The 288,358-nt window shown below is 44.1% G+C and overlaps 1 protein-coding gene across 1 annotated transcript; it reads left to right on the plus strand.

Annotated features, from left to right (window-relative positions):
* Positions 1-33,547: 33,547 nt before the first annotated feature.
* LOC311128668 (splicing factor, suppressor of white-apricot homolog) lies at positions 33,548-198,130 on the plus strand. Its single transcript, XM_084160864.1, has 18 exons — positions 33,548-33,943; positions 34,979-35,142; positions 48,311-48,442; positions 56,214-56,290; positions 58,976-59,195; positions 81,834-81,928; positions 82,820-82,988; positions 104,779-105,130; positions 105,287-105,436; positions 105,565-105,658; positions 134,432-134,540; positions 136,453-136,692; positions 156,303-156,496; positions 173,798-174,135; positions 179,915-180,070; positions 180,286-180,432; positions 188,638-188,710; positions 197,302-198,130. The coding sequence occupies exons 1-18, from the start codon at positions 33,744-33,746 to the stop codon at positions 197,365-197,367; spliced, it is 2,976 nt and encodes a 991-aa protein (XP_084016990.1). The 5' UTR covers positions 33,548-33,743; the 3' UTR covers positions 197,368-198,130.
* Positions 198,131-288,358: the final 90,228 nt, after the last annotated feature.

Genomic DNA, 288,358 nt, shown 5'->3' on the forward strand with positions numbered 1-288,358 from the left:
TGCTAGCTACCCGCGGACGTCCCGAGGGGGGTCCGTCCATTTCACCCTCCAGCGCCTCCGAGCCGTGCCCCATGGAGCTCGGGGGCGCTGGCGCTAGAGAGAGGAGGGGTTGGATGACGAGGGGGTCCACCTCCTGCACCAACTGTGGTCGAGGAGGACACACCGCGGCTAGGTGCTGGGGATGGCCTCCTAGGGGAGAAGACGACAGGCCCCGCACTGGGGAGTCCTTCCAGGTGAGTAGGCGCCCCACTCACCCAGAGCTCTCTGTTGCACACTTCTATATGCCTGTGCGTTTTCCACAGGTAGCACCTCATTCCCAGCATAAGGCGCTGGTAGATTCAGGCGCGGCTGGGAATTTTGTTGATAAGACATTTTGTTTAGCCTTAGGGATTCCCCTTCTCCCTGTTGACGTTCCCTTCCCCGTTCATGCCCTAGATAGCCGTCCGTTGGGTGCGGGCTTGATCAGGGAGGTCACGGCGCCACTTAGGATGTGTGCGCAGGGGGGTCATCAGGAGATTATCCAGCTATTTCTGATCGACTCGCCTGCGTATCCGGTGGTGCTGGGCATGCCCTGGTTGAGTACCCATAACCCATCTATTTCGTGGCAGGAGAGGGCTCTGATGGAGTGGTCTGCCCAGTGTGTGGGACGATGTTTAGGCGTTTCCGTAGGGGCTACCTCGGTGGAGAGTCCAAACCAGGTGCCCGCATTGCACGTTCCCCCTGAGTATGGGGATTTGGCTATTGTGTTCAGTAAGTCGAGGGCGACGCAGTTGCCTCCCCATAGGCAGGGAGATTGTGCGATAGACCTCCAGGCAGGAGTTGCGCTCCCACGGAGCCATGTGTATCCTCTGTCTCAGGAGGAGAAGAGAGCTATGGAGACTTACATAGACGAATCTCTGAGACAAGGATACATACGGCCCTCCACTTCCCCTGCGTCCTCGAGTTTCTTTTTTGTGAAGAAAAAGGATGGGGGGTTACGCCCGTGCATTGACTACCGTGGTCTCAATCAGATCACGGTAAAGTACAGTTATCCACTCCCGCTGATTGCGACCATGACGGAGTCATTGCACGGGGCGCGTTTCTTCACTAAATTAGATCTCAGGAGCGCGTACAACTTGGTGCGCATTAGGGGGGGCGATGAATGGAAGACAGCCTTTAGTACCACCTCGGGCCATTACGAGTATCTTGTCATGCCATACGGGTTGATGAACGCTCCTTCAGTTTTCCAATCATTCGTGGATGAGATCTTCAGGGACATGCAGGGGCAGGGGGTGGTCGTGTACATAGATGACATTCTCGTGTACTCGCCTACCCGAGTCGAGCATGTGGCCCTGGTGCGCCGAGTGTTGCGGAGGCTGTTGGAGCACGACCTGTATGTCAAGGCAGAGAAGTGTCTGTTCTTCCAGGAGTCGGTCTCCTTTTTGGGTTATCAGTTGTCTGCGTCAGGGGTGAAGATGGAGGTAGACCGGGTGTCAGCCGTGCGTAATTGGCAAACGCCAACCACTGTGAAGGAGGTGCAGCAGTTTTTGGGGTTTGCGAATTACTACCGGAGGTTTATCCGGGGTTTTGGACAGGTGGCAGCTCCCATAACATCTCTTTTGAAGGGGGGTCCGGTGTGTCTGCAGTGGTCAGCCGAGGCGGACAGGGCGTTTGGGAGGCTGAAGGACCTGTTTACCTCGGCCCCGGTGCTGGCGCATCCGGATCCCTCTTTGCCATTTCAGGTAGAGGTGGACGCGTCAGAGGCCGGTGTAGGAGCTGTGCTTTCACAACGGTCCGGCACGCCACCTAAACTCCGCCCCTGTGCTTTTTATTCCAAGAAGCTCAGTCAGGCGGAGCGAAACTATGACGTAGGGGACAGGGAGCTGTTAGCCGTGGTACAGGCCCTAAAGGTGTGGAGGCACTGGCTTGAGGGGGCTCAACACCCTTTCCTCATTTTGACGGACCACCGTAACCTGGAGTACATCCGGGCAGCGAGGAGGCTGAACCCTCGCCAGGCGAGGTGGAATATGTTTTTGACCCGGTTCACATTTAAGATCACGTACATCCCTGGGTCACAGAACGGTAAGGCAGACGCACTGTCTCGGCGGTATGACACGGAGGAGAGGTCCGTGGAGCCCACTCCCATACTGCCGGAGTCTTGTCTGGTGGCACCGGTAGTGTGGGAGGTCGATGCTGAACTCGAGCGGGCGTTACGCACCGACCCTAGTCCACCTCAATGCCCGGAGGGTCGGAGGTACGTTCCGCTCGAGGTTCGGGATCGATTGATCTATTGGGCTCACACGTCACCCTCCTCTGGACACCCTGGTATCGGCCGGACAGTGCACTGTCTTAGTGCCAAGTACTGGTGGCCCACGTTGGCGAGGGATGTGAGGGTTTATGTTTCCTCCTGCTCGGTGTGCGCCCAGTGTAAGGCGCCTAGACATCTGCCTAGGGGTAAGTTACTACCCCTGCCCGTTCCACAACGACCATGGTCTCACCTCTCGGTGGATTTCCTCACTGACCTTCCTCCTTCACAGGGGAATAACACTATACTGGTCGTTGTGGACCGGTTTTCTAAGGCCTGTCGTTTGCTCCCTATGCCGGGCCTTCCTACTGCCCTGCAAACCGCCGAAGCACTATTCACCCATGTGTTCCGGCACTACGGGGTACCCGAGGATATTGTGTCTGATCGAGGTCCCCAATTTACCTCCAGAGTCTGGAGAGCTTTTATGGAGCGGTTGGGGGTCTCGGTGAGCCTCACCTCGGGTTACCACCCGGAGAGTAATGGGCAGGTGGAACGTGTGAACCAGGATGTGGGTAGGTTTCTTAGAACATACTGCCAGGACCGGCCGGAGGAGTGGGCCAGGTACGTTCCCTGGGCCAAAATGGCCCAGAATTCCCTACGCCATTCCTCCACTAACCTAACCCCTTTCCAATGTGTGTTGGGTTACCAGCCGGTTCTGGCACCTTGGCAGCAGAGCCAGATCGAGGCTCCTGCGGTGGATGAGTGGGTGCGGCGCTCGGAGGAGACATGGAACGCTGCACACATCCACCTGCAGCGGGCCCTCCGTCGTCATAAGGCGAGCGCCGATCTCCACCGCAGTGAGGGACCGGTGTACGCACCTGGTGATCGAGTCTGGCTCTCTACCAGAAACCTGCCCCTCCGCCTGCCCTGTCGGAAACTGGGTCGGCGGTTTGTAGGGCCATTTAAAGTCCTGCGAAGGTTGAACAAGGTGTGTTACAAATTACAACTACCTGTTGAGTATAAAAGTATTAACCCCTCGTTCCATGTGTCTCTTCTCAGGCCGGTGGTAGCTGGCCCACTCCAAGAAAGTGAGATCAGGGAGACTCCTCCGCCCCCATTGGACATCGAGGGGGCACCGGCGTACTCCGTGCGGTCCATCTTGGATTCGAGACGTCGGATGGGGGGTCTCCAATATCTAGTGGAGTGGGAGGGGTACGGCCCGGAGGAACGGTGCTGGGTGCCGAGGAGAGACATTTTGGACCCGTCTCTCCTGACGGAATTCCATCGTGGGCACCCGACGCACCCTGCTCCGCGTCCTCCTGGTCGTCCCCAAGGCCGGAGTCGGCGCACGTCTGGAGCCGCGCGTCAAGGGGGGGTACTGTCACGGTTTCGGCCGAGGCTGCCTCTCTTCCTTGCTCGGGCAGGCTTCGGCGTTCGTCATCTCCGGAATAATAGCTGCCACCGTTGCATGTTTCTATGTTCGTTTGCTTTTGTCTGATTGTTGTTACACCTGTTATCGTTTAGTGTAATTAGTGTCCTATAAGTTCTCGTTGTGTTTGTCTAGTGTTGTGTGTTATTGTTTTACTGTCGTGCCGGTAGGCTGTTATTCTACTGTTTGCTCGGTTGAGCTATTTCTCCATATTGTTTGGAGTGTTTTGTCGCACCTGTTAGTGCGCCCGTTATTTTCGCCTACGTGCGGAGTTTTCGCCTCAGGGCATTTATTCGTGATTGTTTTTGTGTGCATCTACTAAAGTCTGTTGGACTAACGTTCTGCGTCCTGCGCCTGATTCCACCACCACACCCACCTACATCTACCTTGACACTCTCTCTCTCTCTCTCTCTCTCTCTCTCGCTCTCTCTCTCTGATACTAATTAACATCATAGAGAAGAGTGCTGGGAGCTAATTAACTGTACTCATATGGTATCTGAGTCTAACCTGTTAAATCAATCCAGTGCCTCCGCTGCTGTGATTAATCTGTGGCTCGCTACTGGCTCTGGGTAAACATTGAGCAATGTCATTAAGACAAGAGCATCCTCTGCCTGCCTTCCCCTGGGAACATGATGTCAAACGGGTCACAGGCACACAGCGATCACAGCAGAGAACAATGAATAGGAGTTGTACAAGCCCGGCAGAATCAGAATCAGAATCATCATCGCATTGCATAAAAGGGCTTTGACGTCTGACACCACCATCCATTAAGTATTTTCCTTTCCACGGCACAGTTTTGACATGCAGGTAACATTTCAAATGGCTATTAGAAAGGTTTACCTGGCCAGACTGCCAAATGAAAGTAAAATGCAGTTTGAGAGTCTGTATGTTTTCTCCCCCAGCTCTCGGGTGTTCCTCACCACTCTGACTGAGCTTAGAAATGTCATTACTCAATGTTTACCCAGAGCCAGTAGTGAGCCACAGATTAATCATGGCAGCGGAGGCGATGGACTGAGCGGTTACCATATGTCTTACCGTTAATTAGCTCCCAGCACTTGTTCTCTATGATGTTAATTTTGTAGTATGAGAGAGAGCGAGAGAGAGAGAGAGAGGGGGGGGGGGGAGAGAGAGAGGGGGGAGAGAGCGAGAGAGAGAGGGGGGGGGAGAGAGAGAGAGGGGGGAGCGAGAGAGAGAGAGAGAGACTCTTGTTTCTTTTATGTAATTCAACAAGCGCACTTCCTGAACTTCGAAAGGTTGAAAAGCTGCACAGTTTAGTTTCCCATCTGACTTGATCATGGACAGTTAAAAATATATATATTATCAAGGCCTCATGCTTCAAGCACTCCTTTAATAAACACTTGAAAATAAAGAAAATAGAATGAGTAAATGGAAGGGATGAAAGAGTGGCTCAGTCCAGAAGTGAGTACTTGGAGATGTGGAGAAGAGGAGTATCTGTCTGATTCCATGTGAGATTTTAGAAGCCGGCACTTGAGTCTCAAATTCTGCCTTACATTCTGCCTTACATTCCCTGAATGTGCACAACTTCCCATCCTACTGGGCACAAACTGGTTAAATCAAAAATGTTCTACGTAATTTCTCAATGTATTGTGACATTGAATCTATGTTTGAAATGCATTTGGATTTGCAAAATGTCATCAACCAGTACTGTTTTCATATAATTCAAATAAAATCAAATAAAATTTTATTGGTCACATGCGCCGAATACAACAGGTGCAGACATTACAGTGAAATGCTTACTTACAGCCCTTAACCAACAGTGCATTTATTTTTAACAAAAAAAGTAAAAATAAAACAACAACAAAAAAAGTGTTGAGAAAAAAAGTAAAATAAAATAACAGTAGGGAGGCTATATATACAGGGGGGTACCGTTGCAGAGTCAATGTGCGGGGGCACCGGCTAGTTGAGGTAGTTGGGGTAATATGTACATGTGGGTAGAGTTAAAGTGACTATGCATAAATAATTAACAGAGTAGCAGCAGCGTAAAAAGGATGGGGTGGGGGGGCAGTGCAAATAGTCCGGGTAGCCATGATTAGCTGTTCAGGAGTCTTATGGCTTGGGGGTAGAAGCTGTTGAGAAGTCTTTTGGACCTAGACTTGGCACTCCGGTACCGCTTGCCGTGCGGTAGCAGAGAGAACAGTCTATGACTAGGGTGGCTGGAGTCTTTGACAATTTTGAGGGCCTTCCTCTGACACCGCCTGGTATAGAGGTCCTGGATGGCAGGAAGCTTGGCCCCAGTGATGTACTGGGCCGTACGCACTACCCTCTGTAGTGCCTTGCGGTCGGAGGCCGAGCAGTTGCCATACCAGGCGGTGATGCAACCAGTCAGGATGCTCTCGATGGTGCAGCTGTAGAATTTTTTGAGGATCTGAGGACCCATGCCAAATCTTTTCAGTCTCCTGAGGTGGAATAGGCTTTGTCGTGCCGTCTTCACGACTGTCTTGGTGTGTTTGGACCATGATAGTTCGTTGGTGATGTGGACACCAAGGAACTTGAAGCTCTCAACCTGTTCCACTACAGCTCCGTCGATGAGAATGGGGGCGTGCTCAGTCCTCTTTTTTTTCCTGTAGTCCACAATCATCTCCTTTGTCTTGGTCACGTTGAGGGAGAGGTTGTTGTCCTGGCACCACACGGCCAGGTCTCTGACCTCCTCCCTATAGGCTGTCTCATCGTTGTCGGTGATCAGGCCTACCACTGTTGTGTCGTCGGCAAACTTAATGATGGTGTTGGAGTCGTGCCTGGCCATGCAGTCATGGGTGAACAGAGAGTACAGGAGGGGACTGAGCACGCACCCCTGAGGGGCCCCCGTGTTGAGGATCAGTGTGGCAGATGTGTTGTTACCTACCCTTAGCACCTGGGGGCGGCCCGTCAGGAAGTCCAGGATCCAGTTGCAGAGGGAGGTGTTTAGTCCCAGGATCCTTATCTTAGTGATGAGCTTAGAGGGCACTATGGTGTTGAATGCTGAGCTGTAGTCAATGAATAGCATTCTCACGTAGGTGTTCCTCTTGTCCAGGTGGGAAAGGGCAGTGTGGAGTGCAATAGAGATTGCATCATCTGTGGATCTGTTGGGGCGGTATGCAAATTGGAGTGGGTCTAGTGTTTCTGGGATAATGCTGTTGATGTGAGCCATGACCAGCCTTTCAAAGCACTTCATGGCTACAGACGTCAGTGCTACGGGTCGGTAGTCATTTAGGCAGGTTATTTTAGAGTCTTTGGGCACGGGGACTATGGTGGTCTGCTTGAAACATGTTGGTATTACAGACTCAGTCAGGGACATGTTGAAAATGTCAGTGAAGACACTTGCCAGTTGGTCAGCACATGCTCGGAGTACACGTCCTGGTAATCCGTCTGGCCCTGCGGCCTTGTGAATGTTGACCTGCTTAAAAGTCTTACTCACATCGGCTACGGAGAGCGTGATCACATAGTCATCCGGAACAGCTGGTGCTCTCATGCATGCTTCAGTGTTGCTTGCCTCGAAGCGAGCATAGAAGTGGTTTAGCTCGTCTGGTAGGCTTGTGTCACTGGGCAGCTCGCGGCTGTGCTTCCCTTTGTAGTCTGTAATGGTTTTCAAGCCCTGCCACATCCGACGAGCGTCAGAGCCAGTGTAGTACGATTCAATCTTAGTCCTGTATTGACTCTTTGCCTGTTTGATGGTTCGTCGGAGGGCATTTCTTATAAGCGTCCGGGTTAGAGTCCCGTTCCTTGAAAGCGGCAGCTCTACCCTTTAGCTCAGTGCGGATGTTTCCTGTAATCCATGGCTTCTGGTTGGGGTATGTACGTACGGTCACTGTGGGGACGACATCATCGATGCACTTATTGATGAAGCCAGTGACTGATGTGGTGTACTCCTCAATGCTGTCTGAAGAATCCCGGAACATGTTCCAGTCTGTGCTAGCAAAACAGTCCTGTAGCTTAGCATCTGCGTCATCTAATTTCAACCAGCGTTGCAAACATTGAAATTAGGGTAAAACTTCTATTTAAATAAAATGACAACCTGACTGACAGGTTGTTACATCAAACTAATTTCAGCGTAATCTTCAAAACTATGTATACGTTGAAATTGAGTTGAAAATTCCACGTAGAATGGTAAAAAATATATCTTAGAATCTACTTGAAAATTGCAACACACTAATAAAATATTAAATATAAGTGCCACATGTAAAGTGTTGGTCCCATGTTTCATGAGCTGAAATAAAAGATCCCAGAAGTTTTCCATGAGCACAAAAAGCTTATTTCTCTCAAATTTTGTGCACAAATTTGTTTACATCCCTGTTAATGTTTCTCCTTTGCCAAGATAATCTATCCACCTGACAGGTGTAGCATATCAACAAGCTGAATAAACAGCATGATCATTACACTGGTGCACATTGTGCTGGGGACGATAAAAGGTAACTCTAAAATGTGCAGTTCTGTCACACAACACAATGCCACAGATTTATCAGGTTTTGAGGGAGCGTGCAATTGGCATGCTGACTACAGGAATTTCCACCGAAACTATTGCCAGAGAATTTTATGTTCATTTCTCTACCATAAGCCACCTCCAACGTCGTTTTTGAGAATTTGGCAGTATGTTCAACTGGCATCACAACTGCAGACCACGTGTAACCACGGTAGCCCAGGACCTCCACATCCGGCTTCTTCATCTGCGGGATCATCTAAGACCAGCCACCCGGACAGCTGATGAAACTGTGGGTTTGCACAACCGAAGAATTTCTGCACAAACTGTCTGAATCCGTCTCAGGGAAGCTCATCTGCATGCTCGTTGTCCTCACCAGGGTCTTGACCTAACTGCAGTTCGGCATCATAACCGACTTCAGTGGGCAAATGCTAACCTTCGATGGCCACTGGTATGCTGGATAAGTGTGCTCTTCACGGATTAATCCTGGTTTCAACTGTACCGGGCAGATGGCAGACAGCATGTTTGGTGTCATGTGGGTGAGCGGTTTGCTGATGTCAACGTTGTGAACAGAGTGCTCCATGGTGGCAGTGGGGTTATGGTATGGGCAGGCATAAGCTACGGACAACGAATACAATTGCATTTTATCAATGGCAATTTGAATGCACAGAGATAACGTGGCGAGATCCTGAGGCCCATTGTCATGCCATTCACCCGCCGCCATTACCTCATGTTTCAGCATGAAAATGCACGGCCCCATGTCGCAAGGATCTGTACACAATTCGTGGAATCTGAAAATGTCCCAGTTCTTCCATGGCCTGCATACTCACCAGACATGTCACCCATTGAGCATGTTTGGGATGCTCTGGATCGACGTGTACGACCCCGTGTTCCAGTTCCCACCAATATCCAGCAACTTCGCACAGCCATTGAAGAAGAGTGGGACAACATTCCACAAGCCACAATCAACAGCCTGATCAACTCTATGTGAAGGAGATGTGTTGCGCTGCATGAAGCAAATGGTGGCCACACCAGATACTGACTGGTTTTCTGATCCATACCCCTACCTTTTTTTAAAGGTAACTGTGACCAAACATATGCATATCTGTATTCCCAGTCATGTGAAATCCATAGATTAGGGCCTAATGAATATATTTCAATTTACTAATTTCCTTATGAACTGTAACTCAGTAAAATCTTTGAAATTGTTTCATGTTGCGTTTATATTTTTGTTCAGTGTATATTTAAGTTAAGTCGAAAAGGTAATTTAAGTTAGCTTCACTCAATAGTATTAAGTTACATTTACGTTGTTTATTGAAGTACAACTAACAAGAACACTTGACGTGCTTTCTCAAACATTGACAGTACAGTATACTCAAATGATTAATTTTTCTAACTCAAATGGTTCAATGCATTCGGTTTCCTCAAGCCATTTGAGTAAATGTATCAGGTTTTAGCGTAATGCCTACAAGTTATGTACTGTAAGTATGTTAGTCTGCAATTCTGATTACTTTTAAAGTATTTTTCCACTTCAGTAAAACTTAAAACACATGACGTGTGTAGAAAAAGGCTGGATGTTATTTTACACTTGCATGTTTATTTTCAGGCAAAGGTCTACCTCCCACCAAAATATGCCCCAAGCACCAGAAAACGTATGCCACTGCTACCAAGAAGCAAAAGGCTCAAACGCAGCACACGTCACCAAGTAATGACGGTGAGGACGACCCTTCACAATGTAAGCCAACTCCTTATTCTTGATCATTGTATTTGAGAAAGGCATTCTAATTATAATAAAATTGGCATGATGTTCAATCTTTTATTGCAGAGAATCATGTTGGTCTCTCACATGGCTTAACCCTGGAGCATGAGGGGTCTACTTCCTACTTCTTCCTTAATTGAGGGATCCTCCTCACCAAATCGCTGCAAAGGATCAGACCCTTTTTCATTTAGAATTTTGGTTTAAAGTATGGTAGAAATTATATTGTGTTTAGGTTGCCTTACAAATGTGTGTAGAAAAATCCTGGACGTTATTTTACACTTGCATGTGTTCTTTTTTTAAAGTCTACCCAAGCCCCCACTAAAATCTGTTCCGAAGTGCCAGAACCTGTGCCAGTGTCACTAAGAAGCAAAAGGCTGAAATGCCCTGCAAGCCACCAAGTATTGGTGGTGAGGGGAAATGGCAAACTAAAACACCACGCAAGCCACTAAGTCTGGGGATGGGGAAACAGCAAACTGAAACGCTGCGCAAGCCACCAAGCGATTATCGTCAGGGTTGTGGGTTCGATTTCCACGGGGGGCCAGTATAAAAAAAAATATATGTATTCACTATCTGTAAGTCGCTCTGGATAAGAGCGTCTGCTAAATGACTAAAATGTCAAATGTAATTATAGTGAGGAGGACCCTTCACAACGTAAGCCAACCCCATATTCTTATACTTGATCAATTTATTAGAGTACAAATCATGACATTTTACATGACATTTGAATAGCTTCTCTAGCTAATATTAGTTTCCCCCCTTTACAGCAGGTGTGAGTCTTGGCAAATCAAAGGCTACAGAGGCAGAAATACTACAGACGATGTCAACCTTCCTGAAATATGCACCTTACAGCAAGGAGGCAGTGGGAGGGCCAATGAGTAAGGGGATGAAAGAGTTCTTAAGAAGTTAAAAGCATCAAAGCCTGTTCCGACAGTGCATTTTTTTTGGTTTATTGTACATATAATTTGTTTCCAGAAGCCTGTGCCAGAAATGCTGATTGATTTTAAAAATGTGTCTTGGACATCTATTTTGTGGTGCAATACATTTGCATTTCAACCGTTCTTGACTTTGACAAAAAAAAAACAGTTTTTACATGGACAAAGTTTACACAATTTTGTTCCAAGTTACTGCTCTAATTGTGTTACACAGATTGGTGTCAACAGTAGTATAGACCCTTAAATCTGGAAGATACATTTTGTGCCATGAGTAGAATTGTATTATACATCTCAGGGTGCTTTTCATGAGTGTGCAACATCAGAAAGGTCCTGATTGATAGTTTGCTTTCCTGTTCTTAGCTCAGGCTCTTATCCCTATTTAATGTAAAGAAGTTTAAATCACAAAATGGCAACTACTTCTGAACATCTAATCAACACACTTCATTGATTGCTGATAATCCCTTTTGAATTCATGGTGTTTAGGTCAAATCAGATCACAATGTGTTCTCAAACTCACTCCAATATTTAAATGTAGTTGATTATTAGTCGAGTATAGTTTTCAAACACGATAGTACCTAAATTAAATAACTGTTGGCTGTCTTTTTGAGTGGGTGAATAAAGGTTGAGACATCATTGATCAATGTCTCAACCAAATATTATCCACATTGAAATGACATGGTGTGCCCAGTGGGATCATTCTTCATTCTTCACCTTTCAACTCTGTGATGGAAGAGAAAGGCTGAGTCACACATATAGAACACTGATTTATAAAGAGCATGAGTGGATGATCGAGTTTGTGTGTGTACTTGTGGGGAGAGGTGGAGGTTATTTTCTGGCATGTGTATATATATGCTGTAAAAGTGTTTTATGAGCTGTTGCGACAAAGACACTGTAATAACAACAGAAATCATATTTGTCAACTTTACAACAGAAATGTAAATTAATGCCCAAATGCTGAGCAGTGATGAGAGTAAGAGGCCTGGTGACATAATCAGTTTCACTGTACAGCCACATGAGAAGGAGAGAGAAAGAAAGACATAGAGGGTCTGTGTGCATGAAGATTTGTAAACTACAGTGGCTTGCGAAAGTATTCACCCACCTTGGCATTTTTCCTATTTTGTTGCCTTACTACCTGGAATTAAAATTGATTTTTGGGGGGTTTGTATCATTTGATTTACACAACATGCCTACCACTTCGAATATGCAAAATATTTATTTTTGTGAAACAAACAAGAAATAAGACAAAAAAACAGAACTTGAGCGTGCATAACTATTCACCCCCCCAAAGTCAATACTTTGTAGAGCCACCTTTTGCAGCAATTACAGCTGCAAGTATCTTGGGGTATGTCTCTATAAGCTTGGCACATCTAGCTCCTTCAAGTTGGATGGGTTCCGCTGGTGTACAGCAATCTTTAAGTCATACCACAGATTCTCAATTGGATTGAGGTCTGGGCTTTGACTAAGCCATTCCAAGACATTTAAATGTTTCCCCTTAAACCACTCGAGTGTTGCTTTAGCAGTATGCTTAGGGTCATTGTCCTGCTGGAAGGTGAACCTCCGTCCCAGTCTCAAATCTCTGGAAGGCTGAAACAGGTTTCCCTCAAGAATTTCCCTGTATTTAGCGCCATCCATCATTCCTTAAATTCTGACCAGTTTCCCAGTCCCTGCCGATGGAAAAACATCCCCACAGCATGATGCTGCCACCACCATTCTTCACTGTGGGGATGGTGTTCTCGGGGTGATGAAAGGTGTTGGGTTTGCGCCAGACATAGTGTTTTCCTTGATGGCCAAAAAGCTCAATTTTAGTCTCATCTGACCAGAGTATCTTCTTCCATAAGTTTGGGGAGTCTCCCACATGCCTTTTGGCGAACACAAAACATGTTTGCTTATTTTTTTCTTTAAGCAATGGCTTTTTTTCTGGCCACTCTTCCATAAAGCCAAGCCCTGTGGAGTGTACGGCTTAAAGTGGTCCTATGGACAGATACTCCAATCTCCGCTGTGGCGTTTTGCAGCTCCTTCAGGGTTATCTTTGGTCTATTTGTTGCCTCTGATTAACGCCCTCCTTGCCTGGTCCATGAGTTTTGGTGGGTGGCCCTCTCTTGACAGGTTTGTTGTGGTGCCATATTCTTTCCATTTTTTAATAATGGATTTAATGGTGCTCCGTGGGATGTTCAAAGTTTCTGATATTTTTTTATAACCCAACCCCGATCTATACTTCTCCATAACTACCTCTCTGTCTACCGGACGGGAGTAGCCAGCTAACTAGCTACCTGCTATTAGCCACCGTTAGTGGTTTTTCACCATTGTCCGTGGCCTGCACTACCTACCAGCCAGCTCTAGCCTGGACTATTATGGGCCAGTCTGCACTGTCTGCACAGCGTGTTATCGACCCAGAACATATCGTTTTTTCTGCCGGAATCACTGAATCACTGGACCTTTAACTCCGGATCATCGCAACTAGCTAGCTGCAACCAAATGGATGTTGTTGTTGGCTAATCAGCCTTGAGTTAGCCTCGAGTCAGGCCCATCTCCCGGCTATCTACCTCTCTGTCAACCGGACAGGACCTCCTAGAGTCGAAACGGAGCCCCGCCGATCCATCTCGACTGGTCTGCCGCCGTAATCGTCTGTGGTTTCAACAGGCTTCCCGTTGCGACAACCACGAAGATCCATCTGCTAGCCCCGGCCCGCTAGCACACGCAAACAACAGTCGTGCTTCCTGCTAGCCAGTGCTGTAGCACCAATTCGAACTGCTCTCGGACTCACATATTGCTGTTCACTGGACCTTATGATCACTCAGGTGCACAGCTGATGCCTGCTGGACTGTTCCTTAACACGGTACCCTGTCCTGTTTATCTGTTTAGCCTCAGGCCAAACTTTCATCGCCATTACCAGTTGTTGTCTTAGCTCTCTCAAATAACACCTGTGATTGCTTTATGCCTCTCTCCCATGTCAATATGCCTTGCCTATTGCTGTTCCAGTTAGTTCTTATTATACAATTTCACTGTAAAGCCCCAAGTCCCTCTCAAACTGCCTCAAATAGCTCCTTTGTTCCACCCCCCATACACGCGGAGACCGGCTCAATCGGTGCCTCCAGTGATGCTATCTCTTTCATTGTTACCCAACGCATATCCTTGTCTATACATAATGTCCTGAATCTATTCTACAACGCCCAGAAATCTGCCCCTCTTATTCTCTGTACCCAACGCACTAGAAGACCAGTTCTTAAAGCCTTTAGCCGTATACTTATTATTTTCCTCCTCTGTTCCTCTGGTGATGTAGAGGTTAACCCAGGCCCTGTAGCCCCCAGTATCACTCCTACTCCCCAGGCGCTATCATTTGTTGACTTCTGTAACTGTAAAAGCATTGGTTTTTTGCATGTTAATATCAGAAGCCTCCTCCCTAAGTTTGAGTTATTCACTGCGTTAGCACACTCTGCTAACCCTGATGTTCTAGCAGTGTCTGAATCCTGGCTTCAGAAATGTCCATCCCCAACTACAACATTTTCCATCTAGATAGAACTGCCAATGGGGGTGGAGTTGCACTCTACTGTAGAGATAGCCTGCAGAGCTCTATCATACTATCCAGGTCTGTGCCCAAACAGTTTGAGCTCCTACTTCTAAAAATCCACCTTTCCAAAAGTAAGTATCTCACTGTTGCCACTTGCTACAGACTCCCCTCAGCCCCCAGCTGTGCCCTGGACACCATATGTGAATTGATTGCCCCCCCATCTATCCTCAGAGTGTGTACTGCTTGGTGACCTAAACTGGGATATGCTTAACACCCCGGCCATCCTACAATCCAAACTAGATGCCCTCAATCTCACACAAATTATCAAGGAACCTACCAGGTACAACCCTAAATCCGTAAACATGGGCACCCTTATAGATATCATCCTGACTAACTTACCCTCTAAATACTCCTCCTCTGTCTTCAACCAGGATCTCAGCGATCACTGCCTTATTGCCTGTGTCCGTAACGGGTCCGCGGTCAAACGACCACCCCTCATCACTGTCAAACGCTCTCTAAAACACTTTAGCGAGCAGGCCTTCCTAATTGACCTGGCCCAGGTATCCTGGATGGATATTGATCTCATTCTGTCAGTAGAGGATGCCTGGATGTTCTTTAAAAGTGCTTTCCTCTCAATCTTAAATATGCATGCCCCATTCAAAAAACTCAGAACTAAAAACAGATATAGCCCCTGGTTCTCCTCAGACTTGACTGCCCTTGACCAGCACAAAAACATCCTGTGGCGTACTGCATTAGCATCGAATAGCCCCCGCGATATGCACCTTCTCAGGGAAGTAAAGAATCAATATACACAAGCAGTTAGGAAAGCAAAGGATAGCTTTTTCAAACAGAAATTTGCATCCTGTCGCACTAACTCCAAAAAGTTTTGGGACACTGTAAAGTCCATGGAGAATAAGAGCACCCACTGCACTGAGGCTAGGAAACACTATCACCACCGATAAATCTACAATAATCGAGAATTTCAACAAGCATTTGGCTACGGCTGGCCATGCTTTCCACCTGGCTACCACTACCCCGGCCACCAGCTCTGCACCCTCCGCTGCAACTTGCCCATGCCCCCCCCCCCCGCTTCTCCTTCACACAAATTCAGACTGCTGATGTTCTGAAAGAGCTGCAAAATCTGGACCTCTGGATACATATCTTCTGGGCTAGACAATCTGGACCCTTTCTTTCTAAAATTAGCAGCCGAAATTGTCGCAACCCCTATTACTAGCCTATTCAATCTCTCTTTCCTAATGTCTGAGATCCCCAGAGATTGGAAAGCTGCCGCGTTCATCCCCCTCTTCAAAGGGGGTGACTCTAGATCCAAACTGTTACAGACCGATATCCATCCTGCCCTGCCTTTCGAAAGCCAAGTTAACAAACAGATCACTGACCATTTAGAATCACACCGTACCTTCTCCGCTATGCAATCCGGTTTCCGAGCTGGTCATGGGTGCACCTCAGCCACGCTCAAGGTCCTAAACGATATTATAACCACGATCGATAATAGAGAGTACTGTGCAGCCGTCTTCATCGACCTGGTTAAGGCTTTCAACTCTGACAACCACCGCATTCTTATTGGCAGACTAAATAGCCTTTGTTTTCTCAAATGACTGCCTCGCCTGGTTCACCAACTACTACTCAGATAGAGTTTAATGTGAGGGCCTGTTGTTTGGACCTATGGCAGTCTCTATGGGGGTGCCACAGGGTTCAATTATTGGGCCGACTCTTTTCTCTGTGTATATCAATGATGTCGCCCTTGCTGATGGTGATTCTCAGATCCACCTCTACGCAGACGACACCATTTTGTATACATCTGGCCCTTCATTGGACACTGTGTTAACAAACCTCCAAACGAGCTTCAATGCCATACAACACTCCTTCCATAGCCTCCAACTGCTCTTCAACACAAGTAAAACTAAATGCATGCTCTTCAATCGAACGCTGCTGGCACCCACCCACCCGACTAGAATCACTACTCTCGACGGGTCTGATCTAGAGAATGTGGACAACTACAAATACCTAGGTGTCTGGTTAGACTGTAAACTCTCCTTCCAGACTCACATTAAGCATCTCCAACCCAAAGTTAAATCCAGAATCGGCTTCCTATTTCGCAACAAAGCCTCCTTCACTCATGCTGCCAAACATGCCCTCGTAAAACTGACTATCCTACCGATCCTTGACTTCGGCGATGTCATTTACAAAATAGCCTCCAACACTCTACTCAGCAAATTGGATGTAGTCTATCACAGTGCCATCCGTTTTTTCACCAAAGCCCCATATACTACCCACCACTGTGACCTGTACGCTCTTGTTGGCTGGTCCTCACTACACATTCGTCGCCAAACCCACTGGCTCCAGGCCATCTATAAATCACTGCTAGGCAAATCCCCGCCTTATCTTAGCTCATTGGTCACCATAGCAACACCCACCCGGAGTATGCGCTCCAGCAGGTATATCTCACTGGTCATCCCCAAAGCCAACACCTCCTTTGGCCGCCATTCCTTCCAGTTCTCTGCTGCCAATGATTGTAACGAACTGCAAAAATCTCTGAAGCTGGAGACTCTTATCTCCCTCACTAACTTTAAGCATGTCACGGATTCAGCCGAGGCTGCTCCCATTATGTTACATTGTATTCCCTTTATAACCCCCTGTCTCTCATTGGTTATTGTGTGTGATTGTTTTTCGTGAGGTCGGCAGTAGCTGTGTTGTGCGAGTATTTGTTTCCTCCCTGTTAGGAGGTTTTGGGGTTTTTGTACTTTGATTACTGTGTACAGTAAAGTATGTCTGCCAGTGGCTCGGTGTCCTGCGTTTGACTTTGTTTACCGCATACACGTCACCTTGACAGAATCACACACCTTACATGGAGTCAGCAGGATCAATGGAAGAACGCGTCGAACAACAAGTGGCCATGATCCAGGCTCTCGGCACCGCCATGGAACGGGTGGTGAGCACAATGGAGCGATGGGAAAGAGGGGGTCTGCCTACACCTCCTCCGACGATACCACCACCATCGGCGATGCCCATTGCTTCACCTCCGGGGTCCAGTGGGATTCGGCTCTCGCTCCCGAGGGCTTATGATGGCACAGTTGCCGGGTGTCAGGGTTTCCTGCTCCAGGTTGAACTCTACCTGGCAACCATCCACCTGGTGCCCTCGGGATACGAGAGCGTGTCCGCCCTCATCTCCTGTCTGTCCGGCAAGGCGCTGGAGTGGGCCAACGCCGAGTGGGGGGGAATAGACGCCGCTACTGTCAACTATGCGGAGTTCACCCGTCGCTTCAGGGCAGTATTCGATCATCCACCAGAGGGTAAAGCGGCGGGTGAGCGTCTATTCCACCTCAGACAGGGGAGGAGGAGCGCACAGGAGTTCGCACTGGACTTCCGGACGCTGGCTGCCAACGCGGGATGGAATGAGAGGGCCCTCATCGACCACTACAGATGTAGCCTGAGGGAGGACGTGCGTCGGGAATTGGCCTGCAGGGACACCAACCTCAGCTTCGACCAACTGGTGGACATGTCAATTCGCCTAGATACCCTGTTGTCTACCCGCGGACGACCGGATTCAGGGCCGTCCATTCCATCCAACAGCACTTCCGAGCCGACCCCTATGGAGCTCGGAGGTACTGGTACTAGGGAGACCCGGAGAGAGACCAGGAGAGAGGCCGTCCCCTGCACCAACTGTGGCCGCAGAGGACACACTGCTGGTCGGTGCTGGGGAGGGTCTCCTAGGAATCGAGGCAGTAGGCAGCGCACTGATGAGTCATTTCAGGTGAGTAGGCACCCAACTCACCCAGAGCTCCCTGTTGCGCATATGTGTATTAAAGTTGTGTTCCCCGAGGTTTCTCCTCATTCCCAGCATAAGGCGCTAGTAGATTCAGGCGCAGCTGGGAATTTTATCGATCGCCAGTTCACCTATAAGTTAGGGATTCCCATTGTACCAGTTGTGTGCCCTACCCTATCCATGCCCTAGATAGCCGCCCTTTGGGGTCAGGATTGATTCGGGAGGTCACAGCGCCTCTCAGGGTGAAAACGCAGGAGGGCCATGAGGAGATAATTCGCTTGTATTTGATTGATTCTCCTGCGTTACCCGTGGTGTTGGGGCTTCCCTGGTTAACATCTCATGACCCCAACATTTCATGGCAACAGAGGGCTCTTAAGGGATGGTCTGATCAGTGTTTCGGGCGGTGTGTAGATGTTTCCGTAGGGGCAACGATGGTGGAAATCCGAACCAAGTTCCCACCATGCACATTCCACCTGAATAGGCCGATTTGGCACTCGCCTTCTGTAAAAAGAAGGCGACTCAATTACCATCCCATCGACAGGGGGATTGTGCGATAGACCTCCAAGTGGGCGCTGCGCTTCCTCGTAGCCATGTGTATCCTCTGTCTCAGGAGGAGACGGCAGCTATGGAGACATATGTCACCGAATCTCTAAGACAGGGATACATACGGCCGTCCACTTCCCCCGCGTCATCGAGTTTCTTTTTTGTGAAGAAGAAGGATGGGGGTTTACGCCCGTGTATTGACTACCGTGGTCTAAATCAGATCACAATCAAATACAGCTATCCTCTCCCTCTGATTGCTAGTATGACTGAGTCATTACATGGGGCGCGATTCTTCACAAAATTGGATCTCAGGAGCGCGTACAACCTGGTGCGCATTAGGGAGGGAGATGAGTGGAAGACAGCATTCAGTACCACTTCGGGTCACTATGAGTACTTCATCATGCCATACGGTTTAATGAATGCTCCTTCAGTCTTCCAATCGTTTGTGGATGAGATTTTCCGGGACTTGCATGGACAGTGTGTAGTGGTGTATATTGATTACATTCTAATATACTCCGCTACACGAGCCGAGCATGTGTCCCTGGTTCGTCAGGTGCTTGGTAGACTGTTGGAGCATGACCTGTATGTGAAGGCAGAGAAATGTCTGTTCTTCCAGGAGTCCATCTCCTTCCTGGGACACCGGTTGTCCGCGTCAGGGGTGGAGATGGAGATTGACCACGTTTCAGCCGTGCGCAATTGGCAGACTCCCACCACGGTGAAGGAAGTGCAGCGGTTCTTGGGTTTTGCCAATTACTACCAGAGGTTTATCCGGGGCTTTGGACAGGTAGCAGCTCCCATTACCTCCCTGCTAAAGGGGGGTCCGGTGCGTCTGCAGTGGTCGGCTGAGGCGGACAGGGCTTTTAGACATCTGAAGGACCTGTTTACCTCGGCTCCAGTGCTGGCACATCCGGTTCCCTCTTTGGCGTTCCAAGTTGAAGTGGATGCGTCCGAGGCTGGGATCGGTGCTGTCCTGTCTCAGCGCTCGGGTACGCTACCAAAACTCCGGCCCCGTGCTTTCTTTTCTAAGAAGCTCAGTCCGGCGGAGCGTAATTATGACGTGGGGGACAGGGAGCTGTTATATGTGGTTCAAGCCCTGAAGGTGTGGAGGCATTGGTTTGAGGGGGCGAAACACCCTTTTCTCATTTTGACTGACCATCGTAACCTGGAGCACATCCGGGCAGCGAGGAGGCTGAACCCTCACCAGGCAAGGTGGGCTATGTTTTTTACCCGATTTGTATTTAAGCTCACCTATAGACCAGGGTCACAGAACGCTAAGGCAGACGCTCTGTCCCGACTATATGACACAGAGGAGAGGTCCATTGAGCCCACTCCCATACTTCCGGAGTCTTGTCTGGTGGCACCGGTGGTGTGGGAGGTTGATGCGGACATCGAGCGGGCGTTACGTACCGATCCTACTCCCCCACAGTGTCCAGAGGGTCGGAAGTAAGTGCCGCTCGAGGTTCGTGATCGATTGATATATTTGGCTCACATGTCACCCTCCTCTGGGCATCCTGGTATTGGTCGGACAGTGCACTGCCTTAGTGGGAAGTACTGATGGCCCACTTTGGCTAAAGACGTGAGGGTTTATGTTTCCTCCTGCTCGGTGTGCACCCAGTGTAAGGCGCCTAGACACCTGCCCAGAGGGAAGTTACAAGCCCTACCCGTTCCACAACGGCTGTGATCTCACCTATCAGTGGATTTTGTCACGGACCGGGGCTCTTGGTCGTTGTGGATCGGTTTTCGAAGGCCTGCCATCTCATTCCTATGCCAGGTCTCCCTACAGCCCTACAAACTGCTGACGCCCTGTTTACACACGTCTTCCGGCACTACGGGGTACCTGAGGATATAGTGTCTGATCGGGGTCCCCAGTTCACCTCTAGAGTCTGGAGGGCGTTTATGGAACGTCTGGGGGTCTCGATTAGCCTTACCTCAGGTTTTCACCCCGAGAGTAATGGGCAGGTGGAGAGAGTGAACCAGGATGTGGGTAGGTTTCTGAGGTCCTATTGCCAGGACCGGCAGGGGGAGTGGTTGGGATATATCCCCTGGGCAGAGATAGCCCAAAACTCACTCCGCCACTCCTCCACTAACCTTACGCCTTTTCAGTGTGTGCTAGGTTATCAGCCAGTCCTAGCACCTTGGCATCAGAGCCAGATCGAAGCCCTTGCGGTGGACGAGTGGTTTCGGCGCTCGGAAGAAACCTGGAACGCTGCGCATGTCCATCTGCAGCGGGCTATCAGGCGGCAAAAGGTGAGCACCGATCGCCACCGCAGTGAGGCTCCGGTGTATGCACCGGGAGATCGAGTCTGGCTCTCGACCCGAAACCTGCCCCTTCGCCTGCCCTGCCGGAAGCTGGGTCGGCGGTTTGTGGGGCCATTTAAAGTCCTGAGAAAATTGAACGAGGTATGTTATAGGTTACAACTGCCCATTAATTACCGCATTAACCCCTCGTTCCATGGGTCTCTCCTCAGGCCGGTAGTAGCTGGTCCACTCCAGGAGAGTGAGGTACGAGAGGCTCCTCCGCCCCCACTGGACATCGAGGAGCTCCGGCGTACTCAGTCCGGTCCATCTTGGATTCGAGGCGTCGGATGGGGGGCCTGCAGTATCTCGTGGAGTCCGGAGGAACGGTGCTGGGTCCCTAGGAGGGACATCCTAGATCCCTCCATGTTGAGGGATTTCCACCGGAGTCATCCGACTCGCCCTGCTCCGCGTCCTCCTGGCCGTCCCCGAGGCCGGGGTCGGCACACGGCTGGAGCCGCACATCAAGGGGGGGGGGTACTGTCACGGATTCAGCCGAGGCTGCTCCTCCTCCTTGCTCGGGCAGGCTTCGGCGTTCGTCGTCCCCGGAGTACTAGCTGCTACCGATCTATGTTTCGGTGTTTGTCTTGTTTGGTCTTTATTGTTTACACCTGTTTCCCATTATGTTACATTGTATTCCATTTATAACCACCTGTCTCTCATTGGTTATTGTGTGTGGTTGTTTTTCGTGAGGTCGGCAGTAGCTGTGTTGTGCGAGTATTTGTTTCCTCCCTGTTAGGAGGTTTTGGGGTTTTTGTACTTTGATTTCATAACTTACTACATTTGCACACACTGTATATATATTTTCTATTTTCTGTTGTATTTTTGACTTTATGTTTTGTTTTACCCCATATGTAACTCTGTGTTGTTGTTTTAATCGCACTGCTTTTCTTTATCTTGGCCAGGTCGCAGTTGTAAATGAGAACTTGTTCTCAACTGGCTTACCTGGTTAAATAAAGGTGAAATAAATAAATAAATAAATAACTTTGTCCCTGACCTGTTTGGAGAGCTCCTGGGTCTTCATGGTGCCGCTTGCTTGCTTTTTTTCATTTCACTTCACCCACTTGGACTATTTTGTGTATATCCATTACATGAAATCAAAATCAAAATCCATTTAAATTACAGGTTGTAATGCAACAAAATAGGAAAAACTCCAAGGGGGATGAATACTTTTGCAAGGCACTGTATGTGTTTGACTATGCCGTTGTGTACAGTTGAAGTCGGAAGTTTACATACACTTAGGTTGGAGTCATTAAAACTAGTTTTTCAACCACTCCACACATTTCTTGTTAACAAACTATAGTTTTGGCAAGTTGGATAGGACTTTGTGCATGACACAAGTAATTTTTCCAACAATTGTTTACAGACAGATTTTTTCACGTATAATTCACTGTATCACAATTCCAGTGGGTCAGAAGTTGACACTAAGTTGACTGTGCCTTTAAACAGCTTGAAAATTTCCAGAAAATGATGTCATGGCTTTAGAAGCTTCTGATAGGCTAATTGACATAATTTGAGTCAATTGGAGGCGTACCTGTGGATGTATTTCAAGGCCTACCTTCAAACAGTGCCTCTTTGCTTGACATCATGGGAAAATCAAAAGAAATCAGCCAAGACCTCAGGTAGAAAAATGGTAGACCCCCACAAGTCTGGTTCATCCTTGGGAACAATTTCCAAACGCCTGAAAGTATGTTCATCTGTACAAACAATAGTACGCAAGTATAAACACCATGGGACCACACAGCCGTGATACTGCTCAGGAAGGAGACGCATTCTTTCTCCTAGAGATGAACGTACTTTGGTGCGAAAAGTGCAAATCAATCCCAGAACAACAGCAAAGGACCTTGTGAAGATACTGGACGAAACAGGTACAAAGGTATCTATATCCCCAGCAAAACGAGTCCTATATCGACATAACCTGAAAGGCCGCTCAGCAAGGAAGAAGCCACTGCTCCAAAACCACCATAAAAAAGCCAGACTACGGTTTGCAACTGCACATGGGGACAAAGATCGTACTTTTTGGAGAAATGTCCTCTGGTCTGATGAAACAAAAATAGAACTGTTTGGCCATAATGACCATCGTTATGTTTGGAGGAAAAAGGGGGACCTTGCAAGCCGAAGAACACCATCCCAACCGTGATGCGGCGGCATCATGCTGTGGGGGTGCTTTGCTGCAGGAGGGACGGGTGCACTTCACAAAATAGATGGCATCATGAGGAAGGAAAGTTATGTGGATATATTGAAGCAACATCTCAAGACATCAGTCAGGAAGTTAAAGCTTGGTCGCTAATGGGTCTTCCAAATGGACAATGACACCAAGCATACTTCCAAAGTTCTGGCAAAATGGCTTAAGGACAACAAAGTCAAGGTATTGGAGTGGCCATCACAAAGCCCTGACCTCAATCCTATAGAAGATTTGTGGGCATAACTGAAAAATGCATGTGCGAGCAAGTAGGCCAACAAACCTGACTCAGTTACACCAGCTCTGTCAGGAGGAATGGGCCAAAATTCACCCAACTTATTGTTGGAAGCTTGTGGAAGGCTTCCCGAAACGTTTGACCCAAGTGAAACAATTTAAAGGCAATGCTACCAAATACTAATTGAGTGTATGTAAACTTCTGACCCACTGGGAATGTGATGAAAGAAATAAAAGCTGAAATAAATCATTCTCTCTACTATTATTCTGACATTTCATATTCTTAAAATAAAGTGGTGATCCTAACTGACCTAAGACAGGGAATTTTAACTAGGATTAAATGTCAGGAATTGTGAAAAACTGAGTTTAAATGTATTTGGCTAAGGTGTATGTAAACTTCCGACTTCAACTGTATGTATACATTTTAGCTGAGGGAACAAGGGCCCTGCCTGCTTCTAGAACACACCAGGCATGGCTTCCATGGTTCCAGGGGCTGAAGTGGGAGGTTATTTATCATCCCAGCACCCAGGCCTTATGGTCAGTCTCTCGAAATGAGATGCTATCTTGGACGGCTTAATTGTTTTCCAGTCGCAGCGTTTAACGCCCTCGGGAGGAGAGAGCATGTCGCCTGTCAGGACTCATTGTTCCAGCCCAACAGCCGAGAGGAGGAGAGGCCAGACTCACAGAGGTGGTGAGGGTAGGAGAGGGAGAGAGAGAGAGAGGGAGTGAGAGAATGTGTGTGTGCATGCGTGTGTGCTTGTATGCATGCATACACGTTGGTGTGTGTTTTATGCATGTTTGTGTGTGTGTGTGTGAGAACGTGAGAGGATGGAAACAATAACAGAGACTTTAAGGGGGAATGATAAAGATGAAATGATTGGGCAGAGATCAATAGTGTTAAAGTAATGGAGTGTGTGTGTGTGGGGGGGGGGTGATATTAGAGGTTGAAAAATGATGAGCCAAATGAGAGAAAAGAGTACCATGGATGGAGCTGGATCGGACAGGCCCCTAAAGGGCTGTGATCTGACACTTTTTCAAAAGCACACAGCAGCCACCTGCTACAGCCTACTCCCATCACTAACCTCTGTTTGATTAGCATTTCTACCATTAACCTGCATGTCCACTTGCCACCGTTGTTGTAAATTGGAGAAATGCCCTACAAGCTAGTAATGTTTCACTGGCTTTTGTTGGGTGAGGTTTTTCATCTGTCCCCATTCCTATGTTCCCTCAAGTGGATCATTATTGAGTTTTCCTTGATAAACACCATTAGGTAAATTGGCCTGCCGGAGAGAAAGAGCGATCCCTCTCTTTTATTTAATTTTTTTATTTCACTTTTATTTAATCAGGTAAGCCAGTTGAGAACAAGTTCTCATTTACAACTGCGACCTTGCCAAGATAAAGCAAAGCAGTGCGATAAAAACAACAACAACACAGAGTTACACATGGGATAAAACAAAACATACAGTCAATAACACAATAGAAACTCTATATACAGTGTGTGCAAATGTAGTAAGTTATGGAGGTAAGGCAATAAATAGGCCATAGTGCAAAATAATTACAATTTAGTATTAACACTGGAGTGATAGATGTGCAGAAGAAGATGTGCAAATAGAGATACTGGGGTGCAAATGAGCAAAATAAATAACAATATGGGGTTGAGGTAGTTGGGTGGGCTAATCACAGATGGGCTGTGTACAGGTGCAGTGATTGGTAAGCTGCTCTGACAACTGATGCTTAAAGTTAGTGAGGGAGATAAGAGTGTCCAGCTTCAGAGATTTTGCAGTTCGTTCCAGTCATTAACAGCAGAGAACTGGAAGGAATGGCGGCCAAAGGAGGTGTTGGCTTTGGGGATGACCAGTGAGATATACCTGCTGGAGCGCATAATACGGGTGGGTGTTGCTATGGTGACCAATGAGCTAAGATAAGGCAGGGATTTGCCTAGCAGTGATTTATAGATGACCTGGAGCCAGTGGGTTTGGCGACGAATATGTAGTGAGGGCCAGCCAACGAGAGCGTACAGGTCACAATGGTGGGTAGTATAAGGGGCTTTGGTGACAAAACGGATGGCACTGTGATATACTACATCCAATTTGCTGAGTAGAGTGTTGGAGGCTATTTTGTAAATGACATCGCCGAAGTCAAGGATCGGTAGGATAGTCAGTTTTACGAGGGAATGTTTGGCAGCATGAGTGAAGGAGGCTTTGTTGCGGAATAGGAAGCCGATTCTAGATTTAACTTTGGATTGGAGATGCTTAATGTGAGTCTGGAAGGAGAGTTTACGGTCTAACCACACACCTAGGTATTTGTAGTTGTCCACATATTCTAAGTCAGACCCGCCGAGAGTAATGATTCTAGTCGGGCAGGCGGGTGCAAGCAGTGTTCGATTGAAGAGCATGCATTTAGTTTTACTAGTGTTTAGGAGCAGTTGGAGGCTATGGAAGGAGTGTTGTATGGCATTGAAGCTCGTTTGGAGGTTTGTTAGCACAGTGTCCAATGAAGGGCCAGATGTATACAAAATGGTGTCGTCTGCGTAGAGGTGGATCTGAGAGTCACCAGCAGCAAGAGCGACATCATTGATATACACAGAGAATAGAGTCGGCCCGAAAATTGAACCATGTGGCACCCCCATAGAGACTGCCAGAGGTCCAGACAACAGGCCCTCCGATTTAGCACATTGAACTCTATCTGAGAAGTAGTTGGTGAACCAGGCGAGGCAGTCATTTGAGACATTTGAGACTCTCTCCCTACTGTTGCATATTTTGTTCCAAATTCCAAATTGAGCCTTCTTACCTTTAAGGACTTGGCAATGTTGGGCTAATTTGTAGAACATGCTGTAATCATTAATAAAAATAAGGGATAACTGTCATAAATGGTAACTGTCATGTTAATCTCCTGTGGACAGACTACCACCCAGTAAATGGGAAATGTTTTAAATAAAATATCCTTGGATTGTTCTCCTAACATTCACACAAATGTTGTTCATAACATCTGTAACAACCACCACAGAACATTCTCATTAGGTTTCCAAGTAATGAACAGACAAATTGTCTTCTGGGAACGTTCTTGCAACATCAGACAAATGTTTTATACAAACATTGTATAATCATAAGCACAACTGGACAGTTTTTGTGTTATGAGAACATTTTTCACAACCAAACAAATGTTCTGGGAACTTTCACTGAACCAATTTTGGTTTGCTTGGCAATATCTTTGGTATTACTGTCATGTAGATCTGGAATTCTTACAGGTTACATGAGAGATGATGTGTCCAAGATCATCGAGAGATGTGTTCATCCAATCTGAAACCATAGTTTTTCCTGGTCGTGTCATGTGGTCAGAAAAAATTCCTGGACCTAATAATGTATCCAAATATCCTATCCACCCATTCCAAGAGAAAAGAAGTGAATGAGTTCAAGGATAGAGTTATTGGTTTACCTTTGCAGGAAGCAACACATTAGTCTAATTATCTTTACTAAATGATAGAACCCTGAAAGATAAAGTAGGCTACCTGCAGCTTTGACCTCCATGCAGGGTAGCTCAGACTGAATGCAGCAAATTGCTTTTTCCCTCTTGCTGAAATATAAATATACAAACATTAATTAACTGAACCTCAAGAGGAAAATCATTTAGCCTTGAAATTAATAACATCGTTTATGGGAGGTACTGTATATTTCAGCTTTCAGCAACGTACAGTAGAGGTGCAGTTTGTGTGTGTGTGTGTGTGTGTGTGCGTGTGTGTGTATGTGTATGTACGTGTGTATGTGTATGTGTATGTGTGCGCGAGCACGTGCGCGTGCGTGCTTGGTCGTCACTTCATGTGAGGTTACTCTCCTTTATAACAATATATTTTCCACCGGTGTTTTAGAATGGCCAGACCTACTGCATGTTGCTGAGTGAAGAGGAGAAAAACAACATGGAGTAGGACACAGATGACAAAATGATGAGCTTGTGTAATGAAACAAATTTGCCCAATGCTGAAGCAAGGAGGAGGGTGTAAATGTAATTTCCTTTCTTAGCAAGAAACAAGATGTACTTGACATTTCCTATGGCGTCCTCAGCAATCTGTCATTTTGACCATTCTGTTCGATTGTCACGCATGATTCTAATCCAACGAGTGGGACAACAGCTAAATAACTATGCAGAAATGCCAAGCGTGTATATTAATAATGTTACATGCTGGCAGATTCCTATGAAAATGTACTGTAGCAGAACCAAGCTAAGGGTGTACAGAATATAAACAGTTTCATGGGGTAACAGCTCAAACTGACTGGCCAATAAATGTAGGTAGCCTATGCATTATGCACATCCCTTCCAGAAATCATTCACATTTTATTTAGTCAAATGTAGTAGGAAAGGACAGTGAGAGTTAAATGCATAGAAACATGAAGTACATCAGTGGTTCCTAACCAGGGGTACTAGGACCCGTGGGGGTACTTGGCCTATCCGCAGGGGGTACTTGAGAAGACTCATGAGACAATAGGCTTACTGTTAAAATGCACATGAGGGGAACTTCAGGGGTACTCCAGGCAGAAAAAAATTAAGTTGGTGGTACAGTAACCAAAAAAGGTAGGGAACCACTGAAGTACATAATTCAATGGCCAACCTGTGTTTAAAAAATCATGACAAAAATGTGTAAGATTCCTCTTTAATTATTCACAAGTTCAAAAGTTCACATAGAAAATAAAAAGATTCTAATGACATACGGAAGTGGAGTGGTGTCAAAAGGCTGATGTGGATGCGGTGTTGGAGTCAGGCGCAGGACACAGAAGCTTAGTCGATCCGACTTTAATAGTCACAGGAGCAAAATACAAATCCAACGGGCCTCATAAACAGGAGGCGAGCGAATACGCAAAACAGTGCATAAAGTGCGAACAGCACTAACAATAAGAAAACAAATAACCTACACCAACAGACAGGCGTACAACGACACACAACTACAAACAAAAACCAAAGGAAACTTATAGGTGACATAATCAATACGTGATATGGAACAGGTGCACTAATCAGACAAAACCAAACGAACATAGATAACATCAAACGGTGGCAGCTAGTACTCCGGGGACGACGAACGCCGAAGCCTGCCCGAACAAGGAGGAGGAGCAGCCTCGGCGGAATTCGTGACAAGTGGCCAAAATTAGGACAAGTTAACTGATGTTTGATTAGGCTTAGTAGATTTAATGATTAGTGATACTTCTTGTATTTGTATAGATTAAACATGGGAAATTAAAGAGGTTATAGCGAGCCCAGCAGTTCTAATGATGTCCAGACAAGATCCAGCTATCAAGAACTCCCCCTCGTCTCATGAAGTTGCAGCTGCTCATATATTTTTTGTGCCAATCTTTGTTTCCCCCATAACTTTCAAGGATGTAATTTTTTTAAGTTACAAACTATTTTTCAATGCAATGAGCAATTTCAGCTCAGTCAGACATTCCCCTCGACAGTTGCTGATATTTTAGACCTAATTTCACCTGTATTAATATGTATTAATTGTGACAACCAATGTGTCTGAATATCCAGTGATTTTGTTAGAATGCAATTATAGTATGCCTTTCAGAGACTTGAACTCTAGTATTTCACTGTTGCAGGGGGTGGGCAGAGGAGTTGAACAAAGCTATCAAAATCTATTATAATAATGGAGGAATATTATTCTGGGTGCCAGTCTGTTTCTGCTTTAGCCAATTATAGCATGATGACTGTTTTCTGCATAACAACTAGGCCTACAAAGGAATTTTGGTAACACTTTATTGGATAGTCCATCTGTAGATGCTCTACAGACTATCTGTAACATTTCAACTAACTATCTACTAACCCTAGCTTTAACCCTAACCTTAACCCTTACCCTAAACCTTTTTCTAAACCTAACCCTAATCGTAACCCTAACTGTAACCTTAGCAAGCAGTTGCTGAACAACAGATAGTTTGTTGATAGTAGGACCATCTGTAGAGCATCTACAGAAGGAAAATGTCAGACTATCCAAATAAAGTGTGGGAGGAGGAGGTCAGAGACCTGGCAGCGTGGTGCCAGGACAATAACCTCTCCCTCAACGTGGGCAAGACAAAGGAGCTTATTGTGGACTACAGGAAAGCTTCAAGTTTTTCAGTGTCCACATCAGTAAGGACCTATCATGGTCCAAACACACCAACAGAGTCTGGAAGAGGGCACGACAACGCCTCTTCCCCCTCAGCAGGCTGAAAAGATTTGGCATGTGGCCTCAGATCCTCAGAAAGTTCTACAGCTGCACCATTGAGATCATCTTGACTGGCTGCATCACCGCTTGATATGGAAACTGCTCGGAATCCAACCGCAAGATGCTATAGAGGATAGTGCGTATGGCCCAGTACATCACTGGGGCCATACTCCCTGCCATAAAGGACCTCTATGCCAGCCAGTGTCAGAGGAAGGCCCTACAAATTGTCAAAGACTCCAGCCACCCAAGTCATAGACGGTTCTCTCTGCTACCGCACGGCAAGCGGTACCAGAGCTCAAAGTCTGGGACGAAAAAGCTCCTTAACAACTTCCACCCCCAAGCCATAAGACTGCTGAACAGTTAATCAAATGGCTACCCGGACTATTTACATTGACCTCTTGCACTGGCTGTGTGCATACTCACTAGACTCTACCCACACACTCACACATACTACACTGATAATCCCACACACACACACACACTCACGCATAGACACACTTTCACACTCTCTACATATGCTGCTGCTGCTACTCTGTTTATTATATACAGTGGGGGAAAAAAGTCTTTAGTCAGCCACCAATTGTGCAAGTTCTCCCACTTAAAAAGATGGGAGAGGTCTGTAATTTTCATCATAGGTACACGTCAACTATGACAGACAAAATGAGGAAAACAAATCCAGAAAATCACATTGTAGGATTTTTAATGAAATTATTTGCAAATTATGGTGGAAAATAAGTATTTGGTCAATAACAAAAGTTTCTCAATAAGCCACTCCTTCGTTGCCTGGGCGGTGTGTTTGGGATCATTGTCATGCTGAAAGACCCAGCCACGTTTCATCTTCAATGCCCTTGCTGATGGAAGGAGGTTTTCACTCAAAATCTCACGATACATGGCCCCATTCATTCTTTCCTTTACACGGATCAGTCGTCCTGGTCCCTTTGCAGAAAAACAGCCCCAAAGCATGATGTTTCCACCCCCATGCTTCACAGTAGGTATGGTGTTCTTTGGATGCAACTCAGCATTCTTTGTCCTCCAAACACGACGAGTTGAGTTTTTACCAAAAAGTTCTATTTTGGTTTCATCTGACCATATGACATTCTCCCAATCCTGTTCTGGATCATCCAAATGCACTCTAGCAAACTTCAGACGGGCCTGGACATGTACTGGCTTAAGCAGGGGGACACGTCTGGCACTGCAGGATTTGAGTCCCTGGCGGCGTAGTGTGTTACTGATGGTAGGCTTTGTTACTTTGGTCCCAGCTCTCTGCAGGTCATTCACTAGGTCCCCCCGTGTGGTTCTGGGATTTTTGCTCACCGTTCTTGTGATCATTTTGACCCCACGGGGTGAGATCTTGCGTGGAGCCCCAGATCGAGGGAGATTATCAGTGGTCTTGTATGTCCTCCATTTCCTAAGAATTGCTCCCACAGTTGATTTCTTCAAACCAAGCTGCTTACCTATTGCAGATTCAGTCTTCCCAGCCTGGTGCAGGTCTACAATTTTGTTCCTGGTGTCCTTTGACAGCTCTTTGGTCTTGGCCATAGTGGAGTTTGGAGTGTGACTGTTTGAGGTTGTGGACAGGTGTCTTTTATACTGATAACAAGTTCAAACAGGTGCCATTAATACAGGTAACGAGTGGAGGACAGAGGAGCCTCTTAAAGAAGAAGTTACAGGTCTGTGAGAGCCAGAAATCTTGCTTGTTTGTAGGTGACTAAATACTTATTTTCCACCATAATTTGCAAATAAATTCATTAAAAATCCTACAATGTGATTTTCTGGATTTTTTTTCCTCAATTTGTCTGTCATAGTTGACGTGTACCTATGATGAAAATTACAGGCCTCTCTCATCTTTTTAAGTGGGAGAACTTGCACAATTGGTGGCTGACTAAATACTTTTTTCCCCCACTGTAGCCTTGTTATTGTTATTTTATTGTGTTACTATTTCCTTTTTTATTTAGCAAATATTTTTTGTACTTTTTAAACTCATTGTTGAGAATGGGCTCATAAGTAAGCATATCACGGTAAAGTCTACACCTGTTGTATTCGGCACATGTGACCAATAAAGTTTGATTTGATTCGATATGTGAAAACTGCACATTGCTATATTTTGTAGAAAAACATATAACATCTAAAAGTTCTACCCGATGACATCATAAAAAGTTACAACATTTTAAAAACAGTGATTTTCAAACACTATGAGCTTTGCGGTGATGGGGTGAGCAAGAAAATACAAACCCTCTCGCTAGATACTCATTGCAGGTTTTGAAAATCACTGTTTTATTTACTTTTAATCCTGTTTTCACATACAGTGCATTCGGTAAATGTTCAGACCCCTTGACTTTTTCCACATTTTGTTACTTTACAGCCTTATTCTAAAATTGATTATATTGTTTTTCCCCCTCATCAATCTACACACAATACCCTATAATGACAAAGCAAAAACAGGTTTTTAGACATTTTTGCTAATTTATAAAAAATATAAAACGGAAATATTACATTTACAAACGTATTCAGGCCCTTTACTCAGTACTTTGTCGGAGCACCTTTGGCAGTGATTACAGCCTAGAGTCTTCTATGGTATGACGCTACAAGCTTGGCAAACCTGTATTTGGAGAGTTTCTCCCATTCTTCTTTGCAGATCCTCTCAAGCTCTGTCAGGCTGGATGGGGAGCATCGCTGCACAGCTATTTTCAGGTCTTTCCAGAGATGTTAGATCGGGTTCAAGTCCGGGCTCTGGCTGGGCCACTCAAGGACATTCAGAAACTTGTCCCGAAGCCACTACTGCATTGTCTTGGCTGGGTGCTTAGGGTCGTTGTCCTGTTGGAAGGTGAACCTTTGCCACAGTTTGATGTCCTGAGCTCCATTCATCTTTCCCTCGATCCTGACTAGTCTCCCAGTCCCTGCCGCTGAAAAACATCCCCACAGCATGATGCTGCCCCAACATGCTTCATCGTAGGGATGGTTCCAGGTTTCCTCCAGATGTGACGCTTGGCATTAAAAATTAAGAAAAACCCTTGAATGAGTATGTTTGTCCAAACTTTTGACTGGTACTGTATATGCTTGTCTTAAAGTTGTTCTCTGAGAAAATATATATACAGTGCCTTGCAAAAGTATTCATCCCCCTGAGTTTTTCCTATTTTGTTGCATTACAACCTGTAATTTAAATAGATTTTAATTTGGATTTCATGTAATGGACATACACAAAACAGTCAAAATTGGTGAAGTGAAATACAAAATTGGTGAAGTGAAATACACCTTAAGGCTGTGTAAGGGCTATTTGACCAAGAAGGAGAGTGATGGAGTGTTGCATCAGATGACTGGCCTTCAGAATCCCCCGAACTCAACCAAATTGAGATGGTTTGGGATGAGTCGGACCGCAGAGTGAAGTAAAAGCAGCCAGCAAGTGCTAAGCATATGTGGGAACTCCTTCAAGACTGTTGGAAAAGCATTCCAGGTGAAGCTGGTTGAGAGAATGCAAAGAGTGTGCAAAGCTGTCATCAAGGCAAAGGGTGGCTATTTGAATAATCTCAAATATAAAATATATTTTGATTCTTTTAACACTTTTTGGGTTACTACATGATTCCATATGTGTTATTTCATAGTTTTGATGTTTTCACTATTGTTCTACAATGTAGAAAATAGTACAAATAAAGAAAAACCCTTGAATGAGTAGGTGTTCTAAAACGTTTGACCGGTAGTGTATATATATGTCGAAATGTTAAACATCCTAATGTCGTTAACGTGTATGAAAGTTGAAGGAATTATATCCCAGAAACTGGTAGGTTTTACTGAGTGGAGCAAATGCACGCTAGACGAGTTTTAGACGTCACCATTTCTCTCTCGAAAGTTATCTCAAAATCACACTGTAGCACATTCATCATGCATAAAGAGAGGGCAGTAACTCATAAAATCACAGACTATGTATTATATATTATAAATGTGAAGACATAATGAATACTGTTACTTCTCATCAGAATATAGGGAAATTAAACGTTTTATTTACGTATAGTGTTTTTCTATCTTGAAGAGGAATTGGCGAATCTACATATATGAACCAACAGTGTAATTTACTAACTTTTCCAAAATGGCTGCACATGTCAGAAGTAGGTTTTTGTGAGAATGTTTATTGTGACATTTTATGTCTCATTTTAACCGAAAGAAAAATACTTTGTAGTACTAAAATAATTGAACGATAGTAATATAACTAATCTATCGCGCTAGATTTCTTTCACGTGTTTTCACGTGCAAATTTGGAATGTATCGGCGCGGCGGGGGCAAGAGGGACCACAACAACAAGCCGGTGAAGAAGAATGAGAGTGACAGCAGTAAATATGCCGAGCTTCTCGTGTTCGGCTATGCCTGCAAGCTGTTCCGGGATGACGAGAGGGCTCACTTCCACGAGCAGGGCAAACAGCTCATCCCATGGATGGGGGACAAGAACATCCTGATTGATAGGTCGGTTGAACAAACCTAAAGGAATTGTTATCCTAACCAACTTTCCTAATCCCTGATCTGTCTTTCGAAAGGACCGATCGGATTCTTGAAAATATAACTGTGACATAAAAATAAAAGTATTGGCAAACCATTTATCTAGCTTGATAATGTCGTCCTTTTGGCCTCATGAAACCGAAGATGCTCTAACTATTAACAGGGTAGCAGAGCATCATGTCAAGATGCTGTGTCCTCCACTAAGTTTGCCATATATTTCAACAGTGAACAAACTCTACATGAGACTGACAGTTGTCTATGATGACCTGTAAAATAGTTGTTTATTTGGAAATAAACCCACTTGAACCATGAAGGGAGTGACATTATATGTTGGCACTCATGGTCTCGTTGAGCGACCTTAATCTGCACGGGCCTGCCTCTTGTTTCCAATGAATGTGTGTGTCTCTCTATCACATAACCAGCCCTTATTTCCCCAGCAAGTAGCCTAAGGCTAAGGGGTCCTGCCTGGCCCCCCAATGCCAACCCCAGCGCCCACTCTGGAGAGGTGGAAGAGAGGAGCGAACGCAGGAAAATATCGTCCGTTTGGGTTCTTACGGATAGGTATTTATGTGCTCGGGTTTGTGTGGATGTACCTTTTTTACAGATATAGAAGGAATGATGCGTATTATATGGGGAAAGTTAAACCCTGTAAGGTAAGAGGCGAGTTGTTTTCTTTTGTTTTTGTGTTCATGCAGGGCTGTTGCTCCGTAGGGATTGTTGAGAGAGGAATGAGAGAGGCTACTCTTGAGTAAGCTTGCCAGAAAACTGCACTAGATAGGCCTATGTTGGGAGTTGTTCAGGTTAGGCTGTCTGTATTGTGACGAGATTGCTCAGTTCCAGTATCATATACTCCCTCATGAAAGACTTGTGACTGAGGTAGCACGTTTTGTTGTTAAAAACTCTTGGTTTTAGGTTCCCATCTGTGTTGGTAAGTAGGTCCATGTGTTGTCTTTCCTCTCAGTTGCTTCTTCTATTCCTCTAACCCCTCTCTTCACCCTACAGGTATGATGGGCGTGGTCACTTGCATGACCTCTCAGAGTACGACACGGGCTCGTGGAACAGAGATTACCAGCTGTCCGAGGAGGAGGCCAGGATCGAGGCCCTATGTGATGAGGAGAGGTACCTGGCCATGCACACAGACCTGCTGGAGGAAGAAGCCAGACAAGGTAGGCCAATGAGTCACAGCTGGGGGCTCATACTCTGTCTGTGGTGTCTGAACTACTGAGCAATGCCTCCGCTCATCAGCTGTGGAAGACAATACAAGTTTCAAGATGATTGGATGTAAAATGCATGTTTTTTTATTTATGTTACATTGCCGGTCACCACCTATTTTTACAAGACTCTAGAACACGCAAACAAAACTCAAGACACTTCCAATTGTTCGGTATTCCTTCACTAACATCTCATCTTGGTAACTAACACTGGGGGACAGCTGTGAGTGGAGAAATAAGTTATGTGATCTCTTTCTAAAAGCCAAGAAATATGATTGACTGAAAAGCCTGTTTTGAGGCTGCCTCCTACTCTGAAATGACCAAAATTCATGCAATTTTCAACTTTCCAAGTAGAGCCTGAACTCCTACATATAGACCTTAACCCTTTACACTCATGGCAATTGGCGTATATATGGATAGGGCTAAATTAAAATGTTTCATACTGAGGAAATATGAAAAGCATAACCGTGGTAGCAATTGAAAGAGAACAGTTTGGAGATAATGGGAAAATTAGTAGCCCAAACAGTTCACCTGACACAAGACTGAATACAAACATTACACTGTTGATTTCATGTGAATTTACATTTACTGTACTTTTCGCCGCATTTGTTGATAACGAAATCTGAAAAGACTCTGGATACATTCAGTAACATGATAAGACTATTCCTAGAAAATGTGGGCTAGGTGCAACAACATAAAACAAAAAAATTACAAGGGTTTGAGTAAGAAGACTAACTGGTGTCTACAAGTGGCCAAACCTCTCCAAAGTGTACACAGTTCCTAAGCTATTTCAATGCACTTTTATGACAATAAGGTACTATTTTTAGCTCTACTAGTTGTGCCGTTGTGGAACTAGAGCAAGCACACTTGTAATTGTTTAATTTGGGACACAACCCTGCATCCCATCATCACACAATTACTGTTGTTTACGCAATCCAAAAATGGTCCATTATAAATCACAATCTGGGTCAGGTGGGCATGATTTGAAAGCTTGTTAGATTGTCAATATGACTAGCTACGTTGTAAAATACAAACTTAGTGTTAGGCTTTCACAAGGCAATTCAGAGAAACAGATCATTTTAGTGCGCATAGAAAGGAGTAATGAGTGCATTCGGGTGCGTGTGCTCCGGCGAATTTGCTTCATAATAAGCAAACATAGGCTCATTCTGTTCAGAACAACCCAGGGTATAACGCCATGTTATCTTGTAAAACATCATCATAAACGTTCACACTGTATATACAGTTGAAGTCTGAAGTTTACATACACCTTAGCCAAATACAATTAAACTCAGTTTTTCACAATTCCTGACAGTTAATCCTAGTTAAGATTCCCTGTCTTAGGTCAGTTAGGATCACCACTTTATTTTAAGAATGTGAAATGTCAGAATAATAGTAGAGAGAATGATTTATTTAAGCTTTTATTTCTTTCATCACATTCCCAGTGGGTCAGAAGTTTACATACACTCAATTAGTATTTGGTAGCATTGCCTTTAAATTGTTTAACTTGGGTCAAACGTTTTGGGTAGCCTTCCACAAGCTTCCCACAATAAGTTGGGTGAATTTTGGCCCATTCCTCCTGAAAGAGCTGGTGTAACTGAGTCAGGTTTGTAGGCCTCCTTGCTCGCACACGCTTTTTCAGTTCCGCCCACAAATGTTCTATAGGATTGAGGTCAGGGCTATGTGATGGCCACCCCAATACCTTGACTTTGTTGTTCTTAAGCCATTTTGCCACAACTTGGAAGTATGCTTGGGGTCATTGTCCATCTGGAAGACCCATTTGCGACCAAGCTTTAACTTCCTGACTGATGTCTTGAGATGTTGCTTGAATATATCCACATAATTTTCCTTCCTCATGATGCCATCTATTTTGTGAAGTGCACCAGTCCCTCCTGCAGCAAAGCACCCCCACAGCATGATGCTGCCACCCCCGTGCTTCACGGTTGGAATGGTGTTCTTCGGCTTGCAAGGTCCCCCTTTTTCCTCCAAACATAACGATGGTCATTATGGCCAAACAGTTCTATTTTTGTTTCATCAGACCAGAGGACATTTCTCCAAAAAGTACGATCTTTGTCCCCATGTGCAGTTGCAAACCGTAGTCTGGCTTTTTTATGGCGGTTTTGGAGCAGTGGCTTCTTCCTTGCTGAGCGGCCTTTCAGGTTATGTCGATATAGGACTCGTTTTACTGTGGATAAAGATACTTTTGTACCTGTTTCCTCCAGCATCTTCACAAGGTCCTTTGCTGTTGTTCTGGGATTGATTTGCACTTTTCACACCAAAGTACGTTCATCTCTTGGAGACAGAACGCGTCTCCTTCCTGAGCGGTATGATGGCTGCGTGGTCCCATGGTATTTATACTTGCATACTATTGTTTGTACAGATGAACGTGGTACCTTCAGGCATTTGGAAATTGCTCCCAAGGATGAACCAGACTTGTGGAGGTTTACCATTTTTTTTCTGAGGTCTTGGCTAATTTCTTTTGATTTTCCCATGATGTCAAGCAAAGAGGTACTGAGTTTGAAGGTAGGCCTTGAAATACATCCACAGGTACACCTCCAATTGACTCAAATGATGTCAATTAGCCTATCAGAAGCTTCTAAAGCCATGACATCATTTTCTGGAATTTTCCAAGCTGTTTAAAAGCACAGTCAACTTAGTGTACGTAAACTTCTGACCCGCTGGAATTGTGATGCAGTGAATTATAAGTGAAATAATCTGTCTGTTAGCAATTGTTGTTACTTGTGTCATGCACAAAGTAGATGTCCTAACCGACTTGCCAAATCTATAGTTTGTTAACAAGACATTTGTGGAGTGGTTGAAAAACAAGTTTTAATGACTCCAACCTAAGTGTATGTAAACTTCCGACTTCAACTGTAACATGTGTTTTATGAGTTGGAAATGTGGAATGCACATTTGGATTCACGGGTTGTTTGGTTTGCTTGTGTAACATCAAAGCAGTATTTATTATAATCCTCAACGTCTCATCTTTCAATATACATAGTCAACTTAATTTACAGCATTTCCCTCACTTAGACAAGAAACATTTGCAAAAGGTTCCCAATTAGCTGGAGGGATGGGTCAACTTCTTGTTGCCCGCGGTGCTCAAGTTCAGAACGGCTGTCAGTCAAAACCCATACAAGGCTGTTAAGCACAGAGCTAGAGCTCTGACGTCATGTGTAGCATGTTACTGTACAGCCACTACGTTCCAATTTAGGCGCTTATTAGTCCCCAAATATGCTATTTTCAACCCGTATATGGGTATGAGTGTAAAGGGTTAAGGATAATTATGCACGTGGATTCATTTGGAAATTACTATATTTGGGCATAATCAGGTTGACTTTAACACGGAATTGCCCTAGTAAAGCAATGTCAAAGTCAGTGAGAGGGTAGATTCTCAGTAGGCTAACTGTAGTACGGGGGTCATTTCGGTGCATGCAGACCCTCTTGTATATGTAGTCTTGCAAGGTCCATGATAAAATATTAAGTATTTTCTCAGACAATCACTGTCTGGTTGAATGACTGATCATAGACTATTGTTGAGACTTAAGTTTACTGTTTAATGTTTCATTTTCTGTAGTTATCAGCATAATTTGTGCTGCCTTGGACAATGTTACAAACATCCTGTAGTGTAGGGCTGTCCCCGACAAAAAAAAGAATAATTGTTGAACATTTTTAAATGTGTATTTTTCCATATATTGACACATCCTATGGGTTTAAATCAAATCATCTATATTCACTGAGCTTGTCTGATGCTTTAAGTACACTGTTTGATGAAATAATGAAGACACACAAATGACTAGAGGGAGTCCGACCAGCAATTTATTTGATTGTGCTGGGCCAGGCACAGACTTGCTGCGCTGTGTAAAGAAAAAAAAAAAAAAGACAGCTAGTGACTGTGTGACTAGCACCTGTTGTCTCGCTCACCTCCCTGCTGCAGCGACCACCTCAGAACATCAAAGTGTTTATCGCGCTGTCTGTGTTGCTGAAGCTGCAACATAATTACAGCCATTTTTGACTGGAAAGTTTGGTTACCGAAATCCCTCATTTGTTAAGGAAAAACATTCCCTATTCCCTCAACCCTTGCTCTCTTTACGTGACAGATGTATGCATCGCATGCACGTGACCTATTCGCACGGGACTAGTATTACTAGAGAACGTTGGTTATGTAATTATTACTCCAGAATGTCCGTTATTCCAGAGGACGATTAGGACGGGATTCTTTTTTTCCCCAAACTGCCCCCTGAAATTCTTATTTTTGTTCAATAAATTGACAGGCATGACGGAAGCCTGGAGGTTTTTATTCTAGGCGTGAAGATGCAGTATTTCAACATGTCCAGGTTATAGTGCCACACTGATAACTCGAGCTTGGTTCCCAAGTTTCTAAACCATACCAAACCATAGTGTTGGCATAATATTTGAATTGAGGAAGTGTGATTATAGTCATTAGGATAGTTTAGCAATCTGCAGTATGTCTTAAATACACCCTGCCTTCAGATGTGAGCTAAACAGTGCAATTGCACTTGAGATGCATTTTAAGGCTATGGATGAGAAAGTGAACTTTCATTTCCAAACGTTTAGGTCAGTGTTATGCTGTTTTGCGATCTTTTAACAGCAAGGGTTGCATTAAATAGGCTCAATATATTTTACTCATGCTTATGGCAATATTCAATTCATAAGCACAAAACATATAAACAAAAGCATTCACTGTGAAAGTTGGTAGGATACATGTAGGCCATCCATATATACAGTTGAAGTCGGAAGTTTACATACACTTAGGTTGGAGTCATTAAAACCCGTTTTTCAACCACTCCACAAATGTCTTGTTAACAAACTATAGTTTTGGCAAGTCGGTTAAGACATCTACTTTGTGCATGACAGAAGTAATTTTTCCAACAATTGTTTACAGACAGATTATTTCACTTATAATTCACTGTATCACAATTCCAGTGTGTCAGAAGTTTACATAAACTAAGTTGACTGTGCCTTTAAACAGCTTGGAAAATTCCAGAAAATAATGTCATGGCTTTAGAAGCTTCTGATAGGCTAATTGACATCATTTGAGTCAATTGGAGGTTTACCTGTGGATGTATTTCAAGGCCTACCTTCAAAATCAGTGCCTCTTTGCTTGACATCATGGGGAAATCAAAAGAAATCAGCCAAGACCTCAGAAAAGTAGAAAAAAAGTAGACCTCCACAGGTCTGGTTCATCCTTGGGAGCAATTTCCAAACGCCTGAAGGTACCACGTTCATCTGTACAAACAATAGTACGCAAGTATAAACACCATGGGACCACGCAGCTGTCATACCGCTCAGGAAGGTCTCCTAGAGATGAACGTACTTTGGTGCGAAAAGTGCAAATCAATCCCAGAACAACAGCAAAGGACCTTGTGAAGATGCTGGAGGAAACGGGTACAAAAGTATCTATATCAACAGTAAAACAAGTCCTATATCGACATAACCTGAAAGTCCGCTCAGCAAGGAAGAAGCCACTGCTCCAAAACCGCCATAAAAATGCCAGTCTATGGTTTGCAACTGCACATGGGGACAAAGATGGTACTTTTTGGAGAAATGTCCTCTGGTCTAATGAAACAAAAATAGAACTGTTTGACCATAATGACCATTGTTATGGTTGGAGGAAAAAGGGGGACCTTGCAAGCCGAAGAACACCATCCCAACCGTGAAGCACGGGGGTGGCAGCATCATGCTGTGGGGGTGCTTTGCTCCAGGAGGGACTGGTGCACTTCACAAAATAGATGGCATCATGAGGAAGGAAAATTATGTGGATATATTCAAGCAACATCTCAAGACATCAGTCAGGAAGTTAAAGCTTGGTCGCAAATGGGTCTTCTAAATGGACAATGACACCAAGCATACTTCCAAAGTTGTGGCAAAATGGCTTAAGGACAACAAAGTCAAGGTATTGGAGTGGCCATCACAAAGCCCTGACCACAATCCGATAGAACATTTGTGGGCGGAACTGAAAAAGCGTGTGCGAGCAAGGAGGCCTACAAACCTGACTCAGTTACACCAGCTCTGTCAGGAGGAATGGGCCAAAATTCACCCAACGTATTGTGGGAAGCTTGTGGAAGGCTACCCAAAACATTTGATCCAAGTTAAACAATTTAAAGGCAATGCTACCATATACTAATTGAGTGTATGTATACTTCTGATCCACTGGGAATGTGATGAAAGAAACAAAAGCTTAAATAAATCATTCTCTCTACTAATATTCTGACATTTCACATTCTTAAAATAAAGTGGTGATCCTAACTGACCTAAGACAGGGAATTTGTACTAGGATTAAATATGAAGAATTGTGAAAAACTGAGTTTAAATGTATTTGGCTAAGGTGTATGTAAACTTCCAACTTCAACTGTAGCTTATATGCAGCACTTAGTACAATTTATCGAATCAGTTATTTTTTTCTTGCGCAAACCGCTAACATCTCCTGTCAAACTCAGACATTTCTCTCAAAACACAGGGATTTTGATTCGCATGGGACTAGTATTATCAGAGGACCTTGGAGTTTGCTAAAAAGTAAGAGGTTATTCTGTCTGGAATTGTTACTCCCCTGCCATGTAAACATTACTGAAATGGCAGATTCGGACAGGACTAAAATTACAGATTTTGTGCTCATGCACATAATTGGTAAAGGAAAAGTCAAATGTGAGGAATAAATATGACTAGTTGTGGAAAACACTGGAGATCAAGAAAAAGAAGGTTACGAGCAAGCACAGCGTTCATATTATGTGTGCCAAACAGGTGCTGTATAGATTACCATATAATTTTACTGACCGTTTGGAACAATGTAAACAACACTAAATAAATTATAAGCGTACCAGAGAGTCTGTTGTAACCTTTTTTTTTTTTAAAGCCTTTATTACAGCAAAGACTAAAAACAGTTGCATAAATTAGTGAATGTAATTTCCGAAATGGAACGGTTGATTTATTGTTTAAGCTAATTATTTATGGCTCGCTTTATTTTATTTAAAAACTAAAATACTTGTTTGCATGTCAAATCATGACTCGTATGCTGTGTGACGACATGAACGAATGAATGATTGATACAGTAGCCTATATAAGTATTGAAATATAGGCTTAAGTAAGTTACGGTATTAAGACTAAACAGGATGCGCTCTTATGCCTACAGCTCAATGGTGGTTATACAGCCTATATTTCAATACTTAAATAGGCTACTGTATCAATCATTCATTCGTTCATGTCGTCACACAGCATACGAGTCATGATTTGACATGCAAACAAGTATTTTAGTTTTTAAATAAAATAAAGCGAGCCTTAAATAATTAGCTTAAACAATAAATCAACCGTTCCATTTCGGAAATTGCATTCACTAATTTATGCAACTGTTTTTAGTCTTTGCTGTAATGATAATGCCTACTAATGATAATGACATTACTTGTGATCATAATAATAATACTAATAGTAACAATAAGAAGGTGATCAAGAAAAAGGAGCATTATTATTATACATTTAATTTTTCGGACAATTTGGAATCGTGTAAACAACACTAAATAAATTATAAATAATACCAGAGAGGCTGTTCTAATGAAAAAACTGTAAAGCCTTTATTACAGCAAAGCAAAGATTAAAAACAGCCGAATTCATTAAATTGTTTACTTGACATGTCTTTGCGTGAGGCTTGGTGCTCACGGAATCAGTAGGCTATTAAACAAACACTCAAACAGGCAACATAAGCAGGATCTGTCGTATTTCTGTAGATATATTGATGATTTATAAAGCCAGGTACATTTTAAGAGTTAGGCTATTGATTATAGACCTTAATTTGGGGTTTCCTCGCCTCACTTTTCATAGAAAATAAGGCAAGGGCTGTTTTCTCATCTCCTCATTCTGCTGCTGCTTCTGTTCTCAACACCAATATGCTGGTTAACTTTGCTATTATGCACATAGCAACATGGTCTTGGAAAAGGTGCCAATTCAACAGCACACTGATGTGTTTCTGAACCGCGGCCAGCGACCACTGTCTAACGCGGGAGAAAGCGTATTTATTATTATTAGTGTTGCACCATTGTTCTTATGTAATATAACCATATACAATTTCAGTAGCACATGTCTTTGACTGATGGATTGTGCCATCCTGACAGCCTCCATAATGGATCAGTCCACTCAGACATGCGCGAATCAGACAGGTTTCTTGTACACCATGATATACAGTACCAGTCAAAAGTTTGGACACACCTACTCATTCCAGGGTTTTTCTTTATTTGTACTATTTTTTACATTGTAGAATAATAGTGAAGACATCAAAACTATGAAATAACACATATCGAATCATGTAGTAACCAAAAAAGTGTTAAACAAATCAAAATATATTTGCGATGTGAGATTCTTCAAAGTAGCCACCCATTGCCTTGATGACAGCTTTACACACTCTTGGCATTCTCTCAACCAGCCTCACCTGGAATGCTTTTCCAACAGTCTTGAAAGAGTTCCCACAAATGCTGAGCACTTGTTGGCTGCTTTTCTTTCACTCTGCAGTCCAACTCATCCCAAACCATCTCAATTGGGTTGAGGTTGAGTGATTGTGGAGGCCAGGTCATCTGATGGTGCCCTCCATCACTCTCCTTGGTCAAAAAACCCTTACACAGCCTGGAGGTTTGTTTTGGGTCATTGTCCTGTTGAAAAACTAATGATAGTCCCACTAAGCGCAAACAAGATGGGATAGCGTATCGCTGCAGAATGCTGTGGTAGCCATGCTGGTTAAGTGTGCCTTGAATTCTAAATAAATCACTGACAGTGTCACCAGCAAAGCACCCCCACACTATCACACCACCTCCTCCATGCTTCACGGTGGGATCCACACATGCGGAGATCATCTGTTCACCCACACTGCGTCTCACAAAGACACGGTGGTTGCAACCAAAAATCTCAAATTTGGATGCATCAGACCAAAGGACAGATTTCCACCGGTCTAATGTCCATTGCCCGTGTTTCTTGGCCCAAGCAAGTCTCTTCTTCTTATTGGTGTCCTGTAGTAGTGGTTTCTTTGCAGCAATTCGACCTCTGAACAGTTGATGTCGAGATGTGTCTGTTACTTGAACTCTGTGAAGAATTTATTTGGGCTGTAATCTGAGGTGCAGTTAACTCTAATTAACTTATCCTCTGCAGCAGCGGTAACTCTAGGTCTTCCTTTCCTTTGCTGGTCCTCATGAGAGCCAGTTTCATCATAGCGCTTGATGGTTTTTGTGACTGCACTTGAGGAAACTTTCAAAGTTCTTGACATTTTCCGGATTGACTGACCTTAATGTCTTAAAGTAATGATGGACTGTCATTTCTGTTTGCTTATTTGAGCTGTTCTTGCCATAATATGGACTTGGTATTTTACCAAATATGGCTATCTTCTGTATATCACCCCTACCTTGTCACAACACGACTGATAGACTCAAACGCATTAAGAAGGAAAGAAATTCCACAAATTAACTTTTAACAAGGCACACCTTGTAATTGAAATGCATTCCAGGTAACTACCTCGTGAAGATGGTTGAGAGAATGACAAGAGTGTGCAAAGCTGTCATCAAGGCAAAGGGTGGCTACTTTGAAGAGTCTCAAATATAAAATATATTTTTATTTGTTTAACACTTTTTTGGTTTTTACATAATAATAATAATATGCCATTAAGCAGACGCTTTTATCCAAAGCGACTTACAGTCATGCGTGCATACATTTTTAGGTATGGGTGGTCCCGGGGATCGAACCCACTACCCTGGCGTTACAAGCACCATACTCTACCAATGACCACATCATTCCATATGTGTTATTTCATAGTTTTGATGTCTTCGCTATTATTCTACAATGTAGAAAATAGTAAAAATAAAGAAAAACCCTTGAAGGAGTAGGTGTTCTAAAACTTTTGACCGGTAGTGTATATATATATATTTTTTTCTACTGCTCGACTAAAGAATCTCGGTCAACTAAATGGGGTCAGCCCTACCGTAGTGTATCTTTTTTCATGAACTTTTAACTACCTTTGTCTCCTGTCCAAAGATTTCTATTTTATTGGCTTAAAGCAGGGGTGTCAAACGTCTGTCCCGCGGACCGGATCAGGCCCGCAAACGCGTTTAATCCGGCCTGCGAGATGATTTTGTAAAGTATAAAAATGCGCTGCAATTTTTCAATAAAATAAACTGCTGTTCCAATTGCGTCCACTGGATGGCGCAATAGCAATTGTGTTAAGCAAGCAAACTGTTTAAACCGGGGCAGAGCAAGTAGGTCAAGTCTGTGTTTACTCACAGCCGAGACATCAGTGACGCTGCAGTGAAAGCTAGCTACCTCATTGCTAATGAAATCGCAGTGGCTTCAAAACCATTTAGTGAGGGTGAATTTGTAAAAACATGCATGATGAAGGCAGCAGAGATTGTGTGCCCTGAAAAGCGTCAGGCTTTTGTAAATATCAGCCTGACAAGAAACACAGTTGCAGACAGGATTTCCGATCTTTCAGTGGATTTAGACAGCCAGTTGAAGCAAAAAGTAAAGTCATTTATTGCGTTTTCGGTTGCAATTGATGAAAGCACGGACATTACAGATGTTGCACAACTGGCCATTTTCATCCGCGGAGTTGATGACACATTGACCGTCACCGAGGAGTTCGTGGAGTTGGTGCCGATGACCGATACGACAGCAGCTGATATTTTTACCGCACTCGTCGGCGCGCTGGACAGGGTCGGAGTGGACTGGTCCCGCGCTGTCAGCCTGGCTACAGATGGTGCGCCCTCAATGATCGGGAAAAAAGCAGGCGTTATGACAAAGTTCAGAGAGAAAGTGCAATCTGCAAATGGAGGATGTGATTTTTTGACTTTTCACTGTATTTTGCACCAGGAGGCTTTGTGTTGCAAGTCATTAAAGATGGATAACGTCATGAAGGTGGTCATCCAAACTGTTAATTTCATCCGATCCAGAAGCCTGAATCACCGTCAGTTTGACAGCCTTCTCAGAGAGAAAGACCACATCTATGGCCTGCCATACCACACTGAGGTAAGATGGTTAAGCCGAGGTGCTGTGCTGAGGCGTTTCTTTGATTTACGAGAAGAAATTGAACAGTTCATGGAAGAAAAGGGCAAACCAGTGTTAGAATTCCATTCCGCAGAATGGATGCAGGATCTTGCATTTATGGTGGATGTTACAGAGCACCTGAATAACTTGAACAAACAGCTGCAAGGGCGCAACAAAGTTGTCACGCAGTATTATGACAGCATACGTTCTTTCAAGTTGAAGCTGTCATTGTGGGAGACGCAACTTGCCGGTGGTGATGCAGCTCACTTCCCCTGTCTGAAAAATGTGTGCGCGACCCAACATGTGGCAGACATGAAGCGGTTCAAAGATAAAATAACGGGACTGTTATGGGAGTTTGAGCAACGCTTTCAGATTTTTGGTGAACTGGAGAAAGACTTCAACGTTTTTTGCTCGCCATTCACCGTGAATCCCTCTGATCTGCCCGTCAGCATCCAACTTGAAATAATAGACTTGCAGTGTGACTCGGATTTGAAGGGCAAATTTGCCGCAGCTGGCTTGGACACATTTAATCAGAATCTCTTGCCAGGTTACCCCAACTTGACAGCCCTCGCTGCAAAACTGTTGTGCATGTTTGGAACCACATATCTTTGTGAGCAAGTTTTCTCTGTAATGAGCATAAATAAAACAAAGCTGCGCTCAAGGCTCACGACAAGCACTTGAATCACATCCTGAAGTTGGCTGCCACTCAGGATGTGACGCCTGATATTGATGCGCTGGTGAAAGCTAAAAGATGCCAGGTATCAGGAGTCAAATAAACTATGCAACCCCACTTAAAGTGCTACATGAGACACCCTGATATAGTTCTGTGATCTGTGATATACTTCTGTGAATCACTGAGGCATTGTGTGTTTGTGTGTTCTTTGTCCTCAGAACTTTCAAATAACTTGAGGTGTTTTATGATTTAATAGTGATGTTGTGCTTTTGGACACACTGTCCTCAGGCTCCAGCTTTATGTTTATATGTTTTTATGTTGATGTGCTATTGTTTTTAATTGATTTTATTTTATTTGTATATTTAACCTATTCTTGACTCTGTGGTTCTTGCACTTGTTTGGGGAACAGGATTTCATTCTTTTTATCTACATTTCTGCCTGAGAAATGACCCCCTGATATAGTTCTGTGATCTGTGAAACAGTTCTGTTAATCACTGAGGCATTGTGTGTTTGTGTTCTTTTTCTTTAGAATTTTCAAATAAACTTGACGTGTTTTATGATTAATAGTGATGTTGTGCTTGTACTATTTTGGACACTGTCCTCAGGCTCCAGCTTTATGTTGTATGTCGATCGTATTAAAACAAAGAAAACAATCTGAAGTTGTTGTTTTTAAGTTATATATACCATGATTTTTCCGGTCCGGCCCACTTGGGAATAGATTTTCCTCCATGTGGCCCCTGAGCTAAAATGAGTTTGACACCCCTGGCTTAAAGTCTTGAGTGTTGAAATGCACATCATTTTAAACACAGACTAGCCTAAGGTTATTTTAGCAATGCACACTTCATAGCATATATTCTGTCACTTATAATGAAATAGCTCTGACGATTACATAAAGAATCACCTTTACTAGATTAAATCTAGCCTAAGTGACTCTTAAAATGAAATAGTTTCAAAAGGTTTAAGTGAAATATGGTGTTTAATTCCCAAACTGACAGGATTGCATGAGTCCTCATGTAATTTGTGTTACTTTCGTCCCCTCACGCTCGTGTGCCCTTGAGTAGTGGGGCTTTAGCAATTATCCATCTGGGGACCCGAGACACATAAAAAATATTGATCATGTTAGATAGGATTTTATCTTTGATTGCTCATAGTCCTTTACTATGAGATGAATTGCAATAGAAAAGTGGGGTGTTATAAGGTAAGCCTGGCTTCGATCTGCTTTAGTTTTTGTCAGCTCTCAGCTCACGGCACTCTTCACATCCTTGAAACTATGCAGGATGGATGGAATGATGATTTTGAATGAATCCAATGTTTTTGTGTCTTACTAGAGACAATCCCTACAATAGCCTACTATGGCTGTATTTTTCAATAAATCTACCATTCCATTTCCCTCAATCTTTTATTATGTATGTTTGTCTCACACAGAGGAAGAGTACAAGCGTCTGAGTGAAGCTCTGGCAGATGAAGGCACTTATAACGCAGTGGGCTTCCGCTACAGCGCAGACTACTACGACCCTTCTCAACCCACTGAGGAAGAGGAGGCCAACAGGGAGACGGGTAAGCACACACACATAAACACACACAAATTAAATTTAAAAAATGTAATCCACAAATTACACACACATTACAAAAAATGATTTTAAATGTGAGTAAACTCTCACCTACATATTTACAATACCTCTTGATACCACTTGAAACCACTGAGCATCTTTCTCTGACCTGCCGTTAGGGGGAGAGAGAGGAGAAAGAGAAAGACACACATCTCACACTAGACGCATGAATTCACTGGTGGAGACCCTGTGATTAAGCCCTGTGATTAATTCTTTAGCATGGCAGGCTCCCCGGAGTCACATAAACCACTATTTGAAGCCCTGAAGCCGTACAAAATAAAACTTTTTCAAGTTTCAGCACTGAATGTGAAGTAGTCTTACTGGCTAGCTACTGTACTGACTGTTAATCATCTGTGAGGTCCAGTGCTGGGCTCCAGCCTCTTCACTAGGCCCAGTGAACAGCCGATCTGCCTACTTCTGTCTGTAGAGTCCGAACAGTTTGGGCTGCACACTAATATGACCCCTCTGGAAAGGTGAGACTCTCACGAACATGTACATGGTGGTTGTTTTGCACAAGACTCGTCTGAAGGTCCCCCGGTACCAGTTTAAAAATGAATGGAAGTATATATGGAGACTGTTTAGTGCCAAAAATAAGGGGTTAAATACAACAACAAATGTTTCCTGATCTTTCTTACAGTGAGGGAAAAAAGTATTTGGTCCCCTGCTGATTTTGTACGTTTGCCCACTGACAATGACATGATCAGTCTATAATTTTAATGGTAGGTTTATTTGAACAGTGAGAGACAGAATAACAACAAAACAATCCAGAAAAACGCATGTCAAAAATGTTATAAATTGATTTTCATTTTAATGAGGGAAATAAGTATTTGACCCCTCTGCAAAACATGACTTAGTACTTGGTTGCAAAACCCTTGTTGGCAATCACAGAGGTCAGACGTTTCTTGTAGTTGGCCACCAGGTTTGCACACATCTCAGGAGGGATTTTGTCCCACTCCTCTTTGCAGATCTTCTCCAAGTCATTAAGGTTTCGAGGCTGACGTTTGGCAACTCGAACCTTCAGCTCCCTCCACAGATTTTCTATGGGATTAAGGTCTGGAGACTGGCTAGGCCACTCCAGGACCTTAATGTGCTTCTTCTTGAGCCACTCCTTTGTTGCCTTGGCCGTGTGTTTTGGGTCATTGTCATGCTTGAATACCCATCCACGACCCATTTTCAATGCCCTGGCTGAGGGAAGGAGGTTCTCACCCAAGATTTGACGGTACATGGCCCCGTCCATCGTCCCTTTGATGCGGTGAAGTTGTCCTGTCCCCTTAGCAGAAAAACACCCCCAAAGCATGTTTCCACCTCCATGTTTGACGGTGGGGATGGTGTTCTTGGGGTCATAGGCAGCATTCATCCTCCTCCAAACACGGCGAGTTGAGTTGATGCCAAAGAGCTCGATTTTGGTCTCATCTGACCACAACACTTTCACCCAGTTCTCCTCTGAATCATTCAGATGTTCATTGGCAAACTTCAGACGGGCCTATATATGTGCTGTCTTGAGCAGGGGGACCTTGCAGGCACTGCAGGATTTCAGTCCTTCACGGCGTAGTGTGTTACCAATTGTTTTCTTGGTGACTATGGTCCCAGCTGCCTTGAGATCATTGACAAGATCCTCCCGTGTAGTTCTGGGCTGATTCCTCACCATTCTCATGATCATTGCAAGTCCACGAGGTGAGATCTTGCATGGAGCCCCAGGCCGAGGGAGATTGACAGTTCTTTTGTGTTTCTTCCATTTGCGAATAATCGCACCAACTGTTGTCACCTTCTCACCAAGCTGCTTGGCGATGGTCCTGTAGCGCATTCCAGCCTTGTGTAGGTCTACAATCTTGTCCCTGACATCCTTGGAGAGCTCTTTGGTCTTGGCCATGGTGGAGAGTTTGGAATCTGATTGATTGATTGCTTCTGTGGACAGGTGTCTTTTATACAGGTAACAAACTGAGATTAGGAGCACTCCCTTTAAGAGTGTGCTCCTAATCTCAGCTCGTTATCTGTATAAAAGACACCTGGGAGCCAGAAATCTTTCTGATTGAGAGTGGGTCAAATACTTATTTCCCTCATTAAATGCAAATCAATTTATAAAATTTTTGACATGCGTTTTTCTGCATTTTTTTGTTATTCTGTCTCTCACTGTTCAAATAAACCTACCATTAAAATTATAGACTGATCATTTCTTTGTCAGTGGGCAAACGTACAAAATCAGCAGGGGATCAAATACTTTTTTCCCTCACTGTATATCTCAGATATAGGACAAACACTTAAGAACAATCTTCCTTTAGATTTTTTTGGGCTAATAGAATAAAAAATAAAATACAAATATTTTTTGATACTTCAAGGAGTCTTAAAATTCTAAATGAAATACCTAAATAATCCTTGAAATGACCTTCTTAAAACAATTCCATATAGTTTAGTAATATAAACGCAACATGTAAAGTGTTGGTCCCATGTTTCAAGAGCTGAAATAAAAGATACCATACATTTTCCATACGCACATAAAGCATATTTCTCTCAAATTTGGTTTACATCCCTGTTAGTGAGCATTTCTCCTTTGCCAAGATAATCCATCCACTTGACAGGTGTGGCATATCAAGAAGCTGATTAAACAGCATGATCATTACACAGGTGCACATTGTGCTGGGGACAATAAAAGGCCACTCTAAAATGTGCGGTTTTGTCACACAACACAATGCCACAGATGTCTCAAGTTGTGAGGGAATGTGGAATTGGCATGTTGACTGCAGGAATGTCCACCATAAGCCGTTTTAGAGAATTTGGCAGTACATCCAACCAGCCTCACAACCGCAGACCACGTGTAACTATGCCAGCTCTGGACCTCCATATCAGTCTTAAAAAAAAAAAAATCTGACTGCAGTTTGGCGTTGTAACCAACTTCAGTGGGCAAATGCTCACCTTTGATGGCCACTGGCACGCTGGAGAAGTGTGCTTTTCACGGATGAATCCCGGTTTCAGCTGTACCAGGCAGATGGCAGACAACGTGTATGGCGTCGTGTGGGTGAGAGGTTTGCTGACGTCAACGTTGTGAACAGAGTGCCCTGTGGTGGTGGGTTTATGGTATGGGCAGGCAGGCAGGCATAAGCTACGGACACAAACACAATTGCATTTTATCTATGGTATTTTGAATGCACAGACATACCATGATGAGATCCTGAGGCCCATTGTCGTGCCATTCATCCGCCGCCATCACCTCATGTTTTAGCATGATAATGCACGGCCCCATGTTGCAAGGATCTGTATGCAATTCCTGGAAGCTAAGAATCTCCCTGTTCTTCCATGATCTGCATACTCACCAGACATGTCACCCATTGAGCATGTTTGGGATGCTCTGGATCGACGTGTATGACAGTGTGTTCTATGCTTGGTCGGTATAACGTATACCGGGGTATTTTGAAATATCCGTGGGATAGTTTTCCAATACCGTTAACTATTTCCAACGTTTGTTTTGTTGCCATTTTAATTTTTTTAGCAACTTTTTAAATACCTGCAGTCAACTTGTGCAATACGTTAGGAGATAAAGAAAATCCCGTTCTTAATTTCACCTGTCACATAATTTTTCAGTGAAGCTTACCGGTAGTCCCCAGTCACATTATGTTTACAAGCACACAACAATGAGAGACCGGAGCCTTGTGAGTCACTCACTGTGGTGCAGCATGCGGCAGGTGATCTAGTTACAGTATGACATTCATAACTACATTTTTGCAAGCAAGATAACTTATTAGTTATAAGACAACTGTTTAAAATGTGCTAAATGCTCAGCAGTTGTGCATTTGGTTTGCTAGTTAGCTATCTAGTGGGTAGCTTCTTCCAAAATCAAGTTTCGCTTTGTAAAAGCAGAGAATCCCCTCCTGGATCAAGAGCCTTGCTGTCTAATATTTAATAGTTAACAAAGAAATAGGTAGTCCTATATGCTTAATTAAGAGTTATTAATGTAACTTTAGTTCTACAAACGTTGGGTTATAGGTTTTGATTTTTAATACATTGTAAGGCTGCATGATGAGACTAATGAGGATTTGAAAAAAGTTGCTTGATAGGAATGAGCTCTGCTTTGTTTTTTGCGCAGGCTATACACACTTAAATAGTCTCTCATTCACAATTTGACAAGCGCTTGATAATACCTCTAATTTCATGGCGGCATCCCCTTTGTGGCCGTAATGCACCCTAAAAAAATCCATACCTTTTGTGGCCCCGAGTGCTGCATTGTGCCCTAATCCCTGAGTGTGCTGCGCAATCCGAAGCACCTCTCACTCACATGGCTCTCCATCACGTGATCGGGTCTTTCTCACAGCCTACAAGTGAAGACAGGCACATCCGGGATGAACCTGCGTGAGTCCTTATCCAATTCCAAGCTGCATATTGAAGATATTGGAAGAACTGTCCACATTTACTTTTCGTCAGCCAACAAGATGAGTAGGCCTAACGAACAGCAAAAGCACTGGACTATGTCAATCTACTATCCCCCATAGTACAAAAGTCGACCTATTCTGTGCAATAAATAAATATTCCCAAACATTGTCTGGGACAGTTGTGGGGTGCAATAGATGGCAGTAGGCTATAAGCGCGAATGTTCCATTAGCGGGAAAACACCATTATCAAAAATGACCGTAAATGTGATTATGCATGTAATGCTTTTATTATAAAGTTGAATTTTTATGGTGAAAATCATCTTCCCCAAACTTGAAACTCACGCGCTGCTTATGTATGCCAGTTAGGCTCTAAACCCCTTGTAAAGCAGATTAATGTGTTTAATTTTAAGAAGTTATTTGGCCACTTTAGTTGTGATACAAACCTTATCAAAACATATAGGCCAATGGGCTAGGCTACATGAGGTGTGTGACTATAATTAGAAAAAGTCGCAAAAAAAGGCAATTTCTTATGCTGGGCACATTCACAAGTAATAATATATCATTCACAAGTGATAGGCTAATATTGTCACCGATCAGACTATTCTTGATTTGATCTTGTCTTTACATATACTAAATAATGTGTGAAATTTGTTTTGATTTAGAATGGACCGTTATCATGCACCTGTCTCGAAAAAATGTCATCTGTGCACTTAAATAGCGAATGGAGGACGCTTTTCCAGTGGTTCATTTTCATGCCAGCCAGGTAGTCTATACTCCTGTTGTAAAGATAAACAATGTGCTTAATATTAGGAATGTTGAGAAATAAATGTAGTAGGCCTAGTCTATAAAAAGCTGATGGGATCCTCCTCTTTTTAGTAGAGGCCATCACTCTGTTTTCTTCGCAATTGCATAGCCTATAGAACTGTTGCGCAACATGAGCTCATGGGCTCTCATGAAGTGCTACCCATGCTAGATTACAGAGATGTAATTTATCACCAGGTAAGGGTGCTCTCGAGCGGCGAGATGTTATTTACCATTTGGCCATTAGATTTGCGACCAATGCTCCTTATAGGACACATCACTATACTCTATACTCCTCTTTTGGTAATCTCTGTATACCCGTCGCAAGACCCACTGGTTGATTCTTATTTATAAAACCTTCTTAGGCCTCACTCCCCCCTATCTGAGATACCTATTGCAGCCCTCATCCTCCACATACAACACCCGTTCTGCCAGTCACATTATGTTAAAGGTCCCCAAAGCGGACACATCCCTGGGTCGTCCTCTTTTCAGTTCGCTGCAGCTAGCGACTGTAACGAGCTGCAAAAAACACTCAAACTGGACAGTTTTATCTCATCTCCTCATTCGAAGACTCAATCATGGACACTCTTACTGACAGTTGTGGCTGCTTCGCGTGATGTATTGTTGTCTCTACCTTCTTGCCCTTTGTACTGTTGTCTGTGCGCAATAATGTTTGTACCATGTTTTGTGCTACTGTCATGTTGTTTTGCTTCCATGTTGTTGTCATGTTGTGTTGCTACCATGCTGTGGTTTCATGTGTTGCTGGCATGCTATGTTGTTGTCTTAGGTATCTCTTTATGTAGTGTTGTGGTGTCTCTCTTGTTGTGATGTGTGTTTTGTCCTATATATGTTTTTTTTTTTTTTTTATCCCAGCCCCCGTCCCCGCAGGAGGCCTTTTGGTAGGCCGTCATTGTAAATAAGAATTTGTTCTTAACTGACTTGCCTAGTTAAATAAAGGTTAAATAAAATCAATAAAAAGTGTTTGATTAGATTTTCGATAACATTTTCAGTGATGTCAGAGTGAGTCTCCTGAGTGGCGCAGTGGTCTAAGGCATTGCAGTGCTAGCTGTGCCACTAGAGATTCTGGTTCGAATCCAGGCTCTGTCGCAGCCGGCTGCGACCGGGAGACTCATGGGCAGCGCACAATTGGCCTAGCGTTGTCAAGGGTAGGGGAGGGAATGGCCGGCAGGAATGTAGCTCAGTTGATAGAGCATGGCGTTTTGCAACGCCAGGGTTGTGGGTTCGATTCCCACGGGGGACCAGAAAATTAAAAAAAATAATATATATATATATATATATATATATATATATATATATATATATATATATATATATATATATATATATATATATATATTCACTAACTGTAAGTCGCTCTGGATAAGAGCGTCTGCTAAATGACTAAAATTTAAATGTAATTAGAGGGACAATAGAGTGCTGAGTACCAGGCAGTTAGCAAGTTTGGTAGGCCACTAATGGCCATCAGCATCTTTTAGAGTTTGGAGAAGCCTAAATACCATGACTAAATGGTCACATGGAATTTGATTGCCTTTATGACTCATGACCGCTGTTGTGGCGGTAATACGGTCACCGCAACAGGTGGTCCTCTGTAGCTCAGCTGGTAGAGCACGGCGCTTGTAATGCCAAGGTAGTGGGTTCGATCCCCGGGACCACCCATACACAAACATTTATGCACGCATGACTGTAAGTCATGACATCAATAGAGCACACAGATCGTATAATCAACATTTAGATAAATGAATAGCATATTACTTACTGGTACACATTATGATTCTGTATTATTATTTTGTTATTATTAAGGCACTTAATTCTATCACAAAAGCACGTGAATGCATCCAACTTGTATTTACTACCTCAAAACTGAAATGACAACCTTCCCAATTGGTTATGAACACAGCATTATACTACCCCTCCCTCCTGCCCCCCTCTAGCCAACGCCCAGGTGCCCCTCCCACAGCAGATGGTACAGTACTACTGCTGTGTGTCTGAGTGCTATCATCAGTACTGTCACCTGGCACAGCGCTGCCTGGGTTTACTCAGCAATACAAAACTCCTCTACCGTGTGTGTGTGTGCGCGTGTCTCTGTTGTGGTGTCGGTGGCCAGGGCACACCTCGGGCGAGCGGCGGTGCGCCTGATTAAATCAGCACAGGACAAATCTATGCTGGGCTCCTTGGCTGCCATGTTTGGCATTAATGTGCTTAACCTCTACATCCATCTGCAGCCTCCCCACAGTGAACTATCGCATACCATTTTAATCTAATTTCCAGATGACCTGTCCGTGTGCTATTTCACACTGGGGGGGAGGGGGTTTGATGTTGTAAATAATTGTGACAGGGACCTCCACCTCCCAGAAAGTTGAGTAAGTAAAGCTGAAACTGAATGCCTCGGGCAACGCGGCCAAATGAGAGTGGGTAGATGAAGGAGAGGAGGAAACGTTAAGTGCTTGTTGTGTGTCAGTGACTGTAGGTTGAATCCTAATCTCTCTCTTCTTCTTCTTCTCTCTCTCCCTGACCTTGTCGGTTGTTCCCCATCAGAAGAAGCAGAGCCGCAGGAGAGCGAGGAACCCTTCGTGGCGCCCCCGGGCCTGGCGATCCCCCCCGATGTAGAGCTGGTGAGTAACCTGCACAACATCCCACTGCTTCATGCTTAAATATACACGGTGGACCACAGGGGTGCAGAACGGGTTTTAACCCATAAGTCTAAGCAGGGGGGGAGGGGGTTCTAGTAAGCTATATGGATTTCATTTTTTAAAGGTCATACCAAGGATCATTTAGCTATTTGATTTTGATGACTATTTTAATTTGACCGTACTGCTATTAGCCCATGCATACGCATTGAATAACAGATTCACTACATGGAACAACAGATAGTCCCCCCAAAAAAATCTAAAGGGAGTTTGTTCTGAAGTGTCTGTCCTATATCTGAGATATATAAGAAAGTCCAGGAAACATATAAGTTACAGGTTTTTAGGGAGCTTTCAATTGGCATGATTACATTTACATTTTAGTCATTTAGCAGATGCTTTTATCCAGAGCGACTTACAGTTAGTGAGTGCATACATTTTCCCCCAATTTTTTTCTTCCCATACTGGTCCCCCGTGGGAAACAAATCCACAACCCTGGCATTGCAAACACCATGCTCTACCAACTGAGCTACACGGGACTACAGGAATGTCCACCAGAGCTGTTGTTCATTTCTCTACCATAAGCCACCTCCAATGTCGTTTTAGAGAATTTGGCAGTATGTCCAACTGGACTCACAACCACAAACCACGTGTATGGCGTCGTGTGGGCGAGTGGTTTGTTGATGTCAATATGGTGGCAGTGGGGTTATGGTATGGGCAGGTATAAGCTACAGACAATGAACACAATTGCATTTTACCGTGACAAGATCCTGAGGCTAAAATTTTTTTAGGTATATGTGACCAACATATTCATATCTGTATTCCCAGTCATGTGAATTCCATAGATTAGGGCCTAATGAATTTATTTCAATTGACTGATTTCCTTATATGAACTGTAACTCAGTAAATTCTTTGAAATTGTTGCATGTTGCGTTTATATTTTAGTTCAGTATACATTTGAACAATGGTGGGTCCAGGGGTCCAACGGTTTACATAACACTCCCTATTATGAGAGGGAACAGGAAGGGAACGGAGCAGAGAACAGCAGAACTTGCTTGTGAGTGTTGTGTGCGTGATAGACAGTGACTTGTGCGGTATTGATGTTGCGAGGCTGATCAGACTGCAGACAGACCGATAGACAGACACAGACAAGTCAAACGATATGGCGTTTGATCTGAAGGAGGGTAATGAGGTCATCACTCACATCCTGCAGCCTGGGAGGAGACTAAGAAGAGTCTGCTGTGCTGCTTTAGTTTGCGTCAGTTAGTATCAGGGGCCTGCCGTCTGTCTGTCTCCCCATCTCAGTCCACTAGGACAGACTTTCCACTCCACTGCTGCTGCTTCCCCCATTGACCGCCGGTTGCCTTTCATCTGCAGGCTCCTTCAAACTCAAGAAGGGGAGGCTTTCATCTCAGCATGGCCTCAATTCTCTCTCTCACACACACCCTACAGACTTCAGACTGACACAAACACACACACACCCTACAGACTTCAGACTGACACAACCACACACACACTTACATACACTCAGGGACGCACACACACACACACACACACACACACACACACACACACACACACACACACACACACACACAGTAATTCAATAAAGACGCATCTGACAGAGAGATCTTCCTCACTCTGGCTGTCTAAGTGTCCTCTGTGATGTCCAGAAACGCATGCGCGTCCCTTCCACGTGTCCTTGTAATGAGATTTTGATTGGGTACCCTGCGAAGCCCTTCCAATTGCTCCATCTTGAAACGGCCAATTAGACAAAGCCGGCGCTATTCTCAGAATATCTGATCTGAATTATTAATTTGGGGATGCGGCTGTGTTTCCGCCGTTATCACGAGTCTTAGTCAGGCAGCACAGGCAGACGCCGGTCTGACAGCCTGGGGGGTGGGGAGAAGGAATCGTCTCTCTCTCTGCTCCTCCTCTCTGTGTGTCATGATTCCATAAGAAGTTCCTCGTTTATCTTCATCATTGCAAGGTTATTTGCTGCTGTTGAGTTTATGCACTCGCAATAAGAGTAGTAGTAGTTGAATGTTCAGGCCCAAGCGTCTTCTCTCCAAAGGTTTTCATTTATTATTCAGGTTCTTCATCTTGATGAGAAATGCATGTTTTTGCTCTCTTTTTCTGAGGGTAACTAACGAGAATGATTCATAATTGAAAGTACACAGTCGCATTGATATTGAATAATCGAGTCCCAATGATTTCCATCTTGCAAGTATTTTGTAAATTATTGTTAGTGAAGAAGCCATTAAACCTCAGCTGCAGTCTTTAGGAAAAATAATTTGGTTGAACCCCACCAAAGAATTAACTACCACACTTAAAAACCTGTTTCATGTCACGTTGTAGCGTATTTAGCTTTTTCATCTTTGCTTCTGAAGTGATTACTCTTGTGCCTCAGTTATAAAATACAGTTACATTAACTTGCCTAAAAGGAGAGTCTGGGGCCGTATGTATCAAGCGTCTCAGACTAGGAGTGCTGATTTTAGAATCACCTTTGCCTATTAGATCACAAATAATAATGTTACATGGACAGGGGGGGACCTGATCCTAGATCAGCACTCCTACTCTTGCTTGATACATACAGCCCCAGGTTGTCACCTATCCTTAACCCCACACTTCATTTGACTTACAGTGTGTGTGCTCTTCCTCTCTCCTTTCCAGCCAGCGACCACCAAAACCCATGCCATCATCGAGAGGACCGCCAACTTTGTGTGCCAGCAGGGGGCCCAGTTTGAGATTGTTTTAAAAACCAAGCAGTCGGGCAACTCCCAGTTTGACTTCCTGAACTTCGAACACTACCTGAACCCCTACTACAAACACATCCTGAAGGCCATGAAGGAGGGCCGCTATACCTCCGCCTCCGACAAGCAGGACTCACAGGGTGAGTCACAGAGATTAACAAAAAGGGTTTATGTAGAATGAGTTGTACATCATGTATGGGAGACGTAGTAACATATACTATCTAATACATACACTACCAGTCAAAAGTTTGGACACACCTACTCATTCAAGGATTTTTCTTTATTTTTAATATTTTTTACATTGTAGAATAATAGTGAAGATATCAAAACTATGAAATAACACGTATGGAAACATGTAGTAACCAAAAAAGTGTTAAACAAATCAAAATATATTTTATATTTGAGATTCTTCAAATAGCCAGCCTTTGCCTTGATGACAGCTTTGCACACGCTTGGCATTTTCTCAACCAGCTTCATGAGGTAGTCACCTGGAATGCATTTCAATTAACAGGTGTGCCTTCTTCAAAGTTAATTAATGTGTTTGAGCCAATCAGTTTTATTGTGGCATGGTGCGGGGGGGGGGGGGGGTATACAGAAGATAGCCCTATTTTGGTATGAGACCAAGTCCATATTATGGAAAGAACAGCTCAAATGAGCAAAGAGAAATGATAGTCCATCCTTACTTTAAGGTCAGTCAATACGGAACATTTCAAGAACTTTGAAAGTTTCTTCAAGTGCAGTCGCAAAAACCATCAAGCGCTATGATGAAACTGGCTCTCATGAGGACCGCCACAGGAATGGAAGACCCAGAGTTACCTCTGCTGCAGAGGATAACTTCATTAGAGTTACCAGCCTCAGAAATTGCAGCCCAAATAAGTGCTTCTTAGAGTTCAAGTAACAGACACATCTCAACATCAACTGTTCAGAGGGGACTGTGAGAATCAGGCCTTCATGGTCGAATTTCTGCAAAGAAACCACTACTAAAGGACACCAATAATAAGAAGAGACTTGCTTGGGCCAAGAAACACGAGCAATGGACAATAGACCGGTGGAAATTTGACCTTTTGGTCTGGAGTCAAAATTTGAGATTTTTGGTTCCAACCGCCATGTCTTTGTGAGATGCGGTGTGGGTGAATGGATGATCTCCGCATGTGTATTTCCCACCGTAAAGCATGGAGGAGGAGGTGTTATGGTGTGGGGGTGCTTTATTTAGAATTCAAGGCACAGTTAACCATCATGGCTACCCCAGAATTCTGCAGTGATACGCCATCCCATCTGGTTTGGGCTTAGTGGGACTATCATTTGTTTTTCAACAGGACAATGACACCTCCAGGCTGTGTAAGGGCTAATTTACCAAGGAGGAGAGTGCTGCATCAGATGACCTGGCCTCCAGAATCCCCCGACCTCAACCCAACTGAGATGGTTTGGGATGAGTCGAACTGCAGAGTGAAGGAAAGGTAGCCAACAAATGCTCAGCATATGTGGGAACTCCTTCAAGACTCTTGGAAAAGCATTCCAGGTTAAGCTGGTTGAGAGAATGCCAAGAGTGTGCAAAGCTGTCATCAAGGCAAAGGGTTGCCAATCAATATATTTTGATTTGTTTAACACTGTTTTGGTTACTACATGATTCCAGATGTGTTATTTCAATGTTTTCATGTCTTCACTATTATTCTACAATGTAGAAAATAGGAAAAACCCTTGAATGAGTAGGTTTTGACTGGTACTGTAATACATGTGGAAATCTTAGAGAACGGGCACAGAATACATGTTAAAGTGATACTTCAGGATTTTGGCAATTAAGCCCTTTATCTACTGCACGCAGAGACATAAAAATGGTATTCACGAGTTTATCTGACTGGGGAAATAGATAAAGGGCTTCATTACCAAAATCCTGAAGGATCCCTTTAACAGCAGAATACATTAACATAATTCAGAATACATGGAGTACTTATTACTATAGTATGCGACTGTAGTATGCATTGTTTGAAGCTCAATGTTACCATCATAGCTAAGCCAATATGACACCAACATTTGCAAATCAACAAATCAACCGTTACTGTGAACCACATACCGGATTTTTAACATAGCCGTTAGCAATCTAGTTAGAGTATTTTCTTCGACTATCTAGCTCAAATATTAGACGTCAATCAATCAATCAATCAATTTTATTTTATATAGCCCTTCTTACATCAGCTAATATCTCGAAGTGCTGTACAGAAACCCAGCCTAAAACCCCAAACAGCTAGTAATGCAGGTGTAGAAGCACGGTGGCTAGGAAAAACTCCCTAGAAAGGCAAAACCTAGGAAGAAACCTAGAGAGGAACCAGGCTATGAGGGGTGGCCAGTCCTCTTCTGGCTGTGCCGGGTGGAGATTATAACAGAACCATGCCAAGATGTTCAAAAATGTTCATAAGTGACAAGCATGGTCAAATAATAATCAGGAATAAATCTCAGTTGGCTTTTCATAGCCGATCATTAGAGTTTAAAACAGCAGGTCTGGGACAGGTAGGGGTTCCATAACCGCAGGCAGAACAGTTTAAACTGGAATAGCAGCAAGGCCAGGCGGACTGGGGATAGCAAGGAGTCACCACGGCCGGTAGTCCCGACGTATGGTCCTAGGGCTCAGGTCTCTCAGTTGGCTTTTCATAGCCGATCATTTAGAGTTGAAAACAGCAGGTCTGGGACAGGTAGGGGTTTCGTAGCCGCAGGCAGAACAGTTGAAACTGGAATAGCAGCAAGGCCAGGCGGACTGGGGGCAGCAGGGTGTCATCATGCCCGGTAGTCCTGACGTATGGTCCTAGGGCTCAGGTTCTCAGAGAGAAAGAGAGAACGAGAGAATTAGAGAGAGCATACTTAAATTCACACAGGACACTGGATAAGACAGGAGAAGTACTCCAGGTATAACCAACTAACCCCAGCCCCCCGACACATAAACTACTGCAGCATAAATACTGGAGGCTGAGACAGGAGCGGTCCGGAGACACTGTGGCCCCATCCGAAGAAACCCCCGGACAGGGCCAAACAGGAAGGATATAACCCCACCCACTCCGCCAAAGCACAGCCCCCGCACCACTAGAGGGATATCCCCAACCACCAACTTACAATCCTGAGACAAGGCCGAGTATAGCCCACAGAGGTCTCCACCACAGCACAAACCAAGGGGGGGGGGGGGCGCCAACCCAGACAGGAAGATCACGTCAGTAACTCAACCCACTCAAGTGACGCACCCCTCCCAGGGACGGCATGAAAGAGCACCAGCAGGCCAGTGACTCAGCCCCTGCAACAGGGTTAGAGGCAGAGAACCCCAGTGGAGAGGGGAACCGGCCTGGCAGAGACAGCAAGGGCTGTTCGTTGCTCCAGCCTTTCCGTTCACCTTCACACTCCTGGGCCAGACTACACTCAATCATATGACCTACTGAAGAGATAAGTCTTCAGTAAAGACTTAAAGGTTGAGACCGAGTCTGCGTCTCTCACATGGGTAGGCAGACTGTTCCATAAAAATGGAGATCTATAGGAGAAAGCCCTGCCTCCCGCTGTTTGCTTAGAAATTCTAGGGACAATTAGGAGGCCTGCGTCTTGTGACCGTAGCGTACGTATTGGTATGTACGGCAGGACCAACTCGGAAAGATAGGTAGGAGCAAGCCCATGTAACGCTTTATAGGTTAACAGTAAAACCTTGAAATCAGCCCTTGCCTTAACAGGAAGCCAGTGTAGGGAAGCTAGCACTGGAGTAATATGATCAAATTTCTTGGTTCTAGTCAGGATTCTAGCAGCCGTATTTAGCACTAACTGAAGTTTATTTAGTGCTTTATCCGGGTAGCCGGAAAATAGAGCATTGCAGTAGTCTAATCTAGAAGTAACAAATGCATGGATTAATTTTTCTGCATCATTTTTGGACAGAAAATTTCTGATTTTTGCAATGTTACGTAGATGGAAAAAAGCTGTCCTTGAAACAGTCTTGATATGTTCGTCAAAAGAGAGATCAGGGTCAAGAGTAACGCCTAGGTCCTTCACAGTTTTATTTGAGACGACTTTACAACCATCAAGATGAATTGTCAGATTTAACAGAAGATCTCTTTGTTTCTTGGGACCTAGAACAAGCATCTCTGTTTTGTCCGAGTTTAAAAGTAAAAAGTTTTCAGCCATCCACTTCCTTATGTCTGAAACACAGGCTTCTAGCGAGGGCAATTTTGGGGCTTCACCATGCTTCATTGAAATGTACAGCTGTGTGTCATCCGCATAGCAGTGAAAGTTAACATTATGTTTTCGAATAACATCCCCAAGAGGTAAAATATATAGTGAAAACAATAGTGGTCCTAAAACGGAACCTTGAGGAACACCGAAATGTACAGTTGATTTGTCGGAGGACAGACCATTCACAGAGACAAACTGATATCTTTCCGACAGGTAGGATCTAAACCAGGCCAGAACTTGTCCGTGTAGACCAATTTGGGTTTCCAGTCTCTCCAAAAGAATGTGGTGATCGATGGTGTCAAAGGCAGCACTAAGGTCTAGTAGCACGAGGACAGATGCAGAGCCTCGGTCTGACGCCATTAAAAGGTCATTTACCACCTTCACAAGTGCAGTCTCAGTGCTATGATGGGGTCTAAAACCAGACTGAAGCATTTCGTATACATTGTTTGTCTTCAGAAAAGCAGTGAGTTGCTGCGCAACAGCTTTTTCTAAAATTTTTGAGAGGAATGGAAGATTCGATATTGGCCGATAGTTTTTTATATTTTCCGGGTCAAGGTTTGGCTTTTTCAAGAGAGGCTTTATCACTGCCACTTTTAGTGAGTTTGGTACACATCCGGTGGATAGAGAGCTGTTTATTATGTTCAACATAGGAGGGCCAAGCACAGGAAGCAGCTCCTTCAGCAGTTTAGTAGGAATAGGATCCAGTATGCAGCTTGAAGGTTTAGAGGCCATGATTATTTTCATCATTGTGTCAAGAGATATAGTACTAAAACACTTAAGTGTCTCTCCCGATCCCAGGCCCTCGCAGAGCTGTGCAGATCCAGGACAGCTAAGCCCTGGAGGAATACGCAGATTCAAAGAGGAGTCCGTAATTTGCTTTCTAATGGTCATGATCTTTTCCTCAAAGAAGTTCATGAATTTATCACTGCTGAAGTGAAAACCATCCTCTCTTAGGGAATGCTGCTTTTTAGTTAGCTTTGCAACAGTATCAAAAAGAAATTTTGGATTGTTCTTATTTTCCTCGATTAATTTGGAAAAGTAGGATGATCGAGCAGCAGTGAGGGCTCTTCGGTACTGCACGGTACTGTCTTTCCAAGCTAGTCGGAAGACTTCCAGTTTGGTGTGGCGCCATTTCCGTTCCAATTTCCTGGAAGCTTGCTTCAAAGCTCGGGTATTTTCTGTATACCAGGGAGCTAGTTTCTTATGACAAATGTTTTTCGTTTTTAGGGGTGCAACTGCATCTAGGGTATTGTGCAAGGTTAAATTTAGTTCCTCAGTTAAGTGGTTAACTGATTTTTGTCCTCTGACGTCCTTGGGTAGGCAGAAGGGGTCTGGAAGGGCATCAATGAATTTTTGTGTTGTCTGAGAATTTATAGCACGACTTTTGATGCTCCTTGGTTGGGGTCTGAGCAGATTATTTGTTGCGATTGCAAACGTAATAAAATGGTGGTCCGATAGTCCAGGATTTTGTGGAAAAACATTAAGATCTACAACATTTATTCCATGGGACAAAACTAGGTCCAGAGTATGACTGTGGCAGTGAGTAGGTCCAGAGACATGTTGGACAAAACCCACTGAGTCGATAATGGCTCCGAAGGACTTTTGGAGTGGGTCTGTGGACTTCTCCATGTGAATATTAAAATCACCAAAAATTAGAATATGATCTGCTATGACTACAAGGTCTGATAGGAATTCAGGAAACTCAGAGAGGAACGCTGTATATGGCCCAGGAGGCCTGTAAACAGTAGCTATAAAAAGTGATTGAGTAGGCTGCATAGATTTCATGACTAGAAGCTCGAAAGATGAAAACGTCATTTTTTTTTTTGTAAATTGAAATTTGCTATCGTAAATGTTAGCAACACCTCCGCCTTTGCGGGATGCACGGGGAATATGGTCACTAGTGTAACCAGGAGGTGAGGCCTCATTTAACACAGCAAATTCATCAGGCTTAAGCCATGTTTCAGTCAGGCCAATCACATCAAGATTATGATCAGTGATTAGTTCATTGACTATGACTGCCTTTGAAGTGAGGGATCTAACATTAAGTAACCCTATTTTGAGATGTGAGGTATCACGATCTCTTTCAATAATGGCAGGAATGGAGGAGGTCTTTATCCTAATAAGATTGCTAGGGTGGACACCACCATGTTTAGTTTTGCCCAACCTAGGTCGAGGCACAGACACAGTCTCAATGGGTATGGCTGAGCTGACTACACTGACTATGCTATTGGCAGACTCCACTAAGCTGGCAGGTTGGCTAACAGCCTGCTGCCTGGCCTGCACCCTATTTCACTGTGGGGCTAAAGGAGTTAGAGCCCTATCTATGTTGGTAGATAAGAGGAGAGCACCCCTCCAGCTAGGATGGAGTCCGTCACTCCTCAGCAGGTCAGGCTTGATCCTGTTTGTGGGTGAGTCCCAGAAAGAGGGCCAATTATCCACAAATGTTATCTTTTGGGAGGGGCAGAAAACAGTTTTCAACCAGCGATTAAGTGCTGAGACTCTGCTGTAGAGCTCGTCACTTCCCCTAACTGGGAGGGGGCCAGAGACAATTACTCGATGCCGACACATCTTTCTAGCTGATTTACACGCTGAAGCTATGTTGCACTTGGTGACCTCTGACTGTTTCATCCTAACATCGTTGGTGCCGACGTGGATAACAATATCTCTATACTCTCTACACTCGCCAGTTTTAGCTTTAGCCAGCACCATCTTTAGATTAGCCTTAACGTCGGTAGCCCTGCCCCCTGGTAAACAGTGTATGATCGCTGGGTGATTCGTTTTAAGTCTAATACTGCGGGTAATGGAGTCGCCAATGACTAGGGTTTTCAATTTGTCAGAGCTAATGGTGGGAGCCTTCGGCGTCTCAGACCCCGTAACGGGAGGAGTAGAGACTAGAGAAGACTCAGACTCAGACTCCGACTCGCTACATAATGGGGAAAACCGGTTGAAGGTTTCTGTCGGCTGAATGAGCGACACCGGTTGAGCATTCCAACAGTATTTCCCTCCAGAAGCCATGAGAAAGTTGTCCGGCTGCAGGGACTGTGCGGGGGGAGTTATACTAACGTTACTGTCTGTACTTACTGGTGGCACAGACGCTGTTTCTTCCTTTCCTACACTGATAATACTCTTGCCTAACGATTGCGTCTGAAGCTGGGCTTGTAGCACAGCTATTCTCGCCGTAAGGCGAGAATTCTCCTGTATATTATGAGTACAGCGACTGCAATTAAAAGACATCATGTTAATGTTACTACTTAGCTTCGGCTGTTGAAGATGTTGATGAGCCATGTCCAGATAAAGCGTCCGGAGTGAAAAAGTTGAATAAGGGAAAAAAAGTTGGATTAAAACGAGACTATAATGTCCATAAAGTGACCATTGGATTTAAAAAGTTTCGGATTGACTAAGTTTGTAGGTGCAACAGTTTTTATTAAATGTATAATTTCTCTCTTTCACGTGCACATTTCCGTCGATTTAAGAACCAACGATGTGATACCTTTTTGTAGCATTTCTGACATTAACATGTTTTCAGCCGAATCTCAGATGGCTCAGAGTTCTATCTAACCGGATCAAGCAACAACACAGCTGCTGCTGCAACATGATGCCAGTCATAAGAAGTAGAACCTAGGCTACTGTAGATAGCTAGGTATATGGTGGTATTCAAGTTGTGGTTAATCAATAAATGCAAACCAATATTTTGATTAGTTAGGTAGCTAGCTAACTTTACCTATCTAACGTTAGCTTGTTTGTCCAAAGTCCAGCAGCTAGCCTCTGCAAAGAAAGGTAGCTAGCTATATTTGTTTATGGAAGGTTTGTTACACAAATAACTTCAGCCATTAGCTAGCTAGCTAGAGCCAGACAACAACAGCTGACCTGCCACAGAAGCAAGCTAACGATAGCTAGCTCACGTCCAAATGCCAGTCCTACATTTTTCCACAAACCATAGCTACCTAGCTACATCAGTTCAAAACCAACACCAAACTTTGGGCTAATTGTCACGCTGCTACCTTACAATGCATGCAATGCAAGGGGCTTTTGCAACAATAGCTAACTAGCTACTACCTAGTCCAAGCTACAGTAAGAGCTAGCCATATTTCACTGTCAGACAGGACACAACTCAAACTGTGGCTGAGAAAACAAATGCTCATGTAAACAGCACGGTTGTGCAGTGCAGTGTGCAAATGCATGCTTGTTAGCATATATTTTATTGACCTGTTTCGAGCATCCAGAATAGAGTCCAGTATGCTCCTTCTCCTGTCTTCTTGACATTTTAATCCAAATCTGTGCTGATCAAAAGTGCCAAACTAACAACTCTGCTATTTGACTGCATTGATTGTATTTACAGCTCCAATCAGGATGCTGGGCTACCCCATGTGTTGGATATTTGTCAACAACTCTGCTGTGCACAACCATTCCAGTGGCACAGCGCTCAGAGTGGGGGGAGGGGGCTAATGCCCTCCTAAACCCATTTCACATTTACATTTTAGTCATTTAGCAGACGCTCTTATCCAGAGCGACTTACAGTACAGCTTCAAACCCGGATTATATAAATGTGTAGGATACAACACTTTAGGCTAGAAACAAGCTGGAAAAGGCACAACAAAGACGCGGCTCTAGTGTACATAGGGATATCTTTGTTTAGTTTCTATGGCTGAGTTATACGACCTTCAAAGTCCAATGACTTAAAACCATTTTCCTGTACTTTGCTTTCAATGGGAATTGTAATATTTTACAATGTAGACAATTAGTAGGTTAAAATCACTCGATGCACACTGATTATGTCATTGGAAACACTTATCTTCCACCATCTTATTTACTACAAAATATATAAACGCAATTTTTGCATATATTGAGGTTGGGGTTGTGCTGAAGATGATGAATATGAAGTTGAACAATTGTGCTATTTCTCTTTAAAGGTTACAATAGCACTGCCAATGGCAGACTTGGTTGCTCCAATTTTTTTTGTATAATGCACCTTTAACAGAGAATTACCTTCCAGTGTAAAAACCATGGACATTAAACACAAAATTTAAGTGAGAAGTAGGTATTGGTCTGAAGCTGAAAAATCAAATAAATTCACATGAGCACCACAATGCCATCTCCACCCATGCTCTACCAAGGTTTTCCAGCACACAGCTTTGACCTACTTCAGTAGCTATGTTGGTCTATTGTATTTAAATAATGTGTATGTAGGTTGCTTAGGATTCAAACCTTCTCAAACAGCCTAATTCATACTCTTCAGAGGAATAATGGACTTTACAGTGTCCTGATATTAAAATAATGTATAAATACAGTATATACAGTGCATTTGGAAAGTATTTAGACCCCTTGATGTTTTCCACATTTTGTTACGTTACAACCTTATCCTAAAATTGATTTTTTAAAAATATCTTCAATAAATCTGCACACAATACCCCATAATGACAAAGTGAAAACAGGTTTTTAGAAATGTGTGCATATTTATGAAAAAATTAAAAACAGAAATACCTTATTTACATAAGTATTCAGACCCTTTGCTATTAGACTCGAAATTAAGCTCAGGGCATCCTGTTTCCATTGATAATCCTTGAGATGTTCCTTCCAGAAGGTCAACCATCTCTGCAGCACTCCACCAATCAGGCCTTTATGGTAGAGTGGCCAGACGGAAACCAGTACTCAGTAAAAGGCACATGACAGCCCCCTTGGAGTTTGCCAAAAGGCACCTAAAGGACTCCCATGAGAAACAAGATTATCTGGTCGGATGAAACCAAGATTGAACTCTGGCCTGAATGCCAAGCGTCACATCTGGAGGAAACCTGGCACCATCCCTAATGTGTATGAAGCATGGTGGTGGCAGCATCATGCTGTGAGGATGTTTTTCAGCGGCAGGGACTGGGAGACTAGTCAGGATTGAGGGAAAGATGAACAGCGCAAAGTACAGAGAGATCCTGATGTTCCAGGACCTCAGACTGGGGTGAAGGTTCACCTTCCAACAGGACAACGACCCTAAGCACACAGCCAAGACAACGCAGTAGTGGCTTCGGGACAAGTCTCTGAATGTCCTTGAGTGGCCCAGCCAGAGGCAGGACTTGAACCCGGTTTTAAATATCTCTGGAGAAACCTGAAAATAGCTGTGCAGCGACGCTCCCCATCCAACCTGACAGAGCTTGAGAGGATCTGCAGAGAAGAATGGGAGAAACTCCCCAAATACGGGTTTGCCAAGCTTGTAGCATCATACACCAAGACGACTCGAGGCTGTAATCGCTGCCAAAAGTGCTTCAACAAAGTACTGAGTAAAGGGTCTGAATACTTATGTAAATGTCATATTTCTAAAAACCTGTTTTTGCTTTGTCATTATGGGGTATTGTGTGTAGATTGTTGAGGAAAAAAACAATTTAATCAATTTTAGAATAAGGCTGTAACTTAACAAAATGTGGAAAAAGTCAAGGGGTCTGAATACTTTCCGAATGCACTGCATGCCTCCGAGAAATAATGCATCACTGGAAACATATTGCAGATTTGAAAAAAGATTTCTCAAAGATACTGACTGAGTAAAACATGTGAATACAAGGTGTTGAATAACTTGCCCAAAGAACAGAGAAAAGCTTTGAATGATTTGAAAAAACATTTGACTGTCATTGTGAAGCCTGCCGATAAAGGTGGTGTCATAGTGGTACAGAACCTGGTGGACTATGAGACAGATTAATCTACAATTGTCTGACAGTGTTTTCTATATGAAACTCCCTGTGAACTCTACTTCCTTGTTCCAGACCTCTATTCAGGACAAGCTCAAGTAGGGCTGGGTGATATGGCCTAAAAATCATATCTCCATTTCTTTTCTAACTTATGGGCAATTCACGATATACAGCTCTGGAAAAAATTATGAGATCACTGCACAAATATAAGTTTCTCTGGTTTTACTATTTATAGGTAGGTGTTTGGGTGAAATTAACATGTTTGTTTTATTCTATGATCTACTGACAACATTTCTCCCAAATTCCAAATAAAAATATTGTCATTTAGAGCATTTATTTGCAGAAAATGACAACTGGTCAAAATAACAAAAAAGATGTAGTGTTGTCAGACCTCGAATAATGCAAAGAAAATAAGTTAATGTTCATTTTTAAACAACACAATACTAATGTTTTAGTATTTTTTTTTTTTTTTTTTTTTTTTTTTTTTTTTTAAATAAGCTGTTGCACAATTAAAGTTCACTACACTGCATTTCAAACATAATTCAGGGCTTGTAAAAGTATACCTAGGCTAAATATAAGCTTTCCACAACCATAAGACCCACTAATAATGTAATTATTTTATCAAAAAGTATTTAACCTGCTTTTTGCAATAATCACTGATCTGGCTTTCAAGTCTGTCTATGAAAATTTCACTTTTGTTAAAAATGTAAGCAGAATCATGCACAATGCACTTCCACTAATAATGACCAACTTCTTGAAGCAGGCGTTATAGAACAATCTCTCAAGCACAAGCCCATGTGTTTGTGCCAGCTAATCTTTATATTTAAAGTCTAGCCAACTTGGATCTATTTGCTTGCTAACAAGGTAGAACAGTTAAACTGTTATGAATAGACCCTCCTGTCCATCTCCAACTGTTTGAAGAACAGCCTGTTCACTTTGTTTAGATATTGAAATCAAGTGGCCTACCTGGATAAGAAGATGCTTATTTCTCAGAATGAGAACGAGTTGTCAATGCCTTATGTAAATGTGCCTTTTTATGCTCATTGCACATTTTATAAAACACAGACTAGACAGCTAGCACATAACAGTCTGTGGCTAAAATGCTGCTAGCGGTACGTGATACCGCAATGCAGCTCGCGACAGAAACGGAGTATTAATTTTCCACAACATGTTCATTGATACTCTCATTTTAGTATGGTCTGCTCTGTTCTACATTTTTGGAGTAGAGACATAAAAAGGGTATCGTTAAAAAGGTTTTTGTCTCTTACAGTAAAATAACATCTCTAATCTTTTCAGTGTCCATATGACCGAATCTGTTTGACCAAACCTCAAATGCAAATAGCGAGTTTAAACTGCTTGTTGTCAGAGAGGAAGATGTCTTTGTGGTGAGTGGCAGGGGAAGGGGCTCGGTGTCTGTGTGCGAGTGGGAAGGTGCGGAGTGCACACTGGACTGAAGCAGCAAAGCAGACGAGACCAAAAAGACAGAACGCTCAAAAAAATGAACAAAAAATGTAAACCTCTTGTGAACCAGGCATTTGGAACATCGCGCTAAAACATCAATTCAAAATAATTTGACATTGCCCAGCCCTAAGCTCAAGCTATATCTTGACAGAGGGGAAATCAGTATGAATGAGTACAACTTTATGAAAGTAGATAACCCTGTGACACCTGTAATAGATGCACTCCCTAAAGTCAATAAACACCCTACTAACCCCACCGGATGCTCTAATATTAACCGAAATTGGGAGCCTGACTGAACAAATATCCAATATTGTTGTCTCATTTTTCAAGCCATGTCTCCTCTTTACCCTCTTTCACGAGGGACTCTATTGACATGATTCATGTACTCAAGACTTTTCGCCAGGTCAATGAAAACATACTACTCACCTGTTTTTGATTTTGAAAGCCTACAGTATAGACGTCTATACCCCATCAAGGTGGCCTAGACGCCCTAACCTTCTTTTTGGAACGATGCCCTACAGACTCTCGGCCTAGCTCCTCATGTATCAGAGACCTAGCAGAGCTGGTTCTCACAAACAACTGTTTTATGTTTAGAAGTGACTTTTTCCTACAAACAAAAGGAACCACTATGGGGAGGACAATGGCACTCAATTATGCCAATCTTTATATTAGACTCTTAGAACATGATCGCATTCTCAACCCTGAGCAAAATCCCTTTCTATCCAAGGTCAAACTATATCGACGTTATATAGACGATATATTGGTATTATTTGATGGGACCTGGCTATCTGGCCAGGCTGCTGACCGGACCTTTCTGGTCGGCCGGAGCTATGGTCCTGCCGGCCAGATACAGTGCTTTCGGAAAGTATTCAGTCCCCTTTACTTTTTCCAAATGTTGTTACATTACAGCCTTATTCTAAAATGGATTCAATAAAACATTTTCCTCAGCAATCTACACACAATGCCACATAATGACAAAGCGCAAATACGTTTTTTGAATTTTTTGCAAATATATAAAAAATAACAAACTGAAATACCTTATTTATGTAAGCATTCAGACCCTTTCCTATGAGACTCTAAATTTAGCTCAGGTGCATCCTGTTTCCATTGATCATCCTTGAAATATTTATACAACTTGATTGGCGTAAACCTGTGTTAAATTAAATTGATTGGATATGATGTGGGAAAGGCACACACGTGTTTATATAAGGTCCCACAGTTGACAGTGCATGTCAGAGCAAACACCAAGCCATGAGGTCAAAGGAATTGTCTGTAGAGCTCTGAGACAGGATTGTGTGGAGGCACACATCTGGGGAAGGGTACCAAAAAATGTGTGCAGCATTAAAGATCTACAAGAACACAGTGGCCTCCATCATTCTTAAATGGAAGAAGTTTGGAACCACCAAGACTCTTCCTAGAGCTGGCCACCCGGCCAAACTGAGCAATCGGGGGAGAAGGGCCTTGGTCAGTGAGGTGACCAAGAACCCAATGGTCACTGACAGAGCTCCAGAGTTCCTCTGTGGAGATGGGAGAACCTTCCAGAAGGACAACCATCTCTGCAGCACTCCACCAATCAGGCCTTTATGGTAGAGTGGCCAGACGGATCCACTCTCTGTAAAAGGCACATGACAGCCCCCTTGGAGTTTGCCAAAAGGCACCTAAAGGACTCTCAGACCATGAGAAACATGATTATCTGGTCTGATGAAACCAAGATTGAACTCTTTGGCCTGAATGCCAAGCGTCATGTCTGGAGGAAACCTGGCACCATCCCTATGGTGAAGCATGGTGGTGGCAGCATCATGCTGTGGGGATGTTTTTCAGCGGCAGGGACTGGAAGACTAGTCAGGATCGAGGGAAAGATGAACGGAGCAAAGTACAGAGAGAAAACCTGCTCCAGAGTGCTCAGGACCTCAGACTACCTTCCAACAGGACAACGACTCTAAGCACACAGCCAAGATAACGTAGGAGTGGCTTCGGGACAAGTCCCTGAATGTCCTTGAGTGGCCCAGTCAGAGCTCGGACTTGAACCTGATCGAACATCTCTTGAGAGACCTGAAAATAGCTGTGCAGCGACGCTCCCCATCCAACCTGACAGAGCTTGAGAGGATCTACAGAGAAGAATGAGAGAAACTCCCCAAATACGGGTTTGCCAAGCATTGGAAGTTAGAGAACTGACTTGTTGGAAAGGTGGCATCCTATGACTGTGCCATATTGAAAGTCACTAAGCTCTTCAGTAAGGCCATTCTACTGCCAATGTTTGTCTATGGAGATTGCGTGGCTGTGTGCTCAATTTTATACACCTGTCAGCAACGGATGTGGCTGAAATAGCCGAATCCACTCATTTGAAGGGGTGTCCACATACTTTTGTAAATATATAGTGTATATCATGAATCGCCCATAAGTTTGAGAAAATCGAGATTTGATTTTTAGGCCATATCACCCAGCCCTACTTGAGCTTGTCATGAATAGAGGTCTTGAACAAGGAAGTAGACAATTGTAGAAGGAATAATGATATCAACGTCCCCTTGCTGTGCACTTTTCCCAGGCAAAGCACAACTTGTCCTCCGCTACCTGGGAATTGAACATGTGAAAATGCCACGTAGAGGAGGCGATATTGTCAATTTACTCCTGAGAAAAGTGTCCTTTTGGATACATTTCCTCAATACTCTCTCCAAGAGGTCTAATTGAGGAACTAGACATAAAACCTTTTCTATAAAATGTGTTCTGCTCACAGGGCTGCTTTTTTTCACTTTCCCTATACACTGGGTATACAAAACATTAGGACTGACCAGGTGAATCCATTGCAAATCAATATTAGGAAGGTGTTCCTAATGTTTGGTATACTCACTCTATAATATTGTATACAAAGTGATTGACGCATTTGTCTCACCTGTTTTTAATCTATTGCCCACCTATATTACTTGACATGGTTAAAATAGTTAACTAGATGTATTCATGTTTTTCATATATGTCTACTGTGTAATATTTATTGTGATAATGTATTACACTGTATGTATTCTATTGACCGGATGTACATGCCTCTAGAGCAGTGGTCACCAACCTTTTATGAGTCAAGATCACTTTCGCAGTCTAAAAGCAAGCCGAGATCTTCCGTTCAAATTCTTTTTTTAACATGACTTTAAAAAATGTAACATTAACATACTAAAATCAGTTCTGTAGGAATTAGGGGTGTGTAGTAGGCCTAATACATTATCACAGCATATTGGCTATATGCTTGGCCTGCCAATATTGAGGTCAGTGATCTTCAGGTCGTAAAGTCGGAGCTCTAAAAAGATGCACGAGTTTCCGACTTGGAATTCGGAGTTGGATGACCATTCAAAACTATTTTTGCCAGTCGGATCTCGTTTTGTCCAGTTGTCTTGAACGCACTGAAGTCGGAAGTTGGCAGTGCTTAATTTGTAAATCGGGAGGTGCCAGAACAAAAAGTGAGCGCGAGAGGGGGAGCTCTGAGGTACCGAAACGCCCCAAATCTTTTTAAATACTAAAGCATTGCATGCATATACAGTTGAAGTTGGAAGTTTACATACACTTAGGTTGGAGTCATTAAAACTCATTTTTCAACCACTCCACAAATTTCTTGTTAACAAACTATAGTTTTGGCAAGTCGGTTAGGACATCTACTTTGTGCATGACACAAGTAATTTTTCCAACAATTGTTTACAGACAGATTATTTCACTTATAATTAACTGTATCACAATTCCAATGGGTCAGAAGTTGAATGTGCCTTTAAACAGCTTGGAAAATTCCAGAAAATTATGTCATGGCTTTAGAAGCTTCTGATAGGCTAATTGACATAATTTGAGTCAATTGGAGGTGTACCTGTGGATGTATTTCAAGGCCTACCTTCAAACTCAGTGCCTCATTGCTTAACATCATGGGAAAATCAAAAGAAATCAGCCAAGACCTCAGAAAATAAATGGTAGACCTCCGCAAGTCTGGTTCATCCTTGGGAGCAATTTCCAAACGCCTGAAGGTACCACGTTCATCTGTACAAACAATAGTATGCAAGTATAAACACCATGGGACCACGCAGCCGTCATGCCGCTCAGGAAGGAGACGCGTTCTGTCTCCTAGAGATGAACATACTTTGGTGCGAAAAAGTGCAAATCAATCCCAGAACAACAGCAAAGGACCTTTTGAAGATGCTGGAAGAAACGGGTACAAAAGTATCTATATCTTGGTTTCTCAAATGACTGCCTCGCCTGGTTCACCAACTACTTCTCAGATAGAGTTCAATGTGTCAAATCGGAGGGCCTGTTGTCTGGACCTATGGCAGTCTCTATGGGGGTGCCACAGGGTTCAATTCTTGGGCCAACTCTTTTCTCTGTGTATATCAATGACGTCGCTCTTGCTGCTGGTGACTCTCAGATCCACCTCTACGCAGACGACACCATTTTGTATACATCTGGCCCTTCATTGGACACTGTGTTAACAAACCTCCAAACGAGCTTCAATTCCATACAACACTCCTTCAGTAGCCTCCAACTGCTCTTAAACACTAGTAAAACTAAATGCATGCTCTTCAACCGAACGCTGCTTGCACCCGCCCACCCGACTAGAATCACTACTCTAGACGGGTCTGACCTAGAGTATGTGGACAACTACAAATATCTAGGTGTCTGGTTAGACTGTAAACTCTCCTTCCAGACTCACATTAAGAATCTCCAATCCAAAGTTAAATCTAGAATCGGTTTCCTATTTCGCAACAAAGCCTCCTTCACTCATGCTGCCAAACATGCCCTCGTAAAACTGACTATCCTACCGATCCTTGACTTCGGCGATGTCATTTACAAAATAGCCTCCAACACTCTACTCAGCAAATTGGATGTTGTCTATCACAGTGCCATCCGTTTTGTCTCCAAAGCCCCATATAATACCCACCACTGTGACCTGTACGCTCTTGTTGGCTGGTCCTCACTACATATTCGTCGCCAAACCCACTGGCTCCAGGCCATCTATAAATCACTGCTAGGCAAATCCCCGCCTTATCTTAGCTCATTGGTCACCATAGCAACACCCACCCGTAGTCTGCGCTCCAGCGGGTATATCTCACTGGTCATCCCCAAAGCCAACACCTCCTTTGGCCGCAATTCCTTCCAGTTCTCTGCTGCCAATGACTGGAACAAATTGCAAAAATCTCTGAAGCTGGAGACACTTATCTCCCTCACTAACTTTAAGCATCAGTTGTCAGAGCACCTTACCGATCACTGCACCTGTACACAGCCCATCTGAAATTAGCCCGCCCAACTACCTCATCCCTATATTGTTATTTATTTTGCTCATTTGTACCCCAGTATCTCTATTTGCACATCATCTCTTGCACATCATTCCAGTGTTAATACTAAATTGTAATTATTTTGCACTATAGCCTATTTTATTGCCTTACCTCCATAACTTGCTAAATTTGCACACACTGTATATATATGTATTTCTGTTTCTGTATTTTTGACTTTGTTTTGTTTTACCCCATATGTAACTCTGTGTTGTTGTTTTTTATCGCACTGCTTTGCTTTATCTTGGCCAGGTCGCAGTTGTAAATGAGAACTTGTTCTCAACTGGTTTACCTGGTTAAATAAAGGTTAAATGAATAAAAAATAAATAAATAAATCTACAGTAAAACGAGTCCTATATCGACATAACCTGAAAGGCCGCTCAGCAAGGAAGAAACCACTGCTCCAAAACCTCCATAAAAATGCCAGTCTATGGTTTGCAATTGCACATGGGGACAAATATCGTACTTTTTGGAGAAATGTCCTCTGGTCTGGTGGAAAAAAATATATAGAACTGTTTGGCCATAATGACCATCGTTATGTTTGGAGGAAAAAGGGGGATACTTGCAAGCTGAAGAACACCATCCCAACCGTGAAGCATGGGGGTGGCAGCACCATGCTGTGGGGGTGCTTTGCTGCAGGAGGGACTCGTGCACTTCACAAAATAGATAGAAAATAGAAAATTATGTTGATATATTGAAGCAACATCTCAAGACATCAGTCAGGAAGTTAAAGCTTGGTCGCAAATGGGTCTTCCAAATGGACAATGACCCCAAGCATACTTCCAAAGTTGTGACAAAATGGCTTAAGGACAACAAAGTCAAGGTATTGGAGTGGCCATCACAAAGCCCTGACCTCAATCCTATAGAAAATGTCAAAGGCCTACAAACCTGACTCAGTTACACCAGCTCTGTCAGGAGGAATGGGCCAAAATTCACCCAACTTATTGTGGGAAGCTTGTGGAAGGCTACCCGAAATGTTTGACCCAAGTTTAAACAATTTAAAGGCAATGCTACCAAATACTAATTGAGTGTATGTAAACTTCTGACCCACTGGGAATGTGAAGAAAGAAATAAAAGCTGAAATAAATAATTCTCTCTACTATTATTCTGACATTTATAATAATAATATGCCATTTAGCAGACGCTTTTATCCAAAGTGACTTACAGTCATGCGTGCATACATTTTTGTGTATGGGTGGTCCCGTGGATGAACCCACTACCCTGGCGTTACAAGTGCCGTGCTCTACCAGCTGAGCTACAGAGGACCACATTTCACATTCTTAAAATAAAGTGGTGATCCTAACTGACCTAAGACAGGGAGTTTTTACTATAATTAAATGTCAGGAAATGTGAAAAACTTGAGTTTAAATGTATTTGGCTAAGGTGTATGTAAACGTCCGACTTCAACTGTATATCATCGCATTTGCGTAGTGACATAGAGCAGTAGAGTAGAGGCACTTACAGAAGTTGCACACATGGGGAAAACATGTTGTAGCCTAGGATTCTGGAATAAATTATAGAATTCTTTATACATGACTGGCAGGATATTTTTTAATACCGCACAAATTATCGAAATGACAGGCTACTTTGACACTGACAAACTGAGAATCTGATATCAATAAAAACAACCTTGTCTTAAATTCATCAATAGCCTAGTCCTATGAGTGTGGAGACATAGTGTAGGCTGCAATATGAGGAGGAAGTTATAGTCCAAAAAATGCTTTCCAGGTTCACTGACTCACCCCATGATCCACAGCTCACTCACCATTGATGTCCGATGCGTTTGTGCCAAAAGCCTATCTCTCTCTTGTTTTACTTTGTAAAACAATATTTTGAAGTTTATTACAGCACACGGATTATAGTCTTCTCTTTTCAGCAGGAGCCATTTGCTTTCCAACCTGTGTTTTCCCTCGATTATATTTGAAATATTGCGAAAGGCCTGTTTTGTCTGCATGCTGTTCACTGACAGATTTGCTGCACCTTCCCGACTGTAGGCTATGCCTTATTGGGCTACACACAATCCACAGCTAGGCTATTTTTTTAAAGAAGCTATTGATCTTCTAAATTATGGGCCTTCTCATGGTGTAGTAGGCTATTCTGATTTATTTCATTTCTTTCTGAACAGACAGCAGTAATTCTATAACTTTGGCAAATGTATTTCAATTTATCAGGGGTGCTGCAGCTCCTCCAGAACACTTCGCACGGCTATGATTCTATAAGGAAATAAATGATGAAGTGCAACGCTGGAGAGATGAGAGTTGCAGGCTCATGTCTATCAGAGCAGAGAAAGTGAGAGAGATCATATAAAGTTAATCTCATTCTAGTTCTGTGAGAGATACAGGTGCACTTCTCACACAGCCACGGCCAAGCATTGGTCTCAAACAGGTTAGTTACTGTCTTGCGCAAACCATAAGCCCTGGCCGGCCCAACCCAAATCAACTCAGAATATCAGGCCTGGGCTGAAAATCTAGTTTTTCACATTACGTTTTTTTTGTGGGGGGCAGGAGAATTAATGAAGAGGGAACTCGAATAAACTTTGATTGCTTTTATAATAATTTATACATTGCAAAAAGTGGAAATTATTTTCATGCCATGAGAGGTACCGGATCTGGCCAAATAGGTTCTGTAACGAAACAATCCAAAACGGAGAGGTGCCGTATCCTGTTCCGGCAAGATCCGGCTCAAATTAAGCATTGGAAGTCTGAGATTTCCGAGGTCCAAGTTGTTTTGAATGCTGCATTAGTCTCAGCGGAGGGAGGGAGAGAACAGCAGAGGGTCAGCCTCTCATGGTCCCTGCTCTCTCCTTCCTTGCCTCAGGTGAGACTGACCAGAGAGGGCAACCTGGTCTCAGAGCATTTCATATTCTTCTGTATGTAAATTCGAGACTCCGTTTAGTATGAAATGTTTTGTATGGTATTTATTAATTTGTGGATGTCCATCACCCATTTCGTACGATTTGTTACGAATTACAATTCGTATTATACGTTACGAATTAGCAAAACATACAAAATGTTACGAATTTGCATAAATGTATGATATGTTATGAATTCTAGCTAGGTGGCTAACGTTAGCTAGCTGGCTAATGTTAGCTAGGCTAGGGGTTAGGATTAAGGTTAGGGTTAAGTTTAGGAGTTACGTTGAAGGGTTAAGGTTAGGGTAAGGGGAAGGGTTAGCTAAGTAGTTGCAAAGTAGCTAAAAACTAGTAATTAGTTCAAAAGTTGCTGATTAGCTAAAATGCTAAAGTTGACCGTGATGAGATTCGAACTCGCAAACATCTGTATTGGTATTTTATTAGGATCACCCATTATCTGCTGTGAAAGCAGCAACTACTCTTCCTGGGGTCCACACAAAACATGAAACATGACATAATACAGAACATTAATAGACAAAATTAGCTCAAGAACAGAACTAAATCATTTTTTTTTTTTAAGGCACACGTAGACTACATATCAATTCAAAATCTAACCATACCAAACGTAACATATCATACTAATATGAGTGTCCTGGAATTAAATGTACTCTGTTACGTCTAGTCTATGAGACCAGGTTGGAGAGAAGGGACACAGTTTTCCACCCCATCTACCTAATGCACAAATTCATGTTGTTCATATGACCAGAGAAAGTGAAATATTCCTTGATATTAAAATACATGACGAGCTGCTAATAATAATAAAAATGCAGAGCTATCACTACACTTGGCTACTCATTCATTGCAGCGCCAGTGGATGTAGGGAGAAGTGCATTTTCTGTTTTGTGTTGAATAAAAACAGTGTTAGTGCTGAGACACTCACCCATAAAAACAGCAGCTATTTGCTGTATTCTTTGACAGTCTCTTTCTGGTCATGGTTTTAAAAGTTATGAAATCTCACGTAGGCTAGTATCAAACTTTGCTGTGGCCGGGGTTCGTGGAAGCTGTAAGCACGGTGATTTGAGCTATCCGATTGGCCAGCGCAGTAGGCACACTCGATTTAGCCACATATCTCCCGGTCTGCCGGGTAGGCAGAGTTTGTCTTTTCAGACAAATGAAATGGTTCAAAATGGGAACACTTTGCCTACCCGGTGTGCAGGGCTTCTGAATCAAGTGCACCTACCGCCAACAGTTCAAAACAAATAAATTGAAAAAAGGGGCCTTAATCGTTGGCTTTTCGACAGAAATGTTTGATGATCGACTATGAATGCCTTTAAGATAGACCAGTTGATCACGATCGACTGGTTGGTGACCACTGCCCTAGAGGTTATTTAAGTAGATTTGTTTCACAGTGGTGTATGACCTGACAAAGATCCAACTCGGATCGAAACATTATTTTGCGTCTGATTAAATCACCATGGGAGCATACCAGAGTTGCGTACATTCCTTTATTTTTATTTGTATACGTTCTTCTGTCCTGCACCTGATAAGTTGGATGTGCATATTTTTAATTTTTTTTCTATTCTTGTACTGTCACCATCTTTATTGCAAAACGAAATACAAATACACACAACTTCAAGCTACATATTCATTTCACAGAGGTAATGAACTGCCCATTGATCAGCACAGCAATTGATAAAACAGGGCCATGTTTGCAAAACAAGTGTTTCTGAGCTTATGTCAATATTACACAGGTAAGCTAACCGTTACAGAAATCCGGAATGGAGACAGGCTCTATAGACCTTTTGAAATATGAGTGACTGTGTCCAACACACCATCACAGACAGGCACCACATTACTCAAGACAAAACAGCTCGCTCAGTCAAGCATGATGGTCTTTGTAAGTATAAAAGCAAAGCTTGCTTTCATATTATACAAATAAAAAAGCTTAAATGCAGTGGAATGGGATTAGTGTGGTGTGTGAAGAATCCAATACTTTAACCTTTATGCAGTACAAATCACATTATTGTGGGAGCACCTCCTCTAAGAGTATGAATTAGGCAGTTTGAGAAGGTTTGAATCCTATGAAACCTGCATACACATTGTTTGAAGTGCAATAGACCAACATTGTTACTGTAGTAGGTCAAAGCTGTGTGCTGGAAAACCTTGGTAGAGCATGGGTGGAGTAGGCGGCATTGTGGTGCTCATGTGAATTATCTTTATTTTTCAGCTTCAGACCAATGCCTACTTCTCACTTAAAACAGTGTTTTGTTTGTAATATTCTTTATTCATACTTCAATATATTTTCTGTAGACTCTGATGATTCTGATGATGATGGGGATGGCAACTACCTCCACCCCAGCCTGTTTGCTCCTAAGAAGAGCTCTCGCCTTGAGGAGCTGATGAAGGTAAGGACTAGTGTGTACTCTACCTGGCCCAATATGACCTCTACCTTAATGCTTATTATGTTCGCTGAGGTTTTTCATCTATTGAAGATAGTCTGAGAGGTGCATTTTACTGCACACTGGGCTGAGATTATTGGATATGAGAAACCATTATTGTGAAAGGCACTTGTGAATTCTCAACCATATTGCTTTGTTCTGTCCTATTCAGACAAATAGTTATCTTGGCTGCAGAGGGAACAATAAGACTATAGACTGAGTTCATCTAAGGGCCTTTCTGGAGCAATTATCTCCCATCCATAGGGGCTTTTCTGTTCATTCCAACCCACAATTTGTCTATTAAAGGTTCATATTGCATTTTTTATAGGGTTTACCCATTTGGTAATTGCGCCAATGGTTAGGTTTTTAATGTTCAAAAGCCCATACACTTCGGAATTAATAGCACATTATTGTTAAGTTGTTCTATTCGACGGCACAATTGGGCCTGATTTCAAAGCATCTCACTTCGAAGTGCTTTAGACCTGAATATCAGGAGAATGCCATCTTTCCTTTAGAACTTTGAAGTCTGTTCATTAAAAGGGTTTTGATAACTCATATGCCAACTTTGATTACACCAGATTGCACACCATAAGGCTGGAGACACCGTTATAAATCAAAAGTATACATGTTTATAAATTATTCAAAGGCCACACTAATAAATGACTTGCAATAAGTATGTTATACCACATAACAGAGAAATATAGCATAAAGAAACCGTTTCTCTGCCTTGACTTGTCCTCACCTCACATTAGCTAGAGGTGTCTCAGTTTCACCACTCTATCTTCCCATTGTTGAGGGTAATAAAAGAGCTGCTGACTGTAGTTCTAAGCCTTCTAACCAAATCTATTTGTGTTGTAGCCTCTCCAAGTCATGGACCCAGACCATCCACTGGCAGCGCTGGTCCGGAAAGCCCGACAGGAACAGAACGGAGCCGCCGCTGCAGCTGCCGCCGCCATGGCAACCAAGCCAGAGGAAGTGCCTGCTGAGCCGGCTGTGCCAGCCGCACCGGCAGAGTACACCGCTGACCGTGAGTATAGTTTCTCATTTATGAGAGTCGAACTGGGCAACTGTGAAATCCAATACCTGAGGAGCATTCATATTGGCTCCGAGGGAGCCTCTTCATCTCAGTTTAGTCCTGGTCCACTTCATTTCTCTCCCCATTTTCTTTTTCATTTCCCTTTCGACACAAGCTCAGTCTCTCAGACAGGCAGAGTGGCACTCAATTGTCTAGTATTGATCATTGTTCCCCTGGAGGCAAAAATAATTATCTTTCTTTGAGTGGGACATTGGTGTTAATATCAGATTAGAATCTCTTTCGGAGGAAAGGTATATTGAATCAACAAAATACTGATCAGACACAGGCACATGTTCCCACTGGCAAACCTTGAGTTATTCACATGTCACAGATTGTGTTCACAAATTGCTGAGATCAACATAAAGTACCTAGATCAAATCTGCCCAGTTTTTCTGATAGAGATTCTGGGCTGTACTTGAGGTTTGAGATGAGCTGGCAGCAGCAGTGTTGGATTGTGATGATGTGGAGGGGCTGTAGCCGTGGAGGTGACCCTGCAGCTCATAGTGGAAAAGCTCATTAACATGGTCTCCTGTAGGCCCATGACTCATTACACTACTGAAATGTCCTCTACCAGGAGTTCAATAGTAGTAAACCCTTCACCACCAGAGCAGTTCAATGTGATCAACCTGGGAAATTCAGCTTTGTCAATTCTTGTCCTTGAGGACTGGTCAGCACAGACTGTATCGAGAAGCGATTTTCACCACTTGTCCCTGGGGGATTGTGAGTACTTTAAGGTTCTTAACACTTTTCAATGTCTCAGAGAAGGTATTTTTTACTCATTTCTTATCTTTGAAGTTGTGCCCGGTTCATTTTCGGAGCTGCAGTGAGCTGTTGTTTTGGACGTGCTGACAAACTGAATTCTCCTCGCTTTTCATTGACTGCAGTGTTTGTTTTGCGCTGAACACCGGTGGACAGAATCCAAAGCTGTTTGTCTGGCCGCCCCACAGATGTGTTTGCGCCCTCTAAATACAGACATAATTTCCACTTATTTTTCTGCTCTCTTCTGGCTGCACACACACACACACACACACATACACACACACCACAACCATTTCTCCACCCTAGTGCTACAGGCAATGACTAGCTCTCTCTCGCTTGACCCAAACACTTGAATACATCCACTGTTATTCAGCTCATGCACTCTTCATCCTAAGCAACAGACACAAGAACACTCTAACTGTAGCTCAGTGCTCACTGCAAGACGGCGAATCGCATCTCTGCATGTATGGCAGACATATCAGTATGGATGACGGATCACCACCTCAAGCTGAACCTTGGCAAGACGGAGCTGCTCTTCCTCCCGGGGAAGGACTGCCTGTTCCATGATCTCGCCATCACGGTTGACAACTCCGTTGTGTCCTCCTCCCAGAGTGCGAAGAGCCTTGGCGTGACCCTGGACAACACCCTGTCGTTCTCCGCTAACATCAAGGCGGTGACCCGATCCTGTAGGTTCATGCTCTACAACATTCGGAGAGTATGACCCTGCCTTACACAGGAAGCGGCACAGGTCCTAATCCAGGCACTTGTCATCTCCCGTCTGGATTACTGCAACTCGCTGTTGGCTGGGCTCCCTGCCTGTGCCATTAAACCCCTACAACTCATCCAGAATGCCGCAGCCCGTCTGGTGTTCAACCTTCCCAAGTTCTCTCACGTCACCCCGCTCCTCCGCACACTCCACTGGCTTCCAGTTGAAGCTCGCATCTGCTACAAGACCATGGTGCTTGCCTACGGAGCTGTGAGGGGAACGGCACCTCCGTACCTTCAGGCTCAGATCAGTCCCTACACCCAAACGAGGGCATTGCGTTCATCCACCTCTGGCCTGCTGGCTCCCCTACCTCTGCGGAAGCATAGTTCCCGCTCAGCCCAGTCAAAACTGTTCGCTGCTCTGGCACCCCAATGGTGGAACAAGCTCCCTCACGACGCCAGGACAGCGGAGTCACTCACCACCTTCCGGAGACATTTGAAACCCCACCTCTTTAAGGAATACCTGGGATAGGATAAAGTAATCCTTCTACCCCCCCCCCCCCTTACCCCAACCCCCCCCCCCCCCCCCCCCCCAAAAAAAAAAAAAAAAAACACCATTGTCAAGTGGTTATCCCACTGGCTATAAGGTGAATGCACCTATTTGTAAGTCGCTCTGGATAAGAGCGTCTGCTAAATGACGTAAATGTAAATGTAAGACTGTACTATTCCTCTAGCAAATCTAGAGAAAAAATTGCAACGTCACAGAATCACTAGTCTTGCAGGGCCATCCTTCCAAAGGGTGTCCGAGGCTACAAAATCACCAGTTTCTCTCTACTGTCTGCATTAGTTGTAAGTGATGGATGTTGAAGGTGCTGGGTGTGATATGGAGTGCCAGGCTACCCTATACGTCCTTGAGAGAGGTTCCTCGCAATTTGGCTGGTCGTATTTTCCGGGGTCAACCCCGTCTCCCCTCTCTTTGTCTGAACTGTGAAATTGTCCTGGTGCTTGGGAGAGACAGCTCAAGCTGAGTTCACTGATTTGTCTTAATTAGCATGACTTGAAGAGCTCCACTGGTTTCCTGAGGTAAGAGGGAGAAAGAGGGAGAGAGGCGCTCTGCTTAAAGCTCCCGACTTCGACGCCACCGCTGCCACCACAGCATCTCACAGCAGTACAGACATGGATTTTTAATGCGCTGGCTTACTGCGACAAGATAATCATTTTGGAAAGATTTTGCTCCCATAGATCCGACTTTGATTTCTGTGTATGGCGCCGGTTCTCTGGGAGAATCCCTGTAAAATCAGACTGGAGAGGATCAAAGGCATCAAATGAATAGACTGCTCAATGTGATCCTCCAGTATCTGCCAATGAGGCGGGTATTGAATGAGAATTAGGCAAAAGGAGTTAAGACTGTGTAACAGTTTTGGGCTGTTCTCAACTATCCAGACTTCATAAGGGCTCAGCTTTGGAGCTTCTTTTCATTTGTTATAACTTTGGTAGCTCTTGACGGTAGATTGGGCCTAGTTCTTTTAACCTTGAGTGTTTCGTGGTGTAATCTGATTGATTGACCTCAAACGATCACTTATTCGCTTCCCATTCTACTGGTCTACGGATTCTCTGTTGCAATATTGGAACATCCTACATTCTAAACAGTCAACATGAGGCATATTACACTTCCTAGAAATGTTGAGAAGCTGTCAAGAATGCACTGTGAAGACTGGGCGTTTCTATCTTGAGATTGGGCTTTTCTTTCTGAAATCAAATTACATTTTATTCGTCACATGCTTCGTAAACAACAGGTGTAGACTAACAGTGAAATTCTTACTTACGGGTCCTTCCCAACAATGCAGAGAGAAAGAAAATAGAGAAATAATAAGACATAATAATAAATACACAATGAGTAACGATAACTTGGCTATATACATGGGGTACCAGTACTGAGCCGATGATGAATGATGGTGCTGGAGGGGATGGCTGCCGTTTTATGGACTCTTAACCAACCATGCTATTTTGTGTGTTTTTTCGCATTGTTTCTAACTTATTTTGTAGATAATGTTGCTGCTACCGTCTCTTATGACTGAAAAGAGCTTCTGGACATCAGAACAGCGATTACTCACCTTGAACTGGACGATGAATTTTAATTGTATGAGTCGAACGAGAGCGATTTGCTCAAAGACACCCGACAGGGCCCTCATCCCCGTCATTCGCAGTAGAAAGAAAAGGAGGTATCGTGGAAGGAGATTGGGGTGCTTGGTAAGGAGCCGGCGACGAGTGGCTAATCTGCCTTTGCCATCGATACTATTGGCCAATTTACAATCGCTTGATAATAAAATGGACAACCTACAGGCACGAATATCCTACCAATGGGACATTAAAAACTGTAATATCTTATGTTTCACTGAGTCGTGGCTGAACGATGACATGAATAACATACAGCTGGCGGGTTATACACTTTATCGCCAGGATAGAACAGCAGCCTCTGGTAAGACAAGGGGTGGCGGTCTATGTATATTTGTAAACAACTGCTGGTGCACGATATGTAAGGAAGTCTCTAGGTTTTGCTCGCCTGAGGTAGAGTATCTCATGATAAGCTGTAGACCACACTATCTACCAAGAGTGTTTTAATCTATATTCTTCGTAGCTGTCTGTTTACCACCACAAACCGATGTGGCACTAAGACCGCACTCAATGAACTGTATACGGCCATAGGCAAACAGGAAAACGCTCATCCAGAGGCGGCGCTCCTAGTGGCCGGGGACTTTAATGCAGGGAAACTTAAATCAGTTTTACCTCATTTCTGCCAGCATGTTACATGTGCAACCAGAGGGAAAAAACTCTAGACCACCTTTACTCCACACACACAGACGAGTACAAAGCTCTCCCTCGCCCTCCATTTGGCAAATCTGACCGTAATTATATCCTCCTGATTCCTGCTTACAAGCAAAAACTAAAGCAGGAAGCACCAGTGACTCGGTCAATAAAAAAGTGGTCAGATGAAGCAGATGCTAAGCTACAGGACTGTTTTGCTAGCACAGACTGGAATATGTTCCGGGATTCTTCCGATGGCATTGAGGAGTACACCACATCAGTCACTGACTTCATCAATATGTGCATCGATGACGTCGTCCCCACAGTGACTGTACGTACATACCCCAACCAGAAGCCATGGATTACAGACAACATCCGCACTGAGCTATAGGGTAGAGCTGCTGCTTTCAAGGAGCGGAACTCAAACCCGGAAGCTTATAAGAAATCCCGCTATGCCCTCCGACGAACCATTAAACAGGCAAAGTGCCAATACAGGACTAAGATCGAATTGTACTACACCGGCACCGACGCTCGTCGGATGTGGCAGGGCTTGCAAACTATACAGACTACAAAGGGAAGCACAGCCGCGAGCTGCCCAGTGACACGAGCCTACCAGACGAGCTAAATTACTTCTATGCTCGCATCGAGGCAAGTTACACTGAAACATGCATGAGCATCAGCTGTTCCGGACGACTGTGTGATCACGCTCTTCGTAGCCGATGTGAGTAAGACCTTTAAACAGGTCAACATTCACAAGGCCGCAGGACCAGATGGATTACCAGGACGTGTACTCCGGGCATGCGCTGACCAACTGGCAGGTGTCTTCACTGACATTTTCAACCTGTCCCTGTCTGAGTCTGTAATACCAACATGTTTCAAGCAGATCACCATAGTCCCTGTGCCCAAGAACACTAAGGTAGCCTGCCTAAATGACTACCGACCCGTAGCACTCACGTCTGTAGCCATGAAGTGCTTTGAAAGGCTAGTCATGGCTCACATCAACGCCATTATCCCAGAAACCCTAGACCCACTTCAATTTGCATATCACCCCAACAGATCCACAGATAATGCAATCTCTATTGCGCTCCACACTGCCCTTTCACACCTGGACAAAAGGAACACCTATGTGAGAATGCTATTCATTGACTACAGCTCAGCGTTCAACACCATAGTGCCCTCAAAGCTCATCACTAAGCTAAGGACCCTAGGACTAAACACCTCCCTCTGCAACTGGATCCTGGACTTCCTGACGGGCCGCCCCAAGGTGGTAAGGGTAGGTAACAACACATCTGCCATGCTGATCCTCAACATTGGGGCCCCTCAGGGGTGCGTGCTCAGTCCTCTCCTGTACTCCCTGTTCACTCATGACTGCATGGCCAGGCACAACTCCAACACCATCATTAAGTTTGCCGATGACACAACAGTGGTAGGCCTGTTCACCGACAACGATGAGACAGCGTATAGGGAGGAGGTCAGAGACCTGGCCATGTGGTGCCAGGACAACAACCTCTCCCTCAACGTGATCAAGACAAAGGAGATGATTGTGGACTTCAGGAAAAAGAAGAGGACCAAGCATGCCCCCATTCTTATCGACGTGGCTGTAGTGGAGCCGGTTGAGAGCTACAAGTTCCTTGGTGTCCACATCACCAACAAACTAACATGGTCCAAGCACACCAATACAGTCGTGAAGAGGGCACGACAAAACCTATTCCCCCTAAGGAGACTGAAAAGATTTGGCATAGGTCCTCAGATCCTCAATAGGTTCAACAGCTGAACCAACGAGAGCATCCTGACTGGTTGCATTACTGCTCTGACCGCAAGTCGCTACAGAGGGTAACGCGTACGGCCCAGTACATCACTGGGACCAAGCTTCCTGCCCTCCAGGACCTCTATACCAGGCGGTGTCAGAGGAAGGCCCTAAAAATGGTCAAAGACTCCAGCCACCATAGTCATAGACTGTTCTCTCTGCTACCGCACGGCAAGCGGTACCGGAGCGCCAAGTCTAGGTCCAAAAAGGCTTCTAAACATATTTTAACCCCAAGCCATAAGACTCCTGAACATCTAATCAAATGGCTACCCAGACTATTTGCATTGCCCCCCCACCCCTCTTTTACGCTAATGCTACTCTCTGTTTATATCTATGGATAGTCACTTTAATAACTCTACCAACATGTACACTACCGTTCAAAAGTTTGGGGTCACTTAGCAATGTCCTTGTTTTCGAAAGAAAAGCCATTTTTTTGTCCATAAAAATAAATAACATCAAATTGATCAGAAATACAGTGTAGACATTGTTAATGTTGTAAATGGCTATTGTAGCTGGAAATGGCTGATTACATTTTTTTTTGAATATCTACGTAGGCGAACAGAGGCCCATTATCAGCAACCATCAGTCCTGTGTTCCAATGGCACGTTGTGTTTGCTAATCCAAGTATTATGATTTTAAATGGCTAATTGAATCCAAGTATTATGATTTTAAATGGCTAATTGATCATTAGAAAACCCTTTTGCAATTATGTTAGCACAGCTGAAAACTGTTGTGCTGATTAAAGAAGCAATAAAACTGGCCTTCTTGAGACTAGTTGAGTATCTGGAGCATCAGCAATTGTGGGTTCGATTACAGGCTCAAAATGGCCAGAAACAAATAACTTTCTTCTGAAACTCGTCAGTCTATTCTTGTTCTGAGAAATGAAGGCTGTTCTATGTGAGAAATTGCAAAGAAACTGAAGATCTTGTACAACGCTGTGTACTACTCCCTTCACAGAACAGCGCAAACTGGCTCTAACCAGAATAGAAAGAGGAGTGGGAGGCCCCGGTGCACAACTGAGCAAGAGGACAAATACATCAGAGTTTCTAGTTTGAGAAACAGGCGCCTCACAGGTCCTCAACTGGCAGCTTCATTAAATAGTACCCGCAAAACACCAGTCTCAACGTCAACAGTGAAGAGGCGACTCCGGGATTCTGACCTTCTAGGCAGAGTCAGACTGGCCAATAAAAAGAAACAATTAAGATGGGCAGTCTGAGATATGGCTTTTTCTTTGCAACTCTGCCTAGAAGGTCAGCATCCCGGAGTCGCCTCTTCACTGTTGACGTTGAGACTGGCGTTGCTGAAGCCAATCCTGCGTTGTCTTGGCTGTGCGTTGTCTTGGCTGTGCGCTTAGGGTCGTTGTCCTGTTGGAAGGAGAACCTTCGCCCCAGTCTGAGGTCCTGAGCGCTCTGGAGCAGGTTTTCATCAAGGATCTCTCTGTACTTTGCTCTGTTCATCTTTCCCTTGATCCTGACTAGTCTCCCAATCCCTGCCACTGAAAAACATCCCCACAGCATGATGCTGCCACCACCATGCTTCACCGTTGTGATGGTGCCAGGTTTCCTCCAGACGTGACACTCTGGCATTCAGGCCAAAGAGTTCAATCTTGGTTTCATCAGACCAGAGAATGTTGTTTCTCATGGTCTGAGAGTCCTTTAGGTGCCTTTTGGCAAACTCCAAGCGGCTGTCATGTGCCTTTTGCTAAGGAGTGGCTTCCGTCTGGCCACTCCACCATAAAGGCCTGATTGGTGGAGTGCTGCAGAGATGGTTGTCCTTCTGGAAGGTTATCCCATCTCCACAGAGGAACTCTGGAGCTCTGTCATTCTGACCATCAGGTTATTGGTCACCTCCCTGACCAAGGCCCTTCTCCTCCAATTGCTCAGTTTGGTCGGGCAGCCAGATCTAGGAAGAGTCTTGGTGGTTCCAAACTTCTTACATTTTAGAATGATAGAGGCCAATGTGTTCTTGGGGACCTTCAATGCTGCAGAAATGTGTTGGTACCCTTCACCAGATGTGTGCCTCGACACAATCTTGTCAGGTGGACTCCAATCAAGTTATAGAAACATCTCAAGGATGATCAATGGAAACAGGATGCACCTGAGCTCAATTTCGAGTATCATAGCAAAGTGTCTGAATACTTATGTAAATAAGGTATTTCTGTTTTAAATTTTTTATAAATGTGCCAAAATGTCATAAAACCTGTTTTCGCTTAGTCATTATGTGGTATAGTGTGTAGATTGATGAGAAACATAAAAAAAAAGCATTTTAGAATAAGGCTGTAATGTAACAAAATGTGGAAAAGTCAAGAGGTCTGAATACTTTCCGAATGCACTGTATGTACATATAGGTAGGGGTAAAGTGACAAGGCAACAGGATAGATAATAAACAATAGCGTACAGTGGGGGAAAAAATTATTTAGTCAGCCACCAATTGTGCAAGTTATCCCACTTAAAAAGATGAGAGAGGCCTGTAATTTTCATCATAGGTACACGTCAACTATGACAGACAAAATGAGATTTTTTTTTACAGAAAATCACATTGTAGGATTTTTTATGAATTTATTTGCAAATTATGGTGGAAAATAAGTATTTGGTCAATAACAAAAGTTTCTCAATACTTTGTTATATACCCTTTGTTGGCAATGACACAGGTCAAACATTTTCTGTAAGTCTTCACAATGTTTTCTCAGCATCTTTTTAAGTGGGAGAACTTGCACAATTGGTGGCTGACTAAATACTTTTTTCTCCCCACTGTATGTGATGAGTCCAGAAAAGTTAGTCCAAAAAGGGTCAATGCAGATAGTCCGGGTTGCTATTTGGTTAACTATTTAACTAACTACTGTATTTAGCGGTCTAATGGCTTGGGTGTAGAAGCTGTTTAGGGTCCTGTTGGTTCCAGACTTGGTGCATCGGTACAGATTGCCGTGCGGTAGCAGAGAGAATGGTTTATGACTTGGGTGGCTGGAGTCTTTAAACATGTTTGGGGCTTACTCTGACACCGCCTGGTGTAGAGGTCCTGGTTGGCAGGGAGCTCGGCCCCAGTGATGTACTGGGCTGTACGCACTACCCTCTGTAGCACCTTGCGATCGGATGCCAAGCAGTTGCCATACCAAGCGGTGATCCAGCCATTCAAGATGATTTCAGTTGTGCAGCTGTAGAACTTTTGTTCTAAATCTTTTCAGCCTCCTGACGGGCAAGAGGTGTTGTCGTGCCCTCTTCACGACTGTTGGTGTGTGTGGACCATGATAGATCCTTAGTGATGTGGACACCAAGGAACTTTAAGCTCTCGACCTGCTCCACTACAGCCCTGTCGATGTGAATAGGGGCATGCTCGGCCCCCCATTTCCTGTCGTCCACGATCAGCTCCTTTGTCTTGCCGACGTTGAGGGAGAGGTTGTTGTCCTGGCACCACACTGCCAGGTCTCTGACCTCCTCCTTATAGGCTGTCTCATCTTTGTTGGTGCTCAGGCCTACTTCCGCCGTGTCATCAGAAAACATAATGGTTTTGGAGTCGGGCGTGGCCAAGCAGTCATGGGTGAACAGGGATTACACGAGGGGACTAAGCACGCACCCCTGAGGGGCCCACGTGTTGAAGGTCATTGTGTCGGATGTGTTGTTGCCTACCGTCACCACTTGGGGCAGCCCGTCAGGAAGTCCAGGATCCAGTTGTAGAGGGAGGTGTTCAGTCCCAGGGTCCTTAGCTTAGTGATGAGCTTGGAGGGCACTATGGTGTAGTCAATGAGCTGTAGTCAATGAACAGCATACTCACATAGGTGTTCCCCTTATCCAGGTGGGAGAGGGCAGTGTGGAGTGCAATAATGATTGCGTAATCAGTGGATCTGTTGAAATTGTTGCATTTATATTTTTGTTCAGTATATATCTATCGGCGAGTCTCTGTTGTGCGGTGCACATGAGGTGATGAAATGACACATTCACTACTAAATGTTTGCCATCAGATATCTTATAATGGCTTTCTGCCAGAAGTCAAAGAGCTCTGGTGAGTTATCTGTACAGCTGCCATTTTTTCCCTGTGCTTCCTAATAGTGTTTTTTTTTCTCCTCCGTTCTTCTCCCATCTGCTCCATGTGCACATGCAGCTCTTCCTTCACACATCACAACTTTGTTCATTTGCACAATTTATCTTGTTCATATTTTGCTTGTAAAATGTCCACACTCACCATAAATGACATTCGGTAGCTTCTAGCTTTGCCTGTATAACTGTATGAGCTGCATTTGCCTGTCTTTGCAATTAGTTTGTTCGTTTTCACTTGTTAGCATTTAGCTAACAGCGTGTATGTGAATTTGCTTCTAGTTTGTGCTAATTTTGTTAGCATTCTGGTAATAGAGGCCCAATGGTTTTAGTGCATCCTTGTGTGCTATGCCAGTAATACTGGAAATCCCAGTAACATATTCCAGTCTGTGATAACAAAACAGTCCTGTAGCTTAGCATCTGCTTCATCGGACCACTTCCGTATTGGGCGCGTCACTGGTACTTCCTGTTTTGAGGTTTTGCTTGTAGGGATCAGGAGGATAGAGTTATGGTCAGATTTGCCAAATGGAGGGCGAGGGAAAGCTTTGTATCCATTTCTGTGTGTGGCATAAAGGTGATCTAGTTTGGGGGGAAAGGGTTGTCTCTAGTTGCAAAGGTGACATGGGCATAGAAATTAGCTAAGACTGATTTCAGTTTCCCTGCATTAAAAGCGCCGCGTCTGGATGAGCATTGTCTTGTTTGCTTATGGCCCTATACAGCTCGTTGAGTGTGATCTTAGTGCTAGCATCGGTTTGTGGTGGTAAATAGAAAGCTACTGTATGAAAAATATCTATAAAAACTCTCTTTGTAAGTAGTATGGTCTACAGCGTATCATGATGTATTCTAACTCAGGCGAGCAGAACCTCGAGACTTCCTTAATATTAAAGATTGCGCACCAGCTGTTGTGGACAAAGAGACACACACCTCTCCCCTTGAGTTTACCCAAAGCTGCCGTTCTGTCCTGCCAATGCATCGAAAAACCAGCTAGATGTATATTATCCATGTCTTTGTTCAGCCACGACTCCAAGAAACATAGAGAGTTCTTCAAAGTTACAGTTCTTCGGGTCCCGTTGATAGGATAGTCTCGAACGGAGCTTGTCCAGTTTGTTCTTCAGTGATTGTAGAACGGAGGGTAGAGGCAGTTTATTCACTTGCCAACTTATTTTCGTCAGGGTGCCCGCACTTCGGCCTCGCTTACGCCGCCTCTTTCTTCTCCGAGTCCGGGTGATCAGGGCCTGGTCTTGGGTGAGCAGTATGTCCTGCACCACCGACTCGTTGAATTTAGAAATATTTCTCCAAATTGAGGTTAGTGATGGCGGAAACATTATGTACAAAAAAGGTTACGATCAGCGCAGAAAAACACACTAAATAGCACAATTGGTCAGGAGCCCGTAAAGCAGCAGCTATCCAATCCAGCGACATTCCTGTTGGGTGAAATGCGCCGATGAGGCAATGCAGCCTACTGTACACCTCATTAGTTTTAACAGTCCACAGACAAGCATCTCACAATACACTGTACTGTACATCCATCCACAATGACTCACCAACACTCCTCCGCTAAAGCAGTCCGTCTATTTATCTGTTTCACCCACCCTACTTTAAACAGTTGCTCGCCTCGACTTGCCTCGCCTGGGCTCATTGGCTACTGCAGATCCGTGTGCGTCGCTTTCATCTCCATTAATGCCATTTTTTTTATCCTAGAGACAGTTATGGAGGGGGTACTTTAAATTGTCTTGTATAGCAGAGGGAAGCTGGCTGCTACCAATGAACGTTTTCCCTGCTAAGCAAGCTGTTACCCTGCAGGTTATGGATCGTTATGCATTCAGTAAGTGGGCTATTTTATTAACCAGCAGATGCTGTTCGCAGGCCGACCTTCTGTTTTGCAAACCTTTTCAAATCGAATCAAATCAAATTGTATTTGTCACATACACGTGTTTAGCAGATGTTATTGTGGGTGTAGCGCAATGCTTGTGCTTCTAGCTCCGACAGTGCAGTAATATCTAACAAGTAATATCTAACAATTTCACAACATATACACACAAATCTAGTAAGGAATGGAATTTAAGAGTATATACATATATGGACAATGACAGAGCGGCATGGACTAAGATACAGTAGAATATTATAGAATAGAATACAGTATATACATATGAGCTGAGTAGTGCAAGATATGTAAACATTATTAAAGTGACTTGTTCCATTTCCTAAAGTGGCCAATGATTTCAATAGGCAGCAGCAGCCTCTAATGTCCTAGTGATTGCTATTTAACAGTCTGATGGCCTTGAGATAGAAGCTGTTTTTCATTCTCTCGGTCCCAGCTTTGATGCACCTGTACTGACCTCGCCTTCTGGATGATAGCGGGGTGAACAGGCAGTGGCTCGGTTAGTTGATGTCCTTGATGATCTTTTTGGCCTTCTTGTGACATCGGGTGCTGTAGGTGTCTTGGAGGGCGGGTAGTTTGCCCACTTTTAGTTTTTCCCAAGAGAGCAGCACAGGAATGGAATTAAAGTTATTATATTCTATCACCCCCTGTCTGGTTTGAATTGCAATCCCAGGTTCAGTGCTGTAAGCATCTCACCAGACACAAACTGGCCTGATGGGTATTGGTTGGTGACTGTTCTTGAACTTCAACACTACTCGTGGCGCTGTGCTCAAGAGGCTGCCTATGAAAATGATTACCATTTGGAGTGGTTCTAGAAGGAGCAGCACTTTAATGTCTACTAAAGTATATGGTTTGGAGAGAAAAACAACTTTGTTGAATAATACACTGCTCAAAAAAATAAAGGGAACACTTAAACAACACAATGTAACTCCAAGTCAATCACACTTCTGTGAAATCAAACTGTCCACTTAGGAAGCAACACTGATTGACAATAAATGTCACATGCTGTTGTGCAAATGGAATAGACAACAGGTGGAAATTATAGGCAATTAGCAAGACACCCCCAATAAAGGAGTGGTTTTGCAGTTGGTGACCACTTCTCAGTTCCTATGCTTCCTGGCTGATGTTTTGGTCACTTTTGAATGCTGGCGGTGCTTTCACTCTAGTGGTAGCATGAGACGGAGTCTACAACCCACACAAGTGGCTCAGGTAGTGCAGCTCATCCAGTATGGCACATCAATGCGAGCTGTGGCAAGAAGATTTGCTGTGTCTGTCAGCGTAGTGTCCAGAGCATGGAGGCGCTACCAGGAGACAGGCCAGTACATCAGGAGACGTGGAGGAGGCCGTAGGAGGGCAACAACCCAGCAGCAGGACTGCTACCGCCGCCTTTGTGCAAGGAGGAGCAGGAGGAGCACTGCCAGAGCCCTGCAAAATGACCTCCAGCAGGCCACAAATGTGCATGTGTCTGCTCAAACGGTCAGAAACAGACTCCATGAGGGTGGTATGAGGGCCCGACGTCCACAGGTGGGGGTTGTGCTTACAGCCCAACACCGTGCAGGACGTTTGGCATTTGCCAGAGAACACCAAGATTGGCAAATTCGCCACTGGCGCCCTGTGCTCTTCACAGATGAAAGCAGGTTCACACTGAGCACATGTGACAGACGTGACAGAGTCTGGAGACGCCGTGGATAACGTTCTGCTGCCTGCAACATCCTCCAGCATGACCGGTTTGGCGGTGGGTCATTCATGGTGTGGGGTGGCATTTCTTTGGGGGGCCGCACAGCCCTCCTTGTGCTCGCCAGAGGTAGCCTGACTGCCATTAGGTACCGAGATGAGATCCTCAGACCCCTTGTGAGACCATATGCTGGTGCGGATGGCCATGGGTTCCTCCTAATGCAAGACAATGCTAGATCTCATGTGGCTGGAGTGTGTCAGCAGTTCCTGCAAGAGGAAGGCATTGATGCTATGGACTGGCCCGCCCGTTCCCCAGACCTGAATCCAATTGAGCACATCTGGGACATCATGTCTCGCTCCATCCACCAACGTCACGTTGCACCACAGACTGTCCAGGAGTTGGCGGATGCTTTAGTCCAGGTCTGGGAGGAGATCCCTCAGGAGACCATCCGCCACCTCATCAGGAGCATGCCCAGGCGTTGTAGGGAGGTCATACAGGCACGTGGAGGTCACACACACTACTGAGCCTCATTTTGACTTGTTTTAAGGACATTACATCAAAGTTGGATCAGCCTGTAGTGTGGTTTTCCACTTTAATTTTGAGGGTGACTCCAAATCCAGACCTCCATGGGTTGATAAATTTGATTTCCATAGATCATTTTTGTGTGATTTTGTTGTCAGCACATTCAACTATGTAAAGAAAAAAGTATTTAATAAGATTATTTCATTCATTCAGATCTAGGATGTGTTATTTTAGTGTTCCCTTTATTTTTTTGAGCAGTGTAAGGCTGTGATGGTGGGATCCTGAGGCGCTCTCTTGGCTCTTTGTGGTGTTAAGGTTAGGGGTTAGAGAGAGGCCAGTGGAGGATGGATGTGCTATAACTGTGCTTTCAGAATAGCAGCTCCCTTGCTTAATCCTGCTGTCAAATAACACTCCAGCTCTTAACTGAGCAGCAGGGGCATAGCCCTCTTCAGTCCTCCTCTGTCTTTGTCGCTCTCTCTCACTCTCTCTCTTCTGTGTCTCTGTCTCTTTCCTTTCCTACGTTTGTATTTTGATCTCATTCTTGGATATAACAATTGAAAAGATTAGCATCTGTCAGTGAATCCTAACCCTTGACTCGGCATCAAGAGGGATGTAGCAAATTAATATAAATCATGTGAATGATGGCTCTCCTACAGGTTTCCAGCCTTGTGCATATTGCGAAGGTCTTCGTAACAGTCGACCAGAGCGGTGACTAATGAGTTAATATCATCCAGTTTTCCCTTTGACAAGAAAAGCCTCTTATTCCCCTTCTCCATCGCTTCCTCTTCCTCCCTCCCTCCCGCCATCCTTCCTTTTTCATTTTTCAATTTTCTGTCTCCATCCTGTACGCTCCATCAGGGAGGGAAACCACTGCCACAGTAGAAGACCCTGTAGAGTTAATAATGCACAAGCACAGCTCAGCAGACACACACACAGACACACACAGCCACATGCTGAACCGGAAGCCCTCATCCTCCAACTCCCACGATCTTGCTCTTAGTATTTAGAATTTATTAGGATCCCCATTAGCTGCTGCCAAAGCTTCCTGGGGTCCAAACAGGAATAAATCAATTACGTCACAACAACCTACATCATAAATAAAACAATACATCATACAGTACATTATTACTCTATTATTTAAAAAAAAATACTATATAAAATGTACAATAATACAATATTACAATGTGTGTTTGTTTGTGTAGAGTGTATGTGTGTCTCCACAGACCTCGTTGTGCCATGAGGTGTTGTTTTATCTGTTTTTTAAATCTGATTTTAATGCTTGCTTGAGTTACTTGATGTGGAAGAGAGTTCCATGTAGTCATGGCTCTATGAAGTACTGTGTGTTTCCCAGATTCTGTTCTAGACTTGGGGACAGTGAAGAGACCCCTGGTTGCATGTCTTGTGGGGTATGTACAGTGGGGAGAACAAGTATTTGATACACTGCCGATTTTGCAGGTTTCCCTACTTACAAAGCATGTAGATGTCTGTAATTCTTATCATAGGTACACTTCAACTATGAGAGACGGAATCTAAAACAAAAATCCAGAAAATCACATTGTATGATTTTTAAGTAATTAATGTGCATTTTATTGCAGGACATAAGTATTGACAGGAGAGATTGACATGCATGTTATTGATATTAGCCCTCAATGTACATTTAAGGGCCAGACGTGCTGCTCTGTTCTGGACTAATTGTTCTGGGCCAATTTGCCTATGTCCTTCTTTGTGGCACTTGACCAAATAACTGGGCAGTAGTCCAGGTGTGAAAAAACTAGAGCCTGTAGGACTTGTTTTGTTGATTGTGATGTCAAGAAGGCTAAGTGTGGTAGCTGATGTGTATAATGTTGAGTCATCAGCGTAAATAGACACACTGGTCTAGATAGCTACCTTGATGTATGCCTAACTCTACCTGGTTTACGTTAGAGAGGCATCCATTAAAGCAGGGTTTCCCAAACTCGGCCCTGGGCCCCCTCACCTGGTTGCACGTTTTGTTTTTTTTAATCAGCTGTGTATTGCACCAAAACGTGCACCCATGGGAAACCCAGGACCGAGTTTGGGAAACCCTGCATTAAAGAAAACCCTCTGTGTTCTGTTAGACATGTAACTCTCAATCCACAATTTGGCACAGGGTGTAAAGCCATAACACGTTTCTTCAGCAGCAGCGATAATGTCAAAAGATGCACTTTCAAGTCTCATAAAACAACTACCATAATCTTCTTATCATTTTCTTTCAGCTAATCATCATTTGTGTCAGTGCCGTACATGTTGAGTACCCTTCCCTATAAGCATGCTGAAAGTCAGTTGTTAATTTGTTTCCTGTGAAATGGCATTGTATCTGGTCAAACAGCATTTTTTACAAAAATGTACTAAGGGTCGGTAGCAGGCTGATTGGTCGGCTGTTTGAACCAGTAAAGGGTGCTTTGCTATTCTTGGGTAGCAGAATGACTTTTTTTTTCTCCTCCAGACCTGAGGGAACACACTTTCTAGTAGGCTTAGATTGAAGAGATACGAGTGGCAGTATAGTCCGCTACCATCCTCAGTAATTTTCCATCCAAGTTGTCATTACCAGGTGGTTTGTCATTGTTGATAGACAACAATATTTTTTTCACCTCTTCCCCACTCAGTTTAGTGAATAAAAAATGATGGTGCTTGTCTTTCATAATTTGGTCAGTTATGCATGGATATGAAGGTTCAGAGTTTTTTTTGCTAATCTTGCCAATGAAAAAGTCATTAAAGTAGTTTGCAATATCAGAGGGTTTTGTGATTAATTAGCCATCTAATTTAATGAAGGATGGTGCTGAATTCGCCTTTTTGCCAAAAATGGCATTTAAGGTGATTATTAATCTGATGGCTAGCCATATCAAACGGAATGTGAAAACTCAACTTAATACGGTTACTCAACTTAATACGATCTCGTTATGGTTTTGATTCTGAGCTGTCGAGAAAGAAGTCTGTGAGGGGACCATTTAAGATGAAGGTGCCATTTTGAGCAACCTCGCACTGACCACCACACCCACAAATCATGACAAACAACCCTCTCCCCCCTCTTGCTGCTGTTGCCATTGGCAATGAGCTGACAGAATCTGTTTATACAGTCTGGTAGCTGTTGTGAGTGCAAATTTGCCAGCTCAAGGTTGTCAGAACGAACCTGGCTAGCACCTCCCTAGGAATAAATTATTACACCTAAAAATAGCAAATTGTCATCGCACACACAGTAAGTTTGACACTCACACAATTAGCATTTCCCAATTTCCTACCCACAGTAAGAGTATGAACCGAACTTTGAATTGCACAAGGAACCCTTTGACTTGCACCATTGCACGGTGACGTACCACACCTTTATATTTCCCTGGCTACCCAAACTCCTTGCCCACGGATGTTAGTTTCTTCTCCGCAATGAGTCTGGATCTGAGTACCAACCTGAAAGTTTCTAGAATGGAAATTCATTCTAGACCGTCTGATTGGTCCCAGAAACTAATGGGTTGGGCCAGAGCCAGAACACTCGTTGATAAAGCAGCATTTTGAAAATGTGTCATTGGCTTTGATACTGGTTAGAGAATATCAAATTGCTGATGACGATATTTTGTACAAAACCCTTCATTTTGACACCACAAATGACTTCAATGATTGCAGTCTCAGACTGCAGTATGTAGCGAACGATAGATCAGCGGAATAATTCAGTTTGAGTCGTCAGGCAACCTTTACAGTGGCTTACAAGGCACCCCCCTTAGCATTTTTCCTATTTTTTTGCCTTATAACCTGGAATTAAAATGGATTTTTGGGGGGTTTGTATCATTTGATTTACACAACATGCCTACCACTTTGAAGATGCAAAATGAAAAAAAAGTCTCTATAAGCTTGGCACATCTAGCCACTGGGGTTTTTGCCCATTCTTCAAGGCAAAACTGCTCCAGCTCCTTCAAGTTGGATGGGTTCCGCTGGTGTACAGCAATCTTTAAGTCATACCACAGATTCTCAATTGGATTGAGGTCTGGGCTTTGACTAGGCCATTCCAAGACATTTAAATGTTTCCCCTTAAACCACTCGAGTGTTGCTTCAGCAATATGCTTAGGGTCATTGTCCTGCTGGAAGGTGAACCTCCGTCCCAGTCTCAAATCTCTGGAAGACTGAAACAGGTTTCCCTGTATTTATCGCCATCCATCATTCGTTCAATTCTGACCAGTTTCCCTGTCCCTGCCGATGGAAAAACATCCCCACAGCATGATGCTGCCACCACCATGCTTCACTGTGGGGATGGTGTTCTTGGGGTGATGAGAGGTGTTGGGTTTGCGCCAGACATAGCGTTTTCCTTGATGGCCAAAAAGCTCAATTTTAGTCTCATCTGACCAGTGTGCCTTCTTCCATATGTTTGCAATGGCTTTTTTCTGGCCACTCTTCCATTAAGCACAGCTCTGTGGAGTGTACCGCTTAAAGTGGTCCTATGGACAGATACTCCAATCTCCGCTGTGGAGCTTTGCAGCTCCTTCAGGGTTATCTTTTGTCTCTTTGTTGCCTCTCTGATTAATGCCCTCCTTGCCTGGTCTGTGAGCTTTGGTGGGTGGCCCACTCTTGGCAGGTTTGTTGTGGTGCCATATTCTTTCCAGTTTTTAATTATGGATTTAAGGGATGTTCAAAGTTTCTGATATTTTTTTATAACCCAACCCTGATCTGTACTTCTCCACAACTTTGTCCCTGACCTGTTTGGAAAGCTCCTTGGTCTTCATGGTGCCGCTTGCTTGGTGGTGCCCCTTGCTTAGTGTGTTGCAGTCTCTGGGGCCTTTCAGAACAGGCGTATATATATATATATATATATATATATATATATATATATATATATATATATATATATATATATATATATATATATATATACTGAGATCATGTGACAGATCATGTGACACTTAGATTGCACACAAGTGGACTTTATTTAACTAATTATGTGACTTCTGAAGGTAATTGGTTGCACCAGATCTTATTTAGGGGCTTCATAGCAAAGGGGTGAATACATATGCACGCACACTTTTCCATAATAAATGTCTTATAATTTTTTGAAACAAGTAATTTTTTTCATTTCACTTCACCAATTTGGACTATTTTGTGTATGTCCATTACATGAAATCCAAATAAAAATCCATTTAAATTACAGGTTGTAATGCAACAAAGTAGGAAAAACGCCAAGGGGGATGAACACTTTTGCACGGCACTGCATATAGCCTATTTGCTTGTTTCTTTTTTCCCGTTTGAAAATATAATCTGAACACTTATGAGTTAATCCGTCAGTTGTTTTATTCATAACTTGACTCTGTTGATACCGGACGGTGTGCGAGTATGATTTCTTATTCCTGCTGTAAATTACTTTCTCTGAGCTGCTGATATGCTTGATTGAGTCCGAAATGGGAAGTGTGATTGTAATGATAGGCTTTGGAAATGAGTCTTTGCTAATTGTTTTTGATATCCGCTTTTACACGCATTATGATTTCCAACAAGCTGATCCTAATTATTCTTGTTGGACAAAAGACTGGAAGAAATTATTCTTTTTGTTCCCCATTTTTTCCCCATCCTCAACTGACAAAGTACATTTTATTAATTGGACGGCAATCAGGAATAGATTATTAAACATTTTAATTTCTATCAGTTTGGAGTTGAGCGAGGAGTCCTCTGTGAGCGAGGCTAAGATCCTATTAGCAATGAGGTCAGACCTAAATATATATATATATATATATATATATATATACACATACAGTGGGGAGAACAAGTATTTGATACACTGCCGATTTTGCAGGTTTTCCTACTTACGAAGCATGTAGAGGTGTGTAATTTTTATCATAGGTACACATCAACTGTGAGAGACGGAATCTAAAACAAAAATCCAGAAAATCACATTGTATGATTTTTAAGTAATTCATTTGCATTTTATTGCATGACATAAGTATTTGATACATCAGAAAAGCAGAACTTAATATTTGGTACAGAAACCTTTGTTTGCAATTACAGAGATCATACGTTTCCTGTAGGTCTTGACAAGGTTTGCACACACTGCAGCAGGGATTTTGGCCCACTCCTCCATACAGACCTTCTCCAGATCCTTCAGGTTTCGGGGCTGTCGCTGGGCAATACGGACTTTCAGCTCCCTCCAAATATTTTCTATTGGGTTCAGGTCTGGAGACTGGCTAGGCCACTCCAGGACCTTGAGAAGCTTCTTACGGAGCCAGTCCTTAGTTGCCCTGGCTGTGTGTTTCGGGTTGTTGTCATGCTGGAAGACCCAGCCACGACCCATCTTCAATGCTCTTACTGAGGGAAGGAGGTTGTTGGCCAAGATCTTGCGATACATGGCCCCATCCATCCTCCCCTCAATACGGTGCAGTCGTCCTGTCCCCTTTGCAGAAAAGCATCCCCAAAGACTGATGTTTCCACCTCCATGCTTCACGGTTGGGATGGTGTTCTTGGGGTTGTACTCATCCTTCTTCTTCCTCCAAACACGGCGAGTGGAGTTTAGACCAAAAAGCTCTATTTTTGTCTCATCAGACCACATGACCGTCTCCCATTCCTCCTCTGGGTCATCCAGATGGTCACTGGAAAACTTCAGACGGGCCTGGACATGCGCTGTCTTGAGCAGGGGGACCTTGCGTGCGCTGCAGGATTTTAATCCATGATGGCGTAGTGTGTTACTAATGGTTTTCTTTGAGACTGTGGTCCCAGCTCTCTTCAGGTCATTGACCAGGTCCTGCCGTGTAGTTCTGGGCTGATCCCTCACCTTCCTCATGATCATTGATGCTCCACGAGGTGAGATCTTGCATGGAGCCCCAGACCGAGGGTGATTGACCGTCATCTTGAACTTCTTCCATTTTCTAATAATTGCGCCAACAGTTGTTGCCTTCTCACCAAGCTGCTTGCCTATTGTCCTGTAGCCCATCCCATCCTTGTGCAGGTCTACAATTTTATCCCTGATGTCCTTACACAGCTCTCTGGTCTTGGCCATTGTGGACAGGTTGGAGTCTGTTTGATTGAGTGTGTGGACAGGTGTCTTTTATACAGGTAACGAGTTCAAACAGGTGCAGTTAATACAGGTAATGAGTGGAGAACAGGAGGGCTTCTTAAAGAAAAATGAATAGGTCTGTGAGAGCCGGAATTCTTACTGGTTGATAGGTGATCAAATACTTATGTCATGCAATAAAATGCAAATTATTTACTTAAAAATCATACAATGTGATTTTCTGGATTTTTGTTTTAGATTCCGTCTCTCACAGTTGAAGTGTACATATGATAAAAATTACAGACCTCTACATGCTTTGTAAGTAGGAAAACCTGCAAAATCGGCAGTGTATCAAATACTTGTTCTCCCCACTGTATATATATATATATATACACGTTACCCCACTCGGCACTGCAGCACACACACACACTCTAAGACAGTAAGCAGGCCTGTCTCATCCAGTGCTGACTTACACGTCTGCTTGTTAATAGGGAGGCACGCAAAAACACATGAATTCCTTTTTGAGCCGTGAGCTATTGTGAGATGTAAATTGATCATATCCTCTCTCTCTCTGACCTCTCCACAGCTAACATGGCAGCAATGTATTATGGGTACTGCATGCTACCTGATGGGAACTACTGCCTGGCTCCGCCTCCCCCAGGGATAGATGCCAACGCTTACTACAGCTCCCTGCCCTCTGGCAGCATGCTGGCCGCGCCCTCTTACTCTGGAGCCCCGCCTCCTCCAGGGACCACTCCACCTCCTGAGCCAACCACACGGTTCATCTACACGGCTCCTCCGACTACATTTCCCATTATCCCACCACCAACTACAGTTCCCATGATCCCACCACCAACTCCAGTTCCCAGCCAGGTCCCAGTCCGCCTCTCAACCCCTCCTGCTCCTGTTGTACCTGCTGCTGTCATACCAGAGACCAGGTGTGTGGTGTGGACACTTATTGGAGAGAAGTGGAAATATTTTTTCTCAATCCTCATACTACCTATTTTTCCCCACATAATGTGATGCATTGCTAAACAACTTTCTCTCTCTTGCTCTCTCTCTCTCCACTCACTCATCTTTCCCGCTTCAATCAGTTCGCGGTCCCAGGCTCCAGTTGCTGTGGCAGCGCCGGCCATCATTCCCCCTCCCCCTGACATCCAACCGGTTATTGACAAGCTGGCTGAGTACGTAGCTAGGAACGGTGTCAAGTTCGAGACCAGCGTCCGCGTCAAGAATGACCCGAGGTAAGCAGAAAGAGCAGAAACAGACTATTTCTGCTCTTCTCTTTGCTGAATAAAGGAGGATGGCTCACAATGTACTATTTGTTCAATATAATGGCTGTACATCTTGTGTGTTTCTATCTCCAACACAGGTTTGACTTTCTGCAGTCCTGGAACCAGTACAACACCTATTATGAGTTCAAGAAGCATTACTTCATGAAGAAAGAGGGAATCAGCCTGCCAGAGGTATTATTGTGTGTATGCGCATGTGATATTTTTGGCAGCAGCTACTCTTCCTGGGGTCCTGCAAAATTAAGGCAGATATACCATTTAAAAAACATTACAATACATTCATAACAGATTTCACAACACACTAAGTGTGTGCCCTCAGGCCCCTACTCTTCTACCACATATCTACAATCACAAAATCCATGTGGTACGTGTGTGGATAGTGCGTATGTTATCATGTGTGTGTATGCATGTGTCTGTGCCTATGTTTGTGTTGCTTCACAGTCCCCGCTGTTCCATAAGGTGTATTTTTATCTGTTTTTTAAAATCTGATTATACTGCTTGCATCAGTTAACTGATGTAGAATAGAGTTCCATGTAGTCATGGCTCTATGTAGTACTGTGCGCCTCCCATAGTCTGTTCTGGACTGTGAAGATACCTCTGGTGGCTTGTCTTGTGGGGTATGCATGGGTGTCTGAGCTGTGTGCTAGTCATTTAAACAGACAGCTCGGTGATTTCAACATGTCAGTACCTCTCACAAATAGAAGTAGTGATGAAGTCAATTTCTCCTCCACTTTGAGCCAGGAGAGATTGACATGCATATTATTAATGTTTGCTCTCTGTGTACATCCAAGGGCCAGCCGTGCTGCCCTGTTCTGAGCCAATTGCAATTTTCCTAAGTCCCTCTTTGTGGCACCTGACCACACGACTAAACAGTAGTCCAGGTGCTACAAAACTAGAACCTGTAGGACCTGCCTTGTTGATGGTGCTGTTAAGAACGTAGAGCAGAGATTTATTATGGACAGACTTCTCCCCATCTTAGCTACTGTTGTATCAATATGTTTTGACCATGACAGTTTACAATCCAGGGTTACTCCAAGCAGTTTAGTCACCTCAATTTGCTCAATTTCCACATTATTTATTACAAGATTTAGTTAATGGTTTAGTGAATGATTTGTCCCAAATGCATTGCTTTTAGTTTTTGAAATATTTAGGACTAACTTATTCCTTGCCACCCGTTTTGAAACTAACTGCAGCTTTTTGTTAAGTGTTGCAGTGATTTCACTCGCTGTAGTAGCTGACGTTGTATAGTGTTGAGTCATCCGCATACATAGACACACTGGCTTTACTCAAAGTAATGTCATTAGTAAAGATTGAAAAAAATAAGGGGCCTAGACAGCTGCCCTGGGGAATTCCTGATTCTACCTGGATGATGTTGGAGAGGCTTCCATTAAAGAACACCCTCTGTGTTTTGTTAGACAGGTAACTCTTTATCCACAATATAGCAGGGGGGTGTAAAGCCATAACACAAGTTTTTACAGAAGCAAACTATGATCGATAATGTCAAAAGCCGCATTGAAGTCTAACAAAACAGCCCCCACAATCTTTTTACCATCAATTTCTCTCAGCCAATCATCAGTCATTTGTGTAAGTGCTGTGCTTGTTGTATGTCCTTCCCTATAAGCATGCTGAAAGTCTGTTGTCAATTTGTTTACTATAAAATAGCATTGTATCTGGTCAAACACCATTTTTTCCAAAACTTTACTAAGGGTTGGTGACAGGCTGATTGGTTGGCTATCTGAGCCAGTAAAGGGAGCTTTACTATTCTTGGGTAGCGGAATGACTTTTGCTTCCCACCAGGCCTGAGTGCACACACTTTCTAGTAGGCTTAAATTGAGGATATGACAAATAGGAGTGGCAATATCATCCGCTCTTCCACACTCACTTTACTGAATTCAAAATTGCAATTCTTGTCTTTCATAATTTGTTCAGATATACTTGGATGTGTAGTGTCAGCGTTTGTTGCTGGCATATCATGACTTGGTTTGCTAATCTTGCGAAGAAAAAATCAAATTAAAGTAGTTGGCAATATCAGTCAGTTTTGTGATGAATGAGCCATCTTTTTCAATGAACGATGGAGCTGAGTTTGCCTTTTTTCCCAAATTTCATTGAATGTGCTCCAAAGCTTTTTACTATCATTCTTTATGTCATTTATCTTTGTTTCATAGTGTAGTTTCTTCTTCTTTTTATTCAGTTTAGTCACACGATTTTTCAATTTGCAGTACGTTTGCCAATTGGTTGTGCAGCCAGACTTATTTGCCACCATTCCTTTTGGCTCATCCCTCTCAACCATAACATTTTTCAATTCCTCGGCAATCCACAGGGATTTAACAGTTTTTACAGTCATTTTCTTAATGGGTGCATGCTTATTAGTAACTGGGATAAGCAATTTTATAAATGTGTCAAGTACAACGTCTGTTTGCTCCTCATTACAGACCAACAAATAGTATTTACATCAACAACATAGGAATCACTACAAAATGTATTGTATGACCTCTTATACACTATATTAGGCCCACCCTTTGGAACTTTGGTTTTCCTAGATATGGCTACTATATTGTGGTCACTACAGCCGATGGATCTGGATACTGCTTTCAATCATGTTTCTGCAGCATTAGTAAAGATGTGATCAATACATGTTGATGATTTCATTCCTGTGCTGTTTGTAACTACCCTGGTAGGTTGACTGATAACCTAAACCAGGTTGCAGGCACTGGTTACAGTTTGAAGCTTTTTCTTGAGTGAGCAGCTTCATGAAAGCCAGTCAATATTTAAATCACCCAGAAAATATACCTCTCTGTTGATATCACATACATTATCAAGCATTTCACATATGTTATCCATATACTGACTGTTAGCACTTGGTGGTCTATAGCAGCTTCCCACAAGAATGGGCTTTATTACTTCAACAGTATTTAACATGAGATCCTCTCTAATCTTTACAGGAATGTGGTTCTGAATATAAACAGCAACACCTCCACCACTGGCATTTCTGTCTTTTCTGTAAATGTTATAACCTTGTATTGCTACCACTATATCATCAAAGGTATTGTCTAAGTGAGTTTCATAGACAGTCAGAATATGAATGTCATCTGTTATTAGTAAGTTATTAATTTCATGAACCTTGTTTCTTAAGCTACATACAGTACCAGTCAAAAGTTTGGACACACATTTACATTTACATTTTAGTCATTTAGCAGACACTCTTATCCAGAGCAACTTACAGTTAGTGAGTGCATACATTTTCATACTGGCCCCCCATGGGAAACGAACTAACAACCCTGGCGTTGCAAGCGCCATGCTCTACCAACTGAGCTACACACCTACTCATTAATTTGTACATTTTACATTTTAGTCATTTAGCAGACGCTCTTATCCAGAGCGTCTTACAGTTAGTGAGTGCATTTTCTTCATTTTTTTATTTTATTTTATTTATATTCAAGGGTTTTTCTTTATTTTTACTGTTTTCTACATTGTAGAATAATAGTGAAGACATCAAAACTATGAAATAATACATATGGAATTTTTGTAGTAACCAAAAAAGTGTTAAACAAGTCAAAATATATTTTTATATTTTAGATTCTTCAAAGTAACCACCCTTGATGACAGCTTTGCACACTCTTGGCATTCTCTCAACCAGCTTCACCTGGAATGCTTTTCCAACAGTCTTGTAAGAGTTCCCACATACAGTGGGGGAAAAAAAGTATTTAGTCAGCCACCAATTGTGCAAGTTCTCCCACTTAAAATGTTCATCATAGGTACACGTCAACTATGACAGACAAAATGAGAAAAAAAAATCCAGAAAATCACATTGTAGGATTTTTAATGAATTTATTTGCAAATTATGGTGGAAAATAAGTATTTGGTCACCTACAAACAAGCAAGATTTCTGGCTCTCACAGACCTGTAACTTCTTCTTTAAGAGGCTCCTCTGTCCTCCACTCGTTACCTGTATTAATGGCACCTGTTTGAACTTGTTATCAGTATAAAAGACACCTGTCCACAACCTCAAACAGTCACACTCCAAACTCCACTATGGCCAAGACCAAAGAGCTGTCAAAGGACACCAGAAACAAAATTGTAGACCTGCACCAGGCTGGGAAGACTGAATCTGCAATAGGTAAGCAGCTTGGTTTGAAGAAATCAACTGTGGGAGCAATTATTAGGAAATGGAAGACATACAAGACCACTGATAATCTCCCTCGATCTGGGGCTCCACGCAAGATCTCACCCCGGCCCGTGGGGTCAAAATGATCACAAGAACGGTGAGCAAAAATCCCAGAACCACACGGGGGGATCTAGTGAATGACCTGCAGAGAGCTGGGACCAAAGTAACAAAGCCTACCATCAGTAACACACTACGCCGCCAGGGACTCAAATCCTGCAGTGCCAGACGTGTCCCCCTGCTTAAGCCAGTACATGTCCAGGCCCGTCTGAAGTTTGCTAGAGTGCATTTGGATGATCCAGAAGAGGATTGGGTGAATGTCATATGGTCAGATGAAACCAAAATAGAACTTTTTGGTAAAAACTCAACTCGTCGTGTTTGGAGGACAAAGAATGCTGAGTTGCATCCAAAGAACACCATACCTACTGTGAAGCATGGGGGTGGAAACATCTTGCTTTAGGGCTGTTTTTCTGCAAAGGGACCAGGACGACTGATCCGTGTAAAGGAAAGAATGAATGGGGCCATGTATCGTGAGATTTTGAGTGAAAACCTCCTTCCATCAGCAAGGGCATTGAAGATGAAACGTGGCTGGGTCTTTCAGCATGACAATGATCCCAAACACACCGCCCGGGCAACGAAGGAGTGGCTTCGTAAGAAGCATTTCAAGGTCCTGGAGTGGCCTAGCCAGTCTCCAGATCTCAACCCCATAGAAAATCTTTGGAGGGAGTTGAAAGTCTGTGTTGCCCAGCGACAGCCCCAAAACATCACTGCTCTAGAGGAGATCTGTATGGAGCAATGGGCCAAAATACCAGCAACAGTGTGTAAAAACCTTGTGAAGACTTACAGAAAACGTTTGACCTGTGTCATTGCCAACAAAGGGTATATAACAAAGTATTGAGAAACTTTTGTTATTGACCAAATACTTATTTTCCACCATAATTTGCTAATAAATTCATTAAAAATCCTACAATGTGATTTTCTGGATTTTTCTTCCTCATTTTGTCTGTCATAGTTGACGTGTATCTATGATGAAAATTAAAGGCCACTCATCTTTTAGTGGGAGAACTTGCACAATTGGTGGCTGACTGAATACTTTTTTCCCCACTGTATGGGTGGTCCTCTGTAGCTCAATTGATAGAGCATGGTGCTTGTAACGCCAGGGTAGTGGGTTCGATCCACGGGACCACCCATACGTAAAAATGTATGCACACATGACTATAAGTCGCTTTGGATAAAAGCATCTGCTAAATGGCATATTATTATTATTATTATTATTATTATTATTATTATAAGCGCAAACCAGATGGGATGGCATATCGCTGCAGAATGCTGTGGTAGCCATGCTGGTTAAGTGTGCCTTGAATTCTAAATAAAGCACACAGTGTCACCACCAAAGCACCCCCATTCCATCACACCTCCTCCATGCTTCACGGTGGGAACCACGCATGCGGAGATCATCCGTTCACCTACTCTGCGTCTCACAAAGAAACTACGGTTGGAACCAAAAATCTCAAATTTGGACTCATCAGACCAATGGACAGATTTCCACCGGTCTAATGTCCATTGCTTGTGTTTCTGGGCCCAAACAAGTTTATTCTTCTTATTGGTGTCCTTTAGTAGTGGTTTATAGGCAGCAATTCGACCATGAAGGCTTGATTCATGCAGTCTCCTCTGAACAGTTGATGTTGAGATGTGTCTGTTACTTGAACTCTGTGAAGCATTTATTTGGGCTGCAATTTCTGAGGCTGGTAACTCTAATGAAGTTATCCTCTGCAGCAGAGGTAACTCTGGGACTTCCTTTCCTGTGGCGGTCCTCATGAGAGCCAGATTCATCATACCGCTTGATGTTTTTTGTGATTGCACTTGAAGAAACATTCAAAGTTCTTGAAATGTTCTGTATTGACTGACCTTCCTGTCTTAAAGTAATGATGGACTGTCGTTTCTCTTTGCTTATTTGAACTGTTCTTACCATAATATGGACTTGGTCTTTTACCAAATAGGTCTATCTTCTGTATACCACCCCTACCTTGTCCACACAACTGATTGGCTCAAACGCATTTAGAAGGAAAGAAATTCCACAAATTAACGTTTAACAAGGCACACCTGTTAATTGAAATGTATTCCAGGTGACTACCTCATGAAGCTCATTGAGATAACGCCAAGTTTGTGCAAAGCTGTCATAAAGGCAAATGGTGGCTACTTTGAAGAATCTCAAATATAAAATATATTTTGATTTGTTTAACACTTTTTGGGTTACTACATGATTCCATATGTGTTATTTCACAGTTTATGTCGTCACTATTATTCTACAATGTAGAAATTAGTAAAAATAAAGAAACACCCTTGAATGAGTAGTGTGTCCAAACTTTTGACTGGTACTGTATGTAGCTTAAGAAACAAGGTTCATGATATTATTAACTTGCTGGTAACAGATGATGCTATGAAAGGAATGATTTGGGTGGATCCCATCCTCCTTATAAAACGTGTTTTGTTTCCAAAAGGTATCGAAATTGTCCACAAAAGTTACACACATTGAGCTGCAATAATCACGTAGCCAGTTGTGAAGAGAAATAATCCTGCTAAAGCATTCAATGCCACAATTCAGAGAGGGCACAGGGCCAGATATGATGGGTCTTTTATTAGTGTCTAGCAGAGAGTCAATCAGCTCTTTGAAATCCAGTTTCAACTGTTCAGAGCTGCTCTTCATAATGTCATTATAACCCACATGGACTGCAATAGAATCAATGTCCATGTCCTGGCATAGTACATTCGGGAGCAGCTTAATAATGTAATTTACTCGAGCTCCGGGATAGGACATTGTTTTTGCACCTGGAACAGTCACATTTCTTAACATGGAGCTGCCCAAAATCATGGCTGGTGAGAAGGACGAGGAAATCCGCCCACTCCCACGCTTCACAGGATGGTGCAGGCCTCCGACAGATGGAGAAGCCCTGCTCGATCCAGAGCAGGGACGGAAGGTTGCCGACGTCGACTTCGACCTCGTAGGGAAGAAGTAGGAGTAGGCATAGCGGCCGCAGACACCAGTATCCAAAGCGACGAAGGTGCAGGAAGGTCAGGCTCCAGGGCGTCGACTATTCGTTGTTTGTATCCGCTCCGGGCCTCAGTTTCTTACGTATGCTGGGGACCTGCGTGATCAAGGAAGCCACCTCAAGTCTATAATCCTCGGCAAGCAAACAATTGCCGCATTGGAACTCTGAGTGATCCAGTTTGTCCCGAAACAAAGCGTAGTCGATATAGCGCTGGAACCGTTCATTTACTTCTCCAGACAAAGAGGGCTCCATTGAAAAACTAATCTGGGACTAACTTCGTTAGCTTGATCGCTAAAGTTAGCAGCTTAGCCAAGTTAGCGGTTCTTTCAAGCATTCTTTAACCTGTCAGTTAAGTGGGATTCCGGGACAAGAAATACCGGTCATAGCTGTTAAAAGCTAACTGTGTCACGGAATCCATGCAAAAACAAGTTTGGTATTTATGTTTAATAAAGATTGGTCATGTTTTAGTTAAAATAACAAACCGAGTGTTTCCAGTATACAGTGTTCAGCTGCGCACTCTGATGACGTAGTGATGTATCACCTCGTATTGCATTGTTGTCATCACTGGGAGTCTGTGTAGAGTTATTAGTCAGTCAGTCATTCAGTGATCCTCTGCGTCCCTTTTCCCTCTCCCTGAGATCAGTGTGCGTTTAATACCATTTTGCTTGAATTAATTATATACCTTCTCGGGATGTGATTGATCTTTAGTCAATATTGACTTTCATTCACTGAAATGCTGTCCAGGTTGCTTTTTAAAATGCTCTAAAGCATTTGAAGGCGTGACTCTTAGGCTTTCATGTTTGAGATCAGAGATCATCAATTGTGTGTGCCTCTCATGCTGTCCAGATAACAAAAGGCCTGCCTGCCCTTGACTCATGCGTACGCTCTGGGGTTACTGGGGAAAAAGGAGGCGGTTTAAGCAGTCCGCTTATCATAAACCAAGCCGATTCTACTTAACAAAAGGCTTGTCAAGGCTGTTTGAAAGGTTTGTTTTGCTCACCAGGTTGCCTTTGGTGTGGTGTTCTCAATGAATGGCACCTGCCTGTTCAGCTCCTTGATTCAGGCCCCGGTGCGCAGCACTACCCTCCTCAACAACCCGTCTCTCTCTTTCTCTCACAATTTTTCTGTCTCTCTCTGTCTCTCTCTGTCTCTCTCTGTCTCTCTCACTCTTTTTTTTTTTTAATGAGAGGACCTTGGTTTTTAAGTATAACCAACCTAAGCCTGTGAATTAACCCAGGGCCAAGCAAAGCATTTAGCCATGCAGCCGTGCTTCCTTTTCTTGATCAAGCCCCTGGTTTTATTACACAATGGATGGATGTCAGGTACTTCTCCATTATTCAACAGAGAGAGTCATTTATATGTATTTTTTACCTTCTCACTGGTACTTTTCTAGTGCTCACGAATCTAGCCACGACCCAACACATTAACAGTGCAGCGATACGTGTATAAAGTATTTTACATTTTACATTTTAGTCATTTAGCAGACGCTCTTATCCAGAGCGACTTACAGTTAGCGCATACATTATTTTATCGAACCCACAACCCTGGCGTTGCAAACGCCATGCTCTACCAACTGAGCTACATCCCCTGCTGGCCATTCCCTCCCCTACCCTGGACGACGCTGGGCCAATTGTGCGCCGCCCCATGAGTCTCCCGGTCGCGGCCGGCTACGACAGAGTATTAGTATTAAAAGGTACTTGAAACTCAGTCTGCATTTTACATGGCTCATCTCTTGGTGGACATGTCCTCTGTGGACATGTATTCGATTGTGTGACATTTGAAAGCTGTTATAAAGAGAATACTGTTCATTAGTGAAAAAGCAGTTGGCTGGTAATTGTTAATGGGCTCAGGTGGGAGGGAGACGTAAGTACTTTGTAAAGATATTCTAAAACAAAAGATATCAAGGGTGAGCAGTAACAGACAGAGAAACAATATATTAATCAATTTGCTGGCTAAGTGCTTAAAGTAGTTTATTTGTAGCACTGGCACGTACGATGCTCGAGCTGATAACATTATAAAACAAACTTTAAAGGCAGGGGAATTATATAAAAAAGTGCATGAGACTATGCCTTTCAAACTTTTATTTTAAAGCACCCATGCTTTTTGAATGATTGGTCTTCGCCACCTGGTTAAATTAATTTACTGATCCCAGCGCGTTCCCTGCACATGATTGAACTTAGAGGAAATGTGCCTTTAAAAGGGTCTCACTGCGCAGGTTGTTAACCTGTGTCAGATTAAATCCCGCCATTAGTCTTTAACGAGGATGTTGAAGGTATTTACTCCTTGGTTCTCTGTGTACTCTGGGTGAGTTTGTGTAAAAACGGCTAGCTGGAGCTGGTCGGAGCGGTCAGCTGGATATGCCCTCACCCGCTATATACTTAATACTGATTGGTTTGGTTCTGCCCACTATAGTGCTGTCTGGTTAGAACATGATATTGAGGCCCATCACTGTACTCTTGATAGTCACCACACACACACACACAGAGACAAAGATGTTTCCATTTGAAGATGTTTTATATGATTGTGTGCTTATATTCACTGGACGCACACACTTCAGTAAGGAACAGCATGTAAAAAGTCTGTCAGTAACACAATACTTGCCGGGCACTAACTAAATGTAAAGGGATGTGGTGTCCTGCAGCGCATCCAAGCGCCCTGATTGGTTGGATGAACAGAGGTATGAATGGGTGATTGACAGGGCTGCAGGCCAATCAAGGTTGAGAGGGCCGGCCATTTTACTGCCGCCCCTGGATACACATCTTAAAAGGCCTCAATGGGGAGCTTAGTCCTGAAAGGGCCTAGTCCTATCTGACATAACAGGCAGGGCAGATGGGCAGAGCATTGAATGGACCAGACAAGGTACATACATACATACATACATACATACATACATACATACATACATACATACATACATACATACATACATACATACATACATACATACATACATACATACATACATACATACATACATACATACATAATAATAATAATAATAATATACATATACATATACATAATACATACATTATATAGTATAGTGGGAGGTTGCAAACCTAACTGAGCAGGAAACGTATTGCCTAGCGCTAGTATAGGTCACTGGCTAAGGCTGGGGGCTGCGAACTGGCTAGAAGCAGGGACTGCACACCTAGAGGAGCAGATAACTCAGAGCCTAGCTGGACGGGAGACCCAGGGCCTAGAACTAGGCCGAGAAGTTTGACGTGAAGCACTAAGGGAGCTGACTGCTTACCGACTGAGGCTGGGGGCTATGCATCAACTGAGGGCAGAGGAGCTACAACTGAGCTACAAAGGACCTGGCAGGATAGGCAACTGCCTACCAACTAAGGCAGGGGGCTGCGATCTGAGCAGAGCAGAGCAGGAGACTGCAGACCTACAAACAGGGCACTTAACTTAGAGCCTGAAAGGGCAGGGGGCTCTAAGCCTGGCAGGCTAGGACGCTGCATATCCAATAAAGCATGGGCCTGCAATCCAAGCAGGGCAGGAGACTGCATACCTGCATATGGGGCAGCTAACTTAGGACCTATCAGGGCAGGGGGCTCCAACCGGGCTGGGTAACTGCATACCAACTAAGGCAGAGGGCTTCTATCCCTGCAGGGCAGGAGACTGCAGACCTGATGGCGAGGCAAAAGTGGGACCTAGCTGGGTAGGATACTTAGGACCTGGCAGAGCAGAAAACAGGATACTCTGACCCTGAAGGGAACTCTGACCCTACCTGGAGGGAAGAGAACACTGACCCTACCGGGAAGGAAGGGAACTCACCAGGCAGGGGCTGACGGGGACGGGCCAGCAGGAGCGGGCTGAGTCCTTGTGACCGCAGGCTGAACTTGAAAGACCAGAAGGGGCTAATTCCACCAGGCTGTGATTGGAGGGGCACCAACGTCTGGGCTGTACTTGACCTCTGCAGTAGCTGCAGGCTGTGGCTCCATCCTAGGAGCGGGCGAAGAATCCACTGCGGGGCTCTGGGCCAGGAGCAGGGAGGGGCTCCTGAGGGAGAGCAGGCGGAATGTTTGTGGCTGAAGGTTCCAGGGTAGCAGACGGTCAAACCTCAGGGACCAGAGCGTCTATCTCGAATAGCAGGGGATCCCCACTGGGAGGAGAGGACGACTCCACGACGGCGAGTACGATTTGGAGCGGGAGTCTCCTTAACTATGGCTAGTTGAGGCTCTGGCTGATGGGGGTGCAGACCTTGGTGTGGGGGACTGTGAACTCTGGAGTTGTCTTGAGCTGATGGAGAGCTGGGCCACTCTGGACAGCGGAAGCGGACCCGGCGATCTGGTGGCTCAGGCCGGGGTGGCCTACCGGGACGTCGGTCGGGGGAGATGCGACGTAGGTTCCAGCCGGGGAGGTCCTGGAGCCACGATCTGGTGAATAGCGGGGCCCGGGGAGGCCTGGAGTAGTGTCTCTCAGGGGAGTAGCCAGGCCAGCTAGGGGAGTATCGGCTGTGGTGGCGCGACAGTGACGATGGCTCTAGCCCGGGTTGCCTAGAGTGGTGACAGTCAGGAGAGTAGCGGCGGTGACTCAGGCTGGGAGGGCCTAGAGTACACCCTCCTGAGCTCTTCCTGCTCATGACCCAGGTCCTCATATTTCCTCTGCAACTCCCAACTGGAGAGGGTGTGGTCACTTCATGACCACAGACGGGGCCTGGAGCAGGGCTGGTAGTCTCTTAGATGAGAGAGGTGTATAGGCCCTCGCAGCTCCTCTTCCTCAGGTTCATGACGGCTTCGTGTGGCGGTCTGGGCTGAGGTAGGTAGTGACAGGCGTCTCTTGGCAAGACGCATAGACTGTTCTTCAGGGCACCTCAATATCTCAACTATAGCAGGTCAGAATCCGGCTATACGAAAGACCATGTAAAAACAGCTAGCTGGAGCTGGTCTGAGTGGTCGGCTGTGAATGCCCTCACCCGCTATATACTCAATGCTGATTGGTTAGGTTCTGCCCACTATAGTGCTGTCTGGTTAGAACATGATGTTGAGGCCCATCACTGTACTCTTGATGGTCACCACCAGACACAGACACACAGACGCAGCTGTTTCCATTTGAAAATGTTTTATATGATTGTATGGTTATATTCGCTGGACGCACACACTTCAGTAAGGAACAGCATGTCAAAAGTCCTTCAGCAACACATCACTTGCTTCTTCTCAAGACGGCAGATGCCACGCACTAACTAAAGGTGAGGGGTGGCGGTATCCTGCATCGCATACAATCGCCCTGATTGGTTGGATGAACAGAGGTGTGAAGGGCAATTGACAGGGCTGTAAGCCAATCAGGTTGAGAGGGCTGAACTTTTTTACTGTCTGGCGGTATGGACTGGAGGTTGGGCTAGGTGAGGTGAGCTGAGCTGCCTTTCATCTCAGAGGTGAGGACAGAAAGGGGGGGATCATTTGAAATTGAAACCCTCTTCCAGTGGCGGCAGTAATCTCATTGCTAACCACAAACCCTCCCTACACTCTGCCTAAAGCTGGCTGCATTCCGAAGCCTTCTGCTTTCGGGAAATCCCTCCCCCCTCCTCCTCCTGGGGAGAGCACCTTTCCCTTATCAGCGCCATGTCAGACGGCGGCTGACTTTCACCAGCGTCTCTTCCCTCCATCCCTGTGTGTCTCCTACTCCCTTCCCTGTCATAGCTCCCTACACAGCCCTCAGTACTGCTACCTGCAACCATACCGCAGCCAAAGTTCAGACATGGGAAAAAGATTATCACAGTGTACTTTGTACTCTCTTTTTCTAACTCACATTTATTTTCTCTGTACCCGCTGTGCTGCTCATATGAGACATAGACAGTGTGAAAAATAGGAGAAGAACAGCTGATTGGATAGAGAGGGGAACAATGACAAAAGACAGAATGAAACAGAAATAAACAGTGGTGAAAGGGAGACGATGGCAGGGGTGTTACAAGGTGAATTGGGGGAAGTGCTATGTGAGCTCCCACAGAGTAATCCTGGCTCTATCAGCAGTGTCTGTTTTTATTTGGCGACTACGGCTGTGATATATCTTTCAGGGGAGTGGGTTCTCTCTGCTCTCTGGGCTCAGTGGAGTTCTGCTCCCCTGGCTAACTCCCCCACCTGGCTGTCCCTGGCTCTCTGCAGCAAAATCTGGAAAATGTGTTTAATTCATCCAGAGTGTCTCCATTCCTTAATTAGGCATCCAGCTCAATTAGGAACTGTGTCAACAGAGATTAAATTATTCAGTATGGCTATGGCTGTGGCTTGCCTGGCTGCCTGGCCACTTTGGCCCGGTTATGTACTGTGTCTATGCTTATTGTACCTATTTAAACACTGCAGTGCTACTATGGGAATTGTAATTGAATCAACACAATATTAGCAACTTTCAATGCAACATAACAAAACAAACTATGCAAGAGATTTTGTTGTAGGCAGAACGCATCGGAGTAGGATTCTATTGCATTGACATGCACTACTCAGCCTATACTCTACACAGACCAGTACGGCATAACCAATCAGAGCTGCAGTAGGCCTACAGTAAATGCAAATAGACCATTGCCAAATATGGTTCTGTGCCATTCACTTTGAACTGGACTGTTTACAGCATGAGCGGTCGTGAGTAGATGCGCTTGTTTTGAGATCAAAACGAGAGCTGCATGCAGCCACGAGTGCACATTTGTTCATATCCTGTGCTAGTTAGTGAGTTATTAGCCCAGTTAAAAATAATTTGCAGTCAGCAATGGGGGAGTGATTGCCTCCTACAAGAGCACAAAACGTCTACATTTTTAGACATCGTTGAAAAGCGAGTCAGGTAAAGATCTTTTTTTTGTCTTAAAGGGGCAGTGTTTGAGACAGGCTTCAATAAGCTAAGTAGCGAATAGTCAGAGGGAAGCGTAATTTGTCTGATTCTCTGTAATAATGGTAGGGGAATAATAATGTTTCTTGCATCAAACAACACAACAACATTTTCAGTCACCTCCTGCTTTGATTTTTCATTGTTGCGTCGTGTTTCCTTTAGGTTTGAGAAAGTGAAAGGTAATTTGAGTTCAAGTGAGTAGTGTGACCTGGTTTTAACAGGCCATAAAAACTCAACATATTTAATGTTACCAGAGTCTGCTGCCAGAGTCAGAAGGCCTTACCTGGTCAAGCCAGCAGTGGAGATTAAATATAGGCCCTATTTAGTTTTTCACCCACTTTGGGGAACCATTTGTCATCTGACAAATAAAATCCATTAACTTGTCTCAGTCCGGGTAGAGAGAAATCTGTAGTATGGAGTCTGTAATCTGTCACAAAGCAGGCTGTACCCACAGTCAAACCAAGCGGCCGACTAACTATCTTATCCATCAACTATGAGGTCTGCTAGTGGTTTGGGGAACAGCTACATGGGATGCAGCCTCTTTCATTTGTATTATTAATCTGGCTTTTATAGCTACTTAAAAAAAGGGTTTGTAAAATCAATCAAAGAAGACATCAGCCAGTGATTGGGCTTGTTGTGGCCCTGCCTCTGTGGTTTGTCACATTGGTCTTGAGAGCACCAGCCACCTGTTCCACTACTATATTAATTTGTTTTGTTCTGTGACCTCGTTTAGCTGGGATGTTGATTGTCTGTAGCCCAGCCTTAGTTTTGTGTGGCAGTTTCTCCCGTCAATTTAATGGTTGTGTGTTTTCTTCTCATTGCTGATCCTCGCTCCTCTGCAGTGTAATCACGCCGTCTACTGCCACATCGGCCCTTCACTATTAATCATCAATATTGTTTTTCTGTGGCTTGGGCTGATGGAGGAGATAGCTGCTGCTTCTCAGTGTTTTACTAAAATGATGGGCTTTTGACTGGAGCTTAATGAAAAGTGGAAAGCATCTGTGGGCCTCCAGACCTCTTCAACCACATGAGGAAAGTCAGGAGCATGCTCATAATTGGCTCGCATTCAGACAGATCTCCTATTATTTATGAAAAAGGGGCAGAGAATTGTTCTACAACGTGAGCCAAGTTTAAGTGACTCATGAAATTAATATAATGTTATTATAGCTTGAGTTAAAGCAAGGGGAACTACAGGAACGCTCAAAATGCACCCTGTCCTGCATTCGAGTGTCTGGATACTACACAATTACATACTTCACATCACTCTGCTTGTAAGGTCCTTGAAATAGGTTTTCTCCTCTCAGTACTAACTAGGTGAGTATAGAATATGTTCATTATTGCAGTTGGCTGTAGCAGCTCGTGTCTGAATATAATGCTAAATCCACAGCTCTGCTCCGTTCTCCTTAGACTCGTTCTCCTTAGACTGAGCACCCTAGTGTTTGGCAGATGCTGCCAATCTTTAATGTGCTCTTTTCACTTTGTAAATTAAAGCTCCCATTTTAGACTATTTGTCAAATATTTCCCCCACTACTGCTTTGTCAAATTCAAGGGAAATGTCCTTTCAGGCTGCTTCTCTGAATAGACACGTTCAGTAGAGAGAATAGTGCCTGAGGTGCTCAGTTTTACCCTCCTCCAGACTCTATCCTGCTCCTTCCTGTCCTCTCCTCCACTCTACTCCTGTCCTCTACTGCATCCTTTCATACTGTAAAGTCTCTGATCCACAGGAGTGAGAACTACACCCACTCCTTCTCTCCCTCCCCCCCTTCCCCCTCCCTTCCTCTCTCTCTCTCCTCTAGTGACGGAGGTCAATTCATCACCTTCCTTAAGCCGTTCGTCCTCCCGCCTGACTTTAAAGCTCAGTTAGCCTCGTGGCAGAAGCCATTGTTCTTGATTTCTGCCTGCGTCTGTGTGACTCCGCTCCACCGGTACCTGAGAGAGCCTTTGAAGGGCCGAGATGAGGGAGAACACCTCCGCATACTTGAACACAATTGGTTCAGTTAATTCTCTCTCTCTCCATTCTTTAGCTTTCTTTTTCCTTTTTTTTTCTTTCCTTTTTTTTGTTGTGTCCCAGTTCCTTAGTTGAGGTAGTAGCACCACCTCTCTTAGACACTGTGTGATGACATAAGATGTTTGATGCATTCAGATCCCATATCTCTTTTTTCTCACCTCAGGCCCCTGTTAATGAGGTATGGTAAGGCAGTACTGACTTACATGGACGACTCCTCTTCATTGCGCTCTGTTCTGGGCAGTCATCGAAATCTCTTTCCATCTAGGATTGCAAATTTCCGGGAACTTTCAATAACTTCCCTGTTTTTTAAGAAATATTGGTTGGAGGATTCAGGATTTCCTGCTTATTCCCTCCAGAATCCGGGAATCCTCCAACCGGGATTTTGGGAAAACCATGAAAGTTATTGAACGTTCCTGGAATTTTGCAACCCTAGTTCCACTCCATGGTGTCTGGTTGTAGCTCCCTCCTCCAGATGTTTCTTGGGGGCCTGGAGGTGGTTTAGTTTAAATCCATGGGTCATTGCTGTAGCCTCGTTTCACCCTTTTATCTATCACCGTTTTGTCTATCATGGATTACATAGGGAAATCCAGCCGCGAGCTGCCCAGCGAAGCGAGCCTACCAGACAAGCTAAATGCCTTCTATGCTCGCTTCGAGACAAGCAACACTGAGCCATGCATGAGAGCACCAGCTGTTCCAGACGACTGTGTGTTCTTGCTCTCCGTAGCCGATTTGCAGTGTTTTTCACTAGCGCCGGGGTTCGGCTATAAAGCTGATTGGTTACGCACTAATTTTCAGCCGAGTACTTTTCCCATTTAAATTAACTAGGCTACTTTTTTACAACTCGTAAGTCAGAAAAAAAGTCAGCCGAGACCTCTCCCTCTATAATGAACGATATGCATCTTCTAGCTAGCTATCTATTGATAGGGCAGGCACCTGTCAGTCACAAAGTCAGCGATGACAGGGAAACACTGCTAGTTTGACAGTCTGCTGTCTGTCCGGTACCTGTGTGTGTATTGTGTACGCTGTGGTTGCAGTCACATTTCTTTACATGGAGGGAGAGCGCATGATGCTCCTTCGTCTATGTCTGTCAATTTGCACATCCCATATAATGTGGTAACGATGAGTCGAAATCCACTTAGCCTATTGTTTTCTGGCACATTTATTGTCTTTCGCGTGTTTCATATGCAGCCACAAAGTGCTGGCACATAGGCTTACTCTACGTTGATTGACGAACAGCAAGCTTGACAAGTTTATAAATGGTGTCGAACTGACTGAATAAAGTTTATCTCATATATCCTTGCAGTTCATAAATCATACAACGTAGTTATATGCCCATGGTATCGCATCGGGACAATTAAACTAAAGTTCTCCTTTGTATTTAATGAGTGCCGCGTTCAAACCCATTTCATGAAGCTCCCGACAAACAGTTATTGTGCTGATGTTGCTTCCAGAGGCAGTTTGGAACTTGGTAGTGAGTATTGCAACTGAGGACAAAAAATGGTACGCACTTCAGCACTCGCCAGTCCCGTTCTGTGAACTTGTGATGCCTACCACTTTGCGTCTGAGCCGTTGTTGCTCATAAACGTTTACACTTCACAATAACAGCACTTACTGTTGACCGGGGTAGCTAGCAGGGCAGACATTTGACGAACTGACTTGTTGGAAAGGAGGCATCGTATGACGGTGCCACGTTGGAAGTCATTGAGCTCTTCTGTAAGGCCATTCTACTGTCAATGTTTGTCTATGGAGATCACATGGCTGTGTGCTCGATGTTATACACCTGTCAGCAACGGGTGTGGCTGAAATAGCTGAATCCACTAATTTGAAGGGTGTCCACATACTTTTGTATATATAGTGCTGCTTGAAAGTATGTGAACCCCTTGTGCAATTACAGATTTTTTCAGTTTTTACCATGAAATCTTTATTTAATCAGAACCAGTCTTTTTGATCTGACATAACAGGTTTGTATTTACCAATACCATATGTTGGTGTAGAGGAAATCATGCGTGTAGTAGAAAAGCTAAATTAAAAAGGAATTGGTGCAGGTGCAAAACATAGTTGCATTGGTTAAATCAAGTAGGTAAGTAGAATCAGGTGGGTACATAATTAGCTACGAAATAGAGATAAGAAACCTGGTCAGTTTGGTGTTACCCATCCAGGTTAATGCAAAGGACACCATGTCGAGAGGAAAGGAGATCTCAGAGGACAAGGGTAGTGAGAGCACATCAGTCTGGGGAAGGCTATAAAATCATCTCAAAAAGATTTGAGCTCCATCAGTCCACTGTGAGGCAAATAATTTACAAATGAAGAGCATTTAACATGACAGCAACTCGGCCTAGAAGTGGACGCCCTTCCAAAATATCCCCAAGAGCCACAAGAACAATAATAAATCAGGTAAAAGCCAACCCAAACATAACATCTAGAGATTTGCAGACCTCTTGCTGCATCTCAGGTAACTGTGCATGCTTCATCAATAATAAGAAAACTGAATCGAAATGCCATTCATGGGAGGGTTGCTAGGAAGAACCGAGCTGCCCGTCTTAACTTTGCCAGAGACCACCTGGACAAACCTGAAGGTTTCTGTAAGTCCATTCTCTGGACCGATGAGTCCAAAATTGACCTTTTTGGTCACAATCAAGACCGCTATGTTTGGCGAAAACCCAACACTGCCAACAACCAAAATAACCTTATCCCAACAGTCAAGCATGGTGGTGAGAATGTCAAGATCTGGGGCTGCTTTTCCTTCTCTGGACCTGGACGACTCCACATCATTAAGGTAACCATGATTCTGAGGTATACTAGGAGATTCTTGAACAGAACGTCAGGCCATCAGTCAAGGAGCTAAAGCTGGGCTGAAAATGGTTCTTCCAACAAGACAACGACCCAAAGCATTCAAGCAAATCTACCAAAGAATGGCTCAGGAGAAAGAAGATTTGTGTTTTGGATTGGCCAAGACAAAGTCCTGACCTAAATCCAATGGAGATGCTGTGGCAGGACCTGAATGGAGGTGCCACAAGCTATTGACTGAAGGAGTTCACATATTTTTGCACACATCAAATCTGACTTTCTGTTAAATAAACCACTTTTGTTAAATAAACAATTAAAATATATATATGTTTTGTTTCTGTCATTTACTTGAAATGTCTTTTATTCCGAATTGGGGTTTAGATAAGGATTTTATGTTTATTTTCATATTTTATAGCAAAATAATGACCAGCCCTGTAGGGTTCACATACTTTCAAGGTGCACTGTATAGTGTATCAAAAGTATAACCAGTAGTAAATGTAGGCTGCCGTTAATCATTGCCATTTCCTCATTAATCTAGAATGTTTGGTTACAATAATTTCTGTTCATTCAATTTATTAATACTGCATACAGTTCTCATTCTCATAGTGGACATGTCACATTGTTTGGGGAGCTCACAAACTGCGCAGTGATATTGAAGTTATGTTTTATTGAATTATATTGACCAGTTTTATGTCAATTTCTTCATTGTCTTTCATTTGGAGCATGTCTGTCTGGTTTCTCTGTCTTGTCACTATTGTGTGAACGCGCACGCTTGAGTGCACACAGATGCCTGGCCTGAGCACCAGGATAGGCGTCGCGTTAGAGTTCAGAAATCTGCATTTTGAAAACGCAGACCATCAAGAAAGCTGCGTTTTTAAACCCTTTCACCTGTGTTTTATGTTGAAAGTCAACAGTCTTTTTGTATTTGTATTATATTATAGCTAGCTAGCTTGCTGAAATGATAACAGAGAGAACAAAGAATATAGGTATTTGATAATGTCCGTGTGCATGTCCAAACATAAATGACGTCTGGAATCCGACATGGTTTCACTGCAATTATCAAACGGCAAGAGTCAGACATACCTCAACCCTCAACGTGTCAACAGCTCGTATAGGCACGGTTATTACATTTACATTTACGTCATTTAGCAGACGCTCTTATCCAGAGCGACTTACAAATAGGTGCATTCACCTTATAGCCAGTGGGATAACCACTTTACAATTTATTTGTTTATTTATTTTTTTATTATTATTTTTTTGGGGGGGGGGTTGGAGTAAAGGGGGGGGGGTAGAAGGATTACTTTATCCTATCCCAGGTATTCCTTAAAGAGGTGGGGTTTCAAATGTCTCCGGAAGGTGGTGAGTGACTCCGCTGTCCTGGCGTCGTGAGGGAGCTTGTTCCACCATTGGGGTGCCAGAGCAGCGAACAGTTTTGACTGGGCTGAGCGGGAACTATGCTTCCACAGAGGTAGGGAAGCCAGCAGGCCAGAGGTGGATGAACGCAGTGCCCTCCTTTATCTTATACTAATTTCTTAACAGATAGGCTTGTAGTCTTTTTCTGAAATAATTATTTTCACCTGACTTGCATTATGCCTGTCTTAACTGAAATGGTGCTTACATAACTTTCATTAGCTGGCTAAGGGTAGCATACTAGCTAGTTACACTGACAGCTGTCAGTCAGTGCCCTATTTGTTGTTATGTCTTTGCTACACGTGGAAATCACCACAACGTTCCCACCCCCAATTCCTGAATATGTATTAGCAGCCAGCGTCAGTCTTCGAGTTGGAAGCTAAACGAGAATCTCCACTCTAAAACAGGAATTACTCGAAATAGGTGCGGCAACTACCTTTTAAAGTGAGTGACTCGTCAGTAATCTACCGAACCACATCGGTAAAGGAGCTGTTCATTTGGCTCCCTAATTTGCAGACAGGTAGGCTTTTTGGCACTTATCTGCAGATAAATGATGAAAACATTTAATGAAGATGGTGAGTCAAATGGAACAATAGGTAGGCTAGTGGAGAGAGAGCCTCACTCTGGTCCAAAATATTATAAAAGAAAACAGATTGAATTGTTTTAAAAGCTAATTATACTTTTTTTGGTATTTTCAAATATATTGACAAACAGTGCCTTCAGAAAGTATTCACACCCTTTACATTTTTACATTTTAGTAATTTAGCAGACGCTCTTATCCAGAGCGACTTACAGTTAGTGAGTGCATACATTTTCATACTGGCCCCCCGTGGGAATCGAACCCACAACCCTGGCGTTGCAAACGCCATGCTCTACACGGGACTACAAACGATTGACCACATTTTAGTCATTTAGCAGACGCTCTTATCCAGAGCGAATTACAGTTAGTGAGTGCATACATTTTTCATACTGGCCCCCCGTGGGAATCGAACCCACAACCCTGGCGTTGCAAGCGCCATGCTCTACCAACTGAGCTACAGGAGGCCTTTGACTTATTCAACATTATGTTGTTACAACCTGAATTCAAAACTGATTAAATATATATTTTTTCTCATCCATCTACACACAATACCCCATAATTACAATATTCACACCCCTGAGTCAATACATGTTAGAATCACCTTTGGCAGCGATTACAGCTTTGAGTCTTTCTTGTTAAGTCTCTAAGAGCTTTGCACACCTGGATTGTACAATATTTGCACATTATTCTTTAAAATATTAATTTAAGCTCTGTCAAGTTGGTTGTTGATCATTGCTAGACAGCCATTCTCAAGTCTTGCCATAGAACTAGGCCACTCAGGAACATTCAATTTCATCTTGGTAAGCAACTCCAGTGTATATTTGGCCTTGTGTTTTAGTTTATTGTCCTGCTGAAAGGTGAATTTGTCTCCCAGTGTCTGTTGGAAAGCAGACTGAACCAGATTTTCATCTAGGATTTGGCCGTTGATTTTTATCCCAAAAAATTCCTTAGTCCTTGCCAATGACAAGCATACCCATAACAGCACACAGAGTGGTACTCAGTGATGTGTTGTGTTGGATTTGCCCCAAACATAACGCTTTGTATTCAGGACATAAGGTTAATTTCTTTGCCACATTTTTAGTAGTTTTACTTTGGAATATTTGTATTCTGAACAGGCTTCCCTCTTTTCTCGCTGTCATTTAGGTTAGTATTGTGGAGTAGCTATAATGTTGTTGATCCATCTTCAGTTTTCTATCATAGCCATTAAACTCTGTAACTGTTTTAAAGTCACCATTGGCCTCATGGTGAAATCCCTAAGCCGTTTCCTTCCTCTACGGAACTGAGTTAGGAAGGATATCTGTATCATTGTAGTGACTGGGTGTGTTGATACACCATCCAAAGTGTAATTAATAACTTCACCATGCTCAAAGAGATATTCAATGTCTGTTTTTTGTTTTTTTTACCCATCTACCAATAGGTGCCCTTCTTCGCGAGCCTGTGGAAAACCTCCCTGGTCTTTGTGGTTGAATCTGTGTTTGAAATTCACTGCTCGACTGAGGGACCTTACAGATAATTGTATTTGTGGGTTACAGAGATGAGGTAGTCATTCAAAAAATCATTACACTATTATTGCACACAGAGTCCATGCAACTTATGTGACTTGTTAAGCAAATTTGTACTCCTGAACTTATTTAGGCTTGCCATAACAAACTGGTTGAATACTTATTGACTCAAGACATTTCAGCGTCTAATGTTTATTAATTTGTAAACATTTCTTAAAGCACAATTTCACTTTGACGTTATTTGGTATTGTGTGTAGGCAAGTGACACAAAATCTCAATTTAACCATTTAAATTTCAGGCTGTAACACAACAAAATGAGGAACAAGTCAAGGGATGTGAATACTTTCTGAGAGCACTGTAGCTACCTCAATTACCTCTTACCCCTGCACATCTACTCGGTACTGGTACTCCCTGTATATAGCCATGTTACTTTTATTCATTATTGTTATTCGTTGTTCACTCGTGTCACTATTTCTTTTTTTTTGTATTTAATTTTGTATCTTTATCTTAACTCTGCATTGTTGGAACAGGACCCATAAGTAAGCATTTCACTGTTAGTCTTCACCTGCTGTTGACGAAGCATGTGACAAATACAATTTGATTTGATTTTACTTGTTTAGTGTGACGAGACTGCTGTGGGGTTGGTGGGAGGCCGGTGGGAGCGTGTCCTGTCATTAGCACACAGCCGTGGCTCTGTGCTGCAGCTTTGATGACTTCATTCGGGTAAATAATCACACTGGAACAGAGGGGGCCTGCTGAAGCTCATTTGGCACTATTAGCATGGGAGGAATAACACATTAACTCGCCCTCCTTTTTTCCCCATTTTGAATCCTTCTCTCAAGTCTTCATCTACAACCAATGTGTGTGTTTGGGGTTTTGTTTCTTTTAGCAGGAGTCTCTCGACTGCAACTTTTGTGTTTGGGATGTGGTCAGGGTTGAAGTCAATTTAAATTGATGTCCGTTAATTCAGGAGGAATTAATTTCCTTTTCAGTTGATTGAGAAGTCATTGAAAATAGATACCTTTTTCCTATTATTGAATTTGAATTTCAGTTTAATTCAATTTGGCCCCAACCCTGGATGTGGTGATATTGTGGTGATGTGATATAGTTGTCCTTCTAAAAGTTGCCTCAGCCTGACATTTGTATGGGACATGCCCTGCCTTAAAAGCTTCACTCCTTCTCCTAACATCTGCACCTTTTAGAAGGAGTGTTTTTGATCTTGCTTCCGTTGCCCCCAGATTAAAAAAAAAAAAGGCTTTCCACCTGGGACGTTGTAAAGGGCTTTGCGTCACATGTTAAAAGCACTCTTCGATTACAACTATATGTATCGACAATTTCCTCTAAAACCTTCTGAAATGCATCCTATGAGGCTTTTCTCAACCTCTCCAGCGCATTGCTGCACTATTTTATCCTGCTCTATCAACAGCATGTTGGCATGGGGGGCAAAGAGCTCTTTCTGTAGCTGTATTGCTAGAGTTATTTTTTCAGTTATCTACCCATGACATGTTGCTTTTCACTCTCCTTGTCCTTGAGCCGAAATCATTATTTTGAGAAATCGCTGATCTTCACTCCTCCAAATTTTCTGTAAGTCTTCACAAGGTTTTCACACACTGTTGCTGGTATTTTGACCCATTCCTCCATGCAGATCTCCTCTAGAGCAGTGATGTTTTGGGGCTGTCGCTGGGCAACACAGACTTTCAACTCCCTCCAAAGATTTTCTATGGGGTTGAGATCTGGAGACTGGCTAGGCCACTCCAGGACCTTGAAATGCTTCTTACGAAGCCACTCCTTCGTTGCCCGGGCGGTTTGTTTGGGATCATTGTCATGCTGAAAGACCCAGCCACGTTTCATCTTCAATGCCCTTGCTGATGGAAGGAGGTTTTCACTCAAAATCTCACGATACATGGCCCCATTCATTCTTTCCTTTACACGGATCAGTCGTCCTGGTCCCTTTGCAAAAAAACAGCCCCAAAGCATGATGTTTCCACCCCCATGCTTCACAGTAGGTATGGTGTTCTTTGGATGCAACTCAGTATTCTTTGTCCTCCAAACACGACGAGTTGAGTTTTTACCAAAAAGTTCTATTTTGGTTTCATCTGACCATATGACATTCTCCCAATCCTCTTCTGGATCATCCAAATGCACTCTAGCAAACTTCAGACGGGCCTGGACATGTACTGGCTTAAGCAGGGGGACACGTCTGGCACTGCAGGATTTGAGGCGTAGTGTGTTACTGATGGTAGGCTTTGTTACTTTGGTCCCAGCTCTCTGCAGGTCATTCACTAGGTCCCCCCGTGTGGTTCTGGGATTTTTGCTCACCGTTCTTGTGATCATTTTGACCCCACGGGGTGAGATCTTGCGTGGAGCCCCAGATCGAGGGAGATTATCAGTGGTCTTGTATGTCTTCCATTTCCTAATAATTGCTCCCACAGTTGATTTCTTCAAACCAAGCTGCTTACCTATTACAGATTCAGTCTTCCCAGCCTGGTGCAGGTCTACAATTTTGTTTCTGGTGTCCTTTGACAGCTCTTTGGCCTTGGCCATAGTGGAGTTTGGAGTGTGACTGTTTGAGGTTGTGGACAGGTGTCTTTTATACTGATAACAAGTTCAAACAGGTGCCATTAATACAGATAACGAGTGGAGGACAGAGGAGCCTCTTAAAGAAGAAGTTACAGGTCTGTGAGAGCCAGAAATCTTGCTTGTTTGTAGGTGACCAAATACTTATTTTCCACCATAATTTGCAAATAAATTCATTAAAAATCCTACAATGTGATTTTCTGGAATTTTTTTCCTCAGTTTGTCTATCATAGTTGACGTGTACATATGATGAAAATTATAGGCCTCTCATCTTTTTAAGTGGGAGAACTTGCACAATTGGTGGCTGACTAAATACTTTTTTTCCCCACTGTATATTTATATATCTCTAACATAAATCTTATCCTAACATGAGTCGACACACAGTTTAAACACAACAGAGACGTCTTTATTTTATTATTTTCTTTTTTTTTTTTCTCCCCCACACACACAATTCAAGAGGAATACATCCGTTCCTACAGTCCTCTAAAGCATGCTACCGTCGTTCCTTATTTTTAATTGTTCCTAAATTTATTGCTACCTCGAGTTTGCAGATATTCAATGAGAGGTTACTTCGAACATATACCTCGTCAACTATAAGTCGAGGGGTAACTTTCAACCGAATGTATCTACCACAAACCCCAATTCCCAGAACTGACCTCAAAAATCAACCTAGTGAGTTTTCAGGATTTTCGGCCCATCCTAATGATCACCTCCTTTGAGGGCTTTCCATAGATCAACGACGTCCTAATTTGTATACATTTTTCCTTGGCCTTATTCCTTCATTGTATTCTTTTTGAATTGTATTCAAGCAAAATATCCCTGTGTCCAGTATTATCAATTCCTATAGACACTCCCCCCTGTTTGCGTTGTTGTCAACGCAAACAAATTTAGAAATTTAGAACAGACTCTTATCCCACAGCAAATAACAGCAAAGTGCACACATAAGTCTTTCAAACGGTACATCTCCTCAGCGCACACACCCACATAAGCAAACGAACCGACCAGCGCACAAAATTGTGAGAAATGTCACCTTATGTGCCGGCGTCTTGAGCGGGAGTCACTTCGTAGCTCATGCATGGAACGCTGGAGAGACGCAACACGTCCCAAAGGTCCTCGTCGCCATTCTGTGGTATCTAAATAATGATGCTAATTATGCTGTGAGGACAAGGAATCCGCTGACACTGTCCTCGATTATAATAGTTTATTACATCGATGATTTCAGCCCCAATTTACAGACTTCTGCAGACATCTGGAGAACAACTGACCCAATCTCTAATATGTTGTTTTCTCTCCGTCCTTTGTTTCAACCATGGTATTTATATCCTATGCCCTATGTAACATAATATGGGTGTTTTCCCATAAACCAATCCCAGGAGGCCACCTAACAGACTTCCTCTAACACACCATTTGCAATCATCAACAAAGTCATAAACTGTTTAGACACTACAATTGCAAAGTGGGTAAATACATATGCACGCACCGCTTTGCCATAATTAATTTTTTTAGAATTTTTTGAAACAAGTTATTTTTTTTTTCATTTCACTTCAACAATTTGGACTATTTTGTGTATGTCCATTACATGAAATCAAAATCAAAATCCATTTAAATTACAGGTTGTAATGCAACAGAATAGGAAAAACACCAAGGTGGATGAATACTTTTGCAAGGCACTGTATTCCTCTTGTCCAGTTGGGATAGGGCAGTGTGATAGCGATTGCATCGTCTGTGGATCTATTGGGGCGGTAAGCAAATTGAAGTGGGTCTAGGGTGGCAGGTAAGGTAGAGGTGATATGATCCTTGACTAGTCTCTCAAAGCACTTCATGATGACAGAAGTGAGTGCTACGGGGCGATAGTCATTTAGTTCAGTTACCTTTGCTTTTTTGGGGACATGGACAAGCGAGCTAGTGTTGACTATTCGCTAACATACCACATGTTCTCTGATCTGGTGCTCAGGCTATTCCCTTTCCTCCTCTGTCTCTACTGAGCTGGTATGGTCCAGGCTTAGGGACTGTATTCAGAGGAGGAGACATGAGGCATGTGTTCTCCCCACACTGACTGGGCCATGTCGAACTGGCTGTCCACTGGTCCCTCCACCAATGTATGTTGCTATGATTAAACCCCTCCATCAGTGTCCCATAGTAAATGGTTCTCAGAGCGGACAGAGCATTCCAATGAGAACCAGGCCATGCCGACAGAAAGGGAGGGAGAGAAGTGATTGGCTTTCCCTTACCGTTCAGCCTTCAACCAACCCTCACTGTGCCTAATTTGCATCTATTTTTGACTGTCAACTTTGAAACCCAATCCCAAAGACAGCTATGCAAATAGCGTCATAAAAGTACAATACAGACATAAATAGATTTCTATGAAATCTAAAAAGCACCGCCCTTGTAAGTTTTAAATCATTTTCACTTCACTAATTGATGAGCTCTAAAACGGTACAGTATTGTATCTGGAGTGTTCTAATTTTTCGTTCGTAGAACCCCCCAGCACTGTCTCTTCTCTCTCTACCCCCACCCCCCTCTCTTTCTCTCTCTCTACCTCTCAATTGAATTAAAAGGGCTTCATTGGCATGGGAAACATGTTTACATTGCCAAAGCAAGTGGAATAGACAATAAACAAAAGGGAAATTAACAATGGAAATACTTAAATTAACAATAAACATTACACTCGCAAAAGTTTAAAAGAATATAGACATGGGATATGGATATGGGAGTTTATCAAGATTGGATTTGTTTTCATATTCTTTTTGGGTCTCTCTCAATAGAAAGGCTATGCTCACTGAGTCTGTACGTAGTCCAAGGTTTCCTTAATTTTGGATCAGTCACGGTGGTCAGGTATTCTGCTACTGTGTACTCTGTTTAGGGCCAACTAGCATCAAAGTTTGCTCACTTTTTTGTATTATTCTTTCCAATGTGTCAAGTTAAATATCTTTTACTTTTCTCATGATTTGGTTGGGTGTCATTTTTAGGCTGTCCTTGGGCTTTGTGGGGTTTGTTTGTGAACAGAGTCCCCGTACCAGCTGGCTGAGGTTAATCCATCTATAGGTTTGGGCTTTGATAATCACTTATTTTTAGGTGGTTGTAGAATTTAATTGCTATTTTCTGAATTTCGATAATTTGCGGGAATTGTCATAATTCTGCTCTGCATGCATTATTTGGTGTTTTACATTGTACATGGATTATGTTTTTGCAGAATTCTGCATTTATTTTTATTCATTTTTATTTAACTAGGCAAGTCAGTTAAGAAAAAATTCTTATTTACAATGACTGCCTACCCCGGCCAATCCCGGACAACGTGTCGCCCTATGGGACTCCCAATAACGGCCGGATTGTGATACAGCTTGGAATCGAACCAGGGTCTGTAGTGACGCCTCTAACACTGAGATGCAGTGCCTTTGACCGCTGCGCCACTCGGCATACAGTCTCAATTAGGTGTTTGTCCCATTTTGTGAATTCTTGGTTGGTGAGTGAACCCCAGACCTCACAACCAGTTATATTACTGATTTGAAGTATTTTTTGCCAGATCCTAATTGGGATGTCAAATGTTATGTTCCTTTTGATGGCGTGTAAGTCCCTTCTTGCCTTGTCTCAGATCTTTCACAGCTTTGTGGAAGTTAAATGTGGTGCTGATGTTTAGGCCGAGGTAGGTATAGTTTTTTGTGTGCTCTAGGGCAACAGTATCTAGGTGGAGTTTGTATTCATGGTCCTGGCAACTGGATCTTTTTTGGAACACCATTATTTTTATCTTACTGAGATTAACTGCCAGGGCCCAGGTCTGACAGAATCTGTGCAGAACATCTAGGTGCTCCTGTAGACCCTCCTTGGTTGGGGACAGAAGCACCAGATCATCTGCAAACAATTAATTGATATATATGTTGAAGAAGGTGGGGGTTAAGCTGCATCCCTGTCTCACTCCTCGGCCCTGAGGAAAGAAATCGGTGTGTTTTTTGCCAATTTTAACCTCTCTCTCTCTTTCTGTCTCTATCCTCTCCTCCTATTGCTCACCTCCTCTCTCTCTCTCTCCCTCCCTCCATTCCTCCATCCTGTAGTGTGGCTCTCCATCAGACAGCCTGGGCCCAGCAGAAGGGGAGACAGACGGCAGCAGCGTGGGTAACTGTCCCTCTGACAAACGGTTGAAGGAGGGCAAGCTAATAAAAGGTAAGGCCTGATGAAGACGTGGACACAGATGCACATGCGCACATACAGTCGTGGTCAAAACTTTTGAGAATGACACAAGTATTGGCCTTCACGAAGTTTGCTGCTTCATTGTTATGAGATATTTTTGTCAGATGTTACTATGGTATTCTGAAGTATAATTACAAGCATTCCATAAGTGTCAAAGTTTATGCAAAGAGTCAATATTTGCAGTGTTGACCCTCTGCAACCGCCCTGGCATGCTGTCAATTAACTTCTGGGCCAGATCCTGACTGATGGCATCCCATTCTTGCATAATCAATGCTTGGAGTTTTTCAGAATTTGTGGGTTTTTGTTTGTCCACCCGCCTCTTGAAGATCGACCACAAGTTCTCAATGGGATTATTTTCCTGGCCATGGACCCAAAATGTCAATGTTTTGTTCCCCGAGCCACTTAGTTAATACTTTTGCCTTATGGCAAGGTGCTCCATCATGCTGGAAAAGACATTGGTCGTCACCAAACTGTTCTTGGATGGTTGGGAGAAGTTGCTCTCGTAGGATGTGTTGGTACCATTCTTTATTCATGGCTGTGTTCTTAGGCAAAATTGGTAGCGCTCACCTTGTCTTCTCCGGACAAGGTGTTTTCCGGATGCCCCAAACAATCGGAAAGGGGATTCATCAGAGAAAATGACTTTACCCCAGTCCTCAGCAGTCCAATCCCTGTACCTTTTGCAGAATATCAGTCTGTCCCTGATGTTTTTCCTGGAGAGAAGTGGCTTCTTTGCTGCCTTTCTTGACACCAGGCCATCTTCCAAAAGTCTTTGCCTCACTGTGCGTGCAGATGCACTCACACCTGCCTGCTGCCATTCCTGAGCAAGCTCTGCACTGGTGGTGCCCCGATCCTGCAGCTGAATCAACTTTAGGAGACGGTCCTGGCACTTGCTGGACTTTCTTGGGCGCCCTGATGCCTTCTTCACAACAATTGAACCTCTCTCCTTGACGTTGTTGATGATCCGATAAATGGTTGATTTAGGTTAAATCTTACTAGCAGCAATATCCTTGCCTGTGAAGCCCTTTTTGTGCAAAGCAATGATGACGGCACGTGTTTCCTTGCAGGTAACCATGGTTAACAGAGGAAGAACAATGATTTCAAGCACCACCCTCCTTTTAAAGCTTCCAGTCTGTGCTAACTCAATCAGCAAGACAGAGTGATCGCCAGCCTTGTCCTCGTCAACACTCTCACCTGTGTCAACGAGAGAATCACTGGCATGATGGCAGCTGGTCCTTTTGTGGCAGGGCTGAAATGCAGTGGAAATGTTTTTGGGGGATTAAGTTCATTTTCATGGCAAAGTGTGACTTTGCAATTAATTGCAATTCATCTGATCACTCTTCATGACATTCTGGAGTATATGCAAATTGCCATCATCAAAACTGAGGCAGCAGACTTTGTGAAAATTAGTATTTGTGTCATTCTCAAAACTTTTGACCAGGACTGTACACACACCCGCAACACACACACACACACACATACACACAAATATCTGTATATATATATACACACACACACACACACACACATGCACGCGCAATGCTCACACACACGCAACACACATACACGCAACACAGTGTGAGTTTAGCTGGTTGGTTGGTTGTGTGTGTGGCTTCATTTGGAGCTATCAGCCAGTAAATGGCCGTCATGATTAAGTGGCTGCAGGCTGTTCATAAAGCGGGCTGGCTGGCTGAGGCGCATTCCTTTGGCCCATGGTAATGACATTAAACCCCCAGCTGAAGATACTCACTCTGTCTGTCTGCCTGGGGAAGGTTAATGGTTTATGGTAAAATGAGTGACTTTTACCTCTGACACATTTTCATTTCAAACGACAGTTTGCTTTAATCAAACGCCCCCTCCTCTCTCTCACCTCTGCCTTAATTCCCAGCGTCCTTTGCACCAATCTGCTTTGCCATCAAAGCCAAAGAAAACGACATGCTGCCGCTGGAGAAGAACCGTGTGCGGCTGGACGACGACTCGGACGATGACCTGGACAAGTTGCTGGGGGAGGAGGGTCTGGTGGCCCTCCTAGACAGGGCGGAGATGGTGGTCAGAGAGGTCTCTGCACACCCCGCCCCTGAGGAGAAGAGACCCACTCTCACCCTTGAGGAGCTGGAGGCCAAACAAGGTAGCTAGCTATTTAATGTCCCAATGTGGCTGCACTTTACATATTAAGGAACGTCTTATTTTACTTTACCTAAAAGCTTTTTTGGAATACCCCTGAATTGCCCTGTGTGGCTCAGCTCGTAGAGCATGCTGCTTGGAATGTCTGGGTTGTGGGGATAGTTACCCCTGGAGCCGTCCAATACCAAAAAATTATGTATAAAACCACTACTGGATGTCACTTTGGATAAAAAAAATGTAATGGCATACACTGAGTGTACAAAACATTAGGAGCACGTTAATTGACCGCCTTAATTAGGTCTTTTTAATAGCAAAATTTGAAATTGTGTTTTTTACATTGGATAAAAGCAGAGACACAGAGCTACAAAATGGTATATCAAACACTGCATTTAAGGGAACAATGGTAAAGTAATTCTGCTTTGAAAGTTGATAAACTTGTAATCTCACTTTTGAGAAAATGGCCTTTGAATGTCTTGGTACCTACTGAAGAGCTCTTCTCTGTCTACACCCATTCAGCAACGTTCACACCCTCTTAAGCTTTAGCCCCACCCATCTCGTTTCACTCTCGGAGCGTTCAGAGCGCACACTTGACGCTCTGGCCGATGAGTAGGGTTGATGTAAGTGTTCTGACCTCACAACCGCAGTCAAGCACTCAAGCTAACTGGCTAACATTGGCTAGCTTGCTAGCTACTTCCAGACATATAATTGGGATTATGGTTCATTGTTTATCTCATTTAATGAGAGAACACCCCGCTGACCATTTTAATCGCCCTAGCAGAGCTGGTTAGGCTGTTTTCATGTTATCCAGAGCGTTGGTGACTGTAACTGTGCTGCTGGCAACAATTTTAATTATGCTTTTGTGCCGAAGTTTACTGACACCGGCCATATTCAACAGGTGTTGTGCGTTCGTAAATTCATCAGTTATTCTGCGCTCTGGCATACTCAGACTGAATTTACGAACGCACCCGAAATGGTTACTTGCATAGTGGAGTCTTTTGTTAAGACGTGTAGCTAGCTAGGTAAACAATGAACCATAATCCCAACTCATGACGTTACTACCCTGCATGAATCTGTAGGTAGCTAACCAACCAGGTTCAATGTTAGCTAGCTAACATTAGCCTCTAACTAGCCAAGCAAATGGCTCTGAGATATTAATAATAAGATCATACACGTAACGTTAGCTAGCAAGCCAGCCAGCTAACGTTAGCTAGCTAGCTAACAGTACACGTTAACTTGAAATGAAAGCACTTTCTGTCAAAATTAGAAATGTGTAATATCAGAAAATTTAGCTAGCTAGACTATCTTACCCGTATACATCATGCATGATGGACATGTTTCCCTATCACGGATGCCATGGTTGCCCTTAGTTTGAAGATGTAATCCAGAGACAGGTGTTTTCTCCATCTCTTTAGCTATCATACTCTAATTGCACTGATTTCAAAACTCGATCCTCCAGAAAGTGGAGAGCAACACTTATGCAGCTCCACTACACGATACATTTAAATAAAAAGCTGCGTTAGACAGGATTACCTACACATACTGACCATCTCAAATAGACAGAAGCGTGCTGTATGGCAGACCAATCCGAACTCCTCTCTCGGCATGTCCAGCCCACTCATTATCTCAGCCAATCAAATCAAATTATATTTGTCACATACACGTGTTTAGCAGATGTTATACCGGGTGTAGCGAAATGCTTATACTTCTAGCTCCGACAGTGCCGTAATATCTAACAATTACACAACATATACCCAATACACACAAAAAAGTAAGGAATGGGATTTAAGAATATATACATATATGGACAAGCAATGACAGCATTGACAGAGCGGCATGGACTAAGATACAGAAGAATATTATAGAATAGAATGAAGTATATACATATGAGATGAGTAGTGCAAGATATGTAAACATTATTAAAGTAACTAATGTTCCATTCCTTAAAGTGGCCAGTGATTTCAATAGGCAGCAGCAGCCTCTAATGTGCTAGTGTTGGCTATTTAACAGTCTGATGGCCTTGAGATAGAAGCTGTTTTTCATTCTCTCGGTCCCATCTTTGATGCACCTGTACTGACCTCGCCTTCTGGATGATAACGGGGTGAACAGGCAGTGGCTTGGGTGGTTGATGTCCTTGATGATCTTTTTGGCCATCCTGTGACATCGGGTGCTGTAGGTGTCTTGGAGGGCGGGTAGTTTGCCCCCGGTAATGCGTTCGGCAGACCGCACTACCCTCTGGAGAGCCCTGCGGTTGTGGGCGTTGCACTTGCCGTACCAGGCGGTGATACAGCCCGACAGAATACTCTCAATTGTGCATCTGTAAAAGTTTGTGAGGGTTTTAGGTGATAAGCCAAATTTCTTCAGCCTCCTGAGGTTGAAGAGGCTCTGTTGCACCTTCTTCACCACACTGTCTGCGTGGGTGGACCATTTCAGTTTGTCGGTGATGTGTACGCCAAGGAACTTGAAGCTTTCCACCTTCTCCACTGCGGTCCCGTCGATGTGGATAGGGGGGTGCACCCTCTGCTGTTTCCTGAAGACCACGATCATCTCCTTTGTTTTGTTGACGTTGAGTGAGAAGTTATTTTCCTGGCACCACACTCCCAGAGCCCTCACCTCCTCCCTGTAGGCGGTCTCGTCATTGTTGGTAATCAAGGCTACTACTGTTGTGTCGTCTGCAAACTTGCTGATTGAGTTGGAGGCGTGCTTGGCCAAGCAGTCATGGGTGAACAGGGAGTACTGGAGGGGGCTGAGCACGCACCCTTGTGGGGCCCCAGTGTTGAGGATCAGCGAAGTGGAGATGTTGTTTCCTACCTTCACCACCTGGGGGCGGCCCGTCAGGAAGTCCAGGACCCAGTTGCACAGGGCGGGGTTCAGACCCAGGGCCTCGAGCTTAATGATGAGCTTTGAGGGTACTATGATGTTGAATGCTGAGCTATAGTCAATGAACAGCATTCTTACATAGGTATTCCTCTTGTCCAGATGGGACAGGGCAGTGTGCAGTGTGATGGCAATTGCATCGTCTGTGGATCTATTGGGGCGGTAAGCAAATTGAAGTGGGTCTAGGGTGACAGGTAAGGTAGAGGTGATATGATCCTTGACTATTCTCTCAAAGCACTTCATGATGACAGAGGTGAGTGCTACAGGGCGATAGTCATTTAGTTCAGTTACCTTTTCTTTCTTTGGTACAGGAACAATGGTGGCCATCTTGAAGCATGAGGGAACAGCAGACTGGGAATGGGAGAGATTGAATATGTCCATGAACACACCAGCCAGCTGGTCTGCGCATGCTCTGAGGACGCGGCTAGGGATGCCGTCTGGGCCGGCAGCCTTGCGGGGGTTAACATGCTTAAATCTCTTAATCACGTCGGCCATGGAGAAGGAGAGGCAACAGTCCTTGGTAGTGGGCCTCGTCAGTGGCACTGTGTTATCCACAAAGTGGGTGAAGAAGGTGTTTAGCTTGTCTGGAAGCGAGACGTCGGTGTCGGCGACGTGGCTGGTTTTCTTTTTGTTGTCTGTAGACCCTGCCACATAGGTCTCGTGTCTGAGCCGTTGAATTGCGACTCCACTTTGTCGCTATACTGATGTTTTGCCAGTTTAATTGCCTTGCGGAGTGAGTAGCTACACTGTTTGTATTCTGCCATATTCCCAGTCACCTTGCCATGGATGAATGCGGTGGTTCGCCCTTTCCCGATTTGCGCGAATGCTGCCGTCTATCCACGGTTTCTGGTTAGGGTAGGTTTTAATAGTCACAGTGGGCACAACATCACCTATAGAATTCCTGATAAACTCAGTCACCGTTTCAGTGTAAATGTCAAAATTATTTTCGGAAGCTACCCGGAACATATCCCAGTCCGCGTGATCAATACAATCTTGAAGCGTGGATTCCGATTGGTCAGACCAGCGTTGAATAGTCCTTAGCAAGGGTACTTCCTGTTTGAGTTTCTGCGTATAGGAAGGGAGAAGCATAATGGAGTCGTGGTCAGATTTGCCGAAAGGAGGGCGGGGGAGGGCCTTATAACCATCCCGGAAGTTTGAATACAGTGGGGGAAAAAAGTATTTAGTCAGCCACCAATTGTGCAAGTTCTCCCACTTAAAAAGATGAGAGAGGCCTGTAATTTTCATCATAGGTACACGTCAACTATGACAGACAAATTGAGAAAAGAAAATCCAGAAAATCACATTGTAGGATTTTTAATGAATTTATTTGCAAATTATGGTGGAAAATAAGTATTTGGTCACCTACAAACAAGCAAGATTTCTGGCTCTCACAGACCTGTAACTTCTTCTTTAAGAGGATCCTCTGTCCTCCACTCGTTACCTGTATTAATGGCACCTGTTTGAACTTGTTATCAGTATAAAAGACACCTGTCCACAACCTCAAACAGTCACACTCCAAACTCCACTATGGCCAAGACCAAAGAGCTGTCAAAGGACACCAGAAACAAAATTGTAGACCTGCACCAGGCTGGGAAGACTGAATCTGCAATATGTAAGCAGCTTGGTTTGAAGAAATCAACTGTGGGAGCAATTATTAGGAAATGGAAGACATACAAGACCACTGATAATCTCCCTCGATCTGGGGCTCCACGCAAGATCTCACCCCGTGGGGTCAAAATGATCACAAGAACGGTGAGCAAAAATCCCAGAACCACACGGGGGGACCTAGTGAATGACCTGCAGAGAGCTGGGACCAAAGTAACAAAGCCTACCATCAGTAACACACTACACCACCAGGGACTCAAATCCTGTAGTGGCAGACGTGTCCACCTGCTTAAGCCAGTACATGTCCAGGCCCGTCTGAAGTTTGCTAGAGTGCATTTGGATGATCCAGAAGAGGATTGGGAGAATGTCATATGGTCAGATGAAACCAAAATATAACTTTTTGGTAAAAACTCAATTCGTCGTGTTTGGAGGACAAAGAATGCTGAGTTGCATCCAAAGAACACCATACCTACTGTGAAGCATGGGGGTGGAAACATCATGCTTTGGGGCTGTTTTTCTGCAAAGGGACCAGGACGACTGATCCGTGCAAAGGAAAGAATGAATGGGGCCATGTATCATGAGATTTTGAGTGTAAACCTCCTTCCATCAGCAAGGGCATTGAAGATGAAACGTGGCTGGGTCTTTCAGCATGACAATGATCCCAAACACACCGCCCGGGCAACGAAGGAGTGGCTTCGTAAGAAGCATTTCAAGGTCCTGGAGTGGCCTAGCCAGTCTCCAGATCTCAACCCCGTAGAAAATCTTAGGTGGGAGTTGAAAGTCTGTGTTGCCCAGCGACAGCCCCAAAACATCACTGCTCTAGAGGAGATCTGCATGGAGGAATGGGCCAAAATACCAGCAACAGTGTGTGAAAACCTTGTGAAGACTTACAGAAAACGTTTGACCTGTGTCATTGCCACCAAAGGGTATATAACAAAGTATTGAGAAACGTTTGTTATTGACCAAATACTTATTTTCCACCATAATTTGCAAATAAATTCATTAAAAATCCTACAATGTGATTTTCTGGAGAAAGAAAATCTCATTTTGTCTGTCATAGTTGACGTGTACCTATGATGAGAATTAAAGGCCTCTCTCATCTTTTTAAGTGGGAGAACTTGCACAATACTTTTTCCCCCCACTGTAGCAATGGTCGAAGATTTTAGCAGCGCGAGTACAACAGTCGATATGTTGATAGAACTTCGGCAGCATAGTCTTCAAATTTGCTTTGTTAAAATCCCTGGCTACAATAAATGCAGCCTCAGGATATGTGGTTCCAGTTTGCATAAGGTCCAGTGAAGTTCTTTGAGGGCCGTCGTGGTATCGGCTTGAGGGGGGATATACACGGCCGTGACTATAACCGAAGAGAATTCTCTTGGGAGATAATACGGTCGGCATTTGATTGAGAGAAATTCTAAGTCAAGTGAACAGAAGGACTCGAGTTCCTCTATGTTACTACAATTACACCATGAGTCGTTAATCATGAAACACACACCTCCGCCCTTCTGCTTCCCGGAGAGATATTTATTCCTGTCTGCGCGATGATTTGAGAAACCCATCTGGCTGGACCGATTTCGACAGAATATCCCAAGAGAGACATTTTTCCGTGAAACATAGTATGTTACAGGCCTTGATTTCTCTCTGGAAAGAAATCCTTGCCCGTAGTTCGTCGACTTTGTTAACCAAAGATTGAAGATTAGCGAGTAGAATACTTTGAAGCGGTGGGTGGTGTGCGCGCCTCCTAAGTCGGACGAGCAGGCCGCTCCGAGTGCCTCTCCTCCACCGGCGATGTTTTGGGTCAGCCACTGGAATCAGTTCAGTTGCAAACAAAGGATCTGCTTCGGGAAAGTCGTATTCCTGGTCGTAATGCTGGTGAGTTACCGCCCCTCTGATATCCAATAGTTTTTCCCGGCTGTATGTAATGATGCAAAACACTTTCTGAGCTAATAATGTTTAAAAAAAATACATAAAAAAACAGAAGTTTCCTATGAGCTAGTCGCGAGGCCGCCATCTTTGTCAGTGCCAGCAACAACCTAGTGGCTAGTGGAAAGGTTGCTGTCTTTTTCTGTGGCTTAACCAACTATGCTCGTAATTTAACAATTTTATTCATATTTACAGATGGCATACACGTTTGTTATTAAGGCACAATAAAGTTTACATGTTCCAGAAGGCATTTCTGCCAAAAAATGCATTTTGATTAAAAAAAAAAGTTTAAGTTAAAATGGCTCTCCTGTAAAGTACTGACCCGCGACCTACGCCTAGTTTCCTGAAACTAGTCACATGTTGAGTTGCACGTTTTTACCCTCAGAACAGCCTTAATGGCGCCGGAGGGGATGGCTGCCGTTTTACGGGCTCCTAACCAACTGTGCTATTTCTTTTTTTTTTTTCACATTGTTTGTAACTTATTTTGTACATAAAATTGCTGCTTCCGTCTCTTATGACCGAAAAAGGCTTCTGGACATCAGAACAGAAATTACTCACCTCGTACTGGACGAAGATTTTTTCACACGGATAATATAGAGCTGGCTGGGTTTTCCGTGCATCGGCAGGACAGAGCAGCTATGTCTGGTAAGACGAGGGGCGGGGGTGTGTGTCTATCTGTCAATAACAGCTGATGCGCAATGTCTAATATTAAAGAAGTCTCGAGGTATTGCTCGCCTGAGGTAGAGTACCTAATGAAATCTGTAGACCATCTACCAAGAGAGTTCTCATCTATATTATTCGTAGCCGTCTATTTACCACCACAAACCGATGCTGGCACTAAGACCGCACTCAACGAGCTGTATAAGGTCATAAGCAAACAAGAAAATGCTCATCCAGAAGCGGCGCTCCTAGTGGCCGGGGACATTAATGCAGGCAAACTTAAATCTGTTTTACCTCATTTCTACCAGCATGTCACATGTGCAACCAGAGAATAAAAAAATATATAGACCACCTTTACTCCACACACAGAGACACATACAAAAGCTCTCCCTCGCCCTCCATTTGGCAAATCTGACCATAATTATATCCTCCTGATCCCTGCTTACAAGCAAAAACTAAAGCAGGAAGTACCAGTGACTCGCTCAATACGGAAGTGGTCAGATGAAGCGGATGCTATGATACAGGACTGTTTTGCTAGCACAGAATGGAATATGTTCCGTGATTCATCCAATGGCATTGAGGAGTATACCATCTCAGTCACCAGCTTCATCAATAAGCGCATTGACGACGTCATCCCCACAGTGACCGTACGTACATATCCCAACCTGAAGCCATGGATTACAGGCAACATCCGCACCGAGCTAAGGCTAGAGCTGCCGCTTTCAAGGAGCGGGACAATAATACGGACGCTATAAGAAATTCCGCTATGCCCTCAGATGAACCATCAAACAGGCAAAACATCAATACGGGACTAAGATTGAATCCTACTACACCAGCTCTGACGCTCGTCAGATGTGGCAGGGCTTGCAAACTATTACGGACTACAAAGGGAAACCCAGTCACGAGCTGCCCAGTGACGCGAGCCTGCCAGACAAGCTAAATGCCTTTTATGCTCGCTTCGAGATAGCAACACTGAAGCATGTTCCGGACGACTGTGTGAAAGGCTGGTGACGTGATGTGACTTTCATTAATATAATGACTGTTATTTATCGTATCAACTAACTATGTTTAATTGTTACTCAGTTAAATTAATGATGTAACAATTAACTCATTAGGATTTGGGGCACCACTGAATAAGTTGTTTATAGAGTTACCATCTCCCGAATTAAACTCTAAAAGGTCTTTACCTATCAATATGTATAAAACAGTCAACGTATCAATCATTACCTCTTATCAGTTGTCATTCTGAATGGTCGCAGAATTCTTGGGTCCGCAAGAACCCCAGCTTTTACTTATGATTCAGCACTTCACAAATTGGCTTAATTATTTATTTACTAGCTAACTAAATAATAACACAGAATACATACATACTTAACACATGAGAAAAGGTCCCTAGCGGAATAACAACAGCATGACTGCTTGGTTATCAAAAGAGGGAAGGGAAAAGGGAGAGGGAGAGACAAAGAGAGAGTAAACTTATCATTGATACATTTGGAAGCTGCCCTCAAATTAATCATAATACTTTGCTCACGAACCACCACCCGTTTGGGTAAGAAGTCATGAGTGCTCTACTTTTGCGTATTTGTGATACTGAATGTTATCAGATCTTCAACCAAAACCTAATATTAGATAAAGGGAACATAAGTGAACAAATAATATAACAATTACATATTTATTTCATTTCATTTCATTTCAGCTGCAATGACTCCAACCAAATGCTTCCTGTAGTCGTTGATCAGTCTCTCACGTCGCTCTGGAGGAATTTTGGCCCACTCTTCCATGCAGAACTGCTTTAACTCAGTGACGTGTGGGTTTTCAAGCATGAACTGCTCGTTTCAAGTCCTGCCACAACATCTCAATTGGGATTAGGTCTGAACTTTGACTGGACGAGATGGGTCCCATTATGCCTGGCGAAAACCAAACACTGCATTCCACAGTAAGAACATCATACCAAAGGTCAAGCATGGTGGGGGTGTGATGGTTTGGGGATGCTTTGCTGCCTCAGGACCTGGACGACTTGCCTTAATAGAAGGAACCATGAATTCTGCTCTGTATCAGAGAATTCTACAGGAGAATGTCAGACCATCTGTCTGTGAGCTGAAGCTGAAGCGCAGCTGGGTCATGCAGCAAGACAATGATCCAAAACACACAATCAAGTCTACATGAAAATTGCTAAAAAGCAACACATTTGAAGTTTTGGAATGGCCTAGTCAAAGTTCAGACCTAATCCCAATTGAGATGTTGTGGCAGGACTTGAAACGAGCAGTTCATGCTTGAAAACCCACACGTCACTGAGTTAAAGCAGTTCTGCATGGAAGAGTGGGCCAAAATTCCTCCACAGCGACGTGAGAGACTGTTCAACAACTACAGGAAGCATTTGGTTGGAGTCATTGCAGCTAAAGGTGGCACAACCAGTTATTGAGTGTAAGGGGGCAATTACTTTTTCACACAGGGGAATTGGGTGTTGCATAACTTTGTTTATGAAATAAATATGTAATTGTTGTGTTATTTGTTCACTTATGTTCCCTTTATCTAATATTAGGTTTTGGTTGAAGATCTGATAACATTCAGTATCACAAATATGCAAAAGTAGAGAAAATTAGAAAGGGGGAAAATACTTTTTCACAGCACTGTATTTACGTGTAGATGTCTTTGTTCGTCGTCTCTCCGTTGAAACCAATCAATCCTTCTATCTATGGGGAAGGGTGTTGGTTGGGGTAAGGTTCTGGTTGTCCACCAGAGGTCACAATGTCCTTCTTAGTTGTCCTGATTGTAGTGGAGTGTACAAATAGAACAGATACTCAGATGCATTCTAATGATTGCCTGAGATGGGATTTTCTTCTTCCCACCTCGTGTCTTCAGTCAAAGTTCTAGATCACTTTACACGCACAGCTGCAGACTGGTAATGTTCTGGTCTAGTAAGTTCATCTTCTTCACCTCATGGTGAGATTCAAAGGTCTAACCATTTTAAGCCATGTAGCCACAGCTCCACGCTTTCTGGTCTAACCATTTTAAGCCGTGTAGCCACAGCTCCAAGCTTTCTGGTCTAATGGTATTTGTTACCAAAGCTTTTTATGCACTCTGGTAAAAGGGGCATTCCTACTTAGCTGACACAGTCTCTGAGCTCACCGTGCATAGCTTATATGAAAACCTATGATCTCGTTAGAAAACTAAAATAACATTCCTATCTTAACAGAAATACTCTCATAATTCTCCATATTATATACACAACATATTGGATGTAAACTTGACAGATAAAGTGTGTATACTTTCCAAATTACAGTATTTTTGTTATAACATTTTTAATGACATCACAAAATAATAAACAACATGACATGATTAGTCTTTAGATCCCCACTGACCATTCCAAACATTTGGATGTTAGGAATATTGTTCCAGTGTTTACTTTTTGGACGTAAAAGTTTTAACTGCAAAAGTTTTCTGGAGACAAAGCACATTCCTTTACCAATACTGAAGAGCAAGGGAGAGATTCCCCTCCTGCCTAATTTACGACCGAGTGTTAAGGTGTCAAAACCGGCCCAGCCCCCCCCCCCCCCCCCCCCTCCCCTCCCCTCTTCTGTGGGTGAGAGGGTCTGGTTGTTGTCAGCCATTTGCCAAGCTGATCTGAGGTCTTTGATCCTCACCCAGGAGGGTCATGACACTGTTCATGGCTCACATCAATGCCATCATCCCGGAAACCCTAGATCCACTCCAATTCACATACCGCCCCAACAGATCCCCAGATGACGCAATCTCAATATCAATCGCAGTCCACACTGCCCTTTCCCACCTGGACAAAAGGAACACCTATGTGAGAATGCTGTTCATTGACTACAGCTCAGCGTTCAACACCATAGTGCCCACAAAGCTCATCACTAAGCTAAGGACCCAGGGACTCAACACCTCCCTCTGCAACTGGATCCTGGACTTTCTGACGGGCTGCCCCCAGGTGGTAAGGGTAGGCAACAACACATCTGCCACGCTGATCCTCAACACCGGGGCCCCTTAGCAGTGTGTGCTTAGTCCCCTCCTGTACTCCCTGTTCACCCACGACTGCAGGGCCAAACACGAGTCCAACACCATCATTAAGTTTGCTGACGACACAACAGTGGTAAGCCTGATCACTGACAATGATGAGACAGCCTATAAGGAGGAGGTCAGAGACCTGGCAGTGGTGGCAGGACAACAACCTCTCCCTCAATGTGAGCAAGACAAAGGAGATTATCGTGGACTATAGGGAAAGGAGGGCCGAACAGGCCCCCATTCTCATCGACGGGGCTGTAGTGGAGCGTGTCGAGAGTTTCAAGTTCCTTGGTGTCCACATCACCAACAAACTATCATGGTCCAAACACACCAAGACAGTCGTGAAGAGGGCACGACAACACTTTTTCCCCCTCAGGAAACTGAAAAGATTTGGCATGGGTCCCCAGATCCTCAAAAAGTTATACAGCTGCACCTTCGAGAGCATCCTGACCGGTTGCATCACCGCCTGGTGTAGCAACTGCTCGGCATCCAACCGTAAGGCGCTACAGAGGGTTGTGCGTACGGCCCAGTACATCACTGGGGCCAAGCTTCCTGCCATCCAGGACCTATATACTAGGCGGTGTCAGAGGAAGGCCCAAAAAATTTACAAAGACTCCAGTCACCCAAGTCATAGACTGTTCTCTCTGCTACCGCACAGCAAGCGGTACCGGAGCGCCAAGTCTATGTCCAAAAGCCTCCTTAACAGCTTCTACTCCCAAGCTAGACTGCTGAACAATTAATCAAATGGCCACCCGGACTATTTACATTGACCCCACCCCCTCCTTTGTTTTTACACTGCGGATACTCTCTATTTATTATCTATGCATAGTCACTTTACATTTACATTTACGTTATTTAGCAGACGCTCTTATCCAGAGCGACTTACAGTTAGTAAGTGCATACATTTATTTTATTTTTTTCATACTGGCCCCCTGTGGGAATCGAACCCACAACCCTGGCGTTGCAAACGCCATGCTCTACCAACTGAGCTACACGGGGCTAAACATATTTTATTTTTAGCTTCTCATTGAACCATTTAGATAAATGTGGCCTATGCAATTACTGTAAAAACTGTTCCAAATATGTTTTGTCATTTAATGTATAGATTTCAAGTGGTTGAATTTGAATAAGTTGTACCATACAGCTCCAATATTAATTATTGTTATGTTATTACAATAGTTACATGACAAATACACACTGAGTGTACAAAACATTAAGAAAAATATTGAGTTGCACCAGCTTTTGACCTCAGACCAGCCTCAATTCATCAGGGCATGGACTCTACAATGTGTCGAAAGCATTCCACAGGGATGCTGGCCCATTTTGACTCCAATGCTTCCCACAGTTGTGTCACGTTGGCTGGATGTCCTTTGGAGGGTGGACCATTCTTGAAATGCACGGGAAAATGTGAGAGTGAAAAACCCAGCAGCGTTGTAGTTCTTGGCACACTCAAACCAGTGCACCTGGCACCTACTACCATACCCTGTTCAAAGGCACTTCAATCTTTTGTCTTGCCCATTCACCCTCTGAATGGAACACATACACAATCCATGTCTCAATTGTCTCAAGGTTTAAAAATCCTTCTTTAACCTGTCTCCTCCCCTTCATCTACACTGATTGAAGTGAATTTAACAAGTGACATTGGTAAGGGATCATAGCTTTCACCTGGATTCACCTGGTCAGTCTATGTCATGGAAAGAGCAGGTGTTCCTAATGTTTTGACACACAGTGTATAATATATATTATAAAAGTTGGTCAACTGAAGTGTCATACTGTAGTTTGTGCACCTGAATGATAAATATAAAGGGAACAAAGACTGACGTTTGAATGGCCTGCACTAGTCAGTCTGTCTGTGTGCTGGCTTGCTATGTCTCAGTAGGAAAGAAGTCCAGCAACTCTTTAAGGACAGTGGAAGTTAATAAAAATGCTTATTTGTTGTTAAAACCAACACGTTTCGGCCCGAATGCTACTGCATTTTTATCAACTTCCACTGTCCTCCAAGAGTTGCTGAATTTCCTCTTCACTTCAGTTTGCTCCTCTATTCATGTACCTGATATGTTAATGACATAGAAAGGGCCCCATCCTCTGATGATCAGCAGGTCAGCAAGCTCAACCACCTCACCATCCTCACCCACCTCAGGCTCTGAACATCATAACTGGTCTCTCTCTTTCTCGCTCGCTCGCTCTCTCTCTTTCTCTCTCGCTCGCTCGCTCTCTCTCTCCCTCTCTTTCACTGTCTCTCTCCCTCTCTTTCACTGTCTGTCTCTCTACCTTTCTCTCTCTGGTAATATGGCTCTGCTTGCTGGGAGGGCAGCTGGCTTAATAGGAAAGACATCACTCAATCAAATACACATGCACACTTTGACTTTTGCTGGAAGTCATACGAGCCGTAGTAGGGAGGGAGGGAGGGGGGAGAGAGAGAGCGAGAGAGAGCTTCCAGGAAGGGTGAAGGAACAGCCTGGACACAGTAAACCACAGTCATATTTCTCACTTAGCTTAGCCAATAATGGAGCTATACAGTGCATTCGGAAAGTATTCAGACCCCTTGACTTTTTCCACATTTTGTTATGTTACAGCCTTATTCTAAAATCGATGTAAAGAAAAATCATCATCAATCTACAAACAATACCCCATATTGACGAAGCAAAAACAGGTTTTTAGAATGTTTTGCAAATGTATAAAAAAGGATTCAGACCGTTTACTGAGTACTTTGTTGAAGCACCTTTGGCAGCGATTACAGCCTCGAGTCTTCTTGGGTATGACGCTACAAGCTTGGCACACCTGTATTTGGGGAGTTTCTCCAATTCTTCTCTGCAGATCCTCTCAAGTTCTGTAAGGTTGGATGGGGAGCGTCGCTGCACAGCTATTTTCAGGTCTCTCCAGAGATGTTAGATCGTGTTCAAGTCCTGGCTCAGGCTGGGCCACTCAAGGACATTGAGACTTGTCCCAAAGCCACTCCTGCATTGTCTTGGTTGTGTGCTTAGGGTCGTTGTCCTGTTGGAAGGTGAACCTTCGCACCAGTCTGAGGTCCTGAGTGTTCTGGAGCAGGTTTTCATCAAGGATGTCTCTGTACTTTGCTCCGTTCATCTTTCACTCGATCCTGTCTAGTCCTCCAGTCCCTGCCGCTGAAAAACATCCCCACAGCATGATGCTGCCACCACCATGCTTCACCGTAGGGATGGTGCCATGTTTCCTTCAGACGTGACGGTTGGAATTCAGGCCAAAGTGTTCAATCTTGGTTTCATCAGACCAGAGAATCTTGTTTCTCATGGTCTGTATCTTATGGTGCCTTTTGGCAAACCAAGCGAGCTGTCATGTGCCTTTTACTGTCTTCCGTCTGGCCACGCTACCATAAAGGCCTGATTGGTGGAGTGATGCAGAGATGGTTGTCCTTCTGGAAGGTTCTCCCATCACCACAGAGGAACTCTGGAGCTCTGTCAGAGTGACCATCGGGTTCTTGGTCACCTCCCTGACCAAGGCCCTTCTCCCCTAATGGCTCAGTTTGGCCAGGTGGCCAGCTCTAGGAAGAGTCTTGGTGGTTCCAAACTTCTTCCATTTAAGAATGTTGGAGGCCACTGTGTTCTTGGGGACCTTCAATGCTGCAGAAATTTTTTGGTACCCTTCCCCAGATCTGTGCCTCGACACAATCCTGTCTCTGCACTCTACGGACAATTCCTTCGACCTTGTGGCTTGGTTTTTGCTCTGACATGCACTGTCAGCTGTGGGACCTTTATATAGATAGGTTTGTGCCTTTCCAAATCAGGATGCACCTGAGCTCAATTTCGAGTCTCATAGCAAAGGGTCTGAATACTATGTAAATGTAATATTTCCGTTTATTTATTTTCAATACATTGGCGAAAATTTCGAAAAACCTGTTTTCGCTCTGTCATTATGGGGTATTGTGTGTAGATTAATGAGGATTTTTTTTAAAATCCATTTCAGAATAAGGCTGTAATGTAACAAAATGTGGAAAAAGTCAAGGGGTCTGAATACTTTCCGAATGCACTGTACAGTATGTTCACACAGTCTCAGCAGTGTGTTGATGCAATCATAAAGGCATGTGTGACTCACAGGGCCCATTCATAATGTTTAGCATGCATTGAGCCTGGTCTCACACACACAGGCACCAAATGTTCTTGTATTTAGGCATAGTTTTGGGTGCTGGTTCAGTCTGACAACACACACACCCAGCCCCAGGGGTCCATAGGGATGGAACATCTGTAAAGAACGAGCCTGGCAAGTGAAATGAATTGCGATGTGGCAGGGAGGCTGTCACTCAGGTAGATTGAAGGGGTATTAATAGCAGGCAGGGGAAACCTAATCTGTATTAATGGACTTTAAAGCGATCTCACAGGCTGGCTGTGATTACCGATGGTGGGATTCAGCAGACAGAAGACGTAGACACTCCCTGTGTGTCGTGTGTGTGTGTGTGTGAGTGTGGGTCCATTTAGCAGAAAGCATAGGATGTCAGCACTCTCTCTGTATCATGAACAATGACTCAGACAGACCACCTCAGTCATTCTTTACTGCCTTAAGGCCCCAAGCCTGTGCTGTTATTGAGTGAGACCAGTGGCAGCTCTCATTTATTAAAGTGTGTGTGCTGTCTGTCTCATCTGCCATTAGGTATTTTGTCTATTACAACTTTCTAAAATATCAATAAAAGGTTTTTCTACTTTAGATTGTTGTGACAATCTTCTTAAACATTTACAACAAAAATAACAATTTGTTCAATTATCCTCTATCTGCACCCCTCGCTTAGTGCTGTTGTAAACAACAATAGCATGATTAGTTTTACTGATGGTAGACTCTGACTGAAGCCAAAATGTATTTGTTTTAAAGCAGATCCAATGGTTTGATTGCTAAAGCACTTAAGTGGCCAAGGACCCTACTGATTGGGGCCTCTATCACACACACAGTCTGAGCAGCTCTGTCTGTCTGTCTCGCTCCTCTCTTTTCTTTTTTGATGTTTCTCTCCGTCTCACTGTCTTCTTAGTCTTTCACTCACTTCATCCATCTTTGTTGTTCCTCCCTCTCTCAATATACACTCTTTCTAAGTTGCTCTCTCTCTCTCTCTCTCTCTCTCTCTCGCTCTGTCTCTGGTAGTCTCTCTCGCTCTGTCTCTGGTAGTCTCTCTCTCTCTGTCTGTCTGTCTGTCTGTCTGTCTGTCTGTCTCCGTCTCGCTCTCTCTCCGTCTCTCTCTCTCTCTTCACTCTCTCCCTATTAAGTGAGTGGGAGTCTACCATAGAGTTGTATAGTATATGTAAGGTCTCTCTGTCACATTTGGGGGTGCAGTAACGTTAGTTCTGTCCTGTCCCTGATGTGTTGACAATAAGCCTCAAGTGATTCGCGGCCAGCCTATTTATAGTCTAGAAAGAAGTCCGTATTCACCCCCTATGGTTGCGTAATATAATTACTTGTTTTCTAGCTCTCCCTGTGCGTTTCCGATGAACAGGCTAGGGAAGATTGCAGATGATGATAACTGCCCACACAGACACAGTAAATTGAGCTATTGTATTGTCAGGCTGGGCAATTTAACCCTTCGCCACAGTCGATGCCTAGGGTCCACGTTAATATAGTCATCATCATGATCACTGTCGTCCTGACCTCCATCATCATCATTTGTTCCTGTCTCTTTTCATCTATTTCTCCCCATTCTCTCCTTGGTCTCTCTGTCATTGAACAGTTATGTTGAGCTGTGTCTACAGAGAGGAATGTAGGCAGACACTATTTGCAGATGATGGCAGTAGACCATCATAGCTTATTTCACTGTATAACACTAAAGTGCCATTCACACTAAATCTACTCTCCACTATAGCCTATATATCCACAAACTTTACCTAGGAGGTGTCTGGGAATGGTGATCTGAAATGTGGCCATACGCTTCAATACACTCATCTACTCTTTCTCATACAGTGTCTTATCCCATCCTATGCCCCTCACTTCAATGCAGTGGTAATGTCTACAATATGTACCTAAACCACTGTCTATCCCCCTTCATCTGCCTGCGTCTTCCTTCCATCACTCTCTTCCTCTCCCTCTACTGCCTCCGCTGTCCTTTGCTAATCTCTGCCCCCAGCCCTGCTTTCTTGTCTGCCCTCCTCCACTGCCCCCCGCTCCATTTGATCCTCCACTGCCCCTCACTCTCATCTCTTCCTCCCCCGTATTCTTTCTCTCCTCATCTGCTCTGTGACGATCTCCTCCCCAGCCAAGCTTCAGCTGAGCCTCACAGTACAGTAGCTTTTCTCTCTCACACCTAGACACACAGGGGAATCACTCACTCTCAGCACATCCCTGACCCCTTCTCTCTCCCTCACTCTCTCTCTTAACAGTAAATACAGTGGGGGAAAAAAGTATTTAGTCAGCCACCAATTGTGCAAGTTCTCCAACTTAAAAAGATGAGAGAGGCCTGTAATTTTCATCATAGGTACACGTCAACTATGACAGACAAAATGAGAATTTTTTTTCCAGAAAATCACCTTGTAGGATTTTTTATGAATTTATTTGCAAATGATGGTGGAAAATTAGTATTTGGTCAATAACAAAAGTTTCTCAATACTTTGTTATATACCCTTTGTTGGCAATGACCCAGGTCAAACGTTTTCTGTAAGTCTTCACAAGGTTTTCACACACTGTTGCTGGTATTTTGGCCCATTCCTCCATGCAGATCTCCTCTAGAGCAGTGATGTTTTGGGGCTGTCGCTGGGCAACACGGACTTTCAACTCCCTCCAAAGATTTTCTATGGGGTTGAGATCTGGAGACTGGCAAGGCCACTCCAGGACCTTGAAATGCTTCTTACGAAGCCACTCCTTCGTTGCCCGGGCGGTGTGTTTGGGATCATTGTCATGCTGAAAGACCCAGCCACGTTTCATCTTCAATGCCCTTGCTGATGGAAGGAGGTTTTCACTCAAAATCTCACGATACATGGCCCCATTCATTCTTTCCTTTACACGGATCAGTCGTCCTGGTCCCTTTGCAGAAAAAACAGCCCCAAAGCATGATATTTCCACCCCCATGCTTCACAGTAGGTATGGTGTTCTTTGGATGCAACTCACCATTCTTTGTCCTCCAAACACGACGAGTTGAGTTTTTACCAAAAAGTTCTATTTTGGTTTCATCTGACCATATGACATTCTCCCAATCCTCTTCTGGATCATCCAAATGCACTCTAGCAAACTTCAGACGGGCCTGGACATGTACTGGCTTAAGCAGGGGGACACGTCTGGCACTGCAGGATTTGAGTCCCTGGCGGCGTAGTGTGTTACTGATGGTAGGCTTTGTTACTTTGGTCCCAGCTCTCTGCAGGTCATTCACTAGGTCCCCCCGTGTGGTTCTGGGATTTTTGCTCACCGTTCTTGTGATCATTTTGACCCCACAGGGTGAGATCTTGCGTGGAGCCCCAGATCGAGGGAGATTATCAGTGGTCTTGTATGTCTTCCATTTCCTAATAATTGCTCCCACAGTTGATTTCTTCAAACCAAGCTGCTTACCTATTGCAGATTCAGTCTTCCCAGCCTGGTGCAGGTCTACAATTTTGTTTCTGGTGTCCTTTGACAGCTCTTTGGTCTTGGCCATAGTGGAGTTTGGAGTGTGACTGTTTGAGGTTGTGGACAGGTGTCTTTTATACTGATAACAAGTTCAAACAGGTGCCATTAATACAGGTAACGAGTGGAGGACAGAGGAGCCTCTTAAAGAAGAAGTTACAGGTCTGTGAGAGCCAGAAATCTTGCTTGTTTGTAGGTGACCAAATACTTATTTTCCACCATAATTTGCAAATAAATTCATAAGAAATCCTACAATGTGATTTTATGGAGGAGAAAAAAAATCTCAATTTGTCTGTCATAGTTGACGTGTACCTATGATGAAAATTACAGGACTCTCTCTTCTTTTTAAGTGGGAGAACTTGCACAATTGGTGGCTGACTAAATCCTTTTTCCCCACTGTACTTGACCACCTCCTCCTCCTCGCTCTCTCTCTCCGTCTCCCTCCAGCCAATCGGAATCTCTGATGAATCTATATCTGACCTTTTCCTCTCCCCAAACAGAAACTATAATACCAGTGTATCAGATATCAGACCTCCCTCTCACTCTCCACCCTCCAACCATGCAGAAGCTATGATGTCAAGATATACTGTACCTCACCTCTCTCTCGCTATCGCTCTGTTTCTCTCTCTCTCTCTCTCTCGCTATCGCTCTGTTTCTCTCTCTTTCTCTCTCTCTCTCTCGTTGAGCAAGTGAAATATTTAATAAACAAAAGTGAAATAAACAATTAAAAATAAACAGTAAATATTACACTCACAAAAGTCTCTCTCTCTCTTTTCTGTCTCTCTCTTTTCTGTCTCTCTATTTTCTCTCTCTCTCTCTCTCTCTCTCTCTCTCTCTCTCTCTCTCTCTCTCTCTCTCTCTCTCTCTCTCTCTCTCTCTCTCTCTCTCTCTCTCTCTCTCTCTCTCTCTCTCTCTCTCTCTCTCTCTCTCTCTCTCTCTCTGTGTCTGTGTCTGTCTTTATACTGTACCTGACCTCTCTCCCTCTAGCCAAGCTGAAGTTGGAGGACCGTCTGGCTGCAGCCGCCAGGGAGAAGCTGGCCCAGGCCTCCAAGGAGTCCAAGGAGAAGCAGCTTCAGGCGGAGAGGAAGAGGAAGGCAGCCCTGTTCCTCCAGACCCTCCGGAACCCCCTCACTGGAGAGCCTGAGACCAGACGGCCTGACGAGACCCCAGCCATGCCTGTGGTATGGAGGCACACACACGCACACACACACACACACACTGTGGTGGTGACAGTCCCAGTAGCGATATGCCAGGCATATAGAGATGGATGTCCTGTTCCTAATGGAGTTTCTTCATCAAGGAGCAGATTGTAATTGGCACAGCTGACAGTAATGGACACGTATGTGTGTGTGTAGTGTGTTTCTTCCGTGTGCGCACGTGTACAGGACAAGATTTACTGTAAGTTCTCTGTCTTTCACACACTTTCCAAGACACCACATCGATCGTGTCTGGAGCACCTAAGCAGGGAAACAAAAATGGACAGATACAACCATCAATCATATATCACACACAGAGATAAGAGAGAGAAGCCCAGACTTGTGGTCAGTCATTGTGGTCTGCCACATTTGAGTAAGTTGTTGTGGATCGATGAGGGGAGATGCTGTGTTCAGACTATTCTGCTGTTGTTACTGCTGCCTGGGCTTTAGTGATGGACACTGGCATAGTGGTTATCAGATTTCTCCTGCTGTTCCATGGTGTTAAAAACACTTACACCCAGTCGGTATCTGTCTGAACCATGGGTGTGTGTGTGTGTGTGGGGGGGGGGGCCTGTTTGTGTGTACACAGAGTAATGGAGAATACATGGAAAAATCGAAGCAAGTTGCCGCATTTGCGGTCATTGTATCACACACCCTACTCCACTCGTTGAGACACTCTGTCCGCATTAGCACGAGCGGTGGGGTGTGAAATCTGGAGAATCAGATGTCATTTCCCCAGCTATTGAACGTGTGTGTAAGCCTAGAGCAGGGCTCTCCAACCCTGTTCCTGGAGAGCTACCGTCCAGTAAGTTTTTGCTCTAACCCTAATCACCGGAGTCTAATAATTAGCTGGTTGATAAGCTGAATCAGGTTCAGTACAACTGGGGTTAGAGTGAAGACCTACAGGAGGGTAGCTCTCCAGGAACAGGGTTGGAGAGCCCTGGCCTAGAGGAAGACCTCTTCGTGCCAACCTCTCCTGGGATATGCCTATTCTCCCCACCGAACAGATGAGAAGTTTCTTAGTTCTTTATCTATTGTCTGTGTGAACTTGGCTGCATGTCGGTCCACTTCCTTCCAAGGTTTCCCCCCACAGGCTTAAGAAAAGAGATTTACACAGACATCTGGGAAATATGTATTTTTAGTGCCCTCGTTTTCATAAGTGGATATCGCTGTCTGCATCCTCTAGCTATAATGCATTTCCAATATGAATTTGCCTTTAGATCCCTGGCTCCCATCTAGGCATTCCCCTTAATTGCTGCTTGGTTCCCACCTCCCTCTCTCCCCCGCTCTCTTTCTCTGATGCAGCTCCAGTGTGAAGAAACATATTAGTGATTTTTATATCTAGACCATCTTTATATTCATCTTTAGTTTCAGTCCTCTCTCTCGCTCTCTCTGAGATGAGACAGGCTGTGTCTATCTGTTCTCTCTCCTCCACTCGGCCCACCCTGAAGTTAAGCGACCCGGCCCACCCTCCCGTTCCGTCGTAAGCAGCTAATGGTAGCAGTAAAAGACGCCCGGCTCAGTGGGAGTTTACGACCCCCCGCGACACTCCACCACCCCCCTATTTGTCCGAGGGACTCACCGCCGGTGATCTATGGCGCCTGTCTCCCAGGTTCTTGCCACTGCAACAAAACCAGTAGCCAGCGGTGCGGCTGGCATCTTGTCGTTGTTCCGCTATGACAAATAAAGCCCTGTCTAACTTTCCCATCAAAGTGGCCTATCAGGCCTGACTGGCAGAGAGGCTGTGATTTATGCAGACTGGGATGTGTTCATACCTGTGTACCTGTATACTTTACTGGCTGCTTTTACAGTGGATAGGTAGCTTATAAAGCTCTTCTCAGGAGGAGTATATTCAAGCAGCCAATCCCCTGCTAGGATTTCAACCTGCTACTGCTTTGTGACCAGAGCACCTCCCCGACACCTGTCGAGTCTTAAACCCCAAAGGCAGTTTAAAGATACTGTTTGATGTTTTAGCCTGTGTTTTTGCCAAAGCGTCCAACTTTCCAGATTTTTCCCACTTTTTCCCAAAATTCTCAGGGCTCCGCTCGCTTCTCTCCTCACCCTTGTTTCTGTGGCAGAGAGAGAGTGGTGTGTATGTGTGTTTACAGTGTGGAGAGAGAGACGTGTGTGCTGTTAACAGACTCCGCTGTGTGATGTCGGCACTTTGTTTGCAGTTTATAGTGATTCATGGCTTGTTTGAGAGTGCATCTAAGCGTGCAGCAGGAGAGTGGCCGCGAAACGGAGAAGCTCAAAGGATTCTCACAGAAGAGGGCGAAGAGGTGGAAAAAACCCTTCCTCAATAGAAAACCTACATCCTAATAAATAGCACAATCTGTTTTGGGAAAAGCAGTAAAAAGGAACAGCGCTGTTGGGCCTTTTCTCCATAGAGTAATGCTGTGACAAGCGAGACTAAGCCACTTCAAAGTGTAAATAAGATTCCAATTAAAGTGTTTGATGTTGGGAGCGTCTGTCCACAGTGGAAATGGTGTTTGTCTGCTCTCTCTTATGTGTGCCTAATGGGGGACATCCCTGCCTGGGGACATGGACAGTCACCTGTTCAGCCAGGTGGCGCTGGGAGGAGTCCTGTCATGGCCGTGTCCTCTCTGTCACTCTGGCCAGCTGTGCTGTGACGTGTTGGGAAGGATGTGCTCAGTCTGGACAGGACAGGAGGGCTAGGCTATATTGATGAGGATACGTTGTTTTCAGGCTAGTGGAGTTTGCTAACCTAGAGTTTGTTAGAGCACTGGATACTTTGTCCTTTTGACTCCACTACAAGTAAAAATATTGTTTTCCTTAACTTTAACGATGCCATAGACTTTGCATGAGTGGCTCAGTGAATGACGAACACCACATCTCTTAGAATAGCTGTTAGAGAACACTGCAATGGCACTAATAGCCCTTTCTCCTCGCCAGTGGAACAAATGGTGATTGTTGTCGTTTCAGGGATATCCTTGCTGCCAGTCGCTCCTTTATGACAGTTGCTGCTCGGTGTGTCTAGTGATAGTGCATGTTGTGTGTTGTGGCGTGAGGAGCGGTGAAAGTGACACAGGGTTAGTGTTCCATTATGAAAAAGTGGCGACGCAGCGGCGTGCTCCCCACCGAGAGAATCAACTGTCTGCAGGGCTCGGCAGCAGGAGCACCATCAGCACATAGAAAGAGATTTACATTTAATCTGGGGTTAGGGCTGTGATGGGAGCCTGTCACGAACACAGAGAAACGCTGCCAGGGAAAATAACAGAGAAGGCGAAAAAAAGAGAGAGCGAAGGAGAGGAGGAGAAACTTGAGTCATATTTTTAAGAAGAGGCTCGTGGTATGAAGTATGCCTCTGAGGTTAAGTCCTGAAAAGAGAACTGGGTGATTGACTTAAATGAGGAGCGTTCTGGAGAGGGAAGAACACAGAGAGAAGAGCTTCTGAATCATTACAGTCATCATTGCGAGAGAGCCAGGGCCAAGGCGGCGCGGCCTATGCTAAATGTTGACTCCACTAAAAAATAAAACTTTTATTTTCAGACTGCAGAGCGAGATTGTGGATAATAGCCCTGTGTCAATCAAGGACTTTGACAAAACTAGTTTATAAATTTTTAGTATTAAGCATGGCAAAGAAAAGGTTAAAAATCTTTAAGTTGGTGTAATTGAAATGCTGACGTATGACATTCAAGTGTTTTAAGTTAAATTCGAGTTCAAGTGCATTATTAAATACTTCAAACTTAAGCAGCAATGGAATACATGCCGATCCGGCCACATTCACTCTTGTCTGCCCTGGCTCCCTAACTCCCTCTTCACCTGTTTAGGATACACAACTGAACACCACTCTCTATTGTCTTTGGTTCATTCGGTTCACACACAAAGGCTTGGTGTCTGCGAGGCACGGAGGTCAAATCAGTCATTTGAGCTGACACTATATACGAACACAGACCTTTTATAGGCACTTTCTTTTCAGCTTACAGTCCTGTAGCCACCCCAAATTGTTGAAGGAGATTGCTTCAGAAGATGGATTCATTTCCGTGTGGGGGGCTGATTTGTGATGCCTTCTGAAATAACGTATTTATACCAATACATTTGCCACATCTCTCTTTTTCTCTCTCCCGTGTCTCTCTGTCTCTAGCTACGTATCTCTCTCCATCTCTCCATATCATGACTATTCAGCATTTTTCCGTATAGCTATGGAGCAGATAGATGGGTCATATACAGGTAAATGCCAAAGTAAAGTCATTAAAAGTAGGACCAGAAAATACGACTTGGATCATCACACATGGTCTGTTTGCAAAATCCGAATTCATTGGAGTAAACAGACTGACTAAAAGCATGATACGTCACAATTTGGGATTCAAATTGGGAACAATTTAATCCAATACACATTTTAAGTCATTTTAAGCTTTCTGTGGCAGGCAGCTTCAGCGCCAGGACATCTGAGTAAACAGCTAAGGAGGCTTGCAAGGTGACAAATTCCCCCCTGCCTCAAACACTAATAACATCACATTATGGATGAGAACAGAGAAACAGCCTCACAAGAATGAAATAGTCAGTGAGGTTTCAGCAGACGTAGCAAAATCTGCTATTTAGGTGTTTTTTTCTTGTTTGGCCCAACATCTGGGCCTTCTCTCTCCCTCCCTCTCCCTCTCGTGTGACGAATCGTCTCTTTGCGAGAGCACTGCTTTTGCCGAGGTCACACTCCATGTTCTGCCGAGAGAACTAATCCCTGTCCAATTTATTCAATTTAGGTCAGGGTATGAGCAGAGTGGTTTTAAATCTCTGGCCTTGAATTTATGTATAAACTAATTAAAGTGAGCAGAGGCAGGGCCCCTGATTGAACGCTCCAAACAGCCTCCGATAGCCTCATTTCCTGCGGCCCTATCGATCCCACAGTTATTTGCAACTTTCCCTCCATTTTGTTACTCCGAGGAGAGAGAGAAAGACAGAGAGCAATAAAAACGGAAAACAGGCCTGTCGTTTTTTTTCTTGATTTCTTGTTTTTCTCCTTCTGCTGCATCCAGGTTTTGTTTCTGCTTTCATTAGTCTTCTACACAATCATAACATTAAATCCTCAAAGCATAGTCCAATAAAACACCTGGGATCCCTATAATGCCACTCAACAGGGAGCAGAAGTTGGCATCACTCGCCATGACGACTGGTTCTAGGAACTAGAACATCGGTAAACACATGTAGTCATTGAATACAGAGTACGCACTGTGTATGTTCTTCACTTCAATATGTTATTGCATTTACAATTATCTGTCAACTTTAGATGAGTCATCACATGGTTTACCATAGCTATGCTAATGTTTTTAATAAGCCATAGGATATAACTCGTCTCATTTGACAGATAATCGTTAATGCAATAACACGTACTGAAAGTTTAAACTTTGCTTTCCACATATCTTCGAATGGCAAACTACCATCATCTGAATACCAGCCAAAAGATGTGATTGGACGAGGTCATCGGAGTCCCTGCCCATCTTCCTAAAACGTCTGAAACCCTACCTCTACAAAGAGTATCTTAAATAAGATATCTCAGTATAAGTCTGTATGTACTTGACCATCATTTAGTGTTTTGTTGATGGTGGTGTAAAACGCTATCTCAGGCGCCGCTCTAGAATCTCCCAAAAGTGTTCAATTGGGTTGAGATCTGGTGACTTAGACACACAAGTTTGCTGACGACACCATGATTATAGGCCTGATAACCAACAACGACGAGTCAGCCTATAGGGAGGAGGTAAGTGAACTAGCATTGTGGTGCCAGGACAACAACCTCTCCCTCAATGTCAGCAAAACAAAGGAGTTGATTGTTGACTTCAGGAAGCAGAGAAGGGAACATGGCCCGATCCACAGCAACAGAGGACTTGACATTGACTAACAATACCAACACTCTTGTTAAGAGAGCGCAACAGTATCTCTACTTCCTAAGGAGGCTGAAGAAATTGGACATGCCACCCCGGTCCTCTCCAAATACTACTGCTGCACCATCAAGAGCGTCCTGACCGATTGCATCACGGCCTGGTACGGGAATTGCTCCGTCCACGACCGCAATGCCCTCCAGTGGGTGGTGAAGACAGCCCAGTACATCACTGGGACATGGCTCCCACCCATCCAGGACATCTACTTGAAACGTTGCCTGAGGAAGTCCCGCAGCATCATCAAGGACCCCACATACCCCAGCCACGAGCTGTTCACTCCCTTACCGTCGGGGAGACGGGTCCTTCTCGACAATGCAACAAGAAAAGAACAATATGAATATAAAGTAAATGGTGTATGTGTGTGTGCACACGCCGCTGGCCACAGTGCACGCTGTGTCCTCTGATGAATTGAGTCGTAAATCGTTCACTGTGGACGGCCCCATCTCCTACTCCCCTACCCTTCAAATCTATTGATTTATTTATAGAATCAATCCCAAGCAAAAGGTTAATGCATATTGATGCCTTTCAATCTCGTAAATGATTGAGTATGATACATTCTCTGTGTGTGCACTTACATGAAGTTGTTTCGGCAGGAGTGTACACACACAGTATGTGTTTGTGCCTGTGTTCGCAAGTGTGTGTGTGCGTCTCTCTTTCTCTCTTCATCTCTCTCTCATTTCTCTGCCTGTCGCTCTTTCGCTGCGTCCCTCCTTACCCAGGGGCCCTAGTCACTTCCCTCTAGAGCTGCTGTGGCTCTCTAATTGATTGGGCTCTTTGTCTCTGGGCTGACATGCTCTGTTCAAAGGAATGGCCTCTCTCCTGGGAGACCTGTGTCTCTCCAGTAGGTAGCTCAGCCTCTTTAAAGGGCCTGCCGGAGCCCAGCCAGAGGCCAGCCGGGCTACTGGGCATGATTAGAGACAAAACCGGGGTGGAGAGGTGAACTGCAGAAACTCCTATGATACTCCCCCTTTCTTCCTCTTGCGTGCGCGCTTGCTCTTGTTCTCTCGTTTTATATTTCTCTCGGTCTTTTGCGCTCGCTCTGCCTCTCTCTCTCTGTCTCTCTCTCTGTCTGTCTCTCTCTCTCTCTCTCTCTCTCTCTCTCTCTCTCTCTCTCTCTCTCTCTCTCTCTCTCTCTCTCTGTCTCTCTGTCTCTCTGTCTCTCTGTCTCTCTGTCTCTATCTGTCTCTCTCTCTCTCTCTCTGTCTCTCTCTCTCTCTCTCTCTCTCTCTCTCTCTCTCTCTCTCTCTCTCTCTCTCTCTCTCTCTCTCTCTCTCTCTCTCTCTCTGTCTCTGTCTCTGTCTCTCTCTCTCTCTCTGTCTCTCTCTCTATCTATCTCTCTCTCTCTCTGTCTCTCTCTCTCTGTCTCTCTCTCTCTCTCTCTCTCTCTCTCTCTCTGTCTCTCCTGGCTACAAATATCTGAAGTGTCTGCACTTCAAATATTTATATTTGAAGTGTCTGCCTGTCCTGGCCCGTAGTCCCGCTCTCTCCCGGCACCTCAGGGATATGAGGTGCTTTTCTAAGGGAGCCAGTCAGGCTTCTCCTTCTAAGTGGCTTTCAAGCAAAAACATTTATTATGGCTTCTGTGATTGACCTGCCAGTTAAAGAATCAATATGTTGCCGATTGAAGTCTGTGTCCCACTAAGATAGGCCTACCGTAAAACTTCAATTAATAGCCTGGGCGTTTATTTTCTTAAATCACTGAACACAACAGGCGCTTAATAGAGATCGGCTTCTATTTGAGCCAGGCGTCTATTTCCTTAATGCACACAGCTTTTGCTAATTTGCATAGTTAAATGTTTAATTCCAGCATTCACTTCCAGCATTTTAATCAAGTTCTTCATTTCCTGCACTAATGTTATCATTTACACACTGTGTCACGTTTCTTTTGTCTTAGTATGCCTCTATTTCATTTTTTTTTTTCATTTTTTCTTTTCCTTGACAGAGTAATTATTCTCCTCTTTGACTGTGCATTTTCGGCCGTTCTTACTTTTGTCACTAGCGGGTCGATCTGACGATTTCTAGGGTTCTGTACTCTCGAAGTTGTTGACTGTTGTTGTGTTTGCCAGTTAGCTAGCAGTTCTCAGCTGTTAGCAGCCAATGGCTAGCAGTTTCTTACTGCCGATAAAAACTGATGATTGCCAGCATTGTTTTGAGTTGTTACTGAATTATTTAATGTAACAAATCAAACATTCAACCTCGTAAACAATTCATGGTAATTCATGGTAACCAATTCATTTAAACCCTGTGTTTATTTGAAACAGGCATTTGTTTGCTGAAATGTGTGCCGTTGCCCGGCTATTAAAAGGGACAGGTGGCTATTTGAGACTAATTTAAGTTTAATGGTATATGTGAAATCAAATCAAAGTTTATTGGTTGCATACACAGCTTAGCAGATGTTATAGCGGGTGCAGCAAAATGCTTATGTTGCTAGCTCCTAACAATGCAGTAAAATGTCAAACAAGAACACAAATAATTAAAATGTTTTTAAAATTACTACAAAAACTCCAAGAAATCTAGAATGTTGGGACGAATCCAATTAACAATCCAAATAACGCTGTAACAGTAATCAAAATGCAGTCTATACGTATGGACAACAGAAGAATTTACACAATATATACTAAGAATTATATGTACATCATTAGATATATTAGTGAGCTATGTCAAGAATTCTGTATATAAATAAATATGCGGTGTGTATAAACTAAACACAAAGTACAGTAGTAAAAATATTAGAATGAGCTATGTCGGGAAAACAGTATTTAAATATTCAGTGTGAAACAGCAAGTGTGTGCGTGTATGTGCGTGTTTGTGAGTATGAGGTGTGTGTGTGATAGCTTGTGTGTGTGTTTTGTGTGAGTGAGTGTGTGTGCATCACCTGGTAGACGGCTAGTAATGTCTGTTCAACAGTCTGATAGCCTGGTAATAGAAGCTGTTTTTTAGTCTCTCGGTCTTGGCACTGATGCACCTGCACTGACTCCATCTGCTAGATGGTAGCCGAGTAAACAGTCCTTGGCTCGGGTGACTGAGGTCCCTAATGATCTTCTTGGCCTTTGTTTGCTGTAAATGGAGGGCAGGCAGTGTGCGTTGGGCTGACCATACCACCCTCTGGAGAGCCATGTGGTTGACGGAGGTGCAGTTGCTGTACCAGGCGGTTATGCAGCCCAACAGAATGCTCTCAATGGTGCATCTGTAGAAGTTTGTGAGGGTCTTAGGGGCCATGCCGAATTTAGCCATCTGAGGTTGTAGAGGCGCTGTTGCACCTTCTTCACCACGGTGTGGTGAGACCATTTCAGGTCCTCAGTGATTTGCACGCCGAGGAACTTGAAGCTTTTTACCTTCTCCACTGTGACCCCATCGATGAGGATTGGGGTGTGCTCCCTCTGCTGTCTCCTGAAGTCCACAATCAGCTCCTTCATTTTGTTGACGTTGAGGGAGAGGTTATTTTCCTGGCACCACTCCGCCGGAGCTCTGACCTCCCTGTAGGCTGTCTCGTCATTGTTGGTAATCAGGCCTACCACGGTTGTGTCGTCAGCAAACTTGATGATTGAGTTGGAGTTGTGCATGGCCACGCAGTCATGGGTGAACAGGGAGCTTAGTATTTGTATTTATTAAGGATCCCCATTAGCTGCTGCCAAGGCAGCAGCTACTCTTCCTGGGGTCCAGCAACATTAAGGCAGTTATATACAAATTAAATATTACATGACATTACATATTAAAACACTTTTCACAACACATTACGTATGTTCCCTCAGGCCACTACTCTACTATCACATATCTGTATGAAAATGTATGCACTCACTAACTGTAAGTCGCTCTGGATAAGAGCGTCTGCTAAATGACTAAAATGTAAAAAATGTAATATCTACAATACAAAATCCATGTGTACGTGTGTGTGTAGAGTGCGTGTCTTATCATGTGTGTGTGCCTGTGTGTGTCTCTTCACAGTCCTTGCTGTTCCATAAGGTGTATTTTTATCTGTTTTTTAAAACGGATTCTACTGCTTGCATCAGTTACCTGCTGTGGAATAGAGTTTCATGTAGCCATGGCTCTATGTAGTACTGTGCGCCTCCCATAGTCTGTTCTTGACTTGGGGATTGTGAAGAGACCTTTGGTGTCATGTCTTGTGGGGTATGCATTGGTGTCCGAGCTGTGTGCTAGCAGTTTAAACAGACACCTTGGTGCATTCAGCATGTCAACACTTCTTACAAAAACAAGTAGTGATGAAGTTAATCTCTCCTCCACTTTGAGCCATGAGAGATTTACATGCATATTAGCTCTCCGTGTACATTTCAGGGCCAGCCGTGCTGCCCTGTTCTGAGCCAATTGTAATTTTCCGAGGTCCCTCTTTGTGACACCTGAACACACGACTGAACAGTAGTCCAGGTGCGACAAAACTAGGGCCTGTAGGACCTGCCTTGTTGATAGTGTTGTTAAAAAGGCAGAGCAGCGCGTTATTATGGACAGACTTCTCCCCATCTTAGCTACTGTTGTATCAACATGTTTTCACCATGACAGTTTACAATCCAGGGTTACTCCAAGCAGTTTAGTCACCTCAACTTGCTCAATTTCCACATTATTTATTACAAGATTTAGTTGAGGTTTAGGGTTTAGTGAATGATTTGTCACAAATACAATGCTTTTAGTTTTTGAAATATTTAGGACTAACATTCCTTGCTACCCATTCTGAAACTAACTGCAGCTCTTTAAGTGTTGCAGTTATTTCATTCGCTGTAGTAGCTGACATGTATAGTGTTGTTATCCGCATACATAGACACACTGGCTTTACTCAAAGCCAGTGGCATGTCATTAGTAAAGATAGAAAAATAGTCACGTAGCCAGTTATGGAGGGCTAAAAATCTCCTGAAACGTTGAATGCTACGATTAAGGGAGGGCAAGAGGCCAGATCTTATGGGGCGTTTGTTGGTGTCAAGCAGAGACCCAATCAGTTCTTTAAAATCCATCTTTAGCTTTTCTGAGCTGCCCTTCATAATGTCATTGAATCCCACATGAACAATTTCCTGATACAGGTTTAAATGTTTGGGAGCAGCTTATTGATGTCCTGTACTCATGCTCCTGGATAGATGGCACAAAGTTTTTGCTCCAGGGACTGAGACATTTCTCACCATTGAACTGCCCAATACAACGGCCAGAGAAGGGGATGGAGAAATCTGCCCATTCCTACCCCTCACACAATTCGTGGAACCTTTCACGGGCCCACGAGATGCAAGATAGCGTATGCCCGCAGCTCCCGGTGATAGGTCCAGACCTCCCACAGCAGGCAGAGCCCTGTCAGATCCAGAGAGTGGGAAAGGAGCCGAACTCGACAACGATGCTGCTTTTGGAGTCGGCGTAGTTGGAGTCATCACAGCTGTCGCAGACCCAGGCTGTCCCAGCGATGAAGGCGCAGGTAGACCAGGCACCAGGGCAGCGACGCTATTCTTCATGTCGATCTGCTCCGGACCTCTCGCAGACACTCCAGTCCACTTAGCAGCATGCAGCTGCCTTCGGTTTCCACGACTTGTGACATGGGACCAGCGCTGATTGGAACAATCCTCTTGCTGTTCTCCGTCTACTCCACTACAAGATGGAGGAGGAGAAGCAGATGGAGACGACTTCCTTGGCAGGCAAGTTCCAGGTAGCACAGGCCATTCAGATAGGGACAGATGACAAGGCGGGGATACATCCATCAAGCCCGAGTGCCGTTCAGCCACAGGAGCGGGCTCCATTGCAACCTACCTAGCTTTTCCATCATAGGAAATAATACTAGAAACTTTCTGATCAAATAACGTACAAAAATAACACTAAAATTAACTAAAGACTGCAAAGTTGGTTGGGTGCTAGCAACATGGCGACCATCATCGGCACCATCTTGTTCACAGTGTAGTCGGAGGGGGAGGGTGGGATTTGAGATTGGGATTACTTTTAGATAATGCATGATTTAGGTTATCTGTCTTCATCCTGCTGTCCATATGGAGTGGAATGGCTATGTCACATTACAGTACAGGGATTACACATGTGTACTTCTCTCTATTACCAGCAGGGAGTAGTCTCTTTCTCCCCTTTCTCTACCCCCGCCACCTCTCTTTCTCTCACCCTCTATCAATCTATCCACCCACTCATTCCCTCTCCCTCTCATACGGTCCCTCTGTCTCTGATAGCCATGGTTGGCTATTACCCGACCATATGCGGGGGTGTTTAAACACTCAGCCAAGCTTTCAGGAACTGGCAAATCCCCTCATCATCTGGCGACCCCAATCAACTGGCCACATGGTGCAGGGCTCCTGAGAAAGGAGAGAGGGGAAGTGACCTAAAGCTGCCTGGCCAGATTACAGCTCTATCTGTCTTGCTCCGACAGCTCCAGACCAGACACAGGCACAGCACAGGCCAAAACACGGCCTCCTCTCGGGCTCAAAGGCTCCACACTCTAACCAGTGGAGGCTCCTCAGAGGAGGAAGGGAAGGACCATCTCAGTGATTTTAAAAAAAATAGTGAAACATTAGAACTTGTCACCAAATAATTGATTAAAACACACTGTTTTGTAATTAAGGTCTACAGTAGTCTCAGCAGCACTCTGTAGGGTAGCGTCCTCCAATCAATCAGAGCTCTTGCAGCATGAACTAACATGTTCTCCACCCAATCAAAGAATCAGATAATTAATCTAGTACTAGAAGCATAAACTACAGCTAGCTAGCACTGCAGTGCATAAAATGTGGTGAGTAGTTGACTCAAAGAGAGAGAAGTTAATTTATTCCAAAACTAAGGAAGAGAGAGAGAGAGCTATATTTCTTAGTATATATTTTTTCACTTACTTAGCTAGCATCAAATGCAGCTAGCTAGTTTAGCCTACTCAAACACCCGGCTCAAACAGAGAGGGATGCTATGTTATCTAGCTGGCTATGGCTATCCAACGCTGGAACTCTTCCAAGTCAAGGTGATTGCCTTGTTTTCCCTGGCTGGCACAGTTTGTGTGTTTTTAGAGTTGTGTTCAGCCTATCCTCCTCTCACATCCCACAGGGTCCCCTCATCAGAATGCCGCCAAACACACACATACACACAACATTGAAATGTTGCCTCTAAACTCTGAAACATCAGGAAAACCGCAGGGTCTGGCCAATTATTGCTCCAGACAATTCCTTGCTATTGTACCAGCAGCCGTCACAGTTGGCCATAAGTGTGAATTATTTATTGATTATAGGTCCAGAACCCAATCTTCGGATGTAGTTCCGTTCACTTATATATACAGTGTATATATATAATTCCAAGAGTGTGCAAAGCTGTCATCAAGGCAAAGGGTGGCTATTTGAAGAATCTCAAATCTCAAATACAGTGGGGAGAACAAGTATTTGATACACTGCCGATTTTGCAGGTTTTCCTACTTACAAAGCATGTAGAGGTCTGTAATTTTTATCATAGGTACACTTCAACTGTGAGAGACGGAATCTAAAACAAAAATCCAGAAAATCACATTGTATGATTTTTAAGTAATTCATTTGAATTTTATTGCATGACATAAGTATTTGATACATCAGAAAAGCAGAACTTAATATTTGGTACAGAAACCTTTGTTTGCAATTACTGAGATCATACGTTTCCTGTAGGTCTTGACCAGGTTTGCACACACTGCAGCAGGGATTTTGGCCCACTCCTCCATACAGACCTTCTCCAGATCCTTCAGGTTTCGGGGCTGTCGCTGGGCAATACGGACTTTCAGCTCCCTCCAAAGATTTTCTATTGGGTTCAGGTCTGGAGACTGGCTAGGCCACTCCAGGACCTTGAGATGCTTCTTACGGAGCCACTCCTTAGTTGCCCTGGCTGTGTGTTTCGGGTCGTTGTCATGCTGGAAGACCCAGCCACGACCCATCTTCAAAGCTCTTACTGAGGGAAGGAGGTTGTTGGCCAAGATCTCGCGATACATGGCCCCATCCATCCTCCCCTCCATACGGTGCAGTCGTCCTGTCCCCTTTGCATAAAAGCATCCCCAAAGAATGATGTTTCCACCTCCATGCTTCACGGTTGGGATGGTGTTCTTGGGGTTGTACTCCTCCTTCTTCTTCCTCCAAACACGGCGAGTGGAGTTTAGACCAAAAAGCTCTATTTTTGTCTCATCAGACCACATAACCTTCTCCCATTCCTCCTCTGGATCATCCAGATGGTCATTGGCAAACTTCAGACGGGCCTGGACATGCGCTGGCTTGAGCAGGGGGACCTTGAGTGCGCTGCAAGATTTTAATCCATGACGGCGTAGTGTGTTACTAACGGTTTTCTTTGAGACTGTGGTCCCAGCTCTCTTCAGGTCATTGACCAGGTCCTGCCGTATAGTTCTGGGCTGATCCCTCACCTTCCTCATGATCATTGATACCCCACGAGGTGAGATCTTGCATGGAGCCCCAGACCAAGGGTGATTGACCGTCATGTTGAACTTCTTCCATTTTCTAATAATTGCGCCAACAGTTGTTGCCTTCTCACCAAGCTGCTTGCCTATTGTCCTGTAACCCATCCCAGCCTTGTGCAGGTCTACAATTTTATCCCTGATGTCCTTACACAGCTCTCTGGTCTTGGCCATTGTGGAGAGGTTGGAGTCTGTTTGATTGAGTGTGTGGACAGGTGTCTTTTATACAGGTAACGAGTTCAAACAGGTGCAGTTAATACAGGTAATGAGTGGAGAACAGGAGGGCTTCTTAAAGAAAAACTAACAGGTCTGTGAGAGCCGGAATTCTTACTGGTTGGTAGGTGATCAAATACTTATGTCATGCAATAAAATTCAAATTAATTACTTAAAAATCATACAATGTGATTTTATGGATTTTTGTTTTAGATTATGTCTCTCACAGTTGAAGTGTACCTATGATAAAAATTACAGACCTCTACATGCTTTGTAAGAAGGAAAACCTGCAAAATTGGCAGTGTATCAAATACTTGTTCTCCCCACTGTATATTTGTATTTGTTTAACACTTTTTTGGTTACTACATGATTCCATATGTGTTATTTCATAGTTTTGATGTCTTCACTATTATTCTACAATGTAGAAAATAGTAAAAATAAAGAAAAACCCTTGAATGAGTAGGTGTTCTAAAACTTTTGACCGGTAGTGTATGCCATTTAGCAGACGCGTTTATCCAAAGCGACTTACAGTCATGCTTGCATACATTTTTATGTGTGGGTGGCCCCGGGAATCAAACCAACTACCCTGGCATTACCAGTGCCATGCTCTACCAACCGAGCTACAGAGGACCACTTGTAAACATATTGAGTCTGTCAAAGCCAGCCAATCAAAGAGTATTAAGAGTGAATGGTAGAGCTTGAGCCATCACTGGAATCGGGCTTCTTGGTAGTGTGTGTGCGTGGGTGTGTGTGCGTGGGTGTGTGCGTGGGCAAGGCCAAACAGGTGTCAGGGGCTACAGTGCACAGGTGGGATGTGTTGCCAAGTACAGGTAAAGTTTGGGGTGCCAAAGTGGATTGGCCCCGATTATAGTACAACAACAGGCAAGGCAAGATGACCTGGAGCAGTTTATTTGCACACAGGGAGTTGTGGATTCTGGCTACTCTCCCTCTCTCGTTCATCACCCTTCTCAATCACCCTCTGTCCAGTTCTCTTTCCCTTGTCTGCCCTCTCATTTTTTGCTCCATATCTGTCCCTCTGACACCCTCTCTCGCTCATGATTGACTGTGTCCCTCTTTCTCTCTATCCATCTCTCTCTTCTTCTTCCATCACTTTCTGAAACACACTATCCCTCTCCCTCCTCCCTTTCCCTGTCCCCTTCTCCCTTACACTGGCATGCCTCTCTTCTTCTCTCCAGTGTGGAGGTGTGCTTCAGAGAGGGCAGCCTTCTCTATCTCCTGAGAGCAGGCGTGCGAGACCGGACACTCTCTCCCCTCCCTCTCTTCCTCTCTCCATGGCCTTTTGGGATAAACCTACCCAAATGTCATGCTATTTTTAACCCAAAGTGAAATCAAACCCCAGCCATCCTCCTCATTATCTGACCTGAGCCACCGCAGCGCACCGCACCGCCAAATATTCATACTGAAACCGTTATCAAAGCCAATAACACAGATCTCTCTCCTCTTCTCCTCCTTCGCCTCTCCTCTTGCTCTGTCTGGAGCAGCAGGGGAGGGAGGAACGTGTCTCTCTCTCTCACTCATTCCACATGAGGGAAAGAAAGGAGGAGGAGGAGGAAGAAGAAGTCCTGTTTCACTGAATTGGGACAGGGTAGGTTCTAAATATGCTGTGAAGAGAAGACATTGTGTCCTGGTCTCCTGAGAGCTCCTTTGACCCACTGTCGCCAGAGCCGTGTCTCAATAGATACGGTTACAGTCACACTCTCTCTCTCGCTCTCTCTCTAATACACTCTTTCTTGTTCCACATATGAACACTTCCATACCCAATGTCACCAGTATTGCACACACCTTACACATCATAATCAAGTCCATAGCAAATAAAGCTTGGAAAATGTGACTCTGGATGACAACATAATGATGTTTGTTTCCGATATTAGGGCTGTTTTCCTAAATAAATTAAACATGCTTTGTGTTTTGTTTCCTTGCCACGATACTAATGAGTATCACGATAGTGGTATCGTCCCCACCATAGTCCTTGCGTACACAAACCCACTGTGTTTTCTACTAGACAGCCTTCAATCCTTGTTTTTCTTCTCTCAATGGCTAAATTTAATTTGAGTGCAGTTTGATGGCGCGTGGCACTACATTGATTGGCACCCAGTTACACTACATTGTTGGATCCAGCGGCGGGCAGAATATCTAATTTAACCAGACAGACACATACTGAAGTAATTAGAGGCACTTTCGTGCTGACAGTGGAGTAGGGCCATTATGTTTTGTTAGCCAGGCAGGGCAGGGTGCTAGCTATCAGGCTGCATTGTGTTGTGTAACCAGCCAGTGTCTTTAATTAGCAGCTGAGTAAGTCTGAGGGAAGAACCAACCAGAACCTACACACAGCGAGCAGTAATTATGGACAGAGCCAGGACTAGGAGCTCATGGCCCTAGGGCTTTGCCATTGCCTTTTACCTGGGCCGGTTGAGTGCACACATACACACACATGCAGACATTCACGCAGACATACACACACAACCTTTATTGGAGATGCAGACTGAATTAGATTGCGTCTCCCAGATCACCGTAAGCCACCGTAATGCCCTCGTCTCTCTCTCTCTCTCTCGCTCTAGCTCTATCGCTCCCTCACTTCCTCTCTATCTCTATCCTCAGCCCCCTCATTCTGAGAGGGAAGCGTTCTGATTTTCTTGCACTCTGTAAACTAGGAAAAGCCCAAGGTGCAGATCTGTCTGTCATTAATATGCCCTCTTTCCCTCCTCCTCTGCTCCGCTCATCCCTCTCGCTCTCTCTCTCTCTCTTTCTCTTTCCATCTCTCTATCCTAGCCACAGCTGCCAATGTTCCCAGTGGCCCCCGTCGTCTCAGTCCCCCCTCTGTTGGCTTCCAGAGCACCTGTGTACCCAGTTGATCAAAGACCCCCTGACGCCAACGCCTTCAAAAGGAAAGAGCCCCCCTCCTCTTCCTCCCTCCTGCTACCCTCCTCCTCATCCTCCTCTACCTCCAGAAGACCAGAGAAGGAGCGGGACAGAGGGAAAGGAGACAGAGACAAGAAGAAGAAGAAACACAAGAAGAGGTCACTGGCGAGATCACGGTCTCGCTCCCGGTCGCGGTCTAAAACCAAGCACGCCCTGCCCAGCGCCTACAGAACGGTCCGCAGGACTAGGTGAGTGGTCCTACCCCTATCCCCACAAGAAACTGGTCCTATGGCTCTCTCATTACAACCATTGCCTTTACAGTTGGATAGGTGTTGTCATTAGACATTGGGCAGTGGAAGATGGCCTAAGGCTCAGACTTTTGAACATAATTCATCAAGATAAAACTGCTCTGTTTATGAACCTACAGTACCTGATGCCTATACTGTGCTTACTGCCTAATGAAGGAAGTGGCTTTCTGGCTGGCTGGCTGGCAGTATTCTTTCACATTGGCTTCTTCTCTCTGTAGTTTCCCGATGCCTCCACACACTCTCCAAGTTTTTCATCTCAAATGTTTTCTTCCCCCCTTCCTCCTGTCATTCTCTTTTTGGAAATCACGGCCAATTTGTCATTATCAGCGGCTGGAGTTGCTGTAATTATGCCCACCTCGTGTCATCCTGACGAGCCTTAATGTAATTTCACTGAGATGTAATTGTTTCTGCCCGAGGTTTTAAATCACTTACGGTATGTGAATTAAAGGGCTTAGATTGAGAAGGGGGCCTCCGCTTAGCCTCGTGTCAGAGATAGCAGTCCTCTAATGTGCAAGCACGCCACATTTCATCCCCTATTCTGTTTTATTTCTCCTCGCCGAGAAAGTCAAATAACATTTGAAAATCCTGGCCGTGGAAGAGTGAAATGGAAGAGTGAAATGGATCGCTGATAATGAGCACTCACATAATCAGTCAGCGTTTTTTTGTGTTGGGAGGCTGGAAGAGGCACCCCATCTCAATCTCCATCATCTCCCTTACTAATCCTGAGAATGATGTATTGGAAATGGAGCCTTCCTGCTGGTGGCTGGCTGGCTGCGTTTCTGTTTTTGTGCATCCCAAATAGCACCCTGGGCAAAAGTCGTGCCGTAAATAGGGAATAGGACCCTGGTCAAAAGTCGTGCACTATATTATGTCATTTGAGAGGCAGCCTGTCTGTCTGGGTCTCAGGGGTGACGACTGAGTTAAGCTGGCAGCTCACCCTCCTCGTGTCCTTTCTCCTCCTCCTCCTCCTTTCCAGCTCTGTTAGTGACGTGCTGAGTGCTGTCAGATACTGAAAGGATTACATGCACACATGTCTCTGACCCTTTCATAACTGTCGGTCACACAGAGACCGAGCCACACACTCATACAGAGAGAGAGGTTATTGGTGTCATACTGCTCGACACCATTAGCCTTTAGCAGCCCAATGGGCTCCTCTCTCTCTCTCTCTCTCTCTCTCTCTTTCAGATGGCTTGTGGTTAATGAGGACCCTGGCTGTGACATGGGGGGAGGTGCCCCCATCGTTAACTTGTCAGCTGCTCTTCATTAACTGGCCTACTACTTTCCCACCATCTCTCTCTCTCTCTCTCTCTCTCTCTCTCTCTCTCTCTCTCTCTTCCCCTCCTCTCCATCCATCATTTGCATCCTGTCTTAGTCTCAGGGTCACCTCTGTCCTGTCAGCCCTCTGAAATTGTCTGTAGTCATTGACAGGTCTGTCCTGCCCCCATCCTTAGCCCCTGCTTCACCACTGGGGGTTTAATTGGGGCCCTTGGCCCCAGGGACAGTCTAAGATCAATACCAGTGGAGTGTAGAGGCCCCCGTGGGCCCATGAAGGGCCAGGATGGGGTCAACAACATCCATACAGGACAGATAATGAGGTAGGAGACTCTGGGATGGATGGGACAGAGCAGCCACTAAGAGTCCTAAGGATGCATCCCAAATGCGTCCCCTGTAGCTCAGTTGGTAGAGCATGGCGCTTGCAATGCCAGGGTTGTGGGTTCGTTTCCGAAGGGGGGCCAGTATGAAAAAAAATGTATGCACTCACTAACTGTAAGTCGCTCTGGATAAGAGTGTCTGCTAAAATGACTAAAATGTAAATGACACCTGAGTCCCTATTTAGTGCACTACTTTTGACCAGAGTCCTATGGGCCATGTTAAAAAGTAGTGCACTATTACATTTACATTTTAGTCATTTAGCAGACGCTCTTATCCAGAGCGACTTACAGTTAGTGAATACATATTTTTTTATACTGGCCCCCCGTGGGAATCGAACCCACAACCCTGGCATTGCAAACGCCATGCTCTATCAACTGAGCTACATCCCTGCCGGCCATTCCCTCCCCTACCCTGGACGACGCTGGGCCAATTGTGCGCCGCCCATGAGTCTCCCGGTCGCGGCGACAGAGCCTGGATTCGAACCAGGATCTCTAGTGGCACAGTTAGCACTGCGATGCAGTGCCTTAGACCACTGCGCCACTCAGGAGCCTATAAAGGGAATAGGGTGCCATTTGGGGCGGAGTCTCGATGTGATATCCACCAGGGTTTGGAGAGCACCAACAGAGGCCTAATGACAGAACTCATCCAATTTGCTCTTTAAAGTGTCTCTGACGGAGGTTTGGAGTCATTGATCATATACTTTGGTACTCTGCTCAGGCTAAGTGGATGTAGATTTTCCCCTGAATTTAAAATTGCCCTCAACTTGCACCCCTTCCTCTGACAATGTCCTTTTTGCTCACTTTGCGACTTCTTCAGCCCATATGGCAGAGGATGACCTCTCTGTTTGTGTTTATCCACGTGCCAAATTGGCTTTCGTCCAATTGTCCACTGTGTCCCCAGCTGCAAAGTACTTTTTAAACGGCCCCATTAGATTACATTTTCATCTGTGTCTGGCCAGTTTGTGTGTGTGCATTAAATATGTGTCTCTGTGGCTGAGTGAGAGTGTATCCAGACATGCACGTACACTAGTGTTCTTAAATAAACACTCATTTGTAGCTGGTTGGGGGGGTTGGAGGGGGTGGCCTTTAAATCAGGAGAAATGTGATTTGCTTTTGTCACTTATTATTGCGTGAGTCATTTGGTGTCATTGTTGCTCTTGGCAGTGGGATGTGAAACAGCTGAATCACCATGGTAATGGCTGTCCTGTATTATAAAGAGCTAGGGTCTGGGTTGAGAGGGGGAGAGGGAGAGGGAGAGGGAGAGAGAGGGGGGAGAGGGAGATGGGCGGGCCTGTGATTTAACCACTCTGTAGACACTCAAAATGCGTCTCAAATTGCACCCTATTCCCTATATAGTGCACTACTTTTGACCAGAGCTTTGTGCGCTATATAAGGAATAGGGGGCATTTAGAACACAGGCACTGACATTTACATAGTGGCCTCTTGTCCTCCCTTAATATATCCAATCTAAAGGAGAGTGAGCTTACCTGGAGGGTAACATTAAAGGACAATTTAACTTTTTTTTACCAAATCTGTGTTTTGGATGTAAATGAGATGTTACAGACGTTTCCAGACACTTTTTTTGCGATTTGGTTTTGAGAAACTTACCCCACCAGCGATAGACTTCCTCATGCTCATTCTGCCGTTTCAGGGGCACAGATAAAACATGAACAAACGCTCCAAAAACTCCCAGCTACTACTTCTCTGCGTAGCCCATGCATGCGCACACAGAAAAGTGTCGCTCGAGTCCCAACAAAATTGAATATTATAACGTTGCGGATAAAGTTCGGAATGACACAATTTTATGTGTACAACATCTAAAGACCTGCATCATGACGCTAAGAACATTGCTGTTTCTAAAAGGACGTATTTGGGTGTTTTTGGAACCTTTGTCAATGCTTTCTCTGTGCCCCTGCAACTGCAGAACAAGCATGTGGAAAGTGTATCGCTGGTCGGGTATGTTTCTGAAAACCAAGTGAAATCACAGAAAAGGGACTGGACACTTCTAGAACATGCTATTTACTACCAAAATACAGATTTGGTTACCCCTTTAGACCCTAATAGAATTCTAGAATGCTGCTGTTCTCACACATTTCAAACAAACAGACATAACTCAAAAACAAAGAACAAATGACAATTACAAGTTGTAGTTTTAAAGAGCACAACCTCAACAGGAATAGGAATACCACTCATTTCGTCTTCCTTTGTGTAAAGACACTATCAAAAAATGATTAACACTCAACATAACAAAAAACCCTAGAGTACATTTGACTAAATTACTTAGTCAAAATGTACAAAGTAAAATATATTATACTTATAAATATTACTTACATACAAATATTTAAACAGTTATCCAAAATATGACCAGAGGACAATATTCAGAAAGTATTTCAAAACCCACACAAAGTAGGCTATTTGATTGAAACGATTCTTACTTCTGTAACAATGTAAAAATGCAAACAACTATTCAGAGACTATTTCAAAATGTAAATAACCTCTCAATAAGATTTAGTACAGACCAGGCCTGACACAAAATGTAGAAATAGTAGCCTACTTTGACAACAATTCAGTGAATGCAACAAGTATTAGATAGACAGATAAAGAGAGAAGATACAAACACAACTGTTCAGAGACAATTTTAAAAAGTACACAGTTCCCCTAAATGATTTGTAGGACAAATTCATATTTCACACTGCCACTTTAGTGTTTGCATTTAGCCTACAACATGTCATGGAACTTCTGGAAGCACGGCCCCATCCTGCAAAGTGGCCCAGAACACATAGAGCACCCAAAGGAGGTGTCTACACATCTCCCACTCTTTGGCCTGCGTCCACTCCGGATGCACACCACACACCCTCTCCTGTGCCCTTCAAACTTCACCTGCTTTCAAATGAGTTACAACTCGGTCCACGCGCCCTGGTGCCACACTCTGGGCTCCCCTCTTCCTGCCACATCACAAAGTGAACGCACAAGCTGCATTTTGAATGCCTTCAGGGATCAATGCCTGCAGTTTCTGGGAAGGAGCCTTTGCAGGGTCCCACACACAATGTACGCATTTATGATGGCAATGTTGAGCATCCCCCAAAACACATACATCCACCATCTTCTGCCTGTGTGTCCAACATTGTAATAGCTCCTCAGTTGGTCAAGATGGTCAACCCTGCCCATTTTCTTGTTTTAATCCATTACAAGCTCTGGAACAGATATAAGTTCCTACCACTTTTAAAAACACAGTGAAAAGTCATGTTCGCTTCGGCGCCTTCATTTTGAGTAATGAAGTGAAAAATAACTTTAAAAAGACAAATGACAGCATACCCTGTTTCCGGTTTCTGGTTGATGATAACAGCCACGCGAATACGACAGCAGGTTGTTTGCAAGTTAATTTCGCGAGATTGACACAGATATTGTTGTTAGAAAAACAAGGCAGTTCGCGGCTGCTATAGTATTTTTTTTAAAAGTCAGTCGACAACCACTATGGGTTCTAAAGAGTAACAAAAAAAAAGTGACCTTGTCCTTTAAACAACTTTACAAGTGAAAAGTGGTCAACTCTACTTATTATGTGGAGACTCGTAGAACAGTTTCAAAATTATGTTTTCTTTGCCATCAATCTCACTATAGTAACTATGAGCCCACCCATGAACAGTGCTCTGATTGGTAATAAAACTAAGAGGTGGGTAGAGCAGTAGAGGTCAGAGTACAGGGCATGGGGGCAGTTAGGTGGCCAGGGAGCAGGCTGGGGCATGGGAGGTCAGCCCCAGAGACCAGCTGCTAGTTGCAATTTCCCTCTCCACTTGAGTATTTCACACACCCTCCGTTGTCATCAGTCTCTCCTCAGTGGTCTCAGTGCTTCACCACTAGAGAAAAGACAGTTTGGCCACAGGCACTGGGGAAAATACTGTAAATTTCAGTTCTTTATGTTGCATTGAGTTTTCCTCTCTGTCCTTCCATCTGTGTCCCCTCTTCCCACCTCTCTCCCTCTCTTACTCCACCCCCCCTCCCACCCCCCCTCCCTCCTTCTGTCTCTGTGTTCATGTCCATCTCTCATGCCCTGCGTCGTCTGTCTGCAGGTCTCGCTCCAGGTCTCCTGGGAGGAGGGACAGGGGGGACAGAAGGGCTCGCTCGTCTGAGAGGAGGCGTGAGGAGAGGGAGAGGGAGCGCTACGGCCCCGCCGCCTGTCGCCTTGGCAACAACACTGCTCTGCCCAGGAGGCACTCCAGATCCAGGTAGGTAGGGATGGGAACCTTGGAAACAGTCATAAAGGGGAAACAGTGGGACAATGCTGTGAGAGAATTACATTTCTGTATTCATTGTAGCAGTTTGAGCTCCAGCAGCTCAGTGAGTGTCTGTTGTCTCTCAATCCATTACTTCCTGAAAGGGTTTGGGCAATTTCGCCATGTCTCCTTCTCTCTCCCTCCCTCCCTCCCTCCCTGTGTCCCAGGTCCCCTCATGAGAAGAGGAAGAGTAAGAGTTCTAAGGGCCAGCTCCAGACCAAGGGCTCCTCCTGTTCCCCCTCCTCATCCCCTGGCAGGCCCAAGAAGTCCCCCAGCGCCTCCCCTCCCACCAGCCCCACATCCAGCCTCTCCAGGTAAAGCACCCCACCTCACCAGGCTGTTTATTAGGGCTGTCCCAAACAAACAAAAAATCGACCGATCGATTGTTCAAAATTTTAAAAAATGTATTTTTCCATATATTGACACATCCTATGTGTTTTAATCAACTACACTACATTACCAAATGTATGTGGACACCTGCTCTTCAAATATCTCATTCCAAAATCATGGGTATTAATATGGAGTGTGTCTGCCCTTTGCTGCTATAACAGCCTCCACTCTTCTGGTAAGGCTTTCCACCAGATGTTGTAACATTGCTGCGGGCACTTGCTTCCATTCAGCCACAACAGTATTACTGAGGTCGGGCACTGATGTTGGGCGATTAGGCCTGGCTCGTAGTCGACGTTCCAATTAATCTCAAAGGTGTTTGATGGGGTTGACGTCAGGGCTCTGTGCAAGCCAGTCAAGTTATTCCACACCGATCTCGATAAACCATTTCTGTATGGACCTCGCTTTGTGCATGGGGGCATTGTCATGCTGAAACAGGAAAGGGCCTTCCCCAAACTGTTGCCACAAAGTTGGAAGTCTAGAATGTCATTGAATGCTGTAGCATTGAGATTTCCCTTCACTGGAACTAAGGTGCCTAGCCCGAACCATGAAAAACAGTCCCAGACCATTATTCCTCCTCCACCAAACTTTACAGTTGATACTATGCATTGGGGCAGGTAGCGTTCTCCTGGCATCCACCAAACCCAGATTCGTCCGTCAGACTGCCAGATGGTGAAGCTTGATTCATCACTCCAGAGAACACATTTCCACTGCTCCAGAGTCCAATGACGGTGAGCTTTACACCACGCCAGCCGTCGCTTGGCATTGCGCATGGTGATCTTTGGCTTGTGTTCCGCTGCTCGGCCATGGAAACCCATTTAAAAAAGCTCCCGATGAACAGTTATTGTGCTGATGTTGCTTCTAGAGGCAGTTTGGAACTCGGTAATGAGTGTTGCAACCGAGGACAGACGATTTTGATGGTGCCATGTTGAAAGTCACAGAGCTGTTCAGTAAGGCCATTCTACTGTCAATGTTTGTCTATCGAGATTGCATGGCTGTGTGCTTGATTTTATACACCTGTCAGCAACGGGTGTGGCTGAAATAGCCGAATCCACTAATTTGAAGAGGTGTCCACATGCTTTTGTATATACTCTGAGCTTGTCTGATGCTTTAAGCACACTGTTTGATTAAATAATTAAGAGACACAAATTACTAGAGGGAGTTCGACCAGCAATTGATTTGATTGTGCCGGTTCCGGGCTCAGACTTGCTGCGCTGTAAAAAATAAATGAAAAAAGATGAAAAAAGACAGCGAGTGACTGTGACTAGCACCCGTTGTCTGTCTCTCCTCCATACTGCAGCACCACCACAGAGCATCAAAGTGTTTATCGCGCTGTCTGTGTTCCTGAAGCTGCAACATAATTACAGCCATTTCTGACTGAAAAGTTCTGTTACCGAAATCCCTCATTTGTTAAGGAAAAACATTCCCTATTCCCTCAACCCTTAATCTCTTTACGTGACACATGTATGCATTGCATGCACGTGACCAAATACCTATTCGCACTGGCCTAGTATAACTAGAGAATGTTGGTTATGTAATTATTACTCCAAAATGTCCGTTATTCCAGAGGACGATTAGGACGGGATTCGTTTTTTTCCAGACTGCCCCCTGTAATTCTTATTTTTGTTCAATAAATTGACAGGCATGACGGAAGCCTGGAGGTTTTTATTCTAGGAGTGAAGATGCAGTATTTCAACATGTTCAGGTTATAGGGCCACACTGATAACTCCAGCTTGGTTCCCAAGTTTCTAAACCATACCAAACCATCTTTGGTATAGTGTCGGTATAATATTTGAATTGAGGAAGTGTGATCATAATCATTAGGATATTTTAGCGATCCGCAGAACGTCCTCAATGCCCCCAGCCTTCGGATGTGAGCTAAACAATGCAATTACGCTTGAGATGTGTTTTAAGGCTATGGATGAGAAAGTTAACTTTCATTTCCAAACGTTTAGGTCAGTTGTATGCTGCTTTGCGGTCTATTAACAGCAAGGGTTGCATTAAATAGGCTTAATATTTTTTACTGATGCATTTGGCAATATTCAATTCATATGCACAAAACATATAAACAAAAGCCATTAATATATACATTTGAAGTCGGAAGTTTACATACACCTTAGCCAAATACATTTAAACTCAGTTTTTCACAATTCCTGACATTTAATCCTAGTAAAAATTGCCTGTCTTAGGTCAGTTAGGATCTCCACTTTATTTTAAGAATGTGAAATGTCAGAATAATAGTAGAGAGAATGATTTATTTCAGCTTTTATTTCTTTCATCACATTCCCAGTGGGTCAGAAGTTTACATACACTCAATTAGTATTTGGTAGCTTTGCCTTTAAATTGTTTAACTTGGGTCAAATGTTTCGGGTAGCCTTCCACAAGCTTCCCACGATAAGTTGGGTGCATTTTGGCCCATTCCTCCTGACAGAGCTGGTGTAACTGAGTCAGGTTTGTAGGCCTCCTTGCTAGCACACGCTTTTTCAGTTCTGCCCACACATTTTCTATAGGATTGAGGTCAGGGCTTTGTGATGGCAACTCCAGTACCTTGACTTTGTTGTCCTTAAGCCATTTTGCCACAACTTTGGAAGTATGCTTGGGGTCATTGTCCATCTGGAAGACTCATTTGCGACCAAGCTTTAACTTCCTGACTGATGTCTTGAGATGTTGCTTCAATATATCCACATAATTTTCCTTCCTCATGATGCCATCTATTTTGTGAAGTGCACCAGTCCCTCCTGCAACAAAGCCCCCCCTTCCCCGCAGCATGATGCTGCCACCCCCGTGCTTCACGGTTGGGATGGTGTTCTTCGGCTTGCAAGGGACCCCCTTTTTCCTCCAAACATAACAATGGTCATTAATGCCAAACAGTTCTATTTTTGTTTCATCAGACCAGAGGACATTTCTCCAAAAAGTACCATCTTTGTCCCCATGTGCAGTTGCAAACCGTAGTCTGGCTTTTTAATGGCGGTTTTGGAGCAGTGGCTTCTTCCTTGCTGAGCGGCCTTTCAGGTTATGTTGATATAGGACTTGTTTCACTGTGGATATAGATGCTTTTGTACCTGTTTCCTCCAGCATCTTCACAAGGTCCTTTGCTGTTGTTCTGGGATTGATTTGCACTTTTCACACCAAAGTACGTTAATCTCTAGGAGACAGAACGCGTCTCCTTCCTGAGCGGTATGACGGCTGCGTGGTCCCATGGTGTTTATACTTGCGTACTATTGTTTGAACAGATGAACGCGGTACCTTCAGGTGATTAGAAATTGCTCCCAAGGATGAACCAGACTTGTGGAGGTCTACAAGTTTTTTTTTCTGAGGTCTTGGCTTTCTTTTGATTTTCCCATGATGTCAAGGAAAGAGGCACAGAGTTTGAAGGTAGGCCTTGAAATACATCCACAGGTACACCTCCAATTGACTCAAATGATGTCAATTAGCCTATCAGAAGCTTCTAAAGCCATGACATCATTTTCTGGAATTTTCCAAGCGGTTTAAAGTCACACTCAACTTAGTGTATGTAAACTTCTGACCCACTGGAATTGTGATACGGTGAATTATAAGTGAAATAATTTGTCTGTAAACAATTGTTGGAAAAATGTGATGTCCTAACATACTTGCCAAAACTATAGTTTGTTAACAAGAAATTTGTGGAGTGGTTGAAAAAAAGAGTTTTATTGACTCCAACCTAAGTGTATGTAAACTTCCGACTTCAACTGTAGCTTATGCACAGAATTTAGTTCAATTTATTGAATCAGTTGTTTTCTTGCGCAAACCGAGAGCAACACCTGTCAAACTCAGACTTTTCTCTCAAAACACAGGGATGTCGATTAGAACGGGACTAGTATTATCAGAGGACTTGTAATTCTACAAAAAACAGTAGGTTATTCTGGCTGGAATTGTTACTCTCCTGCCATGTAAAAATTACTGAAATGGCAGATTCGGACAGGACTAAAATTACAGATGTTGTGCTCATGCACATAATTACATTACCCGACTTCCCCCAGTAAAATGAATCACTTCCAAATAGGGCACAATAGGGCCTGACCTATAACATATCATGATCACATCAGTAAATTGGTTATAACAAACTCTGAACACCATAATACATGTGACCACAAAATGGATGCAGAGGACGTGACAGAAACTCGAAACGGGGGAATTACTAGTTGCTCAGGAGGTAAAGGGAAAGTCAGATGTGTGGAATAAATTTGACTAGTTGTGGAAAATACTGGAGATCAAGAAAATAAGGTAAGGAGCAAGCACTGCGTTCATATTATGTGTGCCAAACAGGTGCTGTTTAGATTACAATATAATTATTCTGACCGTTTGGAACAATGTAAGCAACACTAAATAAATTATAAATTATAATTTAGTTATTATAAAACTAAAATGCTGGATTGCATTTCAAATAATGAATGACTCGTATGCTGTGTGATGACAGGAACAATGAATGTTTGATTGAAACAGTAGCCTACAGTATATAAGTATTGAAATATTGGCCTATGTAACATACGGTATTAAGACGAAACAGGATGCGCTGTTAGGCCTACAGCTCAATGGTGGTTATGCAAGGCTGCTATACTAAGCCTACTAATGATAATGACATGACTTATGATCATAATAATAATAATAACAATAAGATGGAGATCAAGAAAAAAAGAGCGTTATTGTAATTATAGCGTTAAATAATTATTAACATTATTTTTCAGAAAAATGTGAATAGTGTAAACAACACAAAATAAATTATAAATAATACCAGAGAGGCTGTTCTAACGAAATAAAGTGTAAAGCCTTAATTACATCAAAGCAAAGATTAAAAACAGCTGAATTTGTGAAATTGTCATTGCTTGAGGCGCTCAAGGAATAAGTAGGCTCTTAAACAAACACTCCAACAGGCAACAGATACAGGATCTATCTTATTCTGTAGATATATTGATGATTTATAAAGCCAGGTACATTTAACAGTTAGGCTATTGATTGAAGACTTAATTAAGTTGGGGTTTCATCTCTCCTCACTTTTCTTAGACAATAAGGCAAGGGCTGTTTTCTCATCTCCTCATTCTGCTGCTGCCTCCGCCACATTGTTGAATCATTCAATGAATACAGTGCAGGCCATGTCCATGTAGGCTACCTGACCTAACATCTAATGCTATGAATCAATGACACTCTTAAATGACACTCTTGGGTTGGCCAGATGGCACACACACACCTGTACCCCAGAATGAGAATGAATAATTTAAATACTCTATCTCTACAGACAAACAAAGCTATCAGTCTGTCCCATTAGCAATGATAGGATTTATCTAAACCTGATTTGTATTTGTATTTTTCCGTTTGGGTTTTGACAGTTTTCACCGCAAGTGTTTTGCAGTCGTTTTCAAAGCATTACGGCGCTGTTACACTATAGCCATTGGGCGTCCGGCATTGCCGTCTGCCATCAGCCTTTGAGTGACCGCTTCCTTTGAAATCAATGAATGCTGCTAAACTGCCTGTGTTGCGCTCGCGTTGCCTCACGTCCAATGGCAGAATCGCAGAGGTTCAATTCTCGATGGCTGACGAATTGTGAATTGAAATAATGAGAAATAAAGTTTATTTTGTACTTACACATAATTGATGAATATGTTACTGTAAAGTAGGGGAAAATACAATTAAGATGTCTTCCCATCTGCTCTTCTGCGTTCAAAACAACACGCTCTGTGTAGCAGGTACAACGTCACATTGACGCCACCCTGTTGGCAAAGCAACACGACGCGTATAGTGGAGCTGAAGTGTTAGACAGGGTTTGCATCCCAAATGGCACCCTATTCCCTATTCAGTCGACTACTTTTGACCAGGGTCCATAAGGAATAGGGTGCCATTTGGGATATAGCCAGGGCATTCTACGGCTGTCGTCTCTGGTAGTGTCTCTAGTGGCTGGTTGGGCCAATGTGACTGATGACCTGTTGAATGAAACATGAAAGCTGTGGAAGCACAGCTTTGTCTAAAGCAATCTGCCCAGACGCACTCATGTACATAGATGGTGATGAGCATATTCTTTTTTTTTTGGTAAATCTTTTTTTTTTAAAGGGCCACTCTCTCGCTCTATCTTTCTCTCTCGCTCTCTTTCTGCTTGTCTGTCCAGTTTTACAGCACTCAGCAAGCAGTCCCCATGAATACTGTAGAAAGACAGTGTTTCCCGTAGGATTTTCTTCAGCAGCGGTGGCAAAGTTAGTGTGTGGGTGTGGTAGAGTGCAAGGTAATGGCATGGTTTTAGAGGCCGCAAAGACAAAATGTTGCTGTTATAAAGCTAGTTTCCTGCAATTCTACACATTTTGCCATGGGGCTGAGAGAACATTTTACAGTTTAAAGCTAGTTTCCTGCAATTGTAATTTATTTTGGCCTTGGCTATTACCATATTCTTATTCTATCTGAGTGACTTAAAAATTATATATTATGAATTTTAGATTCTCCCTAACTGTCAACCTTTTATTTTGGTGATTGTTAGTTTTCAAAGATTATCTTATTTTAAAATATATATTGCTCCATTTAGGGCTAATGATACAAACCTAAAATTAACTTCTATTGCCATTGCCAACTATTTAAAAATAGCCTATAAAGCCAACAAACAAAAACATTGCAGCCTGCAGGTAGAAAATATCCTGATTTAAAAATAAATATCTTATAAATCACGTTGGCTATGTATGGCCTGTCTGCAACGAACTTGAAACAGTGTATCAACTATTAACTTGGGTCCGGCCTGAAGCTCCTTGCAACATTGTCTAAAATATTCTGGGCCCTCAGTTTCCTGCGCCAGTGAGCTCGGGACAGACACAGCTGTAGGCTATTTGCGCAAGGGATAAGAAGTAATCAGGTAGGCCTAATTTATGACATTTCCGCTGTATCAGAGCATTACATTATTCCCTTTCACGCTGTGTGGTTATCGAAAGGGAGAGAGCTCTAAAGATTTTTCAAATAAATTGTCTCAATGGATGTAAAAACAGGCTTTGTTTGCTTGCTGTTTGAGGTGAAGAAAACACATCTTTGAGAAGCTCCACAGCTCATTAGTGGTGGTGCATTAAGCCAATCAGAAATACTATCAGATCCCCAAATGGGCACATTTATATGCCTACATTTGCGAGCAAGCCAGGTAGCCTATAGACCTACTTCTATGCTTAATCAGGTGTGCGTCCTTACTTAACATTGACAGGAGCGCTCCAAACAAAAGACAATGACTAAATTGACAAAACTCACAAGTGTAGCATAGGTTGTGTGCTCTGCAAACAACGTGTCCACTCTGGAATAATAATATATTGAATGCATTAACAGACATTACCGTAACCAAACAAACATTGTAGATTAGAAATTATAGCAATTAACGGTAAATGTACTACTGGTGATATATGTAATGGGGAATTGATAGACACTAATAACCAAACGCAAACAATTCACACAATGAAGTTATGAAACAATGAATGTGCACAGGTTGGCGGGAGAGAACGTGTTCTGGAGAGAGACGTTCACTGAGATGGGCACAAATAAAACAGGTGTCTTGTGTGCCATAAAAAAGATGGAGACTCAAGATAGGAGGAAGGTTTAAAAACCAGTGCTTGTGTGAATATGTCTTGGTCTTATGCAGCTGTGTGACCCATGGGGTGAATAAACGTAGTTTGAGCTTTACTAGCCGTCTGTGAGTTTTTACTCTGTTTATTTAGAATCTAACAATATATATATTTGCTATTGCTCGACTAAAAAAAATATTGGTCGACCAACAGCCTATCAACCAAACAATCGACCAGTCGAATAAATGGGGTCAGCCCTAGCTCCATTATCTTGTCTACAGACTTTATATCTGGTTTTAGTCATTTACGTTTACACTGAAAACGTTTTACATAGGAAAAACAACCTAGCTTGTGAACAAAACAATGTAAATAGCCATGAAACACAAGGACAAAGTCGTAAAAATGACCCCCAATTGCATATAGGGGAAACACTGAAGGACCACCTTTCATATACAGATTCTATTGACATGCCTCTCTCTGTCGTCCCTCTCTCCCTCTCTCTTTTTCTCTCCCCCTCTCTTTTTCTCTCCCCACCCTCTCTATCTCTCTCCCTCTGTCTGTCTGCCTGTCTCTCTCTGTCTCTCCCTCTCTCTTTAGGGACGGCTCACAGGAGAAAGAGAAACAAGTACCCTCAGCCATCGTCTCCTCCATGCAGTCCAAAATCACTCAGGTACCTCTTCTTCAACATGGACCCATATTCACAAAGTGTGACAGAGTATGAGTGCTGATCTAGGATGAGGATCCCCCTGTCCATATAATCTTATTCATTAGGATCTTACAGGTAGAACTGTTCCTAGATCAGCACTCCCATTCTGAGACGCTTTGTGAATGCAGGCCCAGATGTCCTAGCATGTATTACATAAAGCACATTACAGCATGGTGTTGTACAGTTGCTCCATATCTCTCATTATGACATGTGCACAAAGCACTGCAGTTCAAAATCAGCTTATTGTTAGCTGGGATGCACACAGGGACTGTGGTTCCAAGGACAGTCCAGCCCTCGTGGCAGCAGCATTATACGGAACACACCGCTCAGAGATTTCAGTACACTGATCCCAGCACAGATTACATCATTTCCATCTTCGATCTCTGTGGGCTCAGAGCAGCTGATCTCTGAACTCGGGTCGGATTTTACATTTAACATCCCCCCTCTGTGTTCAGTGCAGTGCACATAGGCGTTGTATTTGTTGTGTTTATCTCCATGTCCTGGTGTTTCTGGCTCTCTCATCTCTCTCCTGACTTTATGTGCGCAGCAGCTGACAGCTGAGGAGAGCTAGTTTACATTAGAGGCTTTAATCTCCAGGAGAGAGAAAAAGAGGATCAACTCTTCCCCAAAAGTCCTGACTTTAACATATTACGCAATCACCCCCTCTACTAGTCACTTCTCTGGTAAGCTTTTGGGTTGGAGAGAGAGAGGTTCTCGACTCTGTCTCTGGGTAGGATCACACTGCCTGTTCAGCAACAGGGCTACGTTATATGAGGTCTATGGGGGAAGCCATAATGTAAAGGAGACCATTAGAGAGATCTATTGGAGTTTTATCACCATAGGTTTGAAATCACTTAAAAGCTTAAATCACAACGCGTTTCAACGTAATGTTAAAAACGCTGCTTCCTTGGGCGATGTCTTTTAACTACCTCACAACTGTTGTAAATTCATATGGAATCTTCATGTTTGCTCTATGGTTTATTTGATGTCTTACTTTCAGGCTGTGAGAGCGTACATTCTCCAATTACATGAATGTCTTTCTTGGCATGTATCACAAAGCCATACCTTAACAGAGCCCCTTTAGAAGTTCAAGTCCTTGTCCTCTCTCCATCTGATGTTCTGTATCAGTCCTAACTCATGACCCTGCTGAGTCTGACAAAGAGCCACATCTGATAGCCCTCTGACTACAACCAGACCCCCTCATAAAGCCAGCCAGTTGGCCCAGGAGGAGCAACGACGTAGGGGGTCAGAGAGAGAAGAGGAGAGACTTACCTGGAGCAGAGAGCAGGCCTGGGGTGAGGCAGAGAGGCCTGTGTAGTATGGAAACCAGCCCACCATTAAAGATCAAGCCATTCACAGAATAGAGCAAGGCGTAGGGAGAGAGAATGGGGTAGGTCATAGGGAGAGAGAATGGGGTAGGTCATAGGGAGAGAGATTGGGATATGTCATATGGAGAGAGATTGGGATAGGTCATAGGGAGAGAGAATGGGGTAAGTCATAGGGAGAGAGATTGGGATAGGTCATAGGGAGAGAGACAATGGGGTAGGTCATAGGGAGAGAGAATGGGATAGGTCATAGGGAGAGAGAATGGGATAGGTCATAGGGAGAGAGAATGGGGTAGGTCATAGGGAGAGAGAATAGGATAGGTCATAGGGAGAGATTGGGATAGGTCATAGGGAGAGAGAATGGGGTAGGTCATAGGGAGAGAGATTGGGATAGGTCATAGGGAGAGAGACAATGGGGTAGGTCATAGGGAGAGAGATTGGGATAGGTTGTAGAAAGAGGGGGAGGGGGGAGTTCGTAAAAGAGAGAATGAGAGATTGGCATAGGTCATATGAATAGAGCGTGGGTTAGGGAAAGAGGGGGTGAAGGAAAGAGGTGAGGAAGGGGGAAAGGAGGGTGTGAGAGAGAGTGATTGAATCCTTCACCCTGGCCCTGCTCCGTACAGGCCATGAGTGCATCCCAAATGTCTATGGGTCCTGGTCAAAAGTAGTGCAATTTATACAAAATAGGATGCCATTTGAGTCTCAACCCATGAGGAAGTTATTTGGAGGAGGATCTGAGGCATACAGTGAGGGAAAAAAGTATTTGATCCCCTGCTGATTTTGTAAGTTTGCCCACTGACAAAGAAATGATCAGTCTATAATTTTTATGGTAGGTTTATTTGAACAGTGAGAGACAGAATAACAACAAAACAATTCTGAAAAATGGATGTAAAAAATGTTATAAATTGATTTGCATTTTAATGAGGAAAATTAGTATTTCACCCCTCTGCAAAACATGACTTAGTACTTGGTGGCAAAACCCTTGTTGGCAATCACAGAGGTCAGACATTTCTTGTAGTTGGCCACCAGGTTTGCACACTCAGGAGGGATTTTGTCCCACTCCTCTTTGCAGATCTTCTCCAAGTCATTAAGGTTTCGAGGCTGACGTTTGGCAACTCAAACCTTCAGCTCCCTCCACAGATGTTCTATAGGATTAAGGTCTGGAGACTGGCTAGGCCACTCCAGGACCTTAATGTGCTTCTTCTTGAGCCACTCCTTTGTTGCCTTGGCTGTGTATTTTGGGTCATTGTCATGCTGGAATACCCATCCACAACCCATTTTCAATGCCCTGGCTGAGGGAAGGAGGTTCTCACCCAAGATTTGACGATACATGGCCTGTCCATCATCCCTTTGAAGTGGTGAAGTTGTCCTGTCCCCTTAGCAGAAAAACACCCCCAAAGCATAATGTTTCCACCTCCATGTTTGACGTTGGGGATGGTGTTCTTGGGGTCATAGGCAGCATTCCTCCTCCTCCAAACATGGCGAGTTGAGTTGATGCCAAAGAGCTCCATTTTGGTGTCATCTGACCACAACACTTTAACCCAGTTCTCCTCTGAATCATTCAGATGTTGATTGGCAAACTTCAGACGGGCATGTATATGTGCTTTCTTGAGCATGGGGACCTTGCAGGTGCTGCAGGATTTCAGTCCTTCACGGCGTAGTGTATTACCAATTGTTTTCTTGGTGTCTATGGCCCCAGCTGCCTTGAGATCATTGACAAGATCCTCCCGTATAGTTCTGGGCTGATTCCTCACCATTCTCATGATCGTTGCAACTCCACAAGGTGAGATCTTGCATGGAGCCCCAGGCCGTGGGAGATTGACAGTTATTTTGTGTTTCTTCCATTTGCGAATAATCGCACCAACTGTTGTCACCTTCTCACCAAGCTGCTTGGCAATGGTCTTGTAGCCCATTCCAGTCTTGTGTAGGTCTACAATCTTGTCCCTGACATCCTTGGAGAGCTCTTTGGTCTTGGCCATGGTGGAGAGTTTGGAATCTGATTGATTGATTGCTTCTGTGGACAGGTGTCTTTTATACATAAACAAGCTGAGATTAGGAGCACTCCCTTTAAGAGTGTGCTCCTAATCTCAGCTTGTTACCTGTATAAAAGACACCTGGGAGCCAGAAATCTTTCTGATTGAGAGGGGGGTCAAATACTTATTTCCCTCATTAAAATGCAAATCAATTTATAACATTTTTGACATGCGTTTTTCTGGATTTTTTTGTTGTTATTCTGTCTCTCACTGTTCAAATAAACCTACCATTAAAATTATAGACTGATCATTTCTTTGTCAGTGGGCAAACGTACAAAATCAGCAGGGGATCAAATACTTTTTCCCCTCACTGTACAGTGAAAGGAGAGCTGTCAGCACCCAGCCATCTCTGAATGAAAATACCATTACCCTGCTACGCAGATGAGCAGCACTGCGCTTTGGAACAGACACTCCACATTTGTTCTGCACTCAGACATACAGTACATAGTCCCTGGCCACTTAATGAACTTTAAAGCCAGCCCCATCGGCGTAATGACTTTTGGTTCATGATGATGCACTCAGAGAGAAATACTAATGCACTTTTTTCATTAGAATTAGCATTTTGGGCCGAGCTTTGAGCACTGTTTTTCCTTCATTACGGGGGCTGGCTGACAGATGACGAATGCCTGGGGGTGGGCTGTGTTTTTAGGAGAGAGAGAGAGCACAGACCGTTCCCTGTCCCTCACTAGCAGGGGATTGTTCTGCTCTGCAGTCAGGAGTTTGAGCTGCAGAGAGGGTTTTGTTGGAGCGTCCCACACAGGGAGACTGGTAGAGAAGACATACCGACAGACGAACACTAATAATGGCAGACTGACTGACTGGTGGAGGCAGTCACAGTAGTTAAGATGGACAAACATATTGATAGAGATGGAAAGACAGTCAGAATTAAAGGAGACTACGATGGAAAGAATGGAATGGTAAAGAGAATGTGACATGGCGCGAGGATAGACCCTTGACATGTACGATTCAATGGAGTGGCCTTGGTAAAGAATAGACTGATTAAAGTGTCAGCATCCTTTCCTTTCTTCCTCTCTCTTTCTTTCCCACTGCTCTGAAAGCCAGTCCACTCATCCTGCTCTCGTCCTGGATACTGTATTGTGAGCTGTTGTGCTCTGCCTCCCCTCATCTCCTCATCCTCTTTTCATTCTCCTCCGAGAGCTTGCCTACTCTGCCTTCTCTCCTACTCCTGATGGATCCTCCTCTCACCCAGCCCTCTCTCACTCACTCATCCCCAGGCTCATGATGAACTTTCCCCCCCTCTCTCGCTCTTTCTGCTTATGGAGCTCGTTCATTCTCCCTGCTCTGCTGGAGGAGAGGGTTGGTTGGTGTGAGGCTGAGCTCTCCTTTAGGGTGCTGGCTGGTGAGACGGTCCTCTACAGAGAATGGCCTCTCTAGGCTCCTCTAGATCCTGGCTGTGTCCCAAATGGCACCCAATAGCCTCTGGTCAAAAGTAGCGCACTATATCAGGAATGGGGTGCCATTTAGGACAAAGCCCGTTCTGTCTCATGATGTGGGAATACTGCATTCATGTTCTGTGGAGTGCTCATAAGAGTGAGACCTTAGAACAACACTGGCCCTGTCTCAGTACCAGTCTCCCCTGTTAATTATGATCTGATGTTAGAGGAGTGATGTGGTGTGTGTGTGTGTGTGTGTGTGTGTGTGTGTGTGTGTGTGTGTGTGCGTGATGATGTGATGTGTGTGAGCTGAGTGGCATGTTGTGACAGCAGCTTGTCAGCAGTGTGATTACAGTGGAGGTTAGTGCTGTTAATTACAGTAAGCTGACAGGAGAGCTGGTGGCTGACCAGGACCAGAACAGGGTATAACGGTAGTATAGGATGGAGTAGCACAGGCCTTTATCCAGGCTTAGCCCTCCTCTCTCTCCTGATGCCAAAGATCAAGGTGCTCAGAGTCAGAGCACGCTTCAGGATGACTCTAGACTCTCACCAACCACTGGTTTTTATAGTCCGCTAATGAAGCTGAGAGAACTGCTCTCATCAAATAATCAAATCATTTTTTATTTGTCACGTTTCGTAAACAGGTGTAGGCTAACCGTAAAATGCTTGCTTACGGGCCCTTCCCAACAATGCAGAGAAAAAAAGAGAAATAATAGAAAAATAATAACACAAGGAATAAATACACAATGAGTAACGATAACTTTGCTATATACACGGGGTACCAGTACCGAGTCGATGTGCAGGGGTACGAGGTAATTGAGGTAGATATATACAGTGGGGAAAAAAAGCATTTAGTCAGCCACCAATTGTGCAAGTTCTCCCACTTAAAAAGATTAGATAGGCCTGTAATTTTCATCATAGGTACACGTCAACTATGACAGACAAAATGAGAAAAAAAAATCCAGAAAATCACATTGTAGGATTTTTTATGAATTTATTTGCAAATTATGGTGGAAAATAAGTATTTGGTCAATAACAAAAGTTTCTCAATACTTTGTTATATACCCTTTGTTGGCAATGACACAGGTCAAACGTTTTCTGTAAGTCTTCACAAGGTTTTCACACACTGTTGCTGGTATTTTGGCCCATTCCTCCATGCAGATCTCCTCTAGAGCAGTGATGTTTTGGGGCTGTCGCTGGGCAACACGGACTTTCAACTCCCTCCAAAGATTTTCTATGGGGTTGAGATCTGGAGACTGGCTAGGCCACTCCAGGACCTTGAAATGCTTTTTACGAAGCTACTCCTTCGTTGCCCGGGCGGTGTGTTTGGGATCATTGTCATGCTGAAAGACCCAGCCAGGTTTCATCTTCAATGCCCTTGCTGATGGAAGGAGGTTTTCACTCAAAATCTCACGATACATGGCCCCATTCTTTCCTTTACAATGAGCAGTCGTCCTGGTCCCTTTGCAGAAAAACAGCCCCAAAGCATGATGTTTCCACCCCCATGCTTCACAGTAGGTATGTTGTTCTTTGGATGCAACTCAGCATTCTTTGTCCTCCAAAAACGACGAGTTGAGTTTTTACTAAAATTTTATATTTTGGTTTCATCTGACCATATGACATTCTCCCAATCCTCTTCTGGATCATCCAAATGCACTCTAGCAAACTTCAGACGGGCCTGGACATGTACTGGCTTAAGCAGGGTGACACGTCTGGCACTGCAGGATTTGAGTCCCTGGCGGCGTAGTGTGTTACTGATGGTAGGCTTTGTTACTTTGGTCCCAGCTCTCTGCAGGTCATTCACTAGGTCCCCCCGTGTAGTTCTGGGATTTTTGCTCACCGTTCTTGTGATCATTTTGACCCCACGGGGTGAGATCTTGCGTGGAGCCCCAGATCGAGGGAGATTATCAGTGGTCTTGTATGTCTTCCATTTCCGAATAATTGCTCCCACAGTTGATTTCTTCAAACCAAGCTGCTTACCTATTGCAAATTCAGTCTTCCCAGCCTGGTGCAGGTCTACAATTTTGTTTCTGGTGTCCTTTGACAGCTCTTTGGTCTTGGCCATAGTGGAGTTTGGAGTGTGACTGTTTGAGGTTGTGGACAGGTGTCTTTTATACTGATAACAAGTTCAAACAGGTGCCATTAATACAGGTAACGAGTGGAGGACAGAGGAGCCTCTTAAAGAAGAAGTTACAGGTCTGTGAGAGACAGAAATCTTGCTTGTTTGTAGGTGTCCAAATACTTATTTTCCACCATAATTTGCAAATAAATTCATAAAAAATCCTACAATGTGTTTTTCTGGAGAAAAAAATGCTCAATTTGTCTGTCATAGTTGACGTGTACCTATGATGAAAATTACAGGGTTGTCATCTTTTTAAGTGGGAGAACTTGCACAATTGGTGGCTGACTAAATACTTATTTTCCCCACTGTACATATAGGTAGGGGTAAAGTGACAAGGCAAGAGAATAGATAATAAACAGTAGCAGCAGCGTATGTGATGAGTCAAAAAGGGTAGTCCGGGTAGCTATTGGTTTACTATTTAACTAGTTAGCAGTCTTATGGCTTGTGGAGTAGGGAGTATGACAATGCTTTAAAATAGTTAGAATTAAGTTGTTTGGACGTTAGAAGCATTTTCTGTCACGCTCAAGTACAGTACATGCCAGGCTCCCTCTCCACCTTTACACGTCCTCTCAAACACTCTCTCTGAGTCATACGCGTCTCTGTCTTTGACACTTTCCTGCTTTCTCTCTCTCTCACACTCACACATACAGTACTTAAAACACACTCCCCCCCCCCCCCCCCTCTGTTTCTCACCTGAATAAAGCAGTAGCTGTGGAGGCTTCAGGACCAGCCCTGTTTAAAGCCCCATTCTCACATCATCCACTCAAACATTAACTCCATTATCCATACCGCCATCTTGTTTTACCTTCTGTCTCAATTTGCTGTGGTTATCCTGCTCCTCCTTCCTGCTGTTTTTACGACCGCGGTGGAGATGGTTCTACCGTCAGCGGTCACTGTGGTCAGGCTGTACTCTCCTCAAGGACCCTGACCACTACCACTGCTTTCACTCGGATTTATCCCACAGTGTGTGTGTCTGTTGGTCTCTGTGTTTGTGTGTGCATGCACATTCGCCTTTTTTCTCTGTGTGTGTGTGCTCTTGCTTGCTCACTCATGACGGAGGAGAGGGAGGGGGAGATCGGCGGAGGAGAAGGAAGAGAACAGCGGGAGAGGAAAAGGAAGAGTAGCGATAGGCAATAACTCCCCACGTCAGCCCTGAGTAAGGAGAAACTTCTATGACAAGTGGCCTATTCAGTGGCTCGCGCTGAAAGATTGAATATATCCCCTATTTGATGTATAATCTCCAGGTTGGACTGTGTTCAGATTGGGACTGTTTACCTAACGAGGATTGGATCTGACGGCCTTCTATTGCAGGGAGGAGAGAAGCTGTTCTATAGCCTGCTGTCATAAATAGTCAGGAATACATTAAGCTGTCCTGGTTGAAAGATAGCCCAGGGAGGGAGGAAGATTTGTGTTTGTGTTGAATTGTGATGGTGGGGAGGCTCTCTGATAGGGTAGACATTTGCATGCATCAGTAGTTGACCCCGATTATAGGACTGTAGGTTTCTTAATCATTATTGGTATTTTATATGGCACACTCACTCACTGTCTCCCCTTCCTTTCTCGCCCTCTCTGTCTGTCTGTTTCTTGTCTTTCCTCTCATATCTCTCTCGCAATCTTCCCCTCTCTCTACCCCTCTCTCTTCCCTTCTCTCTACCCCTCTCTCTCCCTTTCTCCTTCTCAGGATCTGATGGCAAAAGTACGTGCCATGCTGGCTGCCCCTAAGACCTTCCAGCCCAACACTTCCTGAAGAGGCGTAGCTTTATAGCAGCTGATTGGAAAAGGGTTGGGCTTCACCATCTGCCTCTCCAAAATGACCCTCGGCCAATCAGCAGGCAGCGTCTTTTGCCTGGAACTGTTTAGCGTTCATATTCCTCTGTCTGACTTTTATTTTATCTACTTTGATACTTAACTGGGTGAGTGTATCTACAGTATATTCCGAATGGCAGTAGATGTGAAGCAATTGAGAGCAGAGTAGATTATCTCGTAAAGCAACTACGTGGGACTGTTCTACGTGTCGAGAGAGAGCCTGCATCACAGCAATGGTCACGCAGCAGCCTGCTAAAGTTTGGATGCCCCTGTTCCCAACATCTATTTTCAGCACGAATAAAGACAACAGAGCTTCAAAGCGCAGAAATAATTAATAAAGTACATTGCATCTTTCAAAAAACGAATTCTATCTTCTCCAAATTGATGATGGAGAGCTTTGCAGTGTAATTGTGCAGCTGACAGAGCGCCTGAATGCTATCCTTCTGTGAAGGATTGTTTTGTTCATTTCTTTCTCACACTTTCTATCTCTATTCATCTCTTTCTATCTCCCTCTTTCGCTTCATCTCTCATTCTCTTTCTCTCACTCTTTTGCCAGGTCAGTTTTAAAGCTGGGGTCTCTGGTTCCAGTCTCTGTTGTCAATCAGTTCCAGTGTGTGGCCTTCAATTTGTGTTTCTAAGTTTGTACAGGGCTGATTGTGGAGCTGCTTTCTTAGCACAAACTGTCAATAAAGTTTGAATGATGATTTAGCAAAGTGTTATTGTGCTCTCAGTCAGTGGAATCTGACTGGTACATAAAGGCCAGGGGTCACGTTCCCTCTGAATTTAATTCAATTAACCTCAACAATTATTTATTGGTTGGAAATGAATGAGAAAATATTGCCATAGCAGAAATAGATTAAGTAGAAATACACTAATACATGCTCCCTCTTTTAAGGACAAAGCAGACCGTGCAAATGAAAGGTTAAAAGCAACAGTAGTTACCAGGGCTGGTGTGAGGGTAAATCATGAGGGAGCGGTCTCCTCACACAACCTGTCCATAAAACACAGGGGCATTCCTTTCTCTCTCTCTCACACACACACACACAAAGGCATCTGAGCAGGTTTCTAGGGCCACCCCAGGGATGAGGGAACAGATCTGAGTGTCTCAGTAGGGGACAATGAGCTGGGGCCCTTAGCATCCGTGTATCTTTCACGCTCTACTGTGTCATCATCATCCCACTGAGGTCATGGCCTCACACACACACACACACACACACACAAACAGCAGCCACACTAACTATACACACACTGTCATAGCAGCCACAGTCTAACTATACACACACTGAATTCATACAGTGTAATTCTAACTATACACACTGTATTCATCCAGTGTCAGTCTAACTATATACACACTATGTTCATCCACTGTGTCACTATTTTCATCCACGGTGTCACTTTTGTTCTCACTCCTTGAAATTGCATGTTCTTCACTTGTTTGGTTTTCCTTGGTGTCATTGTCTGAATCTAGTGAAAAAGAATGCAGACCTTCTGCAAAAAGCTTAAGCAGTATAATACTACTTGAAGCAAACGATTTTTTGCAGCTGGTCTGCTATACTCCCAGTACAATGGTGCTTTGTGGCATACGCCGTGTACTGATAGGTTTTTACAGATCATTTGCCTTTTCAGTGCACAGCTAATTATTCATATAAATCTGTTTTCTGTACTCTTACCAACTAATGCACTATGGTCTAATTACAGCAGTTAAGAGGTCTCCGCCAAACGGTGCATTTTTTATCATGGAAATATAACTGTTATAAAACAAGTGGGTATTTGCCTATGATTGCATTAATCACTGAAATAAAGGTGTACTATACCAGTGGAGGCTCCTCAGAGGAGGAAGGGCAGGACCATTCTCAGTGAATTTCATAAAAATATAAATTGTAAAACATTAAAAAAGTTATCCTTCTTAGATATAACTATACTAAATATAATCACGTCACCAAATAAAATATTAAAACACTATTTTGCAATGAAGGTCTACAGTAGCCTCAACAGCACTCAGTAGGGTAGCACCATTGTGTAGCCTGAGGACAGCTGGCTTCCGTCCTCCTCTGGGTACATTGACTTCAATACAAAAACTAGGAGGCTCATGGTTCTCACCCCCTTCTATAGACTTACACAGTAATTATGACAACTTCCGGAGGACGTCCTCCAACCTATCAGAGCTCTTGCAGCATGAACTGACATGTCCACCCAATCAAATGATCAGAGAATGAATCTAGTACTGAAAGCATAACCTACAGCTAGCTGGCACTGCAACGCATAAAATGTGGTGAGTAGTTGACTCAAAGAGAGAGAAAGACAATAGTTGAACAGTTTCGAATAAATTAATTTCTTCCAAAATGAAGGAGAAGCAAGAGAGAGATTTAATCATTTATTTTTTTCAGTTTCACTTACTTAGCTAGCCTCTACGGGATCGATGTCCCTATACTGGGAGGGTTGCTGCTCAATATGCGATATGTTGTAAACAACTGCAACTTTCCGGGACATAGACATGTCTTATATGGGCAGAAAAGTTAAATTATTGTTAATCTAACTGCAGTGTCCAATTTACAGTAGCTATTACAGCTAAAACAATACCATGCTATTGTTTGAGGATAGTGCACAACAACAAAACACTTTTGTCATGGCAACTGGTTTGATACATTCACCTCTGAAGGTAAATAATGTACTTACATTCAGTAATCTTGCTCTGATTTGTCATCCTGAGGGTCCCAGAGATAAAATGTAGCATCGTTTTGTTTGATAAAATCAATTTTTATAGTCAAATGCAGGAACTGGATTCTACAGTTTGACCCACTGCCCCCCCCACCTCCCCCCTCCCCGCCGGCCATCTAGATGTGTAAAGGTTAGTGTATTTTCTTGTAGGGAAGCTAATGATCCATCATGTATGACATTCCTGTGTGTAAATTTAAATGTATTACCATAGCATTTTAGTATGTTCTCTATAGATATGTACTTAAAAATGTGTAAATTGACCAATTCGGAAAAGTTGGGGAAACTCCTGGCAGGCTTGATACAAAATTGTATTATTCACCGGATCAGTCTGAAACTTTGCACACACAATGCTCCCATCTTGTGGGCAAAATCTAAATTACAACTAGATTCCTACATCACTTTCCTGCCTTTCTCTTGCATTTCAAAGATGATGCAACAAAAAAAATGCATGTTTTTTTTGTTTGTATTACAGTGGCTTGCGAAAGTATTCACCCCCCTTGGCATTTTTCCTATTTTGTTGCCTTACAACCTGGTATTAAAATAGATTTTTGAGGGGTTTGTATCATTTGATTTACACAACATGCCTACCACTTTGAAGATGCCAAATACATTTTTTTTGTGAAACAAACAAGAAATAACACACAAAAAAACAGAAAACTTGAGCGTGCATAACCCCCCCCCCCCCCCCCCCCCCCCCCCCCCCGTCAATACTTTGTAGAGCCACCTTTTGCAACAATTAGAGCTGCAAGTCTCTTGGGGTATGTCGCTATAAGCTTGGCACATCTAGACACTGGGATTTTTTCCCATTCATCAAGGCAAAACTGCTCCAGCTCCTTCAAGTTGGATGGGTTCCGCTGGTGTACAGCAATCTTTAAGTCAAACCACAGATTCTCAATTGGATTGAGGTCTGGGCTTTGACTAGGCCATTCCAAGACATTTAAATGTTCCCCCTCGAGTGTTGCTTTAGCAGTATGCTTAGGGTTATTGTCCTGCTGGAAGGTGAACCTCCGTCCCAGTCTCAAATCTCTGGAAGACTGAAACAGGTTTCCCTCAAGAATTTCCCTGTATTTAGCACCATTCATCATTCCTTCAATTCTGACCAGTTTCCCAGTCCCTGCCGATGAAAAACATCCCCACAGCATGATGCTGCCACCACCATGCTTCACTGTGGGGATGGTGTTCTCGGTGTGATGAGACGTGTTGGGTTTGCGCCAGACATAGCGTTTTCCTTGATGGCCAAAAAGCTCAATTTTAGTCTCATCTGACCAGAGTACCTTCTTCCATATGTTTGGGGAGTCTCCCACATGCCTTTTGGCGAACACCAAATGTCTTTGCTTATTTTTTTCTTTAAGCAATGGCATTTTCTGGCCACTCTTCCGTAAAGCCCAGCTCTGTGGAGTGTACGGCTTAAGGTGGTCCTATGGACAGATACTCCAATCTCCGCTGTGGAGCTTTGCAGCTCCTTCAGGATTATCTTTGGTCTCTTTGTTGCCTCTCTGATGAATGCCCTCCTTGCCTGGTCTGTGAGTTTTGGTGGGCGGCCCTCTCTTGGCAGGTTTGTTGTGGTGCCATATTCTTTCCATTTTTAATAATGGATTTAATGGTGCTCTGTGGGATGTTCAACGTTTCAGATGTTTTTTTATAACCCAACCCTAATCTGTACTTCTCCACAACTTTGTCCCTGACCTGTTTGGCGAGCTCCTTGGTCTTCATGGTGCCGCTTGCTTGGTGGTGCCCCTTGCTTAGTGGTGTTGCAGACTCTGGGGCCTTTCAGAACAGGTGTATATATACTGAGATCATGTGACAGATCATGTGACACTTAGATTGCACACAGGCGGACTTTATTTAACTAATTATGTGACTTCTGAAGGTAATTGGTTGCACCAGATCTTATTTAAGGGCTTCATAGCAAAGGGGGTGAATACATATGCACGCACCACTTTTCCGTTATTTATTCTTTAGAACTTTTTAAAACAAGTTCTTTGTTTCATTTCACTTCACCAAATGTCCATTACATGAAATCCAAATAAAAATATATTTAAATTACAGGTTGTAATGCAACAAAATAGAAAAAATGCCAAGGGGGATGAATACTTTTGCAAGGCACTGTATCTTTTACCAGATCTAATGTGTTATATTCTCCTACATTAAATTCACATTTCCCAAACCTCAAAGTGTTTCCTTTCAAATGGTACCAGGAATATGCATATCCTTGCTTCAGGTCCTGAGCTACAGGCAGTTAGATTTGGGAATGTCATTTAGGCGAAAATGGGGGGGGGAAAGGGTACGATCCTTAAGAGGCTAGCATATGCAGCTAGCTAGCATATGCAGCTAGCTAGCATACAGTGGGGGAAAAAAGTATTTAGTCAGCCACCAATTGTGCAATTTCTCCCACTTAAAAAGATGAGAAAGGCCTGTAATTTTCATCATAGGTACACGTCAACTATGACAGACAAAATGAGGAAAAAAATTCCAGAAAATCACGTTGTAGGATTTTTTATGAATTTATTTGCAAATTATGGTGGAAAATAAGTATTTGGTCAATAACAAAAGTTTCTCAATACTTTGTTATATACCCTTTGTTGGCAATGACACAGGTCAAACGTTTTCTGTAAGTCTTCACAAGGTTTTCACACACTGTTGCTGGTATTTTGGCCCATTCCTCCATGCAGATCTCCTCTAGAGCAGTGATGTTTTGGGGCTGTCGCTGGGCAACACGGACTTTCAACTCCCTCCAAAGATTTTCTATGGGGTTGAGATCTGGAGACTGGCTAGGCCACTCCAGGACCTTGAAATGCTTCTTACGAAGCCACTCCTTCGTTGCCCGGGCGGTGTGTTTGGGATCATTGTCATGCTGAAAGACCCAGCCACGTTTCATCTTCAATGCCCTTGCTGATGGAAGGAGGTTTTCACTCAAAATCTCACGATACATGGCCCCATTCATTCTTTCCTTTACACGGATCAGTCGCCAGGTGTACAGTGTTTCCTCCGACACATTGGTGCGGCTGGCTTCCGGGTTAAGTGGGCATTGTGTCAAGAAGCAGTGCGGCTTGGTTCGGTTGTGTTTCGGAGGACGCGTGGCTCTGAACCTTCGCCTCTCCCGAGTCCGTACGGGAGTTGCAGCGACGGGACGGGACAAGACTGTAACTACCAATTGGACAGGGTGAATGGAATATGAATGACAGTCATCCAATCGTCCTCCCTCATCTTAAACGGCACGGACCGCCACTGTACTATGCAGTATATATGAGCTGACAAACATGTTGGATGCTCATTATTTACATCTGCTTGTGGTTTGCGCTTGACTGTATGACACAGGAGCTTGGGAATGCTGCAGCTTGCATTGCCAAGTCTGTGTGTTGAAAATAGAATGTATTTGATTATTATTCCCTTTTGTCCAAATAGACAGCTGCACTGGCTTTGATAACAGAGAAGTGATGCCTTAGACAGCATTTTTCACTGGGTAATTGTCCAGCAGCGCTGAGGAATAGATCAGTATGCTTTGGGCTAATAGAATGGATGCTTTTCTGAAGGATGAATGCACAAGCTTCTTCCCAATGCAGTAATTATTTTGTGCGCTCCAAGCACGTCTGAAGTTTGTCTAAAACCTGGCTCTGGCCAATCCCTGATGTCAAAGAGAGCAGCCGAGCAGCCTAGTGAAGCTGAAGGCCAGTGAAGCACAGTGTTTGTGCTTCTAGCTTCCATTACTGTCCTTTCCCCGTCTGACATGTTAAACATTATTTCAGCCGATGACTGATCGCAGATTGCAGGAAATTGTACTTATGTCCAGCTCTTAAAAACGAATGGCTTGCTAAAAGTGTGGCTGAGGAAAATACATAAGGCTAAATCCATATAGATTTAATAGACTCATGGTGTCAATGAAGCCTGGAGGATTATGAAGGAATTAATGGAAATGCCCACATAGTCTTAGGAGACTGTAATTGGCACCCTTAGCTCATGTGGGGATTGGAGGGGATGGGGGAGTGGTGACTGCGTGGTGGATGGGTGTCAGGGGGCCTTCCCTCTGGGGCCCCTGCAACTAGGTTAATTCTGGGTGATGATGATCCCATATGTTGGGAGTAAACATCTCATTTGAATAAACTATTACTTCTTGCCCTCTCATAATGCCACGAATGGCCCCTGCAATATCCACGATGCCCCAGCGGCTCATTAAATCGCGCCTTTATAAGTTATCAAATGGGCACTGATTTCGGTCCAAATGGGTGCCCGGCACACTAAAATTAATTAGCTCTTCATGTATAATATAATATATGATATAATATATAATATAATAATGTGCCATTTAGCAGATGCTTTTATCCAAAGCGACTTACAGTCATGTGCCCATACATTTTTACGTATAGGTGGTCCCGGGGATCGAACCCACTACCCTGGGGTTACAAGCGCCGTGCTCTACCAATTGAGCTACAGAGGACTGGTTGGGATTGTGTTTGGGTTGTATAAAGGTGTAGTGGAGGGTGTGTGTAGGCAGAGGCGAAGCCACAGCTGTTGGCGCAATTATTAGAAAATGGAAGAAGTTCAAGATAACGGTCAATCACCCTCGGTCTGGGGCTCCATGCAAGATCTCACCTCGTGGGGCATCAATGATCATGAGGAAGGTGAGGGATCAGCCCAGAACTACACGGCAGGACCTGGTCAATGACCTGACGAGAGCTGGGACCACAGTCTCAAAGAAAACCATTAGTAACACACTACGCCGTCATGGATTAAAATCCTGCAGCGCACGCAAGGTCCCCCTGCTCAAGCCAGCGCATGTCCAGGCCTGTCTGAAGTTTGCCAATGACCATCTGGATGATCCAGAGGAGGAATGGGAGAAGGTCATGTGGTCTGATGAGACAAAAATAGAGCTTTTTGGTCTAAACTCCACTCGCCGTGTTTGGAGGAAGAAGAAGGATGAGTACAACCCCAAGAACACCATCCCAACCGTGAAGCATGGAGGTGGAAACATCATTCTTTGGGGATGATTTTCTGCAAAGGGGACAGGACGACTGCATCGTATTGAGGGGAGGATGGATGGGGCCATGTATCGCGAGATCTTGGCCAACAACCTCCTTCCCTCAGTAAGAGCATTGAAGATGGGTCATGGCTGGGTCTTCCAGCATGACAATGACCCGAAACACACAGCCAGGGCAACTAAGGAGTGGCTCCGTAAGAAGCATCTCAAGGTCCTGGAGTGGCCTAGCCAGTCTCCAGACCTGAACCCAATAGAAAATCTTTGGAGGGAGCTGAAAGTCCGTATTGCCCAGCGACAGCCCCGAAACCTGAAGGATCTGGAGAAGGTCTGTATGGAGGAGTGGGCCAAAATCCCTGCTGCAGTGTGTGCAAACCTGGTCAAGACCTACAGGAAACGTATGATCTCTGTAATTGCAAACAAAGGTTTCTGTACCAAATATTAAGTTCTGCTTTTCTGATGTATCAAATACTTATGTCATGCAATAAAATACAAATTAATTACTTAAAAATCATACAATGTGATTTTCTGGATTTTTGTTTTAGATTCCGTCTCTCACAGTTGAAGTGTACCTATGATAAAAATGGCAGACCTCTACATGCTTTGTAAGTAGGAAAACCTGCAAAATTGGCAGTGTATCAAATACTTGCTCTCCCCACTGTATATATATATATATATATATATATATATATATGTGTGTTTTCACCCTCTGCATTTCTTTGCTAATGCGAACTAGCACTAGCTAGCTAGTCACAAGTTATGGCAAAACAAAGTTCACTCGTGCTAAAAAAAATATTTAAAAAACACAGATGGAGGATGAAGACACAACACCTGCTCCATCGGCCGAGCCCAATCTGTCAAAGTTGTCGTCAGTCCATGAGGAGGCTAGCATGTCAGTCCATGAGGAGCTTAGCATGGCTACTGCTTCGACTTCCACAGCCCAGCTAGCTCACCATCGCCCAGCCCCAATAGTGTGCAACTGCAGCCCTCAATTCGGGGCGTTCCTGCAGATGGGCATCCCTCCCCCCGAGCATGACATCTTCATGCTTGAGTGACACTTTTGAATGTGGGTCAAAAGGGAAATAAAATCATTATCTGAATTGTCTACCACACTGTCTACCAGGCCATGTGTTATGACATTTTTATAATAAAAACTCAATCGTTTCTCTTAATGCTAGGGGGTTAAGACACAGTGTAAAACGTAAAGCCTTGTTTCTTTTTGTTAAGCAACTGAAAACGGTTTTTTTTTCAAGAATCTCATTCTACTGTAAATTATGCTAACTTTTGGAGGACGCAATGGGGTACTGATATTTGGCTCTCACATCGTTCAGAACGATCAGCAGGTGTCGCTACATAAAAAAATATTTTTTCCCAGTGTTATTTTGCATTCAGATCGTGACTCAAGTCATTATCTTTATCTTGTAATTGAAATTAGTCAAACGATTTTAGGTACAGTCCATATTTATGGGTACACCTCAAAACAAGAAAATTATGTCCTTCTTGAGGCTGTAGAAAATCGAATTCTGTATTGGTTATCTACATTTCCCAACTACTTACTCTTAATAGGTGGAGATTTTAATATTGCTTTAGATAATTATCTTGATAGGTGGCCTCCATGGCAGTCTACTTCTCTGAATGCAAATCTAAAGTTATTTATGCAGAAGTTTGATCTAGTGGATATATGGAGAGAGACGTTTCCTCTTGAGTGATCCTATAACTGGTGTAACAAAACATGTACCAGACGTTCACATATTGACTATTGGCTGGTTTCAGAGGGCTTAAGAAATTATGTTTCTGATCGTATTCTTGACACGCCTCTAACAGACCATAGTGCAATTCGCTTACAAGTTTCAATATTTCCCTGGAATGATAGTCAATTCAAAGTTTCATACTGGAAACTTAATAGCTCCATCTTAAAACATTAAATAGTCAAATTGTATATCATAGGTTTTACTATATATTTTTGGAATAAAGTCTCTATAGGAAAAACTGGGAACTTCTAAAGTTTGAAATTGCTATATATTTAAGAAACTATGGCAGTGATCTTGCAAAGACCAGAAGGTAATAAGAGGAAAATGTTACAGTATATAAAAAATGACCTTGCTCTTCCAGAGACGACCTGATAGCTTTCAGATATGGATAAAGCTGAGTTAATTAAGCAACAAAATAAACTGGATGAAATGTACAAGGTTAAGGCAGAGGGTGCTATCATCAGATCAAGGAAAAAATGGCTTGAAGGAGAGCAGAACCAGGGCCGGCGCCAGAATGAATCCGTTGGACAGGCATTTGATTTCCATAGGGGGGCACGTTATTTTCACAGGACATCCTATTTGGACATACAGTACCAGTCAAAAGTTTGGACACACCTACTCATTCAAGGGTTTTCCTTTATTTTGACTATTTTCTACATTATAGAATAATAGTGAAGACATCAAAACTATGAAATAACACATATGGAATCATTTAGTAACCAAAAAAGTATTAATCAAATTAAGATTCTTCAAAGTAGCCACCCTTTACCTTGATGACAGCTTTGCACTCTTGGCATTCTCTCAACCAGCTTCATGAGGAATGCTTTTCCAACAGTTTTAAAGGAGTTCCCACATATTCTGAGCACTTGTTGGCTGCTTTTCCTTCACTCTGCGGTCCAACTCATCCCAAACCATCTCAATTGGGTTGAGGTCAGGTGATTGTGGAGGCCAGGTCATCTGATGCAGCACTCCATCACTCCCCTTGGTCAAATAGCCCTTACACATCCTGGAGGTGTGTTTTGGGTCATTGTCCTGTTGAAAAACAAATGATAGTCCCATTAAGCGCAAACCAGATGAGATGGCATATCGCTGCAGAATGCTGTGGTAGCCATGTTGGTTAAGTGTGCCTTGAATTCTAAATAAATCGCAGACAGTGTCACCAGCAAAGCACCCCCACACCATCACACCTCCTCCTCCATGCTTCATGGTGGAACCACACATGTGGAGATCATCCGTTCACCTACTCTGCGTCTCACAAAGACACGGCGGTTGGAACCAAAAATCTCACATTTGGACTCATCAGACCAAAGGACAGATTTCCACCGGTCTAATGTCCATTGCTCGTGTTTCTTGGCCCGAGCAAGTCTCTACTTATTATTGGTGTCCTTTAGTAGTGGTTTCTTTGCAGTAATTCGACCATGTAGGCTTGATTCACGCATTCTCCTCTGAACAGTTGATGTTGAGATGTGTCTGTTACTTGAACTCTGTGAAGCATTTATTTGGGCTGCAATCTGAGGTGCAGTTAACTCTAATGAACTTATCCTCTGCAGCAGAGGTAACTCTGGGTCTTCCTTTCCTGTGGCGGTCCTCATGAGAGCCAGTTTCATCATTGCGCTTGATGGTTTTTGTGACTGCACTTGAAGAAACATTCAAAGTTCTTGAAATGTTCCGTATTGACTGACCTTCATGTCTTAAAGTAATGATGGACTGTAGTTTCTCTTTGCTTATTTGAGCTGTTCTTGCCATATGGACTTGGTCTTTTACCAAATAGGGCTATCTTCTGTATACCGCCCCTTCCTTGTCAAAACACAACTGATTGGCTCAAATGCATTAAGAAGGAAAGAAATTCCACAAATTAACTTTTAACAAGGCACACCTGTTAATTGAAATGCATTCCAGGTGACTACCTCATGAAGCTCATTGAGATAACGCCAAGAGTGTGCAAAGCTGTCATCAAGGCAAAGGGTGGCTATTTGAAGAATCTCACATATAAAATATATTTTGATTTGTGTATCACTTTTTTGGTTACTACATGATTCCATATGTGTTATTTCATAGTTTTGATGTCTTCACTATTATTCTACAGTGTAGAAAATAGTAAAAAAGAAAGAAAGAAAAACTCTTGAATGAGTAGGTGTGTCCAAACTTTTGACTGGTACTGTATGTTAAAAAATAAAAAATAAAAAATTAAAGGGTTCAATAAATTGTATTCGTGGAGCATGTCCATGTCACATAGCCTAAACAACGAAAGCTGTTGAGTGCGTTGCTGATTTTGTTTCTTGCTGGAGATGTAGGGCCTGCTCTCTCAGTGATACAATTTTTATGCTAATATTAGCCCGTATAATTCTCACCGGCTTGTTCTATTCCAAACTGTGCTGTCCTCTCTCCTGTCTCACCGTTTCATTTGGTGGTGGCTTGGGCACCTGCTCAGTTCGCACAGTTCTGGCTTTTTTGCGCTTGTGCCTTGGATGTGTAGATTCAGGTTGAGGCTCAGAATCAGAAGAATACTCATCAGAGATGTCATCATGATTCATTTCTTCCCCACCATCGGAGTTGTTTTCATTCCGATTTTGTAGCAACACTAATGAGTGCATCTATTCGTCTTGGTCTTCTTGCCATTGTAAATGACGTACACTTTCACTGTGTACTCCAAGTAGACTGATAGAGTACATAACATTTTGAGATTATAATTAGAATAGATCAATACAATAGAATGACCCGCCCTGTTCTTCATTCACAATTGGTGATTAAATATTTATGCATCGTTCGCTTCCCCTCGCCCATCAACTCATCCATTCTCCCACCTTAATACTTTAGCCTACCTCATTTCTTTCATCCGTTATTATATGTGGTAAATTAGTTTCGGCAATTATCGGGGTGATTATCAACTGGGCACAGCATCTTCAACTATCCGGAGGAGGGGAGCAGGTCTTACTGTCGAGAGAAGTTGGGGCAACGGGGAAAACCATATAAAAATGACATGCCCTCCTTAAACTGTCTATAACACCTGTTCTGTTTGTGATATTAAGATTCTAACAACGACAATGTGTATTATATACTTATTTAGGAAAAGTCAAGGACGGAGGGGGGCATGACTTTAAAAATGGCAGAGTAATAAAACATTTTAATTCATGAGCAGTCCAAATGACTGCTTTAGCGGATCTATTGTGGGTTTTATAATAACGACATACAATTTAACTGTAAAAATGTATTAGCCTACCTTTTTAATGTGGCATGAACACAACCAGTCATGATGTTTTCATCTGATTCTAAAACTAATTACTTCAAAAAGTAGGTTACCTTCGCACGTTAGTCAAAAATAGCATCTGATCGACCGAAACAGCACCCTTCTGTCTTACAATATGTAGCCCATTTATCTGATGCGGTCTGGCAAAAAAGAGAATGTCATGCCATATTGTTTTAGTCCAGACATTATCAGATACATGGTCTATACATACTGAGACAGAGAGGCACTGTTTCGCTTGCTCGGATGCTTCATCTGACAATGATGGGTCTTTCTGTCGGCGCTAAATTATCAATATTTAAATATTTTATTTCGACGGGCAAGGAGGTATGGTAGGCCAGCCCCCCGCAGGCCTGCTCATAACGCCGGCCCTGAGCAGAACTCTGCTTATTTTATCAGACCTGGAGAAATGTCTATCTAAAAGTAACACTATTCAACAGTTAAATGTGAATGATATCATCTCTGATGATCCTAGGACAATTGCCAACTACTGTGCCAATTTTTACAGGAATTTATATACCTTTAGGTATTGTGAGGAGTCTGCAGCTCAGTTCTTTGATTCTCTTGGAAATGTTATCTCTATTGATTCTTCTGATCAAAAATTGTGTGATAAAGCCATCTTCTTAGAGGAAATTGTAGAAGCTGTTGATCACCTTAAAATGAACATATCCCCTGGGGGTAAATGGTATTACTGCAACTCAACAGCTGTTTTCCAAATAATTGGATCCCTTTCAATTGTAAGTGTACTCTGAGAGTATAGCCAATGAAGCACTCCCTCCCACTCTATAGCAAGGTTTAATTACTCTAATTCCTACCCCTAAAAAATACTTGCTAATCATTCATAATTGGCTTCCAATTTGCCTCTTAGATAACGATTATAAGATAATAACACTTGTCCTTGCTAAACGATTAAGGGCTGTTTTGGATTCCATAATAGATGAGTCCCAGTCAGGGTTTATGAGAAATAGACACATCTCGAATAATATCAGACTGGTACTAGATATTATAGATTACTCAGATTTGGTCTCTGGTGAGAGTTTATACTCTTTTCGGATTTTTATAAAGCCTTTGATACAGTAGAACATGCCTTTATATTTCATGCCCATGTCTCAATTTTCTCAATTTTCCCACTTGAATAACACTTTAGAGATTAATTTAATAAGATACAGTGGGGAAAAAAAGTATTTAGTCAGCCACCAATTGTGCAAGTTCTCCCACTTAAAAAGATGAGAGAGGCCTGTAATTTTCATCATAGGTACACGTCTACTATGACAGACAAATTGAGGGGAAAAAATCCAGAAAATCACATTGTAGGATTTTTTATGAATTTATTTGCAAATTTTCGTGGAAAATAAGTATTTGGTCACCTACAAACAAGCAAGATTTCTGGCTCTCACAGACCTGTTACTTCTTCTTTAAGAGGCTCCTCTGTCCTCCACTCATACCTGTATTAATGGCACCTGTTTGAACTTGTTATCAGTATAAAAGACACCTGTCAACAACCTCAAACAGTCACACTCCAAACTCCACTATGGCCAAGACCAAAGAGCTGTCAAAGACACTAGAAACAAAATTGTAGACCTGCACCAGGCTGGGAAGACTGAATCTGCAATAGGTAAGCAGCTTGGTTTGAAGAAATCAACTGTGGGAGCAATTATTAGGAAATGGAAGACATACAAGACCACTGATAATCTCCCTCGATCTGGGGCTCCACGCAAGATCTCACCCCGTGGGGTCAAAATGATCACAAGAACGGTGAGCAAAAATCCCAGAACCACACGGGGGGACCTAGTGAATGACCAGCAGAGAGCTGGGACCAAAGTAACAAAGCCTACCATCAGTAACACACTACGCCGCCAGGGACTCAAATCCTGCAGTGCCAGACGTGTCCCCCTGCTTAAGCCAGTACATGTCCAGGCCCGTCTGAAGTTTGCTAGAGTGCATTTGGATGATCCAGAAGAGGATTGGGAGAATGTCATATGGTCAGATGAAACCAAAATATAACTTTTTGGTAAAAACTCAACTCGTCATGTTTGGAGGACAAAGAATGCTGAGTTGCATCCAAAGACCACCATACCTACTGTGAAGCATTGGGGTGGAAACATCATGCTTTGGGGCTGTTTTTCTGCAAAGGGACCAGGATGACTGATCCGTGTAAAGGAAAGAATGAATGGGGCCATGTATCGTGAGATTTTGAGTGAAAACCTCCTTCCATCAGCAAGGGCATTGAAGATGAAACGTGGCTGGGTCTTTCAGCATGACAATGATCCCAAACACACCGCCCGGGCAACGAAGGAGTGGCTTCGTAAGAAGCATTTCAAGGTCCTGGAGTGGCCTAGCCAGTCTCCAGATCTCAACCCCATAGAAAATCTTTGGAGGGAGTTGAAAGTCCGTGTTGCCCAGCGACAGCCCCAAAACATCACTGCTCTAGAGGAGATCTGCATGGAGGAATGGGCCAAAATACCAGCAACAGTGTGTGAAAACCTTGTGAAGACTTACAGAAAACGTTTGACCTGTGTTATTGCCAACAAAGGGTATATAACAAAGTATTGAGAAACTTTTGTTATTGACCAAATACTTATTTTCCACCATAATTTGCAAATAAATTCATAAAAAATCCTACAATGTGATTTTCTGGATTTTTTTAAATCATTTTGTCTGTCATAGTTGACGTGTACCTATGATGAAAATTACAGACCTCTCTCATCTTTTTAAGTGGGAGAACTTGCACAATTGGTGGCTGACTAAATACTTTTTTCCCCCACTGTACCGATATCTCCAAAGGAATTTGCCCTAGTCTTTGATGCAATCCCCTCTGGAGTTATTGTACTTTTTAAGGATGTTGGCAAATCTATGCCTTCTTCTTTACCATCTCTTGATCCAGCTGACTCACCAGTAGGCATGATATTTTTCTCTCCTACTGTTTTTAACAACAATAGGAAAATACATGATGATGTTTCAGTCCCTTATGTCCTGTCTTTCTGGAATGGTCTTTTAAGAAATATTCATAGAAAAAAATAATTGTCTCTTTTTCAGAAGTTTATTTTAATACGATTAAAGAAATGTCATATAAATTAATCCACAAGTCTACCCCACTAAACACTATCTTGAATTTTTTTTTAAATACATTGATGCTTCTTGTACCTTCTGTAATGAACAACCGGAGACTGTTTTACATTTATTTTGGTATTTCTCTTATACCATAAACTGTGGTAAGATATCTGTAGATTTTTTTTATTCGTGCACATTTTTCCTTTCTACTTGAAAATGTGATATTTGGTTTTTACAAAGTATAGCAAAGTCTATGCAAAGCCTTTCTTCTTAAACAACCTCATTGTTATTTTAGCTAAATTCCATATTCATAAATGTAAATGTGTGTCAAACTTTTTTTTAAAATTGTATTTTATTAAATTAAACAATATATAAACACACTCATAACAAAAAATCTATCAAAACGTTGAATGTTTGTACATTTTTTGGAAGGTCTTTATATAATGTATTGTCTTGATTCCCCTGACTGTTGTTTTTAATGTTTGTATACTGTTGCATACTCTTTGTTTGCTTTTCTATATTATATATTTTGAATAGCTTAAAAAAAAAAAAAAGCCTTGATAAAAATGTCATAACACATGGACTCAAGTGTATTATTGCTTTTATACAATGGGTTACCAGCATTAAAAAGCTAGATTCTTTCCGAAACCATCCATTTTTCAACAAAACATGATGCTACTTTCACTAACTGGCTGTCAAGTGCAATTTTAGGAAAGGGAAAGGGAGGCGTTCTCTGGTCTTTAGTTCTATTTGTATTGACTGCCATGTAAAGCAATACCAAATATTTTTATGTTCTATCTGTGGCAAAACTACCAGCGCGCTTGTTGATAGTTCCAGAACTTTGCAGGTTGCTTTGGCAAACAAAAATGGTTGCTATGGAGGCTCTTTGCTTCCCCCTTGCTAGACTAGCTAGCCAACTACACAGCTAACACAATCACTTCAGACTGAAGCTGGAAACACGCCAAACTAGCTGCATTTCATTTTGTTTTAGCTGTTTTTGCTATTGACATTTCTTTGTATATACAGTACCAGTCAAAAGTTTGGACACTCATTCAAGGGTTTTTATTTTTACTATTTCTACATTGTAGAATAATAGTGAAGACATCAAAACTATGAAATAACACATATGGAATCATGTAGTAACCAAAAAAGTGTTAAACAAATTCAAAGTAGACACCCTTTGCCTTGATGACAGCTTTGCACATTCTTGGCATTCTCTCAACCAGCTTCATGAGGTAGTCACCTGGAATGCATTTCAATTAACATGTGTGCCTTGTTAAAAGTTAATTTGTGGAATTTCTTTCCTTCTTAATGTGTTTGAGCCAATCAGTTGTGTTGTGACTAGGTAGGGATGGTATACAGAAGACAACCCTATTTGGTAAAAGACCAAGTCCATGTTATGGCAAGAACAGCTCAAATAAGCGAAGAGAAACGACAGTCCACCATTACTTTAAGACATGAAGGTCAGTCAATCTGGAAAATGTCAAGAACTTTTTCTTCAAGTGCAGTCGCAAAAACCATCAAGCACTATGATGAAACTGGCTCTCATGAGGACCGGTCAACATTCACAAGGCCGCAGGGCCAGACGGATTACCAGGACGTGTACTCCAAGCATGCGCTGACCAACTGGCAAGTGTCTTCACTGACATTTTCAACCTCTCCCTGTCTGAGTCTGTAAAACAACATGTTTCAAGCAGACCACCATAGTCCCTGTGCCCAAGAACATTAAGGTAACCTGCATAAATGACTACCGACAAGTAGCACTCACGTCTGTAGCCATGAAGTGCTTTGAATGGCTGGTCATGGCTCACACCATTATCCCATTATCCCAGAAACCCTAGACCCACTCCAATTTGCATACCGCCCCAATAGATCAACAGATGATGCAATCTCTATTGTGCTACACAATGCCCTTTCACACCTGGACAAAAGGAACACCTATGTGAGAATGCTATTCACTGACTACAGCTCAGCGTTTAACACCATAGTGCCCTCAAAGCTCATCACTAAGCTAAGGACCATGGGACTAAACACCTCCCTCTGCAACTGGATCATGGACTTCCTGACGGGCCACCCCCAGGTGGTAAGGGTAGGTAACAACACATCCGCCACGCTGATCCTCAACACGGGGGCCCCTCAGGGGTGCGTGCTCAGTCCCCTCCTGTACTCCCTGTTCACTCATGACTGCATGGCCAGGCACGACTCCAACACCATCATTAAGTTTGCCGTTGACACAACAGTGGTAGGCCCGATCACCGACAATGACGAAACAGCCTTTAGGGAGGAGATCAGAGACCTGGCCGTGTGGTTCCAGGACAACAACCTCTCCCTCAACGTGATCAAGACAAAGGAGATGATTGTGGACTACAGGAAAAAGAAGAGGACAAAGCACGCCCCCATTCTCATCGACGGGGCTGTATTGGAACAGGTTGAGAGCTTCAAGTTCCTTGGTGTCCACATCACCAACAAACTTACATGGTCGAAGCACACCAAGACAGTCATGAAGAGGGCACGACAAAACCTATTCCCCCTCAGGAGATTGAAAAGATTTGGCATGGGTCCTCAAAAGGTTCTACAGCTGCACCATCTAGAGCATCCTGACTGGTTGCATCACTGCCTGGTATGGCAACTGCTCAGCCTCCGACCGCAAGGCACTACAGAGGGTAGTGCGTACGGCCCAGTACATCACTGGGGCCAAGCTTCCTGCCTTCCAGAACCTCTATACCAGGCGGTGTCAGAGGAAGGCCCTAAAAATTGTCAAAGACTCCAGCCACCCTAGTCATAGACTGTTCTCTCTGCTACCGCACGGCAAGCGGTACCAGAGCGCCAAGTCTAGGTCCAAGAGGCTTCTAAACAGTTTCTACCCCCATAGTCACTTTAATAACTGTACATATTAATGTACATATTACCTCAATTACCTCGACTAACCGGTGCCCCTGCACATTGACTCGATACCGGTACCGCCTGTATATAGCCTCGCTATTGTTATTTTACTGCTGCTCTTTAATTATTATATATATATTTTTTTTTTGTAGGTATTCTTTCTTAAAACTGCATTGTTGGTTAAGGGCTTGTAAGTTAGCATTTCACTGTAAGGTCTACACCTGTTGTATTCGGCACGTGACAAATACATTTTCATTTGATTTGATTTGGACACGTTCATTACGACATGTTGCAAATGTCGGAGATAATGTGTATGTTTTTCACAGTGGAGAACAAGTTTATACATTGCATGGCTGGGCAGATGAAACAGTGGATCTGTAGTAGTAGTAGTAGTAGTAGTAGTGCATTGCTAGGTAACAACGTAAAACGATGGCACTTTATATGAATGTACTGGCCATGTGTATGTTGCCTAGTATATCATGGGCAGGATAGGCTCTAACAATTGGAATTCCAAACCACCCGTTGGGTGGGTCAGAAACCTCCATCCCTTATTGAAGTTTTGGACAGCTGCAGCCCTAACATCAATAGACTACTAAGGGCCATCATCACCCTTCCTAGGATTTCATGTACTGTCGAGACTCTTATCCTCTACAGGCCATATTAAAACATTGATCAGATCTTCCATGTTCAACAATTTAGCCCTGTTGTCCCTTTAGTGGCTCTTTGTCCTATGATTAAATAATCTCCATCTTCAACACCAAGGTGTCTGCGCTTGTGCTGTAAAACATGAAACACACAAGAAAGGTAAGCCTGAATACTGTTTATTTATGATTTAGCCTAATGTTTTAATGCGTGCTTTGGTAGGCCAGGCCTATATGTGTTTGATTCAAACTGAGCTACTGTATTCATCCACAGTGATATTAGGTTATGTATGATGATTTCATGTTTTCATGCCTGCCTTGGTAGGCCAGGCTTATGTTTGCTGATTCCAGTGAGCTATTGTATTCATACCTGCAGTGGTATTATGTATAGTGATTTAATGTCTTCATGCCTGAATGCCTATACAGAATCGTTTGCTTATTCAAAGTGAGCTATTCAGTTCATACCCGCAGTACAGTTCAAGATATAGGCCTAAAGTGTTTGTATTGTATTTTGTGTGGCTGTTTTCAAATGGCAAAAAGTGTGCACTTTTGGCCTTAATGAAAACACTTTCAGAGCTTTCTATTCTTCCTTGCTTCTTTGTGCAATAGTGCAATAAGCTGTTTGTGCGTATTCCAATCCAGTGCCGAGCTTGTGTCTGGGCGATGCGCTGACCATGGTCCTGAATCCACCTGTTGTGCCTGTAGGCCTATTGTAGATCGCTTCTTTGAGTGGGAGTGGTCAATCTGATCTAATAATATGTTGATTATTTCATTAAGATGGACTGTCGGACTGAACACTTCATCCATTCTTTTGAGACAGTATAATTTTCCCAATTTTATCACTGCACTTGTCTGCTGCTGTAGAATATCTCTCTCTCTCTCTCTCTCTCTCTCTCTCTCTCTCTCTCTCTCTCTCTCTCTCTCTCTCTCTCTCTCTCTCTGAATATGTAGGTGATACACAACATGTCTATTTCATCATGTTTGTTTACTGTCGGACTCTGACAGTCGGCCTGTTTTGTCAGTGGTGTTGTTGTCAGCGGTTGTTTAGCTGCACACTTACGCTGCCTACTTGGCAATAATAACAGGCTTGTTGTGTTTTCTGGGGCACAGTTATCCTGTGTTATGTGTTATTGCACAAATTCTCACGTAAATATGTTGGGCAGTGGTGTAGTGGAGGTTATATGCAGGTTTACGCATATACCCACTTTTTTTCAGTGGGCATTGCATATACTAACACTGTAAAACTTTTCCCTCTACATTTACAGCATTATACTGGCACCAGAGTTACCAACCTAATACTGTCATTTTGCTTTACAGCAGAGATGCTGTAATATATTTTACAGTACTACAGTGAGCTCAAACAGTATTGGGACAGTGACACATTTGTTGTTGTTTTGGCTTTGTACTCCAGCACTTTCGATTTGAAATGATACAATGAGACTATGATGTTAAAGTGCGGACTGTCAGCTTTAATTTGAGGGTATTGTCATTCATATCGGGTGAACCGTTTAGAAATTACAGCACTTTTTGTACATTCTTCCTCTTCACAAAGATATTTACTAAAATTGTCTAAGCGTCAAGTGTCTCACCCGAAAGCATGAGGTTGGCGCCTGAAACTGATCATTTGAATCTACAGTAGGCATAAGATTTTACTATAAAGAAATACAGTATGTTAGAGTAATTTGTACAGGAGGCTTCCAATTACAGTTAATAATAATATTTTTCTGCATTTTATCCATAATGGAGTGCAATCTGCAGCATTAATGCTGTAAAACACATTTATTGTATTTTACTGTGCATTCTACAGTGTTTTACTGTTGAAATTACAGAACATTCTTACAGTACACTTTCTAATCCCCACTGATGTGTATCGATGTAGTGTAGTGGAGGTATACGCCGTATCAATTATGTAGTACAATAGAGAAATCATGCACAAAGTAGCCTACACAAACACAAATCATGTGAAATATTTGGCAATGTGGGTTTGAAAAGTGTGAGTGTTAAACTACACTGCTCAAAAAAATTAAGGGAACACTTAAACAACACAATGCAAGTCAATCACACTTCTGTGAAATCAAACTGTCCACTTAGGAAGCAACACTGATTGACAATACATTTCACATGCTGTTGTGCAAATGGAATAGACAACAGGTGGAAATGATAGGCAATTAGCAAGACACCCCCAATAAAGAAGTGGTTCTGCAGCTGGTGACCACAGACCACTTCTCAGTTCCTATGCTTCCTGGCTGATGTTTTGGTCACTGCTGAATGCTGGCGGTGCTTTCACTCTAGTGGTAGCATGAGACGGAGTCTACAACCCACACAAGTGGCTCAGGTAGTGCAGCTCACCCAGGATGGCACATCAATGCGAGCTGTGGCAAGAAGGTTTGCTGTGTCTGTCAGTGTAGTGTCCAGAGCATGGAGGCGCTACCAGGAGACAGGCCAGTACATCAGGAGACGTGGAGGAGGCCGTAGGAGGGCAACAACCCAGCAGCAGGACCGCTACCTCCACCTTTGTGCAAGGAGGAGCAGGAGGAGCACTGCCAGAGCCCTGCAAAATGACCTCCAGCAGGCCACAAATGTGCATGTGTCTGCTCAAACGGTCAGAAACAGACTCCATGAGGGTGGTATGAGGGCCCGACGTCCACAGGTGGGGGTTGTGCGTGGTATGAGGGCCCGACGTCCACAGGTGGGGTTTGTGCTTACAGCCCAACACCGTGCAGGACGTTTGGCATTTGCCAGAGAACACCAAGATTGGCAAATTCGCCACTGGCGCCCTGTGCTCTTCACAGATTAACTGAGCACATGTGACAGGCGTGACAGAGTCTGGAGACGCCGTGGAGAACGTTCTGCTGCCTGCAACATCCTCCAGCATGACCGGTTTGGCGGTGGGTCAGTCATGGTGTGGGGTGGCATTTCTTTGGGGGGCCGCACAGCCCTCCATGTGCTCGCCAGAGGTAGCCTGACTGCCATTAGGTACCGAGATGAGATCCTCAGACCCCTTGTGAGACCACATGCTGGTGCGGTTGGCCCTGGGTTCCTCCTAATGCAAGACAATGCTAGACCTCATGTGGCTGGAGTGTGTCAGCAGTTCCTGAAAGAGGAAGGCATTGATGCTATGGACTGGCCCGCCCGTTCCCCAGACCTGAATCCAATTGAGCACATCTGGGACATCATGTCTCGCTCCATCCACCAACGCCACGTTGCACCACAGACTGTCCAGGAGTTGGCGGATGCTTTAGTCCAGGTCTGGGAGGAGATCCCTCAGGAGACCATCCGCCACCTCATCAGGAGCATGCCCAGGCGTTATAGGGAGGTCATACAGGCACGTGGAGGCCACACACACTACTGAGCCTCATTTTGACTTGTTTTAAGGACATTACATCAAAGTTGGATCAGCCTGTAGTGTGGTTTTCCACTTTAATTTTGAGGGTGACTCCAAATCCAGACCTCCATGGGTTGATACATTTGATTTCCATTGATAATTTTTGTGTGATTTTGTTGTCAGCACATTCAACCATGTAAAGAAAAAAGTATTTAATAAGATTATTTTATTCATTCAGATCTAGGATGTGTTGTTTAAGTGTTCCCTTTATTTTTTTGAGCAGTGTATAACATAGGCCTATATTATTCAGCACCACGGGCAGGTAATGTGGCTGGCGCCGGCTGAGCCCGCAAAGGTCAGATCAAAGATTTCAGCAAAGGACAGTTCTGCACTCTGCTCCGTTCTCTGACTCCTAATATACGCATTCACAACGAGAATTGTGCATTTATTCCCATGAGTTCCACAGTATAGACTAGCCTCGTTATTTTGCTTCTTCGATAGAAGAGCTTTAGGGACAGGCTATGAGGATTAGGCCAGGGCCCTGACTCGATCTGGTAGCAATCACCATTTCCTCTATAGACAAAATAGCCTAAGCTTACAGAAATCATGTGGCAAAGACTACAGCCTAGAAAAGTTATACAATAATATTAATATTAGGGTAGAAATATGTAGAAACCATGGTGTATGGAATTGAATGTTGCCTAGGCCTTTTTTTGTAACCCATCTAACCCATCTAGCAAAATGTACAAAACAGAGATGAATCAGCAGCGACTAGCATCCAAGCCTTCAGCTGCTGTGAAGTTTAGGAACTCCCGTTCACTAGTAACGCACTACCACAGAAATCTGTTCCTTTTCTTACCTCCGCGCTTATCTGGTCCATTAGCCTAACATATCAGCCATAAGGGCTAGGCCTATGATTTAATTATTGATATCATGGTGGATGTATTTCGCATTACCATGATTTTTGGTCATTCAGAGTAACCTACATCTGTTTCTCATATAATTTTTCACACAGGGCGCCTTTCATTTTGCCAAATTAAAGTATACCCACTTCGCCATGCACCACGACTACACCACTGATGTCTGGGTATTTTTGCTGTATTTCTGCTGGAAATGAACTACTGCTGCTGCAATGGAGCCTGGGATTGCTTGAATGAACCTGGTAGGGATGGGGAGTATGGTGATGGTAGCTATGGTGATGCAGGATGTCACATACACCTAAATGGGTTCTATGTAGCCTGGTCCCAGATTTGCATAACAATGAGTGACTAGTTGGCATGACAATAAGTAACAAGGTGTTGGAACGACAATGAGAGACAAGTTGCCATGACAATAAGTAACAAGGTGTTGGAATGACAATGAGTGACTAGTTGGCATGACAATAGGTGACAAGGAGTTGGCATGATAGTACAAACAGACTGAGGCTGGGTTAGTAGTACTGTTCTTCCCAAAACCAAGGATTTGGTGTACTTTCTCTGTGTCCTCTTTCATCCACTCCGTTCAGTCATTTGAAGAAATGGCAGCACTGGACATACATTCTAGCTTTAGACATATTACAGTCAACTAATGAGAAGCCACTAAAGGATTAGGACATAAGATCCCTGCTCCTGGGATCTGAACAGTGGTGTAAAGTAACTAAGTAAAAATACTTTGATGTACTACTTGTCGTCTGTACTTTACCTTACTATTTATATTTACTTTTACTTTTACTCCATTACATTTTCCCTGACACCCAAAAGTATTCGTTACATTTTGAATGCTTAGCAGGACAAATCACTCACTTATCAAGAAAACATCCCTAATGCCTCTGATCTGGCGGACTCACTAAACACAAATGCTTCATTTGTAAATTATGTCTGAGTGTTGAAATGTGCCCCTTGCTATCCGTAATAAAAAAAACAAGAAAAAAAATTCCACCACTGGATCTGAATGAATCTCATTTAAAGTTGTGGAAATGTTTAACTTAAACAGATCCCACTATTCCCCGAAACAGCTGTTCATGCACATATGTATTCATGCTTCGACTCCCATCCTACCTGTTTAATCTATGGCAGGTATGCGTGTGTAAGTGTGTGTGTGTGTGTGAGCGTGTGTGTGTGAACTTGCGTGTATGCGAGCATGTGTGTGTGCGAGTGCATGTGTGTCTCTGAGATATAGAGAATGAATGGCCTGAGCCTGGTGGTAGGGCAACTGAGTCAGATCATTGACCATCAGTACACAGTGTCTGTCCTGTGTGCCTATCAGAAGGCAGGGAGCAGGACTCCTCAATAACTCTCTGCTATGGTCTTAACTAACTCACTCTGTTATTGTCCATGCTCAAGGAGCCCTGAGTTTGGAGATCATGCATTTAGCCTGGTTAGTGATCAGGACACGTCCCTCAGTCCGGTTCAAAGCCCTCCCGCGCTGCCTTGAGGATGAGGACTGTTTCCCTCCCGCAGGAAGCCAAAGCTTGATGTGATTATTCTACTGATCGTTTGTTGATTGATACCTCAGGGTGTTAGAGATTTGATATCCTTCAATGCTAGGTCAACTTAGAGGATGGCAATCTAATGTGTATGTGTGTGTGTTACATATAATCATTGTAACAGCAAACAGCTAGCGTGATAACTGGAGTTTTGACTTTCAACTTGAATGCAATAACATAGGCTACTTTTCAGAACTTTTTACCTTTTTTCTCCAAAGATCTAAATAAACAAGAATTTGGAAAACTTTAAAAAAAAAACTCAGATGTTCATCGCTTTCATTTGGCGTCTCCTCTGGGTTGCATTGAATTGGGTTGTAGTCCCTTAATGTTTATCAAAGTGAGTTTATTTTTGTTGCTAAACTTTTGTGAGGTCATGTCAAGGCCCCTGCTCTGCTCTGACTGACTCATTGGCTCGTATGAGTACGCTGTGGTTCAGGGGAGGGGGACAAGAGAAAGAATATGTTATCAAAGCCGCTGAAGAGAAATTATTCAGTGATCACTTGCAAGTGAAATGATCACAGGGACCTGGGGACGAGAGAGAGAGGCTGGAGACGGAGAGAGAGGCTGGAGACGGAGAGAGAGGCTGGAGACGGAGAGAGAGGCTGGAGACGGAGAGAGAGGCTGGAGACGGAGAGAGAGGCTGGAGACGGAGAGAGAGGGTGGAGACGGAGAGAGAGGCTGGAGATGGAGAGAGAGGCTGGAGACGGAGAGAGAGGCTGGAGACGGAGAGAGAGGCTGGAGACGGAGAGAGAGGCTGGAGACGGAGAGAGAGGCTGGAGACGGAGAGAGAGGCTGGAGACGGAGAGAGGCTGGAGACGGAGAGAGGCTGGAGACGGAGAGAGAGGCTGGAGACGGAGAGAGAGGCTGGAGACGGAGAGAGAGGCTGGAGACGGAGAGAGAGGCTAGAGACGGAGAGAGAGGCTGGAGACGGAGAGAGAGGCTGGAGACGGAGAGAGAGGCTGGAGACGGAGAGAGAGGCTGGAGTCGGAGAGAGAGGCTGGAGACGGAGAGAGAGGCTGGAGACTGAGAGAGAGGCTGGAGATGAAGAGAAGCTGGAGAGGGAGGGGGGGTAGGGGGAGGAGCTGGAGAGAGAGAGAGGGATGTGCTACCATGCTTTTGGAGCTTCTCTTCTCTAGAATGTGTCTGACTCCACCATGGACTGGCTGCCACAGCCATAGAATTAGGAATTATAATCTTTTTTTTAAGCACCTGTGTAGCACACCTTTCAGCCCCCTCCTAAAACAATCTTTTTCACATACCCCCCCTCCCCTCCCCTCCCCACTTCCCCCTTTACCTAACCCTGTATGAGGGTGGACTCTGTTGGTTCAAACTATTTATGCATCTATAATAATATTTATGTAAATGCACAAATATTTCTGTTGCCTAGGGGAGTTTTCTAATGGAGAAATTGTGATACAGAACATTTTTTTTTTTAACTTTCTGCAGTCACCTTGAGTTAGGGTGAAGAAGACTGGATGTGCGTGTGTTGTTGATGTTGTGCGTCATTATGACACTGTATTGTGTATCCACAATACTAAGTCCATATTCTATTCATTAAGTTGCATTCAATAGTCTGTTCATAGTCTTTCACCTAAAGTAACCCACAGTTATATGATTCTTTGACAATGATTCTAACATTGCAGTAGAAAGCAATGGTAAGTCTGAGTCTCTAAATCAGAGATTACAGAATGCATCTCATTCAGGACATAGTGATGGAACATCCTGCTTCACTCCTTTGTAAACTAAATGCACTTGTGAACTTCTAAGCGATGATTCACAATCGGTTTATGAGTGTCCACATTGTATTGTGTGTTGCTACATGTGTCTCTGTGGCCTCTCTTCTCTGCTGGACGATGACACGCTGACACTTTCCCTGTGACATGGGGACATGTGAATCAGAGGGTCCAGTGGACTGAAGAGTCACTGTGACCAGAGCCAGCCATCCCTATTGGTGGGTTTTTCTGGGATCCTTGGTACGAGGGTTTTGGAGACACCAGCTAAAAGGGATGAGGATGTAGAGGGTTTCCCCATATACTGTAAATAGTTCTGTGGGTTTCCTCTTGTTTTCTGCTTTACCATAAAGGGTTGTTGCTGAGGAAAAGTGGATTTCGGGTTTTCTTTGATTGGAAATGAAACATACATGACCTCGATAGGTTCTAGAGTAATGAAACATACATGACCTCGATAGGCTCTAGAGTAATGAAACATTTACAGAACATGGGAGGATGTGATAACTTTCCATTTATGTAAAAAATAAATAAACATTGAGACAGGAAGGAAGGTTTCCCCAGGACTCTGAATAATATATTTCAGTGTATTTCCAGGGAAATATAGGCATGAGAGAAATGGAACTAATTTTCCATGGGGTCACCCCAGATGAACTCGTGACCTCTCACCCTCAGTGTGTGTTTCTGATTAGGGGAGATGTGAGAGGAGGGGAGGGGGGGGGGGGGAGCAGAGGGAAGGGGTGTTACAGCCAATTGGGCTCTGTCTCCTTTTGTTTCCCCATAAGCTCAGCCTGCTGGTCTCTGACTGATGATGTCACATAACCAGATGATGTCACATAACCAGGGCCTCACAGATCACAGATCTGGCTCTCATCACCAAACACTTTTCTTTCCAAAGTGATTTAAGATGTGTCAAAAGCGCTCGACTTTACTGTGTGACATGAACCTCTGTGCCACATCAAAACCACCGGCAGAGTCCCTGCTTTGTGAACAGAAAAACCCTCCCTTCAGCAGAGTGAGCTATCAGGCTTCATCTTCACACCAAACTCAGGGTGCAATTTCAGACTGGCGTGCTTGCGGTCTGATTGCCATGCAGAGTGGGGCCTAATTGACCTGTTATTGTGTTTCTCCCGTGGTACATACCTTCTCCTCTCTCCGAGAGAGAGCAAGTGGGAGAGCGAGAGCGAGAAAGAGAGAGAGCGAGAGAGAAAGAGAGAGAGATAAAGAGAGGCAGGCGCTTCATCAGCTCCAGGCTTTCTCTCTCTTTCTCTATTGTCTGATGAGCACCACTGGAGGCCTGTCTGTCTGCTGTTGTGTCTGAGAGAGAACTGAGCTGGTCGGAGCCTAAACATTCAGCATATTCCTGCCCATGTTCCTACTCAGAATGCGATATGACAATGGGAGGGAGAGAAGTGAATGCTTGTATAACACAGTTACACCTCAGTCTGGCTCCATCCCTCTTACTCTATCTCACTTACTCTATCTTGTTCTCTCTCTCGCTTTAAGAAATCGGTGTAATGTGATATGCTGTGTGGTGCTACCAGGACGCTACCTTCTTGCTTCTTGTGTGTGCATATCTCAAGTGTTTTATAGGAGCGCCCAACTTTGACGCACGCAGCCAACCAACCTTTTTACCACTTAGTCACACACATACAGAAGCAAATGCACAGACATATGTAATTTCCCTAGCCATTGCATCCACATTTATATGAAAGTCACACGGTTAGATACTATAGAACATTGTTCTCATTACAAATGCATGTAGTCTCTCTCTATCGCTCTCTCTCTCTCTCTCTCTCTCTCTCTCTCTCTCTCTCTCTCTCTCTCTCTCTCTCTCTCTCTCTCTCTCTTTACTCTTTCTCTCTCTCTCTCGTTCTCTCTCTTCACTCTCTCTTTCTCTCTCTCGCTCTGTTTCTCTCTTCCTCATTTCTGCTGTTCTTCTAGGACATTATGAGTGTGTCCCTTGAGGACATTAATGTCCATATGGCAGAGAGAGAGAACGGTCAGGGAAGAGTAATCCTCTCAGCCTAATTGGCCAATGTGAGCCGTTTGGAACGCTGGAGTGTTTGTTGGAGAGAACAAATTCCCCCAAGGTCTCAGCTGGACATGGATGCTTTTGTGTTTCCCTTTTGATTGGGGCTGAATTTGTTAGTTCTCTCTCTTTCTATCTCTCTGTCTCTGTCTCTCTCTCTTTTCCCCTCGCGAATGCTGGAATGCTGGCCGAGCTGAGGGAGATAGGGAGAGAAAGCTCAGTTGGTAGAGCATGGCGCTTGCAACGACAGGGTTGTGGGTTCGTTTCCCACGGGGGGGCAGTATGAAAATGTATGCACTCACTAACTGTAAGTCGCTCTGGATAAGAGCGTCTGCTAAATGACTAAAATGTAAATGTAAAAAGAGGGAGGGAGAGAGATGGGGACTGTGGGGGTTTGCCTGGCCGAGCGAATCGGGCAGTGGAGGGGGCTCATTTCCCACACGCCTCGTGTCTGCAGCTGTCTGCTCCAACGCTGGGCTGTTCACATGCAGAGACAGAACCACCTTTCTATGGACTCCTCTCCCCCAAAGGAGCAGTGCAGGACAGCCATTGTCCGCACAAAACACAACCCCTTCCGTCCTCTGTGGTTCCAGCCCCTGGGAAGACCCGCTCATCCAGACAATGTCCCTGAATAACCGTGTCATATTGCAGCCAGTCGGTTGTCTCTCTTTTAATGACTGCATGGAATGGATACAAATACAAGGCAAATGTTAATGCTGCCGTCTGGACTCTCATACACAAGTATATTTGCCTTTCCTCATCACACTTTGAGCAAACTCACATCAACAAAAAATGCATTGTACAAAATGTACATGTTAGTATTTTCAAAAGACTCACATTTCATTTTATAAACGTTGTACACCAATACACTAATCATTTGCTAATAAGTGCTAAATATTTATTTGAGTGTACTATTGTACTATTATACCCGAGGCATACTAATGAGGCAACAACGCCATTTCTGACATGACCGGACAGGTAACAAAACTAACGACAGCTAACTCGGCACATTAAACATGAAATACAAAAACGTCACATTTCACAACATACCTGCATGGAATAGATACAATTGCATGGTAAACGTTAATGCTGCCGTCTGGACTCTCATACACAAGTATATTTGCCTGATAAAAGACAAAAAACTCACGCTGTCTGTACCTGAAAGAGACTGTCTCCCGCACCCAAAGCTAACAGCTGGGCTAGCCTTGAAAAGTTGCAATCAAAGTTGCACTCGAAAATTATCCCCATTCACGCTAATGCAGTATATATTCCTACCAACAGTAGTGCAACAACACTAAATCAATGATGATATAATTTTTGCATTTGTGAACATTTGCATCCAAAAGACCGGAGCATACATAAACACATGCCTCTCCTCGTCACGCTTTGAGCAAACTGAGGAGTAAAAGCATGGCTCCCGTTGATGACATCACAACATCAACACAATTTAGAAAATAAATACAATAAAATAGTTCACTCTTGAAAGTTGTGTAATACATCTCAAAATAACCTTAAAATAATACATGAAAATAAATATGAGGGATTTTCGGTGAAATACATAAAGTATATTTTACACCTGTTACATTGGCATGGTGGAATGTAATAACTGGAGAGGGGTGTGTGTGGGTGTGGGTGTGAGTGTGAGTGTGTGTGTGTACGTTGTTGTTGCACGCTAGCTCTCCACGCGAGAAGGTTTTAATTTCTATGGACTCTGGAGGTCAGTCTGACAATGTGCCCCTTATCAGACTTCCGTCCTTGCTCGTGAGGCATTCAATCTATTTATAAAGGAACACATAAGTACCTTTCCTTATTTGTATCACCAACAATCTCCAGTCCTTTTCTGGTTAGTGTGGCACATTTAAATGCTTTTGTATCTATTCACAGCCCACTCTCCAGTCTCCTCTCTCCCCTAACCCTGTATTGTATTGGTGTTCAGTGGGTTGATGTGGTGCAGCTATTTGGTAGAGTCACGCAGTCAATGTGGCCCTGTCTCTTCACTTCCTGTCCAGCGAGAGCGCGGCCACATCCAATATTTCCTGACGGGCCCACAGAGAAGGTGAAGGGATTTGGTTTTAAGAGAGGTACCGGCCCTCCCACCAAACAGAGGCGGTAGCTGTACTACAATGGATTGCAGCGCCTTACAGCAGGTGAATCTAATTTAAGAGAGTGAGGAGGGGGGAGAGTGTTCACTTCCATCTGCTGTGTGCAATTGAGCTAATTCACTGGAGTGGTGGTCGTGGTAAGTCTCTTGATCCAGGGAGTTATTGCTCCTGGGGTAATGCCAAGGGACTAGGGTCGGATAGGACAGGGTTTCCTGTAGACCTTTGAATTTAGATCATATGACCCTCATGCCACTGCCTCTGGGCTCCAAGTGGTCCAATGCCGTGGCCCGTGAGAGAGGCTTCTACCTCTCCCAGACGCAGCCCCTCATAATAGAATGTCATCCTCTCAGACCTCCCACTCATCTATCCCTCAGAGGACCTCCAGTGCACTCCTCCCCACTCTGATATTCCACCCCAGCACACACCCAACTTCAAACAAATAAACAGTGGGGGTCGTGACCTGTCTGGGCTTGATTCTGATTGGCAGCTTCAATCAGCATTGCTGGTTCCCCCCGGCCACATTTGATCCCGCCTTCCCAAAATGGGGCTTGGCTTTAACGCTGTAACCTCTACCACTGAGGCAGACACCAGAGGCAAACAATAACAATAAGCAATAACAGAGCCCTGTCACTGACCTGCAGTGCCTTCGGACAGGATATTGTCTTTTGGAGTGTCACTGACACACGGAGCGACCCGCTCCCACTGCGCGCTCCATTTAGGGCTATTATTGTATAAACACACCCTACTAGCTACAGTTAAAACACAGTCTAATGGGATCTTCTGGCCAACTCATCAGCATTGGCGACAGGACGCAGAGCTAAAATTAATTTTCCACACAAAAGAGCCTGTAGAAAGTGTGGTCCCGTGTAGACATGGCTGCTGAGAGTTTAACGGCCGTAGACATGTTTAATTAGAGAGCCCGGCCCAGGGAAACAGCTCATGTTCCTGGTTAAACAAGCTAGCTCATGCCGCTCGCATGCTACATGTACCGTGTGCTGGGAGTCACAGGCCAGCCTGGGCTGTGGTGGGCTGGTCTGGGGCTCCCTGTGTGGGTAGCATGTGTGGCTGGTGTATTTGGGTCTGGGCCAAGGTCACATATGTGTGAACAGAGCACATTCAGGGAGGTTCAAAAAGACACATGAAATACAGATCGTCTGTCTCACCTCAACTCCCCTGTCATCTGACGGGAGAGTTCAAAATTCACACCTGACAGGATTAGAGACAATCTTGTGCAGAGGACCAGACATAGCAAACCTCATGTTTTGACTATGTTCAGCCAATTTAGAAAACGATCTGAACAGTGTATCAGTAGAGTTCTTTCATTTAATAGTGAGTAATTCATGGAAAACTCTCATCTCAGGAGGAGATTTCTCAGTTTAACATTGTAGTGATCCATTTATTTATTAACTGTTGTTTTCTTTACTTTGTGTTGTTACTAATCACTCTCCCTGATTTCCCACTGCAATTACACCCAAATAACTGCTTTTTTCAGAGCCAACTTTCAGAGAAACTGGTCATCATGGTCTGATTGTTCATTCAGACACCTCATTTTCTATAACTTTATAGCTACATTTTTGTGATTGGTGAGGAATTTAGAGTGGGTGGACCTGAGTGGATTATTACAATTGTTATTTATCCTTTATATCACCAATGACATATGTTAATCTCCATACCTATTCAATCAAGGAGTTAGGGAAAATACAAACAGTACTGTTCATCTGCATCAAGGATTCCTGTTTTCAAAAAGGGAAACAAGTTTCTATTCATTGAAGTGGCTGCATTCTTCATGCAAGAGGTTGTTGTTGAGGACGAGAGTACTTTTACAGCTTGGCCCTTCGCAGCTCTTTTGTTGGGGTTTAATACGTTTGGCACGCACTGGCACTGGGGTCCTCATTAGACAGAGAAATTGATCTGTTTTTCCTCCCTCATCAAGTGAGCTTTGGAGAGGCGTCTTGGGTTTCAATGCCTTTGTGGAGCTACTTTTAGGCCAGCACTCTGCGAGCTGCTTAGAGGGTCTACTACTGGCCAGGCATTCAGAAGGGGAAGCACTCCCATCGCCCCTCAACGTCTCACCCTGGCTCCCCGTTACTCCTCCACTCCCCTCCATGGACCACAGAACTACCCCATTGTTCCCAAACTCAAGACCAGCCCTTGTCCCACTTTGGTTATTCTGCCAGGCGGATGGAGCGGGTGTAGTCAGTCGTGGCCCCTAAACACGCAACTCAGCAGGATTCAATCGCCCCAAATAGACTGAATACCATTCAAACACAAAATAGGGATATATTTGTATCTGATGGTTTTCTTTTTAGGTCCAGAGTTTTAGAGCAGAGAACGCTCTGGATTGTAACTTGGTTGCATAATCCATTTTGAATGGATAAGAAAAAAGCACTTGCGCACTTATGATCAAAAAGCACAGCCTGTTTCTCAAAGGTTGCTTTAAGGAGAGAAGAAAGTAGCCCTTTTTTCTCATACTTATGAAATATAGTTAGCTTAAAATACATTTTGGCTTGTTTTTATTCCCTTTCCATGCCATCCTACAAAAGGCTTTCCCTCGCTTTTTATAGCCCATTGCAGTAAAAGTGTTATTGGTTGGAGTGACTAATTAGTGGAGAGGAAAATGGATTCAAAGTTTGTGTTTTGTGGGTTGGTGTGCTCTCTTTGAAAGCCCTCCAACCCTTATTTATGTGGGGCCGGCATGATGGGATTCTTGTTAAACTGGATGCAATCACTGTGTGAATGTTTGAATACCAACGTAAGCGAAATGTGGCCCTTTGTGAATATTGAACTATAAATGTGTAGAGTTATCCATATGTAAATGTTTGAAGCTCAACATAAGGGAGGACTATCAGAGCAGAGCAACAATGGGCAGGGGGTGAGATTTTCCCAATTTCATGGACTTGACCCCTTGGTGACTTGAAGCATAATTGAGAAAGGCATCAGTAATGTTTGTTATCATAATGAGTCTCATATTATTCATGAGCACCATCTCAGTAGCATCAGCAAAGCATGCCTTTTCATTGGCCACTTAAAAGCATGTTATGATTTACCATTCCTTCCTGTTCTATTTTTTAAATGGGTTAGGAGTCAGGTGACCTTCTCTTACACACCTGTTGTGACTCGCAAAATTGCCCTTTGCTTAGAAGCAATTTTTGTTTCTTTTTGACCATTTTAATTGAAAACAATAAGGTACTTAATTGTTACTCAGAAATGATTTCATATTATGATAAAAACTTCTGCATTGGACCTTTAAAGTCCCCCACATCCACTACTTGCTCAGATAGTCATCCAAATCTGCAAGCTTGTCATGCTTTCTCCCCTCTTCCTGACTCTCACATATACCTGCCGTTTTTTCTCCACTTGCAGAAAAAGTCAGATTAAGTTAGGAGGAGGAGGAGGAGGAGGAGGAGAGAGAAGTAGGTTGACTCATTATCTCCGTTCACAAAATGCCCCAATTACCGTATTCCCTGAAGAGATTCCCCTCCAGCTCTTCCAGATACAGAAAGACTGTAGTCAGCTGCATTTCAGCACGACTTTGTGTGTTGCGTTAGCAGCACCTTAAAAAACAAGACGTTCTGGTTCTACGTGGAATCATAGCGGAAGTTTGCACTTACACAAAATGTTCCAATTATTACGTTCCCAACAGACCACTACATTAAGTCTCGTTAACCATGGGATTCACCATGAGTTCCTTCCAATACAAAGCTTAACGAGATTCTTAGATTTATAGATGTGTTCGCTTATGTTCTTGATGTATGAGTGTCGTTGTGATCAATCGTTCAAGTGCTGTACTGTACGGACCACATGCCCATAACAGCCTCAGGTTAAATAAATCGATTTGAATGGGCAATTAAAGTTACCCTAAGACCTGTTTAACCATTTTTGTCCTTGACTTGAGAATGTGTATTTTCCATTAAGACAAATTGATTTAAAAAAAGAGGGTTATGAATCGGGTTACTGACATTTCTGACTAAACTCAATGGTTTGCCATTTTATGAATATATGAGATCCAGAGAAAGGAGATGCCCAAAAACCCTTATTTATGTCCAAGGGCGAAGACTCGGCTCTCCTTTCTTTAGCCCCTACCTTGCAGTACACCTTTACAGGAAAGAGGATGACCAGAAACACTCCTTATGACAAAGTAGAAAAGTTATTGTAGAAAAGTGGCCTTGATTCCACCGGGACTCCGATGGAGTACACTGCCACTGTCCCATTTCTGACCTGATCTAACAGCTTCAGCATGTGGTGATCGCCAACAAGCAATGGGATTTAATTCTGTTTAGCTGGGTCTCATTCTAAATGAAAATGCAATCAAAAGAAAATGAACACAACACAATTGTGTGCATGAATCAGCTGCATTTCCATGACTGCGGAACCTAGAGTTGATTACAGAGGGAGAGTTTAAAGAGATAGATCCGATTGCTATGCTGTCTGGTTATAAGGAGCGGTATGAAACTCAGCTGTTGGGTTGAAGAGGGGCCAGACCTCTACTAAACCCCAGGGGGACCCCATTCTGGGACAGCAGCTTGTCTCTTAAGTTATGGACACTTTCACTGACTGATACTGCGTGTCTCTGTAATTCAATGCCCGGGCGGAGAAGAAAATCCTTAGCTTTCTTTTATAATAGATGGATAGCCATGTCTTTTCATGGATAGCTTTTCCAATGGCCTTGCCGGTGGAAAGGAGCATTTGACAATGGTTGTCCCCAAAATGCCTCCACAAGCGACCTCTGCCTGGTCTCCATGCGGAACGGTCTGCGACGCAGCCTGTCACAATGGTGTCCCTGGGCAGGATAAGGGGAGCAGCCAAAACTCTCCTCTGATCCTATTGATGTCTGAGCTTAGCTCTAATTGAGGAGGTGCTCGCTCAGAGAGCATAGAGCTGCCGATTCCAAGCCGCCCGCTCCCCTCCAGCTCCGACTCAGAGCACAGTCAGAAAAACATGTATTTTTTTATGTCCTTGTGGCTTCGCCGATTTTTAACAGATCAATTTTAATTTGTGAGGAATGACCTCAATCACTTAATGCTTCGGGGGTTCGTGGAGAAGGCAGGATCCAGACAATTTAGGGAATTAAGTAAGATGGCAAATGAGACATGGACGGGTTGTTTAGGGTTTAGCTTGGTAAAGTAGGACACATGCAGCTTTTAGAGGGAGATGCACTGACACACACAGAGCTACTGATTAATGGACTGGGCTGGCCAACCACAGCCTGAGTATGGCCTGAGTGTGTTTTATTGAGGTGAAGAGGAGAGGCTGTTTGTTTGTGTTTGTGCTTTGTTATATTGTGATGATAGTTGACATTCCTAGTGGATTGTTAATAGGCAGGAGGGTGTGGAGTGGAGAGAGGCTTTTCACATTCACAGTGAGGATCTCCTTCAGTCATGTGACCAGGCTCTTTGGGGCCTCTGAAGGGTACTTGATGCTACTTGAAGCAAAACACAGCTTGTGAATCGCTTTAATTAAAAATATAAGCTCTGTTTATGTATGCAGTGTGTGTGTGTGATAACATTTGTACTGTTCTGGTAATGTTTTTTTTTAGATTTCAGGGAGGTTCTAAGAATGTTTTACTCTGGTTCGTTGAATGTTTTCCTGGGAGGTTTTATTAACACTGGAGGTTTTTGAATAACTTCCTTAAAACTTTCACTGAATGTTTCAATAAGACTTTTAATAACACTGCTAGCTTATTTTGGATTAACTTTTTAAAACTCCAAGCACAGACAGGACACATGGAAATTAATTTCCTTAAGGCGTACGCATACATAGGTTTGGTTTGCTCCTAGCAGAACTCGGATAGGCGAAGCGACCGCTGTGCTCTCATACTCCCTAAAGACCTTTGCTTGAAAAACTAGAAATATGAGGCAATATTACTGTTATTTGTCCCTCTTGAGCCACTGTAGCAACAACATAGCCAGAAACACGACCTCAAAATAGTATGAATTCATCTAAGATAAATCAAGAAATCTGTCATTAACGTTTTTGACGAGGAGGTCTAAGTTACGCAATTTTACATTTAGCTAAAATGTTTGGTGCAGTATTTCTCATGTGAAAGAATGTGCATGAAAACTAGTTGTCTCTCGTTGAATGACAACAAACACTTAATGTGGATATACTCGGAATACATATCCCAAATGAAATAATTGATCTCACTCCAATACATTTTAATAGAAAGTTAGTAAAAATAGATAAGATCTTGCTACCATGGAAAGGTAAATACCTGTCAATTTGTGGAAAAATCACCCTGATTAACTCTTTAGTATTATCCCAGTTTACCTATTTGCTTATGGTCTTGCCTACGCCTAGCGAACAGTTTTTGAAATTATATGAGAAAAACATATTCCATTTTATTTGGAACGGCAAGCCAGACAAAATTAAACGGGCCAATTTATATAATGAATATGAATTCGGAGGACAGAAATTATTAAATATTAAAGCATTAGACCTATCACTAAAAGCTTCAGTTATACAAACGTTATACTTAAATCCGAACTGGTTCTCTAGCAAATTAGTAAGATTGTCTCACCCAATGTTCAAAAATGGCCTTTTTCCCTTTATTCAGATTACAACCTCTCACTTTCAGTTATTTGAAAAGGAAATAATCTCCCAAATATCTGCAAAAAATATATATGGCAAATAGAAATCCGATATGGATGGTGTTAAGAGATAGATGGGTGGTGTTGAATGAAGTTGAAGGATGGGACTAATAACAACTAACAACAACAAATAAAAACAAGATAACCAATTACCACATAACCTAGCCGCGTCCTCAGAGCATGCGCAGACCTGCTGGCTGGTGTGTTTAGGGACATATTCAATCTCTCCCCTTCCCAGCCTGCTGTTCCCACATGCTTCAAGATGGCCACCATTGTTCCTGTACCCAAGAAAGAAAAGGTAACTGAACTAAATGACTATCGCCCTGTAGCACTCACCTCTGTCATCATGAAGTGCTTTGAGAGACTAGTCAAGGATCATATCACCTCTACCTTACCTGTCACCCTAGATCCACTTCAATTTGCTTACCGCCCCAATAGATCCACAGAGGATGCAATCGCCATCAAACTGCACACTGCCCTATCCCATCTGGACAAGAGGAATACCTATGTAAGAATGCTGTTCATTGACTACAGCTCAGCATTCAACACCATAGTACCCTCGAAGCTCATCATTAAGCTCGAGGCCCTGGGTCTGAACCCCGCCCTGTGCAACTGGGTCCTGGACTTTCTGACGGGCCGCCCCCAGGTGGTGAATGTAGGAAACAACATCTCCACTTCGCTGATCCTCAACACTGGGGCCCCACAAGGGTGCGTGCTCAGCCCCCTCCTGTACTCCCTGTTCACCCATGACTGCGTGGCCAAGCACGCCTCCAACTCAATCATCAAGTTTGCAGACGACACAACAGTAGTAGCCTTGATTACCAACAATGACGAGACCACCTACAGGGAGGAGGTGAGGGCTCTGGGAGTGTGGTGCCAGGAAAATAACTTCTCACTCAACGTCAACAAAACAAAGGCGATGATCGTGGACTTCAGGAAAAAGAAGAGGGTGCACCCCCTATCCACGTCGACGGGACCGCAGTGGAGAAGGTGAAAAGCTTCAAGTTCCTTGGCGTACACATCACCGACAAACTGAAATGGTCCACCCACGCAGACAGTGTGGTAAACAAGGCGCAACAGAGCCTCTTGAAGAAATTCGTCTTGGCACCTAAAACCCTCACAAACTTTTACAGATGCACAATTGAGAGCATCCTGTCGGGCTGTATCACCACCTGGTACGGCAACTGCACCGCCCGCAACCGCAGGGCTCTCCAGAGGGTGGTGCGGTCTGCCGAACGCATTATCGGGGGCAACCTACCCGCCCTACAAGACACATTCAGCACCCGATGTCACAGGAAGGCCAAAAAGATAATCAAGGACATCAACCACCCGAGGCACTGCCTGTTCACCCCGCTATCATCCAGAAGGCGCGTTCAGTACAGGTGCATCAAAGCTGGGACCGAGAGAATGAAAAACAGCTTCTATCTCAATGCCATCAGACTGTTAAATAGCCATCACTAGCACATTAGAGGCTTCTGCTGCCTATTGAAATCACTGGCCATTTTAAGAAATGGAACACTAGTCACTTTAATAATGTTTACAGTCACTTTAATAATGTTTACATATCTTGCACTACTCATCTCATATGTACACTGCTCAAACAAATAAAGGGAACACTTAAACAACACATTCTAGATCTGAATGAATGAAATAATCTTATTAAATACTTTTTTCATTACATAGTTGAATGTGCTGACAACAAAAATCACACAAAAATTATCAATGGAAATCAAATTTATCAACCCATGGAGGTCTGGATTTGGAGTCACCCTCAAAATTAAAGTGGAAAACCACACTACAGGCTGATCCAACTTTGATGTAATGTCCTTAAAACAAGTCAAAATGAGGCTCAGTAGTGTGTGTGGCCTCCACGTGCCTGTATGACCTCCCTACAATGCCTGGGCATGCTCCTGATGAGGTGGCGGATGGTCTCCTGAGGGATCTCCTCCCAGACCTGGACTAAAGCATCCGCCAACTCCTGGACAGTCTGTGGTGCAACGTGGCGTTGGTGGATGGAGCGAGACATGATGTCCCAGATGTGCTCAATTGGATTCAGGTCTGGGGAACGGGCGGGCCAGTCCATAGCATCAATGCCTTCCTCTTGCAGGAACTGCTGACACACTCCAGCCACATGAGGTCTAGCATTGTCTTGCATTAGGAGGAACCCAGGGCCAACCGCACCAGCATATGGTCTCACAAGGGGTCTGAGGATCTCATCTCGGTACCTAATGGCAGTCAGGCTACCTCTGGCGAGCACATGGAGGGCTGTGCGGCCCCCCAAAGAAATGCCATCCCACACCATGACTGACCCACCGCCAAACCGGTCATGCTGGAGGATGTTGCAGGCAGCAGAATGTTCTCCACGGCGTCTCCAGACTCTGTCATGTCTGTCACGTGCTCAGTGTGAACCTGCTTTCATCTGTGAAGAGCACAGGGCGCCAGTGGCGAATTTGCCAATCTTGGCATTCTCTGGCAAATGCCAAACGTCCTGCACGGTGTTGGGCTGTAAGCACAACCCCCACCTGTGGACGTCGGGCCCTCATACCACCCTCATGGAGTCTGTTTCTGACCGTTTGAGCAGACACATGCACATCTGTGGCCTGCTGGAGGTCATTTTGCAGGGCTCTGGCAGTGCTCCTCCTGCTCCTCCTTGCACAAAGGCGGAGGTAGCGGTCCTGCTGCTGGGTTGTTGCCCTCCTACGGCCTCCTCCACGTCTCCTGATGTACTGGCCTGTCTCCTGGTAGCGCCTCCATGCTCTGGACACTACGCTGACAGACACAGCAAACCTTCTTGCCACAGCTCGCATTGATGTGCCATCCTGGATGAGCTGCACTACCTGAGCCACTTGTGTAGGTTGTAGACTCCGTCTCATGCTACCACTAGAGTGAAAGCACCGCCAGCATTCAAAAGTGACCAAAACATCAGCCAGGAAGCATAGGAACTGAGAAGTGGTCTGTGGTCACCACCTGCAGAACCACTTCTTTATTGGGGGTGTCTTGCTAATTGCCTATAATTTCCACCTGTTGTCTATTCCATTTGCGCAACAGCATGTGACATTTATTGTCAATCAGTGTTGCTTCCTAAGTGGACAGTTTGATTTCACAGAAGTGTGATTGACTTGGAGTTACATTGTGTTGTTTAAGTGTTCCCTTTCTTTTTTTGAGCAGTGTATATACTGCATTCTATTCTATAATATTCTACTGTATCTTAGTCCATGCCGCTCTGTCATTGTCATTGCTTGTCCATATACGTATATTTTCTTAAATTCCATTCCTTACTAGATTTGTGTGTATTGGGTATATGTTGTGAAATGGTTAGATATTACTTGTTAGATATTACTGCACTGTCGGAGCTAGAAGCACAAGCATTCCGCTACACCCGCTATAACATCTGCAAACACGTGTATGTGACAAATACAATTTGATTTGATTTGATTTGAATAATGTAAAGCATACTGTGTCCATAATAAGTATATAGGTTATAGGTTGAGAGCTTTTGTAAAAGAGCACAGTTAAAAAGATATGGCATTTAGAAGCAAACCGGATGGACATCATGAAAATGATCGGAGAGGTTGAGGGTAGAGGAAGTTCAGGAGTAAAAACAAACAAAATTTAATTATTGTAAAATTGACTGTGTCCATAAAATGTATATAGTATGTATAAGCTGGAAGTAGAGGCCTAAGCGTTGTTGTTCACTAGTTTACTCCAATTAGAGAAGGGGTGGTTGGGTTGGAAAGTAATAAAGGGAAATATATTGAAAAATAGGATATGTATATGTGTGTGTATGTATGTATATATATATGTATGTATGTATGTATGTATATATATATATATATATATATACAGTGGGGAGAACAAGTATTTGATACACTGCCGATTTTGCAGGTTTTCCTACTTACAAAGCATGTAGAGGTCTGTAATTTTTATCATAGGTACACTTCAACTGTGAGAGACGGAATCTAAAACAAAAATCCAGAAAATCACATTGTATGATTTTTAAGTAATGAATTTGCATGACATAAGTATTTGATACATCAGAAAAGCAGAACTTAATATTTGGTACAGAAACCTTTGTTTGCAATTACAGAGATCATACGTTTCCTGTAGGTCTTGACCAGGTTTGCACACACTGCAGCAGGGATTTTGGCCCACTCCTCCATACAGACCTTCTCCAGATCCTTCAGGTTTCGGGGCTGTCGCTGGACAATACGGACTTTCAGCTCCCTCCAAATATTTTCTATTGGGTTCAGGTCTGGAGACTGGCTAGGCCACTCCAGGACCTTGAGATGCTTCTTACGGAGCCACTCCTTAGTTGCCTCTGTTGTGGTCCTCTGTAGCTCAGCTGGTAGAGCACGGCGCTTGTAACGCCAAGGTAGTGGGTTCGATCCCCGGGACCACCCATACACAAAAATGTATGCACGCATGACTGTAAGTCGCTTTGGATAAAAGCGTCTGCTAAATGGCTTATTATTATTATTATTATTATTATTATTATTATTATTATTATTATTATTATATTATTATTGCCCTGGCTGTGTGTTTCGGGTCGTTGTCATGCTGGAAGACCCAGCCACGACCCATCTTCAATGCTCTTACTGAGGGAAGGAGGTTGTTGGCCAAGATCTCGCGATACATGGCCCCATCCATCCTCCCCTCAATACGGTGCCGTCGTCCTGTCCCCTTTGCAGAAAAGCATCCCCAAAGAATGATGTTTCCACCTCCATTCTTCACAGTTGGGATGGTGTTCTTGGGGTTGTACTCATCCTTCTTCTTCCTACAAACACGGCGAGTGGAGTTTAGACCAAAACGCTCTATTTTTGTCTCATCAGATCACATGACCTTCTCCCATTCCTCCTCTGGATCATCCAGATGGTCATTGGCAAACTTCAGACAGGCCTGGACATGCGCTGGCTTGAGCAGGGGGACCTTGCATGCGCTGCAGGATTTTAATCCATGACGGCGTAGTGTGTTACTAATTGTTTTCTTTGAGACTGTGGTCCCAGCTCTCATCAGGTCATTGACCAGGTCCTGCCGTGTAGTTCTGGGCTGATCCCTCACCTTCCTCATGATCATTGATGCCCCACGAGGTGAGATCTTGCATGGAGCCCCAGACCGAGGGTGATTGACCGTCATCTTGAACTTCTCCCATTTTCTAATAATTGCACCAACAGTTGTTGCCTTCTCACCAAGCTGCTTGCCTATTGTCCTGTAGCCCATCCCAGCCTTGTGCAGGTCTACAATTTTATCCCTGATGTCCTTACACAGCTCTCTGGTCTTGGCCATTGTGGAGAGGTTGGAGTCTGTTTGATTGAGTGTGTGGACAGGTGTCTTTTATACAGGTAACGAGTTCAAACAGGTGCAGTTAATACAGGTAATGAGTGGAGAACAGGAGGGCTTCTTAAAGAAAAACTAACAGGTCTGTGAGAGCCGGAATTCTTACTGGTTGGTAGGTGATCAAATACGTATGTCATGCAATAAAATGCAAATTAATTACTTAAAAATCATACAATGTGATTTTCTAGATTCAGTTGTAGTGTACCTATGATAAAAATTACAGACCTCTACATGTTTTGTAAGTAGGAAAACCTGCAAAATCGGCAGTGTATCAAATACTTGTTCTCCCCACTGTATATATATATTTGCAAGAATAAAACATATGGGGATTGGAAGTGAGGGAGACAATTACATCGATGGAAGTTACAATCTATATGCAATATTAAAGCTGATCTACCCCCTAAGAAAAAAAAGAAAAGAAAAAAAAACACTTAATGTTCCCACTCCTACTAGGAGTAGTACTGTTGACCAATCACCGACGAAGGGGTGTAGACTTTGGCAACCGAACTTCGACTTGCCTCAAGACATTTCTTTATGTGCATGAACAGCCCCCCAAAAAACCTGCTGAAGGCCAAAATGAACAAAAACTGTTTTGACTGGGAAGCATACGGTAAGCTTTAGGCATTAATCATGCAAACACGTCTTTTTTATTGTGACACAGCATAAGTGAGATTCAAACCTATAATATTCTGTTCTCTATCCATGGAATTAGTCCACAGCGCCACCAGGATGGAGCTGGCATCATGTTTTTTTACGCATACAAAGCTGTTCATTTTAATTTATTCAAACAGACCCCATTTCAAAGGAAACAAGCGCTCATTAAGATCTGGTGTGGCCAATTAGAGGAAGCGGCCAACACACCTAAACACACAAGATAGAGGATAGATAGAGTTTTGTTGATGCTGAGAACGTAATGCATATGTTTTAAATAACATTCTTAGAACGTTCTTTGAATGTTACTTAAGTGTTCTTGTGGTTTCTTCATGATCTGAGAACGGAATTTAAAACATATTGATGTTAATGTGTACAATTGCATTTTTTGGAACATTCCCAGAATATTGCCAAGAACTGACATAAAAGAGAACCATACATTCTCTGAACGTTCTGAGAACATCACTTAAGTCACACCATTTTTGAGAGATTTCCCAGGATGTAGTAAAAATATGACATTAAATGGAATCACATGGGAACTTGTGTGAAATGTTCTCTGTGTCAAACCAGTTGGAGAACGTTCCTAGAACATTACCAGAATTGAAACTAAATGTAACCATGTTTGAACTTTTAGGTAATGTTCTGTTAAAGTAATGAAATACCAACTTTTTCAAGTTTCTTAAATGTGCTTAGGAAGGCCCTAAAAATTGCCAAAGACTCCAGCCACCCTAGTCATAGACTGCTCTCTCTGCTACTGCACGGCAAAAGGTACCGGACCGCCAAGTCTAGGTCCAAAAGGCTTCTTAACAGCTTCTACCCCCAAGCCATAAGACTGCTGAACAGCTAATCAAATGGCTATCCGGACTATTTGCATTGTCGTCGTCGTCCCCCCCCCCCTTTTATTTACGCTGCTGCTACTCGCTGTTTATTATCTATGCATAGTCACTTTACCCCTGCCTACATGTACATATTACCTCAATTACCTCGACTAACCTGTACCCCCGCACATTGACTTGGTACCGGTACTGTCACGTTCGTTTAAAGACGGGTCGGACCAAAGCGCAGCGTGATATGCGTACATGTTTATTTAACGATAAACACACGACAAAACAACAAAGGAAACAAAACGTGAAGTCCAAAGGTACAACACAACAAACCTTACACGGAACAAGAACCCACAACTAGACAGTGCCAAAAGGCTGCCTAAGTATGATTCCCAAGCAGAGACAACGAGCGACAGCTGCCTCGGATTGGGAACCACACCGGCCAACATAGAAATACAAATCTAGAATACTCACACTCACAGTGACAGTACCCCCCCAAAGGTGCGGACTCCGGCCGCACAAACCTGACTGAATAGGGGAGGGTCCGGGTGGGCTTCCAGCATCGGTGGCGGCTCCGGCTCCGGAGTGGAGCCGCTGCCCGGAGCTGGCTTGGGCACCGGTGGGGCGGACTGCTCTGGCTCCGGAGTGGAGCTGCTGACCGGAGCTGGACTGGGCACCGGTGGAGCAGACCGCTCTGGCTCCGGAGTGGAGCAACCGACCGGATCTGGATCAGGCACCGGTGGAGCGGACTGCTCTGGCTCCAGAGTGGAGCCGCTGACCGGAGCTGGATCAGGCACCGGTGGAACGGGCACGTGCCATGCCGGACTGGCGACGCGCACCACTGGCTTGGTGCGAGGAGCAGGAACAGGCCGGGCCGGACTGGCGACGCGCACCACTGGCTTGGTGCGAGGAGCAGGAACAGGCCGGGCCGGACTGGCGACGCGCACCACTGGCTTGGTGCGAGGAGCAGGAACAGGCCGGGCCGGACTGGCGACGCGCACCACCGGCTTGGTGCGAGGAGCAGGAACAGTCCGGACCGGACTGGGAACACGCACCACTGGCTTGGTGCGAGGAACAGGCCGGGCCGGACTGGGAACACGCACCACTGGCTTGGTGCGAGGAGCAGGAACAGACCGGGCCGGACTGGGAACGCGCACCAAAGGCTTGGTGCGGGGAGCAGGAACAGTCCGGACCGGACTGGGAACACGCACCACTGTCTTGGTGCGAGGAGCAGGAACAGGCCGGGCCGGACTGGGAACACGCACCACTGGCTTGGTGCGAGGAGCAGGAACAGACCGGGCCGGACTGGGAACACGCACCACAGGCTTGGTGCGAGGAGCAGGAACAGGCCGGGCCGGACTGGGAACACGCACCACTGGCTTGGTGCGGGGAGCAGGAACTGGCCGGGCCGGGCCGGACTGGGAACACGCACCACTGTCTTGGTGCGAGGAGCAGGAACAGGCCGGGCCGGACTGGGAACGCGCACCACTGGCTTGGTGCAAGGAGCAGGAACAGTCCGGACCGGACTGGGAACACGCACCACAGGCTTGGTGCGAGGAGCAGGAACAGTCCGGACCGGACTGGGAACACGCACCACTGGCTTGGTGCGAGGAGCAGGAACAGGCCGGGCCGGACTGGGAACACGCACCACTGGCTTGGTGCGGGGAGCAGGAACAGGCCGGGCCGGGCCGGACTGGGAACACGCACCACTGGCTTGGTGCGGAGAGCAGGTACGGGGCGTACCGGACTGGGAACCGGCGCTGGAGGTCTATGACTGTCTCCGTCTCTTACACTCCGCGCCCCGTCCTCCTCCAGTGAGGACTCCTCCTTGAGCCCCCACGAGTGCAGTGGTCGGGGCTCCTCTCTGTCGCTCCCCGACCACCCTTTTAGCCCCCCCAAAAATTTTTTATTGGGGCTGTCTCTCCTTCTCCACCCTGATCCCTTTCAGGGCCTCCATCTGCCTTGCCAGATCATCTCTTATCTCCCGCCAAGTCCATACTCTCTGCTCCTTCACCTGTGTCCAGGGTGTCTGCTGCTCCTGGGCACGCTGCTTGGTCCTCGTTTGGTGGGTTCTTCTGTCACGTTCGTTTAAAGACGGGTCAGACCAAAGCGCAGCGTGATATGCGTACATGTTTATTTAACGATAAACACACAACAAAGGAAACGAAACGTGAAGTCCAAAGGTACAACACAACAAACCTTACACGGAACAAGAACCCACAACTAGACAGTGCCAAAAGGCTGCCTAAGTATGATTCCCAATCAGAGACAACGAGTGACAGCTGCCTCTGATTGGGAACCACACCGGCCAACATAGAAATACAAATCTAGAATACTCACACCCTGACCAAACTAGCTAGAGTTCTGTAGGCCAGGGCGTGACAGGTACCCCCTGTATATAGCCTCGTTATTGTTATTGTATTGTTGCTCTTTAGTTTTTTACTTTAGTTTATTGGTAAATATTTTTCTTAACTCTTATTTTTCTTAAAACTACATTGTTGGTTAAGGGCTTGTAAGTAAGCATTTCACGGTAAGGTCTACACCTGTTGTATTCAGCGCATGTGACAAATACAATTTGTTTGATTTTGAGAATGTTTCCAAGCCAAGCAACTTTCCTGCACCATTCACAGAAAGTTGTTTGAAGGTTGTATGCAAAAGAACCATAGGACAACCATGTTCTCACCAAGCTCTAAGAAACATATAGTTCTCAGAACGTTATGTGCAAGCTGGGGTGTGTGCGATGGTGCGTGCATCAGACAGAGTATATTTGACCCAATATGACAGAAATTCCCACTGTTGTATCCAAAAACGCACAGTTTAAAATAATATTCACAATTCAGATATTCAACAGCCATTGAATTAGGAAGTCTGAATACATGTTTTTTTTATTAGCATAACCATCTAGCATTTTAAGCAGGAGGACAGAGTGATTGGTAAAGAAACTACTCTGACTGAAGTGAAGTTGAAGGAACACATTTGCAAAATTTGGAAATGCTTGCAGAAACTGTCACTCTTGCTGCACTTATTTTATGTGGCTTGAACTGCAAACGGCACAGAGAAGACTTCTAGGGTTTAACATGGTATCCTCCTCTCCATAGTGAATTGCTTTGCTTTTGAAGTTGAGGAGTGACATTGAATGAAGGAATGGTCTAATTAGAGTTCTGTGAGTGCTGACTCACAGCACAGGAAGCCAGAATCCAAGCATATGTTTCTATCTGCCTCAGGGAAAACACAGACTTTAAGGGGATGAGTAAATGGATCGTCCTACAACAAACGGATACACAAAGTGAAGCATTGGCATAGGGTTCAGGGGGCCATGCCAACTCATGCCCGCTGGGCATCACGAAGGGGCCATACGGGAGCTCTCCACTTAAAAAACGCAGACTCCGTTCACTTTCCTTCCACTCCAGCGCAAAGTGACACACACCACATATGGCTTGTCCTGTGCCCTGTTATCAGGGGAGTGTGTGTGTCTGTGACGCACGTCCCAGATTAAGGGGATCAGAGGTCCGGGCCCATCCGATAGTGGCGGTACAGCCAAGGGCACTTAGAGGGAATATCAGGAATATCTCTCTCCTCGTTCAAGTGGGAAATGACACACCATGCCATCTCTATGGGAAGTGTCCTGAACCGGGTGATGAGTGCCAACACCCCCCCCCCCCTTCAGTGCTCCACTAGGCTCTCTTATCTCTCAGCTCATATCCGTACCCGACCGGCAATGGGCCGGAACCAACAACCCTCTGCATGTATAATTCAGGGAGCCATATTTGTGTGCAGCTGTTATGGGCTCATTAGATAGGAACGATATAGAAACTAATGATACTGTGATGAATGAGCTGTCTCACACGCAATATGGCATGTCTATCAGAGGGAAGCTCATCAACTGCTATAGCGCTAAAGGAGGGCTGATCTAAAACAAACATGAAGATAGAATGTGGAGTAGAAGCAGAAGAAGATGCCATCATTGACCATGCTGTTTCATTCCTTCCATCTTTGTCTTGTCAGAAAGAGCGGTCATGGACTGAAGCTGCTGCTGCAATCGAGGGAAAAGCCCCCTGCATCCCCCTCCCACCCCGCCCCCCACCCCTCCCTGCCACTCACTGATACTGCCTCGAATTAAGTGAGTGCTTTGAAAAGGTTACCCAGCCCATCCACAGGGACACATAGATCAAGACCCGCTTTTTTTAAGTCAAAGCAGAAGCATCTCAGCAACTGTACGATGACGAGCGGCGAACGCAGTCAGGCAGGCATGCGTGAGTGTGTGTATGTGTCAGGCGTGCATGCGTGAGTGTGTGTATGTGTCAGGCAGGCATGCATGCATGCGTGTGTGTGTGTATGTGTCAGGCGTGCATGCGTGAGTGTGTGTATGTGTCAGGCGTGCATGAGTGTTAGTGTTGTTGTGTTTGAGTGGGTTCTGTTCTCTTCAGTTGCACAAGGGCTGGGTCCATTAGCCAAATTGATTTGGGCAGCGTGGAGAAGGGGAGAGTGGAGGGGATGAAGGGAGCGGGGACAGTGGGGAGGGGGACAGGGATGGGAGCCAGTAGGGGCTAGTGGGGATACTAATGGCTCCCTCTCTTTCATTACTCAGTGAAGGGCAGAGAAGTGTCTAAGGCACCCAGACAAAAAGCCTAATGTACAGTACATCAGAGAACGGGAAGCTTAGCCAAAGGAGACGATGATAATCCAGTTAAATTGAAAAATGTGAATGTCAATGGATCCTCATTCTTCCCCATATTGATCCATCCGCATAATCATACACACAGATAGTTTACATGGTTAGAAATGACTTAGGCTTCTAATGTTTTCAATATCGCCACGGTGAACTACCATCTGTAGCCCTTGAGATGTTTACTATATTTGTATTTGGTCATGGTGAAAAAACCTGTCACCATTTGAAAGCTTTTAAATATAGAGAAGGCTCTTAACCTTGTGGATCGGTGGGGCTGCTAGGAATACATCAGTATTCTCATCGACGGGGCTGTAGTGGAGCAGGTTGAGAGCTTCAAGTTTACTTGGTGTCCACATCACCAACAAACTATCATGGTCCAAACACACCAAGACAATCGTGAAGGGGGCACGGCAATGCCTATTCCCCCTCAGGAGACTGAAAAGATTTGGCATGGGTCCTCAGATCCTCAAAGAGTTTTACAGCTGCACCATCAAGAGCATCCTGACTGGTTGCATCACTGCCTGGTATGGCAACTGCTCAGCCTCCGACCGCAAGGCACTACAGAGGGTAGTGCGTACAGACCAGTACATCACTGGGGCCAAGCTTCCTGCCATACAGGACCTCTATACCAGGCGGTGTCAGATGAAGGCCCTAAAAATTGTCAAACAATCCAGCCACCCTAGTCATAGACTGTTTTCTCTGCTACCGCACGGCAAAAGGTACCGGAGCGCCAAGTCTAGGTCCAAAAAGGCTTCTTAACAGCTTCGACCCCCAAGCCATAAGACTCCTAAACTCCTAAACAGCTAATCAAATGGCTACCCGGACTATTTGTGTTGTTGTCGTCGTCGTCGTCCCCCCCCCCCCCCGCTCCTTTTACGCTGCTGCTACTCTCTGTTTATTATCTATCCATAGTAATAATAATAATAATAATAATAATAATATGCCATTTAGCAGACGCTTTTATCCAAAGCGACTTACAGTCACGCGTGCATACATTGTTTTTTTTGTGTATGTCACTTTAACTCTACCTAGATGTACATATTACCTCAATTATCTATTTTTTACTTAACACTTATTCTTCTTAAAACTGCATTGTTGGTTAAGGGCTTGTAAGTAAGCATTTCACTGTAAGGTCTACACCTGTTGTATTCGGCGCATGTGACAAAAAACATTTGATTTGATTTGATTTGTGTTGTACATTGTGCAGTGCCTCCAGAGTGTTCAATGGAACGGCTAAATGAAGGACTACAGGGAAGGTAACGTTGGGCTGGTCACACACCCAGACGCACGATGACTCACACACAAACACATGCACGCATACAGGCACTGCGTTCATCCACCTCTGGCCTGCTGGCTCCCCTACCTCTGCGGAAGCATACAGTGGGGAAAAAAAGTATTTAGTCAGCCACCAATTGTGCATGTTCTCCCACTTAAAAAGATGAGAGAGGCCTGTAATTTTCATCATAGGTACACGTCAACTATGACAGACAAAATGAGAAAAAAAAATCCAGAAAATCACATTGTAGGATTTTTAATGAATTTATTTTCAAATTATGGTGGAAAATAAGTATTTGGTCAATAACAAAAGTTTCTCAATACTTTGTTATATACCCTTTGTTGGCAATGACACAGGTCAAACGTTTTCTGTAAGTCTTCACAAGGTTTTCACACACTGTTGCTGGTATTTTGGCCCATTCCTCCATGCAGATCTCCTCTAGAGCAGTGATGTTTTGGGGCTGTCGCTGGGCAACACGGACTTTCAACTCCCTCCAAAGATTTTCTATGGGGTTGAGATCTGGAGACTGGCTAGGCCACTCCAGGACCTTGAAATGCTTCTTACGAAGCCACTCCTTCGTTCCCGGGTGGTGTGTTTAGGATCATTGTCATGCTGAAAGACCCAGCCACGTTTCATCTTCAATGCCCTTGCTGATGGAAGAGATTTTCACTCAAAATCTCACGAGACATGGCCCCATTCATTCTTTCCTTTACACGGATCAGTCGTCCTGGTCCCTTTGCAGAAAAACAGCCCCAAAGCATGATGTTTCCACCCCCATGCTTCACAGTAGGTATGGTGCAACTCAGCATTCTTTGTCCTCCAAACACGACGAGTTGAGTTTTTACCTAAAAGTTCTATTTTGGTTTCATCTGACCATATGACATTCTCCCAATCCTCTTCTGGATCATCCAAATGCACTCTAGCAAACTTCAGACAGGCCTGGACATGTACTGGTTTAAGCAGGGGGACACGTCTGGCACTGCAGGATTTGAGTCCCTGGCGGCGTAGTGTGTTACTGATGGTAGGCTTTGTTACTTTGGTCCCAGCTCTCTGCAGGTCATTCACTAGGTCCCCCCGTGTGGTTCTGGGATTTTTGCTCACCGTTCTTGTGATCATTTTGACCCACGGGGTGAGATCTTGCGTGGAGCCCCAGAACGAGGGAGATTATTAGCGGTCTTGTATGTCTTCCATTTCCTAATAATTGCTCCCACAGTTGATTTCTTCAAACCAAGCTGCTTACCTATTGCAGATTCAGTCTTCCCAGCCTGGTGCAGATCTACAATTTTGTTTCTGGTGTCCTTTGACAGCTCTTTGGTCTTGGCCATAGTGGAGTTTGGAGTGTGACTGTTTGAGGTTGTGGACAGGTGTCTTTTATACTGATAACAAGATCAAACAGGTGCCATTAATACAGGTAACGAGTGGAGGACAGAGGAGCCTCTTAAAGAAGAAGTTACAGGTCTGTGAGAGACAGAAATCTTGCTTGTTTGTAAGTGACCAAATACTTATTTTCCACCATAATTTGCAAATAAATTCATAAAAAATCCTACAATGTGATTTTCTGGATTTTTTTTCCTCATTTTGTCTGTCATAGTTGACGTGTACCTATGATGAAAATTACAGGCCTCTCTCATCTTTTTAAGTGGGAGAACTTGCACAATTGGTGGCTGACTAAATACTTTTTTCCCCCACTGTAGTTCCCGCTCAGCCCAGTCAAAACTGTTCGCTGCTCTGGCACCCCAATGGTGGAACAAGCTCCCTCACGACGCCAAGACAGCGGAGTCACTCACCACCTTCCGGAGACATTTGAAACCCCACCTCTTTAAGAAATACCTGGGATAGGATAAAGTAATCCTTCTACCCCCCCCCCCCCCCCCCCCACCCACCCACCCTTTACTCCAACCCCCCCCCCCCCCCCCCCCAAAAAAAAAAACATTGTAAAGGGGTTATCCCACTGGCTATAAGGTGAATGCACCTATTTGTAAGTCGCTCTGGATAAGAGCGTCTGCTAAATGACGTAAATGTAAATGTAATACACATGCACACACACACACAAACACACATTCCCCTCGAGCACCAGCCTCCAGAGAACCTGTGGTCACAGAATCAACCGCTATAAACATAAGCCACAGTCAATCTTTTCCCATTCCTACCCTTCACTCTTATCCCCTTGGTGGAGTTAATCAGGGTTAATGAAAATGTGAATGTTTCATGGCTGTGTTACCTCTGGACCCTTCTTTGTGTGATGGTAATAGTTGTTGTGTTATTTCTGGTCCAGTCTCTAAATCGTGTGTGTGTGAGCATGATTAAAAAAGTGTGTCTGATTTGTAGTGCCTTATTTATCACTCCCTAAGTGAGGAAGGGAAGGGAGGAGAGGGGGACGGGAGGATGGGATGGATGCTAAAGCTAGGGTTTGGGTCTGCCATAAATTTGCCCCATGCACTCCTGCTCCTACTTAGCCCGGGACATCATTCCCATTATAAAAATGAATGGACGGGCGGCACTATAATCTTAGGAGGAGTAGTGTGGGCTTCTTAACAAGCCCAAAGCCAGATAAATGACTTGGGCAGCCGCATGACTTAGAGACACTGCTCTGCTGCTGTGGCTCCTAACAGTAGAGAGGAGAGCATCCAGTACAGTATGCGAGGGGGAAGGTTTCAACAAACCTCCACTTTAGACAGGTTCCCTGATGTCTCTCCACCATGTGTGTTTCATGTGGATGGGAAGGATCAAACGTCTGGATGTTACACTGGACTTATATGGGATGATAACTTTCCACTAGATTATCCTGTACCGAAGATGTTTGAAGACTGGCATTTTGAAAGGCTGGCCCATATAAAAGGGTACATTCGTGTTTAAGGCAGGACTGTGTTCTTCTCTCTAGAGTCCATTCTTTCAACTCAGACGTCCACTCAGACCGCATATTAATGTGCCGAGTATGCAAATAGCACCTTTTTTAACATTGCTTTTAAGTGATTTTCAATCAGACAATTAATATGTAATTTTGGAGGCAGTCCTTATGGTTATGTAAGAGGCTATAATGCAAGACTTGCCGTTTCCATGTAACTGTGTGACAAAGACGGCTTCTCATCACTATTCACATGAGTAGAATCTATAGATCACAAATAGCCAGGCAGATATCTCTATCATCAGTGTAAAGGGTTAACTAGTAATACTACAATTATGACCACCTGGAGGCTTTCATCACCAGTCACATGGGTACCCTCCATACTGTACATCCCCCATACCTCAGGCCCAGCCATACATCACAGATAACCAGTCAGCTTCAGCGTCTCTGTACAACGGGTTAAATGGTAATACTATGGCTCATGGCCATCTGGAGATTCTCATCAGTCTTGTGGGTAACATTGTACATTCTTATTGAATATATCACACAGGCATCCCAGGTGACCAAGAATCTGTAATGCTTGAGGAAAGGGTTAACTGGTAATACCATGGCTCATGGCCTCCACTAGGTCGCCTGCTGCATTCAAATGCAGTCATTTTAGGCTCAGGTAGGATTCCTCACGCTCCGGTTGAATGAAACCACCAATCAATTCATTTCCCTCTGCTTCGTCCATTTCCCCATAGCTATATTCCCCCTCCACTTCAAATACACATGCACAGTCTCATATATACACTACATCACCAAAATAATGTGGACACCTGCTCGTATGTGGACACCATTCCAAAATCATGGGCATTAATATGGAGTTGGTCCCCTCTTTGCTGCCATAACAGCCTCCACTCTTCTGAGAAGGCTTTCCACTAGATGTTGGAACATTGCTACAGGGACTTGCTTCCATTCAGCCACAAGAGCATTAGTGAGGTCGGGCACTGATGTTGGGCAATTAGGCCTAGCTCGCAGTCTGCGTTCAAATTCATCCCAAAGGTGTTCAATGGGGTTGAGGTCAGGGCTCTGTGCAGGCCTGTCAAGTTATTCCACATGGATCTCGACAAACCATTTCTGTATGGACCTCACTTTGTGCACAGGGGCATTGTCATGCTGAAACAGGAAAGCGCCTTCTCACAGAATCATCGAGAATGTCATTGTATGCTGTAGCATTAAGATATCCCCTCACTGGAACTAAGGGGCCTAACCCAAACCATGAAAAACAGCCCCAGACCATTATTCCTCCTCCACCAAACTTTACAGTTGGCACTGTGCATTCGGGCAGGTAGTGTTCTCCTGGCATCCGCCAAACCCAGATTTGTCCATCACGCTGCCAGATGGTGAAGCGTGATTCATCACTCCAAAGAACACTTTTCCACTGCTCCAGAGTCCAATGGCAATGAGCTTTACACCACTCCAGCCGACGCTTGGCATTGCGCATGGTGATCTTAGGCTTGTGTGCGGCTTCTCGGCCATGGAAACCCATTTCATGAAGCTCCCGACGAACAGTTCTTGTGCTGACATTGCTTCCAGAGGCAGTTTGGAACTCGGTAGTGAGTGTTGCAACTGAGGACAGATGATTTTGACGAGCTACGCACTTCAGCACTCACATTCTGTGAGCTTGTGTGGCCTACCACTTCGCGGCTGAGCTGTTGTTGCTCCTAGACGTTTCCACTTCACAATAATAGCACTTACAGTTGACCGGGGCAGCTTTAGCAGGGCAGAAATTTGACGAACTGACTTGTTGGAAAGGTGGCATCCTATGACGGTGCCACATTGAAAGTCACCGAGCTCTTCAGTAAGGCCATTCTACCGCCAATGTTTGTCTATGGAGATTGCATGGCTGTTTGCTCGATTTTATACACCTGTCAGCAACGGGTGTGGTTGAAATAGCAGAATCCACTAATTTTGAAGGGGTGTCCACATACATTTGTATATTTAGTGTATACAGTATATATATATATATATATATATATATATATATATATATTCGGAACCAGTCAAAAGTTTGGACACACCTTCTCATTCAATTGTTTTTTATTTATTTGTACTATTGTTTACATTGTAGAATAATTGTGAAGACATAAAAAATATGAAATAACACATATGGAATCATGTAGTAACCAAAAAAGTACTAAACAAATCAAAATATATTTTATATTTGAGATTCTTCAAAGTAGCCACCCTTTGCCTTGATGACAGCTTTGCACATTCTTGGCATTCTCTCAACCAGCTTCACCTGGAATGCTTTTCCAACAGTCTTAAGGAGTTCCCACATATGCTGAGCAATTGTTGGCTGATTTTCCTTCACTCTGCGGTCCGACTCATCCTAAACCATCTCAATTGGGTTGAGGTCGGGGGATTGTGGAAGCCAGGTCATCTGATGCAGCACTCCATCACTCTCCTTCTTGGTAAAATAGCCCTTACACAGCCTGGAGGTGTGTTGGGTCATTGTCCTGTTGAAAAACAAATTATTGTCCCACTAAGCCCAAACCAGATGGGATGGCGTATTGCTGCAGAATGCTGTGGTAGCAGTGCTGGTTAAGTGTGCCTTGAATTCTAAATAAATCACAGACAGTGTCACCAACAAAGCACCTCCACACCATCACACCTCCTCCTCCATGCTTTATGGTGAGAAATACACAAGCGGAGATCATCCATTGACCCACACCGCGTCTCACAAAGACACGGCAGTTGGAAAATACATCTCAAATTTGGACTCCAGACCAAACGATACATTTCCATTGCTCGTGTTTCTTGGCCCAAGCAAGTATCTTCTTATTATTTGTGTCCTTTAGTAGTGGTTTCTTTGCAGCAATTCAACCATGAAGGCCTGATTCACACGGTCTCCTCTGAACAGTTGATGTTGAGATGTGTCTGTTACTTGAACTCTGCAAAGCATTTATTTGGGCAGCAATTTCTGAGGCTGGTAACTTATCCTCTGCAGCAGAGGTAACTCTGGGTCTTCCATTCCTGTGGCGGTCCTCATGAGAGCCAGTTTCATCATAGCGCTTGATGGTTTTTGCGACTGCACTTGAAGAAACGTTCAAAGTTCTTGACATTTTCCGTATTGACTGACATTCATGTCTTAAAGTAATGATGGACTGTCGTTTCTCTTTGCGTATTTGAGCTGTTCTTCAACAAATTAACTTTTAAGAAGGCACACATGTTAATTGAAATACATTCCAGGTGACTACCTCATGAAGCTGGTTGAGAGAATGCCAATAGTATGCAAAGCTGTCATCAAGGCAAAGGGTGGCTACTTTGAAGAATCTCAAATATAAAATATATTTTGATTTGTTTAGTACTTTTTTGGTTACTACATGATTCAATATGTGTTATTTCATATTTTTGATGTCTTCACTATTATTCTACAATGTAAACAATAGTACAAATAAAGAAAAACCCTTGAATGAGTAGGTGTGTCCAAACTTTTGACTGGTTCTGTATATACGTACATACAGACATGCAAATACATTAGACAGACAGAGATAAACATAGTAGAGGAGGGGTGGATGGAGGGATAAGAAGGAGGAGCGGCGAGGGATAATCGTTTTTGTTTATTACAATAAATGGAATGTCAAAATGAGACGGCCAATGGGGCGCCACTTAGGGCCCTCTCACACTTCCATGGTATGTAGGGTTCTAATGTAGAATTGAAAGCCTTGCAGGAGACACTGGGCCGAAGGACCTGAGGGGGTAGACAGGCCCTGATTGAGGGATGTGTCAGCACAGGCACAGGCAGTACTTAAAAAGCATCTATTAAATGTTACCTTCCATAAAGGTAACTTAATTACAAGGGAGACTAAGCAGGTAATAATGGAATATTTAGGGTGCAGACCAGACAAGTACTTTGTGTTCATACTGTATAAGTTAGCAGGAAGAAGGTTAAAACAGCATATGATAAGACAGGATATGCCAAGTATCTGAAGTCTGGTTTGAAAATACTTTGTTATGACCATCTTAAATGCCATCTCCTGACTTGTGCTTTGATTGATATTTTGATATTGTTTCTGACTAGGGCACTGTTGGGATAACATACTATATCTAATTTTGTAGTTACATCGTGAATGGAAAGACATGTCCTTAATTTGTAGGCAAGAGATCTTATTTCACTCTCTGGGGCCTTGTATTTGTATTTATTATGGATCGCCAAGGCAGCAGCTACTCTTCCTGGGGTCCAGCAAAATTAAGGCATTTATATACGATTAAAAAAACATTACATTACATTTAACAACAGATTTCACAACACTATAAGTGTGTTCCCTCAGGCCGCTACTGTACTACCACATATCTACAACACAAAATCCATGTGTACATGTGTGTATAGTGCGTATGTTATCGTGTGGGTGTGTATGCGTGTCTGTGCCTGTGCCTGTGTGTGTGCCTTTGATCATCTGTGGTATCTTGCCATCAAAGCGCTTGGCTGGCGGAACCTGTCACTGCTGGAGAAAGTCTCTGACTACATCCCAAATGGCACCCAATTCCCTACAAAGTGCACTACTTTTGACCAAAGCCCATCAAATGTAGTGCACTATATAGGGAATATCTTATTATCCCTGTATAGCCGAGCGCAGTCAGAGCCTCAGACTACCATTCATACAGTAGCTAGATAGTATTCACATGGAGAGAGAGAAGTAACCACACACAGTATCAGTAATCAGATATGAATAATCAGATATCATTTACTTCATGTTACTGAATGGTCTCCTTGTAATTATAGTAATAAGATAAATGGTTTCTTCATGCAGTTTGGGTACTGAGCTAAAATTGGTAGATTAATGTATTTATCAATTACATGGATTTCCATAGTCCCTCTAACTTTCCTTGATCAATAGCTACATCCATTGGCAGGAGGAGCGGCAGGTGTATCTCACAATGTTACCTGTCAACGTAAAGATGTTTTTCCGTGGGGTGTAAAAACAGCAACAGTGCCAGGCTTGATTGTTTGCTTTTATTAAATGAACACTCCAGAGTATTGACTATGATTATTCTGCATCCATTCATTAAAAGAGCAACAGAACACCCTCCTCTGTTGCTATACACATAGTGTCACAATGATGTGGCATAGCTATACACGACTGGAGCCAATAAACATTGGGCTTTAATTAAATGTCCAGAGAGAGGCTGTGATGTAAAAGTCTTGGCCAGTCAGTTCATTACAGGGAGTGTTTGTGTCCGTGATAGGCAGCCCAGGCTGACGCAGACCTCCATTACCCTGACAGCACCAGCTACAGGCCTGCCACTGGGAAACCAGGCAGTGCCAAGGGAGGGCAAGGGCAACAATGGGCACAGCACCACACAGTCAGCAAACCACCAGGGCTTTCTCTCTCTCTCTCTGCCCCAGCCAGAGCCAGCTCTGCTAACAGCCTGCATACAAGCCAGGCCTTTTACACAGCCAACAAAGCAGTCAAACTGAACACCTCCGGCAGAGTAAACTCTTCTTTAAGTAACTGATGAGCTACTCTCTGCTTTTTATGAGCCCTTTTAAGCACCAGCATTTCCTCCCAAAAAAGAGTTGATGGCAGAGGTATAACAACCTGCAAATGGAGGGAAGTAAAACAAATGATCATCATAATAATTCCATGGGATTTAGGCAAACCTGTCCCCTTTCCAAGTGCAGTCTGTGCCAAAGCTGCAGTGTTTACACAATTAGGGTTCTTTTTTTACACAGGCCCATCCTCTGTGGGGCGTGGAGGAAGCTCTGGGCTGGTAATTAGCTGGAGAACTAAAAAGATATTAACCCCACAGTTTTTCACTGTTAGCGGCTAATATTAGCCTGCTTAATTGGCCCTCTTCGTGCTTTCCATGGCCTAATTCCATAACGTTCCCAGGAATGTGAGTAAGTATTTTGGAGCATAACCATGCCCTGAAAACACCTCACTGAAATATGAGTAGGAGCTACTGAACAAACTGCACACACAACTCTGCAGGTCTACTGGTAAACACTCAAAATGTAGAGAGAGGGCTGTGGATTCTTCTTTAACCCTAAATGTGCTGGGCTAAGGTCTATATAGATGTGTTTTTTGCATTTCCTGGGCTGTCCTGTGTTGCAACCAGCCAGGTACACAGAGCCCATCTTGTTTGGAGGGGAATAGCATGGAGGGTCAAGCACCCCATAATGCACTGCTCCTGCCTCCCACAGAGCATGTGAATGAGGGAAGATCGATCTCCTCTTTGAACTGCGCTGTGTGCTAAGCAAACACTGCTTGTTGATGTTTTTCATTGTCTTTGTGAAGTGCAGCCGGTACATATTCAAAGGCTGCTCACATTGTTAAATACTGATAATGATGAGGACTTTGGCGATGGGATGGCAGGGGGTTGTTGGGAATGGAATGGAGGGGAGGTTGGGAAGGTGGCCGATTGACTGGCGCATCAATTCCCAAGATGCATTACTTTCTTGCATCCCCTTGGCGAGTCTGTTTGTTATCTGTCAGAGCCAGAGCACCATCTTACTGCTGGAGACCTAGGGCAATGTTCACTAGCCCACCCTACACACACACACACAGGAATACTCACCTTACACATGCACAAACGCAGACACTCCCCTCAATCGCAATGTAATCACACCACAATCTATGCTGTTCTTATTTGTTTTATTCTGTGTGTGTGCTCCCACTGCGAATGGCAAGGAGGGTAAGAAATGAGATTACCGCTCTGCTGGTACAGACGATCCTCTGTCACAGGCGGCAGAGCACCACGTCCAATCTAGAAAACATCTCTCACAGAGAGATACATCCCAAAGATTAACATTGGATTAACATGAGGAGATGAGATGCGCATATCTATGGTCCACATATCTACATCCACTGACCTGTCTGATTTCAATTTCACAATGCTGCTCTTCTTCAATTACACATCAGGGAGGAAGGTGGTGGAGAGAGATTGAAGGAGGGGGGACATGTGTATATCCACCGGCTCTAAAGTGTTCATGTTTGTTACCCGCTTTCTCAAGCCATCGCTCACTGAGAATATCAGATTTCATTATGCAATGTCGGCTTTGGGTTAAGGCCGGGGATTTAATCGAACAACTGACTAATCATCTGGTTGCCACTAATGATGAATCACGGAGCGTTCAGCGATCGTTTTGCATGTCACAAAGGCAAAACTGCTAACACAAATGACATGGTGCATAGCGTGGTGTATCTGGTATGAAATCAAAAGACAAATGGGGATTAAATATCAATGGACTAAATATGGTCTCTAGTGAGTGGTACTGCTTTCCCAAAGGAGGAGAGGAGAGAAGAATCTGCCACCTCCCCTGCTTCTATTCATCACACCTAATCCATAAACGTAGCTTAAATCAGCTTTGGAGCTTAATTTAATTAATTAGCTAATTAATTAAAGGCAAAATGATTGAGGGAATTCCTGGGTGGTGCGTAGCGTTTTAAGACTCCCATAAATCCATCAATTTATATTTAGATACAAGATAAAGATTTCGCAGAGCACTGCTCAGTGCATGGCCAGCAATAGACGTGGAACAGATGATTGATGAAAATGGTTACAAAGAAAAACATGAGTAAGGGGGGTGGTGTTATAAAACAGGAGGAAGGGAGGCAGTTTCCACTATGCAATAAAAGGATACTGTAGCTAAAATTGACAGAGGGGGCTTTCTGAATAATTTAGCTACATTGAATGCATGTTGAGAATATTGTGACACCAGGTGTGACTGATTGAAGGGAGGAGTAAAGGAAGAGGAGGGCTGTCTGAACTGCCAATGTGGAAAAGCAGGGTTGATAATTTTTCAGTGATGTATGAGAGCACTTGCTAGCTAACCCACCTATGGGTCCTGTAGAGGAGGGAGGAGAAAAGAGAATAGAGGGCTTCTAGGGTTGATCTAAATCATTGATGGCTTACGCTGAGGACCTGCAGATCAGAGGAACAAGCTCCTAACACAGAGCGCCGTTTCACATTAAAGGAGTTGCCGTAACGAGGACAGCGCAGGTGTAGGGCTCGCTGAACTACTGCTGCTGCTGCTAAACATTATAGTAACCGACACCAATGGATGTGAGAGGCCAAGGCGGGAAAGGCTACTAGGCTGAATGGCTATATCTAAAAAAATAGACTGCAGAGAGAGTGACGAGGGTAGTTGAAGTTCAGAGACTAAGAACAGGAATGGGTAATAAGGGTCTAAGGTTTTTTATGGGAATCAACTTGAGAGGATCCTTCATGGATCACAAGAGACGTGACAAAGCCAATTCCTCCTGGGATTACAAACATCAGAGATGGGTTACAGAAGGGTTACAATCAACGCATGTTGGTATGGGAATATGTCTCCTATTGATGTTTAATTTGGATGCAGCTAAGGTGCTGCCTGATTTCTCCAAGGGTGTATTCACCTGGGAATCTCTGCCTGTAACCTCTCCTCCTCCAACACATTCACATTTTAGTCATTTAGCAGATGCTCTTATCCAGAGCAGTGCATACATTTTTTGTATATATTTTTTTTCATACTGGTCCCCTGTGGGATACGAACCCACAACCCTGGCATTGCAAACGCCATGCTCTACCAACTGAGCTACACGGGACTACACCTCTTCTCCCTCCTCATCCACCTCCCCCCCTCTTCCTCCCCCACTTCCTCCTCCTCCCGTCCCATGCCTCACATGGTTGGCCTCATGGACATTCCACTGTGGCGGCTAATGGACCGAGACGTGCTGAAGGGTGACATTGAGGAGACAGGGAGGGTTGGCCCATAAATCAGTTCCTGTCTAGGCAGGGACACAGGAGCCCCTGCCTAGACCATGCACCCCACCACGAGCCCCATCCACCCGCCACAGACAGCCCCCTTCTGATCCAGTCTGGGACACGCTGACATGTATACCTCATTTGATTTCCTCTCTTTGATTGAAACACTCAATCTCATCTGTGGGGAAAGCAGCTCTGAAGGGTTTTAAATTAAGACAATTAAGGTAAGGAGCACTGTACTCCAAAGGTTGGGCAAATATTGATGTGATTGTTTTCTTTTGTCTCCCAGCCTTTCTCTGCATGTCAGCAAGCATTTCTTGTGGGTTTCTTTCATATATGTTCATCCCACATAGTGCATGCTCACAAAAAGACGAGGGGAAACAGTGTTTGTATGTGTCTTAAATGATTGGCAGTCTCCAAGGATCTACAACATCTCATCAGTGAAACATGAAACGGCCACCAGTGGGCTGGACCAATAGCTGTCTTTGACATGTTTTCCCTGTTGCCCACCATATCCCTATGGAATACTGACTCTATTGAAGATCAATCATATTCATCAATCACTATTTTTTTACCTTCCCTGAATGTGTGTGCGTGTATGTGACAAAACCCACAGAGATTCTACTGTACATGTTGACCCAATGTCTCTGAAAGAAGAGTATGAGCAAGGCCCTGGGCCATTATCTCATGTTATGGGTCATCCATGTACAGTAGAATCTCTGTTAGTTTTGTCACATACACACACACACATTCAGGGACGGTCACAGGGACAGAGGATGTGGGTGTGTGTAACAAAAGGACGCTTGACAGGTTGATGACAGCACTTAATTTCTTTTAAAGTCTGGTGCTTCCATACAGGAGAAGAGAAAAAACTGCATTGAAAGTAACAAAGCCAGACTCTCTCTCAGATAATGTATCTTTCTTTTTTTACAGCTGCACTGGACTGAATGTGAATGGAGGGACAAGGCATGATCGGAATGAAAAAATAAGACACAGAGGTACTTTCTCAGGGGGATAAAAAGAAAGAAAACAGAATAGATATGACTTAGCCTCATCTGTATGTGCATCTCAACATTGCCAGATGGCCTTCTTATTTTCTCACAGAGGGGTCTGGGGTCTTGGTAAATCTGTTTATGAATAATATTATAGCCTTCTGCAAAAGAGAAGACAACACAGGAATCTGATGTGATGTGAATACTCCTCATTAACAGTTCAACTTTTACTTATTGTGTGTGTATAGATCTATTTTTCATGTTCTACAGTACACTATTGAGCTATTTTGGTTACACTTCAGTACACACACACACACACACAAGAGCCCAGAGAGTACATTTTACATTTACATTTTAGTCATTTAGCAGACGCTCTTATCCAGAGCGACTTACAGTTAGTGAGTGCATACATTTTCATACTGTACAAAAGCAAAGAGATTAATTAATGCCCAGTTTACATTTCTGTCTCTTTGTTTGTGAGTTTTTAAAGACTGTTATCTTAACCTGTCCAATGGGAATGGCCATTAGGCAGTGCTGGCAGTGGAGATGCAGAATGCTCCAGGTTGAGATGTACAGTGTGATAAGCACAATTACAGGCAGACAGACACCGTCTCGGTGCTGGCTCTCAATCAAACAAACAACCCCCCCCCCCCCCCCCCCCCCCCCCTTTTATGAAGTTGGCTTTAGCTAGCCCAGATAGGTTCCCAATCTCCCAACCTTATAAATAGCTACCAAGAAGCCATTTCAGGCTATCAATCAAGTTAGAGTAGCTAGCTTGTCTAACCATTTTAGCTGGCATGCTGCTGGCATGGTTGGTAGGCTTTAGAAAACCAAGCAATAACCACCAGTCAGGAGGATACAGACAGCTCAAGAGGTATGCTTAGATATACAGAAAAATATACATATTTTTTTACATAGAATTAAGCATGATTATGGCTCTAGATTGCAGGAAAAAGCTGTTTCAGGTGTTTGAAAAATGCAAAATTCTCCAATTTATGGACGGAGGGCCTAGCCCCCCTCCGGACCACCCCTCTAGCCATTCTCACATAATTTGTGCCCCCTCAGATTTTGGAGGTGCATGACGCCCTTAGTGACATCATATGACAAGGAGGATAGTGTCAAGTCATTTGTCATAATTGTCATTAATTATTTTTGATTGTTTATATAAACTGTCACAGGGGGATTTAACTAAATATTCTAGCTTTACTACTGTACAACTAAATATCCAATGAGACCCAACATTTAAGAAACATTAACATAATGTTACAGCTAGATCTGCGACTTGAGATTGTAATGCAAGGCTATTACCCCTTGGCTCTGATAACTTAATACTGCTTTTGTCGGGAACAAAGAAAGCATAACGTATTTTTTCATGACTGTCTCGGTCCTCAAGGCATTAGATGAATGACAGTCAGAGACTGTTGTACCTAATGTGAATAGACGAGGGGAAGGTGTTTGTGTGTGTTGGCTATGCATCTCTGGATAGCTTTAGGCCTCTTTTCGCTTGTATGTACATTCCATGAAATTGTGTTGATAATGAAGTCAAGGTTCAAACAGTCTGGTAGGAATTTTAACAACATCGCAGAGACTGCTTAACCTCTCATGTTTTCTGTTTTTCCTTTAAAGGCTGTATTTGTGCATATGTTTCTGAAACATTTCTGAAAAGTATCAACAGAATATAGTTCAAACACACATCAAATCAAATGTTATTTGTCACAAGTTTTGTAAACAACAGGTGTAGACTAACAGTGAAATACTTATTTACGGGCCCTTCCCAAAAATGCAGATAGAAAATATAGAAATAATTATAACAGGAGGAGTAAACACACAATGAGTAACGATAACTTGGCTATACAGTGCATTCGGAAAGTATTCAGACCCCTTGACTTTTTACACATTTTGTTACATTACAGCCTTATTCTGAAATTAATAAAATGTGGAAAAAGTAAAGGGGTCTGAATACATTCCGAGTGCACTGTATAGCCAAGATATGGTTACTCGTTGCGTATACACAGGGTACCAGTACTGAGTCAATGTGCAGGGGTACGAGGTAATTGAGGTAGATATGTACATTTAGGTAGGGGTAAAGTGACTAGGCAACAGGATAGATAATAAACAGTTGTAGCAGTGTATGTGATGAGTCAAAAGAGAGAACAGTCTGTGATATGGGTGGCTGGAGTCTTTGACAATTTTTAGGGCCTTCCTCTGACACCGCCTGGTATAAAGGTCCTGGATGGCAGGGAGCTCGGCCCCAGTGATATACTGGGCCGTACGCATTACTCTCTGTAGCGCCTTGCCGTTGGATGCGAAGCAGTTGCCATACCAAGCGGTGATGCAGCCAGTCAAGATACTCTCAATGGTGCAGCTGTAAAACTTTTTGAGGATACAGGATACAGACATCTCATTTACATACAAAGCTTTGTATCATAGGGCTATCACTGTATGTGTTTTCCATTGTGAACCCTCTGTTTTTGTGTAATTGTGATGATCTCTACTTTTTTCCAAATTGGTTTGTGGTTTTCTGTGATGTCTTTTGAAATGCCAGAGTAATGAGGGGGAGAAAATATAACAGCTTCTGTATTTCAGAGGCATACACATTATTTTCAGTCCAAGGAGTTTGCTGCTGGCGATATATGTATATTTAATTGGGTGTCAGTTGGCTCCCTGAACACTCACTTGTACATTCTGGGGGTTCCTGGTCTCTAACAACTACAAAAAAGCCATAACATGTATTGCTGGTTTGCTAAATACCCCAACTAGTTAACAAATTATGATATATCTATTTACGGTTTTATACAGGAGCCGTATTTGAAGTGTAGATCCATAGGTTCAGGAGGAACGGAGACTTAACTATTCTTTAAACTTCATCAGTGACTCAGCCTATGGATTCCTATAGGCTACAGTCAGGTCAGGTGGGGCAGAGAACGATGGAGAAATGGGGATCATAAGTGAGGCGGAAATCTGCTTTAGAGCGTATGTCTGCGTGTGTGTGTGTGCGTGTGTGTGTGTGTGTGCTTGCCAGACAAAAACAGTAGGCTACATCAGTCAGTTTGCTCTAGACATAATTGCAGGCCGGTGGGCCCTTATTGCGTATCATAATTTTCTAGATACTGCAAGGCCCCATTTGTCAATAATTTCACCCTGAAAACAAATGTCTTGAGAACATCTTACAAATGTCTTAACATGGTCCTCTATTACGTCCTTGTAACTTGCAGGGAACTAGACAAAGATCACACAGAGAACGTTCCCTTGGGACCATCACGTGATGTCCTGAAGACTAGTAAAATGAAAGTTCTGAGAACATGTAAAAAGGTCCTAAAAAGCCACTGACATGGTCCTCAGTGACATCCTGGTAACTTACAGGGAACTAGTCAAAGGTCCCCCAAAGAACGTTTCCCAAGGACCATCAAGCCACGTCCTGAAGACAAGTAAAATGAAAGTCCTGAGAACGTCCTAAAAAGGTCCTAACATGGTCCTCAGTGACTGACGGCCTGGTAATTTCCAGGGAGCTAGACAACAGTCCCCCAGAAAACGTTCCCTTGGGACCATCATGCAACATCCCCTTGACCATCATGAAACGTCCCTTTGTGATCATTGAATGTCCCATGGACATATCAGAATAGGAACCTTTTCCTACGATTCCCTAATGGTCATCAAAATACCTTTGAATAACATTATACTGTGACCAAGCCAGGGCCTGTACTGAGCGTCCTCTTATGGTCAGGGTTCCAAGCTGGCGTAGCAGTGTGGTTGTGTCCTCTGTAGTGTGTCCGTGTAAATAGCCTGTTTATTTTTTTGTTTTTATTGTCTTTTGTTGTATATATTTCCCTATCACACTTTTCATCCTTCTACTAAATATACTTTCCTGCAACCCGCCTCACTCAATGTGGAACGGATTATATTATTTACTTACCTTTTATCTAGAATCTCCAGTTGAAACTAGCTAGCTAACTAGCTACTTGCTATTAGCGGTTTTCACCCAGAACATCGGATTTTCTGCCGGAATAACTGAATCACTGGACCGCAACCATCTAGCCGCAACGAAATGGATGTTGCTGTTGGCTAATCACCACTGCCCCCGAAGCAAGCACCAGTTAACCTTGAGCTAGCCTCCAGCCAGGCCCATATCCCGGCTATCTACCGGACGGGAGTAGCCAGCTACTAGCTACTTGCTATTAGCAGTTTTCACCCAGAACATCGGATTTTCTGCCGGAATAACTGAATCACTGGACCTTAACACCGGATCACAACCATCTAGCCGCAACGAAATGGATGTTGCTGATGGCTAATCACCACTGCCCCCGAAGCAAGCACCAGTTAACCTTGAGCTAGCCTCCAGCCAGGCCCATATCCCGGCTATCTACCTCTCTGTCTACCGGACGGGAGTAGCCAGCTACTTGCTATTAGCCACCGTTAGCGGGTTTTTTCACTACCAGCCAGCTCTAGCCTGGACTATTATCGGCCAGTCTGCACAGCGCGTTATCGCCACAGAACATATCAGATTTTCTGCCGGAATCACTGAATCACTGGACCTTTAACACCGGATCATCACAACTAGCTAGCTTCAACCGAATGGATGTTATGGTTTTCACCTAGTCTGCTCGGGGATTAGAACTAGCGACCTTTCGGTTACTGGCACAACGCTCTTAACCACTAAGCTACCTGCCGCCTATACAATTTCACTGTAGAGCCCCAAGCCCCTCTCAAACTGCCTCAAATAGCTCCTTTGTTCCACCCCCCATACACACGGAGACCGGCTCAATCAGTGCCTCCAGTGATGCTATCGCTTTCATTGTTACCCAACGCTTAGGTTTACCGCCACTGTACTCACTGTACTCATATCCTTCCATATCCTAGCCTTGAGTCAGGCCCATCTCCCGGCTATCTACCTCTCTGTCAACCGGATGGGACCTCCTAGTGTCGACACGGAGCCCCGCCGATCCATCACGACTGGTCTGCCGACGTAATCATCTGTGGTTTCAACAGGCTTCCCGTTGCGATGACCACGAAGATCCACCTGCTAGCCCCTGCCCGCTAGCACACACAATTCAACAGCCGTGCATCCTGATCGCCTGTGCTGTAGCACCAATTCGAACTGCTCTCGGACTCACATTGCTGTTCACTGGACCTTATGATCACTCAGGTGCACAGCTGATGCCTGCTGGACTGTTCCTTTACACGGTACTCTGTCCTGTTTTATCTGTTTAGCCTCAGCCCAAACTTTCATCTCCATTACCAGTTGTTGTCTTAGCTCTCTCAAATAACACCTGTGATTGCTTTATGCCTCTCTCCCATGTCAATATGCCTTGCCTATTGCTGTTCCAGTTAGTTCTTATTATACATTTACGTCATTTAGCAGACACTCTTATCCAGAGCGACTTACAGGAGCAATTAGGGTTAAGTGCCTTGCTCAAGGGCACATCGACAGATTTTTTCACCTAATCGGCTCGGGGATTAGAACCAGCGACCTTTCGGTTACACATTAGCGAGCAGGCCTTCCTAATTGACCTGGCCCAGGTATCCTGGATGGATATCGATCTCATTCCGTCAGTAGAGGATGCCTGGTTGTTCTTTAAAGGTGCTTTCCTCTCAATCTTAAATAAGCATGCCCCATTCAAAAAATTCAGACCTAAGAACAGATATAGCCCCTGGTTCTCCTCAGACTTGACTGCCCTTGACCAGCTCAAAAACATCCTGTGGCATACTGCATTAGCATCGAATAGCCCCCGCGATATGCAACTTTTCAGGGATGTTAGGAACCAATATACACAAGCAGTTAGGAAAGCAAAGGCTAGCTTTTTCAAACAGAAAGTTGCATCCTGTCGCACTAACTCCAAAAAGTTTTGGGACACTGTAAAGTCCATGGAGAATAAGAGCACCTCCTCCCAGCTGCCCACTGCACTGTGGCTAGAATACAATATCACCACTGATAAATCTACAATAATTGAGAATTTCAACAAGCATTTTGCTACGGCTGGCCATGCTTTCCACCTGGCTACCACTACCCCGGCCACCAGCTCTGCACCCTCCCCTGCAACTTGCCCATGCCCCCCCCGCCTTCACACAAATTCAGACAGCTGATGTTCTGAAAGAGCTGCAAAATCTGGACCCCTACAAATCATCTGGGATAGACAATCTGGACCATTTCTTTCTAAAATTAGCAGCCGAAATTGTCGCAACCCCTATTACTAGCCTGTTCAACCTCTCTTTCGTAACGTCTGAGATCCCCAGAGATTGGAAAGCTGCCGCGGTCAACCCCCTCTTCTAAGGGGGTGACACTCTAGATCCAAACTGTTACAGACCTATATCCATCCTGCCCTGCCTTTCGAAAGTTTTTGAAAGCCAAGTTAACAAACAGATCACCGACCATTTCGAATCCCACCGTACCTTCTCCGCTATGCTATCCGGTTTCCGAGCTGGTCATGGGTGCACCTCAGCCACGCTCAAGGTCCTAAACGATATTATAACCGCGATCGATAATAGACAGTACTGTGCAGCCGTCTTCATCGACCTGGCCAAGGCTTTCAACTCTGTCAACCACCGCATTCTTATTGGCAGAATAAATAGCCTTGGTTTCTCAAATGACTGCCTCGCCTGGTTCACCAACTACTTCTCAGATAGAGTTCAATGTGTCAAATCGGAGGGCCTGTTGTCTGGACCTATGGAAGTCTCTATGGGGGTGCCACAGGGTTCAATTCTCGGGCCGACTCTTTTCTCTGTGTATATCAATGATGTCGCTCTTGCTGCTGGTGACTCTCAGATCCACCTCTACGCAGATGACACCATTTTGTATACATCTGGCCCTTCATTGGACACTGTGTTAACAAACCTCCAAACGAGTTTCAATGCCATACAACACTCCTTCCGTAGCCTGCAACTGCTCTTAAACACTAGTAAAACTAAATGCATGCTCTTCAATCGAACGCTGCTGGCACCCGCCCACCCGACTAGAATCACTACTCTCGGCGGGTCTGACCTACAGTATGTGGACAACTACAAATACCTAGGTGTCTGGTTTGACTGTAAACTATCCGTCCAGACTCACATTAAGCATCTCCAATCCAAAGTTACATCTAGAATAGGCTTCCTATTTCGCAACAAAGCCTCCTTCACTCATGCTGCCAAACATGCCCTCGTTAAACTGACTATCCTACCGATCCTTGACTTCGGCGATGTCATTTACAAAATAGCCTCCAACATTTACGTCATTTAGCAGACGCTCTTATCCAGAGCGACTTACATTATTACGTTAGTGCATACATTATTTTATTTTTCATACCCCCTGTGGGAATCGAACCCACAACCCTGGCGTTGCAAACGCCATGCTCTATCAACTGAGCTACAGCCCTGCCGGCCATTCCCTCCCCTACCCTGGACGACTTGCACACCGCCCCATGGGTCTCCCGGTCGCGGCCGGCTACGACAGAGCCTGGATTCGAACCAGGATCTCTAGTGGCACAGCTAGCACTGCGATGCAGTGCCTTAGACCACTGCGCCACTCGGGAGACTAACACTCCAACACTCTACTCAGCAAATTGGATGTAGTATATCACAGTGCCATCCGTTTTGTCACCAAAGCCCCATATACTACCCACCACTGTGACCTGTACGCTCTTGTTGGCTGGTCCTTACTACATATTTGTCGCCAAACCCACTGGCTCCAGGTCATCTATAAATCACTGCTAGGCAAATCCCTGCCTTATCTTAGCTCATTGGTCACCATAGCAACACCCACCCATAGTATGCGCTCCAGCAGGTATATCTCACTGGTCATCCCCAAAGCCAACACCTCCTTTGGCCGCCATTCCTTCCAGTTCTCTGCTGCCAATGACTGGAACGAATTGCAAAAATCTCTGAAGCTGGAGACTCTTATCTCCCTCACTAACTTTAAGCATCAGTTGTCAGAGCACCTTACCGATCACTGCACCTGTACACAGCCCATCTGAAATTAGCCCACCCAACTACCTCATCCCCATATTGTTATTTATTTTGCTAATTTGCACCCCAGTATCTCTATTTGCACATCATCTCTATCATTCCAGTGTTAATACTAAATTGTAATTATTTTGCACTATGGCCTATTTATTGCCTTACCTCCATAACTTGCTACATTTGCACACACTGTATATATATTTTCTGTTGTATTTTTGACTTTATGTTTTGTTTACCCCATATGTAACTCTGTGTTTTCTTTTTTTATCGCACTGCTTTGCTTTATCTTGGCCAGGTCGCCTTTGTAAATGAGAACTTGTTCTCAACTGGCTTACCTGGTTAAATAAATGTGAAATAAATACATAAATTAAATGGTCCCCAGGTTAACTTGTTTTAATATTTCTAGATTGTTCTCAGAAAGTCAGTGGGATAATGTCTCTCCTAAACCTTTATAGGGACCTAAGGGGAACATTGCCTAATGTCCTTAGGATGTCCCCTGTTTGCTGGGGTATGGGTAGTTGGGCATAAAGGCTACTCACCGATTTCCCGCCATGAGACAGCGCGAGGCATGTTCTCTTCATGTGCTGCAGGCTTTCACTTCACCTTCCTTAGCAAAGCCAGCGAGTCGAGGCTATCTTTATAGAGATAAACTTACTCTAATTTTGTGGGTGTCTTGCTCCATAGATGTTCTCTCCTCATACGCATAACCTAGCACCTCGCCCATGCTAAACCTATAGCCTACCCAACCATCTACATCTTTATGTTTCCACATAAGCTACTGTAGGCTTGCCTCACGTAGCCTACACATAGGCCTAGGTAACTTTGCAACATCACCTGGTACTATAGCCTATGGGTATGCCTATATAAACTCTCTCCAGGGTAGGCATAGCCATTTAACAATGGGTTTCACCTGTATAATTTAACTTTGGTTAATGATATAGGCCTACATTTTACCCTGTGACTAACAGTGTTTTCATTCGAACAAATGTATTCAGAGATGCCAGTCATCTCTAAACTGTGCATGTCTATCTGATGCACACTGTTGCGCCTGCAACTCTGAAACCGAGGTCGCAAAACTAAAAGGGCGTCATAAATTCAATACTATGCCCATTCTAAATGGACTGAATAATGCGCCTTTATTCTCTCCTCCCATCCCTGGCTAAATTCCTCTCCACTCTCTCACCGTGCGTCAGTCTCGGTTTCCAATGCTCAGCGCAGGGAGCGCAAGCCTACCTCCGTTTGCCTGTATTGCTGTGTTGCAGAGGAAATATTAATTGAACGGATTCATTTTCTTTGCACAATGGGTATCTTGCACATTCTGAGATAAATAGCCTACATACTCTTATGCCGCGAAATATAAGTTATGTTTCTTTGGAAATAATTGTCGGCGTAATGGGGTCCACTGAGGAACAGCAATAGCCTTTAACTGAAATGGTTTTTCAGGACGCGGATCTTGGTGGAAACTAACTGCTAAATTCCTCAATGTTTTTATCGGCATCTTCGGCTCTATGTGATATGTGTTTCATGTTTTTACGCGCAACAGTGAGGTAGACTTCTCTTCCATTCCGTTTTGGAAACGGATGCGAGGGATCCGGACCTGGGTGATTTATTTGGTGGATGCGAGGCAGGGGCCGGTGTCTGAGCGCTGCATGAGCAGCGAGTGGCAGGGCATGATGTGTCAATTTTTTCGGAAGTGGAAGTCCGTGCAGCGCGTTTGGATTATTTCTCCAGAGATGCTCCTGCTGCCTATGTTTTGGTTTTTATCTCAGGCTCGAGCGGCACCCTCTCTGACGGCTGAACAGATGGACATGGGGGTGGTAAGTGCCTATAGTCTTTCGACACTTTTACACTGAATCTTTGAACCTAGACTACTGCAGCGGACACACATTTTTCTGGGTTAAATACGTAGCCTACGCAGATTCTGGAATAATATAGCTGAACTTTTATCTACATAGGCCTACATGTAGGGCTGTTGAAATAAACTACCTCATAGTTCATCATCAGCATATCAAGATGATGCCAACTCTGGTGTGTAATTCTAAAATAACTCCTGCGCATTCAGTGAACATTGACAAATCAAATAGGTTGCTTTATAGTCCATGGTATGGCAGGGATGGAGAAACGTCGCATTTTATTGTAACCTAGTTATTGGCTTCAATCATTTAGAAACAGAAGTAGGGAAGATAGTGAATAATTGGGAGTGAGTAGACTATTGTGTGTCTCCTGTAGTCTCACCGGTGCATTTGCCTAATATATTAAATGAAATGTTCTGTGAAACCAGTCTGACGTTGGGTAAATATTTTAATGAAGGCTTATCATAATTATTTGGGCATTCTTCATGGGCTATTCTATGTGAGCGATTGCTCCTTAATATCTGTCAGTGGTGAATTTAAGCTTGTTTGAGAGAAAATAGCTCTGCATGGTTCTCTATAGCACTGTGCAGTTTGTAATCAATCTTAAATTACATATAAATCCATCCCTGTATTTATCCTTTTTCACATGCACAATGTGATGTAGCCTACAATTCCTGTGGCATAATCATATGTGACCTGGTCTGAGAGCATTTCGTATCATTCTGTACGTAAATACAAGACTCTCCATTTAGTATGATATGTTACCTTTCATATTGTATGTGTTCATTTGTGGATGTCCATCATCCATTCGTACAATATATTATGGATTTGCAAAAACATACAATATGATCCTATTTGCAAAACATATGATATGTTACAAATTCCAATTTGTTGTGGCTAACGTTAGCTAGGTGGCTAACGCTAACGTTAGCTAGCTGGCTAACGTTAGCTAGGTTAGGGGTTAGGGTTAAGGTTAGGGGAAGGGGAAGGGTTAGCTAAAAGGGTTACGGTTAGGGTTAGGGAAGCGTTTCCCAAACTCGTTCCTCGGGACCCCAAGGGGTGCATGTTTTGGTTTTTGCCCTAACACTACACAGCTGATTCAAATTATCAAAGCTTAATGATTAATTAATTATTTGAATCAGCTGTGTAGTGCTAGGGAAAAAACCAAATCGTGCACCCCTTGGGTTCCCGAGGACCGAGTTTGGGAAACCCTGGGTTAGGTGAAGGGTTAGCTAACATTCTAAGTAGTTGCTAATTAGCTAAAATGCTAAAGTTGTCCTTGATGATATTCGAACACGCATCCTTTGGGTTGCTAGACGTTCGCGTTATACGCCCACCCATCTGTCTTATGTAACTATACCAAATGTAATATATCTCACTAATTTGAGTGTCCCGAATTTAGGTGTATTATCTTACGTCTAGTCTATGAGACCAGGCTGTCATATATGTGGCCACATTTATGCACATGGCACAGAACCTTGAATGAATGCTTTGAACTTTTAAAGACACAAATCAGAATCATGACTGTCACATTGCGTTAGGGTGGAGAGGTGAGAGAAGAATTTAAAGAACGGTACGGTTGAGGAATTGCTACCAAAATGTACGCAGATTTCAAACACAATATCGCCCAAGAGCGTAATCATGGAACTGTAGGCTTTTGGGGCTCACAGAGAAGTGAAATTGCATTTGACTGAGTGGATCAATATTTCTGCTCGCCAGAGGAGCCACGGGTGATGGTGAAATGATGGTGAGGATGTTCGTGCCTCTCAGGTAGTTGACAAAAAAATCCCTGCTAAAATAATCACATTTACACTAATAATCCAAGCATTGAATTAGTTGAGAGTCGAGAAATTCTATAAATGGCCCTCATTTACCCATTAAAGAAGTTGCCCAAAGCTATTTGATTTAGACTATCCAAGCTTTATAATGATTGCCCATTCTATTGAGAGGAATTTTATTGTCCCCCAAATACTTTTGGACAGCATTACAGTAATCTGTAAACTGTCCTGCCCCTACCCTACCCACCCCAAACACCCCTCTCTCTCTCTCTTCTCTCTCTCTCTCTCTCTCTCTCTCTCTCTCTCTCTCTCTCTCTCTCTCTCTCTCTCTCTCTCTCTCTCTCTCTCTCTCTCTCTCTCTCTCTCTCTCTCTCTCTCTCTCTCTCTCTCTCTCTCTCTCTCTCTCTCTCTCTCTCTCTCTGTGTGTCTACCTCATGTAAGCTCACAACACACAATATGTAGCTGTTCCTCCCTAGTTTTCAAAGTTAATTCTCTAATATGGAGGCAGTGAGGGCAGGGGGCAGAATATTATCTTGTCTCTGCTAAGGGTTGCACAAAGGCTATTTCATGTGCTGACCTCCACATGGCCCTCTTGGAGCCCTGAGAGTGGTGTAGGTGCTGTAAGCTCGCACATTTAACGAAGCTGCTCCATGTCTCTGTGGAGCTGACACATTAAACACAGTGGAAACTCTAATTGCTCGGGTGTTACTGTGTGGACCAGGGCCTGGCTGGCACCATTGCTGAGATGTGTCAGTGCAGAAGATGACCAGCTCAGCGGTTAATAGGTTGGCAAATTACTGAACCTTATCAGTGTGGCACAGCAAGGAGGCAGACGGCTTAGAGAGGGGATCAATATGCACAACCAGCCCATCCACAACACAGGCTTTACAGCAGAAAAGTAATCAGGTGATTACACAGACGATTCCACACACTTCAATGCACAAGTGTGGTGTGTGCGTGCGCACGTGTGCTGGTGCATGTGGGTGTGTACTGATGCGAGGCATTTGGGTGTGTCCGGATCAGCTGAGCAGGCTCAGGTGCATAGAAGTTCCCACTAAAGGAGGGTGTTGGTCAATACTCAGACAGACAGATGGAAAGACTTCTGTCCCCTGGATTGCCACCCCATCTCGCCCCCTTCTGCGGCCGGCTGTGTTTAAAGTAAGGTTTGCGTGGGGCAGGTGGGTGTGTCACGACTTCCTCCGAAGTTGCCTCCTCTCCTTGTTTGGGCAGGCTTCGGTGTTCGTCGTCACCGGCCTTCTAGCCACTGCCGCTCCTCTTCTTAACATTCCATTTGTTTTGTCTTGTTTTTTACACACACCTGGTTCATATCCCCTCATCAGTCCCTGTATACTGTAAGTATTCCCTCTGCCTCCCATGTCTTTGTGTGTGATTGTTTCCATGTGGAGGTGTCGATAGCTCGGTGGAGCATTATGTACTTTATGGCCGGGATATTCATCCGTGTTTTGTTTTCCCCAGTGCACCGTTAGGTTGCACTGTAGTTGTTTTACGCATTGCTGCGAACCGCTGTATTGGTCGAATAAACCATTATTCTGTGATTTACACCTCCTGCGCCTGACTCCGTCCAAATCACCCGCTACATAATCACACACCCAACAGCATGGAGTCAGCAGGAGCGGGGAATATGCCTGGAGTCGTTGAGCGGGTCCGGGAGCATTCCAACATGTTAGCCAGCTTGGGCGAAGCGACAGATCAGATGCTCCAGGCCGTCCAGCGCCTGGAGAGGAGAGGACCCAACCCTGCGGAACCAGCTGAGTGACCAGATCCAGCCAACCTCACACCAGCACCCAGAGGTATTCAACTGTCTCGACCGAGGGAATACGACAGGACAGCGGCCTGCAGCTGGACCTCTATTTCACCACCATCAGCCCTGCTCCATCGGATCAGGAGAAGGTGTCCGCCCTCGTCTCCTGCCTCTCGGGGAAAGCCCTGGTGTATTTTGGTTCGCGCGCCGAGCATGTGTCCCTGGTTCGCAGAGTGCTTGGCCGACTGTTGGAGCATGACCTATATGCCAAGGCTGAAAAATGTCTGTTCTTCCAACAATCTGTCTCCTTCCTCGGATACCACATCACCACCTCAGGTGTGGAGATGGAGGGAGATCGCATTTCAGCCGTGCGTAATTGGTCGACTCCAACCACGGTAAATGAGGTGCAGCAATTCATTGGCTTTGCCAATTACTATCGGAGGTTTATCCGGGGCTTTGGCAAGGTCGCAGCCCCCATCGCTTCTCTGTTGAAGGGTGGGCCGTCCTGGCTCCGCTGGTCTGCTGAGGGCTCTCTTCACCTCAGCCCCGGTACTGGCCCATCCCGATCCATCAATACCGTTCGTAGTGGAGGTGGAGACATCCGAGGTAGGGGTAGGCGCTGTCCTATCCCAACGCTCGGGTACGCCACCCAAGCTCCGCCCCTGTGCCTTCTTCTCTAAGAAGCTCAGCCCGGCGGAGCAGAACTATGACGTTGGTGATCGTTGTCAGAGCCCTTACAGCGTGGAGGCACTTGCTCAAGGAGGCAAAACACCCTTTCCTCGTCTGGACTGACCACCGTAACCTGGAGTACATCTGGGTAGAGAGGAGGCTAAAGCCTCGCCAGGCCAGGTGGGCCTTGTTCTTCACCCAGTTTGATTTCACGCTGTCCTATATACCAGGCACGATGAACGTGAAGGCAGACGCACTGTCACGGCTGTACGACACAGCGGAGAGGCCCATTGACAACACCCCCACACTCCCGGCCTCCTGCATTGTGGCACCAGTGGTGTGGCCAGTGGACACGGACATAGAGCGGGCGTTATGCACAGAGCCATCTCTACCTCAGTGCCCCGCTGGGCTTCGGTACGTGCCGTCTAGTGTCCGTGATCGTCTTATCTATTAGGCACACACGTCCCCCTCCTCTGGTCACCAAGGCATCGGCCGTACAGTACGCTGCCTGACCGGGAAGTACTGGTGGCCTACCTTGGCTAAGGATTTGAGGGTGTATGTCTCCTCCTACTCGGTGTGCGCCCAGAGTAAGGCACCTAGGCACCTTCCAGCGGGTAAGTTACATCCTTTACCATTTCCACAATGGCCATGGTCCCACTTATCCATGGATTTTCTAACTGATCTTCCCCTCTCTCAGGGTAACACCACCATCCTGGTCATTGTGGACCGCTTCTTCCTCTGCCCGGTCTCCCCACGGCCCTGCAAATTGCGGAAGCCCTGTTTACTCACGTCTTCCGGCATTACCTCCAGGGTCTGGAAGGCGTTCATGGAACATCTGGGGATCTCGGTCAGCCTGACCTCTGGGTTTCACCCCGAATCTAATGGGCAGGTGGAATGGGTGAATCAGGATGTGGGTAGGTTCCTGTGGTCCTACTGCCAGGACCGGCCGGACGACTTGTTTCGGCGCGCGGAGGAGATGTGGAACGCCGCCCACGTCCACCTCCAGCACACCGTGCGTCGCAAGAAAGCCAATGCTGACCACCACTGCAGTGAGGCCCCGGTCTTTGTCCCGGGTGATCGGGTCTGGCTCTCGACCCGGAACCTGCCCCTCCGCCTGCCCTGCCGGAAGCTGAGCCCGCGGTTTGTGGGGCCGTTCAAAGTCCAGTGGAGAGTTAACGAGGTTACGTATAGGTTGCTGCTCCCTCCTGATTACCGTATTAACCCCTCGTTTCACATATCTCTCCTCAGGCCGGTGGTGGCTGGTCCGCTCCAGGAGTCTGAGGTTCGGGAGGTCCCTCCACCCCCTCTGGACATTGAGGTGGCCCCGGCGTACTCCGTCTGTTCCATCCTGGATTCGAGGCGTCGGGTGGGGGACCTTCAGTACCTCGTGGAGTGGGAGGGGTACGGTCCGTAGGAGAGATTATGGGTCCCGGTGAAAGATGTCCTTGATCCCTCCCTGTTGTGGGATTTCCACCGTCGCCAACCGGATCGCCCTGCTGGAGCTGCGCATCAAGGGGGGGGGGGGGGGGGGGGGGGTACTATCACGACTTCCTCCGAAGCTGCCTCCTCTCCTTGTTCGGCAGGCTTCGGCGTTCGTCGTCACCGGCCTTCTAGCTACTGCCGCTCCTCTTCTCATCATTCCATTTGTTTGTCTTGTTTTTTACACACACCTGGTTCATATCCCTTCATCAGCCCCCCATGTCTTTGTGTGTGATTGTTTCCATGTGGAGGTGTCGATAGCTCGGTGGAGCATTATGTACTTTATGGCCGGGATATTCACCTGTGTGTTTTGTTTTCCCCATTGCGCCGTTAGGTTGCACTGTAGTTGTTTTACGCATTGCTGCGAACTGCTGTATTGGCCGAATCAACCATTATTCTCCTCGCCAGGCGTTGGACGACCTGAAGAACCCGATCCTATGCAAGAGATTATTTTGTAAGCAGAAGGCATCGGAGTAGGATTCTATTGCATTGACATGCACAACACAGACCGGTGCAGCATAACCAATCAGAGCTGCAGTAGGCCTACAGTATATGCAAATAGACCATTGCCATATATACATCTGTGCCATTCACAGTGCCATCTGTGCAAGAGAGGTCGTGAGTAGATGCGCTTGTTTGAGATCAAAGCGAGAGCTGCGTGTAGCCACGTGTGCACATTTGTTCATATCCTTTGCTAGTTAGTGAGTTATTAGCCCAGTTATAGATAATGTGTAGTCAGCAATGGGGGAGTGATTGCTTCCTACAAGAGCACAAAACATTTCTAGACATCTTTGAAAAGTGAGTCAGGTAAAGAGCTTTTTAAAATCTTAAATGGGCAGTGTTGTATTTTGAGACAGGCTTGAATAAGCTAAGTAGCCAATAGGCAGAGGGTAGCATAATTTGTCTGATTATCTGTAATAATCGTATGGGAATAATAATGCATTTTATTTTGTAAAGTGGTTTCTTGCATCAAACAACACAACATTTTCAGTCACCTCCTTGTCTGAAGGACAAGTGGATATCAAACCCTGCATGTTTTTTTCAAAAGTCTAATGGAATGTAGGCCTACATTGAACACCATACATTGGCTGCTACTGTAGGATGAATGATAGAACAGCTATTTCCATGTTAAAATGTTATGAGTTGCATTTTCACCATTGTTTTTGATGGTAGGCCACTCTGGTAGGCCTACATTATGATGAAATAGACACAGTAGCCTACTTGGCCACTGTTAAAACTGTAACTTAAAGCGGGTACAGCCTCAGTGTTCACAGTAAACGCATGCCGGAAGTTGTGCAGAATTTTCACAACATTCAAGTTTGCGCTCAGCAGACCTGACATTTGTGTGTAAAAAATGTTGAGGGAACATTGGTCTTGACTCAAGTGTGGGATTTTAATAATGGTCTGGTCTGCCTTCTCTTTCTCACAAACCCCTGGTTCCAATGCAGTCCACTTTTATCACCTCTGTCCTACTTTCAGGAGGCACTTTGGATGCCTGTGACCTCACGTCCATTGCACAGTATCTTGGGGGCTCAGATTTAGGGCGAGGAACAATGTCTAGGGGGAGGCCGCAGTGCAGGAGAGAATATAACTGTACGGAGAAAGAGGGAGAGAAAGAGAGAGAGGCATTCAGATGTGTGATATAGTATAGCCATACCCTCTCAGAAAGAAAGCGAGAACTAAGACAGCCCTCCAATCCCTCCATATCCAACCTGACATCCCTTCCTTGTTTAAGTGTATTACGGTGCCGACTGTAGGTTTTTGAGGAGATTGTCAGATTTGCTGAAGGGTTTAGGACAGCATCAAAGGCCCTATCCATGAGGTTTTGCCGATCCTGACACCTCATTGGCAGCCGCAGCAGCTCTGCCTTTTGGGATTCCTGCTTGGAAGCTGCGTTGACCTCATCCTGACCCTGTCAATCAACACGAAGACAGACATATCCAGGCCCTTGGTAGATCAAACACTCATACTTTACAGTATAATATAACAAAATCAAGAAGTTTGTTCTTGTGAAACGATCACACACGCCGAACAGCCACATAAACTCACACACACAAAATTGGATTACCTCATAATATTCCGAGCAACATTGGCTATGATCAGAGAAACAATACTTCACTGGCCAGAAAGCTGTATTTGCAATCTCTAGATGTATTGCAAGCCGTAATCTTGCATGCATGGAAAAAAATAGATGTTCAAGGAAATTCCAAATGCCAAAAAGTATGACAAACAGTAGTAATGGATCACATTGTGTGGGCGATGGAGCGGGAATTACTTTTCTCTGCAACAGAGCTGCACGCAATCTCCCTCTTTCTCCATTCGCTCACACTGATTTTAGCACTCAACTGAGGTTAACGAACAAAGCTGCTCCACTCCAAGGCAACCCTATAGAAAACCCAAAATCAACTCCATATGCTCCCGTCTTATGTTATCCAAAGAGGTCCCCCCCTCTCCCTGTCCCATCTCAGATCAAGGGAATAGTCACCATCGCCATCCAAAGGACCACAGAGCTCTTGTAATTACTGTGGTTTCTGGTATTGCGCTGGCTTGCCTGTCGCAGCTCCAAATAACCCAGAGGCCAGCCAGCTAATCTGGCAATGCACGACCTTAAAGCACTATCAAGGAAACCCCAAAGCAACAACAGAGCTCCTCTTAGATTGCTTGCAGAAATTTGCAGAATAAAGAAACTGTGTGTGTGTTTGCGCATATATGCACATGTGTCTGCATGTGATCGGGTGTGTATGTGTGTGTTATGCATGCAAAATGCGTTCATGTGATGGGAAGTCAAAACAGTCAGTAAAGCAGTCACTTCCCACTCTGAGGAAGCAGGCCAAATGAATGTAAAAGCTAACCAGTTGCTGATGTGGGTGACAGCCCCCTTTGGCTTTTAATAAGTTTGTTCATTTTCCAGGTTGTTCTGAGCCACGCAGCAGGTGATCCCGCCGTTTGGCTCTCATTAGCATTTGTCAGTTCTTAACAAGATGAAGGAGATCGGAGGAGAGAAAAAATGGAAGCAAAAAAGCTTCCTCAGATGCAAGGAACGTCAGAGAAATCATTTTGGAGAGTGGAGGCGTTTGATGTGCAGTGTAGAATCAGCTTCAAGTCTGCCGTGTAATGTTCTCATGACGAGACCCCGTTCCTCTGCTGGTCCTCATGGAAGGAGAAGGAAGGAGCACGTTGGGTTAGATAGCAGCTTGTTTTCAGAGGTCTGCTAGTGCTAATTAGATACGCTTATGGAATTATGTTTAATTTACAAAGGCGAGAGGCTGATGGGATCAGGAAATGGAATTGTATTGAGTTATTAGGTGAGAGTAATCAGTATGTGATGAAAATCATCTTAACCACACATACAGTATTGGAGAGTAATTGTTACATTCAAGGTTGCATCTATAGGTCCTCATTAGTGCAACAATTAGTTATTGACAGGATTTTCTCTCAGCAGAGCCCGTGGGAGAGTCTATTCTCTGTATGGATGTCTTAATGACAATTTAATGAATTAAAGTGCTGTGTAAAAGTACAGAAGAAAATAAGTTACTCCTTGATTGACACTGCTTCTCTAGATTTCTCACAGCCCATACAAAGTGCAAGAACCACCACGCCACAAACCTGTATCAGTCTATGAGAAATGTTATAGGTGGAGAAGGCAGGCAGGATCCCTTTGTGGACTGGGTTAGCTCAGTAGGGAGCCAACTAAAGGTAATGCCCCTCGCTGTGCCCTTGATATGGACTCCTCACCGGCTTCAGTCAAAATGGATTACTGTCTCTGAGTAAGACAACAACATTGTAAGTCACACTGGAAAATATAATCTGCTCAGAGAATAGTGTATATAAGCAGGGATAGAAATTGGCTTTTCTTTGTGAATATGGCATATGCTTTAACCTTTTCGCCGCTTGTGGCTTTTGGGTATTCCTGTACTCACATACATTTCACTGTCTTTGTAGAAAAGTCCACAGATCTGCTGAAGAGCTCTGCCCTTCACATGGAAAGGGATGGTTAGTCCCAAAAGCCAGAATCGAAGCTGAAGATTAGCTTTTTCAGAGCGGCCAAAGTGGCTTTTTTCCCTGATTGGTTAATTCTCTGCTAATGTTGTGTGATCTTTATAACAGTGTTGCGGTAGATTCTAGACCTATATAGGGAGTCGGTATAAATGTTTGATGGACACACTATGTTATGTTGTGATACACGAGGTGCTCAATATCTGACTGTCATTCTCTCTTTGCCATCTCTTCCTTCTCTTTCTCCACTCCCTATGACTTTCATTTAAATCCTCTGCATCTCCCCTTTTTCCTCTTCTTCTCTCTCTCCCATTCTCCCCACCCTCTCTCTCTCCATCCCCTCATTGGCTTTGGCACGGACACTCGTCCCTGGGAAGATGCATAGTGCTGCAACTGGAAGTCGTTTGGCATTTAATAACCCAGCAAGTCAATATGACCATAATGATTGGCCGTTCATTAAGTAATGTGCCACATCATCAGTTCCATAATTTAGCGCCGTTATTAATTTGATTTCAGCCTTGCGTTGATCTGAGGGGCTGTTATTGGCACATCGACCAGGAGTAATGGGCCGAGTCCAGCTAGAATTAAGCTGGTGCACTTTAAAGCAGGGTCACAGTAGGGTGTCTTCTATATTTATATACAGTATAGGAACAGAAATATGAGCAGCACAATAATGCAATGCCCTTAAAGTGACCAAGTTATTCTCCAAGTCCTTACTTGCTCAAAGACACCTTAAGAGCATGTAGCCCAAAGAGATCCTATTAAATTGCTATTATGTAATTCTAGGATGTTACCTTTGTTCCTATATTCATACATGCACTGTTCCATTTGGTAAACAAATAAAACCTTGCCATCATCTTCAGCTCTGCAGTCAATCCCATCTTCCTATCTATTACTGAACAAAAATATAAACGCAACATGTTTCATGAGCTGAAATAAAAGATCACAGAATTTTTCCATACGCACAAAAAGTGTATTTCTCTCAAATTTTGTGCACAAATTTGTTTACATCCCTGTCAATTAACATTTCTGCTTTGCCAAGATAATCCATCCACCTGACAGCTGTGGCATATCAAGAAGCTGATTAAACAGCATGATCATTACACAAGTTCACCTTGTGCTGGGGACAATAATAGGCCACTCTAAAATGTGCAGTTTTGTCACACAACACAATGCCACAGATGTCTCAAGTTTTGTGGGAGCATGCAATTGGCATGCTGACTGCAGGAATGTCCACCAGAACTGTTGCCAGAGAATTGAATGTTCATTTCTCTACCATAAGCTGCTTCCAACGTCGTTTTAGATAATTTGGCAGTACGTCCAACCGGCCTCACAACCGCAGACCACGTATAACCATGCCAACCCCGGACCTCCACATCCGGCTTCTTCACCTGCAGGATCGTCTGAGACCAGCCACCCGGACAGCTGATGAAACTGAGGAGTATTTCTGTCTGTAATAAAGCCCTTTTGTGGGGGAAAACTCATTATGATTGGTTGGGCCTGGCTCCCCAGTGGGTGGGCCTGGCTCCCAAGTGGGTGGGTCTATGCCCTTCCAGGCCCTCCCATGGCTGCACTCCTGCTCAGTCATGTAACATCCATAGATTTCCTTTTGTGTGCTCTCTCTCATTGTTCAGTAGAATCTTATAATGGTCTAAGTCAGGATTTTCAGCGTAAGGTGAAGATAATAGAGAACAGGCCTACTGTGCTCTGCGCCATGTTATTATCCGTGTTATTATCAATTTATCCAGATCAATTGTCTCCTCCATCTGCCTGTGGTTTGCATCCCGCAGCCCTAACCACCTTTTCCACTTTACCAATACACTGCTTTAATAAAACTCTGATTCACCTTGGAATGAAATGGTTCTGTTTCACCATGTGCCAATATGTCAGACTATGAATAAATTAGACCGGGAGACAGTCCCCCCAAAAATCAGACTTATTCACACTGTAAAATACACTCACTATTTTCCCTGTTTTTGTGGATCGATGAATATGGTTTGCGATAACTCATGGAAGTGTGTAAACATGCCGTGTGAAGTGTTAAATTATATATTGATAATTTAACACATCATAAGCATGCATTCTAGTCATTTGCTAGTCACATTTGTCATAGAGCCCCGCAGCCCACTGCTGCTGCCTGGCTGCCAGACTGCCATTCATTAATGTTACATTCATTAATGTTTCCGTCCTCTTAGATCTCCCTGCCTGGTGGTAAGTGTCTGGGGCTGGGGTTTGACGAGGCGAGCCCCCTGATCCCAGTGTGGCATCACAGACTCATATACATGAAGACGGGAATCAGGGAGAGAGGAGACTGAACAGCTAATTAGCAGTCATTAGTCTCATTAGTGAGATGGCTACTGTGATCAGTGGGTGCTGCTGTGTGGGGTGGTATCACTACCCACCCTTCCTACCATGCCAGCTAAGCTCTGTATGGGCACCCCTCCTCACCATCCAGCACGGCAAATGAGATCTAATTTAGCATGAGCCAAGCGAGAGGAACTCACAGGCCACTGCATACATTGGATCACTGACACATGTGCACGCACACATACACACACGCACACAGTGCTGTAATGCCATAGTATGTGGGCTATTTGAGTCCAGACCGTTTTATTAATGGGAGTGTTGGTGGAGTTCGAACTTTGGCACCATTTCTAAGAACAATCCAGTCTAGGGGTGTCAGGTAGCAGCTAGTGTCCCCTCAGTCTCCCACCAAAACACAATCTCCTGCCTCACCTTATTTCTTCTGAATCGGTTGTCCATTTTCAATTTAGGAGTTTTCGCTTCAGCAGTACTTGTTTTAACTTTGTTCATTTAAAAGTCTTTAGTGAAGTCTTTGCCTCTGAAAATAGCATTTTCTCCAGCTCTGGTTGATGGGGATTCACAGTGGAACATTGTTGTGCTGTTTTATGGCCGTAGGTGCTGTGTTCTCCCCACTTCTCTCCATGAACAAGACACAATATCTAGGTTATGTAGACTGTCTTCGGCCTGGCCATTCTAGTGGCCCCTGGCATTCCACCCACTCTGAAAGCTGCTGGCAAGGTCCCCGTTTTCAGGTAACACATGAAACCTTTATGTCACAGTAAGTCCTCGTCACCCAACACTGTGCTGCACTTTTCACCACCCGGGGCAATTCTGAAATGTTGTTTTTATTGTGTTATTGTGATGTTCCACTTCCTAACTTTTCTGGGGAAACTGCTAGTGTGTCTAATGTAGCTTGTTGCAGCTAGGGGTTGTAATATCCTTGTGTGTGAAAATGGCAGTAGAAACTTTCACACTGTCTGCCTTGCAGGATGAAAAGTTTGTTTATCCTGTGGCGTTGATGGGGCTTGTAATATCCATTGTCAGGGTTTTTTGTACGTGGTTTAAGTGTGTGTGGGTTCAAGGCCAGTTGCTGCTGTTACTCAATGTGTTGTCAAGGAGGCTCACGGCTTAGACTAGGAGGGCAAATCTGTCTCCATGACACTAGTCGCTATGGCAGCACACGACAGCTGTCCCACGGTTACCTTCCTGGCCATGAATTACATACAGACACATACATAAATACTCACACACATAGTTATACATAGACACACACACATTTATACTGAACAAAAATATAAACTCAACAAGTGTTGGTCCCATGTTTCATGAGCTGAAATAAAATATCACAGAAATGTTCCATATGCACCAAAACCTTATTTCTCTGAAATTGTGTGCACAAATTTGTTTACATCCCTGTTAGTGAGCATTTCTCCTTTGTCAAGATAATCCATCCAACTGACTATTGTGGCATATCAAGAAGCTGATTAAACAGCATGATTATTACACAGGTGCACCTTGTGCTGGGGACAATAAAAGGCCACTCTAAAATGTGCAGTTTTGTCACAACACAATGCCACAGATGTCTCAAGTTTTGAGGGAGCGTGCAATTGGCATGCTGACTACAGGAATGTCCACCAGAGCTGTTGCCAGATAATTTAATGTTCATTTCTCTACCATAAGCCACAGCATCATTTTAGAGAATTTGGCAGTACGTCCAACTGGCCTCACAATCGCAGACCTCGTGTAACTACGCCAGCCCAGGACTTCCACATCCGGCTTCTTCACCTGTGGGATCGTCTGAGACCAACCACCCGAACAGCTGATGAAACTGAGGACTATTTCTGTCTGTAATAAACCCTTTTTGTGGGGAAAGACTCATTCTGATTGGCTGGGCCTGGCTCCCCAGTGGATGGGCCTGGCTCCGAAGTGGGTGGGCCTATGCCCTCCCAGGCCCACCCATGGCTGTGCCCCTGCCCAGTCATGTGAAATCCATAGATTAGGGCCTAATGAATTTATTTCAATTAAGTGATTTCCTTACATGAACTGTAACATTGAAATTGTTGCATGTTGCGTTTATATTTTTGTACAGTATATATACACATAATGACACTCAATCTCATTCATATAAATGGTAACAATAGCACTTAGACCTACACAAATAAATACATATGCATACAGTCACACTAAGGCATCCTGGGTAATACACACAGTAATAACTCACAGACCACTCACCTATTCAAACAGCTCGAGGATTTGCGTTCTCCCTTGCACGCACACACAATTTCATACTGTCCACACGCACACACACACACTTAGGGATTCTCCATAACACTGGATAGCGTATAACAGTTATGCAGGTTTTCCTTGGCAGGTCTCTGGTGGATGGCAGTCAGTCTATGTGTGTGACTGTGCATGGCTTTCTCTTCCCTCCGTGACATATGGAATAAAGATCACAGTAGGGCACCAGGCCAGCTTTATTCAATCCTTCTGTTTGTGGTGTTTGGCATGGCGCCGTGTCAGATTGGTACCCAAAAGAGATCCAACATCAAATGGTTCTAGAGGTTTGGACCCACTTTGGCAGTTAAATAAAACTACTGTTATAGGGCGTCTCCAAATTGGCTCCGACATCACAGTTTGTTTATTTTCTAACTTGAGCTGATTTTTGTTTAAGCACACATATAAAACGCTGACTAACTGAGAGCCTCTGATGTGGGATTTGGTCTTTATTTTCACTGTAAATACTTGCCATGGGGTGATGGGCCAGAAATAAGTACTTCCTCCACCACAGTGGAAAGGTGCCAATGATGGGATGGATGATATCCGTTATCAGAAGCTGTTTTTAGCTGCGCCATAGCCTCCATCACTGTCACGTTACCACAGTGAATCAGCCTACAGTTAGGCCTCCTTGGAAAAAATTGTACGCCGTAGGAACAGCTGCCCTCCGGAACAGCCCCATCGCTCCCCTTTCACACACACACACACACACACACACACACTTGACCGGTCCAATGCAGATCGCTCTCATCGAGCTGACAACAGTTGCCATTAACCAGTTGAGGTTAACCCCACACAGAGGGCCAGTGAAGGATCTGCCATATTGATCCACCCCTTCTCTCTCTCCATCCATCCCAGCAGGTTTGAATTAATAATGTTTTAAATAATATTTCATTTTTAATATGCCATTTAGCAGTTGCTTTTATCCAAAGCGACTTACAGTCATGTGTGCATACATTTTTACGTATGGGTGGTCCCAGGGATCGAACCCACTACCCTGGCGTTACAAGCGCCATGCTCTACCAATTGAGCTACAGAGAACCACCTGTCCTGTGTCTATGAGGGGTGACCGTGCCTGTTCAATGGAGTCTGATACCCATTAGCCTCATGTCACTGATGTACCTGCTGGGACCACGCTAACTGTCCCTTGATTTCCCTCTGTCTCTCTCCCTCTCCCCCTCTATCTCCTCCCTATCCCTTCCACCCCCCACCCCCCCTCCCCCCGAACCCTCTCTCTCTCTCTTTCCTCCCTCTCGCCATCTCTGTCAGCAGCCAGTCCCTCATCATGTTCCCTTACATCAGCTGTCTGAGAGCCAGGGATTAAAGACTAATTCATCAGATGTCTGAGAGCCAGAGATTAAAGATTAATTCATCAGCTGTCTGAGAGCCAGGGATTAAAGATGAATTAATCAGCTGTCTGAGAGCCAGGGATGAAAGACTAATTCATCAACTGTCTGAGAGCCAGGGTTTAAAGACTAATTCGTCAGCTGTCTGAGAGCCAGGGATTAAAGACTAATTCATCAGCTGTCCGAGAGCCAGGGATTAAAGACTAATGCATCAGCTGTCTGAGAGACAGGGATTAAATACTAATTCATCAGCTGTCCGAATGCCAGGGATTAAAGACTAATGCATCAGCTGTCTGAGAGCCAGGGATTAAAGACTAATTCATCAGCTGCCTGAGAGCCAGGGATCAAAGACTAATTAATCAGATGTCTGAGAGCCAGGGATTAAAGACTAATTCGTCAGCTGTCTGAGAGCCAGGGATTAAAGACTAATTCATCAACTGTCTGAGAGCCAGGGTTTAAAGAATAATTCATCAACTGTCTGAGAGCCAGGGATTAAAGACTAATTCATCAGCTGTCTGAGAGCAAGGGATTAAATACTAATTCATCAACTGTCTGAGAGCCAGGGTTTAAAGACTAATTCGTCAACTGTCTGAGAGCCAGGGATCAAAGACTAATTACTCAGATGTCTTAGAGCCAGGGATTAAAGACTAATTCGTCAGCTGTCTGAGAGCCAGGGATTAAAGACTAATTCATCAACTGTCTGAGAGCCAGGGATCAAAGACAATTAATCAGATGTCTGAGAGCCAGGGATTAAAGACTAATTCGTCAGCTGTCTGAGAGCCAGGGATTAAAGACTAATTCATCAACTGTCTGAGAGCCAGGGTTTAAAGACTAATTCATCAACTGTCTGAGAGCCAGGGATTAAAGACTAATTCGTCAGCTGTCTGAGAGCCAGGGATTAAAGACTAATTAATCAGATGTTTTAGAGCCAGGGATTAAAGACTAATTTGTCAGCTGTCTGAGAGCCAGGGATTAAAGACTAATTCATCAACTGTCTGAGAGCCAGGGTTTAAAGACTAATTCATCAACTGTCTGAGAGCCAGGGTTTAAAGACTAATTCATCAACTGTCTGAGAGCCAGGGTTTAAAGACTAATTAATCAACTGTCTGAGTGCCAGGGTTTAAAGACTAATTCGTCAACTGTCTGAGAGCCAGGGATCAAAGACTAATTAATCAGATGTTTTAGAGCCAGGGATTAAAGACTAATTCGTCAGCTGTCTGAGAGCCAGGGATTAAAGACTAATTCATCAACTGTCTGAGAGCCAGGGTTTAAAGACTAATTCATCAACTGTCTGAGAGCCAGGGTTTAAAGACTAATTCATCAACTGTCTGAGAGCCAGGGATTAAAGACTAATTCGTCAGCTGTCTGAGAGTCAGGGATTAAAGACTAATTCATCAACTGTCTGAGAGCCAGGGTTTAAAGACTAATTCATCAACTGTCTGAGAGCCAGGGTTTAAAGACTAATTCATCAACTGTCTGAGAGCCAGGGTTTAAAGACTAATTCATCAACTGTCTGAGAGCCAGGGATTAAAGACTAAATCGTCAGCTGTCTGAGAGCCAGGGATTAAAGACTAATTCATCAACTGTCTGAGAGCCAGGGTTTAAATACTAATTAATCAACTGTCTGAGAGCCAGGGTTTAAAGACTAATTCGTCAGCTGTCTGAGAGCAAGGGATTAAAGACTAATTCATCAGCTGTCTGAGAGCCAGGGATTAAAGACTAATGCATCAGGTGTCTGAGAGCCAGGGATTAAAGACTAATTAATCAGATGTTTTAGAGCCAGGGATTAAAGACTAATTCGTCAGCTGTCTGAGAGCCAGGGATTAAAGACTAATTCATCAACTGTCTGAGAGCCAGGGTTTAAAGAATAATTCATCAACTGTCTGAGAGCCAGGGTTTAAAGACTAATTCATCAACTGTCTGAGAGCCAGGGATTAAAGACTAATTCGTCAGCTGTCTGAGAGCCAGGGATTAAAGACTAATTCATCAACTGTCTGAGAGCCAGGGTTAAAGACTAATTCATAAACTGTCTGAGAGCCAGGGTTTAAAGACTAATTCATCAACTGTCTGAGAGCCAGGGTTTAAAGACTAATTCATCAACTGTCTGAGAGCCAGGGATTAAAGACTAAATCGTCAGCTGTCTGAGAGCTAGGGATTAAAGACTATTTCATCAACTGTCTGAGAGCCAGGGTTTAAAGACTAATTAATCAACTGTCTGAGAGCCAGGGTTTAAAGACTAATTCGTCTAGCTGTCTGAGAGCCAGGGATTAAAGACTAATTCATCAGCTGTCTGAGAGCCAGGGATTAAAGACTAATGCATCAGCTGTCTGAGAGCCAGGGATTAAAGACTAATTCATCAGCTGTCCGAGAGCCAGGGATGAAAGACTAATGCATCAGCTGTCTTAGAGCCAGGGATCAAATACTAATTAATCAGATGTCTGAGAGCCAGGGATTAAATACTAATTAATCAGCTGTCTGAGAGCCAGGGATTAAAGACTAATTCATCAGTTGGTAGAGCATGGCGTTTGCAACGCCAGGGTTGTGGGGTCGATTCCTACGGGGGGCCAGTATGAAAAATGTATGCACTCACTAACTGTAAGTCGCTCTGGATAAGAGCGTCTGCTAAATGACTAAAATGTAAATCAGATGCATTTTAATCCTGTGTGCCTGCCTGTGTGTCGTACATACACACTCCACATCCCACTGGTGATCGCACAC

Source organism: Coregonus lavaretus (assembly GCF_964263955.1).
Source record: "Coregonus lavaretus genome assembly, chromosome: 4".
Taxonomy (NCBI): domain Eukaryota; kingdom Metazoa; phylum Chordata; class Actinopteri; order Salmoniformes; family Salmonidae; genus Coregonus; species Coregonus lavaretus.

Bases quoted from the DNA above. Each gene is read 5' to 3' on its own strand.
- LOC311128668 (XM_084160864.1), top strand. From the start codon at position 33,744: ATGTATCGGCGCGGCGGGGGCAAGAGGGACCACAACAACAAGCCGGTG. The intron at 105,131-105,286 runs GTGTGTGGTGTG...CGCTTCAATCAG, and splicing joins GCTGTCATACCAGAGACCAG to TTCGCGGTCCCAGGCTCCAG. The intron at 174,136-179,914 runs GTGAGTGGTCCT...GTCTGTCTGCAG, and splicing joins AGAACGGTCCGCAGGACTAG to GTCTCGCTCCAGGTCTCCTG.